We start from the raw sequence: 255,000 nt of genomic DNA, 5'->3' as shown, positions 1-255,000 counted from the left end.
CTGGGACGGTAGGTCAACGCCGCTTAGGGGCTGGGACGGTAGGTCAACGCCGCTTGCGGCGGGGGCTAACCAACTACCGCATTTTTATCTGTTGTAGGCCGTTATTGCGCTCGCCACCGCTTAGGTGGTGGATGACGGCTGTTGCGGCGCGCGTCTTTTTCTTCCTCTTCTTTTTTTTCTCCACTTTCTCTTCTCTCTGCACAAGGCAGCGGAGGTGGCTCAGCTGCCCCGCCGGGGTGGTGCAGTGGTAAGACGCCCGACTACTGTGCCGGAGTACCCGGGTCCGAACCCGACCTCGGCGGCTGCGTTTCGATGGAGGCGAAACGAAGAGGCGTCGTGTGCTGTGCGATGTCAGCGCACGTTAAAGATACCTAGGTGGTCGAAATTACTCCTAGTCCTCCACTACGGCTCCTATTTTTCTCTTTCCACTTTCACTCCCATCTTCCTCCCTTCCCTTACGGCGCGGTTGCGGTGTCCACAGAAAAACAAGTTAGACAGTTACCGCGCCTTTTCCTTCCTATAATAAAAAAAAAGGTGGCTGAGCTACGCATCCAGTAGCAGGCCCGTGGATTTTCTTTTCCTTCTTCCTACAGCCACAACAACAAGTATATTGCACCTTCCTAAGTATATTACACCTTCCTTTCCCGAAAACAGTGGCCGAGTTCGATCCCGACCGCCGGTGGCTGCGTTGAGGTGTCCACAGAAAACAAGTGAGACAGTTACCACGCCTTTCCCTTCCTATAAATAAATCTTAAGGCGAAAGCCCTTCCAGACTCATGGAACGAAATCCCGTGCGCGAGTTGTGCGCGAGATCTGTTCCGCGAGATGTGTTTCGTTTAGTGTCCTTGCCATTTGCAATCCCACACTTGAACGTACGTCAAGGAACACCACGCGACAGGAACGATGGTGTACCGTCCAAACCACGGTGCGTCCAAACACACTTGTCAGAGAAAGTGTGACAGATACTGAACCTTACCTTTCCTGTAAACCAATTATAATTACATGTAGTACAGCAACGAACTTCGATAAGAGGCAAACGATGAGATGCAAATGATAGGAGGCCGGGAAGGGTAAGCTTTCGCCATTCTCCTGTTTAAAGACGTCTAAGAGACCCTTTGTTTTTTTGTTTTTTTTTTCTTTCTTTCTTCTCCATCTTCTCTGTTGGTGTTGTTGTTGTTGTTGTTGTGGCTGTAGGAAGAAGGAAAAGAAAATGCACGGGCCTGCTACTGGCTCTGTAGCTGTCCCTGCCATTTGCAATCCCACACGAACGTACGTCAAGGAACACCACGCGACAGGAGCGATGGTGTACCGTCCAAACCACGGTGCGTCCAAACACACTTGTCAGAGAAAGTGACAGATACCGCGCCTTACTGTTCCTGTAAGCTAATTATATTTATATGTAGCGCCGATTGAGTGATTGATTGATTTATAGGATGGGAAAGGCGCGGTAACTGTCTCACTTTGTTTTATGTGGACACCTCAACCGCGCCGTAAGGGGACGGAGGAAGGTGGGAGTGAAAATGGAATGAGAGAAAGAGGAGCAGTAGTGGAGAGCTACGGAGTGATTTCGACCACCTGGAGATCTTTCAGCCCCGCCGGGGTGGCGCAGTGGTAAGACGCCCGACTACTGTGCCGGAGTTCCCGGGTTCGAACCCGACCTCGGCGGCTGCGTTTCAATGGAGGCGAAACGAAGTGGCGTCCGTGTGCTGTGCGATGTCAGCGCGCGTTAAAGATCCCCAGGTGGTCGAAATTACTCCGCAGCCCTCCACTACGGCTCCCCTTTCTCTCTTTCCACTTTCACTCCCACCTTCCTCCCTTCCCTTACGGCGCGGTTCAGGTGTCCACAGAGCAAGTGTGACAGATACTGCGCCTTTCCCTTCCTGAGAACCAACCAACCGTCTTTCACGTGCGCTATCGCACAATACACGACAATTCGTTTCCTCGGCGGCTGCGTTTCGATGGTGGCAAAACGAAGAGACGTCTGTGTTCTGTGCGATGTCAGCGCACGTTCAAAGATCCCCAGGTGATCGAAATTACTCCGTAGCCCTCCACTACAGCTCCTCTTTCTCTCTTTCCGCTTTCACTCCCATCTTTCTCCTTTCCCTTACGGCGCGGTTGAGGTGTCCACAGAAAACAAGCGAGACAGTTCCCGCGCCTTTCCCTCCCTATAAATCAATCAATCCTCTTCGTTTCGCCTCCATCGAAATGCAGCCGCCGAAGTCGGATTCGAACCCGACCTCGACGGCTGCGTTTCGATGCTCCAATAAGACACAAACGATGAGAGGCAAATGATAGGAGAGGAAGGGTAGGCTTTTGTCATTCTCTTCTAAGAGAATCTCTCTAAGAGATCCAAAAAAATCTAATTATTTTCTTTTTTTTTTACCTTCAAACTTTTTCAGGGTCATATTTCCTTCCATGCTGACGGCTTGAAAACCTGGAGTAGTCAAGAAATGGTACTCCGTAGCAGAACAGAAATAAAATTAATAACCAGATTTCATTATTTCTTGGAGCAATGCAATACGTGCCTGAATTTCTGTTTCCTTTCAGCGAGCGCTCTTGCAAGTACGATTATTGTGCAGGTTGCATCATAGATAGTAGGTACAGCCTCCACTCCTGGCCCTGGCCTTCTGGAGGAATATGGTGAGGAGGAAACAATTCGGCATATGCATTTTTTAGACTGCTTATTTATGAGTGCAAAAACATTATATTCCTCCGAACAAAATTCATTGTAACATATTGAACCAGCGAAAGACACAGAAACACAAGAAGCGAAGTACACGGGACGTGCCTTCGAGCGAGTTTTTAGGGATGTATTAAACTTCTTTCTTGTGTCCTTTTGGAACTGTTGGGTTTGGTTTGGTTTGTGAGTTTTAACCTCCCAAAGCGACTCAGGCTATGAGAGACGCCGTAGTGGAGGGCTCCGGAAATTTCGATCACCTGGTGTTCTTTAACGTGTGCACTGACATCGCACAGCACACGGGCGCCTTGCTTTTCGCCTCCATCGAAAAGCGGCTGCCGTGGCCGGGATTCGATCCCGCGTCGAACAGTAGTCGAGCGCCGTAACCACTGCGCCACCCCGGCGGGGTCTCTTTTGAGACTGTATTCGATGTGTGTGTCCCTGCATACTGTATGTGGATTGCCATACTTCACGCGCCGTCTGGGAGGTTAGCTGAAACCTTGGTCTAAAAACATGAAATTCGAGGTAAGTCGTGAGCAAAAGTGGTATACAACACTCAGGCAGTGACAGAGCTCGGGAAAACTACATCGAAATGCCATCTAGCGAGAGTGTAATGGACAGCGACATCAACAAATTTGTGTGGATAAAATAGAGCACCGCCAGTGTTGTCTCGATCTTAGATAGCTGTTACTGGACAAAGTTGGAATGCAGTTTTCTCGAGCTCTGTCAGCGGCTGAGCGTTGTATACCACTTTTGCTCACGAATGTACATATGTCGTTCAATCTCTGTCGCGCCCTAGCCTTCACATTGCCGACCATTGCCGACCATACGTATATTATATGCAGCTAAAAATCAAATGACGCCACCTGTACGCTATACAATGAACGATTGCATCACAATTTTGACACGAAAGTCAGGAAAACTTGCGCCATATGAAGGTCGGCCAGTGGCAAGTAGCTATAAAAGAATGGCCTACAGTCGGTCCCGGATATATCGAAACCGAAGGGGGTCGCTAAACAGTCCGATATATCGATAATTCCATATATAGAACATAACATCAAAGAAGCTCCACTATGGCCCTGAAGCGTGGATACGTATCATGTACCCACGCTAACGGCGCAATTCATAGAGTGACATGCTGGCGTCGTCATACTAGCAGTCCACCGCCACGAGTCGCACGTATAAGCACAGGCTGGCCGAGCGGCCTCTCACCAGGCGTCGAAATGAGGGCCGCACTGGGCGTATTCCTCGTACCCCGTACGTTCGTGCGAATATCTAGTGTGAATGTTGATGGGTTGTGTGGCCGATCAATTGTATTTACGTAAATAAACATTTTCTAAACACGCCTCCATATGCTCCACCGTGATCGCGCGTGCGCGCTCCAGGTACTCATAGGGACAGAACGGAGCGTCGGGGCTCGCGCTGCTCGCGCCTCACACTTCGCGTCGCGTATCACAGGCACCGTTGTGGTTAGGGTTGACATCAAAGCTGCTGCGGATGACGCTTTGGGAACTGTCGCCGCTGATCAAGAGAGGTTTAAATTTGTTATAGGTGCCACTGTGAACGATATAATGAACTTCATACAGAGTACACTTGATTTCTCCGTTTTGTTCAACGGCGACGCAGGACACGTGACAGCCGCCTATATGGTTCGCTCAGCGAGCCTGCCTTCACCTCACACGTGAATCAAGTTTCGATTTCTCTGCATGGCAGCATAGTAGTGGTGAAAACAAACTCTCAGATCTAGGGGCACTTTCAATAGGACTCGGCGCTCACCTCGTCAAGTGGTTTTATATCGTTAGCGTTGCCAACAGGTGTCCAAGCCTGCGCAGCTGACCCGGCTTAATGAGGGAAAGTGATCGAGGGGGTGCCAGAGGGAGAAGCGCTTCTTGCAAGGGCACGACGCGCAGTTCGATATATCGAATGTTCTGCGAAACGAGAGTTCGATAATCGCGAACACCTCTCACATACTTTTGCATAAGACTTTCAAGGGGATATTTGTGCATTTAGACATAAGCAATAACTCGGTATATCTAGTTTGACATATCCGGGATCAACTCTATTAAGGTTGTCTGAAGTGGCTCAGTCGCGGATGGGCCTGGATGCAACGTAGGTATTCGACTCTCTGTGTTAATCATAAGTATGATGTAATTCATCTTTTTTTGTCTTCGCTCGGTAATGCCAGCAAGCACTCCTGCTTTTCGCTTAATATGTGCCCAGACATCGGCATCCAACTCGAGTACCGGTGTCAAAAAATGCTCGAAAAGGTTCTCGAATTATACGAAGGTACTCGAAGGTTCGCATAGGTGCACAATTTTGCTCTTTCCTTTTTATGCTTAAAATTCGCACATATTGCATTCCACCTCCACCTCTTCTTTCTGGTGCAGGGATCGCGCTTTGCAGCGGTGTCATGACGAGGCCGACCTCGGCATGAGCGACGTCCGACAGCGGGAACCGGCTTTCCTCTGGGCAGGAGAGGCGGCTGGCCGCGGAAAGGTGGGCTCATCCAGCGGCACTACTGTCGCCGCTGCTTTGCGTGCGGGATTGCGTGGCTCCCACAGTGTGCAGTGCAGATAATGTCAAGCTAAACGCTAACAGGCATCCCTAATTGTTAAATATCATTGCTGATGCTTAATCTCGAACGCCAGGATAAAACTTCAACGGCGTTAGACAATTTGCAACGAATGACAGGCACACACAAGATACCCTTCTAGTGTAATGCAGGTAACGGAAACTGAGAGATGGCGCCATCATATGGCCTTATGCCCAATAAAGCTATACGCAAGAAAAATAACAAAGTTTTGACTTCGCGTAAGAATATCCTATAAAAACCGGAAATCTTAGCGGCTGTTGCACCGTTACCCTACCAATGCAGAATTTCTCCCTGTTGCATTGAATAGGAACACAGTGTAGTAGTAAATGGCTAGAGTCTGTTTCGTGAAGAGTCAGCGTTCCAAAAAGCCGCATGTACAACCAACTGGGCCCAGTTCTCGCTGTCTTAGCGTGGTGCCAGCACAAGAATAGACAAAATGACAGACAAAAAATTGCATTGTCACTATGAAATCGTCATTGATACAACGTCCAGTTTGGCCGATGTAGTTCCATTCATAAGAAAAAGAGAACAGAATCGTGTAAATAATTCCCTATTGGCATGCGCAGAATCACGTCTTGTGCTTCGAGCAGATGCGGCAATACAGGTGTTGATGACGTAAGCGTACTAATAGGTCTTTAATTTGTTTGTGTCTATCCTTGTTCTGACGCCACTCTATATACAGCTATGTACCAACCCATTCATATACAACCTGTCTTAAAGTAAATGGCGTAACATCGTGGTTAGGATTATCTCGATGTTTTCCGACTAGACGCATAATAAAGTCTGAACGTAATGCACACTCTTCGGTAGAATGACCGGAAGCATTGTGAAGACCTGTGTAGAGTGGGCACCTTGTGCAGGTGAGCGACCAGTGTCTGTGGGCCGCGTGCAAGGCCATGACCACGGGCCTGGTGCTCATCGTGATAGGCGCCTCGATGGCCACCGTGGGCTTCTACTCGGACCACTTGTCCACCGTCGAGGAGCGGCGAGGCAACAGCACCGTGCGCGTCAAGAATGAGCACCGCGACCGCCACCTGGACAGCCTCACCTACCTCGGGCCCCTGGTCATGGGTCTCGGGGGCTTCATCATCGTCGCCACCTGCGTCATGACCTTCGAGGCGCGTGACACTTCGTCCTCGTCCGCAAAGCTCGTCTCTGCCTGGTTCAAGAGGAGCAGGTGCGAACTTTTATTCTAGCAAAGAAATCTGCCAAGTTAGATAGGACTCTCTCAGTGGTGCAGAAAGCCAAATGCAGAAAGCAATAAAACTCCATATAGCTATGCGCAGTGAAAATGAATGTGATTGACACAAGATTTGCGTACTTCAAAAGATGCAGTCCTTCGTAGCCTATCGGTAAATGCTTAATGACTAAGGGTGACAGTGTACGCACATATTTACATACACGAAGAGTTCCCATTTGCAAGGGTGAAGGAACGGGCTAGTTGGTAAATCATCTTGGAGGGCAAAACAGCGGACTTCAAAACACAGACACAGAAAGGGAACGGCAACGCAGCGCTGTGTTGTCGTTCCCTTTCTGTGTCTGTGTTTTGAAGTGCGCTGTTTTGCTTTCCAAGATGAGTTTCCATTAACGTGGGTTTTGCGTGATTACATGACGGGATCGTAGTGCACATGCACAGAAAGTTTTAGGCATAATAGCGCTTTTTTACGTTTGCGACTTTCAGCAGCAGCATTGGGTACTAGTGCATGTGAAATCCTTCGTTTCAGCCGAGCAAGTTGTTACTACGGCTGCCACTGCACTTTTCACCAGTAGCTGTACATGTGAAATTGAAAACTAAGGAAAATGAAAAAGGGCCCCAGGGAAGTATCAATGCGCTAGTCAGATTTTGACAAGATGACTCTTGTTCGTTTTTTGGTTTGGTTTGTGAAATTTAACGTCCCAAAGCAACTCAGGCTATGAGAGACGCCGTAGTGGAGGACTGCGGAAATTTCGACCACCTGGGGTTCTTTAACGTGCACTGAAATCGCACAGCACACGGGCGCCTTGCTTTTTGTCTCCACCGAAAAGCGGCCGCCGAGGCCAGGATTCGATCCCGCATCATTGGCCACAATAGTCGAGCACCCTAACCACTGCGCCAACCCGGTGACGCTATCTGTTTTTTTTTTTTTCGGACTAGTTGCTCCCCTTTTGTGGGTACGTGCCATGTGGTATTTTGTAAACAACAACAACAAGAGGAGAAAGAGTAAGCTTTAATTTAGAGCTATTCGTGGCACTACTAAAGCCTAACAGATGCTCCAGCTTATTTGCAACTGCTCAGAGTTTAACGGAAACAAGTTTAGAGCTTAATCGCCCTCTTGTATTTAACAATATTCACAGACTAATTTTTATCATAATTAGAACGCATTTCAACTAATTTGAAGGAAAGTATACTTGCTAGAGGAATGTACACTTAACTATTTTGTAAATATACGGCGTCGGAGTCCTCACGCTTTTTTTTTTTACATGCATGCTTTTATTAAACGCGGAAATTATATTTCTATGCTATAAAAAGGCCAATAAATATTACCTTGAACAATAAATAGGGGTATCTACAACCGTCAAATAAGACTTTGTGCCTACATGCGACGTATAGGAGAGAGAGATATATTTTAATGGCAACAGGAGATGTCTGCGACGTATAGGGCATTTAAAATATTCGCAACGCTATAATAGCGTGCTCCCTAAGTATATGGAGGTGGTGACACGTTGATGTAATTTCTCTTAAATCCGTTTTCACGAAAATCGTATACTAGAGCTTTCCATTCAATTTCGCTCAGCAGCGTGCTAATGAGGTTTAGCACTATTCCAAAGGGGCCTAATCGTCCTGTAAACCAAAAGCAAGACCAACTTTTTGTTCGACTTCAGATGTTTGCTTTTTTTCTTCGCTCATTCGACAGCTAAAGTGCCGTCGGTCACATAAAACAAATTTTTGCGGCGATGCGGAAGTTTTGGAAATAAGCTCCGCATTTAAAGACATGGCGAACAATGTTATTAGGCAGTTTTAGAATAGAGGGACCCTATCGGTTAAGAGGATGTAGTAAATGCGTAGCGTCAATGCGCTGGCGCAGAGCATTGCGATGAATGGGCGAGGAGTACGGAAATCACTGTGCACGCGCATTTGCGCCCTGCTATTACCCTATTCTCCTGACCGATAGGGTCCCCCTATTCTAAAACTCCCTAGCAGAGAATTTTAGCGTACCATGATTCGCAATCCGTCAGTGTGACCCGCTACCGCGCGCGGCCGGTGAGTATAATACCCTCTTATTGGTCCCGATGCGACAGCTCTGTGTGCCAACGTCCAGCGTGTGGCTTCATCTAGCGCCGTCAAGACGACCTGGCCATGCGCAGTGGAACGTGCGGCGGCAGCGCGGTAACGGATCGCGGATCGCTCTGCACTAAAGCTCTCTAATGGCTCCCGTCTGCGGTTCCCTTTGCGGATCCTCGTTCGCGTATAGGTAGCTTGCACGAATGCCGAAACATTCTGGGTATTCTTGGGTAGACCATCATTTTTCTGTACAGTGCAACCGTGGAGCGGGCTGCACAAACAGTGCCGAAACGATGATTTACTGCGCGGTCGTGGGCTGTAACAGCCGAATACAGACTAAAGCTGAAGTCCGGACGAGAAGACTACGGAGTTTTCAAAATACCAAAGGTACGCTTGCAATAATGCGACCAAGGAGCTCTCAGAACATCGCCGGCGAGAATGGCTTGCATGCATCAACATGCCATTCACTCCAGACAAGTACCAAGTGTGTGCACGTAATTTAGTGTCAGGTACGTAAACTATTATTGATGTACGGCAGCCCGTACGTCACACTGGTCAATTTGTTTACATTTTCGCAGGCGTGAGTCTTGCGGCAAGAATACTTACTCCCACTGTGGAGGCTTGCTTAAGCTTTGCGAGTGGTTGACCTGGGCAGAGATCACAACAAAATTAGCATCGCACCAAAATTTTATCTCCCCAGAATGTCATTTCAAACGCTTACCTGTGTTTTGAGAATCACTGTTCCGGCTGTGACCGCTTCGAAGCCCGGCTCGCGCACCCAGCCACACGGTACGTCGCTTCAAGAGCTTTCCTGGCTTTCAGCTGCTGCCAAGTTATGAAACTTGTCCTTAAAACAAGAAATTCATGGATATCCGCGATGTCGGTGGACGGCCACACGTTCATATTCATGACACAGTCGTCCGCGCGCCTAGCGTGAAAAGGTCCACGCCGCACTGTTTTATCTTCTCTTCATACCGCTCGCGATCTTTCGGGCCCAGTGTTGCGGCATATGATCTTAAGGAAGTTGCAACCATTTTACGCGCACGTATTACACCAACAAAGTGACCTCGTGATAGCTCGATCGACTGTCAAAACTGCTCACTCGGTCTCCACGCAGTATATATACGCTGCTACATGCAGCTGCACCGTCGTCTGCTGCATAGTGCGGGGATATGGCGGCCTACCCAAAATGCACAGCGTTCGTGCAAGCTTCCTATAAGCCCTTTGTGACTGCTTTATCATTAGTCTTCTAATTTACTCTATTATATATCACTTACTCATGAGCATACAGTAGTAATCTATCACATTACAAGAAGGAGAACGCGCCATGGATAAAAGCTTAACTAAGCCGTAAGATCCGTATAACTCGTGCTATGGTCTTTCCAGTTGTGATGTATGGATGCGAGAGTTGGACTGTGAAAAAGGCTGACCGCCGAAGAATTGACGCGTTTGAATTGTGGTGCTGGCGTAGACTCTTGAGAGTTCCTTGGACTGCCAGAAGATCAAATCAGTCGGTATTGTCGACCATAAACCCTGACTGCTCATTGGAGGGTCAAATTCTAGAGTTAAAGCTCAGCTACTTTGGTCATCTGATGAGAAGAGAGGAGTCGCTGGAGAAAGATTTGATGTTGGGAAAGGTTGAGGGTCGCCGGAGAAGGGGTAGGCAGCGAACGCGATGGTTAGATGGCATCCTCGAGGCACTGCAGATGAAGTTATGTGATGTTAGGAAGATAGTGAGAGACCGGAAAGCGTGGCGTGACATGGTCCATAGGGTCACGAAGAGTCGGACACGACTGAACGACTGAACTGAACTGAAAGCCGTACGAACGTACAGTCGTGAGCAACAGTGGTATACAACACTCAGCCGGTGGCGGAGCTCAAGAAAACTGCATGTCATTTTTATATAGCAACAGCTATCCATGCTCGAGACAATAGTGGCAGTGCCTCATTTTGTCCACATGCGAGTGCCGATGTCGCTGTCCCTTACGCTCTCACTAGATGGCATTTCGACGCAGTTTTCCTGAGCTCTGTCACCAGCCGAGTGTTGTATACCACTTTTGCTCACGACTGTACCTGCATGGCCTAGCGGTAGCTTGTCTGAATCTGGATCAGGTACCTGGTTGGAATCTTACCCTCTGTAAAGTGTCAGGCTGGCTTGTGACGGCACGCGACCCAACGACCAACCACTGCCGGGCCATATGCCTGTCAGAGGCATGCACGCTGCTTTTCGCTGGCAGCAATTATACAACGTCGCCTGGTTTTCAGTTTAATGGCAGACTGAGCGCTATGGCGTAAACTTTTCTGCAATTACAGACTAGCACAATCCTGCCGGCAAGGCTGAGTGACTGAGGCTCATCGCAGTTAAATAATCATTATTGAGTGCAGGATGGCTTTTCTGTGATAACCCACATCTGTAGTCTAACCCACGCATCATGACGCGATTTCATGTCGCAGGTCGTACGTGGCCCCTCGACCTGAAATCAGCTGCCAAGGCACCAGCGTGAGTGACGTATCCTGGGAGCGTTTCTTGCCTGGTACCCGCCACGACTCCACCGTGACGGAGGCGGACCGATCGGCCGTCACCAGCGCACTCATCAGCTTCAGCAAGAACCTCCAGAGCAGCTTCGAGTCTGGTCGGCTGCCCTGTCCTGGCGGCGTAGGGGCCGCGCCGTCGGGAGGAGGTGCCGGAGCCGAAGGGTCGGCTACGGGCAGTCCGCGAGACAGGCTGCATCGGTGCCAGTCCGACCCTAACGTCGTCGGGCTTGGCGTGGCCGGGGGCTCGCCTACTTTCCGCGAAGCGGCCGCGCCGACTTCGCCGCTCAAGAAACGCGAGGAGGCTGAACGCGAGTGTTTCCTGAAGCCGCCTGCTAATCCGCAGCTGCTGAGACCGCGGCCATTCAACGTGTCTCCGCACGACTATCGCAAGGTTGTGTCCGTCGACTGCGCCTCGCCCCCCGTGCTGGAAGCTCCCACCGCTCTCGGGGACAGCCACCCGGCTCAGTCTACCTCCTCTCACGGCTCGATGGCCATGGACGTCTACCTTCCTGAAGGTTCAGTTACGCTCAAAGTGAAGACGAAAAAGCACCGTCGCGACGTCTCCCCTACTGGCGCGACAACCAGCGGTGGTGTCGCCGGCGGAAGTAGGAAAGGCAGCAGGTCTTCGGGTGCTTCGAGCAGGAAACTATCCAGGGGCGAGGTGGGATCGGGTGACAGCTATTGTTCCACCGAGTCGGACACGTCGCCGCGGAAGTCCCGAACGTCCACGCCGCGAAAGTCGGACGCACATTCGCTACGTCGAACGTCGACGAGTGCTTCGACGAGTCCGCGCCAAAGTCAAACCGACGTGGCCAGAGGTTCCGTCCTGACGGCGACCAAGTCGGCGACAATGAAGCGCCATCCGTTCACGAGACAGAAGGCGCTCGACTCTCATCACGCTGATTGCTGAATTGTTGCACACTGTGTCGTGTTGGAGCGACGCGCACGCACAAAAGATGTCTCTCACTGTTAACCGCTTGCTCGCTTCCTAATCCAGAGCAGAGATGTTATCCTGCTGCAGTAGTGAATTGGTCTTTCGGCTTATTTTCAATTCATTCGTCTCGTAGTGCTGGCAGTCAGACGCTGAACTCGCCTGGAAATGATCGGTTACCTCTACGAATACAAAGGCATGCCATCAATATTTGCTCAGAACGCCCCATGTTAACAGTGTTTATATGAGCAAGGGGGCATTCCGTCCTCTTTGCACTCACCAGGAACTCGCACAATCTCACATCAATGATAAGCAGAAAATGCTCGGCTAGGGATATATCTGAGAACCGGCTTGTGAAACCGCAATATGGATCCAGGCGCCACTGTTTTTAACGTCTTCGAAAAAATATCGTTTGAACTATTGACAGTACTCATGAGTCTTAACGCATCTCACATCAATGATAAGCAGAAAATGCTCGGCTAGGGATATATCTGAGAACCGGCTTGTGAAACCGCAATATGGATCCAGGCGCCACTGTTTTTAACGTCTTCGAAAAAATATCGTTTGAACTATTGACAGTACTCATGAGTCTTAACGCATCATGTGGGAGACCTAATTTGTCGCAACCGTTTTACAACCCGTTGTCTTCTCCTTAAACCTTATGCGTGGCTATAACTAAATCATAAATATTATTTGTTGCCACGAATGTCTCAAGGCATTGAGTAGACGCCGTCATGACAACAAAATCTGTTTTTTAAACGCATTTATTTATTCTAGGTAAGCACTTCTCTGTGCTGGAGTAGGTAGTAGGCAGGCGGTTGGTTTAGGTAATACTTCATCTCAGTAAAAACGTTCAGCTCTGTGAAAGCCAGAGCACATTTAAGCTGCAGTCTTATCCAAGATTCGCATAACTGTTCGCAGGTGCACATAGTCGTAAGAGAAAATAATATCCCTTGGCTACATTTAACTGGGCAGAAAAATTGCTGATACCTTAGAATAAAGGGAGAAATTATACAAAGAATTCTAACAGTGAAAGCGACAAAATAAACACTACTTTATTTATTCTAATAATTCAAGGGTATCTAGACCGTTAAAACGAGTCGTAGCAATCATGCAGTATCAGATGTTGGTTACGACAGCTATGAACGATGTAAGGCGAAAAATCCTGGCGATAAAAACGGGCAGGTGTATTTGCTCTAACGCTATCATTAGTAAATTGTTGTCATTCATACAAAATTCAATTAAGTCGGCGTTTTGCAATTAATCAGAAAGTTTGTGCACAGGACGACACCTGTGTAAAATTTGCCTTTTTAGGGTGCTTCATCTTGACATGATATTTTTGAGTCGAACGTCACGTGAAGTATGAACTGAGATGTCGAGTCCGATTTCCTTTTAATGCGTCATCTCTGCTGAAGGCCACTAACAGGCTACGGTTAAATGTAGCAGGCCCTTTCTGACTATGTGAGTTCACAGTTCTTCACCCCCCTCCCCCTCCAATTCTGTTCAGTCGTCAATTCAAAATTAAACTGCCTATTATTGCGCAAAGCGTTTCTTGACAGCATCCTCAATTTGCGCTAGGATCCATGACGCTGCAAATTCTTAAACGCCTACTTAAAGGAGGCATGATTATGGAAGGTGTTTGTATGCAAACCCTTTTATTTATTGTTTCCAACTTGCCGGTCTATGCTATTGCCGGTAACGTACTTTGCAGCATATACAATACGGTAGTCAGTAACTCATAATGGGAATAGCATTACGAATTCGATCGTTGCTTCGCTGACACCAGCTCTGGCTCTTACAAAGCTGCTTCGTTTTACTAAGAAATGTTAAGGTGCCAATGGACGCATGTGCTGTGAAAAGAGGTGTCATACTGCGTACGTCTGGCGTTCATTGCCTAAAAACATCCTGCAAGTTAATAGCAAGCAGTTCGCTGCGAAGTTTTGCCAACAGAGCCGCCGAGAAACGTTTTTGTGATGGTGAGAATGTGTTAACACTCGGAAAGAAAGCGTCGGACTTGGACAGGGAACCGTAAGACCGCACCGCCAGCATGTGCTGCAAGTCGAGGAAAGTGACGTGCGTGATAGACAGGGAAGATGTACTTTTTTTCCCGCTTTGCGGACATGTTTGTTTTTGCCACTGCGTAAACATCGGATGTGCTTGCCGGTCGCTGTGTATCGTTACCAGGGATGATCGATGCGTCATTTGTAACAGTGGTGTCAGTGCAGAGTCAGCAGACCTCCTCGTCTTTGAACCAAACAAATCAAACAGTGTCTTTCGTTTTGCATGGTACCAGAAAATGTGTGTTCTAGAGGGCATGGCGGTTCGGCGATGACAAAGCGCACGACTTGTAACGTTGACATCAATCCCTTTTATGCGTTATATGATAGTCATCAATTCAACCGAAGTGAAGCTGCCACTCCGAGAATATAACAAACGTACATCATGGGCTGGTGCTCACTGATTTAGTTGGTCTCGTATATGTATAATGTTTGAGCACTACGCAATGCTCGCCTTAGCTGTTTTTGCGTGTATCGTACAACCAACTGAGTTTTTTATTGAAGGAACTATGGTGGCGTTGCAAGCGATGAAGGAATTAACTGGTTTAGCATACAGTTACAGTCATGTTCATCTAGACATTTATGCTCCTTTGCTTTGGCTAGTATATTGTATATTACGTAAGCGATAAACATTTTGTGTCTGCTTCACTGAGACAAAAACAAAACCTATACTTTAGAGAATATGCCGCAATGTTTCGTTATAATGATATGCGGATAAAGGCAGGGCCGTAAACAATCTTCCTTGTCGCTCGAAACTTCTACCTTATTGAAATAGAATTATTTAAAATGAACTGATAGCAAATGAATAGTAGTCAAACCAGAACCATTAAACATTATTGCCAGCCGCCATGCACCAAGAAATGCAACTCAAATAAACAATTTCTCTTTAATAAGAGAATAAGCTTAGAAACTAGCACAAAGTAAATTGAGAGCTTAATGTTGTGAAGTCCATTTAGTGATGTCGCAGCAAAGTGTATTGGAGAATCACAGAGAGTTCACGAAGAATAAGACTCGAAGAGCGGGGGCGAAGGAGGCACACAAAGCACATGGTCTTTGGTGTGGTTCTTTTGTCCTCGTCCATTGCACCCTATTCCTTGTCAATCATGTATGTACCGTCTAGCCCAAACAAGAGTTCTGCTTTAAAGTATTCGAGATGAGATATTGAACAATGTGATATACATGCATACTCATTAATCCAGACGTGACCCACAGAATCTCAGTGATTAAGTACAGCATAGGCTGTAAAAGGAGCTTCGGCACATTCACACCTTGCGATTTGTTTAGATATTCTAAGTATATAGCTCTAGGAACTAACTTAGGAAAGTGACTGCGACATTTTTAACCCAGAGTTTTATTTCCAGTCCTCACACAGTCATCACTGCTCCCCGCCTTCACCTGATGCTACTTTATTTAGGGTCACAATGCTCAAAGCTGCATTATCTTAATGGCGCTATATTACTAGCGACGGCCTCCACACGTAATAAAACATTGCTTCCCTGAACCCAGTTAAGCCAGATAGAGAAAGTTTCATATCTACTTTTTGGTGCCATGTAGCTTTCTTAGACTTAATATTTGGTTTACAGGCCGGAGAACTTTTCATTGTCCGTTCTTATGAAGAGAATCTCGTGTTACTTCAGTTAAGCCACAGGATACGCAGTTTATATTATGTAGGAGCAAGTAAGGATGCTGTCTTTCAAACAAAGAAATGTACAAAAAAATTCACAGGTAATGTTCGGAGAGTTTTGTTATTTAAACTAAAGCCCGACTTTCATACACGCACTTATATCCATCCTGTAAGATATAGGGGTGTCACGGTGTCTGTACAGTACCATAGTTACTGCACATGCATTTATCATGTCTAAACATACAGAAATTCCTGTCACACCCACCAATGAGTATTCTACTCAATGTGCCTATCTATCCTGCGTTACTAACGAGTGCATAGAAGCATCAGAGGGGCTGAATAGAGCAAATAGTGCTAAATGCTTAGAGGAGAATGCGCTACTCCCGTCATGGCTTGGTTTAGCTCAGCCACGCACATTCCCTCCACGAGGATACTTCAGGTGCCAGTATTCCGTGGCAGCGCGATGGCAGAAATCAACTCAGCAGCGTACGTTTTACGTTTGTAGCACAAATAGATACGACGAATCCTTATGACGTTACTATAGCAAGCGAAATGGAAAAAATGGCGACGCTCTCGGCTTCACATATGCATTAGAAAACAAGAGGCATTATGCGTTGTATGAACAAAGGTGCAAAACTGTCTACGTAATCATGGCCGGGTGTATGGCTATACTACGTAAAGTCCATTTATGAATGCCAGAACATTCAATCATCTTCATAGCGTTGTTTTTGCAAACATTCATTACAGGCGGATTTACATCACCTGAACCGCAATAATATAGAATGTTTAAGTCACTCACTGCTATCCGTTAGTTTTCTGTGCGCTGAGGGTTAACAGAGCAATACGTAAACAAAGTGTGTATCTCATTTCGAAAAAATCAGTTTGGTAATCGTTACTATTTATGCCGAGGCCGAAATTTAGGCTTGGCTCATTCTAGATTTATCCAATGTGGCCTCGGTAAGGAAGCCCCCAAACAAGTATTCATGCAGTAAGTAACTACCTCGTTATTGCTTCCTACTTGACAATTTAAGACCAGATGGGTCTGTTGCGCATTGAAACTGTCAAAAAAATTGTGGTTTTATACGCAAGAAGTTTATACAACCAACCACAAGAGACGTTATCTGTTAAGCACGCTGTGCGAGCCTATTATTTGTGCGCCAAATATTGCGCAATATCAAATGGTTAATCATCATGTTTATAAGATAAAATAGAATTTCGCCTCTGAAAATGTGTGTACAAGTCTCTGGACATTCCATACAACCTTGTAGTGTGTTTTATACCTCGCTCGTTGTGTTTAAACTGGCTACCTGTTGAGCTCGGTAATGGCGGCAGCACAGAAGTGACGTAGAGCATGTGGCACGTGATATATATGTTCTCGCCTCCTTTCCTCGCAACGCCTAGAACTTTTTGCCTCACAGCACATAGAGTTGTTCGTATTTTTCCTTCTTATCACGGAATCCAGAAGAGTTGTGACATTAATATGTGCCAGCATTTCTGGTGTTAATATATTACACGTGTCCTCAACGCACAACCTCAACCTGTAGCAATACGCCGGTGCGAAGCACCCTGCCTTCCTCACAAGAATGTGCCCTTCACCAAGTGTTTTTACCCTCACATATTTTAGAACTTACTGTGATCTGTAGAGAAATTATGTTCAATTTGTAGATGACGACTTTCAATCTCACGATGTCACTGCCGGCACTTTGTATGCGTCAAACATAGATGCCGATATCATCACACTGCAGTGTCGCAATTAGTGTGGTTATTCTTGCACATTCTAGGACAAACGTTCAATTAGTGCGAAAATTTGCAAAGCAGAATATCATTTGACCGTTATATGACCCGGTGAGTGTCCCATTAGTGGGTTATTTAAGGTCATGGTTTGGTTCGCAATGTTGGTTTTGGAAACATGGTTAAGGGAAGAAATTGTCGAGGCGAGCACAAAGCATTGTCTCTAAGGGACGAATTATGGCGATCGTGATTAATCAAATCTACAAGCAGTTCAGAATGATAATTTTTTTAGTTGAAAAAAATGCAAAGAAGTATAACAATCATAATAAAATATTGTTATGTACCAAAATTTTAACGTAGCTCGTAAGCTTGGATTTTACGCACTGCCACAGCTAACTGACCATCAGGAGTAGTCAAAGTCTCACAATAATGCACAGGTGATGCAAAATGCCGCGTAAGTAGCACTGTGAAAAGCGGCCCCTCACCCGTCTTGGCTCATTATAATGAAACCTACGAACAATTCGTAAGAATATTACTGTTAAATAATTGCCAAGCGAGCTTCTGCGCCCCAAGCAGTTATTCACTTTCAGGTACCAAACTGTAATTCATAAAAGCGTTAGCTATTTTAAACGCAGACGAGGAGATGATACCAACGGTATGGACATGTGATCAGGAGCTATTAAATATTTGGTGCGGGTTCAAAGATGGAATGGCCAAATCCGCTTTATCCCTAAATTATTACTGGAGTAGAATCTGAATTCACGCGAGGAGTCGACACGACCGAGAGAGTTTTATCACTATTCTAAACTAGCAGCGTTCACCATCAATGAACGCAAGCGCCAAAAGAATGTTTTACAACGTATATGGCGATATGTTACAGCACAGTGCAGACATACATGTCAGCACTTACTGTTGATGAGACGGCTCAAACATGTTTTCATCGCCTAGTTGTATACAACGTCTTCATAAAAGGCCCCATGTCGGGAATTCCGCCTGACGCATATCATGCATGTGGTCAGAAGAAAACGATACAACGCCTTTATATCATTGTGGCGTCCTCACTATCCCCACTGTTTCAAAGAATCACTAATGAATCATCACTCACAAGTTTTGCTTTCTGGTTTTTACCCGAAACTACCCCGTATTCGTGAGCGCACAAACTACTATATTCGTGTATTCGGGAACAGTTCTTTACACCTCATCAATCGATTCCGTCGCACCATGTAAGGTTCTGAGTGCATAAATTCATGTTTGATGATTGTGTTAACTTCGTTGTCTTTTTTCCTGGCGAGTTTTCTCTCTCTCCTGCACTTCGTTTGCGACTTTATACTGCTCGTTTCTAGCACATGGCTGCTCACCTTCCATACCTTCATTTATACGAAGACTTGGTAACTTTTCCTCCTTACGACACTGGCCTCAGCATACCCGCACAGTGCGCGTACATGGTAACATGTTCACAGTAGCACGCTATCAAGCACGAAACGGTAAGCGTACGTGGCAGAGATCGGTAAGTTACCGCGGAGCAATATTAGCTGACTTCTGCTGAGAACTGGGGCCCTGTACCGCTGTTCTCACCAGTCGTAGGCTAATATTGCACGAACACATACGAACACATCGTGTGGCGATTCGTCACTTGCAGCAAGGACACCACAGATGGTTGTGCAGTATAATAATTGCAAAATCATAAACACTGTCACTGATAAACCGCATTGTCAAGAATCAATAATCACAGAAAAGTAATTTTACTCCTCAAAAACTCATTACGTGGCGTAACCTGGTGGCACCACGGAGGGTTCAGATGGCAGAGTCTCAACTGCAATAAGGGATGACGATAGAGCTGGAAGCACAGGATAGTATTTTCCTAGCTTTCCTAACAAAGCAATCGCTATAGAGAAAAAAAATATGTTCTCTCTCAAAGAAGTACTCAATTTCCGTCTTTTGATGCATTTATTTATTTATACAAACGATCGTTCATTTATATGCAGAATGCGTGCATCATCTTGACTAGATCATCGCACAAAAAATAGCTTTAGAACGTCGAAAAAAATTTTCGCAATAAGCAACAAAATATTTACGGGAGAGAACGTCGATCTTCAATATGTCCAAAACTTTCAGTTCAGTTCAGGCGTTCAGTCGTGTCCGACTCTTCGTGACCCTATGGACCATGTCACGCCACGCTTTCCGGTCTCTCACTATCTTCTTAACATCACATAGCTTCATCTGCAATGCCTCGAGAATGCCATCTAACCATCGCGTTCGCTGCCTACCCCTTCTCCGGCGACCCTCAACCTTTCCCAACATCAAATCTTTCTCCAGCGACTCCTCTGTTCTCATCAGATGACCAAAGTAGCTGAGCTTTAACTTTAGAATTTGACCCTCCAATGAGCAGTCGGGGTTTATGGTCGACAATATCGACTGATTTGATCTTCTGGCTGTCCAAGGAACTCTTAAGAGTCTTCGCCAGCACCACAATTCAAACGCGTCAATTCTTCGGCGGTCAGCCTTTTTCACAGTCCAACTCTCGCATCCATACATCACAACTGGAAAGACCATAGCACGGGTTAGACGGATCTTGGTTGGCAGACTAATGTCTCTGCTCTTTACTAGGCGGTCAAGGCTAACCATTGCTCTCTTTCCCAGAAGCAGGCGTCTCCTAATTTCATGGCTGCAGTCTCCTTCCGAGGTAATCTTGGCGCCCAAGAACAGAAAATCTGTCACAGCTTCCACTTCTTGTCCATTGATGCTCCAGGACTTGATAGGGCAAGACGCCATGATCTTCGTCTTTTTAATGTTCAGTTTAAGCCCGAACTTCTCACTCTCTTCTTGTACGCGCATCAGAAGTCTCTTGAGTTCCACTTCACTCTCTGCCATTAAAGTGGTATCATCCGCATATCTAAGGTTGTTGATACGTTTTCCAGCAATCTTCACTCCAGCTGAAGACTCGTCCAGACCGGCCTTTCTCATGATGCACTCTGCATATAGGTTAAATAGGCAGGGCGACAGTATGCAGCCTTGCCTCACCCCTTTCTCAATCGGAAACCAATCAGTAAGACCATGCCCAGTTCTGACTGTGGCCTCTTGCCCTTCATAAAGGTTCCTGAGGAGACAGATGAAGTGAATTGGAACTCCCATCTCTTGGAGAGCTTGCCACAATCTGCTGTGATCTACGCAGTCAAACGCTTTCGCATAATCAATAAAGCAGAAGTAAATGGGTTTCTGGAACTCTCTTGCTTTTTCCATGATCCAGCGAAGGTTGGCAATTTGGTCTCTAGTTCCTCTGCCCTTGCGAAACCCAGCTCGCACGTCCGGAAGCTCCCGATCCACATACTGCTGCAGCCTACCTTGCAGGATTTTTAACATCACCTTGCTAGCATGCGAAATAAGCGCGATCGTGCGGTAGTTGGAACAATCTTTGGCACTGCCTTTCTTTGGAATGGGGATGTAAACTGACCTCCTCCATTCCTGTGGCCACTGCAGGGTTGTCCAAATCTTTTGACATAATGTATGCAGTGTGTTAACAGCGTCGTGGTTGAGGTTTTGAAGCAACTCAGCTGGAATACCATCAATTCCGCTAGCTTTGTTCTTAGCAAGGCTGGCTAAGGCCCATTCAACTTCACTCTTCAGGATGCCCGGCTCGAGATCAGTAATCACAACCGTCCTATGTTGGGTTTGCACATCCGGGTCCTTCTTGTACAGTTCTTCTGTGTATTCCTATCCCCTCTTCTTTATCTCTGAGGCTTCAGTGAGGTCCTTGCCTCGTTTGTCCTTTATCACGCCCAGCTTAGCACAGAAGCTTCCTTTGATATCTTTGATTGTCTTATACAGAGCTCTTCGTGTTCCTTAATTGGCTGTTGTCCTCAACTGCTTGACCCTGTATGTTCAGGAAGGCATTCTTATCTCTCCTTGCTATTTTCTGAAAATCCGCATTGAGAACCTAGTATCTTTCTCTTTCCCCCATACCTTTTGCCATCCTCCTTTCCTCAGCTATTTGCAAAGCCTCTTCAGATAACCAGTTTGCTTTTTTGCATTTCTTTTGCTTTGGAACTACCTTAGTAGCAACTTCTTGTATTATATCACGAACATCAGTCCACATCTCTTCGGGCTCTTTGTCTTCTAGATCTAATTCTTGAAATCGATTCCTCACTTCCACAGCATATTCTAATGGAATCTGATCCAGATCATACCTGAAAGGCCTTCTAGTTTTCTGCGTTTTCCTCAATCGAAGCTTAATTTTGGCAACAAGAAGATGATGATCGGTGCCACAATCGGCCCCAGGCCTTGTTTTTACTGCTTGTATAGCGCTTCTCCATCTCTGCCGGCAAATAATATTGTCACGTCTCGGTAGAACACCAAGGAGAACCTAGCGATAGATGGTTTGAATGGTCGACCAGAACAAGTCTTGCGTTCAAGCTTCTTTCACTTCCAGGCTCGAGCTTGTCGTCTCAGATGTCATCTTTTGCGTCGTCTTCTATATGCGTCAATATAATCGATCTGATTCCTGTACAGACCGTCCGGTGAAATCCATGTGTACAGGCGCCTCTTGTGCTGTTGAAAATGAGTATTCGCTATGGTCAGGTTGTTTTCTTGACAGAACTCTACTAGCCTCTGCCCAGCTTCATTTGGCTCACCAAGACCGAACTTGCCTGTAATTCTGGATATTTCTTCACTCCCGACCTTAGCATTCCAGTCTCCTATGAGAAAAACGACGTCTGATGATGGGGTGGGGTCTAAAAGGCATTGTAGGTCCGCATAAAATCTCTCAACGTCGGCTTCTTCAGCAGCAGTGGTCGGTGCATAGACTTGGATAACTGTTATGTTGAAAGGGTGACCTTGGATCCGAAGTGAAATCATTCGGTCGTTTTTAGGGTTGTACCCTAGCACTGCTTTGCCCATTCTTCTGTTTACTATGAGAGCGACCCCATTCCTTCTCTTGGGTTCGTGCCCACAATAAAAGACATAATGGTCGCCGGAGTTAAATTCTCCCATTCCGGTCCACTTGAGCTCGCTGATACGCAAGATATCAATGTTCAATCTGTCCATTTCTCGCTTCACGATGTCCAGTTTACCTTGCGTCATAGATCTTACATTCCATGTTGCTATGTGATATATCTCCTTGCAACATCGGACTTTCCGGTCGCTTCCCGACACATCCACAACTGAGCGTCCTTTTGGCTTTAGCCCAGCCGCTTCATTCGTCCTGGAGCTACTAGGAATCGCCCTTTGTTCATCCCCAGTAACATGTGGGACGCCTTCCAACCTGGGGGGCTCATCTTCCGGCGCCATATCGATAATGGTATTGTGACTGGTCATAGGGTTTTCTTGGCAGGAAATACTGGAGTGGGTTGCCATTACTTTCTCCAGTGAATCACATTTTGTCAGAACTCTCTGCCGTGACCTGTCTATCTTGGGTGGCCCTACACAGCAGAGCTCACGACTTCATCGAGTTTCGCAAGCCCCTCCGCCACGACAAGGCAGTGATCCATGAAGGGGGTCCAAAACTTTGGCGATATATATATATATATATATATATATATATATATATATATATGTAACACAGGACGTTCCACGTCCGCCGCTATGGTTGAGGGCGGCGCTGGTGAACACTCTCAAGGTTCGTATACAGGCAACATTAATACCCGAGAAAGTAGCAGGGGGGACAGCGGCCGATGTAGCTCAGTTGGAAAAGCACCGGACGCGATATTCGGAGGTCGTGGGTTCTGTCCCCACCATCGGCACGTTGTTTTTTCTTCTACTTTGTGTTTAATTATCTTTCCCCTAAGCAGATTGCATTACTCATTTCTTTGATTATCCAAGTAAAAATTAAAAAAAAAGACTTAAAACATAATCCCCAATGCTTTCCTTGGCGTCGCCGACTGTTGGCTTCTTTCCTTCATATATATATATATATATATATATATATATATATATATATATATATATATATATATATATATATATATATATATATATATATATATTTGTGTGTGTGTGTGTGTGTGTGTGTGTGTGTGTGTGTGTGTGTGTGTGTGTGTGTGTGTGTGTGTGTGTGTGTGTGTGTGTGTGTGTGTGTGTGTGTGTGTGTGTGTGTGTGTGTGTGTGTGTGTGTGTGTGTGTGTGTGTGTGTGTGTGTGTGTGTGTGTGTGTGTGTGTGTGTGTGTGTGTGTGTAAAATGAATCACCAAGAGTTTAAAAACATAACGGTAAATTTATTTCGACGTTTCGACCGGGGTCCGGTCTTTTTAAAGAATGAAGTACATGTTTGAAAAAGACCGGACCGCGGCGGAAACGTCGAAATAAATCCAGCGTTATGTTTTGAAACTCTTGGTGATTCATTTTAGATTTATCAATCAGTTGTCACCAGCTCTTTCTGATATATATATACATATATATATATATATATATATATATATATATATATATATATATATATATATATATATATATATATATATATATATATATATATATATATATATATATATATATATATGGGGGGGGGGCGTGCCTTCTGGGGGTGGGTTAGTGTTAAGGGTATGTAAGCAGATAGCGGAGCACGACAAAAGGATGTTTTTTTTTTTCGAAGAGTTTGCCACAAGGCATAAGTTGAGAAAGGGGGAGTGGGATGCAGGAGATAGAAAGTTAAAAGAAGGAGTGAAGTCCAGTTGTGCTCATGTATTCGAGAAGGTTGGCAGTATAGCGATTGTCCATTGTCCATTTCTCATAATCACTATCGCGATTCCACCGCAGGCCCACCTTCATGATTATCCGTTGCCTAATGTGCGTCGTTGATGGACACGTCCACAACAAGTGACGCACATCGCAGACGTCAGGTGGAGTCTCACAGTGAGGGCACCTGTCAGTCACTGGTAGATCTTTTTCCCGCCATCGATGTCGAACAGATGGGGTCAGAGCCGCCCTTGCCCGGATCCTGCGCACTGTCACCTCCTCCTGCCGAGTAAGCCTACGGGGGAGAGGGTGCGAACACGGAGGAATGAGCGCGTGTTCGCTGGCGCAGAACTTGCGAATCGGAAACGTGGGACAAGCACACGAAGTGGCGTCCGTGTGCTGTGCGATGTCAGCGCACGTTAAAGATCCCCAGGTGGTCGAAATTACTCCGTAGCCCTCCACTACGGCTCCTCTTTCTCTCTTTCCACTTTCATTCCCACCTTCCTCCCTTCCCTTACGGCGCGGTTCGGGTGTCCACAGAGCAAGTGTGACAGTTACTGCGCCTTTCCCTTCCTGTGAACCAATTTATTATTATTATTTATTAACGAATCTGGGGGAAGAGGGGAAGGTGGTGGATCGCCTGATGTGTTTATATGCGTCATAGCATCTGCTTGTATATTATGTGGATCGCGAGCATGGCCGCGAATCCAGTGTATGCGAATAGGACATGGGTACTTTGAACATAGCAAATGTATGGACTGTGTTATTTGGAATGTGCGTCGAACGGCCTTAAGCTGTTTAAGGGCAGTGAGAGAGTCTGTGTAAAGATGAACTGCATTGAATGTAGGAACTTGTGGAAGGGAATGTATGGCATTGTAAATTGCTTGAAGTTCCAGTGCCAGAGGGGTGCACGTATCCGCGGTATATGCCACGTGAGTGTTGAGATGCGGATGAGAGTGACTATACACAGAAGTAACTCCTCGCTCTGCAGTATGTGATGCCAAAATAACGGCTTGAGGGGCAAGTTGGTGCATCATCGTATTCAGATATGTGTGCGCGTGTGCTGTGTTCCTTCTCCTGTGTTTGTGTTTATTTGCGCCACATATCTGAATAGTATGTGATGCATCGGTATATAATATGCACCCTTTAGGCAGATGTGTGGATGATGCCGACGGGGAAGCAGTGGGGCGATTTTTCGTGAGCTGGCAGTACGACCATGGAGGTAGTGTCTCTAAATGATGTAGTTGTAAAGACTGTTTGCGAGCTCTGTTTGCCATCCGCTGATCAACGAGTTCAGTGAGCGTATTTACCTGGGCATGCTCCTGAAGTATTGGTATGGGTGTTAGGCGGGGAAGATATGTTATTGCACGCATAGCCTCACGATTGATGGCCTCAAGGGAGTCCCACTGTCTGCGGGTGAGACGTTGAAACTGTGCCTGGTATATTATACGTGGCTGGAGGACAGAGCGAACAAGCTGGCGGGCCGTGTGAGCACGCGCGCCGCCAGAGCGCATAGCTATGCGACGAATGAGACCTAAAGTAGCGTGAGCGGTCTTACGGATGGCTTATCGAAAGACGACGGCGCTGAAGCTGTTGTGCTGGTGTGCACTGGTGTTCAGGAGGTGTTCTCGACTTTGAAGTGACACTCCTGTCTCTCGGGAACGCCCCGTAACACAATATTCACAGCGTTATGCCACTTAATAAACGATACCGCATGGAGACAAGGATATACCTTTCACGACTTCCTCTTTTTTTTTTTCCTGCCTTCTGACAGTGTGCATCTTGCACCGTGCTTTTCATTCTCCGCAGAATAAATATTATCAAACGGTATTTTCCTTCTGTTAACCATTATTGAATGATTGGAATAAAGCTAATGTGAATATTACAGAAATCTAGCCTTGCGCGCAGAGAAGGGAAATTGTTACGGCAGAATCCACTATGTTTATACAAATATCAGTCCCCAAAAAAAGACGAAGAGTCCTTTTCCCGCTTTTTCTCAGCGGGTATACGCAACTGAATCGCGGTGGTTCGATGTGGCATGTTAGTCGAGAGATCGAAGGAAGTGTTGCCGCACTTAAATAGATCCCATTCTTTTTCGTGAGAAAATTGACAGCCTCTGCAAGATGTGGACGTCGCGCTTGAATGGTGTTCCAAAACTCGTCGACGGCACAGCTGTCTCCATCCATGGCAAGATCTACTCTTTCGACTTTCACAGCACGGACAGAGCTCGCACGTCAAGTAACCTCGTTAACGTGTACATCTTCGACCCCACCTCTTACCGGTGGGATATGGTGCAGACGCAGGCGCTGCTCAACGGCGAGCCAGTTGGTATCTGTCGCCACACAATTGTAGGCTACGGCCACTGCGCCTACTTGTGGGGCGGCTGGCGCAGGGGGATTACAGAGAACATACTTTATTGTTTCGACACCCTCACCATGACATGGAGTCGTCCGAAGGTGTCTGGCGAAGTTCCGACGGGAATCTGCAGCCATTCGGCCTGCGTGTTAGGTCACCGAATGTACATCTTTGCTGCCATTTTGAGCGGTAGTTCTTCGCATCCTGCATGGTTCCTTGACCTGGAGACAATGAAGTGGCATCGCGTTCCCATCAGTGCGCAGACCCCGGCTCAGCGCTGCTTCCACACGGCGTCTGCCATCGGTACCCGTATGTACATTTGGGGAGGCAGCGTAAGACATCCCTTCCTGCCCCGTAGCTTTTTCTGCGACGGCACCCTGTACTACCTGGAAACGACCACCATGACGTGGGTGCGCCCAAAGGTAGAAGGGGCTCCCTTCATAGGTCGCCAAGGCCATTCAGCCTTTGTGTACAACGGTGAGCTCTACATCTTTGGAGGATGGAACCCAGTGTTTAAAGGCTACTTTAACGACGTTCTCAAGTACAACCCTGAAGAGTCGTGCTGGAGCGAATTGAAACCATCTGGCACATGCCCGTCTGCCAGGTTCTCACATGGCTGCTCGATCATTGGCGGAAGGGTGTTTGTCTTTTGTGGATGGGGTCCGCTAGCCAACCTGACAGACGGCAGGACGGAAGAGCTGCGGACGGACATGCATGTCTTGGACTTAATGCCGACACTGAAGAACTTGTGCGTACTGGCTGTCATCAATGCGCGACTGGACGTAGACCGCTTACCAGCGATTATTAGGAAAGAGATCAGCGTCATTACCGCCAATAATCGTTGTTTACGGAGTTATGTTACAGTTCCGTTTAACTAACTGCTTTGACGGAGATATAGAGCACTATAACGGAGCCAATGATAGCGGCGCTATCAGGATAATGATACCATTGGCGATCAAACTTCCGCAAGAAATAAATTTACCTTAACATCTTTTTTAACAGCAACCTGCTACCAGCAATATGCTACCTGACCAGACGAGATTTTCTCAAACATTAAATTTCATTTTATTTTGTAAACCATCGTTGCGTTCAACTCTGACGCAAAAACATCGCTGTCGAAGTGTAAGTAGCTTATGTTTGAATTCTTATGAGCCACGATTTTTTTACGATAACAATGCAAATGTAAAATTAGGAAAATACATTTCCACGTATCCATTTTACCCAACATTGGTGGCGTCTCGAACGTTTGGCAGTTATTTCAATTCAAGCTTGTGAGCCATTATATTTTCCTATGGCGAATGACTGCGACTGTTTTTCTTTTGGGGTGGTTCAGATTGGAGAGGTGTTGCAGCACAAATTATTTCGGCTATATATATGATTTTATTTTATTTTATTTGTGGGGTTTAACGTCCCAAAGCGACTCAGGCTATGAGAGACACCGTAGTGGAGGACTCCGGAAATTCCGACCACCTGGGGTTCTTTAACGTGCGCTGACATAGCACAGCATACGGGCGCCTTGCTTTTCGCCTCCACCGAAAGGCTGCCGCCGAGGCCGGGATTCGATCCCACATCCTTGTGAACAGTAGTCGAGCGCCGTAACCCCTGCGCCAACCCGGCGGGGTGGCTGTATATATATGATGGTCCTCGGAAAACAATACAGACTCAACTGTTACTTCATGTCTGCTCTCTTTGCTGAAACTCGATAATATCTCATTTCGTAGTAAACACATGTGACGCACTGACAGTAGAAGTGTCAAACGAAGTTGAAAAGAAATAAACATAAAACGCCCGACTTTCCTGGTCGGTAGTGATGTTTTGTTTATCCCATCCAAACGCAGCTGTCGGCGGTCGGCAGCTGCGTTTTGATGGAGGCGGGCCGCGGAGGCGTCCGTATGTTCTGCGATGTCACTGTCAGATTGATTGATTAATAGGAATTAGGAAAGCCATGGTAACTGTCTCACTTGTTTTCTGTGGACACCTTAACCGCGCCGTAAGAGAAGGGAGGAGGGTGGGGGTGAAAGTGGAAAGAGAGAAAGAGGAGCCGTAGTGGAGGGCTACGGAGTAATTTCGACCACCTGGGGATCTTTATTATTATTATTATTATTATTATTATTATTATTATTATTATTATTATTATTATTATTATTATTATTATTATTATTATTATTATTATTATTATTATTATTATCTTTAACGTGCGCTGACATCGCACAGCACACGGACGCCTCTTCGTTTCGCCTCCATCGAAACGCAGCCGCCGAGGTCGGGTTCGAAACCGATGTCACTGTCAGTGTCAAGGACACGGATTTTTCAGAAAGTAGGACTGTCGGCGACAAATGAGGAGGATTTCCCCAAATAGCTAATGTACAACTCTAAAAGCAAGTATTTTCAAGTTTCTGGCAGAAATGGTTTCCATGACGTTCTGCAGTATACCTTATGGCAAGTTAGCGAAAAAAGGTCTAAGGCCTCATCACTGACCTCCTTTCGAGCTATGCAGTCATAGCAGCGGTTAGATTTCAGTAGTATAGGACGCTGCCATAATTATTTGCTCTTATTTCTGAGGATTTTAAATACCCTTTTCGCTCTTATAATATTCAGGTTTGGCGATTTTCCCCGCCGGGGTGGTGCAGTGGTAAGCGCCCGACTACTGAACAAGCTTAAAGCTCGAATTGCCGAGCTCACCCAGAAAGCGGCTGAGTACGCGGCCCAACTCGCCGACTCCAACTGGGTGGATAAATGTAACACGGTCGCGCGACGAATGTCCAGCCGCAACACATGGCGCCTCTTTCGAGCCCTCATCGACCCAACCCAAACACGAATCGAAACACAGAAACATTTGCAGAGAGCCATGCATGCTTTCTCTGGCAACACGACTCAACTGGCACAGAAACTCTGGGACAAGTATCTGTGTACAGCTCAAGACCCCCGTGGATCAGCATACTCTTATGCAGGCAGAGAGAACACAGAGCTGGATCAACTTTTCCAGCTGCATGATCTGCGGTCGGCTCTTGCTAAAATGAAACAGGGCACTGCCGCGGGAAGGGATAAGGTCACCGTCAAGCTATTGGCGAACCTGCCCGACTCGGCATACCAGTCCCTCCTCGAATACATCAATGCAATTTGGCGCGGGGACAACCCCCTACCAAGCGACTGGAAAACGGCTCTAGTAACCTTTATTCCTAAATCAGGCAAACCAATTGACACAGATAACCTCCGCCCCATCTCTCTCACCTCCTGTGTGGGCAAACTAATGGAGACGATGGTGCGGGAACGGCTATCTGAATATCTTGAAGAAAAACATGTATTCACGGACACCATGTTCGTATTCCGCTCACACAGATCCGCTCAGGATGTCCTCCTGCAACTCAATCTGGAAGTCCTTGACCCACTTGAATGCCCCCATAATGACCGGGTAGTACTCGCCTTAGATCTCAAAGAGGCATTTGATAACGTAACACACGAGATACTCACTAACCTAAGCCAGTCCGACTGTGGCCTCAACACATTCCAATACATAAAGCAATTTCTCACGGATCGTTAATCTTAGATTCGCATCCAAGATAATGAGCATGGTCCTTACCTACTCGGCACGCGGGGAACCCCCCAAGGCGCGGCACTTTCCCCGCTGCTCTTCAATTTGGCTATGATGCACCTGCCTGCCCAGCTCGATGGTGTCACTGGTGTGCAGCACGCCCTGTATGCCGATGACATCACCCTGTAGGCCACGCATGGCAGCATAGGGGACATTGAAACCAGCCTGCAAACAGCGGCGACGATAGTAGACCGCTACGCCCGCCGCTGTGGTCTTCAGTGCTCCCCACAAAAAATCGGAATTTGTGCACCTCCGCCCCTCGCCAAAGTGCACAACTCAAATCACTCTTTCTTTAGACAGTGGTCCCATACACGAAGCTGACGAGATACGGGTACTCGGACTTTCCATTCACAAACAAAGACGGTCAGACACAACATTGGCCAAACTCCGTAAGGTGGGGAACCAGGTGGGCCGCATGGTCCGCCGGGTTTCAAACAAACGCGGGGGGTTACGAAGTAAAGATGTTGTTGTTGTTGTTGTTGTTGTTGTTGTTGTTGTTGTTGTTGTTGTTGTTGTTGTTGTTGTTGTTGTTGTTGTTGTTGTTGTTGTTGTTGTTGTTGTTGTTGTTGTTGTTGTTGTTGTTGTGGCTGTAGGAAGAAGGAAAAGAAAATGCACGGGCCTGCTACTGGCTCTGTAGCTGAGCCACCTCCGCTGCCTCGTGCAGAGAGAAGCGAAAATAGAGAAGAAAGAAAAGGAAGAGAGAAAGAAAGACGCGCGCCGCAACAATAGCCTTCGTCCACCACCAGCGGTGGCGTGTGCAATGACGGTGCCTTGCGGCTGGCAAACGCCTTCGTGACCAGTCGGATTCTCTATTCGACACCTTATCTCCACCTACGGAAACAAGAGGAGGATGCCCTTGAGGTCATCCATCGCAAAATTATTAAGCGTGCCCTAGACCTCCCCATCACTACTTCAAACAGCCGTCTTATAGCCCTTGGGGTGGGGCATACTTTCCGGGAGCTCCGGGAGGCGCACCTTACAAATCAGTACACGCGTTTTTCGCAAACGGAGTCGGGTCGCCGCCTTCTTGCTCGACTCTGTATCGAACTCACCACTCTCATGGAAGACAAGTTTCGCATCCTAGAACTGTGAAGACGCGCCCCCTGTGTGCGACCTCTTCCAGCCAATATGTCACTCGAAGATCATATTGGTCGGCGCCTGGCACGAGCGGAAGCCCTAGCCCGACATTATGGCAACAAAACAGGCGCACACTACGTGGACGCCTCCGGCCCTCACCATGGGGGATGGTACACGGCCGCTGTAGTTCACAACAGCAAAACGGTTAACGGTCTCACCTTCAGAGCCCACAGTACAATACACGTAGAAGAGGTGGCGATTGCTCTCGCGGCCTCACACTCAGATTCAAAATACATAATTACCGACTCGCGAGGAGCCTGTCGGAACGTCAGACAAGGCTGGACTCCCTTGCTAGCCTATCAAATCTACTCAAATTGCATACGGAATACGGACCCCGCACTCCGTTACCTTATATGGGCCCCTGCTCATCAGGGTTTGGCAGGAAACGAGGCAGCAGACGCAGCCGCCCGCGCGCTCTCTCACCGGGCTGTTTTCTCCTCCCCACCCGATCAGGAACCCGAATTTAATCCAGCCTACACCTTCCAAGATATCACGATGTACTATCAGAATTGTCATCGCCTTTACCCCAGCCCATGTAAAGGCCTCAAAAAGGCGGATGAGCGGCTCCTTCTCCGCCTTTTCACCAATACATTGCTGTGCCCGGCAGCACTAAAACATTTTGACCCCTCCTTTAGTGGCAGCTGCCCACACTGTGGAGCGGTGTCTTCTGACATCTATCACATGGTGTGGGCCTGCCCCTCTAATCCGGCTGTTCCCCCCATCCCCAACCCAACCCGAGAGGACTGGGAGGCGATCCTGCTCGGCTGCCACGACTTACAGGCCCAACAAGCCTTAGTCGGGCGCGCCCGGGCGGTGGCAACCGCCACTGGGGTCCCAAACTAGGGACCTCCACCTAGTGCTTGTAATGACCGGTCCCATATGGGCCGATCCGAACATACCTCCAGGCCCTTGTATAGGTAATAAATGTTCTTACCACCATCACTACTGTGCCGAAGTACCCGGGTTCGATCCCGACCACGGCAGCTGCGTTTCGATGGAGGCGAAACGAAGAGGCGTCTGTGTGCTGTGCGATGTCAGCGCACGTTAAAGATCCCCAGGTGGTCGAAATTACTCCGTAGCCCTCCACTACGACTCCCCTTTATCTATTTCCCCTTTCTCTCCCACCTTCCTCCTTTCCCTTGCGGTGCGGTTCAGGTGTCCACAAAAACAAATGTGACAGATACTGCGCATTTCCCTTCATGTGAACCAATTATTGTTGTGGCTGTAGGAAGAAGGAAAATAAAATGCACGAACCTGCTACTGGCTCTGTAGCTGAGCCACCTCGGCTGTCTCGTGCGGACAGAAGTCAGAAAGCAGAAAAGAAAGAAAAAGCAGAGGGAGAGAAAGACGCGCGCCGCAACAGCCGTCGTCCAGTGCAATGACGGCCTACAGCAGATAAAAATTCGCTGGCTGGCTAGCCCCCGCCGCAAGCGGCGTTGACCTACTGTCCCAGCCCCGTAGGGGCAAGAACGGCCACCCTTCACAACCTCCTCCTGAACCATCATTAATCGGGCGAAAGTCTTTATTGCCTCATACTGTAGTGGACAAAGTGTGTCCCGCTTTTGCGGTGGCTGTCGCGTGGCGTTCCTTGGCGCGCGTTCAAATATGGGATTGCAGATGGCAGGAACGCTAGACAAGATGAGACTCCTGGAGGAAAGGCGCAGTATTTGTCACACTTTCTCCCGCAAGTGTACGTTTAAATGGCACACCATTGCTCCTGTCACGTGGCGTTCCTAGGCGCGCGTTCAAGTGTGGGAATGCAGATGGCAGGAACGCTAGACAAGATGAGACTCTTGGAGGAAAGGCGCAGTATCTGTCACACTTTCTCCCGCAAGTGTACGTTTAAATGGCACACCATTGCTCCTGTCACGTGGCGTATCTTGGCGCGCGTTCAAGTGTGGGATTGCAGATGGCAGGAACGCTAGACAAGATGAGACTCTTGGAGGAAAGGCGCAGTATCTGTCACACTTTCTCCCGCAAGTGTACGTTTAAATGGCACACCATTGCTCCTGTCACGTGGCGTATCTTGGCGCGCGTTCAAGTGTGGGATTGCAGATGGCAGGAACGCTAGACAAGATGAGACTCTTGGAGGAAAGGCGCAGTATCTGTCACACTTTCTCCCGCAAGTGTACGTTTAAATGGCACACCATTGCTCCTGTCACGTGGCGTTCCTAGGCGCGCGTTCAAGTGTGGGAATGCAGATGGCAGGAACGCTAGACAAGATGAGACTCTTGGAGGAAAGGCGCAGTATCTGTCACACTTTCTCCCGCAAGTGTACGTTTAAATGGCACACCATTGCTCCTGTCACGTGGCGTTCCTAGGCGCGCGTTCAAGTGTGGGAATGCAGATGGCAGGAACGCTAGACAAGATGAGACTCTTGGAGGAAAGGCGCAGTATCTGTCACACTTTCTCCCGCAAGTGTACGTTTAAATGGCACACCATTGCTCCTGTCACGTGGCGTTCCTAGGCGCGCGTTCAAGTGTGGGAATGCAGATGGCAGGAACGCTAGACAAGATGAGACTCTTGGAGGAAAGGCGCAGTATCTGTCACACTTTCTCCCGCAAGTGTACGTTTAAATGGCACACCATTGCTCCTGTCACGTGGCGTATCTTGGCGCGCGTTCAAGTGTGGGATTGCAGATGGCAGGAACGCTAGACAAGATGAGACTCTTGGAGGAAAGGCGCAGTATCTGTCACACTTTCTCCCGCAAGTGTACGTTTAAATGGCACACCATTGCTCCTGTCACGTGGCGTTCCTAGGCGCGCGTTCAAGTGTGGGAATGCAGATGGCAGGAACGCTAGACAAGATGAGACTCTTGGAGGAAAGGCGCAGTATCTGTCACACTTTCTCCCGCAAGTGTACGTTTAAATGGCACACCATTGCTCCTGTCACGTGGCGTTCCTAGGCGCGCGTTCAAGTGTGGGATTGCAGATGGCAGGAACGCTAGACAAGATGAGACTTCTCAGGCGTTCTTCTTTCACTGCTTTAGTCGCTAAAGTCCCTCGTAATTTTTTTAATACGAAAGCTGGAGGTAACTACGCGCCTCTGTTGCCGCGCCGCAGGCGAGAGAAAGACGCTGTTCGCTTAGCATCGCCTCGGTTCCCAGCAACACAAGCGTGAGCTCACTTCAACAAAGTCATTTAGCATTCGCGAATGCTACAAAAGGTCGGACGGCGTGCCCGTCGAGAAATGTCTTCGTCGCTTGGAAATGAATGCAGCGACTGGTTCGCAGGCGGAACGTGACTTGCTGGTCTACATAAGTGTCACTCGACAGGGACTCATTCCGCCGGTAAATAACGCACTTTACGAAACTTCAATTCGTCGAATGACACCAAGCAAAATGCTAGATTGGTCTGCTGGAACTGGCGAAGCCTACTTCGACTGATTCATTCATTACCGTTGTCTAAGGGCCAGGTTCACAAGTGTTAAGACGACGAATAAAGAATACGTGGCATGCACGGTGGCTTGAAGGATTCTCATGTCATATGTGGCCTCACTGATGGTGCGCCCCCTGAAATTGACCTTAAACTCACCGAAATGACCATGACCACCCTACGGCAGTGGTCGACCTTGTTGCAGAGATTCGAGGCACCTGTGAGTGGGGAAGCCGACCTTTTTAGGTCTAAAGGAAAACAGCAGGATCCCTCCGTTACAGGCAATGGCCACTTCTAAGGGACAATCCCTATCAAGCTCTGGGTGCTAGAATTCCTTAGTCATGAGTGTATCTGCTCTTGACACCGATCAGGGAAACGAGCTGGACGACCTAGAACTGCAATAACAGGATTCAGAACTTGCATCACCGAAAAGGGGCGGGGGGGCTGGAAATGCAACTTCAGATCAAGCAGCAACAATCGTCTCTATGAACGAGGTGGTTTGCGATTAATTGTAAACAGTTTGCGATTAATTATATCTTATATCTCTAGTTGATAATACCTCCAGTTGATAAGGCACCCTCCTTTCGACGCGAGCAAGGAAGTTCGTGGTGAACATAACTTGCTGAACGCTTTCAGCAAGTTATGCTCACCACGAACTTCCTTGCTGGCGTCGACATTGAGCTAAACATTGGCAGAAGAGAAGACTCATTCAAGTGTATGTGATGTAGAGCATGACGACTGATTTACTTATTCGTCTAGACTTAACATATTACTTCAACATAGCGAATTTGAGATACATGAGTGTCACTCAAAAAATCATTGGCTCCACCACACAAGGCAGAAGAATTCTATCCGGCAGAGAATTACGGCAGGCACTCACAAACCCTTCTAATGGGAGCTAACACAATTTCTACCGGTTGCCCATGAATACATTCTGACAAAATAGGAGGCCTTTCCTTAGAAATCTCAGAGAAGCATTGGTTTCAAGAGAACCGAACGTCAAAGTTTCATGCATATCGGTAATACTAAGATAAACCGCAGAGTTGGAGTAGCATACTAATGTTTTCTTTCCCTGAACCGTTCTATTTTCAACATTACGGTAAAAACGAGAGCAACGGTAATGCGTAACAAATTTACAACAAACAGCACAAGCTAGCGACAACAGTCACATTAATGCAACATGAAGTATATATATATATATATATAAAATTGGTTCACAGGAAGGGAAAGGCGCAGTAGCTGTCACACTTGTTTCTGTGGACACCTGACCCGCGCATGGGCGCATGTCACCGCCAGACACAGAATGTTCACCTGTGTACTGACCTTCCAGGTCCTGACGCACTGGATCCTGGCAAGTGCGTGCCCTTCGGTCTACAGCCTGCCACCTACCGGAATCCTTTGTTTGCATGGAGCAAGCCCGCCGCCATCTACAGTTTTCCTGCCCCAGAGTAACACCGCCTGTCACCCGCCACTACTAGCACACTCCTGGCTATCGGCCTGGCAAACCTGGCCTTCGGCGACGTCAGCTGTCACGCGACCGGAGCACAGCCTATTTAATCACCAGCAACCCACCAGCTACTCGGGGCATGACGCCGCCAGACACAGAATGTTCACCTGTGTACTCACCTTCCAGGTTCGTTACCTCCCGTTTTGTAGAGAACCAAGCCATGACAGATTCCTCGTCGTGGTGTCGTGCCCCTGCGACTTGAAATGCCGCGATCTTGCCAACCTCCTTCGCCTTTGTTGAGAAGCGTATGCTTTTGATTTGCTCTGTCAATTTCTGTTATTACTCTCCGGCGATGTTGAGGAAAATCCTGGGCCCCCTCCTAATGCTGATGAACTCACAGAAGCCCTCACGCGGTTAGAAGCTAGCCTCGCCGTCCTTCGCGAAGATATTAAACAAATTAAATCAGCCCAAAATACACAAGAAAGGTTAATATCCTATTAGTTAAACCGCACCAATAATGCTGACACAGCTGAAAAAAACTCGGTCAATGTCGCCAACACAGACATGACACAAAAATTTGAACAGGAAATCGCAGGCAGCAAATATCGACACCAACAATCGCATGCACAGAGCAAATCTTTTGTTCTTTGGAATCTAAGATTCCTTCAATGAGCAATGGAAAGATTCCGAGGACAAAGTTCTGTAGCTCTGCGAAACAAATCTAGACCTTAAGCTCGACCCTTCGCGCATAGAGAGTGCACATCGCCTTGGTAACTTTTCATCTGGGAAAAAAACGCCCAATAATCGTCAAGCTCGCCCATTTTAAAACCAAAGAAAGCATACTGAGCTGTGGGCGAGAGTTAAAAGATACAGATTTTGCCATTAGAGAAGATTTCGCTCCTTCCACGCGGTTTGCACGTTCTCAACTATTGGCATTCGTCCGGTCACTGAAATGCGCTTTTAAGCTCTCCTTCGATAAACTACACGTGGGAAGCAAATGGTACATTTACGATTCCGCACCCAACAGCGTAAAAGAGCATACCATGCCTCGCTCCACTTCGTCCATTGTTTCAGCACCTGATAATACTTGTTCAAATGCAAAGCGACGCACTATCCCGCAATTCACTCCGATAGCTTTAAGCACCCGTCCGCGCTATTTGCTAGATTTCAGTATCATTTATACCAACATACGAAGTGTAATCCCGAAGCGTGAAGACCTTCATTCTTTTATCGAAGATAGTAAACCGGACATCATTCTGCTCACCGAAACGTGGCTAAACCAGGACATATACGACCACGAAATTTTCCCTTCCAGTATCAACTTAACACTGTATCGTCATGATCGGCAGGATAAAAGAGGAGGAGGTGTACTTTTAGCCGTCAGAAGCTCCCTATCATCATCACTCATCTTCCACGACGACAACATCGAACTATTGGGTCTGCGTGCAATGTACAGCTATAAAAGTAGTTTTTGGTGTCTGTTACCGTCCTCCAGGAAATAATCCGTCGTTTAGCAATTCCCTTCACCTATCATTGACGTTAGTTCGAACCAAGTTACCCAATGCCCCTATATTTCTTTTCGGAGACTTCAACTATCCGACCATCAACTGGCCTCTGCTGTCAGAACTTCATAAGTCATCATCAAACGAAGCAAACCAGTTTCTAGACTTAGTGTTAGATTTCAATTTACATCAGGTAATAACATGCCCTACACGGGGCGACAATACTCTGGATCTCTTGCTTACATCTAATCCGGATGACATCAAAAATATAAACTTAATACCCGGCTTCAGCGACCATATCATTCTTCATGTATGCATAGCACTGCCTATCAAAAAGCGACCTCTTACTCATAAACTAATCACTGACTACAAGAGGGCGAACTTTGAGAAAATTAACCTTGAGCTCGAAGGCTTTTATGAACACTTTAAAACTTCATACTCTGCTCGTTCTGTTAATACCAACTGGGAACTATATAAAAATGTAGTGTTAAATCTGCAATCCTCATACATTCCCACCATCCTCGTAAAGAGTGATTCAAACAACCAATGGTTCAATAATCGTCTAAAACGCCTGCTTAATAAAAAAAAAACGCCTCTACGGAAATGCTAAACAAGCCAACAATCAAAAATCATGGGAGCGATATCGACGTAGTGCGAACTGTTGTGAAAGAATTAAAAGCTTCTAAATTTTTTTTTTTACTTCTGACCTCTTATCAATTCTGCAGTCAAATCCAAGCACATTCTGGCGAATTCTCTCCCCAAAAAACCACATAAACCAAATAGAACTCTTAGACGCAGATGAGAAACCTATTGGGATTGATAAATGTGCGTCGGACCTAAACGATTACTTCTCATCAGTATTTTCTATCCCTAACGCCGATATCCCCTTATTTACCGACTTATCGGTGACCCCAATGCATGAAATACAAATCAGTCCTGATGGAATAGCGAATTTGATTAAATCCCTCAAACTATCATCGTCAGCTGGCTGCGACCAAATCAGCCCCAAATTGTTAAAAAATACTATCGCAATATCAAGCAAGATACTCTACCTGTTATTAACACAGTCGCTTAGCAATGGCGAAGTCCCTCACGATTGGAAAAAGGCAAAAATAATTCCCATTTTTAAATCCGGCGATAGATCAAAAGCTAATAACTACCGACCAATTTCGCTCACCAGCATTCCGTCCAAACTCCTGGAACACGTGATAACATCAAATCTAATCACTCACCTTGAATCACTGAAATACTTTTATCCGCTTCAACACGGCTTTCGTAAGTTTCTGTCGTGTGAAACTCAACTCGACGAATTCACACACGACATCCTTCAGTACATGGACGACCGCTTACAAATTGACACCATATTTCTCGACTTTTCAAAGGCATTTGACCGTGTTCCCCATAATCATCTACTAGTTAAACTTGCCTCCCTTGGAATCCCGCAGACATTACTCATCTGGCTTGAGCACTTCCTGAAAGGCCGTGTACAGTTTACGTCCGTCAACTGTCATAACTAATCGCTAATTAACGTAACATCAGGCGTCCCTCAGGGCGCTGTATTGTCGCCGTTATTTTTTCTCATATACATAAACGACCTCCCAACTAACATAAAACAAAACTTCTACTTTTCGCGGACGACTGTGTCATTTATAACGCTATCAAAGGCCCTGAGGACACCATTAGGTTGCAAAATGACATCGCCACGGTTGTGTCATGGTGTGAGCAATGGCACATGCCGCTTAACTTAAGCAAATGTCAATCCATGTCTTTCTCTCGTAAGCGCAGCTCTGATAACAGCACATATCGTATCAGTTCCACTCCCGTTGCTCGAACGTTATTCTTATAAATACCTTGGCGTCCACCTAACATCAACTTTATCATGGGCTACTCACATTGAAACAATATGCTCGCAGGCTTCACGCACTCTCGGTTATTTAAGGAGAAATTTACAATCAGCACCACCCCATATCAGACAGCTCCCATTCCAGACCTATGTTCGTCCAAAACTAAATACGCTTCATCCATCTGGCACCCTTCACAAGCACACCTCGCTAATAATCTAGAGGCCATCCAAAACCGTGCCGCGCGATTTATCGTGTCACAGTACTCACGTGAAACCAGCTTCACAGCACTAAATCGAACTCTTTCCCTCCCAAGCCTTCAATCACGACGCATTATATCACGTCTCTGCCTCCTTCATTCTTTTTTTTTTTTTACCATCCTCACAACCGGCACCCTCTCCTGCAACCTCCCTCAAGAATGTCCCGTCAACTTAATCACAGTCACCCGATAAATCTGATTTTTGGCCGCACTGCAGCAATAAAAAACTCTTTTTTTCCAGATGCAATAGCCCAATGGAATGCTCTACCAGATGTTATTGCTTCATGCAAAGATCGTGAAATTTTCCGAGCAAAACTAACGAGTCACCTTCAGTGCTCTATTTGACAATGCACACTAGTCTGCTCTTGTATATTTTGTTAATGTTTGTTTGTTGGTTTCGTTTTCTTTGTTTTGTTTCTTGAACTGGTGTTCGTATGCTGTTATACAATGTTATTGCCCCCGCCTTATGTAATGCTCTCGGGCCTTTAAGGCTTCACTAAATGGAATGAAATGAAACAGTCAGATTAATGCAACATGAAGGATACCTGAAAGAATTTATTCAGTGCGTATACTGCTACACTGGAGTTTCGCCCCATCCCCGCCTAATTGGCTCGCTCAAAGACGCTTCCTGCACCGCATATGCAGCGAGAACCCATCAACTAAGAACAGCTTGAAATGATAGCGTTGATCTCGTTTTTGATTATCGGCGGTAGCTGGCTTATATCAACTCCTGCATCAATGACAGAAAGTAGGCACAAGTTTTTCAGCGTCGGTTCCAAGTGCAGTACGTACAAGTCCGTCAGAGGTCCTCTCACCTGGTTCGCTACTGGGCCGAAGCCGCTGAAGACGAACACCCTATCCCCAATAGTGCAACAGCTATGCGAGTGTCTGGCAGTGGGGCCGGAGCCTCGCTGCTTCACTACAGTCCAGCAAGACTTCTTGGGGTCGTACTTGTACATATCGGCGTAATAGATTCGCAGCATTGGGCTGTACCCCCCAAAGATGTACAGCTGTCCATTGTAAACGAAGGCTGAATGATCGATGCGATCTGCAGGGCAAACGCCTTCTACTTTCGGCCGCACCCAGGTAGAAGTAGTTGTTTCAAGATAGTAAACGTTGTTGTCGAAGACAAGTCGATAGTCCCCTGAAGAGTCTTGCGCGTAGCCTCCCCAAATGTACATCCGGGTGCCGATGGCAGACACTGTGTGAAAGAAGCGCTGAGTCGGGGTCTCTGCACTAATGGGGACCCGATGCCACTCCAGGGTCTCTAGGTCAAGGAACCATACAGGATGAGAGGAATCATCAGCCAGTATGGTAGCAAATATGTACATTCGCTGACCCAACACGCACGCCGAATGGCTGCAGACTGCTGTCGGCACCTCGCCGTACACCTTCGGACGGCTCCACGTCATGGTGAGGGTGTCGAAGCGATAAAGCTTGTTCGGCAATTTACCACCGTCCCAGCCTCCCCACAGATAGGCGAATCGGCCGTATGCCACAACTGTGTGGCGATAAATGTTCATCGGCTCACCCTCCGGGAGCGCCAGCGTCTGCACCACATCCCACCGGTACGATGCGGGGTCGAAAACGTAGACTTCGATGACGTTTCCTGATGTGGGTGATCTATCCGCATTGTCGAAGTCGAACGAATAGACCTTTCCCTGAATGGAGACTGCAGTATTGTGGACGCGCTTTGGAACACCATTCATACGCATCATCCACATCTTGCAAAGGATGGCAGTTCTCTCACGAACGAGGATGGGCTGTCTTTTTATCGCGGTAGTCCTTAACTCGACGTCTTGGAGAAATACGCCATCCCGCAGTGCAGCTTCAGGTACCTACACCCTGAGCGAAACCAGTCAAATGGACACTTCGTCTTCGTCTGCGCTAGATTCAGATTCTCTCGGTGCACACTTACAAAATCATTTTACTATTGCCGAAAGCGCTGAAACACATTATCAAGTGAAAACATTTGTGGGGGTTTAAGCATGGTTCTTGTTGCTGTTGTTGTTGTGGCCGTAGGAAGAAGCAAAATAAAATGCACGAGCCTGCTACTGGCTCTGTAGCTGAGTCACCTCTGCTGCCTAGTGCCGACAGAAGAGAGAAAGTAGAGAAGAAAGAAAAAGAAGAGGCGGAGAAAGACGCGCGCCGCAACAGCCGTGGTCCACCACCTAAGCGGTGGCGGGTGTAATGACGGCCTACAACAGATAAACACTTGGTGGCAGGCTAGCCCCCGCCGCAAGCGGCGTTGACCTGCCTAGTCCCAGCCCATAGGGCCAGGAACAGCCACCCTTCACCACCTCCTCGTTTAAGCATGGTTTGAACCTAATGATAAGCGAAAGCTGAGAGTGTTGCAGTGAGGCGCGGTAACTGTCTCACTTGTTTTCTGTGGACACCGCAACCGCGTCATAAGAGAAGGGAGGAAGATGGGAGTGAAAGTGGAAAGAGAGAAAGAGGAGCCGTAGTGGAGGGCTACGGAGGAATTTCGACCACCTGGGGATCTTTAACGTGCGCTGACATCGCACAGCACACGGACGCCTCTTCGTTTCGCCTCCATCGAAACGCAGCCGCCGAGGTCGATGAGGCAAATAGTAAGAGGGAAAAGAGGAAGAGGAGAACAATGAGAGGCAAATGATAGGAGATAGGCTTTCGCTAAGAGACCCTCCAATTTTTTTCCTTTCCTCTATCTTTCGTTCTTTTTCCTCCCTTTTCTTTCCTCTTTATTAACGCGAAAGCGTTACTTCGCTAGCCCCGCCGGGGTGGTGCAGTGGTAAGACGCCCGACTACTGTGCCGGAGTACCCGGGTTCGAACCCGACCTCGGCGGCTGCGTTTCGATGGAGGCGAAACGAAGAGGCGTCGTGTGCTGTGCGATGTCAGCGCACGTTAAAGATCCCCAGGTGGTCGAAATTACTCCGTAGCCCTCCACTACGGCTCCTCTTTCTCTCTTTCCACTTTCACTCCCATCTTCCACCCTTCCCTTACGGCGCGGTTGCGGTGTCCACAGAAATCAAGTGAGACAGTTACCGTGCCTTTCCCTTCCTATAAATAAATCAGTTACTTCGCTATGTTCACATTTCTGTCCGCAGACCGCGTCCGCAAAATCGTGTCCGCAGTAGTTTCGGGTAATTGAGAAGTGGTAAAGGTTAATGCGTGGTGTCAATTGATTGAGGCTGACGTAATGTTGCTGCGGAAAAAATAATCAGGCCAATAAGTTCATTAGGTAATTAATTAGAATAACTGGTTCACAGCAAAGGAAAGGCGCAGTATCTGCCAGACTTGTTCTGTGGACACCTGAACCGCGCCGTAAGGGAAGGGAGGAAGGGGGGAGTGAAAGCGGAGAGAAACGGGTGCGTGGTAGATATCCAGGCTCCCGCCATCATGTAAACGTTGATGATAAATAATAATAATTATTATTATTATTATTATTATTATTATTATTATTATTATTATTATTATTATTATTATTATTATTATTATTATTATTATTATTATTATTATATGGCGTCAAGGATGTGACGTCACGCAACCAGATGTAGAGCTGAAAAAAAGGGCATAGGAAGGGATTGGCGTGCAATTTGAAAGTACCAAAGACTAAAAGGGGCAAACAAGAAGTGAATTAAGCCACTAGAAGCAGCCAGAAGCAACCAACAGCAGCATCCGTGCTTTCGTATTACTCCAATGTAGGTTCCGCAGTGCTCTTTAATTTTTTATTGTCTATTTCTTCGAGGCAGGACACGTCCTTTGTTCACCCGTTGCAAAGAGGCCGGCCCTCACTAAATCATCATCGTCAACGCAAAGCGCGTTGATAGTTCCCCGTCTCTCTGTTCAGGGTAGTGACACGACGTCCGGCGCCGCCATTTTGGTGCATCCTCCGCAAAGGCTCGAAGTCGCGTTGTTGTGCGCGCCTAGAATATTAACTGTCGGCGCACTGAAACGGCACTGATTCTCTCATGCTTTATCTTTCGCGGTGTATGGTCCTTTGGGACCACTTCACGGTCAAGCAAAAATCATTAGCTCAACGCTTCCAAACCTGAATATCGAGCGTTAGCTCCAATTTACTTAGCAGTGCGGGAAGACGGGCATGTTGAACGGTTGCGTAAATTGTTTGTAAATGATAATGTTTACGTGGCCGTATAGGCTGGACATATATAATTTAGCCGTATTAGGCTGGACATCGATATTTTTGGAACATGACGACGTGCACGGGAAGGCACCCCTACCACGGCGTACGTGACCAGCGACGGCATTCCTTTGCTTGAGGTCAAATTCCTACGTCATTGGACCTTCCCAAATGGTAGCATTTGAGCTAAAGATTTAAAATAATGTAGCAAGGATGATGGGAAAGCAAGTACTGGCGTAGTACTTTCGACTAGCTATTTCATTTTAGCGCGATTTCTTTCGTGCACATATTGATGACTCCTTTGTAAAGCAGGAAATTTTTTTATGCAAAATACATGCTTTTAGACCACAGTTATTACATTTAGCATGTGCAAAGAAACACCACCTTGCGTCTAAAATTTAAGCGGAACACAAAACCGTGGAACACAATAACATATTTCACTTGCTTGATCCAGCATAATATATCCCGAGAGGGTGAGGTCACCAAGTTCCAAGAGCTAACTGTTGGCATAGTTTGGTTGTGTGCCATATAACAATTTCATTAGCGTGAAATGACGGGAAAAGAAAACAACACGACGATGAAAACAAGCGCTACTTATATATATATTTATTGAAAGTAGAAACCTTCAATAAATAGTTGAAAGACCGCAGTAGGGACCATCTCTACTGCGGTGAGCTACGCGGCGCACTCGGTCACCGGATGGAGAAGCCAAAGTGCACTTTGAAGTGCAAAGAGGAAAAAGCTGGAAAGGGTTCGAGCGGTCACAGGACGCATACGCGGGCAGAATGGCGCGACGCTCCTTTAATTTGTTTTTTCCTCAAGTGTTATCAATAAAATAAATCTATTAGACATAGGTTGAAGGCCACTGCCGCGATGGGGAAGAACAATGTACCACTAGGATGGGGTTTCAATGCATAGTTCTTGGCGTTTGTCCGACGTCACCTTAATGTGAATAAATATTATTTTATAATTTTAGTGCGATAGCTTAATGAGCACTATGTAGGCGAAACATGTGCAGTGCCAGTGGCGGTGCCATCTGTATGAAATCTGTACTTGCCAATCTCGTAGATGACAGGTGTGGTGTGGTAGATGGCTTGGCAGGTGAAAGAGAAATCCCACTCCCCATTTGTAATACAGAGGAGGAAAAGGCCAAACTGAGTGTCACAAGCTGCCTCACCTATTATACAGCGGAAGATGCGGGAGCTTATGGCTGGAATATAGAGCGAAATTCACGGGACTCCGTCGCTCCTCTGGACAAGATTCGACAAGCCGATGGGGCAGCGACCGCCTGTCCTTGACGCGGCTGCTGCATAGTCGGCCGAGGGTATAAAATAACCGACAGCAGCACGCCCTCACCAGTGCGTTTGGGAAGATTCAAACTTCCGGCCACTCCGCGGTGCTCCGAAAGCGTATTGTGTTCTTCGGGCCCGCGATCGACGCATCGTCCTCTGCACCTGTACGGCCGCCGCTACCGAGCAACACAGCCTTTGACGCCTCAGCAAACAAGAAAGACGTGAGAACTTCGGACTGTTGTTCAATCGAACATTATTTTCGCTTTGTTAACTTTTGACCTGACTTAGTAGTATTTTACGCTGTGTTCTTATGTAACTTTTGCTCATACTTATAATATCTGAAATACCTGCTTTATTATCTTTATAGTCTTCATATTTTTATCACAGTGTTTTGTTCATTGTCGGGTTATTTTTTTTTCTCTTATCATTTATTTCTTCGTCTTTATCAATATCTTGTCGTGGCGTTGTATTCTCTTTCATTGTACTCTATTATTATCAGTGTAATTTTGGTCTGCTATTTATAAACCTTCAATTGTTTGTAAAAGAAAGTGACCTATTTGTACTTATTCCTCAATCACACACCGACACACGTGCTTCACGGGTTGACCGGCCTAACTTTTAAATGTGTTCACAACCCTCATAGAGGAACGACGAGTAATCGTAAAGGGGATCCCGCACCTCTTGTGACCGTAAAGGCGGGGGTTTGTGACACTGAGTCAACAAGAATGAATATAGAAGAAATTGCCAATAGAAGTGGAATACGAATAGCATTTGAATCAAATCATGACTGAAAGAGTCAGAATCGGGATACAGTGACGAGTGAAAAAGACAGTTACCTCGTATCGTCCCAATCATCCTCAACTCTTTCACATCAGTCCGCAAAGGACATGCGATTTTAATTCTGGCTAAAGTTTAATATAAAATTAATTTTCTTCCTGTAGCCTTAAGTTTGGTCGCTTTATAAGAAAAAACTTCATTTTCTGCATATAAATGTCTAGCGATCCTTATTTCCCCCTCCCTGACTCACTCACGAGCCTCTCAACGCTCGTGCGGCTGTATTAGAGTAACAGCTGTGATGACATCACTGTGCCATACGATGCATCACCTATGGCGACAGACTGCAGGTTCTGCTTCGATTGGCTGTTTCGCTGTCCTGAAGTAGTTGCACGCAGCATTTGGAAGACCGGCTTTCTATGATGAAGGAATTCAAGCATGGTGCAAAAATATAATTAACCACTAAAATAAACAGTTCGAACATTCATGCTCAAGTTATTTAATGCTGTACGAGCGTGGAGAGCAATAAGGGAAGCCCTGCACATGGTGCAGTCCAAATGAAGATGATGTTAAAAGCCTCGTTCTTTAAAAAATCCGGCGTCGGCTTTGGCTTCATGAGCGAAAAACCATAGGAATTCCTCTTACAGATGTCATGTGATATGATCAGTCATCCACTGATTGGTCGGCGGATTTTAAGACGTCACGAGGTCACCTGGCATGAGCGAGTCCACAAAAGCTGCCAGCTTGCGTCCCTTATTTGGGATTGAAATCAAATTCTTCAGCGCTCTTTGATCCGCAGTTGGACCCGCTACTCCGATACCACGCCCGCACGTTCGAACGGCGTTAGTTTAAGCGCGTCTTTATATCCCTGTCTGGTTGCTCTTCACATGATGCAGTAATGCGAAGGCATTACCCAGCAGCCATCTCCTAACCTCAACCTTCTGGTTTTACACTGGACTGACCTCCCACTGTAACTACCCTCCCCCCCCCCCCCCCCAAACACACACACAAACACACACATAAAAGTTTTGTCTCTGGTGTTAAGCCCCTGTGCGGAGTAAAAGCAGTCACTGAAGAAACGCGTCACAGTAACTATAGGAAGTATAAGGTATATAACTATATCTGTTAGCGCACCTTTCTCGCATCTGTCAAGTTAAAAAGTTGTGCAGATTGTGCGGATAGATAGCGTTGTAGAGCCACTATGAGTTCTAGCGTATGTTCAAGAACTCCAGGTGGTCGACATTTCCGGAGCTCCCCACTACGGCGTCTCTCATAGCCTCAGTCACATTGAAACGTTTAACACCATAAACCAAACCAAGCTATGAGTTCTAGCCACAGGTTCCATGGCACTCCTGCTAATTTTTTGGATTCCACTACTTGGTAGCGACCTCACTTCCTTCACCTACTCGTATCGTCCATGGCACAATCATGTCACACCAGCCCGCCCGGACTCACCCATGAGAGAAAACTTTACCCTCTAACGTCGAGGCCGAGCTCGAAACAAGACGCTTAAAACAAGAGACTCTTATTCACTTCAGAGTTGCGCGCATTCACCTACGTTTGTAAAAATAAAAAGAGGGAAGCAGGGGCTATGGTGACTTGCGCACAATCGTCGCATTCACTTCAGCTCTTGTGACACCTCTGACACGAACCTAATCTTCGGTTTCATTTCCGGTTCTACTGTATTATTGATTTCTGTCTAAACGCGGCAGTGTCTGTCTATGCGCAGTCATACCTTTTCTTTTGCATTTCATCCCGCTTGGTTCTTGTGGCCATGATCCACGCAGAAGGAAACGACGACTATGAATGCAAGTTAAAGCAACGCAAGTGATGCATCAGGCAATAAAGCTATAAAAAATTGTTGTGATTATAAAGACATAATGACAGTTTTATTTTTTTCTGGGACTCAGTTACCAACATATCCTAACCTTCCACGACAACATCTAAGCATATCTCTTCTCCTCTGAAGAAGCCTGCGGCGCTAACCATCTCCACACTCTGCCAGAAGAGGCAGTCCCATCTTGAACTTTCTTGAGTCTTATTCATCACTATCACACCTCCGTTTGCATCAACAATTCGCACACATGACATGGTTGGTTTTGTGTAGGAGCTTTCGACAGTGCCGGAAAATCGAAAGCCGACCTCTAACCTCTTGGGATACCCCTTAATTTGGATACCCATTGTGAAGTGCACATCCCTGCGGTGCCATTGAGTGGCCTCGGGAATTTTTACGATCGTGAAGTCGAGGTTTGTGATTGCGTCAGGGTTCATCACGTAAAATGAATATAGGACGACGCTTTTGTCGTGTCGCTTGGGCGCGAACAAGTCTCGCGGTTCGGTCCCCTCATGTTTCACGATGCCATAAAATTCTCGTCTGTTCAAGCCAATTATTGGAGCTTTGACGTGTGCAGCAGAGGCTCTACGCACAGATTCAATGTCATGAAGTGCGTTGTCAGCAAAACACTCCAGTTTTCGAAGAATGTGTTTCTTTTCCAGATCCCATGGGATGGGCGTCTCGCGATCCCAACTTGCCTCTTCAGCGGCGCTCTGGCACAGTTTAGAGATGAGCTCTTCGATATTCGTCCGCATCTGGGTGAGACTCAATGAAAGTTCCCTTTCAACGCGCGCCTGCACGCAGTCCTGAGTGCGCTGTTTTTGTCTGCAAAGTTCGGAAATTTCTCGTAGGAAGCTGCCTTGGTTCCCAACTTCCTCAGAAATTTTGTTAAGCTGACTTTGCAATGCAGGAATATGATCCTGGCACGCCTCCATAAGCAAAGCTTTGAATTCTTCCACACTGGCTCTAATGTCACGCGCTTGAATGGCGCCGTCTCCATGATGCGGGTGATTATCGCCTCCTGAAGAAGTCGCTTTGTCAGAACATCCGGCCGTGTAGTGTGTGGCTAGTTCGGCGTGGGGTATGTTTGCGCCACACCGAGGGCAATCTAAAGCGTGAAAAGAGCATTCCTCTTCGTAGTGTCGCAGTACATCGGGTAATTTGCCGACGAATGAGCAGCCTTGATCCTGGTTCCAGCAGTAAGCCTTGAAAATAAGATGAAAAAGGATCAGCGGACAATCAGAGACTTGATAGTTGTGTAGACATCGCAATAATCAGCAGCACCACGCACGTTGTGCACGTATGTAACATTAGTCTGCATAAAATCTCGGAGCCCATTCATGACCACCACATGAATTCTTCCGCGACAGAAAAAAAAAAAAAAAAATGGACGTAAGTCGGCTTTTACTTTTATCTAAACAAGCACCCTCCACAGAAAATTATAACTGCAACTGCAAGAAAAATTTTCGATCAGTGTTATTACACATTGAAAAATTCATTTCTTTTATTGGCAGTAGTCTTTTCTTCAGGTTATATATACCTTGCTGTCAGTCACAGATAGCTGTGAATTTAAAAAAAAAAAAAAACCGCATGAACGCAGTGAAAGTCATTTCACTTCAAACTGCATGTGCTTTTTTGTTAGTATTAAGCTGAGCCGTTAGTTTAGTTGCTAAGGAAATTATTCGGGGTTCAACTTGGCTTACCGTTCAATCTATATAAGTGGTTCTGTTATTGGCGAGAGGAAATGCGCCGTATCTATTTCACTTCTCGGTAAACACCTTCTTTAAAAATTAACGGCATGCAATTGAACGAACATATATATCCGCTCGAATCCTTATTAGAAAAATACCTTCAGAAATGCCTATCACATGGACGCTAAATGGGGAAGTGAAATTCTGTGACACGACCCCGAACAGACACACAAACACACACACAAAAAAAAGCTGCGTTGCAGTTTTAGTGCGACATCTAGTGACAATTTTTCAGACACACAAACAGACGATTTTGCTAGCACCTAAACTTCCGAATTAGTGCTCTCGCACTGACAGTGGAACTAAATCGTTGCATGCAAAACATGTTTAGGCCACCACTTTGCAAATACAATTAGGAATCACACATTTTTTGTGGATACCTAATAGACGCATAGGCGCCAGGGAACCAGCGAAACTAGCTGAAAATAGGATAGCGTTTTATTTTGTCCAAGCCTTTTTTTTTTTTTTGCTTCCATTTTGTGATTTCTGAACTCGTCATTGAGGCATCTGATCACAACCCATTGTTTGGCAATCGCTACACGAAACACACCAGCAGATATATCAATCAATCAATCAATCAATCACCAATAAATCAATCGACTCAATGACTACGACAACACAGCAATAACATGTGCGAATCTGGCCAGTCACTGCTGCAACTTCAATAAAGAAAAAAGGAACAGGTAACGAAAAAAGCTGTACCGCACTGAGCAAGTACCGAGATCCCGACAGAAATTCGGCAGACGCCCGTATACTGTAGGATACCAACGCACGTTAAAGAACCCAAGTTGGTCCCCATTTCCGGAGCCCTACACAATGGCGTCCTTCATAACATGAGTCACTTTGGGATGTTACACCCTATAGGCCGAAACCGTTGAAAATTGCAACGAATCGAAGGCCTATAAAATTCACAAACGGCAAGACAAGCGCGCTATATAGTACTGCTCAGATTGACTTTCCAGGAATATAACATCGTTTTATCATGGCACAAAAGAAAAATGCACCAAGTCATTTATTCGCGCATCGCCGTTGTCACATGCAGGGTTCTTGTGTGTGTCCTCTCTGGCATTGCTGAATGTTCTGTTATACAAGCAGTAGCAAAACCTAGATAAAATAAGGTCAAACTCAGCGCCTTTTCCGCTCTTGTATTAATTACCCGCGCATCTTTTAGCTGATCCAATAACAGTTATTATCTTGTGCATGCTGCTGTTGCGTTGTCTTCTTAAAACGTACATACTCGTTCGTTTCGGAGATATTCGGCACTCCCATAATCATCACAGAAATAAATAATAGAAAAAAAAATTAAAATAGCACTCACATTGAGCGTGTTTAGTTTCTTCGGGTTCAGTGGTATCTTGCCGCAGTACTCATCGTCGAAAGGTTCCTGGTCCAAGGGACAGACGCCGCCTGCGCCAGCTTGGCTGCTACCCCGCTTGCATATCTCGCACAGAACGTGTCGGCATGGGAGCATCACTGTGGTTTCGGGAATCACTCCGCATAAGCAGCACGCGTAACATCGTGCGCCGTCTCCTGTAAACCTGATCGGTCTCCATTTCACACCGCCAAGGCATCCGGCGCTCAAGCGCAGCAGCCCTCCTGCTCCGGGGTACGGCATGGCTGCCACTTAGCCGTGCGAGCTATGAGTGATACGAGGGGCGGAGGACGGAAATGTCGCGATAACTTAATCGACACCAACAAACGAGCTCTGTGAGCTGATATACGAGCTCTTTTTCTCGCGCAGTGTTATCTTTTTTTCCGAGAGCGAAATTACTGAGTACCTGTCAAATTGGTTTTAGGCCGTATTGTTCAATATGGTGTACGCATACTAATTTAGAAAACAGTGTCCGATTAGCCCGCCGACATTTCATTTCATTTTATTACCTTAAGGACCCCTTTCGGGGTATTACACAAGGGGTATTACCAATATGCTGCACTATAGTTATTCGGGACATTAATAAAGCATACGACAGTGTTGAGCATAGGCCCCTATTTCACAGACAAGTTCTAGGCTTACCAGGTTACTTTATCACATGGGTGTCAGCATTCAATCCTGACAGACAGGAAATTTTACTGCTGCCAACGTGGGGTATCCTCACCTAAAGTCAGATAAACCCCAGGGGTACCTCAAGACGCGGTTCTCTCTTGCTTTTTATTCTTTTACTCAGTTCTATTCCGAAAACTCCTGATGTGTCTACATATTTGTATGCTGATGACATAGCTTTCTTTGCAGCAGCAGATTACTTACATTCTCTTTACAGGGTTTTGCAGTCATACTTAGATGCCCTTGACCAATGGTTAACAGATATCCACTTATGCAATGTGCATTGTTAGTATAGAGCAAGTTGCTGCGAAAGGAGTCAGGGCGGTGGGAATGCTGCGTAGGCTGAGCAGCCCTCAGTGCGGTATGCGCAGGCACACTCTTTTGACGTTTTACAAAATGTATGTTCGCCCTATTTTCGAATTTGGCTGTGTCCTCTTTTCCGGAGCCGCTGCATATAAACTGCGTCAGCTTCTACTCTTAAAGAGAGAAGCTCTTCGTCTCTGTTTGGGACTCCCTAAGTCTTTGTCCAACGATGTTTTACACCTTGAAGCACGGTTGTCACCCCTTACATCGGGGTTTCACCTTCTGACAGTCCAAACATTTTTAAAATTACGCGATTTGGAGCTACATATGACCAAGTTGATTTTCCTTACTCATCCAGGGGAATTCTTTAGTGTAATGTGGTCTCGATTTCAGTCTCCTCAAATTTGTTTCGTTGAATCCTTGCTGCGACGACTAAATATGCAAATGGCTGAAATTGTTCTCGTAGGACTAGCCACATCATTTGTGAACATAATCGTTCATTCTACTTATCGACATAATGCCAAATTACTACCTTCCCTTTTGGTAAACGGCATACTACAGGACTACTTGAGGACTTTTCGCTCATATGTTATAACTGCGACTGATGTATCGGTATATGAAAAGAAGGCGGGTGTAGGCATTTTCTCTCATTCCCTTGCACAGTCTTTTTCTCTCCGTCTTCCAGATTTCACCCCAATTTATTTAGCGGAGTTATTAGCTGCAGTTCTTGACCTGCGTAGGCTCCCGAATTCTTATTCATCGGATTTAATACTTACAGACTCATTATCGATGTGCACTCACCTATCTGCGTCTACTGAGTCGCAGTTAGTTCGCACATTTAAATTTCTCATCCCTCTTCATGTTCAATCGATTAGGATAGTTTGGGTTCCTGGTCACAGAGGTCTTCATTTCAATGATATCTGCTGATGGTTTAGCGAAAGCAGCCCTGACTGGTCCGATCTTTGACCTCCTTCCAACCTGTGCAATCGTCACGGCAGCACGTTTTCATAATTGTATTTTAAGGCTAGAATTTCGCAGTAATTCCCTTACTTCACTGGATGACATTCATCGTCTTCTATTATTTCCTTGGAGGAGTAAAACTTAGCGGCTTCGCAAACTTGAAGTTTCCTTCCCGCCACTTCGTTGTCGTGTTCCTCAACTAAACTTTTACCTTTACAGGCCTGGTTTTGCAACCTCTCCCCTGTGCAAATATTGTGATTAACCAGAAACAACTAAACAATTTTTGCTCGTTTGTCGCCGATATACATCGCTAAGGAGGCGGCTTGTAGAAATGCCATTACAGAAACTTAGCTAGCACTTGTCGTCAGCGGTTGTTCTGTCTCTTGGCGCTTCTATGCTGGGACGTGCCGATTGGAATGTATGCTCTACCGTACAAAATTTTCTACTAGAATCAAAACGTTTTCCATCACAACTGGTTGTTATAATTTTGGTCCTGTATTGTTGATATACTTTTTTGTTATTCATAATTATGCATTTATTTATTTATTATTATTATGTAATTATTTTTAATCTCACTAATTAAAATTTCAGCAAGCCCATGCACCACCCTTAACCATCACTCTCAGCGAACCGGATTTTATCAAAATCCTGTTTGCTGTTTGTTTTCTAAGAATTGAATATCAGAAACTGTAATCACCGCCTGGCCGTGGCCAATACCACTTCTGGGTATGCGCCATTTTATGAGAACTACAACAACAACCAAACGGACAGATTTATTCCAGGCGAACACGAGACACGTGCCAGCCGCAGCGAGCGTCACGCGAGCATGTAGCAACGCAGCCAAGCTAACCGGCCTAGCCACTGCATGTGGCTACAACACCCCTAACCGCCAACTGCGAAAAGAAGAATCAGCGTCGTCCCGAGAACAATTTGAGTTCACCCCGACATGTGGACACTGCGGCTGAAAGGTATGCCAGAGGGCGTCACCGAGAAGGCTGTTTGCATCGACGACAAGATCTACTCCTTCGGAATTTACTGCATGGGCAAAGAACAGCTCAAACCCAAGCCCGTCGACATGTACGTCTTCGACGTTGCATCCTACAAGTGGGAAATGGTGCAAGCGCGATCGGACCCCGACGAAGAACCATTCGAGCGCGATTACATGGTCGTTGCCCACGGCCGCTGAGCATCTCAGGATCACTTGGTATTTTTACTTTCCTTGCAACTTATTGTACTGCTTCGACACCAACACCGTGACATGGTGTTTCCTAGAAACGTCGGGCGATCTGCCAACCAGGATCTGCGGTCACTCGGCGTGCGTGATAGCCGACAGGATGAACCTTTTCGGTGGAAACCCAGGGGACACACTCTTTGAGGAGATAGAGGTGCTTGATCTAACTACGCTACATTGGCACCGCGTACCAACCACGGGCGAGCCGCCACGGTGACGTCTGGAACACACCGCATCTACCATTGGGAGCCGCATGTACGTGTGGGGCGGTGCGGCGGCGCTCGACGACACTGGCGATAACTCTTTGGCCCACTTAGAAACGACCATCTTGACCTGGGTGCGCCCGCACGTAAAGGTATTGCCCCCTGAAGTACGTTGCCAACACTCCGCTTTCGTGTACAAAGGAGAGCTGCATGCCTTTGGAGGCATCAACATGCACCGACGGGCCTACCTTGAAGACATGCACGAGTATAATCCCGACAAGTCATGTTGGACCCAAATAACGCCACGCGACTCAGGCCTGTCTGCAAGGAAGCGCCTTGGATGTTGCATGGTCGGCAGAGAAGTCCTTTTCTTTGGGGGATTCGCTCCTGAAGCTGATGGCGTGCGCAAGCACGAAAGTATTTATAGTGAGCCAGGAGTTGCCCTGAGGGATACTTTCTTTTTGTACTCTGCACCGACACATGAAGACCTTGCGCATACTTGTTCTAACAGATGAACGCATGGATGCTGCTCATTTTCCACATGCCATTAGGAACGAGATCAAAGTAATCATTGCAGATAACACGTCTAACACCGACAACAATAACGGTATAACGCTGCACTCTCAACGAACGAGACTCCATCAACGCGTTCGGAGTCGACGATGGTGCTTTGTGACTGATAGATGTGGCGTGGCTCCTGTCGCTGGCAATAAAGGTCGTCCTTCTTCTACCCAATCCTGCTTGAACACAATTTTGAAATCGATAAGAAAGCCATTCGTTAACTCTCTACGATTCCTTCACGAAGTCTCTGATTATATTAGAGTGGGGATGGGAGGATGCATGACAAAATGAGATCGCGGTATTGATTCAGGCAATAAGAAAACAAAGCAGCGGAGAAATGAGGTAGTATCAGTGAAAGGCATGTATAATATTTTGATTTCGTTAAGTGGTCATGCAGTCTGTTTACCATAATTATATGTTATGTTTGTTTTCATGTCCCTTCTGCCCAGGCCAATCTGGCCTACATTACTGTGAAATAGATAAATGATAAATGACAGGGTAAAGGGGAATAGATGACTAGAGGTCGAGCGAGTGAACAAGCTTATAAGTGAACAGCTCCAAGGTTAGTAAGATAAAATTATTCCGCGTCCCAGAATGACGTTTCATTATTTGAGTCTGAAATATTAACTTATATTTGAGTCTGAAATATTAAATAGCCACCACAAAGCACGAATGCCTGTCATGTTTTATTGGCGCCACAAACATTTGACGCAATATTTTAACATGTTGCGTTTTTATTTATTTTTGGACAGTTTAATTAAAAATAACATGGAGCAATAAGGGCTATACCACGCAGGAGCCACCACGACGCTAATTTCATGCAGCAGATTACAGGAAAGAACACGAGAAAAAAAAAAAAAGCAGTAACGGAGTTTAACTTTAGATAATGTCCATTATATATACAATTGTTACCGTAAATGAGTTCTGTAATAGAAAGTTCGGCTGATTGTAAAGGATGCCGTCTCCGTAATTAAGTGACATCTGGACATCTTTCTGGACATCTGGAGTCTGGACATCTTTTCAAATCTTGCACACCCTCGCAAGAAATTACTCCGATAGAAGGTGCACCAGTTCGTAGTTTGGGGTGCGGTTAAAGTCCATTACATGCGAACTAACCGCCGACAGCTGTACGACAGTGCCCATGGTCACACCGCAGTCGCGCAAGCGTTGCTCGAACGTCTTGATCAACTTAGTCTCAAGCAGGTGCGCGCCCCATTTGAGCACGAAGGATGGTGGAATCAACGTTCGGGCTTCGATCCCGTTGCGAACGGCGTCCACCGGACGGTCGCGAACGTCGGATGCTTCGCTGTAGCACTTCGCCGCATACTGCCACTTCAGATCTTCCAGCATGCCGATTTCGGGCAGCCACTTGTTGGGACAGTTCGCGGAGAATAGCGGTTCGACGCACTGCGGGAATTTCGGTACGAGCTTTCGAATGATCTCGTCCAACCGCGGAGTGGTGCAAAGCATTCCCAACGTGATGTGGGACTTGTAGTCGGCGTTCGCAGTAAAAGCAATGCATAGCGTCCATCCCTCACCCGTCAGGTGCAGTCCTTGATGATCTCTCGCAATAGCGGCTTTAAATCCGCGATTCTTGATCACAGTGAGAACCTGGGAGAACCATTCCATTGCGTGCTGGTCGTCGACGACTTTCCGCACTTCTTTCAGTACCTCGCTGGTCTCCTCGTAACCCACTTCGATGGCCACATGCGACGGGTAGCCGTGCCCCAGCAACATCCACGGTCTCTCGGGCACTTTCATGACGATCCTTCCCTGGCGAAATGCCGCGTTCGCCTCCTTCAGGACACTGTCAAAAGCCCCGCGCAACGAATACAGCAGCGTGTTCGGCAGCGAAGCAGGATTGTAGTTTTCCTTGTCAAAGTAAATCACCGCTTGAAAAACGGTGACGTGCATTGCGCTGTCCTTTGTTTTCAGAATTAAGATCCCCGGAGCGATGGCGTCTCGAATTCGGTGCACGAATTGGTCGTCTGCAAGCTTGAAAATGATTCCGAAACCGGGACGAGTGTCCGTCACGTCAGTGCCGTCCGCAATGCTTTGGGAACACCATGGCTGAAAGTTTTCCAAGTTACAGATAGCTTTGCTCCAGTCAACTCCTTGTTCTGAACCCGAAGCACAGGCCATTCTTTTTGTTGCCTTTCACTAGAATCCCACTCACATACAGGCAAAAACGAGAAGTCGCTGGGGATAACAAGATACTTGCCTGTGTAGTGCTGAGCCGGGGAACGCAGAGACTACCGCGAATGCTCTCCCGATGACTGGAGCAGTGCGCAGACGGTAACATGCGCGGACAAGCTCGAGAAAAAACATAAGTAGGAGCGAAGGGCGTGTTTATATACCCGGTATCAGCAGCGAGATTCCGAAACTTCCCAACGGGATTTCTGGGAGCGCAAGACCTGGAGCAGCTGAATGCGACCCAAGGCGAAAACAATCTAACGCTGGCAAATAAAGGTCTCTCTCTCTCTCTTTCGGGGCGGAGACATGCAGATACCGGATACCAGACATAACGCCCTCTCGCACACGGAGAGGAAACAATGTCGCGCAACATCCGGGGAAGGAGATTTAAACGTAAGTGGGAGGCGAGTAGATTTAAAGTCACGATAATGCGAAATCGCGTCTGTTATCAAGATGTAGCCGTCTGGCGCCCTCTCCTTTTGGCTACCGATCTTTTGTTAATATGCGTAGCGGCATATACGTGGGTCATCGTGCTAACATTTCAAATGGCGCGGCGATGTACGATTCTGTACGCAACAGCGCAGAGGTAATGAAATTGCTACAACACTTCTAAGGTGACAGCGTTAAAGACCACATTGTATAGAAATCCCGTCGTTGTCAGCGTAGCGTGCGAAAAAATCCGATCCTGCCCCAGGAATTGGTTGCATTTGGAATGGAAAGGTACTAAATAAAGTGGAACTAATAATGTGCATAAAAATAAAGTTATGCTTGTATTTATTTATTCATTCTTTAGGTAACTGCATCGCCAAAAGCTCATTACAGCAGTGGAGAAGCAAGCTATACACAGCGCAAAACACGGGCTGCGGACAAATAATAGCAAGAACACCACAAGCGGTGTGCTGCCCATCCTTTTCCAGTCTTCCTTGTTTTGTGCATTTCTTACGTCCTTTCCAGCCCAATTTCTGACCGCTGACAATGTACAAACGTCCGTGATATTCAAATTGGGATTTTGGTTCGGGACTTCGAGCGAACACGCAAAGAAAAAAATTAATTGTGGTGTAACTCTGGTTAACCCTAGTTGAATTGCGAAAGCAACGGCAGAAGCTTCTTTTGCCTGCTACATTATTCCCCTATCACGCCCTATCAGTATAAGGTGCTGCATTATTGCGGTCACTTAAGCTCATCCTTTAAAGGTATGACGCTAGAGCGTAAGCTACCAGCCCACATATAAAGTCACGCTTCAGCCAAGCCGTATGGACGGGCCTGCGTGTCGTAGGGGTGACGAGAATGCAAACGGTTCTGGCAGGCTCATTCTGATATCACCCTCCCGTATGAAAGGTGCGACCCGAGTTGGCAGCTCCTGCCCGTGGCATAAGGGTAACGTGAATTCAAATGCCATGGCAGGTAGATTGTTTTTATGAGGAGACCGTAGCTACGACTCTTTACGGCGTAGCTGCGGCCACCCGAGGTCTCGCTTTGGCTGTAGTAGTGTTGCTTTCGTAACGTAAGAAACCCCAAACTGAGCAAGATTTCTTTCATAAACTGTTCGCGATTTGAATATTTCCATCATCGTATTTTCTGTGACCATAGCCTCCTTTATATATAGTCGTGGAAGGAGCGCGCAGACTGATATCGGGCGACGGAGAACCGCGCGCGCAACGAGTGGACAACGCAGTAGTAATATAGTATAGTATAAAACGTTATTCCACAAAACGGCAAGGGGTTTAGGGGTTGGGGTGTTGAGCTGCAGGTGGTGTTCCTAGGTACAGGATCGGCCCGCTCAACCAGCGCTAGCTGATCTTGCGGGTCGGAGCTGGACAGAAGCCTCTCCCACTGCTCGACTGACGGGTTTGTAATTTTGGGCTCAAAGCATGATGTATACGTATACACCTGCCCTTCACCCGTACTTCAGTCAGAAAGAGGGACCAATTGATTACGTTTCTACGGGGAGCGTAATATCGCGCAGAGGTTCAGACGCCAGCCTGCAGCATGAAGGGTTGGTTGGCAGATCCTTTTTTTTTTTTTTTAATGTTGGCTTATTTTGGGGGATATGAATTGCTGTAGTTTTTGCAGATACTATCTCCGATACCCGATCGAAGCACAGGGTTTATTTAAAATTTCCAGCCACTGGTCATTGGCCGTATTGGCCTCGAGATCGAGGAGAGTCGCCACCTAGCATCATAGCGGCAAACCCTACCCAGTGTGGATGCGTGCTCGCGTCGCGTGCCGCAGTGACACGCGCGCGCGTGCGGCGTGTACAAGAGCGCTTTTCGTTTGTTTCGCGGTTCCTGTGCGCTTTTGCTTACCTATCTGCCTCCTGCAAAATAAATATTAACAGGCTATTATTACCCCACGCTCCATAAAAAAAAAATAAAAAATGCTTGTCCATATCGAGTATAGCACGCTGGAAAGGACATCATCAGTCGCGGTCTTCGGCACTTGAGTTTCTTGCCCTGCTGTCGTAAGGCGCCGTGTCAAAGCAAAACAGGTTGCTGCCGTCAATACAACCTAAGGCAAACGCTCAAAAATCTTATATTCTCGTTTATGCTTGTAACACCGCAACTACTGAAACATGCGACCGCAAACTGCTGCATAACAAAATCCAGTTTGAACAAGTCACTCTGTGCCTTCTGTATCCACGATAAAGTTGTCCGAGTAACTTTTTTTTTCTTTTTTTTTTTTTTTTTTTGCTGTTAAACCTCTGTCAGGGTGTCTCAGCGGTAGGGCGCTCGATGGCTGATTTCGAAAACCCAGCCGATTTCAATCCCGGCCGTTTCGAAAGGCGCTCCTCAGCTGTGGGATTTGACTGCACGTGAAACAATGCCACATGGTCAACGACACCGAGGCCCGCCCCTACATCATCCGTCATATAGCCGATGTCGCATGGCGCGTTAAACACATATATGCATTTTTCACTTTTCTTTTTTTTTCTGTTGAAGGTGTCTGTGCATCCGTAACAGTGGTAATGAGCAGATTTCGTTTTAGGGAAATGTCGAACGTTTGAGAAACAAATATTTCCAGCACCTATTACAATAAATATAATACACATAGATCAGTGTACACTGTTAACCCACTAGAATCATTAGAACCCCTTTTTGTTGGGCAATAATTATTTATAGTCACATAAGATGAACTCTATTTCTTTCAGGACAGTCTTAAATCTGGCACCTGTTGTAGAAGTAAACGACAGAACCGCCCCAATTCACTGCTCAACAGTAATTACAATGATAAAGAAATCTTCATCCTTCAAATCAAAATTCCTTGCCAGAACACGACAGCGACCAAGTGCAGCTTTTAAGATGTCTTCGCAGCTACTGATTTGTAGCTAACACTTTAACGCTATTGAAAATTAATCGCTACATGGTGAAATTCATTGTCATTGAAAAAAAAAATGTTACACTACTAATTTACCAATTGTACACATCACACACATCAGAAATTCCTTATAGTTCCCTAGGTTTCAGGAAATCAGTCATTTCACAGTGCAACACCAGATTATCTGCTGCAAGAAGCATCCGCTTTGTTGTGAGCTCGGAAAACTCAATCCACTCACCGCTCTACATGTAAGCAGTCAGCTTTCCTGTGCAGCGAGGTTTTCTGTACAGTGTTGGCGTAATCTCATCCTCTGCGGAATACTTGTGCCTGGTTGTCTAGCCAGAATTGATGTCCACTCAGTCTACGGCAACCCGCCGGGCAGTATGCCGACACTACTACATTTAACCTAACATTTAACCTTGACACTAAGTTTGCCTGTCTCACTCGTATAAGACACGCGCACTGCGTTGAAAAGGCAATAAGATATGTCATGTTTAGGCCCAAGTATCAGGCCTGTGAGCGCCGTACAATGCAAAAAGCGTGCAAAGCGATGCCAGTAAATCTAAAAGACGGGCGGTTGCATGCCTTGTTTAGCAAAAATCCGCGCATCTATTTTTTTTTTTTTTTTCGGCATTGGCAAAATAGACGGAATTGTTCTGCAATATGGGAACACTCTAAACAGTAAATTGCTAATGCATTGCATCAGACACGTTTTCATTGCCAACAAACCCGTCGTAAACTGCGTTTCTGCGAGCGCCGCCGGCTGCTGATCCCCACTATCGGAGCGACGGTGGCGCCACATCTAGGTCGATCTCGCGGCGAATACCTGAGCAGAGTGACTCTTCTCCCCCCCTACACACACACACACACACAAACACACTTTCGACCTCCTTCAATCAGTATGAGCGTGGCCCGCTGCTCTGGCATCATCCCGACACGAACACCATTTTCACTAGTGTATGGCACGACACCGTTATAACAGCTCCCATCTCAGACTTCCCTTCTGGATTCTCGTTTGCGTACGTGATGAGCTCACAGTTAATCACATTCTATTACCATAATCACAACTGAAAGGACTTGAGAAAAAAAAATGTGTATTTCACGATGAACACATTCCATTTAATCCTGCAAAGTACTCGTCAATTTTTCTCATTTTTACGCTTCTGTAGAGAGCCAATGTTTTAAATCAAATACAACTATCGTAATTCTAGGCACTTAACAGACCATCTAGCCTTATGTTTGAAGCATGATAGCCACAGCTACTTATGCCCCAAAAGATTCATATACGTATAACTAACTTTGTTTGGGTATATACATGCTGCTACTCGTTTAATTGCTAATCCCTTAGTTTGTGCCTGTATCCCATACATACTCATTAGTACAAGCAAAGTATTAGCAAAGACAATCTGATAATGTCCCATTTTAAACAAGCCATACGAACGCGTGTTCTTGAAGCCAAAGGCCAGAGTGTCTCCCTCGAGGTTCAAGGGTAGTCGAGGGATCAATTCCCATCTGCTCTCGTCTCAAAGGTGCCGCCCGAACTGGCAGTTTCGTGATGCCATGTGGTCTCGTGACGTCACAAAACTCACTTACCAAACAGTGCCTGGCCATGCCACCTGCAAACTGCCACCTGCCAGAGACATGCTCGCGACGTTTTAATCATGACAGCGTTGCCGACAATGTCAGATTGTCTGGAGAGTCAGGCCTTTGACAGTATTGTACTAATAAGCGGGAAAGAAGGTGAGGGCAAGAAAGCGAAGCAATGTGCTGTTACTGAAAGAGTCGCACTCTAAAGCAAAAGTGGGATCCATGATACCACTGGTGCCATTGTACAACCAGGCAACCGGGTAGTGCGCTCAGGCATGTGCTTGCACGGTGTAGCTCATACTGAGCGCAATAGTACATCATCTAACAGTTACATTTTCAGAATTAGACAGTTTGTATCATGTTTTCTTGAATAAAACACTTTTGCACATTTTTTTAAAGAAACATAACAATGAGGTTTTCCTGCACAATGCACCCAAGGCTCTAATAATTAATGTGGTTGCCATTAATATCCGATTGAGTGGTAGATACACTTCACTAAACTGAAAGCTTAAACTGAGTGACGCTAAGAGGCCACTCATACCTCACCTGCAGGTAAACTTTAGAAATATACATAAACAGACAGCCTTGCAACCAAACAACATATTTCATTTATTTCAATCCATTAAAATACACTACCTAGTAATTTTCACCTCTAGCTGTTTTTGAGGTGCTGCTTCGACTCTGTGCTGTCACTGTGTTCCTGTTGACCAGATACAGTTGACTTGCGCATTTGCTTTTCTTCTTCTATATATACATCTATGTCCTAGGAGAAATGGGGAAAATGAAATGCTTGTTCAGCAAACACATAAAAGCTGTCAATGAATAGCATGTGACAACTTTGATTTACTTGTCTCAGCACTTGAACGTGGTACAAGTGGTCAACTTATGATGCTCTTTCCATGGGTCATACTTCGTACCATGAATTATGCTTCTGTGCGATATACAAAAACAGTGCGTGCTGGTGAAGGAAGTCCAAGTCACATACAACAATCAAATGCTTCGCTCGAACATCTAATAGTGGCATGCTGCCAAAAAAGAAGCCTGCAATACTACTGGCACAAAAAGAACCCAACCTAGTGCTCACATTAAATTTGCTCTCACTGCACTGACTGATAATGCATGTGTACATTAATAGCCATTTGTCATACTACCTTTCAACATTCATCCTTCGGTAACGCATACACTACATGTTTGGACCATCTTCAGTGCATTCAAAACCAAGCGGTCTGGCTAATGACATTCAGCTCATATCGCTTCGCTCTACATTAATCTAAATATCCTCCCTGTTTGGCAGCTTTACAATTAAATTCACACTCATCATGTTTCGTCTCGATGAGATATATTATTTGATGGCTTCAACATTATTCATCTGACCAATATCAATAATATATTTGCAGAAAACCTGAACCTTATTCTTTCCGAGATAAGCACTAAATAAAAGTTCACCACTTTTTTTTTTTTTTTTGCTGGAATAGCATTATGGAGCAACATACCTGATGAAATCAAGTCTATTACATCATTTAAATCAATTTATCGCCTTTTGCAAAATCACTTCCTCATTGAATTGCACTGTTTACTTTTAAACAATGCTAAGCACTATGTTTTTCTTTTTGTACCCTAATCTACGCCGTAAGTAATGGACGTGCGCTAATAACTTTTATTATGTATAGTACAACTTTAGTACATGATACCCTACACTCTGTATATGGTCAGACCCTGAGCTTCATAATTTACTATGTAAACTACCTATTCTATTTGATCAAATATTTAGGTGAATCCCACAACGTGGAGTACATTTGTAATACGGGAGCAATTACTCACTTACTGCCTGTTCTATATCCTTAGTGTTTTTTAGATAATTGCATTCTTTATACACTTTCTTATTTACAGCGCTACGTCCTTTGTTTCTACGTGCTTTTTGCAGTACCTCAATAAATTGCTGCTCTGCTTGCTAACTGGGATCTCCTAAGTGCTTACCTAATATGCACTAAATATTTTAGGTGCAAAATAAAATTGAATTTGAAACTACTAATTACCACAAACTATGTCGTGTTTCGTGGCATAGCATACCGTGAATATGGTATGCTATGCTTTGCATTAAATTGCCTGTGTGCTCACATATTTTGGAATCAGTTAAGTATCATACATTTACATTTCGAGCCCGAGTCCAGAATGTCGCCAATATGCGCAGCTCACTGGCAAGGACGGCATCACGTGGCAAATGATCAACGATGTTAAAGAACCAGATAAACTCTCACTTCTGCATGATCTGAATGCTATTTGGTGCATTGGCGAGCTCCCTGCTGAGTGGGAACATTCAGTCGTCTGCCTGATACTGAAACCAGGCAAGAAACCAAACACTATCAACAACCTTAAGCCTATTTCACTGATTTTGACAGTGTAAGCTCCTTGAACGCATGGTGCTGAACTGGCTAGTCTACCACCTGAAGGAACAGAATCCTGCCTACTTCAATCTTACACAGACTGGCTTACGGCTGGGCCTGTGCATGCAGGACAGCCTCCTCCTGCTCCAAAGGCTCATCAGTGGCAGTTGACTCCCGGTATATTAATTGCAGGGGACATTACAAGGCATTTGCCATCATTACGCGCTAGGCAATACTTGCTAGTCTACAGGAGACCAGGGCAGGTACACGGATTGTGAACTTTGGGTGGTCGTTGTAGCAAACCGAAGTTTTGTGATTTCTTTCGGTGACTTTGTATCCAATCAGTGGCAAGAACTGACGACGCATACTGCTGCTCAGATTTACCTTTCATGCAGATGATGTCACGCTATGGATAAACTACAATGGAACTTATCTCAGTACGGAAAAAGAGCGCGGTACTATGCAGCAAGTATTGGACACACTGGAGAGATACCTCCCGGCCATCGGTATGCTTCCATTGCAAAAGTGGGTGCTGAAAACTCGGAAGAGACAAAGTTACTCTCACCCTCTGTGGTAGACCTACGTGAGCCCGAAGCGCCAATGACGAGCATGGATACTGGAAGTAACATCAAGCAAGACCGGAGGACCGAAGGACTGGCTACACCAGCTGTGACCTGCCTAGCAGCGGCAGCTTTATTTGCTCAGATGCACCAGCAGTCCCTTTGGAGGTGCCAGCGCCCGCACTATCAAGACATACCTCACTTCAAGAACATGCTATGGAGCAACATGCTTCTACACAAACAAAATGCACTACAGAGAGACTCTCTATTTGGAGTGCCTTCATGCAATCACAGGACTGCCACGAGACATGCAAATCACGAAACTCTCTCGATATGCTCGTCTGCTGTCATTGAAAGCCTTCATCAAGGCACGTAATAAGGGCCAAGAAGTGTGACGATAAAACAGTGGCTAGGCATTAATTGCTCAAACTACCTCCTAACGACCACCAACCCAAAGCAGCAACAGTGCATCAAATGGATGAGCCCCCCATCTCAAGACTCTAAGGGCCATGGTGGGACAGTCTGGTGAGGCTTCCCAAACCGGCAACTCGCAAATGCAATGCGCAAGGTCACTGAGACGAACACAGACTGGCAGCATCCTGCTCGGACCAAAGACAAAAGGCAGTGTTTATAGATGCAGCCTAAGACCCCTCGACAAGCAGCACAACACTCGTAGTGGTGTCCCATATGGTGACAGCAAAATTACACACCACTATGGCCGCACATTTAACTCCACTCAAACTAAGCTTTCAGTGGTCTTGGCCACAGCCCAGAAAATGAGAGAGGAGGCACTTAGTCTGCAAGGATCCAGAGGCGAAGTGATCATATACAGTTGAACCCCTCTATAACGAAAGCTCTCAAGAACGAAATTCTCGCGACAACGAAAAATTCTGGCGCCCCCGGCGAACTCCCATAGGGTTCAATGCATTTGTCCCCTCTCAACAGCGAAGGGTTTTTAAAAAGCAGTCCCGCATTAACGAAAGTTTGAGGTAGTGATCTGCAACATTTTTTCGGCACATCAGCCAGTCGGGAACATAGAATGGGCGAAACTGCAGCAGCACACTCATCCGACAAGTCGAGCCCGTTCATTTCACCTGCCAACAAGCACCGGCGCAGCCATTTTTGTTTACTTTCGGTTGGTTCGGTAATGATGATGATAGCAAAGCATATTTTTTTTTTTTTTTTTGCCCGCTGAAAGCGGCTTTTTGCTAGCCTGTCTGTTGGCCACTACGCATGTATGTGACGTTTCACGCCACGTGACGACACCGCCGGCCAACCGGGGAAGAGCAAGGAACCTCCTTTTTTTTTCTTTTCGCTAGTGCGCCGACCATGCGACCACGCTATCTCGCCGATCTCGCCATCCGCCTTGTGCCGCTCGCGACTTGCCTGTGTACAGTGTTTTTTGTTGTTGTTTTTTTACTGTCGGAAACATGCCGCCTCCTGTAAAGAAGCGCAAGTTTTTGACGCTGCAGGAAAAGGCTGCAATTATCGCCGAAGCTGAAAAAGGCAGGAAGAAGACTGATATTGCGGAGGAGTTCGGTATCCCGTGCAGCTCGCTTTCTACGATTCTGAAATCAAGGAATGGCATCATGGCGGCACTCCAGAACGGCGCGCGCGCTCAGAACAAGACTTTGGCAGCGCCGGTCTACGAAGACGTGGACAAAGCCGTATTTCAGTGGTTCCTGGACAAGAGAGCGAACAAGGTGCCTTTGTCCGGAAGCCTCCTGCAGCAAAAGGCGATTGACTACGCGTGCATTCTGGGGCACGACAACTTTAAGGCGAGTGCCGGATGGCTAAGTCGATTTAAAGCGCGGCACTGCATCGTCGCCAAAGTGTTGTCGGGGGAGTGTGCGAGCGTAGACGCTGAAGCAGCATCTTCCTGGATGGAGAAAAGTTACGAAGGCATAATGGACGAGTACGAGCCCTCCGAAATTTATAATGCGGACGAAACGGGCTTCTTCTATGAAATGTTGCCTTCAAAAACGCTAGACCTGAAAGGAAAAAAATGCCATGGCGGCAAGCTGAGCAAAAAGCGGGTCACCATTCTTTTATGCTCAAACATGGATGGATCTGACAAGCGTCCCCTCCTCGTGATCGGCCGGAGCAAGACTCCACGGTGTTTTAAACGTAACCGAAAGCTTCCGGTCCAGTACACTGCAAACCAAAAAGCGTGGATGACGCGCGCAATATTCACAAGCTGGCTGGAAGCCTTTGATACGGACATGCGAAAGCAGGGCAGATCTGTCTGCCTTTTTTTGGACAACTGCAGTGCGCACCACATTGAAGACGTTGCCCTGACGAGCATCCGCTTGATTTTTTTCCCCGCGAACTGCACATCCGTTATCCAGCCTCTTGATCAGGGGGTTATCAAAAGTGTGAAGTCTGCGTACCGAAGAAGGCTCATACAGCGGATGTTGCTAAACATCGAAATGAAGCGACCGACGGAAATTGACCTCTTCATGGCGCTGGAGATGCTTGCCGGCGCGTGGATTGCTACTTCGGCCACGCTTGTCCAGAACTGCTTCAGGCACGCCGGCTTCGCAGCTGGTCAGCACGCCTTGGCAGAACCGGAAGCTGCAAGCGGTGATGATCTGCAGCCACTAACCGAAGCATGGAACGCGCTTCGCAGTGTAGATACAATGGTGCCAGAGGCTGTTGAACTGGAGGACTTTTTGTGTGCGGACGCCGACTTGATCGTGCACGAGGAATTCAGCGACGACGCTATTATCGACAGTGTGCGCAAAGGAAATGAGGCGAGTGACGACGAAGATAGCGAAAACCAAGCACAAGGTAAGCAAGTAAGCTCGCGTGATGTGCTTGATGCATTCGATGTGATCCGGACTTTTCTCGGCGACCACGACGACGACGACGAAGCTATGCATAGCTTATCAAGCTGCGAAGCCAGAGTCGTCAAGCTCCTGCACAGCAATGTCAAGCAGAGCAAAATAAGCGACTTTTTTAATTAAATCTTGGTTCTGGAAGGTAATGGGTGTGCTTGTTTGTCCATTTTCTCGACAGCGAAATTCTCGCGACAACGAAAAGGTTTTCCTTCCCCGGCGGTTTCGTTATTGCGGGGTTCGACTGTACACTGACAGCCGAGAAGCCCTCAAAGGCCTTGAAGGTGCTCCTATCGGCACAACATTGGGCAACATTAAAACATGGAGCCATATATTCTCTCAAGACCGCAAGGCTTGGAGGCGAAAAATAGAGGCTGGGTACGGGGACACATGAACGGCATCAGCTACGAGGCCATGCATGCACTGATAATTGATGACTGCTCCGTCTCGGCACACTGGTCTAGCCCGCACCAAATGGCCCTGGCCCGATTTCGCATGTCAGCATAGCCAGATAAAAAAGACGACGCGCCCTTTAGGAGCAGACTCCGATTAACCCCAACCCCTTGCCACATGGGTTTTCCCATGGCGCCCGAGTCCTCACACATAAAGCACGCTCGGACTACGCACTCAACGCAGATGTGATTGCCAAATGGCTGTAGAATAAAAAACCCAGACTCCGAGACCTTCTCGCAACTGAGCCACATGATTGGCAAAGCAATGCTGAAAAAGCGCAAGAATAAGAGTGGTCAGAATTACATGCAGAAAATGTAACAGCACATCACATGTTGCACGTCTACCATAGTTATCATGGAACCAGAAGAAAATGTCTTCCAGGCCATATTACCATATTCAGTGAATGCAGTACCCGAGCAACGGCCACACTTGAGACGGACCTACACTGCTATCCCTCTGGGAGTTTGCATGTGAAGCAGGCATTGACATCCCAATGTGATCTCCCTGTCCCTACTCCCCCTCTCCTGCAAATGGGCCTTCGCGCCAGCTGCATTTAATAAAGATTACTTACTCAATCACATTCACTTTCATATCGCAGTTGGCAATTTAGTGAAAAAAAAAAAAAATAATAATATACTTCCTTACCCTATTCTGGTGACGGGTCCTAAGCAATACACATTTTATACACAGAGATTTGCTGACCAATAATGACTGTCCTCAACAGCACAAGCTCGAGAAGTTCCAAAAAACTATAAGCTTGCCTAAATTTCTCGCATCCTAGGAAATGAGACAATTACCATAGCCCCTGGAGAAAGGCCAGCAAGCTACGTTACCTGGCATTCAACCATTGCCATAACTACGACAGTTGTTATGGATTTTCAGCGGGCAGGCATACACACTAAAAAGGATGAGTTAATAAGAATCCAAAGTCAGAAACAAAAGTTCCCGGGATGCATGTGCTCAAGAACAAATTTATTGTAGCAGTGCCTCAGAACCAAGCCGCTTGCCAATGGTGCCAGTAGATGGAGCAAGCGTGGCCCCTGCATGAATTCCAGGTAATTTGACTCTCATAAAGGCACCAAAATAACTTTTCCGCACCTAGATACCAAAATTTTTTGCAGCTATATGCGAGAACTTACAGCAAGGGGCCTGTAGAACAGATGGACACACTGCGCTCCAGCAAACATGGACAGCATTGCTGCTGCAGTAAACCCCAAATATGCAGCCCATGGTACTCCGTATGGCATGGTGGAAGTGGCCCTATCTGCCGAAGAAACCACATGTCACAGAAATTACGGAAAGAAAAAGCATTAAAGGTATGTGACTAGCGTACGTCGAGCCAATGTAGTTTGGCAAGAGGTCCGTCAAACAACACAGACCAAGGTACTTCCGACCAAGCTACAAAGCGATGTGCTTTTTTAAAAGGCAACTCCGAAGGATTGTGTGTTCTCTGCACTTTGACAAACTTCATCCAGTGGGCTTTTTCCTACTTCCTGACCAATTATGACGCACTGTACGGCTAGGCTGTTTCTTTTGTGCGCTAACCAATTATAAAGTTTTCAAGTTCACAGGCCTCGGCTGAAGTGATTTCTACAGGCAAAACCTCCATTTGCTATTCACATCTGTTCAGCAACACTAAACACTGCAGCACTGATACATCATAGCAGGGCAGTGGGAACAACCCAGTTACAATAATTACAAAAAAAAAAAGTGAAAAATAATGAAAACAAAACAGCACTTCGCTACCTAAGTTGAAACATATGTGAGGCAAATATCAGCATCAGATGTTATAGGGGTTATGAATGTGTAGAGCTCTTCGTTTTTACGTTTTATGTTTCCTGAAATTTGAGAGGCAAGGATAGGATAGGATAGGAAATACGTTAATTTCTCTAGGAAGGTCTTGTGCTAGTAGCAGATTGCAAGGCAAAAAATCAGGTAATATATTATTCAGTTCGAATTCAGGTACAAATCAAGCTGTTAAGAAGTAAATTCCTAGTATGGGCTTTCTTACATTATTTTTAGCCACTGATAAGAACTTCCAGAGAGCATTTGCTTTTGTCCATGACAAAAAATGCCAAATGTTTTTGCTATTATTTTTATAAGCCATATGAGAGGACCTGTAGCACTAATGAAAACTTCAACCAAACCAGACTGCAGAGTCACCGAGCTTGAGACCATCACATAGCAGGCGAAAGACGTGTTCCCGTCGGCCTGCGAGCCACATGTCATGTTGTTGAGAGCCAGCCCTGAGGGGCTCGGCATAGACAACCCGAGAAATATATTCGGCCCTATCAGTAAGCACGTGCACCTGGAGTAAACAGAGACAGCGCAAAACAACCTCGTGCCTATGCTCCCCCTCCCCCATCGCTCATCGAAAATGTAAATTCCTTGCAAGTCGAGAATATACGTACAAATTCCACTGAGGCATCGTATGGTAAACAGCCCCTCTGGCTCACGCAAGTGAAATCAGAAACAGGACTGCATTGTGTTAGTGTAAGCACCACGCTTTCCGAGTGACCTTCACTTTTCGTATTTTGTTTGGCTGGCTTGTGGTTGCATCGGTGCCGCACCACAGGTAATGCGCTGAGCAGGGAAGATATAAGCCTTCAGCCGTTATAGGCTGGCAGAGTCTAAATGGCGGCGTGGAGACAGTTTAGCTCTCAGTAATGCACTTCAGTTTCTGACGGCGATAAGTTAGTGGGAGCGGGAGGGCAGAGAACCATTCTGTTCTTACGTTGCATTTCGGCCTTGGTTGACCCGCGTTGAGTTGCAGAGGGAAGAGGCTGATGTGCTAATTCATTTGTGCTTTACATTATCTGTGTTTTGTTTGATCACGTGAGGTCTGTGCAGGTGAGTGATTTAGTTTTGCTTTTATCGCCCTGCGTGTGACCTGCTCACATGTGCCAGTACAGACATGCAATTTAGATTCATTTTTCTTACCTTGTAGTCATGGGATACCAGTGTTGACATGCGATTTAGTGCGCTTTTCTTGCTTTGTGCATTACCGGGCCACATGGGACCCACAGGAAGGTGGGCTCGTCTATCCATACATCAGGACAAAGGCTACCCACGAGACGGCTTGCCCAATATGCAACGAACCGAGCAATTAAGAAAGGATGTTGTCGAGAATTTGGGGGTTCTAATTGTGAGCCTCTGCTGCGACAACTCTGATAGGTTCACGTAATTCGCACTCAAAAACTTTGTCAGTCTTCACTCAAACCATGCCTTTCTAATACACAAAGTTTTTAATTTTTCAACGTCTCAGTTTTTCATCATCATCCTTCGCACCGAACACCAGTCAAAAGAAAACCTCTAGAACTAAGATTTTTTTTTTTCACAAACACACGCACTACCACCTGCACATCCACATCTATGCAGAACATGCATAGTAGTGCTTGATACAATAATGCCAATAAGGTATCCGGTCAGCACTTATGTTTTTCCACCTCCCTTCCTAAACACACTTTTTCAATTATATTCTCAATTTAACCAATGCCATAAAACAAGCATTATAAGATGTTTAAAACCATCAGTAAATTGAAAGCATTCCTCTGGAATAAGAAAAAAATATCCCTAAATTTTCATGCAGTGCCTTCCCATCTGGGCACCACTGGAAAAATCATTCCCTAAAGGGCATATTTTAGTGCAGATACTATACTCAGCTCAATTTTTAGGAAGTCTTTCTGAAGTGCGATAACTGGGTAAAACTGGACTTCACTCGAAAATGAAGAGCCTTCTCTGCATATAGCGGGTCTAACAAGTCGTGACCAGTTAAATGCGAAAGGGTCACAAGATACATTGGCCAAATTATATAGCATAAGTTGGTGACACGATGTAATAATGCAACTTGTGGCAATGGACCCTGTGACCTTGCTATGCAATGTGCCATTTCATGCACTTAATAACCACGATCTCCAGAATCTGCTGATGCAGATGATTCTGTAAAAACAAGAACAATCAGTGTCTGCGCCTGCCAAGTGTGTTAGATGTGTGTGAGGCTCCAGTATTTTCTACTGGAAAGGTGTTATGAGATCCAGGAACCCATAGTTTTGCAAATATGAATTCAAATCTACAGCATTAGCGGTAAGGCCTTAATTACATAATTAAATTAACTAATTTAAATCAATAAATTAAATTAAATTAAATTAAAGACTACTGTAGGTGCCTACCGTAAAACGCTGACATATTCCACGATTGCTAGAATTAAGGAGAGGACAATAAGAAGTGCACAATGCGATTTCGACTAACTTTCACTTAGCAATCACAAAACTCGTCTTGCACTGTGTGAAGAAATGAGCTATGTGCGCACCTGAATGGGTAAACGAAAGCTATCACAGCTTCTGCTGGTTAATGTGCCAAGTCTGCCACCTTGCAACTTTTTAATGGGATGAAAGCAGGTCCCATATAGCCGGTGATGTTTTTATTTTCAAATATCCACTTTCTATGGTTCCTTCTTTCCTTCTGTCAGATAGTGCGCTGGCTTGCCAAATAAGTACACTTCCTAGTATCTTTGACTGCTCTAGCTAGGGCTGCCTTTCTACAGCCTTTCCAGCAGCAAGTATAATTCATTGAGATCCTGCTGCCTACAATGGCACTACTATGCAAAGCACAATGCCAAATGAAAGGTGAATGTGACATTAATCACTAATGTAAAAGAAAAAGAAAGATTTATCTAGTGCAGCAAATACTTGCAAAGTACTTCAATACAGGCAAAGCAGCAACCACCAAAAATTATAATGGTTGTTAAATACTACTCCTCACCTCATGAACTCTGCTTCAAATCAACCATGCTTTTGGCTTGTCTCCTCTTAAATGTCTTGTCTAGAAGCAGAACAGAATGAGAATGGGTCAAAGCAAGGAACTTCAGAAAAATGGTAGAGTATCGTGCACACATGACTGCTTGTGACATGCAGTTTTTCTATGTAATGCCAACAGTGGGCAAGCAATACTTTCAAAAAGACAGAGAAAGCATAGACATTTAGGTAAATAAACTGGCACTGCAGTTACAGAAACCAGGAAATTCATTGCATGCGTAGGCCGAATGCTTTTGAGCATTCGCCTGAAGTATAACTGCTTGCTGATGAGCCGATTTGTTATTCTTTTTAAAATTCACGTTTTATTTAAATTTGCAGGCCAGCTGGTCATTGCACAGTGGTGGCTTTTGGAACTGTTCTCCACCAATTGTTATCATATGCATGGTGATGCCATAATGAGTGACAGGTAACCGAAGGCTGCAATTCACTGCAGCCACTATGCCCACGCTTCCAACAGCTGTGAAAGTCCATGCTGCTGCGCAAGCTCCTAAGGAATTTATCGCTGCTGTATCTTTCTATGACAGTCATGCTTCGAGCACAGTGACTATTATTGCCAATGCAGCTGAGGAGGACGAGAAAGGCAGTAAAGAATGAATACGCAGGAGGAAGAAAACCTATGTTCAGGAAAACAGCCACAACAAACGGAAGTTGGCAAACCAAATGTCAACCACTTGAAGTGTACAATTTGAGGGGGAGACTAGCGTTATTTTTAATTACTATTATCCACGATGCTAATGAAGCTAGATCAAAGATTCTTGTGGTACAGTGATGAGTGATAGAATACCCATTGCTCAGTTGCTTTGCTTAACCTTGGTAAATGGCATTTCCTGTCCATTTAAGCTTGGTAGCTTAAGGAGACACGTGCCAGCCCGTGGATACCTGCAGTACTGCATGCTGTAGTATACAGGAGGGACGCACGTCATCTACCATAATTATCAGGGCCTGCAATTCCTATGACAGAACAGTTTATTAAAAACGGCAGAGGTTTATCCTGGTTAAACCTATTATCCAAGTGTAAGCTTTGTTAAGCATGGCTACACATCAACCTGAAACCTGCGCCGAGCACAGACTCACTCAGACCAACACGAATCTCATTCATGGCGGGACTGAGCAGCCAAGTGCCAGCGAAGCAGTTAAATGCTCGCCTAGTCATTTGGCGAGCGTGTATTAAAGGACTGCAGGCTGTCAAAATTTCCAAAGCCCTCCGCTATGGCATCTCTCGGTTTAAAGTGAAACACGCAATTGAGTGACCTTGACACTCTTACCTATAGCCATGACACTTTAAAAGCCACATTCAATAAAGTGCATTTGTTTAGGGAAGCACACTCTGTACCTGACCAAGCTATTTTGAATCAACAGCATAACCTGTTTTCAAAACCAGTGTCCTCCGTAACTCTTTGATGCCGTGCTTAGGTTGAGTTCAAGACAAAGGTACAGGGACAAACCTTCCAGACAGCAGCATACTTAAATGCCGCGTGTTGCACTGAATACATGCATCTAGTGGAATGCATCTCCCAACTAAACCGCTGTTTTCAGAGCTGAAATTTTGCACAGAAATAGCATTTGGTTGGCAGTAATGCTTTATATCACATCTGTTTGGTGTACTTCCTTGACTTGATCAGAATAATTTAAATATTCACATCGTATGCAGTGATGGTGAATCAAAACAAGATGCTTACTATCTTATCTGAGGAAATGATGGTGCCATATCATAGCAATACAAGCTCAAAAAGATACACAATCAAAATTCAAATTTCGTGCAGCTTTGGGCAAACTATGTTATAGAGATTTTAGTATCAAGGCACTTCAGGTAAGTAACCTGAATAAACTTCACATGAAACAAAACCGCCAGCTGAATGCCATTTCTGCGCGAAATTTGAGCTCCAAGGATGCAACAGTTTGTCTTAGAGAAGCATTCTACAGGATATATATAACTATGCAACACGCAGCAGTGTGTAGTATGTGCATGATAGGTATGGATCACAACAAAGCCACACCCAGAGGCAGCGACACACTCGGAAAGAGTGCCATTTCCCATAGGCAGGTCAATGAGTTTCTCCATCTGCAGTGCTAATGTCACAATTTGCAAGTTGGCATACAAGAGGGAGTGACATGGCTACAGCCAAGCAATAACCACATATGCTAGTAACCTCTCCAGTAGCTTTACTTCTGAAATGTCAAAGTAGATCCTTCATTACAGTGCACAAAACACATACTATCGTAAGCAAAAGTAAGAGACCCCTCCGAGCGCTTGCCGGGATCATGCCGAACTGCATGTAGGTGCCACCTCATGAAGTATTCCTGGTGTCGAGGCGAGCACACTGCACCGAAGTGCACTTCCAAGTGGTGCAGTGCACCGCCCTCGACACTAGCAGTGCTTATTCAGCCCGACATGATCCCGACAAGCCCTCGTAGAGGCTTCTTACTTTTTGCTCAAGATAGTACATCTGAAGACGTCTTCTTCTCAAAAAGAATATTCTTTGTTGAAACTGAACATGGCATTCGGTAATTATTCCAGTATCCTGCAAAGTTATGATTTTTTGCTGTTTAACCTTACTTCGTTCTACATTTCTGGTGATGTCTGCTTGGTAATGCACGCCAACAGATATGATACATGTCTGCAGTTAGTACTCCAGGACATGTCACCTCATTGTAGCACTGGAACACTTGGTGCAAACAAGCAAGCCGTGCACGCTATGATGAAACAGCACATAAATTTAATATTTACAAGGCTATCAGCCTTTAAAATCCTAAATGCTAAATGCAGCCGGTGAGGCAGCAACATTTAAAGATATTTTCGAGCGTGTGTGTGTGATTACACCCAAGCAAATTTAATGGCTCACAGAAATTTGTATTCCCGCCAGGAGTCCAGTTGATCATCGCAAATTCAAGTGCAGCACCGAGAAGAAAGAATGCAGGCAAAAATCTGTAGGGCCCAAAAGTATTCTTGCCAGGCCAGTCCTGCACAGCCCGCGCTATCCACGCCGATAACTTCTTCTTCATCCCTGCAAAAGTAAGCGGTCCAGTTATATAGGCAATAAAATAATGAAGTGTCTAAAGATACGTCCGACGTACCCATTCGATTCTCGTAAAAATATGGCGGACATCGATATATAGGCTCATGGCTATATGCACGTCGAACGCGTATGTCCGCATTCCACTTGCTACGCTATGATATCAGCTAGCCGCGACTCTCGATGAGATGCTACGAAGAGTTCGCCCATTCTAACATACATCACAGTCTTCACTCAGGATTGTGTACAGCAAGCATCGCTTGTCACGCACATAGCTGCAGGCGATGTGACCTCCTGCCCCAGCTCCCCCAACTGGCACTAAACACGCACATTCACAAGCAGCTTTCGCTTCGCACTAGACTCGATCTGCTCGTAAAGCAAGCGAGCCATCCTTAGCATTTACGCTGTCTTAGATCCTACATGGACCTCCGAAGATTGAGCGCCGGCACGACACACAGCTCGCTGTGCAGAACATTCGGCCGCCCAAAGTATGTATACGCTGTATGTGAAATGCCATATGCTCGTTCCTCACATGCAGACAGAGGAAATAGGATGTTTCTAGTTAAATCCTTCCTTTATATTCTACCTCAGAGCCGTGGAAAAAGACATCCTGAATCTACTAGCAGCCTACGCTGCTACAGCAGCGAGCTACACGTCGACTCGTTGAGGCAAAGACCCGCTGCACAGCAATACATGAGTGCACACCCGGAAAGCCAGAAGCGCAAATGATCCACTTCCCTACGAACAGCAATGTTTTTTGGTATTTAGGGGAAGACTAGACAAGTACTTAGCCTGCATCTTTTTCTCAACTTTGAATTTTGCGTACATGTAGTTTAAACCCCCGCATGCTCGAGGTTAGCGTGACCCGACTAAACGGCCGCAGCTTTGGAACGAGCGGGAGATACGCATGCGTCGCCAGACTTCGGTATGCAGTAGAAAATGTGCACTGCACATTTCTTTGCAGATGCTGACTCTTGGAATTTTACAGATAGTGCCGTGCAAGCAATCGTTGCTACAACTACGCATCCGTGTTCCCACGCCTGGCCTACCCTGATGCGCATAAATGCTCCACTGTGGACGTATCAATGAGCGAAGAGAGGACGAATTTTCATAATATTGGGCGCGAAATCGATAACTACTTGCTGCAGTGCTCAGTGTTAGAGAAATTCTGCCTTGAACACGCACAACTAAATGTTTCAGGTGTGGTCAGTAACTATAAATTCGAACAGTTCGCCTTTCAAGTCCGTGGCCAGCGCTGGACCGGCGAAGCGATTTTCCCATTACACCACTGTCTTGCTAGAAAGCCTACCTAGGCAGCATTTGACATTCAGCTACTTTTTGTGGGCCCCATAATGGAAAGCAACACCTTCAGAAACGCACTAAATGTTCAAAAATGTCTTCTCTTTTACACTTTTACTACAGGCTGTCCAACAAACAATGCAGGCAGACGCTGATAAAACAGTTGAGTACTCCAGTCAAAACCAAACACCCGAGCGTCTTTAGAGATCTGTAGAAACGCCTTCACAGTTTTTAAATTTATGCTAGAATTTGAAAAAGGTAACTTTCCGATCACTAGGACATTAGACCCGCATCACAGCGTTGTGACGTGAATAAGGACCATACCAGACCGAAAGCTTATAAGCATTGTGTTGATTTTTAAGGTGCATAAGTGACTAATGCTGCCATGCACCAAGAATAAGGTTTAATGTATTTATTTTGTGTGTAATGACTATTGTTCTTTAGGATGTGGCTTGTTTAGGAACATTGACTGATTTTAGGAAACCAAAAATGCAGGGAATTCGAAACTAGTGCAGTCTCTCCTAAGATCCTGCTGGAATGGAAAGGGATGTTGCAAAATTGTACAAAATGTTTTCCTCTTATTTCTCGAGTCAGGCACACATGTAAGATATGGTTTATTGTTAGTTCATATCCACACTCCTTGCATATTGGTTTGTACTCTTTCATAAGTATGAAACTGTATGTCAGGTGTGGGTGTGTCTTTTGTGAAGATGACATAAAATGTACTCCATGATGTGTTTTTGATGACTGCATGATTTCCATTTCTCAATGACAGGTTTGACAAAATTTAGTTTGTTGTTTATTTCAATGTTTAAAAAAATCCTGCCACTTCACTCTCAATTTTCTTTGTACAGCTTCTTGGTATCTTCATGCAGCAAATTCACCCTCTGTAATTTAACGTTGTGGTAAGGTAACCTGGTTATTTTTTTGCATCACGTTTCAAGAGCGCTGTCCCGCTTTCATAAAGTGTAGGGCTTCTGATGACAGGAACTCCTTGGAAGTCAGAAATAAACAAGTCCTACAATCATGAGCTATCTAAGGTATGCTCAGTGGAATGGTGTCAGCATGCTGTTAGAACAGGTCTTGTGGTAACAACGACCATTGTCCGAGGTGGTCCTTTAATGGACATTGAAGTGCCATGTAACTGCGGGTACTGACAGAACTCTTGACCACATTATGTGATGATGCCACCCTTGCATGCATATAGGTATACATTTCAGAATCTGCAGTGCACAACTTGACCATCTGCCACCAGTTTGTGTGAAAATGTATTTTTCATGCATGTTAACCAGTATGATTAACAGATGGACCCTGTGCACAAGCCAAAAGTACCACAAGCCAACTGTCACAAGGCCACACAACATGGCAGGAACTGTTAACTCGATCTTATAAAGTTATATTTTCGAAATATGTTCAGGGACGTTTCAGCTTCGAGTAAGAAAGGTTACTCTTAGGCCATGAAGGCATGTTTGCACAGTTTGGTTAACGCGAAGCTTACAGAGGTCTACGCCAGGCTGTCTATCACATAACAGGGCAACCTACGACCACATGCTAATAAGATAACAGAGACATGAATTAAGGAATTAGTGATTAAGTTTGTGTGCTGGAGTATCCGCGTTAGAACCTGACCGCGGCGGCTGCGTTTCGATGGAGGCGAAAGGAAGAGGCATCCCTGTGCTGTGGATGTCAGCGCACGTTAAAGTCGAATTTCCTCCGTAGCCCTCCACAACTCCCACCTTCCTCCCTTCCCTTAAGACACGGTTCAGGTGTCCACAGAAACAAGTGTGACAGATACTGCGCCTTTCCCTTCCTGTGAACCAATTATTATGGTTAAGTTTGTAGCAAAGGGCACGTAAATGAATGGGAATCTTTAGTGAGATCTGCAGACAAGAGCCATTAACGCTGGTGCACCATACCCTTATAGGTGGAGATTAGGTGCCTCCCTAATTTTTTAGCTGCTCAAGGCTTGTCATTTTCTTTGTTTTTCCAGGTGAGGAAGATGTGAAAATGGTAGCATCGAGAATGCCCAAGACCATCATTAACAAGGATGCTGATCTGAACAGTGTAAAAAAATATTTCACAAAAGATGGGTGACTAGTAATGCGAGCAGCAGTTGAAGCTAAGAGGAAAGGCATGAAATTGAAATGCGACGAATGCAAAGATATGTTGCGAGACAACCAGTCTGTAGTATGCGACATCTGTCTCGGTTAAACAGTTTCATCAAGTGATTGGCCCAAAGCAGATGGGGCTTGTGGTTCTTTTTTTTTTTTTTTGTGTGTGAGAAGTGTAGTGTAGTAGCATAGATGCAGATGTTCATTGTTTCCATGCAAACATTATGAGAAATTTCTTCCTAGAGAATGTTTACTGGCATGTGAATATAATGTACAATAAAAAAGTTTTTTTTTTTTTTGCTATTTACTTTTTCTTGTATACATTAGTTCTGTGAAGGAAACCACAGGCTAGAAGGAAATGTATTGGCATGCATTTTGTTACTTGACCCCATTGTGCTGGCTCAGTCTTGGCTGCTGAACCCATGGATGCAGATTTGATTCCTGCCACGGCAGAGGCATTTCAATAGAGGCAAAACAATAGGCTGTCATGCACTGTGCAGTGTCAGTGCATGCAAAAGAACCCCACTTGGTCGAAATTATACAGGAGCCCTAAACTGTTGCATTCCTCATAGTTGTTTCAGGATGATAAACCAGATATTATACATCACATCATACTCTGATTAAAATGCTATTCATGGTCAGTTAATCATACACAAATTACTTTAGGTAATAAGGGTAACCTGAATAAATAAATAAATAAATAAATAAAAAGGGCCAATTTTTTCTGAATGGGACAGCAGCTGTTGCATTTTATTTTAGCCTTCATGAAGAATATCACACTGGCTCCACATGGCTTTCTGTCGACCCTTGATATGTGTCACAATCACACATCCGATTATATATTTATCTAAGGGCACCTGTGCATGCATGGAGGGGACCATTACTTTCCATTTGTCAGAACTGAAATGCATGATCCACATCATTCCTGTAATTCAACTGCCTGCTTTTGAACTGTCTAGCATTGATGCAAGTTTCAAAAAACTGCATTTAGCAAATTAATCCAAGCAGGAAACCATGCCAAAAACTGCTTCAGTTTTATCTTCAACAACTGTTTGAGAACTATAATTAGTCAAATGTTGCGCAACATAGATGGGAGGTTACAAAATCTAAAAAACAACACATCCTACCTGTGGCATGTAGGGTTTCACATCCTAAAGTGACATATGTAGCTATGAAGAATACTGTAGTGGAGAGCTCTGGACTAATTTGACTGCCTGGGCTTTGTACTTTGCGTTGACATCTCGCAGTAAACAAATGCGTTTGCATTTCGCCTCCACTAAAGCGCGGCTGCTATCAGTGGGATTAAATATCACGACTTGGGGGCAAGTAGGTGTCGCTGAGATGTCACAGTGTGTACGTACATGCTATACACGTCAACCTTTCCAGCATTACAGCTGTCACATGCATGGCAGATATTCATGTTCAGCATCAAAAAGCAAAAGAAACTAAGGAAAAACTGAAAAACTAAAAAACAAGAAAAGAACATACTACACTGAAAAAGCACTAGTCATTAACACATAAACCATATTCGTTCCTTTATTAATGATAAAGTGGCCTTCAACAATAGTACAAAGCCTGAACATTTAGGAAGATGCTGTGCCAGGCAGCTAATATTTTACAGAAGCCTGAACCATTTTACCTGTAGTAATGCGTATCTCGGCAGTGTGGGCTGGGCACTTATTTTTCTGTCCACTCCAATATGCAAAAACTGTATCATGTGCGTTCCCAACAACTTTGTGCAAGGCCAGGTTAAAGTATTGCCAATTAATTTTCTTTTTTCGAAGTTTCAAAATGCACAAATATAAACAATAGGCGTGTACTTTGTAGAAACACCACATTTTCAGAGTTTTCAGCTCTGTAGTGCAGCCTAATAACAAATTGTTGATGACTTATTGTCATCTGACTGTTGCACAGCGCGTGTGAATCTCTTAACGCGACATTTTTGGACTTACCACTGCACCTAATAAACATTGGCATGCACTTGGATCGTCGACGATTATAAATGGACACGCTGATGTCCTCCCGGACATCGGCGCGCGCATCACATCACGGCACTCTCGTAGTCTCACACAACACTTTCGTAGGACGTAGTACGAACATCACAGCACCTCACGGAAAACACAAACCGGCGCCTACACCTCTATTCGTACAGCAAACAAGAATGATGCGATGCGATGCTTGGGCTAGATACACGTCGGCAGTACCCAGCTTTTTCAGCGCCGCTTGTATGTACAGTCGCGGACAAAATAAAATGGACCACACTTACGGATTCAAACGCTTCTCTCCCGTCATCTAATAGAAATAAATAAGTTTGCTGTACTCACGTGCAAAGACAAAAGTAAATATTACAAACGTATGCAAAAAGCATGCATTTTGTTTTGCTAATTAACGCGTTAGAAGGACTGTATGTAGAACTTGCAACACCGCAAAGCACATTTAAACCTCAATATGAGCAGAAAGCGACGCGTTACGTGACGCATCTCATCGCAGATGGAAGTGAGGAAGCTTTGAAGAATCAAAACTACATAACCACCGTCGTAGACGATAATCCACATGATAACGAGGACCAAATAAGCGGGCGTGCGGGCCGCGGGCTGGCCGTCAACACCGCGATTACATGCGCTTGCGCTCATGCTTGCCACCCTGCCGCTGTCCAACTCACGTATGTAAATCTAGCATCATGACATCACGTAGTCTATTACCCATTCTAGGCACTATTTTGGCCACATACTATTCTTCACATTTCACGTATGCATGGACGCACGGTCCCCTTAAAGCCTTTAAGACCATTGATCGTTTCCGTCCAACTCACCGTGGTCCGACGTAAGTACCTTTCAGTTCAGTCGTTCAGTCGTGTTCGACTCTTCGTGACCCTATGGACCATGTCACGCCACGCTTTCCAGTCTCTCACAATCTTCCTAACATCACATAACTTCCTCTGCAGTGCCTCGAGGATGCCATCTAACCATCGCGTTCGCTGCCTACCCCTTCTCCGGCGACCCTCAACCTTTCCCAACATCAAATCTTTCTCCAGCGACTCCTCTCTTCTCATCAGCTGACCAAAGTAGCTGAGCCTTAACTTTAGAATTTGACCCTCCAATGAGCAGTCAGGGTTTATGGTCGACAATATCGACTGATTTGATCTTCTGGCAGTCCAAGGAACTCTCAAGAGTCTTCGCCAGCACCACAATTCAAACGCGTCAATTCTTCTGCGGTCAGCCTTTTTCACAGTCCAACTCTCGCATCCATACATCACAACTGGAAAGACCATAGCACGAGTTATACGGATCTTGGTTGGCAGACTAATGTCTCTGCTCTTTACTAGGCGGTCAAGGCTAACCATTGCTCTCTTTCCCAGAAGCCGGCATCTCCTAATTTCATGGCTGCAGTCTCCTTCCGAGGCAATCTTGGAGCCCAAGAAAAGAAAATCTGTCACAGCTTCCACTTCTTGTCCATTGATGCTCCAGGACTTGATAGGGCAAGACACCATGATCTTTGTCTTTTTAATGTTCAGTTTAAGCCCGAACTTCTCACTCTCTTCTTGTACGCGCATCAGAAGTCTCTTGAGTTCCACTTCACTTTCTGCCATTAAAGTGGTATCATCCGCATATCTTGCGGTATCATCTGCATATCAAGGTTGATACGTTTTCCAGCAATCTTCACTCCAGCTGAAGACTCGTCCAGACCGGCCTTCCTCATGATGGACTCTGCATATAGGTTAAATAGGCAGGGCGACAGTATGCAGCCTTGCCTCACTCCTTTCTCAATCGGAAACCAATCAGTAAGACCATGCCCAGTTCTGACTGTGGCCTCTTGCCCTTCATACAGGTTCCTGAGGAGACAGATGAGGTGAATTGGAACTCCCATCTCTTGGAGAGCTTGCCACAATATACTGTGATCTACGCAGTCAAACGCTTTCGCATAATCAATAAAGCAGAAGTAGATGGGTTTTTGGAACTCTCTTGCTTTTTCCATGATCCAGCGAAGGTTGGCAATTTGGTCTCTAGTTCCTCTGCCCTTGCGAAACCCAGCTTGCACGTCCGGAAGCTCCCGATCCACATACTGCTGCAGCCTACCTTGGAGGATTTTCAACATCACCTTGCTAGCATGCGAAATAAGCGCGATCGTGCGGTAGTAGGAACAATCTATGGCACTGCCTTTCTTTGGAATGGGGATGTAAACTGACCTCCTCCAATCCTTTGGCCACTGCAGGGTTGTCCAAATCTTCCGACATAATGTATGCAGAATGTTAACAGTGTCATGGTTGAGGTTCTGAAGCAACTCAGCTGGAATGCGATCAATTCCGCTAGCTTTGTTCTTAGCAAGGCTGGCTAAGGCCCATTCAACTTCACTCTTCAGGATGCCCGGCTCGAGATCAGTAATAACAACCGTCTTATGTTGGGTTTGCACATTCGGGTCCTTCTTGTACAGTTCTTCTGTGTATTCCTGCCACCTCTTCTTTATCTCTGAGGCTTCAGTGAGGTCCTTGCCTCGTTTGTCGTTTATCACGCCCAGCTTAGCGCAGAAGCTTCCTTTGATATCTTTGATTGTCTTATACAGAGCTTTTGTGCTCCTTAATTGGCTGTTGTCCTCAACTGCTTAGCCCCAGCCATAAAATAATCAACGATGACACTGCCTGAAGCCATGCCTTGCGCAGCTTGGTTAATTTTCGCTCTGACGGACCGTGCGGCACAACATGAGCTTGCAGATGCATAATGCCCCGCTTTTATGCTAACTACAAAGCCTGCTATTTCAAGCTTCTGCACGAACAAGCTGCCGGCCGAGACTAGAACGTTAGCCCTGTGTATATGCATGCTATGCAAATCGATGCGTGTGCTTATATTTACCAGCCCTTCGATTGTTTATAGTCCCAACCAAATTCAGAAACGTGATTTCCCCACGGTTGCCGTTGCTCACCGGTCCAAGCGGAAGAAGCGGAAGCAGCAAGAGCGCAGTTCGGAAAAGCTTAATGGCAAACACAAGGCGGGAAAGTAGGCTGAATTTCTGCATGCACATGTCTTACTGTTCAAACGACCCAAACTTTCATGCATACTCACAAAAATCGTGGCAAAAATCCGCGCGAACTCGTTTACCCACACGTGCGACCCATGCGACCGCACAGAAACCACCCGAACCACCCGAACTCCCCTCCCAAACGAGGCTTCTGCGTCACGTAAGCGCAACACATTGACCTTGCAACATCTCGCTACTCTGTTGCTTTATTTCACCGAGCTGTGGCGCCAGCTTACATATTTGTTACGCGCGAGACATGACCAAGAGAAGTGCGAATAGAAATGGGGGAGCGGGGGGGAGTATGATCATAAAATGATGTGTACTTTAGTAGCCTTTAGTAGCGTCCGACGTTTTTTCAAAAGGCCTTCATTTATTTTACGAAGTGTACGCACCCAGTTGATTCTGATGTACTGTACGTGCTCACTGCTCACATTCTGTTTTTGACCATGACAAAATTTGTAAGTTAACAGCTGACTGGTTTGATCGCTCAGTCACCTTTGGTGATGTGTCAGCTTATTCTTCATCATGTCAATTCTATTAATTCTTCAGCATAAAAGGAAAATACATTTACACGATAGGTCTGCTCAAAAATCTAAAAAAGATATAAACCTATCAGAAGCATATTCAACACATAAAATCAGGTCCCAAATCGAAAAGAATATCTTTTCTTATTATTTTCTATATCTTATTATATAATATCTTCTTATTCCTTTGGGTCACAATATTTTTTTATTAAACCTACAGCTTTTAGTTAATTGGCAGAGCCAAGTCCCATAGTACAGTGGCTGGAATTCTCTATTCTAGCCACTGTACCCATAGATAAAGCTGGTTTGACTTCTTCAATATCACCTGAAATGGGACGCTTGTGAGACTTCCGGGGAATTTTTATTCTCAAGTCATCCAGCTGAATACAAATCGAGGACATTTGTCTATAGACCAACACCGTGTTTACAAACAAAGGGGGCGCTCGCGGCGTCGCAGCCGACTGGGGGAGAAAAATAGGGTTAGCGCTCATAGGAATACATGGAACCGAAATATTTCTAAGCAGTTTTCTCATTTTACAGGGCACCTGTGATGTCGTTATTCAGTACAAAGCAACTATGAACCTCCTGAACAGATCAAGAAAGTATGAAATCTCATTAACGAGGCGAAGTATTTTTAAAATATCGCGAAACGTATGGGGTGCAAGTTGGGAGGGCGACCCGCAGAAATACACGTAAACAGAACTTACCGGAACATTTTTCTCATTTCACAGAACATCAGAAGTGGTGGCCGGTCGTTGAACGTTGACCAGCGCTTTGAAGAAGTGTGTGATAAAGTAGGGTGCGTCATTACGGAGCCAGTCTACTTTTAAAACTCCCCGAATAACCTGTGTTATGAATCCAGACACCGCCAAAAGGCAAGCTGGGTGTAGCGAATCGCGCAGTTTTGCTTACAGTCTTATATGCTGCCGCTTAGGGTAAATAAGCTTGATAATACTGTCGCTCCAGTGATACGTGCTACACAGAATTACATTTAAAAAGCAGTTGTCAAACGCCATACGACAATATGAACCGAACGAGATTCGCGCATTGCAGCAGACGACAGCGTCTCTGGCGGTACCTACCGCGGCCGCCTCCAGCTCCGGAGCGTCTGCTAGCTACAGCGCCGGTGGCGCATTGCCGTCTGCAACTGTGCGCGGTCAGTTTATCGTGCTGTGAACTGTCCCGCAAGTCGTCAGATTTGCAGTACTTGCAAGGGAATGTAGTGTGCCATGCAACATGATGTCAGGGCGTGATACAAGACGTTCATCAAAAAATGAGAAGGATTCAACGCTGCTGAACCGAGTAAATTGTTGCGGTAAGTTGTGTTTACATGTGTTTCAATGAGTCGCCCTCCCAACTCGCACCCGCATACGTTTCGCGGTGTTTTAAAAATACTTCGCCTCGTTAATGAGATTTGATACTTTCGTGATCTGTTCTAGGATGCTCATGGTTCCTCTGTACCGAATAACGACATCACAGATGACCCGTGAAATTAGAAAACTGCTTTGGAATATTTCTCTTGCATGTATTCCTTTGGGCGCTAAGCCTATTTTTCACCCCCAGTCGGACCACGCTGGCGATAGAATTAGCGCCACCGCATCGTGTTTACGTCACAGATCGGTGTTGGTCTATAGGCAAGCGTCAGCCCGTGACGTCAGTGGAGATGCGGCGGCGCTGGCGACAGCAGTGACTTTCGTGGTGTAGGCAAAAGCAGCAAAAGCGCGAGCCGTCTGCATTGGATGCGCGGCGCTTGCCGTGTTTTCGGGCATAATTCCCAATATTTCTGCAAACTGTGGTGCGGTTGACTGCGCCTCGAGGCACAAAAAAATAAAATGGCAATTGTTTTAACATGTTTCTTGTGGTCGGATTAAGATGAGAGCTAAGGGCAGCGGCATTGAGCGCGACAAGTAGACTCTTCAGTGACGGATTGCCTTCGCGGCTAACGTGCGTTGCACTTCTGCACTGAAACTAGATCAGTTTGTTTGCAACCCTTAATTGTCATGATTGCTTTTCGGCTGCACGATGAATATAGCGCAAGAACAAACGCCTGCAGCTCGTGCCCGTTTTGATATACTATCAAGTCATAAGAAGTTTAGACGCGATATTCCGTGTGCGTATGACCCCGCGGGGAAGCTGCATGCACTGTGAGTTCCATTCACCCGCAGTACTGCCCGGGCATATGTTTACACAGAAAAGGACACAAAAGCTGCTGCGAAGGTAATTGCAATTATCTTGAGCGGTCACTCAGTGGGATATTGCCGTAATAATAGGCACGCACTTGTATAGTAGCTTTTTTTTCTGCTTTTACATTCGTGAGTTAACGATCTTCATCACCGGTTTTATAGTAAACATGTCCCGCAGCGTTATTTCTCATATTTTTTAAATTTATTTTTGGAGGTCATTATAAGATTGTGACGAACGAATTGAATATCCACGTACAACCTAGCTAGCTGATCGAGTAGAATATTTAAGTATATAGGGTACATGGAGTTTAATGTCCCAAAGTGGAATCGGCTATGGGGTACAAAATCAGTAGAATAAGATGACGCGCATTTGAATAAAAAATTTTCAAGTGTGTTAAAAAAGCTTAGCAACATATTGCATCTGCACTCATGCGTCTCTCCTATAGAGCAAAGAGAACAAAATGAGAGCATTCTTACGGGCATGTACATATTAACCTGTGAATGATCTTGGCTACGTCTGTAAGATGAGACAGACGTCAAACGTCTTTTTTATCGAGCAGGCGAAAACAAGTTGGCAGAGGCGAACACGTTACAAGAACTAAACGATTGAGTTCTTCTTATTAAATATGAAATTATATTACTTAAGTTGCTGGTAAAGAGAGCTAGAAATGTGATTTCTTTTTCACTATATATATAGTTGCCGATAATTTCTTTAGTGTGAAATTGCTTGAAGCAGCAGAAAGCCAGTCAAAAGAGATGGTCATATAAAAAACACAATTCAGTCATTCATATTGTCGTCCTCCTTGCATGCGCCAGGAATAGGCCCGGGAGTTTAACAGTGTTCACTATTAGTCTCTCTTATACATTGCGCTTTCTCGTTTTTATTTAACTTAATTACTCACAGCAATCGCCTGCATACCGTAGCTACGCGCTGTTGAGGCCACGGAGAAGGAAGCCAATGCAGCGCTCTTTGCCAGGTAATTCCAGCAGTAATCGGCTGATAACGTGCTGAAACACTCTACAAGCATAAACCAAACTATTTCTACGCACAAGCGAAGCTTACGTTTCAGGATATTCGCACGCGCAAACTGGTTTCGAAGGCATCGTCGCTTAGCGCAGTGTAGGCACTCTGCGCTTTTGCCTACACCCCTTGTCGCTGCCGATCGCAGCGCCACCTTTGTCAGCCCGTGACGTCAGTGGAGATGCGGCGGCGCTGGCGACAGCAGTGACTTTCGTGGTGTACGCAAAAGCATAGGCCGTCTGCATTGGATGCGCGGCGCTTGCTGCGTTTTCGAGCATTATTCCCGATATTCCTGCAATGTGTGGTGCGGTCGGTCGCGCCACAAGGCACAAAAAAGAAAGTGGTACCTGTTTTCACTTGTTTCTCGCGGTTGGATGAAGGCCAAGAGAATAGTGAAGTAGTTTTTCTCTGTTTTCACTTTACCGAATTTCAACGAGTGACGCACTCTTCATCAACGGTCCTAGAAATCGAGCGAATATCTTTAAGATCCGGACAAAGTCAAGCAGCGCTATTTCTCAGAGTATTAAATTTTATTTTTGAAGGTCATTAAGATTATAATGAACGAATTAACCATACAACCAGCTCTGATTGAGCAAGATATTTAATTGTGGTATACACGGTATACATTACGTTTATTGTCCCTAAGTAGAATTGGCTATGGGGGATGAAAAATAAGCAGAATAATATGACGCGCATTTGAATAAAAATTTTCCCAATATATTAAAAGTGCTCAGCAGATCGCGCAAATTGCGCTGCAAGTGATCGTGGATATCGTGGAGAACATTGCATTTGCGCTCATAGCAAAAAGAAAAAAAAAAAAAAAAGAACAGCATTATTACGAGCTTTTTATTTATATATTAACCTGTGAATGCCCCTGACTGCGTCTGTGCAATTAAACAGACGTCGAACGCCTTTTTATCGAGCAGGATAAAACGGCAGCGCGCCCACTAGGTGAATGTTACAAAGAACTAGAAGAGTTCTTATTCAGTGAAATTATATGACTTAAGTTGCTGGTGCAGTGAGCTAAAAATATGATTAAAGATATGAGATTAAAAATATATGACCATCAACCGCTCAAGTGAGAATAAAGCATCCTTGCTACCCTTACATTAATTTGAATATCTGCCCGTTAAAAGCATTTTATATGAGAAAGTTATATGACAACTGTAGCCAGCAAAGAGCAGACAAAACCATAACATACTCCAAGCTTCATGACATTTTTTATATTCGCTATCTTGCCACAATAATTCTGTCCACCTAACTTTATTTCGTGTGGTGTCTGATGATGCACTTTTTACTGCTATCCTGAAACTTCTTAAAAGAATTTATGCAGTAAAACCCAGCTCTAAATGCCTAAATCCCAGAGGTTCTTTTTATTATCCTATCTGCATCATGCAGCGTTTTTTTTTTTTCCTCCAGCTTTTGCCTAGCTGGCATATGCACCTAATACTTCTGGATTCAGTAAGTATTCTTCAGCAGCACTTCTTTTTGCAATGTGCACACACTTAGAACACCAGCATCACATTAAGTTTCGTCAGTTGAAGCTGTGTCTTCTCTGGAGGGCAGAGCTTGTTCATCAAAGAACTTGTACAAAGCACCTAGAGTACAAAGCACATCATTTGTCTCAAAGTGCTGAAACACATATCCACCAAAGTTCTCAACTAGCTTATTCTAACTTTCCGATTTATCTAGTTTTTTGTTCATGACATAACGTAAAACATAGAGGCTTTTTCAGATAAAGCATTCTCGTCAAGACGGACGTGACTGAACTCTGCAGTTATGAGTTGCACGTCATCTCAAAGTGGCCAGGGCTGACTTGAGAAAAGCCCACAAGAGACTGCTTATCTCATCAAACTGGCTGCACTATCCAACGAGGTAGAATGCACAGGTCTATTAAAACTGTCTCGCAACTTTTGCTACCAATCCTCTTGTAACTTCTCCTAGTTCCTCAAGTGATGATGTCCTGGCACACACACTTGATGGCAAAAATGCCTGATGAAGCCTGTTTTGGACTTTGGACTTCAGCTAGTTCAGGGCTTTGCGAATGTCAGTGGCAGTCCTCAAGCCTCCTTCGATCTGCAACAGTCGCTTGAAACATGGCAACTTGGCTGTGTAGAAAGTAGCAAAGTTCTTCAAATAAATTTTTAAAGTGACTTAATCAAAGAAAGGCATTTTTCTGCCAACAGGAAGAATGACTTCAAAGCCAGAGGTTAAAAGTTTTTTTCTAAAGTATTGAGCTGCAGTCCGACTGAAAGCCCTGGTTGAGGGCAATCGTGTGACATGCAAACATACCTTTAGAAGCAATGAATTTTAACTCCTTCTCAACGACACGTTCTTCCCTGAAAAACTTTTTAAGGCACTGAAAGACGAAGCAACTGACTTATACCGCTTGTGCTTCTAGGTGCATATGTGTTTTGAAATGTCAGACTTATACCGCTTGTGCTTCTAGGTGCATATGTGTTTTGAAATGTCAGAATGTCCCTTGTGGGCAAAGGAAAAGTCTGCTCCACATTTTTGCAGCGGACATTGCGTTCCGAATAAGTTCTCTTCAGGAACAGGAACCCCCGACCTATTCTCCATTGAATTTGCACTCCCATTTAGGCATTGTCGTTGGCGTGATGAAGAAGCATTAATACTAACAAACATAAACATGTGGCGTAAACAGCGCGAGCAGATACATGGGAAAACGAGCTTTTAGCAGGGCCTTAGCTTCGGCTCACTAGCTCGCCAACAAGAAATTTCTCTGCATTGTTATCAGATCTAGCTGGACTGAGAAAAGATGTGACTCGCAGGCGTAGCTTCCCCACGAGCCACCTGGCTAGGCTTGTTCCTTTAAGATTTTGGCTGGCTCAGTGGAGCTATATGCGGAGCAAATGTGGCTAGTGTAGTGAACACGGGACAAAATTCCATCCCACCAGCATGCTGGCGGGACATGTCCCGCCTAATTCGGGATGGATGGTCATTTGTTACAAATGAGATATTGTTCAAAGTACCCGGAATGTTTCTGTGCACACACAGTACCGCACTGGAATATAGACCTTTCAGCAAAATCACAAAGGACATGTTTATCTATGCACAGTTATGCATCAGTGAAGGAGACAAGATAAAGCTCATGAGTATACAAAGGCCTTAAAATAGTCGTTTGTTTTTATTCAATGCTTCTTGCACTTTTTCTTCCATACACAGAAAAACAAAAACAAGCAGTCATAATACATTGTCCCAGACAGCTTTGTCCCCTTCCTTTGCGCTGAAACTGGAAGAACGGGCAACTCCTTTACAAAGACAGTTCCACACATGAAGAGAACTTCCCCCAACAAATATAACCACCTTTTTAAAACAAGCTGCAGTAATCGAAGAGGCTGCCTGTCCACTGTACATGATGTTTAAGGAAAGAAAAGAAAGATGTGCTAGCAGGCTGATGAACAAAATAGGAAAAATATGTTGCTCTTAATAAAAAGGAAAAGAAAAAATGCTGTGAAGGACATTCTATATAGAAAATACAAAGATATAGAGTTGTAGAGAGCGAAAGAGATGAGAATTATTTATATTATTTAAATATGTATATATATTAAAGACATCACGTGAGTTTCTTTCATTTGTGAGCTCAGTTCATGTTTTCAGCGTGATGTCATTTTGCTTGGTGCCATTTGGTATGTCTTGTAGGTGTAGTAACATTCACATGTTTATGTTATATTACTGTCGCAAGCCTTTCAAAAAGCTGTTGTGTTTCTGAGAGGATAATAGTTGTAAAGGCTTCAACAAACACTGGCACACACACACGCACACACACACAAAAGAAAGGAACCAACGCGATTTAAGGGACACCAAAATTGCCGTATACTGCATACCTGGGTCAAAAAAAAAAAAAAAAAAAGAACAACGTACCTTATAGTTCATCTGTACAAACCAAGGCAACAATGCAGATAAGCATCAAATACTAAAACAATTGGTATATAGAAACATGTGATTATAGACACTGTATAGCACATTGCACTCAGTCTGTATTTCTTGGACCTCACAGCTTAAAGAACAGTCCCAGGCAGAAACGTTAGTGTAAGCACCACCCAGCTTTCTTCTTTTTGCGTGTGTATCAGGGAAGACCAATGCCAAGCATCAAATCATAACAACACACTCATGTATGTACACTTCACTCTTTTGCGGGCCATGCCTTCGATGGCAAGGGTCAATTTGCTAAGCGACCAAGTGTATATACACCACAGCGCATTCTGTATGCTGTTCGAAATGCAGCTAACATGAACCACATTGTGGAAGAAGAATTCACCAGCATGGATACTTTTGCTCAGCTACATCAGACAGCTTAAAAGCACATACTAGCCGTGATATCCATCCACATGTTTCAAAGCTGTACTTCTCCCACGAGTTGCATTGTCTCGTGCATCTCTTAAGGGTGATGCTTTCAGATTCTTCGCAAAATGTGCCAGTGATTCGAAAGCTGAACAAGACCAAAGCGATTCCTAATGTCATAGGTAGCCTGGATTCAATTTTTGAGCAATCAAATACCAACTCAAAATCTTTAACACTCCAATCAATACCCCACAGCCATTTCAGCATTAAATTCTGTTTTTTAAACCCACTCTATTAACTGTGTGCGATGCCAAAAGGATTAATATAAAAAGACAAATTTACAAGAAGGTTTCATAAGAGTTTTAAATCACAAACTAAAGATTTTGAAGAACCAAACAGATACTATAATCAGTGCACTTCGGGCTCAACAGCTTTCAAAATTAGAGCTGAGCAGCCTCCTCATAGATAGTCCACACAGGTAAGACTGCCAACATCTTATTAGAATTTCTTCAGTGTGACTGCAGCACCCAAGGAAGGTGCTGTTGTGCATAGAGAAGAAATGCACCAATCAGTTCTGATGAAAGTTGCTCTATATTTTTAGCTAGCTTGCTTGGAGTGGCAGCACAGAGGCCCATTTTTTCAAAGGGAAAATATACTTTGTGAATGGAAGTGAAGCGGCACAGCAACAAATATGTGCACGCCTAAGCCCATAAAGCCAGCCAATGCACACGAGCTGGTAATGGTGAAGAGAAACAGTGCGCAAAAGATCTACAATGATACTAGAGCTCCCATGATGCCACAGCCTGAATACCAAGCAAGGCTAAACGACACAAAGGCTCACTCTTCAAAGTGCATCTAGTTAGCAACAAGGCCAACCTGCCAAACTTTCTGTTCTTTTTTGTTAACAACAAGGTGACACAATGTACAGAGCTGTCCCTCAAGTTCGATGCGAACAGCAACATCTTTTTAGAGTCTCAACACTGCTGCTGTGAGCCAGCTTCCCAAAAATAGCTGTGCTCGAACTATAAATGCTACGAGTGTCCTGCATAATTGTACTGGCTCAGAAGATTGGCATGCGATGCGCTCAATTCTGAATGCATCCTAAGGGTATGGCCACATTTCACTGTCAGCATGACTGTCTTCATTTAAGCACTGCTGTCAAAGTAAACTGACACACAATATGGAGAAATGCATTGAAATAAAATTATCTAGAAACAAGTGGCCCCTACTCTTCTAATTCATTCAATGTTTGTTCTGCAAGCTTAAACTGGAACAAAGTAACCCAACAGCCAGCCCTGTCTCTCAGACATCTATGCTGAGATTTGCATCCTCCGTGGGGAATAAATAACCTTAACAATCACTGCATGAGAATCAGATAGCACGAGCTACTTGAGTGCCACATACTCTTATCGGCACTCACAGGACTCAGGGCTAGCCAAGTGAATTGGTGTGTTCTTAGAGCACCACGGGTACTTGTGGGAAAAGCTAATGCCACATATAAGCGGAGAGCTAGCCAGGTGAATCAAGAATTATCAGCAGAGCAATGTGTACAAAAAAAGTAGAATGGTTTGGTTTGGCTTGTGGGGTTTAACGTCCCGAAGCGACTCAGGCTATGAGAGACGCCGTAGTGGAGGACTCCGGAAATCTCGACCACCTGTTCTTCACACAGAACACGACACAGGACTTCACTTGACACAACCACCTTGAAAAAGACAAATGTCTCACAAAGATTTAAGAAATGCATCAAACTAACTTTAAAGGTAGTCCTGACAGTCAAAAGGTAATGGAGATTGTGCCAGCATGTAGAGCTCCAAAAAGGTTGAATGACAACATCTGGAGAAGCCTAACATGTATAGAGAACCTGTATGTCCTCTGCATGTTCAAATGAAATTCTAGGCCTTTTTTACATTTTTAAGTTAGTGGCCTGCTTGTCCAGCAGCAAATAAATTACAAGAAAGTGTTGCTTTTTAATTCATGTAATTAAAACAATATGTTTTGCAATAGCAACAAACGTGACAATTCATCATGTCAATCGGCTTACTCTGCATGAAAAAGGAATCTTTTGTGCTAAAGCAGTGAGATTTCCTAACTCAATTTTCTTCCCACTTAAATTTGCAGACATTAGCAAATGCTTTGGAAGAAAGCACATTCTCCTCCTACTGTGCATAAAAATACAAATGTCATATCATGTAATTTCAGTCAATATTAAAGAAAGATAAGCACACTGTATAGAAGCAAAGGAATTGCAAAATATACTGAAAGCGATCCTACAAAATGAGAAGTTTTTGTGGGAAACCAGCTAATGAATAAGTATGAACATCTTCATTGAAGGTGCAATGTCTAGCACGCACTGTCTGTGATAGTCTTTTCACAGCCGTAAACAACTCATGCAAGATTTAGGTAAACAATCTGAGCCTTGTTAACTTGGGCATGCAAATGCAACTTGCTGTAGTTGTGAACCCAAGTTTGCTCGAATTTAGCTGTTATTCATATTGTCACATTAGGCGGTGCATGCATCCTGGGATGCCATGCTTACTGTGGTAGTCGGTGGGGTGAGCTCGGGAAGATGGTGTCCACTGCGCAAATCCAGCTTTTTCTGTGCTATTTCGCTCTTATATTTTGTTCTGAGTGTACGGGGATCTTTAGTCACCTCCACCAAGATGATACGTGGCAAAGTAAGGCCAAGAGATTAGTCCAAGATGACACCGCACACGGCACACAAACACAGCAGCGTCAACCGGGCACCAGCCGACACTGTTGAACGTTGTCTTCCCTAAAACTCACGAGAGTCTTCTACCTTCTATACGGCCGTGAATCTCTGCTTTCTTTTGACAGCCTGCTCCAGTCTGTCACTACTGCCAGCTCATATGCTCGTGACGCCATAGCCCGAGCTGATGCTGCCCGTGTTGTTGCTCACAACCGACTCGCAGCCTCCCAGCACTCCCAGAAACGTCGCTATGATTCCTGTCATCGCAACACCCAGTATTCTTGTGGCTCTTTCGTGCTGCTTTGGACCCCAGCTCGCCGCGTTGGCCTCTCGGAAAAACTTTTGCCCCGTTATACAAGACCCTACCATATTTTACAACAAGTGACTTTAGTGCCATACGAAATTGCGCCCTTGCATCCCGCACGCCATACCTCTACACGACGCACCGAGACGGTCCATGTTGCATGCCTCAAGCCGTACTACACGGACCCTGGTTTGGACGCTAGTACGCACCAGGACGATGCTTTTCAGCCGGCGGGGTAGTGTCACATTAGGCGGTGCTTGCGCATAAGAAAAGAAGAAGACGACTCTCGTGAGTTTTAGGGAAGACGACGTTCAACAGTGTCGGTTGGTGCTCGGTTGGCGCTGCTGTGTTTCTGTGTGCCGTGTGCGGTGTCATCTTGGACTAATCTCTTGGCCTTACCTTGCCACATATCAATATCCCAAAAAGATAATATTTTATTTATTTATTTATTTCCAATACCTCAAAGACCCCAGGAGTACGGGGTTTTACATGAGTACACTCTCTCAGAATTCTGCATGCTGTGTTGGAAAAACGACACCATTGATAACCTTATTACAAAATACTAGGCTGCTTTTTAAGCTTCACTTCAATGGAGAAATTGCTGCATGATACGACTGTAAGAAGCTTCATACGGTATGTACATCAGCACAAAGTGAACAAGAATTTCAGCACAGTATAGGCCAATGCTTCCACATTTGTAATAGATAAAAAAAAATTGCTTTGCTATAGAGTAAAATGTCATTAATTCAAACCCCATTAAATCAGAAATTTGAATAATTCGAAATAGGAGCACGGTTATGGCTGCTGTCCATGGTGCTCGTGAACTTCGTGCGTGCTAGGGCAGGCATGACAATGATCAGAAGTCCATTTCGAATATATAGCTATGTCATGTAGAGTTTCATTTTCACTTTATTGACGTTCACGCCATCCCATGGCTGCGATCAGGTGTGCAGATGTGCATCGGCCAATGGCACTGTTTCAGACATTGCTAATGGTGCGCTGCTGTTCTTTTATTTTTATTTTGGGGTGGCATCATACTGTTCTAACGCCTATGCAAATTGCTCTGCCTTGCATACGTGTGCTTCTTTCAGAGCACTGAAACTGTGCACTGGTCGCACATTGCTCATAGTCCTTGCAGCAAAGCATCCTCGAAACATGATGGGACCATGAAACTTTACGATTTTGTAGCAATTCTTGAACAACCCCAAAGGAATGCGCAAAGCAAAGCACGTAACGGAATCAGGGAAAAATATCATTCTAACCTGGGCTTCATTACAAGTGCAGATAACCATTGTACAGGTATTCATTAGATAAAATTATTGTACTGTACATGATTTTCAGCATTTTTTGGAGGGACGGTTGATCATTTGAAATTGGGATCTTTTTCTTGTCTCTTGAAGGTTGATGAGATTTTACTGCATATACTCTGAATAGACTACACAAATAAACTGGCCTCTCCTCTTAGTTAATTTTTTTAATGGACTTTGGGTAAATGCAACAAAGTGAAATTTTGTACTCATGTACATGGGGCAACGTTAAATTATTGCCTATTTATTCAATAAAACGTACCTGCATCTCAGCACAATGGCTGCCAACTGTAGTTCATCAAAGTCCCACTCTGATGTAGCATATATTGTTTCATTTCAAAAAACGCTTAGCCTAAGCTTACATGGCATAATCTGTGTACGAACATTTATGCATATGAACATTTCTCAGGCAGCCTGATTTCTGTGATGTTCTCAAAATACCTGGATACTCGCATTCATGCCGTTTATGCATATTGCTCCAAGCTCTTTCCATACTTATTGCACTGGAACCAACTTCGTTACATAAATAAATTTACAAGCTTTGTTAATGAAAAATGAACTTAATTTACAAATTACCATTTCCTCCAACAGTTTCAAGAAAAATACAACTGGTGTCAGCAAGCAGACAATAAAACACCACAAAACACAGTTGTACTTAACCAACGTACAAAGCAAAAGACTCCTAACAAAATGAACCAGTATACCACCCACACACCTTTTTGTATAAGATGTACAACTGTATAAAAACCATGCAGAAATTTACATAAAGGATACTAAAAGCGAGTAGCAAAAGAATTCAACTAAAGAGTTCTCATTTTTCGATGCACAATAGTACTTATAATAATAATAACAATAATATGACCTCAGTACACTATTAAATCTTAGAAATGTTGCTAGAGGTGCCCCCTTTGCCATACCTTATACACCTTCATACTTTCGGTACTTCAATAGGCATATATCAGCTGCGGAAGGTTATATAATGACTGCGGAGTTGTAATATTCACATCTCATTTTCTCTGGGAGATGCACAATACTGATGACATGAACATTGCATTTGCTCATAAACAGCGGATCAGCACTAACAGTCAGCAGAGCAGTTCAAAGACAGTTTTGAATTCAACAACTCAACAATGTGTACGCATACAATTTACAGCTACACTAACGAAGTGTATGTTTGTAGAATACCACGTAGGAACTGGAAAAAGCAATCGTACCATAAAGCATCAAAGACACAGAAGAGAACAAATATTGTTTTTCAAGAGACTTCTGTCACCAATAGGTTTTGCAAAAAACGAACAGTTTTTTTCATAACAGTGCTATCTCTACATCCATATCGGATTGCAACAAGAAACAAACAAAAAATTTGACACTTGTTACAAACTTGGTGTTCAGGGCCCGAAATGTGTTCAAGTAATCCTGACCTTACCCTCGCAGTCAGAAAAAGTTCTGCGGGCCCATCCAGTGTCTGTCTCGGAGCACAGTTCACAACAATTCTCACAAAGTGAGATGAACGAAGGGTGGATGCGTGTTCCGGGACATGAATCTGATGGACCCGTCGAGACTTTTCTCCCTGGGGCTGTGACCTCACAGTTTGGCCAAAGTGTCATTTCCTTCTTCAGTGAGGAGTACTACATCACATGTCAGTGCACTTATGCAAGGCATTGGTTAAAAATAATAATAATAAAAAAAAGATAAAAAAAAAATAGAAATGAAAGCGAAAGGCCCAGAAACACCATTTCGAGGCATCGTCTAAAGCCCCGCTCCCTTCTCACCACAGCTTGGCTGCACAGTCCACCAAGAAGAGTTTAGACTTGGGACTCCCTGCCATGGAAGGTGTGTTGCATAAGCTTTAAGACTGCATGCTCAGGCAAGTTTGCCAGCATTGCAGTTTTGAAACCAGCACACCAAAACGAATCTCTCTTAGCCAGAAAGTGGGTGCCCCACTTCTGCAGTCATGTGAACAACCATCTTTTTCAAAAGACTGCCTGAATCCCAAGAATTGCTATGGCAAGCTGAGCAATGTCTACAACTTTTTCATCAAACAATCATGTGGCTTGATGAGGCTAGTAAGTGTAGGCTTAGAAAGTCTTCAGGAAATGCGTTATCGTATGCATGGCTGATGATGTACTAAACGACAAAATGCTTGTCATCGATTGTCAGCTAGCCTTCCCTCTGCCTTCATTCTCTTGGTCAGGTTGATGCGAGATGGCACTTTCACACTCTTAACCAGTGGTCATCATTTAGGTAATGCTACACCACTGTCAACGACGGGACTTATCCTGCGATCCCTAGGCTTTGGCAAAACGCAGTTATTGGTACGTGATGCGCTCACATAACCGTGTTGCAAACACTCTGAGCACTTTCCCGGAGGCCTCGTTTTGTTCTGTGTTATGTGTGAAAGACAGAGCTGTGAAAGTCCCTTCTCTTCCTATCTCCTGCCTGTACAAGAATTGTCCCTGCAAGATCTATCCACTTTGTGGCGGAGTTCGTGGGATGAGATCGCAAGCAGTTTTTTTTTTTTTCTTCTACATGCAACCTTGGCACAAAAGTTCTTTTCCCGATGCAAAATGCAACAAACAAGGCAACGTGCCTTGACCGCTAGCGGACACCAGCCCAGATTGGCTCGCAAAAGAGTCTTCGTTTGGCTGATGCAGAGTCGGGGGGTGGTGCTGTCACAACCGGTGATGCCTTTGTGTAGCCACTGTCTTTTGTGTAGGTGCAGTGGCAGCGACCAATGGCTCTTAGTGAGAGACCAGCTGCAGCCAAGTCAAGGTACAAGGCTGTGCTGGCGATGCTTTCAAGCATAAAACTGAGCACAGCCAATAATGCTGGCTCGTGTTGTCGTCATCTTGCACACATGTCTCCGGCAGGGTTGGAAAGGAAGAAGGCGGTGCCTGAATCTCCCACGCAGGTTCAACATTAATGCAACTTCACGAGTTCCACCGGCACTGTTCCCGGCACTGTTCCCACTCCTTCCAGGCCTGGCTTTTTGTAGAGTCCTGCTTCCCAGAAAAGTCAGACAAGGAAATGGCAGATGAAAGTGGAAAAAAATATAGTTCTCCTACGTTAAAAAGCAAGTTTTTGCAAAGCGTGATTTCGACCCAACATTTTCTTTTTGCCTTGGTAGAAATTTTACTCAGTATCTGATACTAAAGTTCGTGCAGCTGGCGCTTTCATACAATACAAAGCACCAGCTCCACATATTGTTATCTGATCATGCAGGCAAAAACATTAGTACAGGATACTAGCTAAAATGCCTACCCAGGCAAAAAAAAGAAAAAACATTGGTTCCTATAAGACATTCCAATTAGATCCATATTGAATGAAGTGAATTCAGGAGGACACCCAATTGGACTCACGAATCCAATTGGACAGCCCAATTGGACAGCCCAATTGGTTTCTATACTTCCAGTTGGGCAGTTCTAATAGTTCTGCAATTCCGAATGACTCATATAGTTAGCAGATCCAAATGGAATGTCCACTCGTACATTTTCAATGGTTCCAAACACAAAATTGGGAAATTTACAACTGGAAGCTGCTAGTTCCCTTGACAGGATAGTATATTGCGCTCTAAAAACACAAGTAAACTAATTATAGGTTCTTGTTGAAACGACATTAGCACCTAAATTTGCTGAATTGTCTATCATTTCCACCATCACTGGAGTCACAATTAAATGGAATAAATTAGCACAACAGACAAGCACTACTGGCTCTATTGAAGTGCTGTGCATTGTACATATAAGCCCAAAGAAAATGTTAATTCTGTAGACAAAAAGATCTCCACTGATCACTCTGGAGTTATGTCGCTTATTTATAATAGCACTTTTTCTGTGGTTCGTGTATCAGGCCTCCCCTTCTTCCTTGTTATCACCGTGAAGTATGTCAACCTTCCATGGTAGCCTATAACGCTTTGGTGTAAAATCGACATCAACAGCAGAATTACACACATGTTATTGCCCGGGACTTTTACACAAGCCTCACCTGAGCACACCTTCAGCAGTAGCTGCCACCCGTCTCGCATGAGTCCAGAGGCTCCTGCTTGAGCCAAGATGGGAACTCGGCGGCCCGACATAAGTCCTCTGATGGCTCGTACGTTGATGGGTAGGCCCAGTTGGAACCAGGCGGTGGAGGGCTGGGCTCGGCCGACTCACATTCTCGGGCTGTTGGAGCATACTGGCCACCCCACTGAGCCATCCCCATCTGTTGCTGCTGCTGGTGCTGGTGGTGGTAAGGCTGCGAGGAGCCGTGCTGCGGTGGCGGATGGACATCCGGAAATCCATCCTGGTAGTACTGGGGTTGTTGTTGTTGCTGTTGCTGCTGCTGTTGTTGCTGCTGTTGCTGTTGCTGCTGCTGCTGCTGCTGCTGCTGCTGCTGTTGCTGCTGTTGCTGCTGTTGCTGCTGTTGCTGCTGTTGCTGCTCCAGCCGGTGGTGATTGTACTGTGTATTGTAGTAGCCGCCACCAGCATTGTGATAATCGACTTGTTGCTGCTGCTGCTGTTGCTGTTGTTGAATGTGGGCTGACTGGTGTGACTGTGGCTGGTGGTGGTGCTGGTGGTCAGGGTTGGTGTGAGCCTGATGATGGTGGTGGTGCTGATGCTGTTGTTGCTGCTGCTGCTGCTGCTGCTGCTGTTCCTGCTGCTGCTGCTGCTGCGTCACGTGCTGGTGGTTGGGGAAGTGGCCGTGAGCCATAGAATGGTGGGGCTGATGCATGGGTTGGAGGTGCTGCTGCTGGTGCATGGGAGACTGCGGGTGCATGGGCGACTGAGGATGTCCGGGGTGCATCCCGATGGCCCCCCGCTGTGCATACTGATCAGAGGTAGCCATCTCGCTTTTCTTTTTGCGGCCCCGTTTCTTGGGCTGCTCAGTGGCTGTTGGGTAGCCACTACTGCCGACCATGTGATTCCCGGGCTCTTCTTTGACCTGCGAGGCAACACAATTCACTAATGCATACTGGGCCAAACTTCAGCTAAGCATCATTCACAGAGGGTACAAATTATTAACCCCTTGAATATGTCTTTTTTTTTTTTTGAGTTGCAAATTAGCATTTGTTTAAAAAGCATTAGCCTTGCGCTCCTCAATCTTGCGCCATCATTGGCGCAGTCCGCAATGCAGACTTTGGCAGCAAACTAAGATAATGTGCACCCCATAACATCAAGACATGTTTATCCTTTGATGAAAGCTCTTGATGGCGGATGTGCTCGAAGAACTTGGCAGAGCACCAAGACGCTGCATGCTCTTGACAGAAGTGCAGCGGTGATGGCTTGCTCAGCGCACTGCTGCATACCCGGTTGTACAAACCTGGTATTCCGTATCTTCGCTTCATCTGGCCGCTGTTGGCCAGTGCAGTCCACAGCCATAAAATCTTCGGATCACACAGCGATAACAACAAACACCTTTTGAAACAAACAATGCTAAAAACCGGCAACATGATTGCGTCTAACCCTTGTTGATGACTGATAGATGAGTGAATGGATGGATGTATTTTAAATCTCGCACAAAAATCTGTCGAAAAATTTTTTTCTCATAATGAACTGTCCCTCCATACTGATGTTACCTTTTTTTGGAAGAAAAGCAGACTCATTACGCGAGTAATTATCATGGTACACCATGGCATGGTATGGTATAGTACAAAAAGCAAAAACGTGGCAACAGTCAGCCGTGGCGATTGTTTTTCCGAACCGCAGTGGTATAAGGGGTGGAAAGCATTCTGCAACATTGTTGGTCTCGGCTGGCGACTGTACCGGGACTTGTGGTAGGAGGCACTTTTGACACCATGTTATGTGGCCGAAAAACACCCTTGATCTCGAGGAAATGTGCGAGAACTGCAAAAGACACTTACAGGGATGGAGCTGGGACCTGAACAAACACGATGCCCCTCTTTATTGTTCAAGTATTCACATACAAGAAACACCAACCAGAAGAAGCCATTGATTGGTAGTTTGGTAGCTTTACCGGACAATATGTTGTTCCTGCTTTCTTTTAAACTTAACAGTGAGGTTTTACTATACATAACTTGATTTGCAACTGCCAATGCACGCACTGCTATCACACGAAAGGAGAATAAAAGGAATGAAAACTGAACAGTGAAAATGAGAAATTTTCATGCTATCACCAGCTCGATGAGTTCAAGTCAGGCATTAGAGGAAAAACACACTTAACTTTTTCAACAAGAAAAGCCCCTCCAGACAAGTATCAATAACAGGCAGGAAAGACCCAGCTATAGCACTTCACCAAGACTAAAAATGTGACCGAGTTAGCCTCCGTGTGTAATATGAACACAGATGCGACCCAGTGCGTAAGCCATGACACTAACCTGCACGTGAAACGCATTAAGGTTGTTGCTGCCGTCGTATCCCGAGCTGCCATCATCTGTGCCCTCCGTGGAGAAAGGGTCCGATTCATTGGTGGCTGCATCGTCGTCGTCACACGGCTCTTCCTTCGCCTCAACCTGCAAGAAGCGCCGTGGGTTCAGGATGAACGAAAAACAGGGTCGCCCAAACTGCGCTCCGTGAAATTATTCGACTCCTTTGGGCTTAATCCATGCATACCTCAAACTCCACCTTTCATTTGCCGTATTTACTTCGAGATTATCTCCACAGTAATTGCTTATGAGTAGGTTGTGTCACCCTACAGCCAGTCATTACTTTTGAAGCGGGAGCCTTTTTTTTCTTTTTTTTTTGAGTATGGGGCGGCTTTGCATTTGTCCATTCTTATCTGCAAGTGAGTCCAAGGTTCCTCTGAACCCTTTGAAAGCTGTTGGGGTTCTATATCAGACTGCTGACAAGAATGAAGATACTTGGCATAGACTAACAAAGCGAAAAGGATTTTAATTGCATGAAACATGAAAATGTCACAATTTTCTAACATGAGCAAGCAAAACAAAACAATTCTATTAAGTCAATTTTGCAAAGCAACAAGCATCTACATTGTCCTGGAAAAAGCTTGTTAGCTGGACCCAGTAAAATATCTGCTGTTCGAAGGTGCTGAATTGGACTGGAAAAAAAAAATTTACAAAGAGAGAGAGAGAGAGGGAGACGACTTCAGTTAGTTGTATGCTTTTTTCTACTAAAGATCTGCATGCATACATACACAAAAGTGCTCAAAAAATCCATTTTCTTGCCAATTCACACTTCATCGCAAAGTATGGTAATACCCTTCAATGCACGTGACAATTTACAATGCCAAATAAAAATGTCCTTTGATGATGCGTTTCAAAAGGCAGGAGCAGTGCAGAGATGTATGATGCATCAGTCATAATGCGGTTTAATAAAAAAATTGAACACATCATGTGGTACAGTGCTCCAGAAGGTTTTGCGGTGGCAAAAGTGGTGCTCTCCACTTGAGGCTCTCGAAGCGGCTGCCGTATGGCACGCCACTGGTGTAGACTCCTAAACTAGAAGTCGGCACACCAAAACTGTGTGCGTCTATGAGGGGCTGACTGGACAATCTACATATTGTGATAATATCACATAAGTAGGCCGTTTCTTTAATGCTTCACTGCTGAGCTACCAGTGAAGATTGAAATGAATGTATCCTTGATTTTTATTCTTTCAGATGAAAATTGGAGGTGTATGCTTCAGTACCATATATGTTCATGTAGGGCCGCCCCCGTGTAAGGGCTGCACCCCCAACTTGGGGGTCGTGATAATTAAAAAAAATCAACAGAAAATTGAAATGTCAGCCAAAAAGACTGGTTTCATACGAGCATAATTTTTTGCTGCGTAAGAACCACTGTAACCATGAACGTGTCAACTCGCGTACCATTCTTTGCCTAGAAGCCTGGATATGCGATCTGTCAGCGACACTAACTCGTCTTGCGTTCGCGTCGGAAGAACATTATGCTATGCAAAAGCCAGAAAAAGATGGAGGCTTTTTCGGTGCACTTCACTGTGCAACGAAACACGAGCAGCGTGTTTCCTTGCGGTGAAGTGCCTGCCGCCGCACTCAGGCACTCGCGAGATATGCGTCGTATAAGCACGCATATCGTCGTATAAGTCCGACCGGTAGCACTAGGTTAAACGAACATTGTAATGTACATGTGTTGCAAGGTGTAACATTGTTATTAATTTGCGATGTGAAAATAACCTCACATTAATGTGAATATATAATTTATTTCCTCAAGACTTTGACAACAATGCGCGCTGAAACTCCATCCAGAAGAAGGCCACCCGCACTAACTGTGGCCGTAGGTCACATGTGGAGTGCAGCCAAAGGAAGGCAGCCATTGCTGCTAAACTTTGGCAGGCACTTGTTTTTGTCCCTGAGGAGGCCTTGATTTTGTTCATTCACAAACACCCTAAGCATCAGTTAGTCTTTGGATTCGGTAATAACAAGCCAGTATACCATGCTTTCATAGCCCCAAATTGTTCTTATTATCTTATATTGAAGAAAACTGCCTTCGACCACACCCATGTAAGAATATCCTGAGTTTATTTCATTTAAACAAAAGGGCAACTGCCTACCTTTGTTGTCTGGGAGCCTTCTTCCTGGCAAAAGTATATTGTGCTTGAGCTATGCGGTCCACAGGCGCTAGCGACTGTTTTGCTACATTTGTTATAAGGTTCATAATACAACACATTGGATCCAATTATAATTAATTGATGTGTTTGTGCACAGTATAAATTCATCAGTGTTCTTATTATTCTTGTTTCATTATTAATTCTTGTGAGGCTCTTAAATCATAGTGTATTCAAAGTCTTCTTTAATGCTGCTGTATAAAAAAATTTAGCAACCCCCTTTTCAGTTAGAGTAATTGGACATCTAATAATCGGTGGAATGGGGAGAGTCAGAGGCTGCCACCAATACATGGTGGGGCCTCAAACTAAGGCCACCAATATTATGATGCCCGCTGCATTCTCCAAACAACAGCCATTCATACAATACACATCACATCATCTCAGATATGTTGTGCCATTTTCTACCCAGTCTCGGGCACAATATTCATTGTTACTTTGTTCAAGTCCACCTGAATGACCAATGGCCCAATGACACTGACACTGGTTCTTCTTATGCTCTATAGTCCTGGTTTTTTACTGCTAATTCAGACTTTGGCACTCCTTCCTAGTGTTATACCACAATCACTGGTAGGTAGAATTTACGTTCAACATTTGGTATGGTATATGTATATGGGGATTAACGCCTCGAAGTGACATCGGCTGTGGGAAACATCGTAGTGGAGCGCTTCTGTAATTTTGACCACTGAGGGTTATTTACCATGCAGTGACACCGCACAGTACACAAGCACCTTGTATTTCAACTCTATCAAAAACACAACTGCAATTGCCAGGATCGAAACCACGTCGTTGGAATCTGCTGTCCAGCTCCTTGATCACTGAGCTACCACAGCAGGGCAAATTCAGAAATTAACATAGCCACTAGAAAAAATAAATGCAATTTGCAATTATAAAATGCTAATTTTGATGCCATTAAGAAATTTCGACTTCTTCGATCATTCCTGCCACTCATGTTCTGTACCGAATAGAAAATATTTACTAATAAAAGTAACTTCTGTTATGTTCCCATAAAAAGTGTGTAGAAAACTGTACTGGCTAATCCCCAGTTTCCACACAGTACTAGTTATCACGCAATGTAAATAATCGGCTGCCTGCTGTTCTTTCAAAGCTGCTCGGGTGATCATATAAAGCGACGACTGCCTTACCAGGGATATACCTGAAACCTTTGTTCCTCAGAAATCTGATCCTTTTCTTCTTCTTCTGCATCCCTTCTTTCTTGCTTTACTGCAACTTCCAGCTCTCTAGCCCTTCAGAACCTTTGCGTCTTGAATTAGACACGCTGCCCCTAGAGAGTGCACACTAGCATGTTTGTATGGCTTTATGTTTATAGTATCGGGCAGTCTTTTTCATAACGTGGTAAATTATGACTGTATGCCAACGACTATGCGTTGGATAATAGAGGTGCAAATAAAAGGTTAGTCATTAAGCGAGTTGCAAAGTGCACGTCTGCAAACAAGGATCCACAAGGGGAGCAGCAGATGGCAGCCATTAATGCTGTCAAGTCATACCCTTAAAGGCAGAGCTTAAATATCCCCTGCAAATTTTAGTTTGAACCTAATTTTTTGGTAAATTGCTTATGAAAACCTGGTTGCACAGTCAGTGTGATCAATAGTTCAAAATATAATGATACTACCGAGTTGTCTGCTGTACCACTCTATCATTCGATCATTTCATGCTCACCACACGTTACTTTATTGATGCAGACTAAATGTTGCAGTCTCAAGAAACAGGGCCCTAACAGAAACAATCATTTATTCCTGGCAAAGGCTGCATCCAAGCAGTCTCCCAAAGAGGTTAGCAGTGCCTGTAAATAAATGAAATAAATACTTACTTTGAGCTTGACGTCTGGGAAGGTGACCTCTGACGGGTGTAGCATGGGAAGGCGTCCCCGCAGGTGATCACGCAACTTCTTCAGCGCCACATAGAATGGCAGCTTGTCCACTGCCCTCGGCAGCTGGGCGCACCGGGCGCTCGACGACGGCATCACAAACACCGACTGCAAACACAGAACACAGGATGTCGTCAGTGTGTGGCAACTGTAAACGATGCTCAACTGAACTATCAGATCGACCAGTTCGCCAGTATCAGTCCTGTGCTGTTCTTCGTCTTCACTGTGCATTTTCTGCGCTCCTTACTTGTACACTGCTGCCAGGCGTGTCACAAATCAGCCTCTCCTTATGTAAGTATGGGAACTTCGGCAACAATATATGTCTCTGTGGACTTTTCGTACAGAGACCTGCATGAGCAATGACTGTCTGAAGACGACTGCGATTTCGTTATGTAACAAAACTTAAAATTTAAACTGAGCTCGAGCAGGCAAGCTGAACCGGTAGTGGATGCAAGAATGGTACATTTGTTACACAACATTATGAAAATGACCTCCATAGTGTTAAATTCATCCATAAGAAGCCCAGATATTGAAAGTCATTTCTTGCAGAGAACAGTATACACAAGCACTGTTCCATTGGTCGCGGAGCACTGCAGAAAGACAGTGCCACACTGATCCGGATTTCCCACTGCAAAGTAAAATGATGTCACGGCTTCCTCTTGCCACCTGGGCACAGCAGCCTAGAGATGGCTTCCTTTACCTTTACTTCACCTGTCGCTATTTTACATGCAGTGTTTAAAACCTATTTCTAGGTAGAATGTTGCTCCTTTTGTTAATTCTGCTGATGGTACTGGCGTCAACCTTGAGAATGTGCCAATTGCCAATCATAGTCTTCTAAAAGAAGTTGAAAAAAATAAAAAGCTAGTCTTCAAAGGCACACTGCTGTTGTGTGCACACCACCACTGCTTATTTGCTTTGGAGTGCCTTCTCTTTCATTTCTTACATCTCGCCCTCTCCGTTCCTAGATTTATGGACCTCATCACCTGATGCCAACACCAACGCCAGGTTTACTGCGTGGCCTGCCCTTTAATGCTATCGCATTAATACAATGTCCCCATTTAGTTCCTGCCTGCCTAGTAGAGATCCTGACAGCCCTGCATACTTTATGCTCAACATTGTTTGGTATGTGCCACCGCTGGGTACGTAGTAAATTGACAGCTCACAATTTAGCCTGGCATTTTTCGTTAAGAAAACAGCACGGCATGGCCCACAACTTCTTTTCTTGAATCAAGAAGCTAGAGCAGAAACGACTTCACGTAGGACTGAGGAAAGAACAGGAGGGGAGAAATAAATCAAGCAGCAAAAAATAAAGCTAAAAGGACACACCAAGCACACAAACCTCAATGCAAATGAACACTTAGGCAAATAATTATTTCAGCTGCTAAACAGGTTCCATCTAGTACCTTCTTAGCTGTACTGCTTCATGCTGTTCTTTGCTGGTGTTCTCTCTCTTTTATTTTTTCTATTTCAGGAGTCATTACGGGCTGCTGCTTCAAGAAATCCCTCACTGTAGTTGCGCCCAAAGGAAAAACATTCTTCTAGCACTAGTCTCAAAAAGTGAAAGCAGGCAAATACAAAAAATTTCTTTTTTTTTTTTCAGTCAACCAATGGAAACGTGATGTGTTTATAAGCTAAAGTACTAACATGTAGTATGAATTCTTCCTTGCTCTGGAAATGATAGGATAGCTGTCCCAACGGTTTTTTTGCACACAAACCACAACCAATGTTATGTTCATTATAATCCCATATACCTTCAGTCAGTGCCCTAAATGAGATTTAGAAGAAAAATAAACAAGAAGAAATGAACTCACCACATTGGTCCCTTCAATAGGCTCCGGCTGACGTCCAAATACAAAGTTCTTGTTCCCCGAAAAGATTTCATAGATTCCTGAAATTGACGACTGGAATGAATGGCATGTCACAAAGCAGAGCCCAAAACAACATGAATCTGTAAGCCGAGACCTCTCTCATTTTAATCTGACCAAAATGTGGGACAATGATATTTGATGTAACACCTGGGTGTAAAGGTACGGCGAGGAAACACAGAAGGAGAGCTCATTCCACAGTGCAACTGGGGTACGATCCTTCGAAACATGATTGCCAGAGTCGAGTTCCAACTTGGGTACTCCAGCTCGCTGGTCGAGCACCTAATCACTGAGCTACCACAGCAGGTCAATACAGCAAACATTTACAGTTTGTCTATATGGCGGCTCATTGGGAGTAGGTGTGGTTGCGCAAGAAGCCAATCAGTTCGTGCGTCCCAAAAAAAAGACTTCCAGGAGGGCATTCCACACTCAGAAACTTGCGCACATAGAAAATGTCAAGCTTTGTAATATCTCACCTTTCCCATTGAAGACTGCTATCCGAGGCTGGAAAATTTTTAGCTTGTCCAAAAGAATCTCAGCACCTTCTTTGATCTCTTTCCTGTCGACAGAGAAGAAAGGAAAATGAGCTGCAATGGCTAAATAAGTCACAAAAGAAATCGAATGCCTCACCTTCCCTCGGGGCAAACAAGCAACAATGATAGCCACCACATCTTCACCCGGGGTGCCGGTCGATCGCGAACAAGCTTTATGCGCAATCATATTTGCGATTCCTCCTGCAACCAACTTTTTTGTGAAATACCTAGCTTCCGTATTGCTACCCATGTTTAATCAGACAAGGTGAGAGTGGCTGCAAGGCTGCAGCTGACAGGGGTGAAAAAGTTTGAGCTTAAAAAGCGTGGTTAGAATAACGTGGCTGCATAAAGATTGGTATCTTTCAACAGTCTTTCAACAATACTGGGTTGTTTCTGTGCAGTTTTTTTTTCATTGGATGAAGAGCATCAAGTTTTGATATAGATAGATCTGGGACCCACATTCTAACTTCGATCCCTGGTAGAACTATGCCCTCCAGGCTGGGGCAGATTTATGAGAACCGTTGCCACCTCATTTTCCTTTGCTTTTCCCTTCAAAAAATCAGAATCCTTCAAAGGATAACGATGCCAAACCTAAATTTTTCCATGAAAAAAATTGAAAAAATCCAAATAAAACTGGAATTCCCAGGAGCGGCCCACTATATCTGCCCCTACCTCCAAGCCCTCACCCATTAGATAAAGCAACAGAAGCAGTACGCTATATTGCCGTGAACCACTGAAATCTTTATTCGTTGTTTTCAACAGCAGTAGACATGTGGCCTTACCACTGTGACTGTAGCGTCCTTTGTTTGTTCATGCTCGGTGTCGCAAGACGCGGCTTCATTACTTTCTCGGTAGAGCGAGATGTGCCGAAATTTGTCTCTAATGACTGCAGCCAAGCACAACTGTTTCCATATTGTTCCAGACTTCTCCAGTTTCCTTTGGTCGGTTTCTGTATGTTCCTTCATTGACTCCAAATTGAGCGCTGCTGAATGCTGCGCGCATTCATGGTTAGGCGACCGAAGAGCACCTTTGCTGCTGTCGCCATCACCGAGTAGTGTAATTCTTTTGCAGATGCAAGAGAGCATAATAAGGAGTTTATTTCAATGCAATCCCAGTCTCTTGGTTTGTTGCCTACAGTCTTGTCACCCACATATGTGACATCTGAAGCATCTAGACAAACCGGCCATAGGAAACTGGAAGAGTCTGGAACAATACGGAAACAGCTGTGCTTCACTGTGATCATTCGAGACAAATCTTGGTGCATCTCACGCTACAAAGAAAGTGGTAAAGCTATGTCTCGTGACTCTGAGCTAACAAACAAAGGGCACAAGATCGTTTCGTGTACTACAATTGCAGTGATAAGGCCACAGGCTGGCAGCTGTTGATAACGACAAATAAATTTAGAATTTTACTGGTTCGCTACTCGCCATCACCGAGTAGCGTAATTCTTTTGCAGATGCAAGAGAGCATAATAAGGAATTTATTTCAATGCAATCCCAGTCTCTTGGTTTGTTGCCTACAGTCTTGTCACCCACATATGTGACATCTGAAGCATCTAGACAAACCAGCCATAGGAAACTGGAAGAGTCTGGAACAATACGGAAACAGCTGTGCTTCACTGTGATCATTCGAGACAAATCTTGGTGCATCTCACGCTACAGAGAAAGTGGTAAAGCTATGTCTCGTGACTCTGAGCTAACAAACAAAGGGCACAAGATCGTTTCATGCACTACAATTGCAGTGATAAGGCCACAGGCTGGCAGCTGTTGATAACGACAAATAAATTTAGAATTTTAATGGTTCGCAAGCAGCTGAACTTACCATGTAGACTTCACTTGCACCCACTAAATAATGTATAAATATATTGTTCTCTCAAGTTGTCTCCACCTTAAATTTAAGCTCTAAAAAAGGTTTAAGTCACGGATGAGCTAAGCTCAAGTATCTAGGGCATGTGAGCTGTGCATAAAGACTGATAAGATTACAGCTTTGCTGTTTACATTGACTCCGCTTATTACTAGGAGGGGAGGAGAAAACAACTTTATTTAACGCATTACATTAAGCGTTAAGAATGTCCTGGGCCAGGGTCACCAAGGCCAACTGATCTTGCAGTTGGTCAGAGGCTAACCAAGCCCGCCATGTTGGGGGAGGAGGGTGTGGAAAGTGAGGAGATTGGAGGGCGACAGGGCATGAAAAGATGCAATGCTCCAAGTTTGCATAGTGTTCTGGGCAATTTGGGCATGCAGGGGAATGTATGATTCTGTATAGAAAAGATCGGGCAGGAGTAAGCAGTGTATTTAGTTGTATGCGTCTAAGAATGCGGATTTGCGTGGTAGTGAGAGATTTATCAGGAAGAGGAAGTGTACGGAGAGTTTCTCTAATGTTGTCGTAGTGAACGTTGATTTCTTTTTTGTAGTGAAGAGTAGTGTCCCACGTTGGTGGATAAGGCCAGGGAATCCCAGGCACCCGGTGTTGAAGTTCGCGGGCGAGGCGATGCACTACCTCATTGCCTGGGATTCCAGCGTAACCAGGAATCCACCTCAGTGTTACAGTGTGGGGACGTAGTTTGGTAAGAGCTCTGTGTAGATCATCGTGTAGTTCTTCAGGAATGCGACCTGTGTGAATGGCGCGTATAGCTTGTATTGAATCAGTGTATATGGTATATTCTGAAGGGTTAGGGGTGCTTGTGCGAGGTCTTGAATACTGGTAACTATTGGTAGGGTCTCGAGAGTCGCTGTAGGAGGAGGATCTATGTAAGGACCGAGGGTATGCATCACTACATCGCTACAGCTCTGAATTGAGTAAACAGCCGCTCCGACGTTAGTTCGTGATGCATCTGTGTAGATGATCGTGGAATCTGTTGGGTGAACATGGTTGGAAACGCGAGCGGAACATCTGCCTGTGTTAGTGTCGGGTGCAACGTTTTTTGGAATGGGGATTATTCTGAGGTTATCCGGGAGCGAAGAAGGAAGGGTAATTATAGGGAGGTCTATAGGTTTGAGTGCAACCTGCTGTAGTATCCAATGTCCTTGTTTGGTGCTAGAAAGACGTGCCATTTGCCGGTCGCGATGTTGTTGTATGAGGTCTCCCAGGGGCAAGAACAGCCCCGTAGAGTATAGGTGCTCCGTGGACGTATGTACAGGGACGTTAAGGGTGGCCTTGTACAATATGTGAAGCGCAACCTCAATCTGATGTCTTTGGCGACAAGTTACTATATTACTCCAGCTATCATCAACGACCATAATGACAACAAACAAAAAAAATATTATTACACTGTAATTTTTTAATGCTTAACAAGAACTAAAGGCAACACTAAAAGGGAACATTAAGTCATGCTAGACTGATAGGTTAGTATCACATAATAAAAAAGACATCTTTTTTTGCCAGGAACGAAGTTTTAAAAGCCAGAAAATTGTGTTTAAGTAAAAATGCACGTGTTGCCACTGGCATACCTGTGCAACTGTGGCTGTGACAGGCCTCTGAGCTTTCTCGCAGAGCACTATTTTGCTATAAATGGGCGGTTGCTTATTCTGTACAGAGAAGCTGTAGCATATAGAACTTATATGCAGTTAAATTAATATTAATGGTACATTACGCTGCTATGAAAAAGAGGTTCAAGCAATTGATGTGTGATCTTTAAGATTATACAAACATTCCCTGCCGACAGCTATAGCCACAGTAATAGCCACCGAAAAGTCAACCATATGGATATCTGCAATCATACCGCACAATTCATCAACAAACATGCCCCAATAGGCAGCAACTTTTGCTGTTTGATCAACAATGCACGTGCAGATTTTCTCTCAGATCTGGTGTTCAGCAAAAGATGTTAAAGCACAACAGCCGTTTGCATGCTGTTGAGGATCTCTTCAAGCTAACCAGTGCATGCGTGGCTACAACATACAGTGCGCTGAAGGCCACATATGCTTGCAACATCGTTGCCAATGTATGTGCACATGAGCGTGATTAGCAGCTCGTTCTCCAGTCTGCAGCTGCCCTCGATAGCTTCACGTCATATCTTTTGCACCCATAGAGTCTATTTCTATCGTATGCATATGTTGTAATGTAATGCTGCTGCAAATCATTGCAATGGAGAGCATCTGCCTTCAGGGGAGGGGTTGAGGCTGAGGTGGCCTGCATACTTCATATCATATTGCTGTGACAACTGACTAGGCCAATGGGCTAGTTCCAGTTTCTGGCCACGTTCCTGGTCTTTGGGAGTGGCACCCCTGATTGGTCTTAGAGCTCTGCCACATACACACTACAGAAATGACATACCTAACAGCTCATTTTTAGCAGATGGTTTGCATGTGGAAGGGCTTCGAGACTTTCACTGCAACTTCCTCACCAACACAAACACCTTTCCGTACATAAGAAATATTGGCAGTGCTCCTGAAAAATAATCTATCTCCCTTGCTTAGTCTGACATTTCCCTTTAGAGTCCTACAACACTGTCTCAACTCATCAGCGACATCAAAGCCCGCTTGGCTGTTGAAACCAAAACAAGACAACGAGAGAAAAAAATCTAATTATAAATTATTTAGTGGGCGCAAACAAATTGCACATTACAATCCATGCATACATACTGATTTCATTGCCGTCTTTTTGAGGAAAGTAAATGAAGCTCAAATTAGGTGTCACCACTCCTTCAGGGATTGATCATTTGGGTGGATTGAAGTTAGAACAGGGGTCCAGCAGGAAAGCAGCAAGGATCCTATGGGAATTTTTTCGCTCCACTATGTCATCTACAACATCAGTGCCCGTAGCACTCATTGACCCTTACCTTGAGAGATCAGCGCTGCTACGAGTGGTCCGAGCCACAATGTTGGTGAAGCCGATTCCATACTGGATGAGCTTGAAATCATCCACGGCTGTCATGGGTTCAGGAATGAGGCCCGCCAGGAACAAGCAGCGCCCTGCACAAGGGACGAACACTCACCGAAACCGTCCCAGCAACTCTACAACAATGCAGAGGTGTGAGCTAAGTTGGTTCTATCCAATGGTCATAAAACGCCTTAAACATGGAACCAAGGACGCATGTGTATACTTCAGACTGGGGTGTCCACAAACATTTTTTTTCTTTTTCGATGGTAGCAGGCTACCATAATGAATGTAAAAACTGTCACTGCAATGCTGAGATAATTAAAAAACAAGAAACTACGACAGCACAAACAAAAGTCTACGACAGTTAAACTTGTGGATTGATACAAATTACCCGATAAGTGGCTTAAACTGATGCTCGTCACGACTGCAAAGGAAATCACACCTGCACTCAGTTGTACACACAGCTGGGACTTGTCACTACTCATGCTTTACACTGCCGGTCAGAAGCATAGTCACGGTCATGACCACCAACACCAGCATGTGCATGTGCGGAAGCAGAGGTGGAGGCAAAGAAGCTCCAACGACCATTCTGTGAACAGAGTTCATGACGTCCGTTTAGAAGAACTCTACGACAGCTACTTGCTGGAAAATGGCTCGCTGTAAGTCTAGAGTTTTCTAAGCAGGACACCTACAAAAGTGGTTTCCAGGGCCGGCATAGTGATGGCCCTTGAAGGCAGCAAAGAGGCCAGGATTAATGCCAATGATGACAATGTCCAGGTTCGGCACCAGGTGATCCGGCAGAGTCCGTTTGGCCACCTCCTCCTCGGGCATGCCCTCAAAGCGGTCAATCCGCTTGCGCTGCTTGAAGGTGTCAGTGATCTTCTCCTGTTTTATTGCTGGACGGCGACCGTCACCCACGTCCATGTACTCCAGCCTGAAAGTGGAGAGGAGCTCACTCAACATCACATTCTTTATCATGTTCAGGGAGGAAAAATAAGCTATGCCCCCTTTCATGGTGATAAATTTAAAGCTCCTGTTATATAGAAAAGCCAGGTTATATAGAAAAGCCAGGAACAGTTGGTGTTGTGCATAAAAAATCGCAAGCATGGCTTCTGTCAGATTGTGGTTGACAGGTGGCATGGCTGGGGACTGACTGATCAGCCACAGAACTGCATGACCATGTTATACAGTGTTTTTTTTTTTTTGTTTTTTTTTTTTGTTTTTTTTTTGGGGGGGGGGGGGTTAAGGCGACGATTTGTATCCGTCGATTTGTTTGTCGAGCAGTGTTGCATATTAATACAGGTACTGGCGAGCCTATGTGAGCACATGTGAGATAACAGAGGCACAAATTAAATGATTAGTGATTACATGAGTAGCACAGTGCACGTATATGAACAATATCCTACAACAGAAGCTGCAGGCAAGAGCAACTTTTGAATCACGCCCTTAAAGGCAAAGCTTAGGCGCCCCAAATTCTTTTTGTTGAAATGCCATGAACGTGGTGTGATACATTGTGACACTCTAGCATCCATGCTGCTTCACCTGAGCCATAGTCTAGCACAGCCAGAACTTTTATTTAGTTTGTACTGCTCCGACTTAATTACTGCTATAATCTTGAAACTTCCATGCATCTGACACTGCTCATAAAGCGCATAAATTTGGATGCGTGACTCATTTGTAGCCCGTGTCTTGTGTCAGACCCATATCGCAGAGGGACCAAGGACGCACCCTTCAGTGATCGGATACTTTCGCGGTCGACCCCGCTTCCGGATCACGGGAACCGGCTGTCCTGGCTCGAGACCAAGTGGCAGCTCCTGATCTTCAACCTGTTGACCAAGAGCACTGACGTCAAAACCGTGACTCAGAAAAACTCATGCAGCAGGCCAGAATTAAATGCTTTTGGGTGTGTGAGCTAAAAGCCTCTCAGAACGAATGTACCAAGAAAATACAACCACACGCAGCAGCACTTGCATTGAAGCCTCCGAGTGTGGTGATTGCTACTCCCTCTACCCCAGGACAAAAAATGTGGTTGGTTACACAAATGTATCTTAAAAGCTGCCCTTTCGAGCACCTATCATGGCCATACACAATTAGCACCATAATTATGCGCTGCCCGGCTGCAAGCGGCCGGTCAGTACTCAAGACAGCAATTTTTAATGCATACGAAAGCACACGGCAGAAAACGATTTTAGCAAAAGGGCTTTAACAGCACTGCACAGTTACTATATATTAATCTGCAAAGCCACTTAAACTAAACCAAGTGCAAACTCTGCATTGCAAGTAAACAAACGAGTACTTGAGATAACGCTGACATCACGAGACAAAATCACAAAGGTTGTATGCAATCAATAAACACCCAATGATTAATATAAACCAGTGATTCATTCAGAGGCTATTCTGATCTAAGGTTTCCATAACCTAGAACACAATGCATAGCAGTCTGAACGATAATGTCACAGCTTCTACGTTTAAAATCATTTAAAAAATGGTGAGCAAACATTCCACATTATGTACAAGGCAATGCTTCCTTCAGATATGCTGCCTTTGATTTTGATCAGTTATTGCCACTGCAGCATGATTTCTCATTAAACATTTATGAGAATGCAAAGAACTCTTTATTACTTTAGGTAGGTAGGAATAACTTTAATAAAATGCCGGCAACCAACGGTTTAATGCATCGTGACGTTGGCCAAGCGTTGACCCTTATCTGCACTACCCCAGTTCGGCCCAAAATTTAAAAAGAAAATAAAAGCTTACCTGGACTAAAGTTTGTATAAAAAGTACATAGAATCACAAACTTTTCACCAAGTCCTATTTTGGAGCATGATAGGCATAAATTATCCCGAACACCTCAAAAGAATGCATGAGGATGCAGTCCTAACAATGATTTGGCTTTGCAGGCCGTTTTTCAGATTTGCTGTAAGCACTGAGTCACCAATGTGTCCCACTTCGTATAATTCCGTAAAACTCATGATAGCATTCGCTGATAATGTAACAATAGATACGATGTAGCAGTGACGTAGCTAGCAATTAAGTAGAGATAACATCACTGCCTTGTGCATCATGCAGGCATCTTGCATGCAGTCACAGTGTTGTGATTAATACTGCCACCATCACACAAACCATTTAATCGTGTGCACTGGCACACAGTACCAGCTTTAAATTGGTAAATGAGTTAGCATCAACGCATGTACAAACTATTTGCATCCTTCATACTTGCATCTCATCAGTTTTACCCTCCACAGTAATCCAACTTATTGTTAATATGTATGCAACTGCACCTTACAGATGAGAGTTTAAGCCTGTTCAATACCATTTCAAAACAAAAAACATTGACTTCTGTTCATGCAAAACATTTTAATTTGCAGGCACGTGTACAAACAAAACATTTTCTGCCATCTGTCTGCAACATCACGTGCCTTGGCGTCACTCTAGGTGTATATCCTTTCCTCACCACACCACGGCCGCAGGTGCCTGTGTTTGTTCTCGTGCTGCTTAGCCAGACCGACATACATCAGGACTCGTTTATGTCGCATTCACTCGAGCGCTACGTCCCCTCGTTAAAATGAAAGCGCCTCTAAAGAAGTAGCAGGACCCGGCTGCAAGCTGTCTCAGTGAATGAAAACTTATTCGCAGAAACCTAAGAGACGGTTGTTGGGTGGGGGAGCAAGAGACGAAATGTAATGCAAGTTTTCAATAAACGGCAGCTGCTTCAAAATGCATGTCACCCTCCCCCACCCTCCTCCCCATTTTAAAACGATGGGTCGCCTCTGCGCAGGTGCTATAGCTGTCGCCCACACAAAGGGAGAGTCGCCATGATATATGGCTCCCTCCGAGCCATTTCAAAAGGCTCAACGGACCCCCACATCGGAGTCCTTCTAGGGCGCATTCGGAAGCTGAGCTTAGGCTACCTCTCCCATTCAAAAGCTGTCCCTTCAAGCTGCTGGCCTTGGTGCGCCCTGTTGATCTCACTGTTTGTGACCTAATCAAGATGCGACCATTGATATTGGTAGGGGTGTCAAACAGAGGGACAAGGCCCCTGTTCTGACGGTGATGACAGTGAACCAATTAGCATGCATCCACTTATGGCAAATGCCTTTTTGGACACACTGCGCATACACGAGTTAGAGCGTACACGACTGCCATGCAGCAAAATTTGGCCGCTTACCACTTGCCCCCTTATCTCTTAGCTCAGCAAACTACCAAGAAATTGAGCACGGCAGGAGACCCCTCAGGTGTACATAGCATTTTCCACAAGCACTATCCACTGCTGCAATGTTTGTGTGCTAGTTCAGAAACGTTTCCAAGTAGCTAGGGTAAAGTTAGGGCACTACTAAGGCTGATGATAGTGAGTCGGTACAATCCAATTAATCCTACACAATCAGTTAAACTTTGAAGCATTGAAGATTTACACAAAGTGTGAAAAAGAACAGCTCTGTTATCTCTCTAATGCCATGCATATGATGCACACTACAGACTGTGATAACGTGTGTGCTCTCAGGATGCGGGAGACCTCCCGGGGGATGATTCACTGCAAAACCTGACCCCAGCATACACGCCAACTAAAACTTCTGTGGTTAACCTGTTTCATGAGCACATGAGGAGACAACCTTGCTTTGCTGATTTACGCTGCACACCATACACAGCCTTGGTATTCTGAGATATTCAGAAATTACCACAATTCAATAATTTTATTTATACGGCAATAATACTTGACCAACTTTTCTTTACTTGTTACCTACATTGTAGGAACCAAGCCATTGGCCTGCACAGGTCTCTCCATAAAGGGAGGTCAAATTTACGCCAGCACCATTGATATCCTTCTTGGCATCAGCATGGAATAAAACACTGCTTTCGTTCACCGCTTTTGTTTAGATCTTTTCAATCAGGCATAAACAGCTAGTCCATCATGCCTTACACGAGTGCTCTCAAGTTCTAGCAAAACTGCACTAACTCTCAGCTACACCAGCGAAACACAAACACACACAAAAAAAAACGGGACTTTTCATATGGAGAACTGCACAATGCGCTGCTGTGCCATGTGCATTTGGCAGCTTCATAAAAACATGGCTTCTTATCTTTTTGTGCGTGCTTGTTTTCTGGAAATCAAAAAGTGCTCTCTCCTTTGTCTGCAGGCATTGTGAGCGACCGGACCCAGCTTTCTCCTTCAAGCAAATGTCTGACAGCTGGTGAACAACTGCAATGTCACCAGCTGTAATTGAAGAGCAATACACTGCATTGTGTTGCAAACAGAAGCCCCACTGAGGATAATATGAGCACCGACACACACAAAAAAAAAAAAGAGAGAAAAAGAACCAGCCGAGTACATTAAGTGGCGTGGCTCATGCTAAAAGGAATGGAGCGGCAAAGGAAAAGCGTTGTCGCAAGTAGTTTTGCTTAACAGCTGGATTTTGAGGAGCATGACAACTCTTCACGCTCTACAGTTTCCTATGCAGAGTGTTTCAGCTACGGGGCACCAGACTTTAAAACAAAAAACAATGCACTCTACAAAGATTCAGGCAGTGCAGGCCTGTAGTCAGTCGGTCTGAACAGGTCAGAATATTTTATAACTGTGGTTTATTTGATAATTAATGCAAAATTAACAATTCCTTACCATTTTTTTAAATACGAAAGTTGTACCACGCCTTGAAAACAGCCAATTACAGTTGCTTTCTTCAATGTGACTTTAATGTCTTTTTCTTTTTTTTTGTAGCTTAAAATAAATCTTGAAAGCTTTATTTTGGTTTAGTTTATGAGGTTTAATGTCCCAAAGTGACTCAGGCTATAAGAGGCGCAGTAGTGACTCAGGCTCCAGAAATTTCGACCACTTGAGGTTCTTTACCGTGCATTGACATCGCACAGCACATAGTCACCTTGCTTTTGACCTCCATCGAAAAGCAGCCACCGCGACCAGGATTCGATCCTGCATGCTCGGGCACAGCAGTCAAGCACCCTAACCGCCACTGCATCACTGCGCTGGGGCGTAAGCTTTAAAGTTCTGATGAGGCTAGGTGCATCATGTTATTAGGCTAACACCCTCAAACGTGCCACGAATTAATGAACTACATTTCACAAAGCTGCAAAGGATGAACAGGCCACCGGTTCTGGTGATGGTTTCATTACGAGTGCCAGCACTTAATCTCGATAAGTCTTTAATGTGCTGCAGTACAGGTGTTACGGTACGGGAAGATTAAGAATTATCCGAAGCATGCAAGAAGCATCAATGAAGTTAACCAGAAAACAGTAGTTGATAATTGCAGCCAGGTTACTTGACATACTACATTGCCCTGATGGCAAGAAATGAAAAAATCACTACATGACCATGAAAGGTGCTGCAAGTTGCATCGGTAGAAGTTTACAACTTTTCTCAGTGGCACAGGGATACCACTGCATCTGTAGGGATGCTGAATGTTGTGAAACGGGCTAGCGTCGCTCAGGAACTGTGTAGTGCATATGACGTGAAACCGAGGTGAGAGAGCAGCCTTCCGCGCTGTTGGCATAGCTGGTGAGATATGAGACCCACCTTTATTTTCTTCTTGCGACCACGCTTCTTCGGTGCTCCGGGACTGTCTTCCTCTTCCTCCGGCTGCCCCATGCCGCCCACCCGGTAGTGGGAGCCATTCTCCGGTGCCATCATGTAGTGCTGCTGCTGGCCCTGCTGTTGCTGCTGCGCCTGATGGTGCTGCTGGTGCTGAAAGTAGGCTGAGCTCATATACTCTGAGCATGGGTGATGCATCTGCTGTGATGAGGCATTTGGGTGCTGCAGGTGCTGCTGTTGCTGCTGTTGCTGCTGCTGCTGCTGTTGCTGCTGCTGCTGCTGTTGCTGATGATGATTCTGATGAGATGGATGGTTCTGCAAAGGACGTCAGATAGAGGGAATAATGCAATGGGTTATGTCATGTGTCATGCCCAAAGTTTCCAAGCATGCATAAGAATAACTGAGACTGGTTCCATCAAAGTAGACTAGCAGTTTTCTAGTTGGCAGTGTGCTGTGCTGTATACAAGCACCCTTAAATTCTGATACATATAGACCTTTGCAACGAGGGCCCCCTGAGCGTCTCTATATTGCTCGCTGGGCTGTTGTGTGCGCCTAACATCAACACGGTGAAAGCGACAGCGGAACCGGTTTGCAACAGCCAAAAGAGGAGGCGTTCTGACATCCTCCTCGCCTGATACAAAGGTCTATAAAAGCTGCAGAAAAACAAACCTTGATTTAGTTTGTCCGAAATTACATATGCCATCAAAATATTAAGAAATATTTGTGAACATATAAAATGCCTTGAAACATACAGGCATGTCAAGTTTAAAAAGAACAACCTACATTTCACTCTCTCCCTGTCTTTCTCTTGTTATCACTGTCACCCTCCCCACTCTTTTATTCCCAATTTGCAAAAGGACCACATTTACCACCGTGGCGTGTAGAACACTGCAGAGCACAAGTTCAATACAGCGTTCTATAGATCACTGTAGAACCCAAGCTCAAGAATTCGCACTGCTGTCAAAATGGGATTTCTTCACGACCCCACGGTTTGCATGTGAGAGAAATATAAATCTTTTTTTTCATTTGAAAAAAAAAAAAAAAAGAGGGAGGGAGGGCCCTCTCAGACACGGTCAACTTTGCCCATCTAATGGAAAATGCATTAAGCAAAAAAAGTACATTAATTGTGTTGCCATCTATGAAGCATCGTTACAACCATCCGTTTTCTGAGCTGCCTGAGTGACCGGTCGATGGCCAGCCGAGGAAGCTACTGGGCTAATTCTGCTGAGGCTCCTAGCAGCCTTTGTTCCTGGTGCAAAAGACTAAAGACTGTCACAGTCAATGCACTCTTTGTCAAAATTCTACAGCCAATGGCGACTTTTCTGTGAACTGCTGTCAACTGGCGGCACTAATATCTATGGCAGTCAACGTGCTGCTAAGTGCACGAGGGCAACGGCACATTCTGCTCATTTTGCTTGGCCTCACTATCAGGAGGAAAACGACTGTGAGAAGCGCAAGTGTGTTGCAACAAGGCTGTGGAACCTCGAGATTGCCTCAGCTGTATGTGCCTGATCATTATATAGCCCTCCTTCCATGACGCAAAAAAAAAAACCCTTAACAACAGTGAGATAATCAGCTTAAAAAATCCCAGACCTAAATGCATAATGCACTGTGTTCTTCATCAGTTACGCTTACCAGTGGCCACTAGTCGGTGCACGTCCAGCTGAACAGGAAAGCCCTAACTACACAGTAACAATGCAAGAAGGATTTCAGTTTCAATTGTGACTTTTGGGCAATGCACCCACAAGGTCCTAAATTTCTTTCAGTCCTCCTTTTTTTCTTATGATCACCTCCTCAGTACACTGTAATAGGTAGCACTGTACTAGTTCAAGCAATGCATAACATCTGTTTAGGCTCCTGCAATGTGTCTGTCTTAATGAAATAAATATTTAGAGTTCCGTTTTAGATTTTCATATTCGTTGCCTTACCATTTGAAGAAAATGTCTTACAATTGGTCCCTGCTGAGGAGTACTGCCCTAGAATACTTCACACAGAATTTTGCAAAAATTGCATATACCATATTTGTTCAACATGTACATATAAATGCCATATTTAATGCTTTTGAAACAATACAGCTTGAAGAGTAGCTAAGTGTAGATTCAGACAACAAGAGAATTCTACTTTTAGCAAAAACTACAATGCCCTAAACACCAGTTTATTGTAGTAGTAAAGAACAATGTTAACAGAATGACCCCACAACATGGGGTAATCATGACATGCAAAAAAATATATATATTATGCTAAAAATATAAATCGATTTTTCTATATGCCGGGTGGTACCTTAAAATAAGCTGTCCAGTACTAAACACAGGAGTAGTGGTGATTCTAATTTAGTCTTACAGCACTCCGAATGCACTGACTGACAGAGAAGTCTTACTGACCTGTGCTGTGTCACCGTAGAGGTCAAACTCGGGCTCCTGCTTGATGACTACTGGCGGGTTCCATGTTGTGTGCATTGAGCCCCGATAGTCGTCCATGGTCGTGCCTTCTCCGTTCATGCCCCTGCAGAGTGTACAGAGGCAGTCAAGCCTCATCTTCAGCGGTATGACAACAGTGCCGACTTACCCCAACCATGCCAAATAGCTTCAAACTTTGGTAGCTAGCGGCTGCCTTTTTTTTTATAATCAATGGATTAACAAACATATCAGACATGTTAGCATGCATGAAAAAATTTGTTGTGATTTAATACTGGTTAAACCGGTAAACCAATGTGAAAGACATGGTAGATGGACCCGGCTTGTTCTCCCTCCTGGCGTATACTGACAAGACAGGGCAAGCAGAGCTCTTTTATGTAGCCATACCTCGCGACTGCTGACATTAAGAGCAACAACCAGTGGCAGACACTGACACTTGCAGGTCAAAGGTCAACCGATGGGTCAAAGGTCAAACCAAAGATCATCTCCACCATGGTGGACATTATCCATCCCGGTGACCATGGGCCTCACGGCGGGACCCAAAATGGCATGCCCAGAACCCACTCTGCACCAACCAGCTTGTACACAAACTTTTTGTTGTATGCTCTGTCTTTGGAATGATCAGCATGACATTATTAGGCAGGGATTGCAATATGGATTTCATGTGCACCCAGTGAATAGCCTTTACCAAATTTTTTCCACTGTGGCTTCACTTTGGCTGACAAGTGGCAGCTACCCAGTTAAAAGAAACCATTGGTTCTTCCAAGATGGATGTTCCAGGTGGACGTTCTAACTCGAACCATTTGCACTTTTCCATAGCATTTTCGGACCACTGTGTGCAATGCGTGTCACCCATCGCAGATAAAGGGTGGCATGCGTTGCACACAAGGGGTCCATTGAGACATACCAATTGGGTTCAATGGGCATGTGATGGGTCCAGTGGGACATACCAATGAGATCCAATGGATAACGCCCACTGCATACATTGGGTAATCAGGAAAAAGAAAAACTACCAATCTACATTTTTCTCAGGCATTACGAAACTATGACAATTACTATTTTCCAGAATATGGGACACATCTGTCTATAAAACTCATCCCTCATATTTAGAGTTTTTCAGCAAAAAGGTATGCATATAGATGCGCCTTTGTCTAATATGCACCTCAATTTTTCCACTTACAGCAAAAAGGCATGACCACATGATGGTTGTGCGACCATCGCGAAATGCTTCGTGACTGTGACAACACCCCTTAATTATTTGGCGTGAAAAGATAGAAAAAAAAAGAGGCAACTCACGTAAAAAAATAAAGCTCCTGCACATTAAACACTGTTTTTACTCAAAGCCATCAAATGGTTAATCTTTCAACGTGCTATCAAGAAGTTCGCCAATTTCTAGCGACAGCACTGCAGAGACATCCTCTTCGCACTCACGATCGCTGCTCTGATTGTCGCCGCGCTCGGACGTTGGGTGCAGTACGCACCAAACAGTTGCAAATGGCAAGAAACTGGAAGAATGAGCCGGACTGCTTTCGCGTGCCTTGTCTTGACAGTGTCGGCAAGCGAGGACTGCGGACGTCGCCATCCACAGACTTTAGTAATCGCGGAAGTCATTATCGCCACAGTTTCCTGACAAATTTAAATAAAAATAAAAATAAACAAGATGAAAAAAAGAAAAAAACTATGCGCGCCAAAAGGTAAGAATTATGTCACACACAATAAACACTACATACAGTCACACTACTACGCTACACTACCACTAAACCCAGTGACCACACTCCTCAGGCAGGGGCCAGTGACATTTGGCGATTGAGTGGATTTTTTTTTTTTTTCATTTAATTTTGACAGCATGTTACAATAGAGAGATGTTGGATGCAATTGGTAAGGCCTATTGGCTCACCAGTTGGCAAAGATTGATCCAACTCCATTTGTAATATGGAAAACCAATATTACAGCTACTGCCCTGCTATAATGCCCCTGGGCGCTGCAGGTACTTGTATAAATAAAATAAATAAAATAAATGGCAGTCTAAATAGGTCCAAATGGTCTCCCCGGTGGGAACCAACGGGATAGTCCATTTGGATTGTACATTTGTAATGAGAATTTCAAATGGAACCAATTGGACGATCTATTTGGATGGACCATCCAGCTAGAATGTGAGTTCCAATTGGAACCAAGTGGAAAGTCCATTTGGACTCACCGATTGGAACGAGCATTTCATTTGGAACCAGCTGAGGTTCCAAATGGCTCCAATATTTTAGAGCGTAACTCTACTCATTGCCCTGCCATTCCCAAGGTCATTACTTGCATGTTTGACCTTGAGCCGCCGGAGCGCACCTAGCACAAGCTTTCCTGCCCCGCCCCTGCCTGCTTTTCATCTTCCTCGTATGCAGCACTACCCGGGGCCACCGAGCGATCGTGGACATGGAGGCTTTCCGCTGTACCACATGATTAGGCGGAGGGTTTAACAACTACTTCGCCTGCTCTTAACCAAGGTGCATACCAGTCACTGCGGGGAGAGTTCCGATGTCTACCACATGGTGTGGACATGTCATAAAAATCCTACCCTTTCCTCGACCCCTTCTTCCACCCGAGAGGCATAGCAGGTGGCCTTGCTCAGCTGCCCATTGCTAGAGTCTACTAGACTCCCAACAGGCTCTGGCCAAACGGGCTAGGGTGGCGGCTCAGCGGGATCCTGGACTAAAGACTATTTTAGTTTCAATGCCTAGGCACAGCCATCTTAGTTTGATGGTGGCGCCCCATATGAGCCAAACAGGGAAAGTCAAAGTCTGCTTCGGCTCCTCTTGACGCCATCTTGGGCTATGCTGTGCGTGCTGATGCTGTGATGCGGCAGTGCAAAAGTGCTGTTTCGCGGTGCTTGTGAAAGCTATCCAACACTTTGGTGCTATTTAATGTTTTGTTTGAGCACGCCAGCAAACCGTATACCATGTCTGGCATGGCAACAGCTACCACAAACAGCACTAGCGGCCAGGGCGATTGCGAAGGACTGCGCTCCGCATCCACAGGCCGAACTAGTCAGAGTTAACTGTGAGGATATATCTGTTGTATCTTTCACGATACATGTATTTTCAATTATATTTTATAATCGCAATGGCAACTGTACGCACAAACACACAGCGAATTAACTGTACGGGCAACTACAGAACGCAGAATACAGATACTACAGAAGATTCTTTTCAGTCATCGCTGCATTGATTTAACGAGAAGTGCGACTCATTTCATGTCATTCATTTCCTCTCGACAGTCGATATCTATATTCAATGTTGCGCTGCTTTCATTTCTTTCCTGTTGGCTTATTTTAAGTGAAGAACAGATATTAGCACGCTCTTCTGGAGCTGACGGGAGAGATCCACCGTAGCATTGGCGCGGTGGGCTTGCTGGAGGCACGGCCTGCCCGGCCTGTGTTTACTACGGCGGAGCAAGTAAAATGAGCATCATTTTCGTGAGTCCGTCAGTGGTACTAAGTCTGTCTGGCTTACACAAAACATTCATAGGCGAATTAAATCAGGATGGACAAGAAAGCCGTGAAGCAGTAACATATGACAGCTGCACTCGGACTGTCACTGCATGCTTCCCGACGCACACGCTCTCGCAATAATCTTGCCATTTCTTTGATTGCTTGTGCAGTCCATGAACACGCATTGTTGTCCCGATGACATTGCCATTAAAATGGGTGCTGATAAAGGTGTTTAAGTCTATCAAACGATAATATACCGAGGTGCGAGGCCACTCTGCTATGCACGAAGAATGTGAATGCACAGCCCACTCGGTATTGGCAACAATAGGCCAGCACAATAAGTCTGGTTAGAGAATATTTTCCTCCTCTCCTGCTTGCTCTCTGTAAAACGGTCCATAGGGACTCCATTCATGCACTCTCATTTCTTTCCATTAAATGTTTTCATTACCACCCCCGGTTACAATGCCTTCTAGAGCACTGTACCCCGGTCCGAGTGCGCCAAAACTTCGGCGCAGGCGTCAGGCTTATGTGTAGTCGTATAGATGCAAAATTTTGATTCACTTTTTTCTTCCCGTTAATGATGTGTAAGCCATTCCTGTATATATAGTTTTCTGCCTACGACCGCTAAATAATTTAAAATTAAATTTTTTTTTCGTCAGTTTCAATTTCGGTTTCAGCAGCTGGGAGATGGCTGTGACGTCACAATCAAGTCTAGTTCACACGCGGCATAAAAAAACACAGCGATATAATCGCTGACTTTTTCATTTATTGCGGTTCCTGTTCATGAAGTAGGCTAGCTTTAGCATTGTAGAGAATTCGAACGACAAAGAAATAATTATATCACTGTTTCGTATACTTTTTTTTTTTTTAATGCAAGCTTGCCATAAGGCATATTATAGAAACTCATGTAAATTATTTTCCGTAAAGAACCGGAGCAGGCTCCCGCTCTTATCGTTGTCGCTGAGCCATTTAGAAAAGTCCTCTTCCCTTGTTGTGGATAGTCCCACTCCGCGCAGAATCTGTGTCCTTGATGCCCTTGTCCCTGCACAAGTCCATAGCAGGTGGCGAACATCCACCTCTGCAGCTGGTGTGGAATACTTCAGGCATGTGGTTGGTCCGATGTCTGCTTGAGACTCCCATCAGCATGTTACCAACGGGGTAAGGGCCGCCCGAGCTCTTATCCTTCTAAGGGAAACCTCCTCCAATCTCGTTATGTTATGAGGGAGGAGGAATGTACACGGGGGAATGAGGGCACGTGTACTTTTCCGTAGAGGATGCTAAGATGGGAACAGCAGAGCGGGCATCAAAAGGGAGCTTGGTGGGGGCGCATTAGTGTTTGGAACTTCGTGTGTGAGGTGGTCAACTTTTCTCTGCTCAGCGTTCTCAGCATCGTCTTGTGTCCAATGTATCTGGATGCGTATCTTTGTTTTTTTATTGAGTGCGTGGATTTCCTGGGTTACACATAGCGTCTTTGTCACTTTCTTCAGTTGTTTTATGGCGGCTAAGGAGTCTGTATAGACGTGGGATTCTGTTATGGAATCTACTTTATTTATGGCCTCTATAGCATTGCGGATTGCATAGAGTTCCATCACAAGCGGGTCCGGGTATTCTGAAACATATTCTTTATGTACCTTTAGTTCGCTGTGTGTTGGACTAGCAGCTGCTGTTCTACCACCATTTTCTATAATTGGTGCGTCCGTATATGCAATGCAGGTACCTGGAAGTGCATCAACCAGAGGTCGAGATGCCAGCTTTTCTTTGCGACGAAGCCGAGTGGTCTAGTTTGTCGTAATAGTCGTGAATTCCCACGGAGGGGGGTCAGCCATTGGTGGTGTTTGAACTGCCACTTCGTTGTACAAGGATGCTATGGGCGTAACATACTTTCGCTTAATTCATATCCCTTGTTGCCTCTCGTTCAATTAATTCTGTCAACGTATTTATCTGTGCAAACTCTTGGAGAATAGGGATAGGGGTAAGTTTTGGTAAGGCCGTGATAGTGCACATTGCGTTTCTATTTATTGTTTCCAATTTCGCCCACTGCCGCCTCCTGAGTCTTTGGAATTGGGCCTGGTATAGTATCCTCGGCTGTAACACCGACTGTACAAGACGTCTTGCCATGTCCGCTCAAGCTCCTCCTCCCCTAGACGAGATGCGTTTTATCAAGTTTAAGGAAGTCGCAGCTACTTTTTTCACCTAATGAAGCCATTGTGTTCCTTTGCCGGATTTGTAAATTTCTAGGCCAAGTACTCTCAACTTGTCCACCTCTTCCAATGCCTGATTTCCAATCTTTAGGGTGACTCTTTGCATTGCCAATTGTTTTCTTCCATTCTTGTTTGCAACATGAATGTAACTGGACTTTTGAGGTGACAATTCCAGACCTGCATCTTGGACGTACTCATCTATGGTATTTAAAGCCTCTTGCAGATACCGATTCTGTCTCCCAAGTTGTTTATGAACAGACCAAATTGTGACATCATCTGCATATATCATGAACCACACTTCTGGTATTTCAGCTAATTTCCACGGCAATGGGATCAGTGCGATATTAAATAGTAAAGGTGCTAACAATGACTCTTGTGGCATGCCTCTGTTCGAGGTGTAATTGCCAATTTGTTTTCCATTTATCCGGATAGAAAACGTCCTGTCCTTAAGCAGATTATGTACTGCTTTTATGACCTGCAAGGGAATGCCCATACATTCCATGTTGCTAAGAATCTTGGCATGTAACACGTTGTCGTATGCCTTCGCCACGTCGGTAGCCACTACAGTGCGCACTAGGTGGCTATAAGGCGACAAGTGTATGACCTCTTCAGCGAGCATGGCCAGTCCATTTTCTGTGCCAAGGTTTATTCGGAACCCAATTAGTCGAGCATGGTATTTTTTATTACTTTCCAACCACCATGACAGGCGGGTGGCTATCATCTTTTCACAGGTCTTGCAAATTGTGGGTGTTAGCGAGATAGGCCGCAAAGATTCTAGGCTTGTGGGAGGTTTCCCAGCCTTTGGTATTGTTACCACCACCGAGTGTTTCCAGCCGAGTGGAATGTCTCCTCCTTGCCATACCTCATTTACCACATCCAACAAGCTGTCAACTGTAGCGCCTTCTAAATTCTTGAAGACTTCATAAGGAATATCGTCATGTCCAGGCGCAGTTTTACCATTCGCTTCTTCTATAGCAGCCAATAACTCCAATTTGGTAAATGGTGATGTTATTCCTGTTTTATCAACCACATCCACTGTCGGTGAAGGCGCCGGATAATGTGTGCGGTTCGGGAAGAAAAAGGCAGCAGCCTGATCTGCAAACTCCTCTGGTGTAAGCTGTTATGCGAGTCTAATACTTTCCGCATGATCTTTAACCTGCCGCCTCTTTTCCATGCCTTGGAAAGTCCTCCAGAGGGCCCTGTTGGTCGTTCCTGAGCCCAAACGACTGCACCATTCATCCCATTTCCTATGAGCCAGCTGTTTTTCATATCGGCGTGCCTGTGCCGTCACTCTGTTTATCTCAATTTTTCTTTGCACGTCTTCAGGATGGCGACCAGCCTGTATCTCAGCTCATTTTCGGCGTGCCCAAAGTTTTAGTAGGTGCAGGTCGGGAGTTGGCTGATCTTTGTTCACTGTAGTTGTAATAGTGTGATCCTTGAGTACTGTTTGAAGGGTGGTAACAAGAGTATTCGGGCTAACTGAATGAGTTCGAGTATCCTGCCGTACACTATCCCAATGTGTAACAGAAGCTTTCTTTCGAATTTTCTTCATGTGTCCCAAATTAAGACCAATACTAATGGGGACATGGTCACTACCCCACGCATCTAATTCCGCCTGCCATTGTGGTGCACCAGGGCCCTTCCACCACGTCAAGTCTGGTGAGCGTGTTTGTGTTGCAGGTAGTGTTGCGACTCCTGGATGATTTAGCAGTGTAAATTCCATTTCTGTGAAGGCAGTATGAACTTGATCACCCCTTTTAGAATCATAATCATGTTTCATATACACTTATGTCTCATGCATCATTACAAAGGATAAAACTCGAACCCAAAAATTAGGTGCCTCACTCTTTTCACAGAGCTTACGCTCGGATAAATAAGTTCAACCGGGACAAACCTTCGAAATTTTGACTGGTATAACATCCCAAGTAGCTACAGGATTGAAGCAGGGAGGAAAGAAAATTTAAGGGACAGGTCTTTACATCACAGTTCGAGCAGTTAATTCTCTCCATTTCCATATCAATCCTCCTTAAAAGGAACGCAGGGAATTAAACACTGTGTGGCCATTATCAGTAGAGTAATGCATCCTATTTACAAAGGAAAAAAGATACACGTGTTGCCACCATCAGTCGATTTCGCAATAAAACTCTGAGCCAGCCAAAATTGATCTTGTGCGCAGATCACTGAGGTTAGATTCTTGAAAATGACAGCCAAGCCTCATCAGTAAATACGTGAGGAGTTTGAATTAAATTTAATTTCCTCAGCGATAAATGTGCACCAGTGATGTGCAACTTCACATATATATTGTTCTCGGCGCGAACTGTTTCTATGGCAACGTTACTAGAACAAACTCGGTTTCACAGCTTCCCATACCACCCAGCGGAGCAGAGTGTCCCAAGTGGCGGTCGCGAGAACTAGCGGTTCTGCAGTCAACTCTTGCTCCTTGCCGGGCACGTCGTCTGCTACACGCGGCGCAAAAGCATGGAGCGGCCAGCACACACGTAGCTTTTGTGTGCTGCCGTTGCACTGTACATGGCTGCAGTATAATTATAACTACATTATGACAGCTTTGGCTTCAAAGCGAGGCATTACCTTGGAGAACGAGTTTGTATTATGCGAAATTCATTTGTTAATGATATGAAACAAGTGTGAGCACCGTCGGCTTGCTCACGAGCACTGTTTCTTGCATTACTCCCTGGGCAGTGTTTTGTAGTATGTTCTTTCAGGGCATAGATCCTGTCATGCAAACAAATTAGCCAACCTTTCAGTGCATAGGAGCACTCTAACCTTAGAAGGTAACGCAGTGGGTGTCACATTTACTACTGCGCTGCTCAGATTGCCTCAATTACACGCAGAAATCTGCTAGCCTGGGAAGCCTGTTCATGCAATACATGAAGTCTGGCTACTCACGCCAAAAAATATAGTGAACGCAGATTACGCATAAACGGACTCCATTGTCGACTAATCAGAAGCGCTTTTCTTAATTTCTCACTTTCAAGGTATGGCTTGGAACATAAGCTCCGGATCGGCACTTTCGCACTCCCGTATATAGCAATATGTAAAAAAAAAAATATTCGTTTGTCGTCTAAAACAACGCCAGATGTGAAGAGTTAATATTTATTGAGTTCACTAAAAGAGGAATCAGTGAGAATGGGCGTGTGCACTGCGAAAGGAAATGATTGAACAAGCGCATGAGTCTATTAAAAAAACTTATATTACGAGTAATCAAGTCGCGCCCTTGATAGATTCCCCTCCTCCTTTACACACACACACACACACACACACACACAGAAAATAAAAACGACATAATTTTATTGCTTGTAGGAGAAGTTAATGCAATTTCAAACTAGCACTGGACTGCAGTTTTAAAACACATACAATATTCAAGGTATGTACTGCACTGGAAAGGGCATTAGAAGTGAATTTCATGAAGCTAAGTTATTTATTAGCGCAACAAGAAAAAATGAGAAAAAATGCAATATTGTCAACAACACTAATGCTAATGAAATGCAGCAAACATCCAGAACTTGACTTCATCAACATAGACAGACATTGCAAGGTTACACACAATTAAGAGAACATTATACTTCTTTTGGGAAATATTTGAGTCGGCAGCATAATCCATTTGTGTGTGTATGTGTGTGTGTGCGCGCGCACGTGCGTGTGCGTGTGTGTGTGTCTAGTGGGAAATGAGCGTTAGCGTTCCTAACTTCCCCTGACCATCTTTTTTTTTTAGCATCTGATTTTGTACTCCTTCAACAACAAAAAACAATATTTGCAGCGAATTCACTACAATGCATGCATTAATGAGCTCATATGCTTGGTTGGCAGCATATCCTGAGCTCATTCAGAACCTTGTAAGCTTTTGTGCTTGCCCACCTCACAAAAATGCAGTTACGAAGCCGTTCGACATATCATACCTCAGTTCAGGCAAGAGCTTGACGTACCAGCCATTGCAAGTCTGGAAGGCCTAGCCTGTAGATGCCGATACGTCTTGTGAGCATTATAGATGCTTACCTTTTAACAACGAGAAACAGCTTGAAGAACTATGAAGAAGTGATAAGCAACATTATCATCCCTCCTAACTCCCTAATTACCTCAACAGCGGCCGAGAGTCATCCCTTCAATCAAATAAAGGCTTAATTCATTCATTATCGTTTTTCTTTTTCTTGTCAGCTGCCGCAGCTCGCTGCGTTTTCTACACCGCATGCTCGGTTATTTTGAAGATATTATAAGTTTTGTGATCACCTTGCTTGTCAAATTTCTCTGCAGTTCTTATGATGTCTCCTCTCTTTGCATTAGCCCTGAGTTGGCACCCCGTGCACAACTTCGCTTCATTGACATGCTTCAGAACAGCTGTAATCAACGCTCAATTCACATGATATGAGAACTTTATGCGCAACATATCATTGCCATGACTATTAGCCGCTCAATGACAAAAGCCTTCTCAACAAGCAAAATTCCTCGCCCTCATGGCTCGTCTATTTACTTGTCGCGAAAATACCCAAATTTCCTTCGAATTGCTAGTACTGCGACGAACTAAAAGTTATCCGAATCAAAATCTGTTTGTGCAGCTCAGCTGTCCGATTTGTGCTATATACACTGATAGGCTCCTGGAATCTTGCGTGTTCTTTACCGGCACTGCTGTCGAAACACACGGGGCAGCGCGATTATTAGGGTGCTTTCTCTTCGGTATGTAATGCCTTTTGAGTTCGAAATATGTGCCAGCAAGAAAATAAAGAGCCTTGCTATCCGAACTATCACGAGAGTACTTGAATATAGTTCCTTTTCTAAATGCAGATCAGAAATTGTTCACTTCGAAGTAAGTTATACCTCTTATGTGCAGAGCTTGTGCCCACATTTTAATCTCGAGGAAGTCTATCAGTGACACGAACAAATCACGGACTTCCAATTCGTTTCAATAGGCTTCGTTGCCCACGTGCAAAGCATGCAGGGCAGCATGAAGAGGCCTTATGTTAAAAAAAAATATAGCAAAAAGCTTCGTTTTAAGAGAGGATGCGATAGCGCCTTTAACGCCGTCTCTTCATTCTGCCAACTTTAGGCATCTAAAAGCTGGTATGTAGTTGGCAAAGTGTACGTCTATTTGTTTTTGATTTTGGGGTAAAGATGCAGCATCTTCTCCGCGCACACCCTACGTTTACAGTGAACGGCATAGAATTGGAGGCACACATGTCAGCGGCTTGAATCCCTGTCACATTTTGGACTGAAACTGAAAAAGAAGGTGGATGCTAAAATAGAAGCGAAAAATTGCATGACAGCACGCTGAACGCTGCGCAATGAGCAGCTACGTCATATTTTTTTTACGAAATGACTTTCGTCTCACCATATCGCGCAATAAAAAAAATGAAACAGAAGAGCAGACAACATTACTAGAACGCTGGTTCTGGCGAGCAAGTCGACAACGCTGTCACAGATGTTTCACGGCCTTAAGTTTCGCATCACACAAAAGCGTCCACTGAGGTAATGTATGCCTTCGAAGCCCATAATGTAGTCATAACTGCAATGCAGCCGTGTAGAGTGCAACGGCAGCACGTAACAGCTACGTGTATGTCGGGCGCTCCATGCTTCCGCGCCGCGTGTAGCAGACGGCGCGCCCGGCAAGGAGCAAGAATAGGGAGCCCACACGACCGGTTTGCTCCCTAAGAAAGAGTCAACTGCAGCTGCAGCTGCGCCGCTAGTTCACGCGACCGCCACCAGGGACACCTCTCCGGAGACGCATTAATTGACGAGAAATTTGCAAGTAAAAATCCTCACGCTATAGTCCATTGAATTCATTGTGTCCTTACCACAAAAAATGCATTGCCATAGCTAGTTTTGAAGTGAATTGTGGTGTAGCGTATCCTTTGAGGCGGAGTCACACTGCGGAAACCATAGCCTCCTATGGCGGAAACACAACAGCGACATCAACCGAACAAGTTCACCTAACAAGCCGCCAACAAGTTTGCGAACCAACTTGATCCCCAACAGCATGTCACATCGCACGAACAGCCGGGAAGCCGAACAGGTTGCTGCAGTGTTACCTCGGTGTGACAGTGTTCGGCAACAGAAACAAGCAGGAAACAGTGTCCGGCAACGCTGTTTGGCCTGTTCGCCGGCCGGGATTTTTTTTGTTTCCAGAAAGTTTCCTTGCAAACCATTTTCCACGTTGGCATGTCTTGCAGGCAGCGCATGCAGGCGAGCGTTCACGCGGCGGCGGTCTCTCGTCCCGTTGCCAAGGGCATGAGCAGTCGAGCGAGATTGCTCCGGCCGCACACCGGCGCTTCGTGGGGATTGTACGTACATGCTGCGATGTAAACAATTGTCGAGTACACCTCACTAAGCCAAAACTATACTTAAGTGACCTTTTAATTCACTAAACGTTGTGAAGGCTGCCGCAGACGGCGCGCCGATGGTCCGCGTTGTCCGTCTCCGCAGCCGGGACCACGGAGTCGTGAGCCGGCCGTGTAGCGCTGCTTGGTTTGATGCAGTGTACGTTCGCATAAAAAAGTTGCTATCAGAAGGACTGCCTGCTATACTTGTGCAACAGCAGCATGCCTGCACAAAGCGCGGAGCTTCGGCAACGGCGCCTACTGCGGGTGGCGATGATATGCGCTGCTGCCTGCCTACCGTACTCGTCTGTTTCGGCGGACGGCACTCCTGATTCCTGAACAGGTCAACGGCCTCAAAATTGTAATAAAAATTCGTTTTTTGTCATCGCTTTATAGAGAAGCCCATTTGACTAACATCGGATAAAGCCTGGTTCACATGCAAGCGAAAACGCCAGCGATTTCTGCCGCGACGGCGCAAAAACCTGTTCTAAGCTGTCGCGGCGGCTAGAGCGACGTAGTTCCCACTGATCTCCACTAGTGGAGTTCAGTGGTAGTTCCAACTCGTTGGAAATTTTTCGCTCTTGCCGCTCGCCGCTCAGTTCGCTCAATCGCTTGCATGTGAACCAGCCTTAAGACGTGAGTTTGGCGGCCGTACTTAATTTGTTATCCACAAGAAGCTGCGACGACTGCTGCCGGCCGCTATAGCATTGCTCGGCGGACCGGGTCGCACCGGCGCTTCGTGATGATTGTACGCGCGTCTTGCGATGTAAGCAATTGTCGATTTCAGTTCACTGTAGTTAATTCTATACTCGATAACCATTTTCATTTGTTAAAATTCGCGAATTCTATCTACAATCAGCAAGTTTCTACAAGAGAAAGCAGCGCTCAAGACGGTACAAGAAAGCGGTGCCTCAGTGCGATGCAAACTAAAGCCCACAAACATTTACGTGCTGTTAAGATCGAAGGCCCTTCTATGCGGCCGGACCTTCCACTCGAGAGGCGACGACGCGGCGGCGGCGGCTCCGTGCACGGCTAGCTCCATTGTCGGTAGAACGCGGCGGTCTTTCACCGCGCGCCAGACAACCACTTCTACGCGACTGCCGGTCGGTGCCGTGGTTCTCGACGCCCACACTTCGCTTGTAAAACCTGCCGGTGATAATGACAACCGCGCATTTCGTCCCCCCCCCCCCCCCCCCCCACCCTCCTTTTTTTTTTTTTTGTATAAATGCCTTGTTTCCGCGATGAAAGTGGAATTGTTGCGATTGGACGGCTATGCCTTGCCTATATATGGGCCAACTTCAATTTGTCCCCAGTGTCCGTTTAACTCGGGGACCGGCGCGGACCAACTGTCACGTGACATCCCACTTAAGTTAGGTATGCGCCAACTTCTTTCTTTTGCAGACAGCGACAAAGGTGGAGTTACAATGAGACAATAAGCACGCATGGCCTTTACCAGTAGCGACCAAGGGCGAATCTCGCAAAGCGATGGACTGTAGGCTGATAATCCGTCGTACGTGAACCAACCTTTAGCAACAATTACACTGTCGCCATGCCACACTATGTTGCTACTTGTCCCATAATTAGAGTTAGGAGTGACACATGTGGTTCCTTCGGATGCATCGCGAAAAGAGTGGCGCATCCTAATGGCATCTCTCATGTCTATTTTATCTACGCAAGCTCAAGATTACGCGAGGCTTGCGAAAGCTGCAATACAATTTCTGCTTAATTTTCTCCTACGCCATACACATCCATATATATCGTCACCGGCTCCCAGACAACCTACAAAAACTACATGCGAGGCCGGGTTTCTCCATTGGCCTGTAAAATATCCCAAACCAGACTCCATTCATCAGACAAAGGAGTAATATGGGTACCTGGTCATCAAGGGGTAGAGGGAAATGAGTGTGCACACGCCACAGCCCGAGTATTCCTCTGCCGGGATCCCTCATCACTCCCCTCACATGACCACCCCCATCTTCTCACTACATATCGCGAGATACTGCAACATATACGTCCGCTTAGCGAGACAAACATTCCCAGCACCTGCTAAAGGACTCGATAAATCGGAGGATTGTCACCTCAGGCGTTTACGAACGTCCTACAACATCCCAGCTAGACTGCACAAAAATTAGTCCGGGTACTTTCTCAGTTCAATGCACATTTTGCGGCCAGAAAGAACTTACCACATGGTATGGGCTTGCTAAGAAAGCCAAGCCACACCTTGTGAAGAAAACCTAACGTGGGCGGATTGGAAGGTGGCCCTGTCCAGCCCCGACTTTGCGGCACAAAGAACTTTGCTTGCGAGAGCTCCGGCAGCGACATCAGCCAACGGAGTCCCAGACTGAGGACACGACCAACCCCGCCCTTAACCCACAACCCAATTTCCCAAATAAATGTTCTATACTACTACTACTACGCCAGGCTGTCTTAGCAGACAAAGCGAATAAACAAATTATTACATCTCAGTTTTTGTGCGCTTCACATCAACTTTACCCTATTCGGACGAGACAGTCGCCGTTCGGCAGCTGAAAACGAAACTATATTAAAAAAAAAAAAGTTTAGTTACAGATTGCTGGGTGTAGACGAAATCCACAAGTTATCAATGCCTTACACCTTTCCAGGAAAAGAAAAGGAAGCGCGGCACGAAAAATTTAATGTCCCCTTTCCTGTCCTGTCTCCCTATCGCTTCTCTCTTTTATTTCCCCTTACTCTCTACTCAATGTCTGTTTCCGCCACCGCAGCTCAGGTGCCTCCAAGCGCGATGGCAGATGGCGCGCCTGGCACAAATATTTCCCTTCGTTATTTTCAATAAAACCTCTTGATGAAGACCTTTCAACGATAGGCAGTGCAGGGTTATCCTAGGCCTCATGAAGTCAAGTTCAACAGCATGGATTTCGCAAAATACGTGTGCCATTGTTTAAACCTAAGAATAATATTCTTGACAGCTTAAAAAATTAGCTAACAGTGAAACGTCCGATGCGACAATTCAACGAAAGCAGTCAATTGGCCTTAAGCCCGATCATTAGTTTCACACTTATACAGTAATAATAATTTCACCCTAATTAATGCCTCACCCGCGCAATCAAAATCATTTGGCGGGCGAAGCTGCAGTGGGCGGAAGTGGGCTGATGGTAGAGGTAGGTGGGTGAGCCGCCCCCGGGTTTACAGTGGGCGGGATAGGGAGGTCGGTTAGCTATAGGTGGTGCATTTGGACAGCAGCTGGTTTTCCGGCCGTCTTTGAATTCGATTTGGCCGTCGCTTTTCTCAATCTGCTGCTGCGCGTGCTTCTAGTGGCCGTAGTCCTTGCAGAAGGTGGAGGAACTTATCGGACGCTGCATGGTTGCATTTTACTGCGAAAGTAGGTGAAAATACCAAGTGGGAATTGTAATGGTCCCCCCATTTGATCACAAGTGGGAACTAAAGTGGTCCCATTTGAGCGCAAATAGGCTCACCAAGATCCACTTGCGGCATAACACTATAACACTTGTATTTTCGGCGAAAAGGAGAACCAGTGTGGTTTTTATAACAAGAGCGGCTGAATGTTTAACCTACTAAGATGCATTCACCATTTCAACTGTCACTGGGGAAAAAAATATCTGAAATCAATTTACTCGATAGGAAAGCTTCACTGGTGCAAGTACCAGAGTCTAACTAAGAGAATATATAAATGGGAGCGATAGTATTCCCATTGGATGCATACATACAATGAGGGTATTATAATGTCTAACTAGATTATTGTGCTATATACCAGTGTAGTTGCCTTGGCTTTCATAAAAAAAAAAAGCGTAATTCTGTCTAAATTCTGCTTTGGTTTTTCAACAAGGAAGTGGTCCCACTTGATAAATGGTTCCACTTGCGAGGTGGTCTCTTGCAAGTAGTCCCTGTCCAATAAACTACTTTATAAGTGTTCCCGCGTGAAACATTCACCTCAGAGTTCTCCATCACAGAAAATAGCCTCCTTTGAAACATTTCTAATTACCTAAATAAAAGGCTAACATCAAACCAAATCATAAAATTCAATAAAACTTGTTGCTGGGCGATACGTTCTTAGAATAAAAGGTAGCGCAAAAGGACGAGGATGGAGGAAGGGAACGTGTTTGTGTCCCTTCCTCCGGGCTCGTCCTTTTATTCTAAGAACAAATCATAAAAGCTTAGACGCATCTGATTTGTTTGGTATAATCGGATATCATAAATTGATTCCGCTCACTATTCAGTGGAGTCATGTACATGCAGCTTACAGTTGCCCATATTTAGCAAGTGCTGTTTTCTTTTACTTGCATCCTAGCACAGCATGAATCCACTGTCCGGGCAGTGATACCAAGCCTCTCGTTACAACTGTGGAATATCGTAACATGTAAAACAAAAACATTACAATAAACCGCCCGCAATCTTGCTCACGCCTTAGGAGTAAGAAAGAAAAGAATTGTAAAATACATTCTAAACAATTTTCACGTGGCACATATATATGCGTGTCGCTACAGCTAAAGAGGATACGCTATTTGAGAATCCGGTTTAACCGTCAAAATTAATTCCGAAAAGAAATATTTTTTTTCCTGCCTGCGCGTAAAAATGTATTTTTCGTGCATATTTCTTCAAATATCAAAAAGCTGGTACTTCAAATGAATACAAATAATATCATTTTTACTTTACGGTCACAATATCCGAGGGAAACAAAAAATTCCCTTCCATTCCTGCATTCGCTGCTGACGCGTAGCTCGATAATAAAAGCACGTCAAAAAAATCTGCGGGTGAATAAAACACGCTCGGAATGAGTCGGCGAACCTGGGCATACCTTTTCACAATCCGCGAGCTAGACACCGGTTTCGAGCCTTTCACCAAGAAAAATCCGTCAAAGAATGAGTCCGACAAGAAATCGCACATAGCTGCAGCTCGACCACTGGACATGTCAGAATGCACACGATCGGTGCTCGTTTTCCAACACTCGATACCAGAACAGCCACAGCCCGGCCACCGCAACGTGATCTGACGAGCCTTTGCATCAGGTGTATAACGTGAAGAAGAAAAAAATTATATAAAAAAAAAAAGGCAGCGCCCTCGGCTAAGCCACAAGACCTTCACAAAGGTGTTGACACAGTTCGCGCAGAAGAATGGACTGCCCCAGTTCTGACCAGCTTTGTGCCGTCACTTTAGCTGAGGCTTCAACACTGAAGCAAACATAAGTAAACAAAGAGAAGAAGGGACACGCAACAAGCAACACGTGCCGATCGACACAATTCGCAGCTGTTCTCTGTCAAATAAGGCACAGGGCAAGACATCGAGAAAGAGGTGGGAATACAAAACCTCCTTGACGATGTGCTTGATGCTTCCACAATGGCAGTGCACGGAGCAAAGCACAGCACGGTTCGCTCTAATGTGAGGCACAAATGCTGGCAGTGATCTTGCCACTCCTCAAAGCGCAGCACCACGTCACATGCGCACAGCGCGATGATAAATGGATGCAGAATGATTCAAGCACATATGCGTCGATATCGGCATGGAAAACTGGAAGGATAGGCATCAATGCACTATGGCTAACTGATCTTTCGTCCCAAGCAGATGTGAGCTAAACTGCGTTATGTAGCTAAAAAGACAGCCGTCACTTGTGATGCTAACAGCAACGAAGAATTTATGAATTTATTTCGAAGCACTTAGTGTGCATAGTACTCAGCACGGGTTTCCTATTAATTCACCCCAAAACTTAAAAGGAAAAAATTAATGATTATCGGCATCACAAACCAAAAGCGTGCATCTGAAAAAGGTCTGCATTTGGCCTGTGACATATATTAGGAGCAGACATGGCAGTAATTGAATCACAGTAATGAAATACTGTAATTTAATTACTTTTTCGGTAATTTGTATTTTAATGAATTACTTTTTCGGTTTGGTTATTTAGTAATGTAATGAATTACTTTTTGGTAGTAATTTTGCAGCAAAAGTAATTATTTCCTTTCGAAATTACTTTTACTCAAGTGCGCCACTACTCCTCCAATATAAACAACAAAGTGGGGTACCGCGAAAGCAGGAACGACGTGCTGCAAGCCGAAGCCAGCGTAATAGATCGGCAAAAGGAGACAGAATTGAGCAGAACAGTGCGTCTGAGACCTCTTGTGTAGCAGGATGCAAAGCTTCAAGGGAATGCCGAAGGGATAGATGGTGCAAGAAGGCTGATGTAAAACTAGTTGGGAAGCGCGGCGCAGTGGCACTCCTTGTTGCGTCGGCTAGGACACTGGTGCCTGGTTACACTCGTCACCACGGGGCGAGGGATGATTGGGGTTGGGGGAGATATGCGGAAAGGTCCATGGCGTGAGCCACCGTGGCTTGAGCATACTGAGCAGTGAGCGCAAGATGCCGACGTCCATATACTTGGAACTGCGGAAGTGGAATGTCATGGAAGGTGAGGAGGGAGTCACGCGTGTCCATCCCGGATTGGAGGAGGCCTGCTCGGTCGGTCATCTCGCGAGCGATGGAATTTGCCGCCTCATTTCCAGGGTGCCCTGCGTGAGCCGGAACCCAGACGAGTTGGATAGGACGAGAAAGGGGGGAGGAGTGCTGGAGAATGTTGAGCGCAGAGGAAGAGATTCTACCCTTTGCAAAGTTGCGGACTGCGGTCTTAGAGTCGCTAAATATGAAAAGGGCCGGTGTGCTGGCAATGGGGAGGGCGATGGCTGCTTCCTCTGCGGCAGTGGAAGTGAGAGCAGGGATAGTGGCGACGGAGAGGGGGGTTCGTGTATTGGAAACAGTGGCCAGCGCATAGGCGGGGTGTGAGAGGTAGGGTGCCGCATCAACATACACGGCGTCAGACCGCGTACCGTACTGGCACCAGAGGGTGGAGGCACGGGCAGATCGACGAGCGGCATGATGCTCAGGGTGCATGTTCTTGGGAAGGGGCTTGACAGTGAGCATGGAGAAGAGGGAGCTGGGCAAGGGATGGGTGACACAGATAGGGGAGACAGGGGTCAAGCGAAGGGAAGTAAGAAGGACTCCGCCAGGGATGGCGCGAGATAAACGATCGAGTTGTACCACGCGATGGGCCTCCACAAGTTTTGAAGGAATATTGTGGACGCCCATCGCCAGCAGACGAGAAGTGGGGGTGGAACTGGGAGCCCGAGAGCCGGCTTATAGGTTTGGCGGATGAGACGGTTGACCTTGTCTTCCTCGGCACGAGACAGAAAGAGATAGGGGAGGGAGTAGACAAGGCGGCTTAGCACAAAGGCCTGCACAAGACGACGGAGGTCGTGGTCGCGCATGCCGTAGGGTCGGTTAGCGACCCGCCGGATCAGCCGTACAGTCTGCTGGATGGTGGTAGTAAGGCGGGAAAGGATAGTAGTGTGTAGTGTGTTTGCCATTGGATTGAGGAAAGAGACCGAGAATACGGATGCAAGAGACGGAAGGGATGGGATGTCCGTCGATAGTGACGTTAAGGGTGGGAGATGAGGTCGGAACTATGCCTCGAGCCAGGAGGAGCAGGAGCTCCGGCTTGGACGGGGAACAAGCTAGCCCGACCGTGCGAGCATAATCGGCGACCGTGTCCGCGCCCGCCTGGAGAGCGGCTTCCATCTCTCCAAGACTGCCGGTAGTCACCCAGAGGGTGATATCAACAGCGTAGAAAGCATGCGAGAGGTTAGGGATGGTAGCTAGAGCACGTGTCATAGGGAAAAGGGTGATGATGAAGAGAAGGGGAGAGAGTACGAAACCCTGAGGGGTACCTCGATTTTCAAGAGGGAAAGCGGGAGAGGAGAGGGGGCCGAATGAGATCTCAGCCGTGCGATGGGCAAGAAGAGCCTTGATGTAACAATGGACCCGGGAACCCACGTTAAGGGTGGAAAGGGCGCGGTCTACATGGAAGCCAGGGAGAGTTTAGCTGCTGGCGAACGGCTCAGAAGACTGGAGAAATTTACTGATCAAGAGGTCACTGTTTTTCGCTACGTATATCCAGTCATAGTAGAACTAAGCTATCTTTCATTTTTTTTTTAGCGATACTCTTCTCACTGCGACTCCCAAGGCCAAGTTTGAAGCAACCTTGACCTTCAGCCGCCGAAGGGAGGTAATGTCTGTATGACGTCACGTCACGTGATCCGCTGAGGAGAGGCAGCGCAGCTGCGCTCGCTCACAGCGTCACCGCTGTGTGTGCAACGTGGCTAGGCGAGGGAGCTGCTTCGCCAAAATGTCGTTCTTGTCTCGCCATTCTCGCCATGAATGCATGATGCGCGCGCCGGTCCAAGCGCGCCAACTCTTTGGCGCAGAAGCGCCAAGCTGAGCCTTGCCATTCTCATTCTGCAGATATAGCTTGCCAGGAAGAAGCAAATATTTAATAGGTCAAACCAATCTGTAGCCACGTTTAAAAAATATCCTGCTCGTATAAATAGGTTTATCCCAGGTAAATCAAGCTGTACGAGCAAAAGCTACGTTAAGCATGGCTACACAGGTTTGGCTGAGTCGAACATTTAGCCGAGGTTTTGACTTCGGGTACTCGTTTATGGAGTATTGATGCCTACGCCACGTTGTAATAAATCATTGTCACGCTGTAATTAATTGAGGAATCTTCGAAAGTTCTGCCGTTTCTGAGGCTCTGCGCACCATTATAACGAAGAAAATGTTAAAACTTTGGTGCCTACTCATTACAGTGTAGCAGGTGCTGCAACCTATCTGTCAGAATAAACATTTCTGTAAAGAAAGAGCTAGACATCATTCTGCAGGGTATTCACTCAGATGCGAGCAGCTTAAAAGGCAGCACAGAGACACGTGAATAGCTTCTGGATATGATGTTGTCACGAATAATTCAAGAACCTGGAAAGAGCAAGGTAATTGTGCAACCCTCGATTATGCCTGTGTGTTGCTCTGGTTAGGTCCGAAGGTTATAAACGGTATTTCGGATAATGAAATGAAAGCTACTGTATTAACGTTTGGCTAATTGGACGCAAGTACTAAACATACTAAAAGTTCATTCAAGGCTTTAATGATGACGAAGGCATGCCACATGTAGGCATTAATTTTTTGGCGAACTATAAAGAAAGGCCTCGTTCCGAAAATGGCTCTTGCACACTATGCAGTCGATCGAGTTTCCTTTTCACAAGATTACAAAGCAGAAGTCACCCCGGGGTAACGCCCACAGTAATACACGTCCGTAAAGAAAATTGCGTAGATATAACAAGAAAATAATGATCCCGCAACGGTCTTTTAACTATCCGGTAAAGGAATAGCAAAAAAAAAAACACATTTTTCAGTCACCTTTGTGGCAGCTCTACCACGACATTTCCACGTTATTTGCCGAAGACGGATGAGCACGTCAACGAGCTGAAAACTGCCGGTGAATTACAAATCAATTTCCAACACATATTTTCTTTCTTTCTTTTTTTTAAGCGAACACCTGCAGCAGACAAGCAAGCGGATGTATAACTCAATGTCTGTATAACTGCGTCTAGTCATAATAAAGGAACCAAGCGCTTTCAATTTGCTTCGGCAGAGAGGCACGAAAAGTCACCTGGTCTAGACAGAATATTATATTTTTCAAGCGACATGCTCACCGTCTGCCTCCGTTTGTACAAGGCTGTTTTTGCCGCATCGCTCAAACATACCGAGCTTCTCACGACTGGCCTAACGCAAACATAATTCCCGCCCAAAATAAAGGAAATAAATAAAGTGCTGATAACAGGTACAATTTCAAATGTCCCACTTACAACTTGCAAGCCAATGTGACACATAATTAACAAAGCAAATGATGAATTCTTGGAAAACTTAATTTACCCCATGGAACCCAATACGGTTTCCGTATTGTGGATAAGGGAGCAGTATGCGTAGAGGTCATCTATAAAATATTTTTAGCGCAGAATTACGTTCTTGGGCTTGCCCAGTGGTTCCTTTAGCGCGGCAGCTCTTATGGACCGCAATAGCATTTACTTGTATAAAAATAAAGAAGCTATTTTTGACCGTGTGTGATATTTCGGAGGTCGGTGCCATGTATGTCAGGGTTGATTATCCGTACTTTCGAAGCGAATTCAAGAAGCAGGTAATTTTAAAAGAAGCGGAAAATGAAGACAAGTAAGAAATTGTAGGCAGGCATCCTAGTCCAGGATTACGCGAAACTATTTGCTGCCGAATTTCTTGGCGTTAGATGACCGACAGTACTGCACGAGCTGAAGCAATAATTTAATTCATTTACGAATACTGCTGTCTGACATGCGAAACATAGCAGCAACAGTTTCATCGAGCATTACGCGGGTGCATCTGCAAACGTTTTTATCTTCCTCCTCGACCTCTCAGGAGTGACTTGAGTGACTCCTCTAATTATGCCCCTCTTTGGGCTGACTCAACCCGACAATTGATTTTCAGCCCGACAGGCCGACACGACCCGACTTTGTGGGGTTCATGTAAACCTCCTGACTGACGTCCGCATGCAGTGGCTGACAATTCGTTCCTCGAAGAAATGTCTTTCCATTTCGAATTAGCTGTTTTAAGACTTTTTATGCGTTGATCCGAAACACCCGATGTATCTATAGTAATCTACAGTAGTTGTTCTAATACGACAATATCAGTTCTCGAAAAGATCTCAGGCATTCCCCCGATTGACGATTGTTCGTTAACGACGCGCTGCGCTACTCTCTGTCTTTTCACGTTTAATCGTGGCGCAATCACTAAAGGTGAACAGTGGTATCTGCAGCTATCACATCGTTACTGGGCGAAGAAATCATGGTAATCATTCTTCAGTTTCCTGTTCTTTGCGTGCCGTCTATGAAAAATGTTTAACCTATAGCCATACTTGAGTGGCTAGAGAGGAACCTTTCTTTCATTAAACATCATAACCATTTTTTTTTTTATTTCGTTTCATTATTGACACCTATATTAATTTGTTTCCTTTGAGGTTACGGCCCTTGTCTGAGAGAGAGAGAGAGAGATAACATTTAATTGCATGAGTGAAAAAGGCTTGCGCGGATCCGAGGCGCAGCTCTGTCCCAGCCATATCCTCCCCCTCATTCGTGGACCGGGATCTCTTGGGTCTGAGCAGCGGCCGCGGCGAGATGGCTGACTTCACATTGTCCTTTCTCGACCTGTTTGAGTAGCAGTGCGCCTCCCAGGACTCATCTGTTCTGTCAGGTTCTCCAAATTTAGGGCATTTTCATATCATGTGGATCATGTCCGCTATGCCCTCGCAACGTTTGCACCTGGGGCTGAAATTTTCCGGGTGCTGTAAAGCTGGGGTTCGGGAATACTCCGGTTTGTAGCTTACGTCACATATATCCTCCTCACTTTTGGTGAGTTGCTTACACGATTTTGAAAGTACTGATCTGTTTAATTTGTAATGATTTAGGATATCTTGTGTGACAACTCCAATCCGGAAGAGTGATGGATATGTTTCATGGTTCACTATATGCCATAATTCTGAACTGTGCAGTGCCGTTTACGGGATGCATTCTTTGTAAACATGAAATGCCTTTAGCTCCCGTTGCCGATGCGCAGCCGGTGATTTTTGCGCCAGAACGGGAGAACATGAAGAGAACCTAAACGAAGTTTCGAAGTTTCGTGAGTCACCCTCTGGTGCCTACATGCTGCGCTTCCGCTACAACAGCGCATGCGTCAAATTTCTTCCTAGTCCTGTGATAGGCGAAGCCAGAATGCGGCACGGAGGAGTCTACGCTCTGAGCTCCAAGCCCGAACTGAGCGTGAGCATTCCTGTAAGCCTGAGTTGCCGTCATTATAGACTCATTAGAGAATACGCACGCTGGCCGAAACATACCAAAGCCATACGCAACATATATCGTGGCGCTATCTATCAGCATAGCATGCCACCGCTCGCCGGCGAGAGAAAAAAAAAAAAAAAACGCAGCGAAATATGCCGAGGCGTTATGCCGAGGGCACCATCAGGCGTGCATTATAGGGGCTTTATGCAATATGGCAGGCAACTGAATGATCGCGGCTGCCTCGCAGCTCCCATGCATCCATTTCTGAAAGGTTTTCCGGCTTGGTATGAAATGCCTGTGCGTTTATTTTTTTATATTTGCAGGGCGCATCGAAGAATGTGTTCCGTTACTCGACAAAGTGCTTGAAAGAAGTAAATTTAGTGCAAATGCCGGATACACAAAAATATCGCAGCGCAGGTAATGGCAGTCGAGCGGTAGAAAAACCTTGCTCCCACCTTGATGTTTTATTTAGTGAATATTGCAGTTACCTGTAGCGCTAATCTGATATTATAAATATGTGCGGCGCAGGATGGGGCAGCGGCGAACATACAAACATAGTGTGCGAAGTTAGTGAGCATCAACTGACGATCGAAATTCGCAGCCCCCCTTCCCCCACTGCGTGCTTCACCGCACATTTGGCACATAAGGTTCAGTCTACAGCTTGTCGTGCGATTACCACAACGAAACTCAGGCCGGAATCCGCGGCACTGACTACGGTCCACGGTCAACCTCGGAAATCAATTTTCCCTCAAAACAAAATTTATCATTTACTCGCACTTCCAGCTGAGGCAGCAAATTAGAAAATGCAGCATTTCGCCAACGCTCAAACTAATAAGAATTCGCAGGTGTACGTTGTTAGCGCCGCGAACCCCGTGGATGTTCGGTCTCCATGTAAGCGGCTTTATTTATAATTGCTGATCACTTCAAATAATATTTGGGAAAGAAAGGTGAACGTGCGCAATCATCATCTCGTCAAGCTAGAACCTCCCAATAAAAGCACGAGACACGAAGCTCTAGTGAAAATGATGCGGTGCGTGAAGGTGAGATGTTCCTTACCAAATAATATATTTACACACTGGGCAGTGACTTCTATGATTTGTAAAAGAAAAAAAGAAAAAAAAAAGCCGTGGAGCGTTTACCATTTTCAGCAGAAAATATTTCAGAGCAAAGTTTGCTACGCTGTGTTAAAATAATTACTTTTTCAATTATGCAATTCACGTATTTAATCTTGAGCGTTGAAGTTACATAATTTATCCTCAAAATGCAAAATAAAGAGGCATGACGCTGTGAGGTTAATACAGATGCTTACCACTCGCCACTCGCGAAACTTCGCACTCAAAGTCGACGCCTCGTTAACCACTTGCGCGATAGATGACGATAATCTGGCTGGTAAATTGGAAAATGTTGCACGAGCACCGCACATGACCAGAGAAAGAACACCGAAAGCCGTCACCGCTCGCCGCCGCTACAGCCGATCACTGAGGTAGGGACACTTTTCGCCGCGTGGCGGCGCGTCAGGCTGTGAAACACGCGTAATAAATCTATGCTTATATACCTACACCTAACCCCGATTACCAGAGGCAGTGATTTTCTTTTTGCTCCCTTTTTCTTTCGGGTTCAAGTGCTCCAACAGAGCTTTTACCTCGCCCTGATCGAGGATATGTAACAAGTTAGCAAACGTGTCTGGCTTCATGCGCCAAGTCGATTTTCAACGGTTGCAGATTCCACCGCCTACAGTTAATTGGATCGGATCAACTTATACATTTCATGAGTAACCATTTGCAGTCATTTCATCATCACCATTTGTTGACACTTAAGGGCCCAAGGGAAAGGGGGCATTACATAAAGGGGAGACAAATTGCAAGCATAAATTGCGGACACACGTAAACACTGCAATCAACACGATAATCTCATATAAATAAAAAAAAGCGAATACATAGGTAAATGAAAATAGCCTTCAATAAATCAGGAACTGTTTAAATTTTAGAGAATAATAACAATAATAATGAACGTTGTCTTTCAGCACTTCTAGAAGTATGCTTTAGAAGACAATAGACTAACCGTTCATGCGGTCATTGCTTTTTAGCTAAGAAGCTCACTCTTCTCAGAACTCAAACTAGAATCCTGCAGGAAATTGTTTCATGAAAAGATGTGGACGATTAGTACTAGAAACAGTATCACTACAGTAATGTTTACATTAAACCTCACTCACAGCTGCATTCGACATAAAAGTATGGATAAAACTTCAGGTAGCAAACGAGTCCGAGGAAATAATTAAGAAAATATAGAAGCACAAATATCGCTAATAGGTGGATTCGACACAACGGTTTGCATCGAACTTGAAGTAACAAAAGAGTATGGCGATACGTTCCGAGTAATAAAAACAGAAGAAACAAGTGCCACTAAGACTGAAAAACCAGCGGGATTAGAGAGGAAGCCTGCAGCACGAATTTTTCTGACTGCAAACTACAGCTTTTCCGAAAGACAGAACAACGCTCTACGATCGATGTTCAGCTCTACACCGTTGTGCGGCCGTGTGTACCTCCACTACACTTGCTCAATGGGGAGAAGAAGACCCCAACCATTCGGCCGAGGACTCAGCTCCTTCCCTCCCTTCCCTCGAAAAAGCGGACGAGGTGGCGGGGAGTCGTAGCCAGAGCACGGATGTAAATCTCTTCCAGGGCAGCTTCTGGTAAGCTTCTCCACGACCTCTTCCGCCGCAGATATTTCGGAAATAAAGGGAGGAAACGAGTTCCGTGGTCCCTCTTTCCCTTTCCGCGGATCGGAGACGTCTGCCTGGCGCAGCTTCCCCTTTTCCCCAGAGAGGCTCTCGGTGCCACCCTTCCTTTGTACCCGCTTCCTCCCTAATCGCCCCTACCAGCCCTACACTCTCGCCAGTCTACAAGGCGCCTGCGCGAAGAGGTCTGCTCACAGTCCTATAGTTTGCGCTTTTCTCTCGGCGGCCGTTTTAAAAGGTCCTCCCTCCCCCTTTTCGCGTCGTGTTGCCGGCGAAACGTTCATTACTGTTTAGACTAATGAGATTCCCGGGCTCCCGCTGGGGAGCGGTGGAAAAGGAAACAGGCGCGCCGCGCTTCGGAGTGTTCCAGGTCGGCGGGGATGATGACGAGTGGTGAACAAGCAGAGAAGCGAAACCGCTCCGGACAGGCAGAGGACGCTATACTGACCACAACAAGATGGCAAAGAGCAGGGAGCGGCCAACGAAAGGGCCTCAAACGCTAATGGAGTATACCTGTGTCGCGGCAATGCATACTGAACGGTGAAACCATGCAGAATAACAGAAGAGAACTTAGCGGTGTACGGATGAACACACATTTAAGGTGAGCGAGAAGAACACAGCGGTGAAGAGGGCGTACCTAGCACTATATAAATGAATGAACGAATGAATGATTGGTCTGGTTTGTGGGGTTTAACGTCCCAAAGCGACTCCGGCTATAAGAGACGCCGTAGTAGAGGGCTCCGAAAATTTCGACCACCTGGGGTTCTTTAACGTGCATGACATCGCACAGCACACGCCTTGCTTTTCATCTCCATCGAAAAGTGGCCGCCGCGGCCAGGATTGAATTCCTATGTTATGCGAGTCGAACGTCCTAACCACCGCATCATCGCGGCGTGAAATGAATGAATAATGAAACGCAGAAAAACACAGCAGCAGAGGAGTGAAGAGAAAGATAATGTGCTCACATGCATCTAAAAAAAAATTCACGTTCGTTCACTGAATAGGAACTGGAAGGAATCAACATACGAATCAGCCAATGATACGTTGTAAAGCCAATCCACCGTCTATGAGGCTCCTCGGCCTTGACATCACGCAAATAAATGCCCTTATGGCAGAGCAGCATAAATATTTTAATGCCGGTAAGCTACATAAATACCCCTGCTGCCCTCCTCTTGTAGTACGCGGATTGGCAGTGGTGATTGCCGAGGAGGTCTTTCGACGCTGCCTACGCTCGATGGATCCTGCCCACACCTCCTGGTACTCTTCACGTGAGCTGCACACGTACGGTCCACGCGTTAACTCGCGGTGCCTACTGTTTTGATGCAGCGCGGCAGTTCATTTCACGATGAACAGAGGATCCATGAAGTTCGCGGTCTGTATTGCTCGAACGCCTGCATCGTTGGTCTCCCGGTCATAACGTCGGCACTCAGAGGACAGAGAAGCTCTCCCATCTGTAGCGTATAGAATAGGACATACTCCCAAATGAAAAGTGGCCGCGCCCTTTACACAACCCAAGGGAAGATCTTCAAGGGGCAAGAAGACAACGCTGGACACATTGACGGATTTCGTCTTGAAGGCGTAGCTCCAGCTCTTAATTCAGCCCGTCGCCCTGCCACCACGGTGCCAGACATGAGGACCAAGGTAATATGCTAAATGAAACGCTGGCGTTTGTTGGTACGGTGTGCGAACATTTGAAAAAATCGAATAGCAAGTGGGACATCCTCCTATCCAACTCGCTGAGCGAACCAAATGATGCGCATTCACAATTATTCGAAACTAATAGAATCTGTTGTCAAATTCTCGAATAGTTCTCGAAAAACTGGCGTATCGAGTTCGAATAAAAGTTGCTCAAAATTAAGTTGAAACTGATTTTGCTTCCGCACCACACACACCGCAGCAGGGTTGTGGAAATGGAACACGTGACAACAACAAACCGTGAAGCGTCTATTACGCTGAAAAAATGGGTTTCATCTTTAACTACTTGGAATTTATGCCTTGGTAATTATGCCGGGAAGGCCTCAACATTATGCTAAAGACTATGCGTAAGATAATAGAGGCACAAATTAGCGATAGTGACTAGTGATAAAGCGAGTTGAAAAATGCATGCACCGGAATCTGGATGTGCAAAAGGACCATTAAAGCTATCGTGGTGGTGAGCGCTGGTGGTGAGACACAAGCAGTAATGCTAACGGCAAAGTGCAATTTCGTCAACAGCACCAGTGGCAAAAGCAAACAGCCAACTCTGACGGCACTCTAGGTACATTTGAGGTGACAAAGTTTGAAACCTAGAGAGCATTAGGCGATGAAAAGAGCGATAAAGGGAGCTTGGATGCCAGCAGCAAATAAACAACAGTGCACATCTCGAATGGCCAATAGAACACGCCAGGACATAAACCCCTACAAAGCCAGCCACGTTTCAGCGCAGAAGCAAAGGAAATCCACGGGAAGCCGCGATGTCTTCCGTGCGCCAATCGAATTACACCAAGCAAGAAAAGCACCAGGGTTTGTTCTCAAGAACGTCGTGCCACCCGCAGGACGGAGCTGAGCAATAAAATAGGAATAGGGTGGAAAATAGAAGTTTATCTAGGCAAACTGCAAAAGGAAAGACGGCGACAAAGACGAAAGAACGGCGACCCCGTTTCCCGCCTCGCGGTCGACACTGGCGAAATCGGGAGTGAGAGGGGGCAGGGTTCGCGGGAGCTGCTTTCCCATCAACCCTTCCCTATTTCTTTCTCTTCCTCTCCTGCCCTCCGCATTTGTTCTTCTTTTACTGCGCCGCTGTGCACCGTCAAATACGAGTGCGCAAAAGCGAACTGCGCACCGCGGGCTCCAAGCCACGGGAAGAGAGGGAATTTCGGGAAAACGGGCACCGACCCCATTCCTTCACTCAGTGCGTGTCTGTGACGACGTCCTCAGACGTCGCTCTTCCGTTTACACGGGACGTCGCCGTCGCCGAATATCAGCAACCGAATACACAAGGAGCAGTTCGCTTCATCGGGATGAAAGAACCAATCTATAGCTAGCGCACACCCTGCCTGTCTGTGTGCACTGAATGTGTGAAAGAAAATAAAAGGGGGGGGGGGGGAATTAGGAGGACTCTTAAGCTTCGCCTTAAGAGCAAACGTTTTTACATCGCATTTTCATTCCGCGATCTGTTTTGCTTTTGTTTAAGTTGGTTTTGGGAGAAAGGAAGACGCAGTGTCTCCCATCTCGGTGGAGACTGCTTACAATGAACAGCATGCAGTTGGGGGTACTCATATATCGTACGTTCCAGACTCTATAGCAAACTTTCCTCCTAATTGACTACAGCAGATGGACGCTAAGTGGAAAGTGAAATGGTGCGACTCGCTCTGAACACTGTACAAAAAAAAAAAAATGGTTGTGTCGCAATACGGAATCACACACGTATTTTTTTCTCGACACGTTTTACTCAGACCGAGGGTACGGCGGCGGCGTTTCCACCAAACAAGCTGCATACGCTTCGCGTAAAATGCTGATGTCTTGAGACGCCGCCTACCATTAATCCTTCTCGAGTTAAGTAATAGGCGCAAAACTAAGCACTGAGAACTCAGTCACAACTAACAACTAAACCAAATGTGGCTCTAGAATATACGCTTAGACACTATATAGCCTGACAAACGAACAACGAATTCCAAATAAGAACTCAAAATAAGATTTTCTCAGTGGACATTAAGAAAATATTTGCTTTTATCGTTACTTCAGCGTGTCGATCTATAGACTTTGTAAACGCGTACCTTCATGCGGTCTGGTTTGGTTTATGGGTTTTAGCGTACCAATTTGTATTTAGGGCGGTCGACGAACCGAACCGTTGCTCAGCGTAGGCTTGCATGTTGCCCCATCCGCGCTTTGGCAAATTTCCCTGTCGCCAGGTTAGTCGTACCGTACGGCCTCAACATCGGTCGGTGCGAACGTCTTGCTATAATCGCGCGCGCGCGTGCGTGCGTGCGTGCGTGTGCGTGCGTGCGTGCGTGTGTGTGTGTGTGTGTGTGTGTGTGTGTGTGTGTGTGTGTGTGTGTGTGTGTGTGTGTGTGTGTGTGTGTGTGTGTGTGTGTGTGTGTGTGTGTGTGTGTGTGTGTGTGTGTGTGTGTGTGTGTGTGTGTGTGTGTGTGTGTGTGTGTGTGTGTGTGTGTAACTATGCAGCGCCAGAAGTTTTCAGAGGCACGGCCTCGCGAAGAACGAGGGCAAACGGAGGCTTTATATAAACATGAAAAAAAAAACGCAAGTACGAAGTCAGGAGGCCCGGTCCTGTTTCTTCAACCTGTTTGTCCTCTTCATCACTCTTCCCTATAACGTCAAGAATTTTGCAAAAATACAGAAATACAGCTCCACTGACTTCAGAAGGAGTGCGGGACAGGCTGTCGAAAAATCCTATGGGAAATGCGCCGAATTGAGGAAGCGAGCAACCTTAGCTACGGGGCTCGAACGAGGTTCCTTTCTTTTTTTTTTTTTTTTTTTTTCGTGCATGTCTTGCTCTCTAACGTTCCTTCAAAGTTCACTTTTGGCGTAAGGGTCGCTTTTGCTGCTCTCACTAGCTACTGTTAAATATCTCAAGACAGCTATAGCAACGCTCCTCTTTGCAACCTGAATAAACCCGATTTCTTCCTTATTTTCCCCTTATTTGTCAACAAGCCTTACTGCGAGAAAAAAAATAATAAAAACTGTACATGCAAAGTAGCCGGATCAACGCATTAATCAAAGAAAGCTGTCACAGCTCCTGTTTTAACCATTGTGCCGCACACATTTCTAGCAAAGGCTCATTTCTGCACGCAGTGCAAGATCAAATTGTGCACATCAAATCAGAAACTGAGCATCTTCATTTTTCAGGCTCAGCGCAAAAATATAACATTTATTCTGTTGCTGTCCGGTAAGAACTGTCTGGCAAAAAGTGTCCGACGTCGGCGTCTGTGTGAAGCCTCCACCTGACAGTCGTGGCAGGTGGAAAGAGGGGAAACACTAAAGTAATTTAAAGCAGAGCAGGGAGAGGCCATGCTACAAAACAAAGAAAAAAATATATATATATATCGCATTTCATCCGCATAAATCGAACTGATTTCCCCAAAATTTATTGCTGACTGATTTTGTTGTTGGAAACTATACACAGGTACTACAGCAGCGGAGTCGGGAAAGGTTGGGCCAACGCGAATACAGGCATGGACGATGGATGGATGCATGGAATAAAGGTGCGTCCCCTTTGAAACGGGGTGGTAGCAGTAGCTATCATGCTCATTTTTCTCCCTATATTTTAATTATTGTTTTAGATTGGTTAACTATACCATCATTCTATTTATTGAATTTTTGTTTATACATTACTAACATTATGTCACTTTTCTGCTTTTAAGCCACCAATCTTCCAGTCGTCTTTTGCTAGCTTCCAGCGCCGGTTTATTCACCCGGCCACTGGTATCTCTAAACCCCAGAGCTTCAGGAACAGTGACTGCGCCTGCATCGACTTCCGGATGGACACCATTACATTCGAGTATAATATGGTAAATTGTTTCACTGGAGTTACCACAAGCGTCATCTTCATTGTAAAATTTCTTTTTGTAGCTGAGTACTCTAAGGCACCCTGATCTAGCTTCAAAAGTAGGGCACTGCCTCTTGAGTTATCAAAGAAAGCTTCCTTCCTGGTCTGCCTTTTCCACTTTCGGTATAATTTTACACTCTGTTTCTTTTCCATCGAATTTATACAATTTTTACCTTCTGTGTTTTTCACCTGTTGCTTAACGCTCTTTATTTCTTCGTCCTTGTGACCAGTATACTTACTGGTTATTTACCTAGTTCTTGCCCTCCATTGTGAGTCAACGCTTTTTAGGTATCGGTATTTAAATACTTTAGCTGCCCGTCTGTTACGGTCCAATTTCCTCAGGCGTTCCTCATATAAAATTTTACTCTGAGCTTCCCGTACTTCGAAAGATGCCCAGCCCATATCTCCCTGTACCACCTCATTTGTGGTTTTGCCGTGGGCACCTAGTGCTAATCGTCCGACGGCTCTCTGATTTATTTCCAATGTCGACTGTACCTCTGATTTTAGGCACAAAAACGGCACAATAATCGGATGCGCGCCATCTTTTGAGGCCCGCGTGCCTTCAGTGTTTTTCTTGAAACACAACGTAACGACAATGACTGAATTCTCATATAAGCACTGTGTGCACAGGAATCCCAACTCCATTCACAAAACAGGCTACAAACCTACTTACCAGTGCGTCCTACACAATGGAATGTGCTCATTCTGATAAATCCGCTTTCGCCTTTGGCTGCAGTACTCGATGCCGTACTCGAAAATCGCCGACTTTCGATGCAGTCGAAATTAGAGTCCTTATATCTGGACGCTGGCGAAGTGCAAACGACCTCGCCGCGGTGGTGCAGTGGTTGGGGTGCTCAACTGCTGTGCCCGAGGATGCGGGATCGAATTCCGGTCGCGGCTGCCGCTTTCCAATGGAGGCGAAACGCTATAGGCCCCGTGTGCTGTGCGATATCAATGCACGTTAAAGAAGTTGCCGGAGCACTCCATACGGTGTCCCCGAGCAGCTTTGCCAACCAAACTCAAGTGCAAACACATTCGTATGGGTGGTGCGATGTCGGCGCACACTGAAGAACTACAGAAGAGATGAGAGCTGCCTTTACTATACAGCATCCCTATATCTTCGAGAAATGTAATTCCCCAATCGTGGGAAACCACACCGCCTTCTCTGCAGCTGGTAATTCAGCAGGACCAGAGTCACCTGGCAGGACTATGGTACAGAGCCTATAATTGGCCAAAAGCAGTACAGTTTCGTAATTAGAGAGGGCACGTCATTTCCTTCATGCCTTTTGCAGCGCCAGTGAATAACGCGAAAGACCCTGACCAATGCCAGCAAGCATAGATACGTTATACCAAGAATTAAATTTCGTAAGCCGTAGAGGTATCAAAATTTCTCAGCTCCCGAGGTCAGTCGAAGGGTGATTTGCTGGGCGCATTGGCAGAAGATAAGTTATAGGTAAAAAAAAAAAAAAGCGAAAAAAGCAGCTAAGAAAAAGAGACGGGCGATGACGTACTCGATTGACATCAGCGCGTCCATTTTGTCACCTACACATCTCCCGTTGAGTTCTTGCGCCTATCTGCTGTTTTCCCTCATCAAGCTCTGAGATCTTGAGTACCTGTTAAGTGCGGTTACCGTTTCCGTCCCATCTACGGAAACCGTAAAAAAACTCTGTGAAAGTGCCAAGCTTTTTCACGCTGCTCCTAGCTCGATATCTTGAACAGCAGGCACCGCCTACCGTCATCGCATAGTTCAAGTATCAGCTTCGTGCGCAGCATGGACAATAGCTCACGCTTTCCTTTGCATTTATAATCGATATTTTTCTTTTCTTTATGAAGCCGGCTATCCATCATCTTGACTTGCCTGCGCAGTCACATTTCCCAGTCGCAGCCGTTCAAGTCACAACAACGTTATTATAACACTTGTAGAACAGAGCTTCATGAACGGCGATGAATAACCTTTGATGAACCACCTTCATAGTGCAAGCCTGAACGACCGCGGATTAAGCTATAGAGAACAGTCCTAAGCTGAGGTTTCGGTAACCGACCAGTTCACACCGACGTAGCCAAGAACCCACGAAAACTAAGAAATAAGTTATTACACGGAACAACGCTCTTGCAAGCCTTCCCCTGCGATCCCTTTTTTATCTTGTGTAAGAAAAAAAAAACACAAAGAAACTTTTCTGTCCTGTTGCACAAGCCACAAGGCATTTCTTATTCCCATTCGTACCCCGTACGCGCATGTTCTGAATAAAGGTTGTTCTTGTAATAATGCCCACTGTGTTTGGTCCCCGCGGTGCAGTATTTTGTAAATAAGTAAATAAAACATTCGACATACATACAAGGCAGCTGATGTGCTTACTTGATGTTGCTTGAAACAACGGCATTCCAGCACGACTCCTTTTCACTTGGGTGTAATTTCGCGCGCTCCAGGGGCGTTCAGGGGAGCGCCATTTTCGAATCCATTTACGGGCTACAAAGAACGCCTGCCTACGGCACCGCTAATGTCTGCGTTGATTTTCCATTGTCTACACTTTAGACGGGAACGTATGCAGGCTATTCTGCTGGCTACATAGCCGCTTCTTCGCTCTCCACTTAACGGCCAATTACAGCGTTGAATTACAGTGCGTCAGGACATGCCAAGAGCTCAGCAAATATATTATTTCCTTCGCTCTATTCCCTCGCACGCGTCGATTGTGCGCACGGCGGACGATCTATTGTGCCCGCCATGCCTTCCGCAGCTGCGTTTGCCTCGCAAGGTCCTGGACGCCTCGGTCCATTGTTGTGCGCTGCTGTCGCCACCTGTGGACTAAACGACAATGAAACGCTCCGCAGTCGAAGACCAAGTTTGCGAACATCCAGAGAATTCCCCAAGAGCTGTGTTTCGCTCGGCGCCCAAACCGGAAGCCAGTGTCCAGAAACCTCAGCAGCATGTACTCTGTGTGCGCGTACAGTAAAGCTTACTATTCACCTATTAGTAATGTACACGGCAACGACATTAGTGCAGTTTGAACATCGTAGTATTGCAATAAGACGCGGTGCTTGTCAGCAGAAAGCTGTACTTCTGCATCAAGAACCATAGCTTTCTACCATTCCCAAGCTCCTTTGGCATTGTGAAGATAGCTGCAGTCATGTTACATGTTGCAGTTGATATTGAGCGCGACTGTTGGTGGTTATAAATGCCAAACGGCGTCCGCAATCAAGCGCATGGTCCATTATGCAGCGCAAAGTAAAAAGAATGAGTCAACCTCTCTGATGACATTTCTTGGTGGCAACAAGCCACTCCAGGTCTCTTCGATTTGGCCGCACCAGCTGCACTAGTTCACGTAGTGCAGCACCGCCGTCCTCGCTTTGCAGATGCAGCGCGTGCCGTCTGCCATTCTATCCTCGTTTTGTCAAGGTGCAGGGCTAGTTCTGCACGAGTTCTCGATCATCCTGCACTCGCTCCAGAGAAGGTGCAGAAAAAAGTGCAGCATGACGTACGCGCCGCTCGGCCAAGAGCAGACGACGCTGCGCATCGTTCTGCAGAGCTTTGTAAAGTCCGTCTCCTTCAGAACCCGGACGGTCGCCGCTAACGGATCTGCGAATGGTTGCGTATACAGGGTAGTTGGTCTGCGTGTTGGTGAGTAGCATTTTGTTGATGAAGGAGCGGAATTATATTGCTCGGCCTCGAGCCGTTGAAGATTTCGTCAGTGATCAGCGCCGGATCGTTCCGTCTCGTCTGCGACCATCTAGATCACCGTCACCCAGGTCTCGCCCGTCGCCATCTGCTACGAGTACCTCATGGGCAGCGCAGGGCCGGTGGAACAAACGACGCAACCACGCACCCGCAACGACGACGAATTGCCGGTGGGACATACGACGCAACAACGCACCCGCAACGACGACGAACTGCCGGTGGAACGGCCGCTGCAACAGCGCACCTGCAACGACGACGAATCGCAGGTGAAGCAGACCGCGTACACCGACGCAGAGCACTCAAAGACTCAGAAGCCTGACATTCGCGAGCAGATTTCGTTGGACATACCCGTAGTACTGGATGGTCGCCATGTTCGAGCTCTGTTGGATACTGGCGCTGATTATTCTATTTTGAGCAGCCAGTTTGCCGCAGTTCTCAAGAAGGTTTTGACTCCGTGGGCTGGCACAAACGTTCGCACCGCGGGTGGTAATCTGATTACTCCTCTGGGCATGTGCACGGCCAGAGTTCAAATTCAAGAATCAACATTTGTGGTAAACTGCCTTGTTCTGAAAAGCTGTTCACGTGACCTGATTCTGGGCGTAGATTTTCTTCGTGAATATGGCGCAATTATTGACCTCCGGATTTCTAAGGTCTCGTTTTCTACTGAGAAAGCAGTGGCCCTCAGCGGTGCAAAGCAACCACTCAATGTGCTTCGAGTTTATGAGGACAGTGTCACTCTGCCACCCCGAACCAGCTCCTTCCTCCATTGCCAGCGTTGTCCGCGAAGAGGTGCAGCAAGCGCTCCGGCCTCCATTTCCAATCGGTGAACGAGCACGCCAACTAGCACGCGTCCACATCACCCAGCAACAGGACAGGGATTCACGCCGGTATAACCTCCGCCACAGACAAGCTTCCTACAACACCGGGGACCAAGTGTGGGTGTGGACTCCTGTTCGACGCCGCGGCCTTTCAGACAAGCTAGTTTGCCGCTACTTCGGACCGTATAAAATCGTGCGACGCATCAGTAACGTCAATTACGAGGTGCTCCCGGATGGATCAGAGCACACAGGCCGTCGGCTACCTCGTCCAGAGACAGTTCATGTCTTGCGATTGAAGCCGTACTTTGCACGGTGACTGACAAACTACATCTGCAAACTTTTTTTTTCTTTTTTTGAGGGGGGGAGGTTGCTTTTGTACGCTTGTGTGCAAGTGTAACTGTGTGCGTTACGCTTAAGGAGGGAGGAATGCCAGGGGGCGCTCGGAGTGAAAAACGACGTTGAAGTTAATCGGCTCCGGACTCGCAGGACGTACCTAAACCTTGGACCGCGTAATTCTACCTGTACCGGCTCTGTTCACCTAGCCCCAGTCGCCAACACCGTGACAATATGTAGTTGTGGCCACATATGTATTGGTACATGGCCGCGATACGGCACCTTCGCGCGCGTTGTCCTATGTAGTATTTTTTTTTTATCGTGTTGTGTGGCACTGGTCTTGACCTAAGAAGACGGGTAGCTGCGAACAGAAATCAGTTGCGATCGATAGAGTTTCTGTCGTGCCATTTGTGTGGGCCACGCGATAGCGTGCGCAGTGACTCTGCGACATCAAACTTGTCGCCCACGGAGGGACGTATAAACCGCGCAATGAGGTACCTACGTGCGTCTTTTCAGCAGCTAGCGCGTTTAAACAGAAGTCCGCGGAATTTCGTGGATTTATACCGCTGAACCAATCAAGCGTCTCGTCTTATTTAAACTAATATCCGTGGCAACTGCTTACAACGTTAATCCTTTCGTACCCAGGCGCATGAATGGCATCTTCACAGACCGGCCGATATAACGATCGTGCAGTCGCGAGTACATTGGTCGCGTTCAATGTCACTGTTGATTGTCATCACTTTCCGATCGAGTGCAGTAGGCCTACGGCAGCTGGCTTCGAAATTGGACATCATCATGTTACAGCACGCGACACATGAAATATATGCTGCGCGCACGCGTCTGCTAGGTTGCAGAGTCCGACACTTGCGCACTCCGTTTTGGCAGCTGCTGCCGCACGCCAGTGTCGAAACTAGCACTGCACGCTCACGTGGCCACCTGGCACCGCTCCAACACTTTTCAGAACTAGTGCAGCCAGTGCAAGCCAAATCTAAGAGACCTTATGAACAGCAAAGAGGCCCACGAGCCCTTCCCTGTTCGCCACACGAGTGGCCAATAGAAGGCTAAGGATTTGTGACGTCACACTGTTGTCGCTGCCGGGAGAGGTGGTCCAGGCGAAAGGTGAGAAAGCTCACCTGTGCTCGGGCGCGCGCCCGGCTCAGCGGGCGCGAGGAGTGACCCCGGTACGGCGGCGGCGGTGCTGGTAGCCTTGGTGGTACGCGCCAGCCTCACCGGGTTCTCCGGCTACGGCCACACGGGTACCGTGATCGTTGTCGCCATGAGGAACGGGTCGAGAGGAGGAACGAGGAAAAGAAAGAGGACAAAAAGGAAAAGAAAAAAACGAACCCAAATTCAGTCAAACGGCACTCAGTGGAAACTAAGGTTGCGGGCCAAGGTGAGACGTAAAATATAAGGGTGACACAAAAGCAACACAAATACTCACAAAAAGAATAATAGAAAATAGTCCGCCACACGACACACTCCGAAACCACGATCCCCGGAGAGACGCGGCATACGCAAGTAACTTCGGACCTCTCTAAGGACATCTACTGGCCGGCATTTAAACGTTCCTCGTTCTATCAGTAACACCCAATACCACGGCTGCAAGCTCTCAACTGCAAATTGCAACCACTCAACATTAACGCCAGACATCTCATAGAGGCAGCGCCATCTTCATTCGAAAGCACGAACTGCGCACATCCGACCATGGCTATGGTCCGGCACTGCATTAACTGCAGCTTGATGCATTGCGTTCGCCAGCAATGAAAGCAGCGCATCACGGTACTCGAAAGTGCCATTGTTCAGGCACGACCATTTGCGTTGCGACTTTTGTATGTAGCCAGATATTTTTTTCTTTTTTCTTCCAGCGACTCGATTGATGGGCGTCGCATTGCATGCCCGAGTGGAGTTGAGATAACGGTACGCCCTTACTGAGAGCTGTTATGATACATGAAGTCAATACATTGCTTTACAGTGACAGCATTGCTGTCGGCACTCAAGCTCCCAGTCTGACGATAAGACGCTGTTTGTTTATCTGAAGCCAGCTGGACAAAATAAACATAATAAATAAAAAGCCGCTCCTGGTAAAAAACAAGCACGGGCGGAAATACACCCGACTGCAGTGCCCCCCGCACGAAAAACCAAATTGTCATATGCGCTGAAAAATGGACAATAATAACTAAGCGAGTCGAACAACTGATGTAGCAAAGTTTAGCCCCTTATAGTAAAACTGATCCTCTGACGCGCTCGAGAACCGATCACCCTTATCTGCTACTCTACGCGCCGTGCATGTCGTCGTCTACATCAACTTGCATCAGCGCGCCTAGAACAAGCACATGCCGCTATCGCATTGCGGCCCCAAAATTTGATACTGCGCTACCTCTAAGGTACCCGCAATCTTTGCCTGAAGCCTGACCTTCAAACCTTACAATCTCGAACCGAAAGTGACGATAGACGCGATGTGCTGGCACACTAGTTCGCATTTGGCCTAACCAAGCTAAATCAGCGTCAATTTCCGGAGTCCTCCACTACGGCGTCTCTCATAGCCTGAGTCGCTTTGGGACGTTAAAACCCCACAAACCGACCGACCGAAACTTTTTTTTTTTTTTTTTTTTTTTTTCACAGAGAGCAACTCTGAGGCGCCCTTTCGGCGGTTGTGGAGCCGCGTCGCCATCGGTGATGTTGTCGGTGTAACCGAGCGAGGCACGAGCCAAAACACAATTTCTCAGAACAAGAGAAAGACGAGCCACCAACTCTGCGCCGCTCGCTCGTGACTCTTTCCCTTCTGAGACATTCTGTTTGGCTCGTGCGAAAGACAGAGTGCTTTGCAACTGCACATAAAGATCTCAAATTCTTTGCCTCAATATATCGCAAAAATGCTTAAATAGCTCTGCTGAAATTTTGTGCTCCAGATTATCGTAATCTTCCTTAGAATATTTTTTATATATTATCAGAAGGTGACTGCGAAAGAAAGTCGGCGTAAAAGCAGTCAATGCAAATTTCTGCTTTACACAGCATACGCTTGCACAGGAAGGTACACTTGATGCAGTTTTCTTTTTTTTTTCTTTCAATCGTTATGAATTTTAACGGTTCAAAGGTAAAGGTGCGTTACTTTTTGACCCTCCACCGACACGTATACATTGTGATTACAGCGGTCAGCCTCGACAAATACGAGACTATAACAAAGTGTTGGTGACGTTTACGTTCTACGTAGCATTGGTAAATCCCTGAGATTCACGTAAACATTTCATCAGGTTACCGTGAATGCATACACCATAACGACAGGAAGTGTTTTGAAATATAGCGCACACCCAGTTCGAGTGGCGTCCGCGGGACATCTCAGGGCTCCAAAATATCTTGCAATAAATAATGCATTTGGAAAAATGGGAGTAATTACAAAAGTTATTAAATAGAAAACTTCAGTTTCGCAAGATAGACGAGCTGAAGAAAGAGGGAAATGGGCTTTACCTCGGACAGGAAATGGAACTTGCTTGAAAAGGAATGAATCGAGGGCACGAGGCCTCAAAGAAAACCACGTTCCTTCCCCCGTCCGGTCGTAGCATTCAAGCGGCGCCATTTTCAGCGAGCATGTTTGCCATTCGGCTCATCTCGCGTTATTTCGCAGTTTGACAGATACCTCGCTTTCGAACTTCGCCAACGCTGGGCGCTCGCTATGCGGCTATTATGGTACTCTACGCCCTCAGCGCACCAAAAATGTACTTCACTCAACACACCTGCGGAGATCCGAAAAATATCTGCGGAAAATGGTGCTTTGTGGGCATAAGAAATCGAAGCTTCAGCTGCGAATGCTAGTGCAAGGACCGTTCACAGGGAGCATGTGAGACTTAACCTCCCGAGACTGTATAGAAACGCCGAGCTGGGGACTTCTTATCAATCCCGACCACGTGACGTTATCTGACGAGCACTATTTGATCGGGGCTCAACAGCCAATGCAGTCAGCCACCATGAAATGTAAAGGTCTGCATTATCCAAGCTGTACACACACACACACACGCCACACCGAATGCGCATTTCGAAGGCATGGAACAATTTACCTGTTGATACACAAATTAAAGAGGCCAAAATCTAGGCAAGGAGCACACAATCTCAGAAGCATCGCTGGTAATATTAAATTATCTAAATTTCAAAATGACAAAACAGTAATATGTCAGCCTTCTCGGCTAATGTCATTCCGTGCGCTGCTCCGCCTGCGATCTGAAATTGTGCTAAGCTCATATAGCTTCCATGCGAGCCGGATAAACAGGCCAAAAAAGAGAAACAGAACCGACGAAGCGGGCAGGAATAACTGGCACGATCGCATAAGGCCACCGCGACTCCGACAACAGGCGCAGAGAACCAAGTAAATGGCGAACACCAGCCGGAAACCAGATCAGCACACAAGCATGACGCGCCTGAAAGAACAAGCAGCCTAAAAACAGAACAAAAACAATCCCAGTAAAGGACGCAGAGAGGCGGGGACAACAAGCAATAAGCCAATCCGAACCGCAGGTAATTACTTCTGCCTCGGGGAGGGAGGAGGCGGGCAAGAAGAACATTTTCTTATTAGACAAGCGGTCGAACAGCTGTCCCCGCTCGGTCGCCCTATATATTTCGGCTGGACAGAGCGAAGAAAGAAAACCCACCAGGGGTGCATAGAAGCAAGAGGAAAAAAGAAGGGGGAAAAAGGGGGGGATTGTAAGCCATCTATCTAGCAGTCGAAGCGGCGACCGAGCCACCGAGCGCTCGTCTCGTCTGCATGGCTCCATAGGAAAGAGGGGTTTTGCAGGAGCTAGATGCGGCTGCGGCCGATGCTGCCTGCCGCCTTTGCGAGAGAGATCACTCGCTTCGCGAGCTATGAATCATACCGTTGGGTGTGTTGTGGGGCGGACAGAATCTTCCCCTGAGGCAAGGATCGGTCCCGCGACGTTCATTACGCGACAAAAATAAACAGCACCCTAATGAACAGCCACGATTTCTACGCATCTGCAGAGTTTTGCATAATTACCCGGGCACAGCGAAAACATATAAAGCGAGGAATAACGTCCCCTAATCCCCCCCCCCCCCCCCTAATCTTAACTACACTATATACCGGCATGACAGGAAAAAAAAAAAAAGGTGGGGGCGCCCTCATAGCTATCAAGAACACCCTATGATCATCTCACATTAATAGCGACGACACTCTTGAACTCACGTGGGCATGCTTGAACGACAGGACTAGAAAAATTGTTCTTGGCATTTGCTACAGGCCACCGGATAGCGAATCAACATTCTGTGATGCTCTGTATATTGCTCTTTAACCAGTATCAGAAATAACTTTTTAAACTCCTCCATATATTTATTTGCCGATTTTAACTTCCCGAACATTAGCTGGCCCCTACTCTCAGTGCTTAATAGAACACCTTCCTCTGACGCAAAACATCTCCATCTAACACTTGACTTGTAGTAACACTTGACTTTAACCTCCATGTAACACGACTTTAACCTACGACAAGTCATCACAAGCCCAACAAGAGGAAACAACATTCTCGACCTACTCCTTACTACCTCCCCCGACGACGTAAAAGATATAACCACCTTACCAGGCATTAGCGACCATAACTTATTTCACGTCCGCCTCTCATTACCCAATAAAACACGATCCCCAACGCGAAAGGTAATAACCGACTACAAAAGGACTAATTTTGACGCCATCAACCGTGCACTATTAGAATTATACAGCTCTTTCCAGAATTTTGATCACTCTCGCACGGTCAATGCCAACTGGGTACATTTTAAGACCACTATGCTAGCCCTGAAAAACATGCACATTCCGTCCTTCTTTGCAAAATCCGATTCTAACAACGAATGGTTCAATAGAGAACTTAAAAGGCTTCTTAATAGGAAAAAAAAAAAAAAAAACGACTGTATCGAACAGCTAACTTGCATAACCATCCCGAAGCATGGGAACGGTAACATCAGTGCGCAAATGTATACAACGAAAAATTGACTTCCACTAAGGAAAAGTTTTTTCCTCCGATTTACATTCAATCCTCTTAACAAACCCCAATAAATTCTGGCGCATTCTCCCCCCTAAGACACGATCCAATAGAATTGAGCTTCTAGGCGTTAACCGTGAGCCAACAGACAGTGATACGAGCCCAGCAATTCTAAATGAATATTTCTGTTCAGTGTTCTCCCCAGCAGCTGGCAGTCCAAATCCTTTTCCAGCCATCTCAACAGTAGCCATGCCCCAAATTACAGTCACTCCTGCAAGCATAGCTAATTCAATCAGTTCCCTCAGGACTTCTTCATCGGCTGGTTGCGACCAGATCAACAGCAAACTACTAAAAAATACCAGTGTAGTATCATGCCAGATACTGCATCTAATATTTGCCCAATCATTAGAATCCGGAGACGCCCCTGACGACTGGAAAATAGCCGAAATTGTCCCGATCTTCAAAAAAGGCGACCGCACAAATCCTTCCAACTACCGCCCTATTTCTTTAACCATCATCCCTTCCAAATTACGTGAACATGTTATATCATCTAGCCTAATGAGCCACCTCGATTCCATAAACTTCTTTTACCCCATAAACACGGTTTTCAAAAACACTACTCCTGCGAAACTCAACTGGCTGAATTTACTCATGACATCCTTCACTTTATGGACGAAAACATTCAAATTGACGCCATTTGTTTTAGATTTCTCCAAGGCCTTCGACCGTGTTCCGTGCTCACACTTGCTCGCAAAATTTTCCTCTCTAGGTATCCCTGATCATATAATAACCTGGATCAATCCGTTTCTTCTTGGACGCAGACAATTCACATCGAGCAATGGCTACCGTTCATCCCTTTCTGATGTTACATCAGGTGTCCCCCAGGGCGCCGGCTTATCCCCGCTACTCTTCCTCATTTACATCAATGATCTCCCAGCTAATATAGACACTAAACTAAGACTATTTGCGGACGACTGTGTCCTCTACAGTCCCATTCGTCATCTCACCGATAGCCACCTACTACAAAAAGACATTGATGCAATAGCCACATGGTGTGAGACTTGGCTCATGCCTTTGAACCTGGACAAATGCCAACTCTTGTCGTTCTCCCGCAAACGAACAGTAATCCAGCATTCATACACCATCAACGCTACCCCGGTTGCCGAAACATCAACCTACAAGTACCTTGGATTACATCTTTCATCTTCGTTATCTTGGGTCAATCACGTCCAAACAATGCTCTGATGCCTCACGTGTTCTAGGTTATTTACGGCGAAACCTCAAATCAACATCCCCAGAAGTGAAAAAACTGGCTTATCAAACATTCGTCCGTCCCAAACTAGAATTTGCATCATCAATCTGGCACCCATCTCAAGCCTACCTCACCGCCGAACTCGAAGCCATCCAAAATCGTGCAACCCGCTTCATCACTTCTGAATACTTCAAAGAAATCAGCATCACTGCACTATCTCCCTGCCCACTCTAAAGTCGCGCCGCATCATCTCCCGTCTTTGCTTAGTGCGCAGCTTCTTTTACCACCCTGCTTCCAGACACCCTTTGCAGCAACCACCGCTCAGAACATCCAATCGCCTAAGCCACAGCCTCCCCATAGCATGGTACCAGGAGCGGCACTTCAGCTATGAACAGTTCTTTTTTCCCCAACGCGATTACTCTCTGGAATGCCCTACCTAACGACACAGTTTCATGCGACGATCGCAAATCATTTCGCACAAAACTCGCTAGTCATTTCCAAGATGTGTAAGCATTTCATCTGTGTTATCATCAATCATTCATTGGCTTTAAACTTCGCTTGCCGACGCACGTGCATTTCTTGCTTTTGCTGCATGATCCCACGGATACCTTGATGCTCTCTATTTATTTTATTTTTCTTGCCTTTTACAATTTTAATGTTTATGTTAATTGTGCCTGCCTTCATCAAGATTGTATTTACCCCACTGTAGCCCCTCCTTATGTAATGCCCTCGGGCCCTTAAGGATGAAATAAATGAAATGAAATGAACTGCGTAGACGACCGTGCCTCTCGAAGTCTACAGTTATACGAACAGAAATGCGTGTAGCTGTATGGTATGTATATAACACCTGTTAAATCTGCTAAAACTTCGACTTTCGTCTTACAATTCGACACGCAAGAGGCAAGGATGGTTAAAACCGGTCTGTTGGAGAACGCATGAATATATATAGAGAGTTTTGTGCATTTTGGCATCGTATACGGACGAGTGGACCCTCCCCGAACGCCTCTCACGTCAACCCTCAACGTTCATCGGGACGTATACGACACAGGTAGCCACGGTAAAATGCCGAATACGTTACTAAATGCACCACGCTCGGGAATCAGAGGCCCCTCAATCTCGAATGTGACATCATCTTAGGTCAATAGTCCTTCAATAATTTCAATACGTATATAGATATCCATCCCAGACAGAAACCTTCATTTACAAGAGATTACAGAGTAAGCCTCAAATCAACGTGGTCAATAGCTATACAAGTTTCCGCAATATATAATGCCCATCTAAAAATATCAGCGAATCGATGGATATCCCAAAACAGCGCGAGTTAAGAATGCTACCCAACCGAAAAGAGAGCTATGGAGAGAAGTCATACAACAACAAGCACAACAAACCGACGCAGATTAGTCTGCTACAAGCTGACGTGTTTGCAAAATTATAGTCAAATTGGCATGAAGTGACGCATAAGCATGCAGTCTTGTTACAATTCGGAAAAAAGCGGCCACAGTAACGTATGCAGCGTTGGTTCAGGTGCACGGAACATACCATGTGATCAGAAAATGCATGCATTTACAACTGATTTAAACGTTTTCGAGAGGAAAGGATGACGAACCACTTTTGGGTCGACCTTCAACAAGTGTTACGAACGACATCTAGCGGCTGCGACAGATTCTGTTGAAAAGTCATCGACTGTCTCTGTGATCGGTATCAGAGAAATTGCAAATTAGCAAGGACAGTGTTAGCGCCATTATATCATTAAAATCTTTGTACGCTCAAGATCTGTTTCTGTCCTGAAGGTCACACGTTTTGCACACGTGATTCGATCAAACCAAAAAAAGGCATTCGCTGACTCATATCCCACTGTCTTATCAACGATATCAAAAGCGCATTGTAGCCAAAAGGTGTGAGGTTGAATAAAGGTATTTTGTTGCCATTTTTTGTTTTGTCTGTTTTATACTTCCATTCGGTGAACTTTTTGGGCGCGCACCTTGTATGCCATTCGGCAGCGATTTTGGGACGGGCATGTTTATTGGCTGAGCTTGTTGAACCGGTCTATTTGGCCAAGGAGGGAGTCAGGTTTCGTCAAGTCACCTTCCAGCCGTTTTAACGCGGTAGCGTTAAGGGCCCCGTGTCGCAGAAAAGTCGGTGTCGTCGTCGGCGGCCGCCGTCCCGCGTCGTCCGGCGTTGGCCGTGAGCGAAAAATCCCAGAAGCATTAATAAATAAAAACGAGCAGGAAAAATTGCCGACATGAGGAATCGAACGTGGGCCCCCGGGATGCGAGACGAGCACGCTAACCACTGGGCCACGCCAGCTTTTTTTTTCTTTATTGCCGGTCATCACCAACACTAAACAAAACCAACAAAAACTCGCTACAAACAGAATGCTCACAGCAGAGCGGTTACCACAAGCATGACACTGTTAATACAGAAGCCGGCAGGCTCATACGAGTTGCCTTTGTCAAGTTAAAATTCCTTCAGCTCGCATAGTGGTTCGACTCTTGAAATCCAGTCTGGCACAGTGGTCTTCAATTTGTGCATTTGGATGGTTTGAAAGGGACAAAGGCGCGTCTATTAATTGCGGTGTTGTCTCAGAAATGTCCCTTAGAGAAGTGTATTGTGGCGTATAATAATAATTATGAGCATGTAAATTACAGAACACGCAGTTAAGCGAGTGGCAAATTACTTTTCCGCTGTACTTCCTATTTGCTTGGCGTGCACGTAGCGCCATCAAGCGTGTGGCGCACGGAATAAGATAGACAGGGCATGGCCTCCGAGATCTTCATCGCGCCGGCTCGGATCGGCAACGATGTTGCCGACGAACTACGACTACAACTTGAGGCCCGCGCGTTTCGGCAAGGTGGCTGGCAGCGCTTCTACGTTCCAGAATCACGTTTCAGAACAAGTAATTACCAAACAGTCACGCTTTGGACAAGTTAACGAATGTTGTATCTTGTGAACTACGTCTTTGTGTCACTCAAAAGCGCGACAAGCAAATGAGTAGACGGTGCGAACGGGGCGCGATAACGCTATCGCGTTCCATTCTTAAAGGCGAAGCTTAAGCGTCCTCCAATTTTTTTTCACCCTTCGTCATTTCCCGACTTAACGCCAGTATTGACAGCAAGCTCTGCCACTTCACCACTGGCTGCAGGACTGCCATACGCAAGGAAGGTGCTAAAAGAAGGTAAGGGAACCGTCAATTTGACACACACCCTGATCTCCTGGTCAGCACTGCGGCCCTTGATTCGCAAATAATGCGCGTCACTCTCACGCCGGCATTCGAACCAAAACAAAACAAAAAAATATTCTAAGATTGTTACACCTAGATTACAGCTTACTACATGAAATGCAGCGGGGCACTTCCCTTTGCAGTAGCCTATACCTTCTACATCCGCTTCTCATAACGGAGCTCCCATAGAAGCCCGTGTAGCATTATATAGCGGCAATTGTTAACAATTGTTGCAAAGTGCACACGTGAATGCTCCTCTGTTTTCGTTCCCACCAAGGCCTGCGCGTGCAAGAAACGTTGGCGCGATCCACGACGCTCGGAGCCTGCACAGGTGTATTTGTGCACAGGGTAAACGCAGAGCAGCTGGGATAAATTACCTTTGCACATGTTACACACCTGTTCACCTACGCGGACGACGTAAAAATAAAGGGAGCTGACACGAAAGACCGGGCCTGAAACATGGACCGTGTGGTGTGGACAGGTTCACCTGACACTTCCAAGGACGCAACCACACAAGTTTATACGAGAGTTCAGAGAAATGGACGAGTCGAAGCAATGCGTACGAAAAGCTTGACTGCCGCTCAACGAAGGAGTCGAGCATGCCAAACTTGGCGAAATATTCCAAAACAAGGCCGCGTGAAACATAAGTCGCCTTAATTTCACCAAAAGCCGCAACAACTCCCTCGGAATGCCGTTAGCGTTAACGCAATTGCTCGACAGGCAAAGTGAAAAAATGACGTCAAAGACGCTTAGGCCTAAAACGGGCTGAGGATCACGAAAGCTAATCGTCTCGCAGTGCCTACTACACCATATCCCGTACCAACGTCCATTGTATACGTCCGCCGTCTCCACCGAAGCGACCGCGAATGACAGGGCGAATTCCGTTTCAGACAACGTTCCTCGGAATGGGGGGAGAGGCGAGGGAGAGACATGGCGTCGTTATGGCTCCGGGCTATCGCTCAAGCAGAGCAAGTGCCATACCCGACCACCGTGACCATGTCGACAAATCTAGAGGTTGATTGGCTGAAACGCTGAGCGAGAACCCCAGGTCGTCTCACACCACCACCGCAACGATGGTTTTTCTCGGCCGGATCCCTACAAGCGAACGCCACGATCAGCTTTTCCCTTCGGCCAGAGAAAAGAGGACCGCGGGCCCTGAATGTTTCATGTCGGTTCTTCTTCGCGATGACGAGGAGCAAGAAGAGCAGGAGGAGAGAGCGGGAAACGAGGGCAGCAAACGAACCTTATGGAGAAGCGAAGGGACGAGCGAGGCGAACGAAAATTGGGAGTAGGGAAGAGAAAGGCGAACAAAGTAGGGAACAAAACAGCGTGCTCGCTCGCCCCCCTCTTGCGCGGAGCTATAATACGCTGTTCCCGGGGCAAACCGACGAGCATGGAGAGAAACGAATCCAAAATGGCGCTGCGAAGGGAAACAGACGACGATTCGAAGTGCGGGAAGCATGCGGAGGATGGGGAAGGTTGGGGAACGAGAGCTGAGATGGCGGACGCCGGGAGAAAAGCATGAAAACTTTGAAATGATTGCAAGACAAGCGACAAGAAAGCGGCTGTGTGGAAACCTGTGGAGAGGGCGAGCGTGTAAAAGGACTAGCGAAAGGGAAGATCGCAATAAATGGGAGCCCGAATAGGGAAAACGGTTAGGAGAAAAGAGAAGTGTGGGAGCACGAAAGGTGAGCGCGCGCGCTAGCTAGCAGCCGAAACAACGGCGCACGACGAATGAGCACGGACGGGGTGCGGAAGACGACGACGACCGATGGGAAAAGAGAAGGGGGATGGGGGTGAGAAAACAGAGGCGGTTTCGCTGGAAAGGCAGGGCGGAGGAACCAAAGAGTTGGCAGAGCTCGGAGCGTTCTGCAGAAACCCACAAGGAGAGACAACGTGCGGAGGAATAGCAGTGCACAAGTGGAAGGGGGTGATAGGGTGGAGGGAGGATAACAGAGGAACGTAAGCCATGGGTGCACGCACACATGTACGCACAAAACGAGGCTCCGCGGCATCCGACTGTGCGTGCGTGCGGGAGGAGGTCGTTACAAAAGCGCGAAACGGGCCGCGGAAACGACGGGGACAAGAGCAGAAGAGGAGGAGGGGAGCAAAAACCATTCTCCTTCTCTCTCCATCCTCCTCCTCCCGGGGCAAGAGCAACAGCGGGAATATAAAGGAGGAGGAGAGGGAGAAACATAAATGGGCTTTCGTGAGCGACGGGCGAACAAAGATTCGCGAAGGGCTCGGAAAACGAAGCGGAGGAAGAGAGGCAGAAACGCTGAAAACGTCCAGGGAAGGAGGTCAGCGGAGAGAGAGGGGGCAAATCAATAGATACGAGCGCTAGAGCTGGCCGCCGCCGCCGCCGCGGAAGAACCAGGCACCCCGTTCGTTGTCGGAACGTGCACGAACAACGAACGCACAGACGGAGAGAGAGCGCAGCCCCGCAGGAAACTCGAGGCACCTCTCGCCCGTCTTCTCCGCCGACTACGCCGAGTACAAACGCGAATTTCGTTTCCCAGCTCTACGTTTGCACGTGCAGAGGCCCGCAATGCCTCGGCTTGTCTGCGGGCTTCAGCGCCGCCTGGTTGATGCGGGAAGAGCAGGAGAGGATCGGCGCGCTGGAACAAGGAGACGCACCTTCCCGCAACACCGGGCGCGTTCTTCATCACCAATCTTTTTTTTTTTCCTTTCTTTTTTTTTTTTTTTTTTGCGGGGAACGCCTCCAGGAAACTAGCTCAGCCACGGTAATGTACGGAAATGCAACCGGAGGCGTGGAAACAAAATGAAATAAAAAATAATAAAATGGTGCTTAGACAGCCCCACAGCCGCACGACGAGAAATTAGTGACAGCTTAGATAAGCCTCCATAGACAACATGCGAGTGACCGCCTAAGCGAAAGACCACGATGCTGATTCCTGTGCGATCGAAATGCTGCGTGGGAGACAAAAGGAGTCAACCATTTCGAAGCTTTCTCGCATCAGCCGCGCTGAAAACTTCCATACACTTCCAAGCCACACCTGGACCACGCGGCCACAGAAATTACCGGGTGTTTCAACGAGCACGTTAAAAAAATCCTATAGCAGGATACACTTAAAAAAAATACAGCAGCTGCTAACTATGCGAAATGGTTCCCGGCACTGCAGACGCTCACGTGCTCCAACCCGGAACAATACCACAGGCTCCAGCCACTTTGTCACATGCTCTGGGACTCCCAAAAACCCGCACGGTGCGAACTCCGGAACCCTCCCGCCGCGGTTGGCCGCTGCCTTGCGCAGCCCCAGCCTCGGTGATCAACTCTGGGCCGTCTAGCAGGCCCGCGAGTACAGTGGCTCCGCGAGGCGACGACAAAGCAATACCTCGACGTCCCAAAGTGGAAGACCTAAGGCCCGGTCGGCGAAAGCTCTGAAGGACTATGAATAAAGTTGTTACAAACCAAAAATGTGTATTACACCGCTAACAGTAAAGAGAACCAGTTATTAATATTTGAAAGTACCAAGCAATTCAGAGGCATCGAAATTCTGGCACTCATAATTTGGTCTTATGGTTAGCTTTTAGGTAACCATGCAGAAAGGCCTTAACAGCGGTCCACCTTCTTTGATTGAGAAGTTGTATGCGGCGGTTAATGCAGACTTAAATTGTATCCGATTATAAGTATAGTCCATTCCACAGCTCTAAAAATCACGATCACGTAGCTAGCGATGACTATCATTTTCCTGCCACCAAGTAGCAAAGCAGGGATTTGGAATTTGGCGCCGTAGTGACTGCAGTACGTCACCAGCGTCCCCATCAAGCTTCTGGCACGTTTACTGCGCTCAGTTCTGGTTTCGTGGCGAAAAATGCGCCGGATTTCCTTGCGCTGCGCTGCTTTAGTGAATGAGTTTTTCTGAGTTAAAAAAAAAAAAGTTGACTTAGGATGGTCTTGTCTATGCTTGGCTTCGAAGTTCGAGCTCTCCGCTGGCATTAATAGCTCAAACTATTGATAAACATGTTAATTAGTCAAGCTTAGTTAATTATCTATGCAATTAGAACTGTATTTACGTTAATTACATCCCCCCGCCAGTGAGAGTGTTCATGAAAATATTTTTCTTAACTTCCAATTCCGTATGTTCTGCGATTTTTTTTTTCTTTTTAAGTATTCGCAGAAATACCCGGTACTCATTTTCCACTCCCTGGCTCGCTACCTTATCTTCAATTAAACTGCACCGTATTCGCCGTTAGCCTACAGTGAATGACATTTTAACTGGTCAGACGGTCACAGCCGCGGTACATTTCGGCTATGGAGAGGTGCGAGGTTCAAATCTTAAATTACATAATTAAAGACCATGCAGTTTAGCGAATGGCAAATTACTTTTCCGCTGTACTTCCTCTTCGCTTGACGTGCATCTAGACAACTGAAACGCACTCAGAGTTCATCCACCGTGAGAAAGTCACGAAGTGCGAACTTCATATTTGTCTAATTTTCTTCCGAATTCAGTTCTCGTGGCTTTTCTTTACTCAAATCCCCCTAAAAAGTTTTGCTAAGGTTCCATTCACGCCTTACACCAAGCATTCACCTTTTCCTTTATTCATTTTAAACAATTAATAAAAAGATGCCCTATCAACATCACTTAAACGGCGCGCACTGAGTAGCATGGCAGTATAGAGCTATTTCAGAAGCCGAATCAACATTTACGGCCGAACAATGTGACAAGCCGCATATGTTCACATTGCCGGGTATCGAACCCGCGGTGAATAAAGCATTCTTGAAAAGCTCGCCTAGTTTCAAGTGCCTCGTTTCCTTCCAGCTTTGAGAAACTCGTGCTGCATGTCACGAGGCCACTCCTAAAGAGGAAGGACACGCTTGAGCGGCTCTGAACTGAGAGCAGGGCCGAAGACGAACGTTCTTCCTCACATTCGTCGCTATCGAGGTCACGCAGGTAGTCAACAATGATGCTGTATACGGGCAAGTCAGCGCAATGTTGGAGCCTGATGACTTCTCGAAGCATCAACACATGCAGACAAACCACTGAGCGCCAACAGCAATCGCATGAGGCACCTGATAAGTTCTATCGAATTAGTTCCTTGGCCACGCTTCAAGTCCGGCTTCCTGAGTACTGTTCAAGAGCGCTCAAGTGTCCGTCCTCGTCACGTTCCCGCGTCGAGAGCTGCAACGAATCTTCGAACGTCCTTCATGTTGCAGTCATCTGACTGGCTCGATCCGCTGCTGACTCGTTTTACGCCACACGGGTGTCTACCGCTCGACATGGTCATGTCGAGCTCTGTTCCATAAGTTTTTTTACAGCTCCCTCGGCCAACCACCCTACATCATACCGCCAGCTCGCATATCTCATCGCACCGGCCATCCACTAGTAGTTTCATGCCAGCGCGCCCGCACCGTCACTTTTTTTTTCATCATTCTTTCTTCGCACTGCAAAAGACTGGAATGGCCTTCCCCACGATGTTGATGCCATCACCTGCCCATCAAGTTTTGTAAACAGTTTAAATATGCACTTCATAAATATCATGTAGGCAATCATATTCAATCAATGTTTGTACTCCCACCCCTTATGTAATACCCCCAATGTGGGGTCTTTAAGGTAATAAAGTGAAGTGAAGTGAAGTGAAGCGAAGCGACCGGTTACATTCCCCAGCCCTCACGTGGCTCATTTGCCTCTTTGAAAGACCGGATTCTTCGATAATAATGTTGTGCTTTACGCACACAAAACAACCCATGCGTCTGTGACTCTCGAGACAGTTGCTTCCACATCACCCTTCGACATTCTAGGAATAAGGTGATTGCCTAAGCTTCATGTTGAGGTACAGTATCACAACATCACATCCACTAGTAGCGCTCGCGTGTCTGTATACGTGTGCCCCTTCGAGAACTCTAGGAAGGACGATCGAAGAGACAGCTAAAAGACGGCCGCAGGTCCACCTTGTCGCAGACATGTACAGAAATGGCATTCACTCACGTAGGGCAAATGGCCAAGGTTTGGTATTTGGTCCTAAATGAAACGCTGTCATACAGAAAAAAAATTAACGCACGAAGAAAGGAGGCTGAGTGAAATATTGCACATAATTTAAAATGCATATGGAGCCAAGTACACATTGCAACATCGCGCAAAGAGCCGTTCTCGTCATCTCCTCCTCTCCCCTAACAGTACCCTTCTCCCAGGGCTGAAAGGAGCAGGGAGGCTTTATTACGCAGTGCTTCTTCCACGTCAACCAGGTCCCTTGCCGGAAAGCCCACCCATTTCGCTCCGTTGAGAAATCCCAGTCTACGAAGAGAGACGGGAGGGTGGGGGAGGGAAGTCGACATCGTCTCTCCGCCTCCTGCCGATCTCTGCTCGCCGTGAGCCATTCCGCCGAACTCCATGCTAGCTTATTTCCAACAACCAGCCTTCTGCGAGTCTAGGGACGTACGCCGCCACATGGCGGCGCTACGCGCTGAATCCCGGTGCTCGGCAACCCGGCATAACGCAACGCGACCTGCGCCTGCGGAGGGATAGACTGACGCGGCGAAAATTTACGACGAGCTCCCAAAACTTGGACGCCGTAAAAATATGAAGGGGAGGAAGGCAAAGAAAAACGACCCAGGTGCCGCTGGCGGGGAGAGGCGGCAGCAGCAGCCGCTTCGACGTCTCACCAGACTTCGCGGACGAAACGGAGAGAAAACACGGACGCGCACGAAGTGGTCTCCCCGATGGTGCTGAACAGCTAGCGCGCACGCCAGAAACAAAGCTTAAACATTGAACAGATAAATACACGACGCCTCCTATAGCTATCCAGGGAGGAAGAAGGGTGTCGATATTCCCACAACGCGACGACAGGTATGCATGCATCATCCCGTGTAGTGGTTATATGATAGATTTTTTTTTTTCATGAAGCAATGGTAGCTGTGGCCGCAATTAATGGTGCACGCATCTTCACATGCGACTTGATGATGTGGTGGAGGGCATCGCCTTACTGCGTGCGATGTGATGATGAGGCAAGGTGTAGCACATCGTTACATACACGAAGTGATGATGTAGCGGAGTGCACCACACCATGCGATGTGATGAAGCGCCGGTTGTGTGCATCGCATTCACATCCTCACACCTTCACAAGCAATGTGGTGACATGATGCACTCAACTCCCCGCCATTTCCTGCAGGCTTTCTTAACACTTCATAACAATATGTGACACAGTCAATCGACACATCTTTCTCAGAGACTTCATGGTTGGAGAAAAATTCATCCTGGCCCGCGCTTGGAACCCAAGAGCACCGCCTGTCGGGGTCAGTCGCTCTATCAACTGAGCTAGCTCGACTAGCTCGGAGGACGTACGGCGACAGCCCGCTGATTAAAATCTCGGTGTAGAAAATGTGTTGGCCCAATGATAAGGGTTCATTTACGAGTTACTCTTGGATGGGACGGTTGGGTTGGGGGACGAAGGGGAGGAAGGAGGACATCTTAATTACTCGCCAGAGGAGGGATGAATGATCTAAGATTCGCCTTAGTGGAGGGTCCTGGGTCAATTTTGACCAACTGAACTAACGGTCGCTGTAGTTGTACACAGCCTTATGTGGCTATGCAGCCAAGGCTATGAGGGCGGAGCTTTCTTTACATGGTTACTGCACCAAGTAGTACAGGTATGTCTGGCCTCAGTTGGTGTTTTGGCTCCACTCTTGCTTTGACGCTGAATTAATAATTTTCGAGCTGCCAACAACGCAGAATTTTTTTTTTTTACACCACTGAAGGCCTATGTGAGCCTAAATGAGTGACCAATCAGTCGCCCGCCCGACGTACGTTATAAAAACGAGCTCATTGCGAAAGCGTACAGGATCGATCCGGCGGGGACACGGGTCAGAAACACCCCGCCCATGCTTCGAGGTTTTGCCGACAGGCGGCGCAACCACAGGTATGCACACGGCGTGTTATATCCATGCTATACTGCCTAGTATCTTCGTCAATTCTTGACGTATTAACAAAGTTAATAATGCATTAATGGTGTGCATACCTGTGATTGCACCGTCTGTCGGCAGAATCTCGAAGCATGGGGAGATGCTTCTCACTCGTGTTCCCGCCGGTTCGATCCTGTACGCTTTAGCAATGAGCTCGTTTTTGATAACGTGCGTCGTGTGGGCGATTGATGGGTCACTAATTTAGACTCACGTAGGCCTTCACTGGCGTAAAGGAACACAGTGGTATAATATCCCCAGCAAGTTCAGCGAAATTTCTGAAACGACTATATACTGCTGCAGAGTAGGCTAGTGCATTTTGGCTCCGTAGCTATCGCCGCATAGCCCCAAAAAGTTGCCCCCGAGTGTCGCATCACAAAGAACGCGATGAATTCCAGGCTGTCAAAATTAGTAAGGTACATGGACCAATATATCAAAGCATAGTCATCCTATGTGCTTTGCTTGACTTTCACGGCCACCGGAAGGTCTTTTTTTTCTTTTTTTTTTTTTAAGCCATGAAGTTTTCCGCGATCTAGACGGCACGTAGAACACGAGACTAGCGCGTATAGGTCGTGCAAGCCTTCGTGGCCTTCCGACAAGATTAACCAGAAAGTCCGCAAACTTCTTTTGCTAAACTGTTGGCCAATCCTGCTTAGCCACAGCCGCACTCGTAGAGCGCCCGTTCAGTCTCAGGTTGGCCATAGCATATTCCGCTTCCTCCATTCCGCGCGTTCTCGATATTCTTCACGCTCGCAAGCCCGCGCGGCCTCGCAAGGGCGAGAGGGGGGCGCAACCCACAAACCCGGTTCCCCAGGTTGAGTCACACGTGCGGCCTCCTCTCCCGCCGACGACCAGCAATGCGCTGCAACGCTCTGCAAACAGTTTCTCCAGAAAGCCTCCTCACTCCCTTTTCCTGGCTCATCCGGCACCAGTGTGCTGCCAGAAACCTCAGGCTACAGCAGCAGGGCCTGTCCGATACATAACAGGACTCGGCGATATTCGCGTCGCAGGGCCTCGACTTACTCGTCAGTGTCATCATATGCAGCGGTCGTAGCCCTGCTTCTTCGTTTTTATCTCAAGGCTAGCGCTTTAGAATGCCCATTAATTACTTTATTACATTATTTGTGTACCAACAATGCTTCTCTGTATCTGTAACGCGACAGCTGCCAGTCTGTTAATTTCCATTTAAATAGCGTCGTAGCCCTGCTTCTTCGTTTTTATCTCAAGGCTAGCGCTTTAGAATGCCCATTAATTACTTTATTACATTATTTGTGTACCAACAATGCTTCTCTGTATCTGTAACGCGACAGCTGCCAGTCTGTTAATTTCCATTTAAATAGCGTCTGCCTTCATGTTATTAATAATCACAATCATAATAATCAGTGCGATCCCCCTACAACGGCTTGTTTTGCTTCGAATCCGTTGCAAACAGAGGTTAATCTGTGATGGCGAAAAACTATGGCTCACGCCACACAGAACAGCAATGCAAAAGACGCTGCCCCAGTTTTACAGCTCCCGTGAACCGGCCCACGGCGTCACGGAGCACCCGAGGGCATCCACGGCGCCTCGGGCGTGGCCCGAGTGCTGCAGTTACGCGAAATTTGTTTTCACCCTTTTCTTTTTTATTCACAACACGCCGCATTCCCCTCCAACTGAGAAGAAATATGCGGCAATTGCAAGCATTCTCTTCATCTGTTGTCTTGTGAGAGCGAAATTTATGTACGCGAATTGTGCAGACTCTTGAGCCTGCGCTGCGTGCAAGAGATGTAGTGCGGTTCACGGGAAGAACACGCGCTTCGACCCGAAAACTTGCATGGAACCAAAACTCACGGTTATTTCATGCTGTTCGCATCAAGAGGCCCACTGTCACTAGAGCTAAGAGCAAATCACTGCTCAGCCAAAAGGTATGGATTCGCCTTTGGTTTCATTCAATGCTCCCAAGCCGCAACAGGGTCACTTCAGGTCAGTTATACTTTACCAGATAGTGATCAGGGTCAGTTAAGATAGCATCATATAAGGGCGAGCTTCCATCACACATATAGCAGGGTAGTAACAGGGAGACCTCATCGAACTGATGATTTTGCCAGATGATTGGAGGGTGTCGGAGATCTCCACAAGGCCAGCTGACCGTGCGGCCATAAAGTGGATTGGTTGGTTTGGATTGTGGGTTTAACGTCTCAGAGCGATTCTGGCTATGAGAGACGCCGTAGTGGAAGACTCCGTAAATTTCGACCACTTGGGGTTCTTTGACGTGCACGCACTGACATCGCACAACACACGAGCGCCTAGCTTTTCGCCTCCACCGAAAAGCGGCCGCCGAGGCCGGGATTCGATTCCCGCATCATAGGGCACAGTAGTCGAGCGCCGTAACCACTGCGCCACCAGTGGATTCACACGACAGATCATTGGTCCACGGACAACGCAGAACCAGACGCCTAATGGCGTCCCACTTTCACAGCCTGAGGTTCGCGCCTGAATCATTATTGCTGGTTATCACAGAGCGTCGAAAGACCACGCGCATTCTTAATCCGTCTATCGCCACCTGCAGAGGTGAAGGTCGGAGGAATGGATATGAACAGCCATGAGCGCTCACTTTCTTGATATGCGGGCTGGGCGCAAACCTTACGTGGGGCGTCATGTGACGCCCCCATCACGGACCAATGGTCAATTGTGTGAGATCTACCTCTGTAGTCGGATACTATTCAAATCTACAGTAAACGCTGCACACAATTTCTTCGTGACAGAAAGTAGTCTGCTGTCCTTTAAAGATCTTCTGATCGCCTAAATATAAAACTAACCAACCATTAGACCGAACTATAAGCTCCATGTTATCGATACCTGGGGTTTCTTCGGTGAGACCAACTTCCGAGAGAGAGAGAGATCATTTAATGAGGAACAGAGATTTTAGCCAGCGTTTAAATTTCATTGACGTGCTACTCTGTGTAGGAAGGGGAACTGGGAAGGAAAATATTGAAAAAGAGTAAATGCAGGTGAGAGGTTTTTGCTGCTTATCGTGTGATAGTACTTGAAAAACAAACTGGAGTACGTAACAATGGGCCGTGGCCTCCGGCGTCCTGTATTGCTCAGATCATCAATCACAACGTCGGTCGAAATCAGCGTTTTCATATTACTTATACAGATTGTCTAGGTAATATGAAAAGCTTTAAAAAGAGAATGTTAATCTTTGTCGCGGCAGAATGGTGAGCGGCGGTCCTGAATATTGGCGGAGCTTCAGCGCAGGCACAAGTTCTGCCGGAATATAGAACTCGATCCCAAAGACACGGGGACACTGATCGATTAAAGATTAATTAATAAGAACCCTCCTTTGATCAGAACTGATCAAGCTTTACTTGATCATGAGATTTCCAGCAGAATGTATAGCAGCGGAGAAGTTTTTCAATGATCAGTCATGAACAGAATACATTCACATCATCATGATCAGCAGGCGAAGCTTAATTTGAGAACCTAATAATAAATTATTGATTTATTAATAAAAAATTAAGGCGCTCGATTATTAAATAGAGCGCCTTACTACTACTACATTATTGGAATTTCAGGCTTTTCGAGTCAGACCGAGCTCTAACATTGCTTGCCACACTTCGTGTCTGCAAAAGCGAACTTCAGCAGTTGATTTCTGCTCTAAAATAAAGTGCTTTTACTGCTACTACTACTATGTAATAACAGGACCGCGATACCGTGTCTATTTTTAGCAAGATTCATATTTTCCTCACTTTCGCATCACCCTGTATAACGACCATGCTCTGGTTGCCTGTCGAGAGCTCAAGCACTTTGGCGTGCCCGCACGTGTGCTCTAGGTTTCCAACAGTAAAAATCCAATCCAATCCAACCAAACCAAATACCTCATCAGCAAGATTTCAAACAAGGGAAGAGAAATCGTTCCTCCAAGTTCAACAGGAGATATCCGCAATGAATTTCACCTTCTGCCTCAATCAAGCGGCACCTCGGAGGACACGGAACAGGGAAAATGATTGCCTGTGGTAAAAAGTTGAGCTCATAGCACTCCTGAATACAAAAAGACGGCAAGTGATAGCGAAAAAAAAAAAAAAAAAAAAAAAACTTTAAGTGAATGCCCTGTGAAGCGATTAACTCTCATTACTTTCAGCGCCCATAATAAGCCTTATCATTAACTGGACCTGCTTTTTAACCTTCTTCAATATATATCCATTCACCTATCAACATCTTGCTTGCTGAGACAGTGCGCTAGAAGGCTGATGTCCCCGTTTACAATGAAACCATAACTACAACTGACCGGTAGGAAAAAGAAAAACTAATGCGGGATTTTACGACGAACGAGAATACTACATTATCTCCTCCTTCATGCTACACACATAAGCAGGTCCTACGTCAAGGAAGGCTCCCCGTGCGCGTCCAGTGCTCACAAAGGATGAAAATGAAGTACATGACGTCACTTCTGTCGAATTTCCAGCCACGTTCCGCCGCGACTGAGCTCAGATGATATAGTAAGCAAATACAATACCTTTAGAACATTTGCGAGTCTCGGAAAAAAAAAAAAAAAAAAAAAAAAGCCTTTCGTACGGTGATCACTGTAAAGCGGTAAGCTGTCGAAAACAGGGAAGAACAAAGGGAGTCACTATACGAACGGTGTGTCGTAATCAATATGGAGTTTGCTCATTTATTTGTTTGTTTGTAACGTATACGTATTAGCTTTCTTTAATATAGCGAAGCTTTTGCACTTTGCCCGGGTTTCGCGCAGTCGCCGTCCCGCGCTCGGGGAGAAAACACGTGTCTCGCGCTATCTTCATCGGCGTCGAATGGCCTCTAGGTTACCCGCGATCACGTGACCAACTTCTGCAAATTGTCTGTGACTGGCTACGTACGTGCATGCCCGCTAGAAGTACCTCCCACCTTCACCGGCCAAAAGCCCGTGACACGATCCTACCCTTCCATCCCATAAAGCTTCCACCCATAACCCAGCTCCCAGAAGCATCCGCCCACCAACAGCCCACACAGCAAAGGAAAAGTGGCGCCAAAATAATATTCAAAGATGCCATGGAAAGGCGACAAATGCAACACGAAAGGCTAACGTGCCCTGCGTTTGCAGCTTGACCGCATCAGGTCACGTGATCGTCCATCAACTTTCGCTTCCGCTGGACAATCACGAAAAATGACCGAGGGAGAGACGGGTTGCTAGGCGAAGCGCTGGCATGAATATTGAGGGGGGGGGGGGGGGGGGGGGTCATTTCGGTCTCCTTTCGCGCCTTCGTGCCCCTTGGCTGCGAGCCTGCAATCGAACTTCAAATCATTTGGCGCAGGTCGTGACAGACTACGGTCCTCACCCTAGAAGGTGGTGCAGCGACTGCTTTAGACTAAGAACCCGCGACCTTGGGTGCTCAGGTCGGAGAATTGGCACGGAAACGGGCGTGCATATTACAAGTGCGGGCACAAGTAAACGGAGCACGCTTTTCCGTTCAAATTAAAATCACGACTTCTGCACTGGAGATAAGAAAACAATATTTGTCCAAGTGAAAGGGCACTGGCGTCTACACCCGGTTCGCACGTACCCCGACTGCCAGTATCAATTATGCAAGCCGTGAAAAATGGTAGAAGGAAAAGGCGTGCTCCGTTTACTTTCGTCCGCACCAATACTATTCGGGTACATTTAAGGGGAAATTTTCCAGAGGACCCTGGAAAGAACATTTCGTAGATTAAAATACTGCAGAATAGCGTTTAATGATACTCCAACTCTGTCCAATAACCAATGTAAAATAGGAAGTAATTACACTATAATGATAAAATAGGAAAGTAAACATAACGTACGCTGTGACCGCCGGCCGCGGCTGCTAATGCGCATGAACAAATGGAGGTATCTGCGTCCTCATTGCCGACTGGCAGCCTCAGTGAGCTGAAAGGGAAGTAGTCTGGTGAAAGAAAACTCGTAGTGCACGCTGTGTCAACAATTTAGGCCCGTGACAGGTGAAAATTCTGTGCAGCGTAAAGCAAACCGTGAATGTGGTGTAATTAATCACCCTTGCGCTAATAGGCTACTCGACATACCCGTTCAACCGATCACGTACAAGCTGGTGTCAACATATACTGTACGAAACAGGATAATTTTTAACAGTCGAATTAACGTATCTTAGAACTTTATAAATTTATAATTTCTGGGCGAGTACCTCCGAGGAACTGCTCTGATTTCTTAATAGCATCATATCGTTTCTTTCACTGCGATGGCAGCGGTGAAACTATCGCAACAAAAATCCCAGCTACGGTGTGAGACCAATGGCTGGATTCCCACAGTGTTACGCACCTGAGAAGGAGCCGAAGATGCCCCCGCCCCACCCAATCGAGCTGATCACATGCACCCCACAAATTCCCTTAAAAGTACTCTTGTTGCACTGCCATTTCTACCCCACCCCACCTCCTCCAAGAATTTATCATACGTCCACCCGCTTCGTCTAGCTACTATATAAACCACAAAAGCAGACTCCTCAGGCGCCGCCCACAGTCTACGGCTGTGGTGAACTCCGACTTTTGTAGCGAGAGCTACACTATGCCAGTAAGAGCCGAGTTTCGCGTGGTCAGCCGGAGCCACAACTGAGCATGCGCCGTTATCATAACAACCAGCTGCACCACTGCGCGGATGTTCGGCCGCTTCGCCGCGCTAGCCACCATAGCCGCGCCGACGCGTGACGCCACGCCTCATCCCCGAGCATGCGCCGTTCCACTGGTGTTTCGCAGCTGCGCCTGGCTACTGAGCGTGACGTATAAAAAGCCCTGAGGTTATGCGCTTTGCTAGTGAGGTGCCCCACGAGTGAAGAAGTTGACGGTGAGCGCGTTACTGTGCGCGGCATCTTCGCCGACTGCGAGAAGCTGCTTCGGACGACCCCGAAATCGTTCCTTGGCGTGAAGAGGCCCCCGTCAGCGTAAGAAAGAAGCTCGAAGGACTAACGTGCGTCGAAGACGCCTGAAGAGCGGACAGAACGTCCCGCCAAGCGACGGCGTCAAGACGCGGAGTAACAGAGCCGATGCCGAACCCCTATGAGAACAAGAAGAACATCGGGAAAAATCACAAGATGCGAAGAACACGCGAAGAAGACGCGCCGGATAACCGAACACACCATTCGGCTAGCGGTCAGAGCATCGGCAACGATAATATTCGAATTTGACCGGTATAGTCAAATTAGAGCTAAACGCAGCTCTCGCTATGTATAACCTGGCTCAGCTGAGCTAAATCACCGCCAGTTTTTTTGGCACGAAAGATGACAAATTCTCAATAGCAGCATGCGTACAGGGTACCCGTCGAAACATGCAACTCGCAGAAACTTTGGTGCTACGAAGCAGGAAACAACCCAACACCTCCTCGCCCTCTCCAATTTTACCCTGGCCCCGGAAACTTCAGACTTCTCTTAAAAAAAAAAAAATATATATATATATATATATATATATATATATATATATATATATATATATATATATATATATATATATATATATATATATATATATATATATATATATATATATACTTCGGCGCGCCTAGCATAGCTTCTCTCCCCGCATAGCACTGACCTCCGTGGCGAGCTTACGCGCTCGCTGTGAAGTTACTCGATATCGAAGTTCATCCCCCTGTCGGATCACCCCGGCACAATTCCGTGACCCTTTCTGCGGATGTCTTTCCGCACACCTCCTGCCTGTGATTTGGACACTGTACGCCTGGTCTGGACCAGCCCCTCTCTACACATCTTCGGGCAGAAACACCCGTTCCGCTGCAGAGTGTCCCTAGATCGCACTAGAATGGAACTTAGGGCCCCGCCACCTGAATTCGTTGGACTGCCTTCGGGAATCCGACGTGTACATCTATATCTATTTTATGTCAAACGACATGTTACGGCAACAAATAAAATGAGCACAAAAACATGCTTTGCAAGTACTGGATCAACTAGAAGCGTATGGCTGCGGAGAAGACCTGCCATTCTAACAGGCCTCTGTACTTTGGCCGCTAAAAATATTTCATTCGTCTGGATGCGTTAGGAATAACCTTGATGCCGGTTAGAAAATGATTTTAATCCAAATGTAGCCTTCTGTCTTATCATTATAGTGGCACGGGCAGAGGCACATTATTTTATGTTCGTTTGTTTTTTGTGTGTGTGTGGGGGGGGGGGGGGTAGCCTCACCATAATATATGTCTTATCATCCGAAGCGACGAAGGGGGTGGGGCGCTCTAGCAATGTTTGCATGATGTTCGTTCTCCTTAAGGCTTTCTCTTCTCAACGACTCCTTTCTATGCTACAAGATGAATTACTTTTTAGGCTCTGCTAATTATTACTTTCCCGGGTGCTCTGAATCTAAAGCGGGGTGGAAAATGCGGCCGCGAAATGACTTCCCCAAACACCAAAGATATAGATATTTACAAAATGAGATAAAAGCAAAAAACCAGAAGACTGTTCCGCTGTCATACGGAGCGAGAAACATCAATCCTGCAAAGCGAGCGACGGTCCCGCACGTTCCCTCGTGAGTGAGGCTTTCCCCCATATCTCGTCCTTTTACGACCAGAAGCCAATGCATACACAGGATTGCGTCCTTCTCTCCCCTCTTTACTTTTTTTCCCCTTTCTTCTTGTGCGGCGAGGATCGCACGAAGTGGCGCTGCGTTCGCAACGACCAGCCTCTCTACGCGGACTCTCCTCGTTCGCGGCAGAAACAATTCAGTCATTTGTCATCCCTGCTAAATTTGCCGCTCACGCCAAAGACCGCGCGACGGCCAGAACGACTCCCTCGCCCGGTCGATGCGCGCCATCCCGGCCCCACCGCTTATCGTGGCAGCAGTGTCTCCCTTCTTCTCAGTTTGAAATGCTTTCTCTCTCTCGCATTTCTCGCTCCGTTTCGTTCAGCTAACATGTCCATACACCGATATACAAATACTACTCCTTTTGCTTTTCACGACAACATTATCAGTAACAATAATTCAAACAAATTAATACACCATATACAGATAAACTTAAGAGAAGAGGGTGTGGATCGTCGATGTTACAACAGAGTAAACAAAAACGCACCCTTGAAGGTGCATATCTGTGTCTGAACTCGCACCCTTGAAAAACCTCCAAAAAGGGCGTATTGAGGAACTGATGTACCCTTTCTATGAGTATAGTCCTGCTTGCCTGCACCCGTTAAAAGAGTGCATTAGCGCATCAAACTATTGTCCTCAGTAAAAATGATTTTACAGCGCTTTCTGGACACGTTTACTTTCGTCCAGCAGAAAAAGACGCATTCATGACAGAAAAAATGACGCCTAAAGATGTTCCTGCCGCCCGATATAAACTCGTGACCTCTATATGAACACGATGAGTTACCGCAACTATTCGAAGCGAATGGTGGTGCAGCCAGTACGGCGAAAACTATGTCAACACTAATGGGCACACACGGTACTGTTGCAAGACTTGAAGCATCCCCTTAAGCCAATCAATGTCGAAAAAGTTACTGTCTTTCAACCACGTGAGACTCCTGAAAAAACGCGCACTGGTCCGCCGGCCAACTCTCACGGTATTTCAAATTCGAGGGGAAAGCCTGCCCCGTTATAATCACCAAATCTCACCAGATCTCGTAGTGCTTTCAATGACAATCAATCAAGCATATATTTAACCTAATACACAACGTGCGCAGAAATAAACAATATTAACAGTAATGTTAACAAAAATGTTGGGTACGCCTAATCACTTGTTACGTGTGGCGATGCGACACCACAAGCGACTCATTGCATGACCGTGCACGCATAGCATGACGTCAGCTACGTGTTTTTATTACGTCACCATAACATGACGTTATGCGTATTCATTGCCATTCATTTCTTACCTCAATATTAGTAACAGTAATCATAAGTGCATTAAGTACACACGATTTCACGAGCTAATAGTCATGACCAGCTTTACAACTCACAGCATCGTGGTACAACCACTTAAAAAGCACTACCACTACGATTATTAGTCATAGCATGTCATGACTGACATCAACCACGTATCACGCGTCACACTTGGTGTATATATATATATATATATATATATATATATATATATATATATATATACACACCATGTTTCCTACTCCGACACAGCAAGACACTTGTCGACAGGATGCGGCATCAACGCCGACCGACGTCAGGTTTCCTTTCCAACGAGTTCTATATGCTACCGCATAAAACAGCAACGTCACAGGCGTTAAATAATACAGAAGGTCGGGCGTAACACAGCCATACGTAAGCGCTGTGAGACATGCAAGCGCAATAAATGGGGAAAAAAGGAAGAAAAAAACCTCGAAAGCTATTTGTGTCGCAGAAAAACCGACGCACCTCGGCGATGCTTCTTCCGCCTGCATTTTCTCCCGAGACAGTATCATCGAAACAGCCGAAGCGCGCTACACCACACACTGGTTTCCTTTTCTCCCGTCGCGGTGGAAAAAAAAAAAGAAGAGGGAAAAGAGGAGGAACTGGAGCGCGCAGCGCAGCGCCTCATTGGCGTCTCAGCTCCTCTTTTACTTCTCCCGGCGGCGGCGGCTTCATCTTGCGGCGTTGACCGACTACCGCGACGCACGAGAAACACGTCCGGAGGTTAGGAAGGCAAAAAAGGGAAAAGAAAAATGGGGGAATCCCCTGCCCAGGGGCGACCTCGGTCCCGAGGCTGCAGCGTCGCTTCGCCAGGGCCCGGAATCGCGCGCGCACAGTCTCGCCGCCGGCGCAAGTATTGAACAACGTTACGCAACGCACGGCGCCCGGGCATTCTATCGGCGCTATTTTTCTTTTAACCCACCCGTCTCCACCTCCTTGCTATGTTTTCCCTCCGGGAATCCTTTCTTCCGCCATTGTGTCCCCTCCCTATGTCCTGTATCTCTCTCCCTCCCCCATCCCCTGCTTTTTGTTCTGCCGCTCGCTTCTGTTCCTGATCGCGTCGTCGCGTGTGTCGATCGCTTTGCCCCTTCTTCGCCCGGAACGTTCGTTCTCGTTGCCGCTATTTTTGGCATCCCCCCCCCCCCCCCCCCCCCATGCATTTTTTTTCTTGTCCTCTTCTTCCCAACACGCGGCTTTCCGGCGTAACGGCGGGGCACCTCCCTTCCTCACTTCTGGCACGGTGCTAAGCCCTTTTGGCATGCCTGTTGCTTCGAAGCAAGCGATTCGCCCCCTTTTTCTTTTTCGCCTGTTTCTCAGCTCGCTCCCTCTTCAGCCTCATTGTGGATTTGTGTGCGGGCCAGCGCTCGGTGGATGGGAAACGGAAAAAAGAAAAAGACGACGACGAGGGGTTAATTGTTCCGCCGCCCCCGCTAGCTCGGAGCTTCAGTGTCGCGTCTAAATAACGGCAACGCTAATAACACCGGCAGCGGCAGCACACCGCGTGGGGAACCACGCGGTTAATGAGAAGAGGTCGACGGTCGTGTGTGAAGTGGGTATCCGTCGTAGAATACGCGTTGTTTGGGAACGACCGAAGAGGAGACGAGGTGGACATTCTTTCACCTTTTTTTTTTTTTTTCGTGTGAGCATTCGATTGACTGTCAATTTTGTGCCTATCAGCCAGCGGTCGATTAAACAGCCACAGCTTTCCGTTTCAACCCTTTCCTGTGCAGTCAGCGCTTTTGAATTGTACGTTGGTTGGTGTGCGCCGGCAGTATTGATATGGCATAAATCAAACTATTTTCGATAATTAGGCAGAAAGTAGTACACCGCTACTAATATTATGCGTATTATTCACCCTATATGCGAAGGAAATTACTGGCGACAATCGAGGGCTAACGTGTTTGGTAATATTGCGCCTAAACAAGTTGGTAAGCATGTTCGCGTGATTTTGTCGGATATGCGATACACTCGCAGTCAAGTACAGTTTAGTTACTTTGTTTCCAAAAGCAATTCAGGCTGTGTGGGCTGCCGTAAATTTCAGGAAATTTCGACCACCAGGGGTTCTTTACCGCATCGCACGGTAATCAGTGAATTGAAGGCGAGAGACAACGTGCGCAAGTGCAAACGCATTTCCTTCCTCCTTCCCTCACAGCGAAAGTTGCTTTGCAACGTTAAACCCCACACGATCAAGCTGCTTACGATATGCAGCTTTCTTTCTTCACTCCTTCATCTTCCCGTGAGACGAAGTTAGGTCCGCGACAAGTGAAACTACTCTCCTTTCAATGACCAATTAATAATTACTGCGCTACAAGTGACGTAGGCAGTAAAAAATTACGTTACAGGAGCCGCGAACGACCAGTTTGTACGCTTTCAGTCGAACTGTGGGACACGCGATATTTTTCTTCATTCAGCTACCAAACTCTTCAAAACTACACTGTCTAGAATATACTGTACTACCACCGTGCCGCATCGGTGGCCGCGTGGTTAAAGTATCAGCCCCGTCTGCGGGAGGTGCGCGGTTCGATGCCCACCGACCATAGAATGGGTACAAGATCGATGTCCTGGACCCCACCTTTTGGAATCTTGCCGCATATCGGGCTCTGGCCAAAGCTGCCCTTGCCTAATTTAGGTGGATGTAATGCACATCGCACTGCAACAAATTTCAAGCGTACTGTCGTTGCACACAAGCGGATCATACGAATGGTAGTGGAATCGCCTGCATTACAACGAACAAGCCCAGTTTCCTTTTGAGAACACACACTGCGGGTAATAGATGTCTACACCCTCCAGCTAATGGCCTCGGTCGATCGACATGACGCCGCGGAAAATCTGCTAATCCGGCGTTAATCCCCAAGCACTTGCCAGTTCACTGCGGTGACACGCTACCAGATAGAAAGCGATCAACAATGACGCCACAGAGGGCATTTCCAGTTTCGTTTTTCAGCTCTATGCGATTATATGGTACAGATTAGCTAAATCATAATTGTCTCGACGCAGCACATGCTTGTGAAAAGCAATCCCCTTTAAATAGTGTCGCAGACCATGTGCGATCATTCTGGCCAAAAAAAGAGCAGTCAAGAAGCTTGTTTTCCCAAGCTTTGCAAGTGCAAGCCGAGAACGTTATTAAACGATGGCACCTGAGAGGTGCACTGACCCTTCCTCCGCATCTGGCTTCTCGCCGCTAGTAACAGTCAAGACCGAAAAGTCTCGTTCTGAACGGGAGTATTCGAGAGAGCTACCCGCAGGTCACGTGTACTTGCTCAGTGAAAATCTTGTATATGTGTAACTTACTTACACATATATGCTACCTATGCTGTTTATCATTTCTGTGCGCCCCCCCCCCCCCCCCTTATGTAATACCCTCTAATGAGGGTCTTTAAAGTATTAAGGTATTAAAGTGAAGTGTGTGCTAGCGCGAACATCATTGCGGACCAGCTCCGGTTCTTCCGGTCACACGTCCTTCGCAACTCGCAAGTGCGAACGAAAATTCACGGTCTTATAAAAACGGCCTGCAACGCATAACATTGACGAAGAAAAATTAAGAAAGTTAAGAAACGCTTAACGCAAGCGTACCACCAGCCCCCTCCCGCCTTTCCTCACAATCCAGGCTGCCACCCATCTCCGATCCCTTTCCACGTCTCCCCGCCACTCAAATGGTTGTCCATAAATTCATCCCTGGTGGTTCGGCGCTGTGTACGACTGACTGTTGAATTGGTACAAGGCGCAAGAACAGTTCGGTCGCCGGTAGTTGCAACCAGGCTTGACTATAAAAGGAGATTAGCTAAAACAAGGTTCCTCGGCCACCCTTTCAATCGCCGTTTTGTGCGGCGGTTACAACCCGTCTACCTGCCGATCCTGCGGCACATCTCAGAACACACGCACGCAAAGAGCGCTTCTGCCCCCACTGTCTTGTATGTGCGCCGTCAAAAACGCTGTTTACCCAAGGTGGCACGACATGCCTAATGGTCGGAAAGGCGGCGTCCATCGATCGAGGCAGAAAGGCTCGACAGCGCGAGCTCGCCTTGCGAAGTTACGCGGAATCAACACGGCCTGCCAGACTGCGCGGTACGGCGAAGAAAAAAAAAAAGTGTTATAATTGAAGGTATGTGCATTAAAACCATTTAAACCTTGCTTGCTCTTGAAATAAGAAACGGTCGGAACCAATGTTACCAACCCGGACTAGAGCACAGACGGCACAACCCGAGTTACTCCCGGCGACTTGTCCTACTCTCAGTATACGACTGCGACCAATGCATTACGCCCGCAACAGGTCAGCCAGACAAAAGGACTACGACATCTGGACTTCATCTGATGCATGCTCCTTGCACCTGCGCCGCTCTTAAGATTTGGACTTCGTCACGAAAGAATCAAATTGCAGATTTTGCAGCAAGCACTGTCTCCTTTCGGGTCGATTCAAAGTAAGAGCAGCCTTGTTCAAAAACATCGTTAAAGCTTAATTTCTTAATATATTTGCCTGTTTGAAAGGTGTTGTATGAGCGTTGCCTGCATGAAAAGAAAAAAAAACAACACTATAATCGCGATACAAAACAACAAACCACGCGCGACACGGACATGACTTTTTCCTTCTTGGCGTACAGTTTGTTAAAGCAAACCTGACCAATAAAAAATAGAGGAGGCTATGGTCCAATAGACAGCTTGGAACGTCATAGAGGTGCACGTAAAAGTTACCAGTTTTATTGCATAAGAACAAAGGCGAGCCCGCACAAGCTCGTGGATGCAGCTGTTGCTTGAAAGGACTGGAAGCTAGATCAATGTTGACCGCAGTGTAGCTATTGAGGGAAACAATCTGCATATCGCGGAGTAGCAACCCAGTGAGCCAAGATTGCAAATTAAAATCTGCATTCAACAGGTTTTTAGGGCCTAGTCACGCATCGGACATTGGGTGCGGGCATGGGCTCGTTTGGGATGCGCCCCTTACATCGACGTTATGCAAATTACTGCGCGTTTTTTTCAGGCGCACTTTCAATTAAAAGCCTGTTCAGTAGCTCTAGTGGCACAGTTAGCTCAAAAACCACACCCAGCGCGTGCGATTTTCAGTGCAAACGTATTTGCGTTAAGGCACTCACGCGTTGGCCGAAATCAATTCAACGCGAAATCAATTCAATCGCGTAATGGCTTAGCATCTCGTATTTACCGAAAGCGAGTTGTTCCGCACAAAACGGACACAGCCTCGGGCGGCGCTCCGACGACAGCCAGGCAAAACACAATGGCCAACCGTCGAGAAAATGGAACGAGCTTGAGTGAAATGCAAACGCCACGTTTTGGGCTTTGGTTTTGTTTCCGACTCTTACACAGGATTCCGAACGCAGGGCCAATGTACAGCGGCATTCTGATCGCGATCCGTGCACAACCGATCGTGCATGTAGTACGACAAGCCCACGCTGCTGATCACACAGCAGCAGCAGGAATGTAAACAAGCACTGGCGCGGCAGCTCCGCGCGATTCGTCGCACTGAAACAGAAGCAGCCGCAGCAACCACGGAAAACGAGCATGCTGTGTATGTGTACGGCAGCCAGTGAAGAAGAAACCCCCCTTACGACATCTGAACAGGGGGCACAGGTGCTGCGCCGCGTAAAACAGCAGGCTCGCCGCATTTACAATAACCCCGCCGCGACGCCGCGAACAAATCATTGCGACACACATAGCACTGTCTGTGGCCGTCGCTAAGCTGACTGGCTGCTGGTGAAACCGTTCGAAGTTATGAATTAGGTATTGGTTAGGTGGTTAGATAGTGCAACGTGCCGCGTTGACGGCTCTATGACTCGAAGAGTCCGTCAAACCGCAGCCGCGAGTAGCGCGGCGCGGGCTCGCGAAGCCGTGCAGCTAGAGCTAAGACGGCGACGGAACCAGCGAGCGCTGGAAATGCGGCTGCTGCTTCTGCTGCTGCTGCTGCACGGACGGATCTCGCGTCCGTCTCACGGCATCGACACGATTTCGCGGCTCGGGCCTAGTCGAACGATGGCCCGGCCCAGCGTGCGAAGGAATTGCAAAGAGAAGATGAAAAGAGCACTTGCTCAGGGGACTCACCTGCACCAAGCCATTTTAAGCGTTTTCCTGGTATTAACAACAAATTTAATCACTCTTTAAATGGGTCTTTTCACAAATGTCCGACACATAGCGCCCCCTACGGAAAGTAGCGAGAGCGAAAGCCGCGCCATCTAGAGCAAAAATTGGCAAGCAAACACGTGTTTTAGAAACAGTGTTGCCGGTACAGCTTTTGTATACTGCCAACATTATTAAAAACTGAATGCGTAAGAGAAATGCATAAAGTTACAGTCAGGGAATTAATGTGAATATCTAGGCACAAAATAAATAACTTCATATAGTGAGTAAAAAAAATCAATTCTCATCGCTAGCCAGAAGAACGTTACGAAAATTGTTTCAGAGAAGTTTGTTTCGTGGCATGTTCTGCTTTTCTGCGCATCAGACTGCTGAAGGGTGCTTTTTGTTCTTGTGGGCATAAAATCAGTTTCATGCTCTTTTTTTTTTTTTTTTTTTTTTGTGCTCGAAATAAGATTCGCTACACTCATCGTTCTGAACTATCAAATTCATAAAAATTTATCAGTTCAGTGATTTACTGAGTGTGTCAGATAGGAAGAGTGCGGAAAATCCTTGTATATGAACAACCTTTGTGGATAATTCATAGACCGTAAATTCATGTGTACTCGTCATGCTGCATTTTTACTCTATAATGCCAGCATTTTAAGACCGTGTATCGAATACATCACCGCGACTTTATGTACAAAACGCTCACTCACAAAGAATATCAGTTCGGCACATGAGAAAGATACCTTACTTCGAATAAAATTTACCATTCCCCGTGATTGATAGTTTGCCTGTTTTTTGTTCTTTTCTGCAGATGTTTGTTTTGAATGTGTATTTTGCGCTCTGTGACGGCTTCGATGTTGTTGTCGTACAGGGTGTTTCAGTGAAGACTATGTAATATTATTAGTGGATTCAAAATTAAAAAAACAATACTTGCAGGAATAAACTTTCTGCCACAACGGACACAATATGGTGTCAAACGATTAAATATGCAGCTAATGAGATAAAACTCATTAATTAACGTTAAATTACCGAAGGTTGGTTATTATTCGCAAATGGGAAGTTCAAAGCTGTCAGCAAGACGATGTCATATCAGTTTCTGAAACAAAGAAAAATTTACTATGAAGCTCGAGAAAATCCGCAGATTTTTTTCGTATGAAACCCAAACTCAATGAAAAAAAAAAAAAAAAAACAAGTGCAGGATGTTCGGCGAAAAGTGACATCCAGTGATGACGCGATACAATATACAAAGGCCATGCGGCGCTCAGTTTGAACTCCGAGCATCTGACACATTCTTTTGCCTCGCAGCTAGGTGGAAGCGAAAGACCGGCCATTTTCAATTGGGTGGTCGTTATTTTTAAGTGCTACGGTTCGAAATAAATGTCATGGCACGCTACAGTAGAGCAGGTAGTTCGAATTTCGCACTGCCGCCTCTGCAGCCCGCCATCGCCGGACTTCGTTTCTGTACCGAGTGCCATGCGCGTCTCTTGTGCACACTTTGGGTTTCATACGAAAAAAAGCATCGGATTTCCTCGCTCAGCCAGGCTTTAGAAAATGAGTATTCTTCGTTTCAAAACCTAAAACGCTACTCATCGTCTTTTTCACGCCTTCGAACTTCTCTTTGTAACTAACGACCCAGCTACGATATTTATTTATTTATTTATTTATTTATTTATTTATTTATTTATTTATTTATTTATTTATTTATTTATTTATTTGGTTACTATCAGGGCCGTTGAGGCGTTAGATAGGAGTGGTAAGTACTTATTTAAAAATAAGGAGAATTTTTCGCATAAGTGATGAAGCGCAGATTTCAATGCTTCGGGTTCAGAAATGGAGACAATGTTGTTAATTAGAGGTTTAGTTAATTAGCTGGATAATTAGAGAAGATTTGCAACATATATTGTGTTTGCCGTGGCAGAGATTTCTTTCCTGCAAAATCTTCTTTCTATTTTGAACTATTTTTTAAATTTACTTATTCTTGTTTGAAACGCCCTGAATAACACTCCGTCAATGTTGCGTACCTCTTTTCGTTATATGCGGTGAAAAGCGCGCAACATTTACGCTTTACAAACGTGTGTAATTTTGTTCCGGCTATTTCGGACAGGCAAGGAACCTATGTGCGACTGCAGGGGTGACATGTGTCATCGAAAGTGGCGGATGCGTCAAACTACTCCGTGCAGTTTTTCCACTGTCCCTTTCCGATGCCCTTATACTGAGTACAATGTATTGAAGGTCTTAGTTAATGAGTGTCAAGTGATTTCACTAACAATTGAACTTTAGGCTACAACACCGTCATATATATCGTTCAAGATATGTCTCTACGAGCAGAATTCAGTATCAAACACTGAACTAAGCAAAAACGATAAAACCTAGTTAACGCTGGTCTCACTCGTTTAAAATAAATGCGCGACAGAAGCGAAATGTAGCACTCAATGTTTACGCATTCACAGCACGCAAGGAAGAGTCCGTGCCCAGTTAAAAAAAAAAAAAAAAAAAAAGGATAGCGAAGTGCTCCCGGTATCTTTTTTTTTTTTTTTGACCGCTTAAAAGAAACTAACTTCCGGCTTAATTAGTGCGTCCCCTCGGTTAGCTATTGGCAGAAATAACGTGAAAGAAGACACAAAGCGATCATTCGCAATTTTTTCCTGCACTTTACAATTTCTGTAGCACCACCAAATTTTTGTAGCTTCAAACATTTTTAATTATAAGGCTGTCAGTTTCTTTTTTTTTTTTTTTTACTTACTGTGCTACCGAAAAGAGTTCGAAAGATGTCGCACTAGCTTTAGAAGCCGTAGTGTTAATATAGTATTCAAATTATATTAATGCCATTAATGCTGCGCCGTCGTCTGCTACAATTAGCGATTCTCATTCGGTCCATATTGTCGTATGGCGTTTGACAACTCCTTTTTAAATGTAATTCTTTCTAGGATGCATCACTTCAGCGACAGTATTATAAAGCTAATTTACCCCATTCGGCAGCATATCAGACTGTAAACAAAATTGTGTGATTCGCTACACCCAGCTTGCAGTAAGCCTTTTGAGGGTGTCCTGATTCACGACAAAGATTATTCGGGGACATTTAAACATATGGTGTCTTCGGCTGATGGCACTCGTGGAGTTTTCTGTCTTATATGTCTCGGAGGCTATCCCAGTAAAAAAAATAAATCAATGGGTCCAATTGGGACGACCAGCCAGATTGAATTGGTTCTGCCAATCCCAAATGGTCTGTCCAATGGGTCCTGTCCAACCCAACTAGTTTCTTCACTTCCAATTGGGAAGCCCAATGGGTTTCTTCAATCCCAGTTGGGATGCCCAGTTGGTTTATTCACTCCCAATTGGGACGCCCGGTTGGTTTTGTGACAATTGTTTTTTGACCAATTCATTTCAATGGGGAAATTCCCAACTGAACACATTGATTTTTTTTTTTTTTTTTTTTTTTACTGGGATCCTATGTTCCTACAAATGGTGTGTAGAGCTAGTGCTAACTGGAGACGCCGGTATATGCTGCGATGATGTTGCGATTGTGGCGGTGTTGGTTTGTCAGGCACTACAACAGTGCTCCACGAGTGCCGTCAGCCGAAGACACCAGACGACTGCCTCCGCAACGAAGTAGTATACTTTGTCACAAATTTTTTCAATGCGCTAGACAACGCTTAACGACCGGCCGGCATTTCTGGTGTTCTGCGAAACCAGAAAAATGTTGCGGTAAGTTGTGTTTACATGTGTTTCTAAGGGTCACCCTCCCAACTCGTACCCTCATACGTTTCGCGGTGTTTTAAAAATACTTCGCCTCGTTAATGATATTTTATACTTTCACGATATGTTCTACGATGTTCATGGTTACACTGTATCGAATAACGAGATCATAGGTGCCCCGTGAAATTAGAAAACTGCTTTGAAATCTTTCGGTTCCATGTATTCCGATGGGCGCTAAGCCTACTTTTCATCCCGTCGGCCCAGTCTGGCGACAGAAGCGCCACCGCATCGTGCTTACGTCACAGATCGGTGTTGGTCTATACTATCCATTGCGGCAGTTACTTCTGCACGGAGCTTTATCCTGTATCTTGAACTGCTAACCTTTACCAAGGAAAGCCATATTACCAAAAGAATGCTAGCTTCATTGGGCGTTTTAGCGCCATAACCATTTTTCTCGCACAATGCAGCAGGCATGTCATGTCCTAGCAAAACAGAGCTAAAGGAACGGAACAACGAAAAGAATACACAGATACAGACAGCTTTGTTTTGCTAAAATCATGTACCAATTGGACGGCTACTTTCCGTGAAGCATGACAGGTAGCCGACGCTGTTCACACAGAGTGGTTGTGGCATCAACTAAGAGAACACGAAGTACCCACGTGACCAACGATGTCCGAGCAAGATGCCGCATCCAGACAACCACAGAAAGAACGAAATACGCTCTGCAGCGGAAGGGACAGTCGAGTCGATACGTCAGCGGGACTTATAAAGGACTTTTCTCTTGGTAAATATTTTAAGTATAGCAAAAACAAAAATATACGAGCAAGTCGGGGCGTCCGCGGGACTTCAGAGTGCTTCCATTTTCGTACACACTGTGAAATGTGGTAAAAACAGAATGCACTGAAAAATTGCTGCCTGGCGGCAGTGATCACGCTGCTATAGATGCCCTCCACTTCTATGGGACGGGATGGCAAAGACCAGAGAAAGAGCCTCTATAATAGGAGTAGATGCTGTCGACAGCAGCGGTAGTACATGCACACTCGATGTTTCAACGAAGCCCGCCACTAATTTCTATTTGGCTTCCGAGGGAGAATTATACCTGCATTGGCGAACATCACAGAAACAGGGCAATGATCAAGGTAGTAAGGTGGCTAACTAATTTCTGATGCAAGAGCTTTCACTGTCTACCGCAATTAGTTTGTATCCGGTTATTACTAGTGCGCAATACCTGGTTTTATAATTCGGAAAGTGCGATTACCCTTGGCTCTGTGGCGCAACGAATTTTAGCTATCTCGCGCTATAAAAAGATTGCTTTCGAAAAACGCGGTTCAAGCATTTCCCCCTGTACTGTCAATCAATGTGCGCAACTGCATTTGTCTCTCTTGGGCAGATAGCGTCGCTCGACGCTGCGTGCTGCTCCAACCTAGCAGGCCAGGTTATCCAGGGGGCCCGATCTGTACTCCGGTTGCTCCGGTGACCAAAGGAGAGGGGGTTGGGAAAAACCGAGCCGCATCTAGGGAATGACCAGCTGACTCTAGCTACCTAACGACTTAACTTGCCAGTATACTGATTGATGTGATACTCATATGTTCTTATTCAGTGATTTTTTTTTATGTCGGAACGCTTTATTCGCCGAAACTAGCCGTGCTTAACATGCACGGACGAGTGCGTCTTTCGGGGCCGCCTCCTTGGGTATATTGCCCGCATTTCCCCACTGCAAGCCACGAAGAAACGAAGCGATCAGGCTGTAGGCCTAATTCACACCGACTGTTGGGACATGTGCCGGAATGAATAGTTAAGAAAGCAAAGAAACGAAGATGGATATGTGCTCTAGGGGCATCACCCGCCTCCCTGGTGAAGACAAAAGCAGGCCACTTTGAGCAAATGCATGTATCCGTGCAGTTTACGTAAGTGCGGTATATACAGTGATGAGAAACAGTCTATATACACTGTACCCGCGTCTGCGCTCCGTCCTCGGCTAACGTGTACCGCGTAACTCACTGGAGTATTCGAAATCAAGTGCACCACGAATTACTGGGGTGTGAATTGTGTTAGGCGCATCCCCTTTTAACGTGTATGTGTAGTGCTTGAGGCTTCGAAACCACCCTACATGGGATATTCAACTAAGCGACGGAATTCAACAATGTACACCGTGCTGACCGGCACGCTCTATCTGTTCTTGCCGTGTGCTGTGTTGGGATATACGAAACTCGTGAGTACACTTTCCTTCACCTCTGTGAAAAAACTTGTGCATTGCTTTTGCTGCTTCATTGGCTCCTTAGACGACAAGTGTCAAAGTTTGTAGGTACTTATTATATTTAATATTTTCTTGCGTTCGTCATATGTCTCTCGCAGTTTGCATATCTGTGAAGGTGACATGTATATATAGGAATATAGGGAGCTTTCATGAAGCGATGCATGCTGGGTAATCCTTCATGATGATGTCGCTGGCAGAAGACGGCGGGCAGCGCAGCCAGGCTGAATTGAGCAAGTGCCTTGTCGTTTTCGACGGTCCACCAAGCAAACAAGCGGCTGTTCGTACGCTGCCATTATGTGCCTGCAATTGTCGGCAGATTCCCGAGGAACGTACGCGTCGACGCTCTGCCCGAAAAATCGGGCGAGCATGAAAGAATGCAAAACAGTGCGACGCGGACCTGTTCAAGCTGCGCGCAGACTACCAACGTTGCAGACGACTAACTGCACTTCGCGTTTGGACCTGTGGCCATCCGTCGACATCGCCGACATTCATGATTTCTAGTTTTGGTGAGTAGTTTGATACTTGCCCGAATTAACGTCGATCTCGCGTGTGTTGGCTCGTGCGATTCGCGTCGGCATCGCTAGATTAATGCTTTGCCTTCTCGCCCTCATGCAGACGTAAGTTTGTTTGTTTTTGGAATCGTGAAAAGCCAGCAGTCGGCCTGTCCGATCGTGCCAGCATCGTCTGCGCGCTACACGACCATGCAGACGAGGCTGTGTGGGCATGTGCCGGGTTGCTTCGTCTGCTGCCAGCGACAACATCATGGAACGAAAACGCTTTTCGTTGATATATTGATTAGTGATTCCGTGAAACAGCACTGACAGACCTTGTATTAACTCAGCGAAACGCTTCTACCTGACTACTAATGGCAATTCAGCGTGTCATGCATCTTGCCAGTTGCAAAGATATGGGTGTAAGCGCGCCTTGTAAACTATTAACAATTCCGACAGATTGGACATTTCTATCGGTTAATGTCATATGTCGATGTGTTGTGTTTGAATTAAGAGATATGCATGAACTGGTTCCCTACTTTAGATTTTGCAGTGAAGTTTCCTGATATGTAGAGTTCGCGAGAGTAGATGAACAGGTTGATTCTTCATAACATAGAAGACAGTAACGCAGACGGTGCAGTGCATGGTTGCAGGCACAAGCAAAGCAATGACTTTCTGCAGCCGTTTATAAAGAGCAGCTAGTAGAATTTATATTATTGGAAGCCGGAAAAGTATAAAGCTCCAGGGTCCTCCGATTGCTATCTTTTTGTACCTTTGCTCACGAAAACGCTATTTTTTTTCCGCGAGGGGGGAGGAGGGCTGCCGGAGATGTTGATTATGATGATGATGATCAGGGCTTAAAGTCAGAGCGGTCTAGGGAGATCTGAGACCCCCCACCAGAATTTAAGAGGGGTCTGAGATCCCTATGCGTTCTAATATTGTATAAGGACGGCATGAATACGAAGCAGGCTGCCACCTTTTTTTGTCAGCGGTCTTTAGAACATCTCCTCTCTGTTGTTTCGGCAATATCTCAGTAAGTTTTAATAAGAATCCATTAACATATTTTCTAAAACCCGAGAAGGAGAAATATGATTTCTCCCTTTAATTTTTTTTAAAATGATGCGCATAAGGTAGGCCACCAGCCGCTTTCTCTCCCCCTCTTTGTTTCCCTTTCTAACATTGCTCGAACCACTAGAGATCCCCCTCCGATGGAGTCAGACCTTAAGCACTGATGATGATGATGATGGGCTGATGAGTTTTGTGTGAGGCTGTGGGGCACGGCAGTTTCGGCTGTCAAGTCCCCCTCCCCATATGACAATGGTAGTGCATGCTTCTGTGTGTATTTGCATGAGAGCACCATAAGCCAAGCAACGATGAAAGTCTTTTCGGCACCCACGGGTTACTTGTTCACAATGAGGCAGACAAAGATATATTTTAATAAACTGGGACGTAATGACTCATGATAGATTAGTGGCATTTTTGCTGCAGTGTGTTTCATGGTCCCCGTTGTCGATTGGATGAACGATGACTCAAGGAAAAGCCGCGTTGTCAGGTTTCGTTTTGGCTAAAATTGCTGAGTTGTACGTCCAAATCAATCGATGTCCTGATTCGTGTGCGCTGGTTTTCCTTGAGTAACCGGCCAGAAAATTCCCCCCCCCCCCCCCCCCCCTTATGAAAACCCAGGACCTTGCGATTATTCTTGATAACCTTGCCGCCGTTAGATATAATTTTAGGTCAGCATGATTCACTTAGTTCATGGGTCAAAAAGCAAAGCTGCATCCTTACGGAGGCCGTGTAGAGCGGTTAGGCAAATTGGTGGCCGTAATTGAAAAAATAAATTGATATGTAACCCGAAAAAAAATTATGTTTGATGAGCGTATAATTTTTGCCGCGGAAAAACCGTTATGACCGTGAACGCGTCGTCGCCGTGCTCGGCTTGCATGGAAACCCTGTCACGCGGTCCTTTCAGCGACGTTCAAATTTTGTTCGCACCAGAAAGAATTGTTACGATATGCAAAAGCCAGAATGGGGTGCAAGCGTGTTGGGTGCACCTCACTGTGCAAGGAGATGAGGGCGGCACGTTTACTGAGCACCTGCGATATACGCATGCCTCATACGAGCGCAGCGCTAGGCCTAACCTGAATTCGTGCTCGCAAAGTGCAACCTTGCTAATAGTATAATTATATTAAGATTTCATTAATTTAATTAATATATGATTTATTCGCGCAGGACTTTGGCAGCTATGCGCGCGGAAATGCATGCCGGCCAGTAAAAGGCCACACGGCGACAGCGGCTGTGGGTCGCGTATGGAGCACCGCTTCAAACCATCGTACAAGGGCTGGACCCCATACAGAGATCTCAATTTATGGTCACGTGAAGTTTTCCAGTAAAGTGATACAAAGTTAAGGCTGTTTCACATGATGCGATTCTCGTCGCAGCGGAGTGCGATTTCAGCCGCACAGCGACAGAAGGGCACGCCTCTCCCGTCGCAAAGCGGCAGCGGTGGACTTCCAACGTGTTCGTCGCACGCCACGCAGTCGCAGCGATCGTTGCGAACGAGGAGGCCGTTAGCCAATAGAATTCGTGTGATCTCACAGGAAACAACGTAGCAGAAACCATCGAAACTGCATCAGAGGCAATTTTCTCTTGGCTTGGAGAGCACCATATGTTGTTTCCACACTTGTGTTTTTATGGGTCGCCCTCCCAACTCGCACCCCCATACGTTTCGCGGTGTTTAAAAAATACTTCGCCTCGGTCATAAGATTTCATACTTTTACGATCTGTTCTAGGATGTTCACGGTTACTCTGCACCGAATAAGGACTTCATATGTGTCTCGTGAAATTAAAACAATGCTTCGAAATATTTCGGTTCCATGTGTTCCTATGGACGCTAACCCTTTTTTTCACCCCCATGGTCAGCTGCGACACCGCGAGCGCCCCCTTTGTCTGTAAACGCGGTGTTGGTCTATAGACCTTTGCAACGAAGGCCTCCTGGGCGTCACCATATTGCTCGCTGGGCTGTTGTATGCGCCTGATGTCAGCACGGTAGAGGCGGCAGCGGAACCGGTTTGCAACAGTCCAGAGAGGAGAAGTTTCGACAACCTCCTCGCCCGATGCATTGCAAAGGTCTATAAGAGGGAGATGGACTCTGTAGTAGTTAGTGGACGCCCAATAGGGGAAGAGGAAGCGCGGCTAACGCGGCCGGCCACAGCCGCGCATGGATGGATGGTTGAATGAAAAGCGCCCCCTTTGAAACGGGGTGGTGATATAGCCATTTATTTTTATGCCATTTAGGCCAACTTTAACGTCCCCGCTCCGCTTTTCCAAACGCCTCTTGCTCATACTTCTACCGCAGCTGCATTGACGTTTCCCTTAAGCTCAGGGCTACGACGTAGAGTGGCTCAGAGTTGCCAAATCGTGGGAAATTTCCCATTTCGTGGGAAATACAAGCTACCAAGGGAAAACGAGAAATTTATTTTCAATCTATTGAAAATATGGGGAATTTTTGCGGGAAATTTTTACTGCTGCTGGAAACTGCAGTTACATGTATGTTTGCTCGGGAATGATGTGTAGAGAGACAGTGGAAACGACGAGCTGACCTTTTTTTGGGAGAGAGAGAGAGAGAAATACCATTTATTGCACCCGTCAAAAGGTTGGTGAGGAACCGAGGCGAAGCTCTGTCCCAACCATGTCCTCCCCGTCAGCCGTCGACCTGGATCCCTTGGACCTGAGCAGCGGCCAGAGCAAGACGGATGACTTCTCGTTGCCCTTTTTCGTCCTGCTTGAGAAGTAGTGCCTCCCAGGACTCATCTGTTCTTTCAGGTTCTTTAAATCTAGGACACGTCCATATCATATGGATTATGTCCGCTATGCCATCGCAACGTTTGCACCTGGTGCCACTTGCTGTAAAGCTGGGGGTTCGGGAATCTCCAGTCTGTAGCTTACGTGCCACATAACCTCCTCGCTTTTGGTGAGTTGCTTACATGCTTTTGGTAGTACTGATCTGCCTAATTTGTAATGATTTAGGTTTGGTTTGGTTTGCGGGGTTTAACGTCCCAAAGCAACTCAGGCTATGAGAGATGCCGTAGTGGAGGACTCCGGAAATTTCGACCACCTGGGGTTCTTTAACGTGCACTGACATCGCACAGCACACGGGCACCTTGCTTTTCGCCACCACCGAAAAGCTGCCGCCGAGGCCGGGATTCGATCCCGCGTCCTTGGGAACAGTAGTCGAGCGCCGTAACCACTGCGCCACCCCATATCTGGGTAGGTGTTAAGGTCATCGTCGAACTGTAGGAGCTCCTCATCGCGCAAGGGGTACTGGGTTGCGCATAAGTCGTCACTGGGATCCCGGAATGTAGCTAATCCTCGGGCCAGTACGTGCGCTTTCTCGTTCCCCCTCAACCCCTGGTGCGCCGGTGTCCAAATGAGCGCGACCTGCTCTGCCGGAGGTGGACCACTGGCCAACACTCTTGCTGCTATGGCCGAAATGCGGCCCGCGTCAAAGTTTCTAATCGCTGATTTCGAGTCTGTAACTATAATTTTGACCTGTTGTGTTAGAGCTAGCTCGATAGCCACCTCTTCCGCCTCCGTTGTGGTCGAATTTCGGGTGCTGCAGCAAACTACCGAGCCCCCGTCTTCTCTAGTTGCTACTGAAACTTTTTGGGGAGCAGAATTTCAGCCCGTCTTCACTTTCCTGCCTGGCCTTAGTTGCAAAGCCAATCGATTGCGCGCGTGCCACACCACACAAGCGCCCAGATGGTGGCATTCCGGGATCACTTTTAGGAATTGGTCGAAACGGGACAGCTTTATTCTTTTTTATAGTCAGGTGTGTGATATATTTTCACGTATACGTGAATCAGTGTGTATACACACTGTACACACTGATTCCAGGAACGCATTCAGATACATTCCGAACTTTATGTGGCTCTGTAGCCAAGGCCAGGGAGGAGACGGATTTTTGTCCTGTGCGGTGGAGATGATTAGGCCTCGGTCCAGGGATGCGGATTAGAGGAGACAAGTTGGAGAAAAAGTTTGGGGTCGCTAGGAGGAGGGGTTAGCGCTGGCCTCTAGCGTCATAGAGTTTCTAAATAGCATATATCTGGAAACGGTGGCTCGTGTCAGCCTGCACAGATAGCTTCGGGAAGATGCCATTAAGAACTATCCCCTTGATCAACATTATGCGCGGGATTTTTATTTTATTGTGCTACTTTCCCAATTAATTTGGTTGCAATCTTCACACTAAAATGATGCTTTCATGAAGAAATGTTTTGTGGGAAAAAAAAGGAGATTTTGTGTTAACATTTGGGAAAATGTAGCTGACCTATGTGGAAACATTGCATGGAAGCGAAACATCTGTGAGGTGGTTTTTTAAAACCCAGCAATCAAAGGGTTGATTTAGTGGGATTAAACACACGACCAGGCCCCGCTGGGGTGGCGCAGTGGTAAGACGCCCGACTACTGTGCCGGAGTTCCCGGGTTCGAACCCGACCTCGGCGGCTGCGTTTCGATGGAGGCGAAACGAAGTGGCGTCCGTGTGCTGTGCGATGTCAGCGCACGTTAAAGATCCCCAGGTGGTCGAAATTACTCCAAAGCCCTCCACTACGGCTCCTCTCTCTCTCTCTCTTTCCACTTTCACTCCCATCTTCCTCCCTTCCCTTACGGCGCGGTTGCGGTGTCCACAGAAAACAAGTGAGACAGTTACCGCGCCTTTCCCTTCCTATAAATAAATAAATCAGTTAAACACACGACCAGACCGGTCAGATTAGGAGCATATCTTTTTATAAACACATTAGAATAGACAAAAACAACAACCAATAAAAGACGAGCTTAACGAACAAAACGAATATGAATACGAACCACGGTGATACGAACTGATAACAGTCACTGAACGCTGGAAGGAGGAAGTTCATGCGGACGCTCCCGGTTGCGTGTGCTCGGAGTGAAAGAAACGCCCGGTGTGAAAGAAACGCAAAAGCTTGGGCCAAGTCAGCTTGGCGGCGGGAGACGCTCGGCCAAGGTGAGAGGCCTCAGGTTGCCGTCACGTGGCTGAGACGCCTGATTTCCAGGTGCGTCTGTTCAGGAGTCGGCCACACCCAGGTCTAGTCACCCGGGTCATAGGACATGTGGGACGCGATCCGCAGCAGCTCCGTGGCCACTCCAGGTCTGGTACATTGGGTGGGGGTAAATAATATATTGGGGGTAAAGAATGTGAGCATAGTCTGCTCGGGGAGAGCTGCAAAGTGTGCATTGGGGCGAGAAGGCACCGGGGTGAATAAGGGCAAGGCGTGCAGAGGAGAGGAAAGTGTGGGCCTGTAAATGACGCCACGTATTCTGTTCGATTTTAGATAGGGATTTGTGAAGGGGAGGGAGGGATAATCGGGAGTTTGCGGTAGTGGAGAGTGATGTCATGGAAGGTGAGGAGGGAGTCACGCGTGCCCATCCCGGGGTGGAGGGGGCCAGCTCGGTCGGTCATCTCGCGAGCGATAGGATTTGCCTCCTTGTTTCCAGGGTGCCCCGCGTGAGACGGAACCCAGAAGAGTTGGATAGGACGGGAAGGGGAGTGCTTAAGAATATTGAGCGCAGAGGAAGAGATTGTACACTGCAAAGTTGCGGACTGCGGTCTTAGAGTCGCTAAATATGAAAAGGGCCGGTATGCTGGCAATGGCGAGGGCGATGGCTGCTTCCTCTGCGGCAGTGGAAGTGAGAGCAGGGATAGTGGCGACGGAGAGGGGGGTTCGTGTATTGGAAACAGTGACCAGGGCATAGGCGGGATTCGAGAGGTAGGGTGCTGCATCAACATATACACAGCGTCAGACCGTGTACCATACTGGCACCAGAGGGTGGAGGCGCATCTCTCTCCTATGTCTCACTCTATCTTGCGTGTCACTTCCCCGCACGCCTCATATCTGCCTGCACCCGCCAGTCAAACAAACTGCCGCCCTCAGGCTCCTCGTCTTTCTGGAGGACACACAACTTCGCCCCCGCCTCTAACACCGCAGGTGTGAGCCTCTCTAGCATTGCCGCGCCACCTCCTCCCCCTTGCCTTCCTTTGCCATCCCTCTCCCTCACTATCTATCACTTCTCTTCACTTACCCCTCCCCTGTACAGCCCCGTTGCGGTGGTCCCTATAGTGAACTAGAAGTGGTCCCTAATCTGTACTGGCTGTGCCCCCCAATTTCTTCACCCCCCCCCCCCCCCCCCCCCTATTCAAGAACCCCAAGTTCACATACTTGCGTCGTCTTTTCTCCCTCCTGCCGGGAGTTGTAGACGCCATAGGGCGCTGCTCCTTACAGGGACAATCCGTTTGACCCTTGTTGTGCCGGTGAGGTTATCACACAATATCCCACCGTCAACAGGGTTGTGCCAAGGAGTTGGTTGCATAGTGCTCGTCCCCAATTTCGTGCACGAGGGCTGTCAGCTCGGTAGCGATGAATCCGAGTCGGCGCTGATGAGATGAAGAAAGAGCTTTATACACTATTTACAGGCATTTAAGCAACGAGATCGGCTCTGGGGCCGAAAGCTAACAAAGCCATACACGACGGTCCTCGCGCACCGACGGCCGGGGAGATTACGTCATTGCTCTTAAAAAAAAAAAAAAAAAAGAATGTTTCTTAAGAGGAGAATGACGAAAGCCTACCCTTTCTCTCCTATCGTTTGCCTCTCATTGTTTGCCTTTTATCAGCGTTCGTTGTGAAAACATTTATGTACAATGAAATGATTTGTGAAGGGAGGTGCGTATGGCTGTGGAGCTGAGTGGCAGACTCTATTCCGGGACGCCATTGGCCGCAGCCGCTGCCCGAGCTCTCTGGACCAGGACACGCTGGGCCTCTAGGTCCGTTCGTTGGAGTGCTACATATCATTTGAATTGGTTTACAGGAAAGGAAAGGCGCAGCATCTGTCAAACTTTCTCCGACAAGTGTGCGTTTGAAGGTACACCATCGCTCCTGTCGCGTGGCGTTCCTTGGCGCGCGTTGATAATAATAATAATTGGTTCACAGGAAGGGAAAGGCGCAGTATCTGTCACACTTGTTTCTGTGGGCACCTGAACCGCGCTGTCCATTTTTGTAGCGTGAGCTACACAAAATGGAAATTTTATGTTGAAACCTGGGAAAATGCAGCTGACCAATGTGGCAACACTGAAGTGACTGTACACCACCGCGGTGGCGGAGTGGTTAGGGCATTGGTTAGGGTGCTGCAGTTATGTAATGGGATCAAATCCTTGACGCGATATCAGTGCATGTTAAAGAACGATAGATCGTGGAAATTTGCAAGCCCTCCACTACCACGTCTCTCATAGCCTGAGTCACTTTGGGACATTAAACCCCACAAACTAAACCAGATCATTGAACGGTAGGTTAGTTACCAATATCCCTCAAGAGGAAATGTATGTAGCTTGCTGGTACTCACCTAGCTGTTGGGCAGAAACGTGGAGGCTAACAAAGAGTTCAACTGAAATTGAAAACCACGCATGAAGGATAACATTAAGAGACACGAAGTGTACCGAACAGCTCAGAGAACAAGCGCGAGTTAGTGACATTTTAATCGACACTGCAAAGAAATGTGCATGAGCCAGACATATACGCGAATGCAAGATAACCGACTGTCTCGGGAAGGCAAGTGTAGCAGAAGGCGGCAGAAAGTTAGGTGGGTGGATAAGATAATGAAGTTTGCGGGGATCAAATAGATGCAGCTGAGACAGGACCTGGTGAATTGGAAGAATAAAATAGAGGCCTTTGCCTTGCATCGTGTGGGGTCAGGCTAGCGGTGGTCATGATGATGAGGATGATAAGATTGGAAGAAATTCAGGTGGCACTATAGCTCACTAAAGTGCTTCAAGGCGGAAGCCTTCCCCGCCGCGCTGCTTAGACATTGACTGCGAGACCGTTTGTGATTGACTAGAATTGTGACAGATACTTCGCGTTTTCTTTGCTGTCAACCAATTTTAAACGCTGCTGATGCCTGCTGTACTGCGTCTATTTCTATACGGTCTGTGGTGCGGCGTTCGAGGAAGCGCCAAATGAAAGGCGCCGCACGGATGCCTGGATCGAACGGCCGGCAGGGTCAGCTTCGTACATGCGTGAATCTCCTGGTGATATCATCACCAGTCATGACCGGATGTGATGTCATTATCAGTAACATGGTCGGATGTGACATGACGTCACATCCGCGCATGAGGTCACGGCTGATGACGTCACCATGTGATGGTGTCATAGTCGGTCATCTTTCATTACTCACGACTATTATTTTTTATTTTGCTGACTTGCCATAAAGCATACTATAGAAAGTCATGCAAACAGTTTTCTGCCAGAAACTGGAGAAGACTTGCTTTTATAGTTGTCCATTAGCCACTTGGGGAAATCCTCCTTGCTCGTCGCCGACAGTCCTACTTCCTGAAGAATCCGTATCCTTCGCCCAAAATTTTGACGTCACTTCCTGAAGGTCGACGCTTTGCTGCTTGTATTTTGGCCATTCGTTTCAATGAACATACCCAATATTCTGATCAGATCAGAATATTCAGGAATGTATCGCGTGCCATAACATGATCACGTCCAATTTCGAAGCCAGCTGCCGTAGACCTACTGCAATTTGAAAGTGACAATGACCATGGCGATAGTGACGTTGACTGCGACCAACTCACCAACGTACACGCGGCTGCGTGATCGTAATATCGGTCTGCGAATGTTCCGGTATGCGAATGTTCCATTCATGCACCTAGGTACGAGAGAATTAATATTGTGAGCAGTTGTCGTGAGTCTTAGCTTAAATAAGACTGCCTAGCTAGACGTCTAATGTAACAATTGCCATCCACAGCACACTTTGTGCCGCGTATGTAGTATTTTTTTACTTGGTGCACTCGAAAACACTTTTTATTATCTTTTTGTACCTGTTCTATAAGTTTGGCCACCCTCTTAATTGAGGAATGTAAACTTTAGCTGGCATCCACTGTGGTTCCTCGATTTAAGGCTAAATGGGTCAGAAGTGAACAGTGAAGCCATTAGCTCCAATAATGGTTGGTGGACAAGCTGCCCATGCTGTGGTTCGCACCATAGGCCACTTCTAATTATCTTGAAAACCATCCACATGTAATTCAGATATATTTTGGCCTAACAACAAAGAGGATTTAGACAATACAATTGAATCACAAGGTGATCATACAATATAAATACTGTTTTTCCTTCCTGTGCATACAATGAATGGTCAGCATATGCTGATGTATTCACCAAGAAATATGCGAAAATCACTTATGATAATATAATAAAACAACTCCTCTTGAAAATTTACATGAAACAAGATACATATCAAGCTATCTGCACCAGTTCATTGTTGTCTCAGTAAATTTGTCTTATGCTAATGAATGTTGGGAGGAAAATAATGCAGTATAGTATTAAATTACTTTTCTGTTATTGCCAGGTATTTAAGTGGAGCTGTGATCGACCACTGTAAATGGTTACATATCAGATGGAGTAACTGTTAGTATTTATTTTCTGTAATGTGTAAAATACTCTTTCCAAATTACAATTTGCTGAAAAGGTCTAGAATATAAGCATGGTTCCAGAAAATCAGGGCTTGAATTCTTGTGCCATTTTACAAGGATAGCTCTTTGTGAATGACTCTCAACCATAAGCCTTCCTTAGAAGGCCAGCTAATTGAACTGTTGCAAATTGATTCACATGTCAAAAGCTTTGAAAGTTTATCTGCAGATGCCATGAAACCAGTTGCAGCCAATATAATTAATTGCTTAATTGCAATATTGGGCAATAACTTCCACCAGAGACCCACTAACCATGCACTGCTTGAAAATCATGGCAAAATGAATGCGATGCAAAAAATGTCTATGTGCTAAAATGTGTACCATATATTGTGGTGCGTCTAAAATCGCATATGCTGCTCAATTTAGAATGCGAAGGTCCTTTGATAAATATTTGTTTTAATGCCCAACATCCATGCACATGTGTTCTCTGCCCGTCACATATAGGTTCGATCAGTGCATAATTGAGATGATCTCTCTGCAAGCACTGGACTAGTCACTGGATTCCAGTGAATTTAGCCATGACATGAGCATTTTGTTCTTGAATGTGCCTATTCTCTGTACATCTTTATCAGGCTTCCTCTAAATGCCTGCGGCCAAGCACTACAAAGACTACAACAGTATTTCTTTTTGACAGCATCAACTCTTGATGCCACTTTCCCATTTTGTGTCATCGTGTGATGCCCGTATGCATGGCTGACCGGTGAGGAGAGAGACCAAAACTGCCAGAAGCATGGAACAGCTGGCCAGAATCTGCATTGTCACTAAAGTGTGGTGCCAGTATCACATGCATCATTTCACCAACCAGCTTTCAATGTTGTTTGCATATTACCCTCAAGGGTAATCGTTCTGTGAACTTTTATTTTATTGAACTTTAGATTTTCTGCCCTGGAAAGAGAATCAGTGAAGTGCACCAAAGGGAATTCCATCATCATTGAAGTGTAAGGCTTATGGCGAATTCCAATCGCAGAACTGGAGCAGCGCGCACGCTCCATCACAGAACGCCTCAATCCGGCGGAGAGCACGCTCCCAGACTCTGCGTTTCGAATACTCTTGCTCTGGCCGGAGCAAGTAGGTGGCGCTCGCGAGCAAACGGAGACGGAGAAAGTACCCATCATTCCTTGCACTTGCCCGCGCTTTTCATGCGCTCGCGTCGTCTGCTTTGCAAGCCTGCAGCCTTTCTTCCCTTTAATATGGAGGTTACACCAGCCGTTTACGCAATTATATCCTCCTTGCTCGAAGAGCCGAGCGCGGACACACACGGTAAGACTCCTTCAGCACTTTCTTTAATATGGAAGAAAACTTCGGTTCACGTACCGAATGTTTGCAGTCTTCCAGAGCCGAGCTGTAACGTGCGCGGCTTTGAGTTTACACGGACGATGGACATATAAATAGTTGATTCTTGATTCTTTGACAGATGAGTCGGAACTGCTGCTCTCCGACTCGCTGTCCTCAAGCAAAGCGAGCGCAAGAGCGCGACGCGAATCACCATCCATGGCGGCGGCAAATACTGATCGTCTGCTATGGAGCGGCGCGTTGCAGAGACCAGAAGCCAACGCGGCCCACTGGAAATGGATGCGCCAGCTAGCGCATGCGCAAGCGTCGCTCGGAAAGTCACGTCACGCAAACTTCCGGTCGGTTCCCCCGATTTCGGCGGAGCAGTTTTGACTGCTCCGCGGAGCGACCCTTGCTCGGCAATTGCTCCCGTTCTGCGTTTGGAAGACGCGATCCGTGTTCCGGATCTGCGTTTGGAAGACAATTGCTCCGAAAGGAGCAGAAAACGTTGCTCTGGAAGTGCTCCTGTTCTGCGATTGGAATTCACCATTAGTTGCTTCCAGTAAACTGTTATCTGTCATTTTTTTCTTGTCCACAAGAAGTGAACATGAACACTTCTTTTATGATGCACTTTTATCACGCTACAATGTTACTTGAGAAAGGCCAGTTCTCCAGCTGAAACATCACGTAATAAATGCTATTATGGTTTTTTCATTTCTTGATGATTTATCTTTATACTTAAACAGCATCCAAGTGAGCATCTCGCATGCACGTGCACACGCCCTAATAGTTTGCAAGAGTGCAGCAACATGGACAAACAGAGAGAAAAGGGACACAACGGGCACTCCTGTCTGCGTTGCTACACTCTTGTTAGCTATGTATTCCGACTGACTTGCCCAGATTCCTAGATTGCAATTTTAGATTTTAGATTTAGAACCCCCCCCTTACTTCGGTGTAACAATTGTGAAAAAACAGGGTGCTTAGAATTAAGTAAATATGTTTTTTTTTCCCTAAACAACATGAGCATACAGTAAAAAGGTCTCTTGTTAAGATGCTTATGGATAGAACACTGGAATTTAGGTCTTAAATGTTTTTGCCTCAATGGAAAGACTGACGTCCAAAATGTTCGATTCCATAGCGGTTTTGGTAGAAGCGCTATAGAAAATTTTTACCGAGAATTTTTCGATCAGTGCATGTGCCAGTTTTTAGGTAGTCTGATACTGGAAACCATGAACTGCGACCCCAATGATGACTGGTGGTTGACAAAAAAGAAGTACCAAAAACAAATATAAATTTCACTCGCAGGACAGTAATTAGACATTTTTTGCTTAGAGTAATGTCCTTTTCCTTTTCATGCGCAAGGCTGTTGCGGCACAATAACGCACGCCTTGTCAACGAAAGTTTTAGTGGGCACCATCATCGTTTCATTCACGGAATTCACCATTACTAGATATAGACAGTTCGAAAACTATGCTGGCGCGCCGCGCTGCGAAGTGGGACCAAACAATCGCCGATCCAGCGTGAGTTGATCACAAAGCGACCTCAGCACCCCTCTCCCTCGCTGCTGTTGATGGGTGAGGCATAAAATTTAAAATACTACTAACCCTTTTATTAGCTAACGTTTTCAGGTATTAGCCTTACAGCCTCACCCATATACCGCAGCGGGGGAGAGCGGTGCTGCGGTCGCATTGTGATCAACTCATGCCAAATCGGCGATCGTTTTGGCCCACTTCGTACTGCGCAGTTTTCCAACTGTCTATATCTAAGAACGTTGACGGAATTGCTAACACTGTGGCACCACCTAGTGGCAAAATTCAAAAGCATGCCCCTCGCAGTGCGAAAGGAGGGGTGGTTTTTATTTAAGGACGCAGTAGAGAGAGCGCAAAATATAATGAATTATGACAAGCACTTCTAGAAGAAAAAAGAGAGTGTGCACTTATGAAAATCAGCGATATTTTGCTGACATGTTGTCGAGTGGGGTACTACAGTGAAATTAATAGGGTTTCTCTGCTAGATAGCGCTTCAGTTGTTTTTATGTGATTTTCAATGGCAAATACTTTATGAGGCAAAATCTTTTCATCTCCACCATAATCTCATGACATATTTTGGCCGGTGTTCTGTCTCTTTAAGCACGTGATTGCATTGTATATTTCGAAGGGCGCTGCCATGGTTGTTATGCTACATCACATTTGGAAGGTTGTGTTGGCAATCCATCACACATCAGCATTACTTTTGACAAGTTCTGTGTGGTTTGCAACTAAAACCTGCAGGACAAGCAGTCATTATACATTGGTAGTAATTGATCGGTAATGGAAACGCACAGTAACTATCTTGTTCTTAGTGGGCATCTTAACAGTGTCCTGGGAAAAAAAAGTTGCTTAGCAGACACTTCAACTGTGCTGTTATAGATGGTGGGGCAGGTGATGAAGGGTGGCTGTTCCTGGCCCTACAGGGCTGGGACGGTAGGTCAACGCCGCTTGCGGCGGGGGCTAGCCAGCCACCAAATTTTTATCTGTTGTAGGCCGTCATTGCTTAGGTGGTGGACGATGGCTGTTGCGGCACGCGTCTTTCTCTCCCTCTTCTCTTTCTTTTTTCTCTACTTTCTCTCTTCTGTCCATACGAGGCAGCGGAGGTTGCTCAGCACTGCCCATGCATTATCTTTTCTTTCTTTCTACAGTCACAACAACAACAACAACAAGGTGCAAAAGAAAGAAGAAAGAGGTGTCATTAGTGCAGTGCTGGAATAATTATTTAACCACCTGGGTTCTTCAGTGTTCACTGACATCACATGGCTATCTTTTGCGTTTTGCCTCCATCAAAATGCGGCCGTAATTTGATTTCGCACCCTTGTGTTCAGAAATGCCACAACTTCTGTGCCCCCACAACTTCGCCTTCTGGCATAACAGGAGCTGCTGTAAAGAAATTGTGAGTTGCAGCAACTGTGACATGGATGGGACAGTGGACAGCTGAACCCAACCTTGATGGAAGGGATTAAAAGAGAGAGAAGTAAAAAATGGATAGGAAAACGGTCAAGATAAAGTAGAACTCTAACAGAGTCTGTTATCACAGTGGCGTAATGAACTGGGCATTCCTCAAGTTTCAAACTGAAAGCAGTTAACACAACCACATACCACAAAGGTTCGCTTCAAATGAAGAGTCTCAGCTGACACTTGGTGTATCGACGACCAGCTTCAAAATAGCTGACATGAGACGTGCTTGTGTCAAAGAGTCTACCATGCGTAGTCTCTGAGCCACAAACAAGCCAAAGTGTTCAAGGCCGTCTTCAACAACTGGGGGCACAGCACATGGTGCAGGTGAATGCGAAGTAATGGGCTCAGTGACGTCATTGACACTCATTTGTTGCTGCTGTTGAGGTGGCAACATGATTGTCTGCGTTTCCACATCGTAGCAGGGAACACTTTCTCTGACCAGGCTGATCTCCGGACGGAAGGCCTCAGTCATCACAGGCAGTCTGCGATCTAGTGTCTCAACGGCGTTCTTGAACTCCTTGCGCCGCCTGCAGAACATGAAATTTATTTATTTGAACATGTTAGCTGCCAGCACTAAAACGCGTTTCTGCAGGGATGGGTACATTCATTCGTTGAGGGTCAGCAGTGACCCCATTTCACTTAGCTTCATATTATTCAGAATTGCCGCCACTATGTGGCTGAGTAATTACGACATTTTAATAGCACAGTACTCCACTTCACATTTCTCCTCGCTGCCTGTCTAACGACATATTTTAATGGCATTTTTAGCTCAGAAGTGCCTCTATCTACCATATAAAAGGTTACATACACCCAGCGAAGACGATGAGTGAATTAGCTGCTGTTTGCATTGTCTCTACAGTCCCCAGTGGAGTCCCAACATTCATTGTTGCGATCTTGAAGCTGAGCTAGGTCAAACTGTTGTAATGAGATCGGCGCACATTTTTATTAAGCCGCCATGACTCGAAGGAATCATGTGCATGATGCTGTGGAATATTCAATAGCTGTGGAGAAATTTTCCCGCTTTATGCATGGAGAGTGTGCAACCTTGCACTCACTGGGTGTTGCCTATACTCCACACCACTTGTCAGCGATGGAAGCTGCCCAGTCTTGCCCAGTGTGCTATGCCACGGCCACTTAACCCTTTGATTGTTTTTGCCGTACAGGTACTGCAGCCACATTCCATCATGTGGCGTTTTTGCCGTTCGGGTACTGTGCTGAGCGCTGACGTGTAAAATAATTTGACACTGGGGGAGAATTTTTTTCGGAATATTCGACAGACAAAGGATTAATGGAACGCGCACTTGGTGCGACCCCTCGCGCTGTGCCTAAATGGCTGGGCAAGGGCATATGACGGAAGAAGTAGCAGTTTCTGCCGTCATTCTCTGTGAGTGCGACATTCCGGAACAAAGTGTTGTCAGGACGGACTAGCAGACACCGTGGATAGAATATGCATCGGCTCTGTTAGCACGTGTTTCACTGTCAGTAATCTTCCTGTTTACCTGGTTCTGCTAGTTCTGTGTATGTGTGTGGCTGATGCTAGTGTCAATAGTGTCCTAAGGACATCCAGCACTGTCCCAATCAACTGCTGTGTGCCCCTATCAAGCACCGACAGAAGAAAAGGTCTGATGATCTGTTTTCATGAGTTTTTGTGCGATTCACAACACAGAGTAGCGTGGCTTAAAAAATACCCAAGTCCACTTAAGCTCCGCTTTTGAGAGTATGACATGACAGCGCAAATGGTTCCCATCTGCGAAGCTCCCCTCGCAGCTCCTCTTTCGCATACATGCACTTTTCTACTTGCCTAATCACAATATTCTCTTAATTTGTGCTTCTGTTATCTCACACAAGCTCATTCGGCTAGAGTCGTAAGCTACCGCATTTGAGGGCCACTCGACATAGATGTAATAAAGCCGCATTAAAACAAAGCCCTGCGAACATGCTTGCCTGGTCTAGAAGTGTGTCTGACTTTAGCTCCGAGGCTGCAGGAAGTAGGGAGGGGGGTTCGATTTCCACCTCGTCGGAGCAGCCTGAGTTGGTAGTTTTGACCAACTCTGCCATGTCATGTAGGCTCGTGACCTCACAATACTGTCGAACGATCAGTGCCTGGATATATGCCACCTGCCAACTTCCTACTACCTGCAGGAGGCATGCCCGTGATTTTTCGTTCATAGCGCCGATGCCGGATTTTCTGGAGAACATGGCCTTTAACATCATCGCATTAAAATACTTCCTGGGTAGGCCAGCGCAGGAAAAGAAGCAGGTGAGAACCAGGTCCTAAACCTAGTAAACTCACTTTACTTAAAGGGACACTGCAGCACTTTTTGCAGAAATCGAGATTTTAATGGCTTATAACAGTTTATCACGCCGCAAACTCGACTAAGTAAATTTAGGCAGAAACAAGTGCCAATTGTCTTTTTTTTAAGTTAAAATATGTGACCAGCACTGCCGGCACCTCGAGGACTGCGCCGCCGCCTGCGATTGGTCGAGCTGTCGTGACACCGTCGTGAGGACCCGAGACGCTGCCTATATGCATCCTGTGTTGAGCGGCATGTAGATCGCAGCTGTCACAGCTCTCTGCGACGTTATAAAAGCTGTTCTGGCACGTTAAAGTGACTATCTGGGTCTCGTATGTATACGCACCAGATACGGCCGCAAACTATGCAGCAGCATCGACGAAGCGAAGGCCAGCCATCAGCGTCTACTGGCATCGAAATGTGGCTCTAGCATGTAGAACGGCATTTTGCAAAGCTGCATATGTTTTTATTGGCCGAAATTAGATGTATGTGTGGGAGCGTTCAATGACAAAGCGCTTCTAACATTATTTTCCGACTTGGAGGCAGATTCAGGCGTCCCTAACGCTCTGCCTAGTAGAGAAGTGACGAAACCCGTTGAGGTGTTTGCTTGGTGCCTGATTAGCTGCGTGCGAACCGAGTACTCAGTGCATTTTTGATTGTGGTGTAGAGTGTTTTCGATTCTCTTGAGACATGGTGAGACGATGATTCGGAACTGCATGTTCCAGCTACATATTTTGAACATCGCATTGCTTCCCGAAATGTTTACATACAAATAAGATTCAGTTACCAGAAAAATAGTGTCGTCGCTGCTGCGCTTGTCGGTATTGAAGCTTGGTCGCACTTTTTTCCTTGAAGGTTTGTGCTACAGCTCCGTGTTCAGCGAAAATTACGCCCAAGGTAGCAGAGCACCACCGAAGAGCCGGCGCTGGTAAATTTGCCAGCGATGCCAAACTCAACATGTTAAAATGATTCCAGAGCTAAAAATAGTGCGTATAGACATGCAGAACATTAGCTGAAAGTCGTGAGATCAGGCAGCAAGCTCCAATTCAAGTCAAGAATTTGTAATTGTTAGAACGGCAGCAATGGCCTGTACACTTCAAAACATCAAGTCCCAACCTTATGAATGCGATCATGATATAACAGGCAAAATGTTTTACTCGATTCTTAAGCATGTACCAACCAGCCCGTATTTGCCCTCTTCTAGCGTTTTAGGCCCACTCCTCTTTCTCATCTTCATTAATGATTTGTAAAGTAGCATTGATGTTCCAATAAGACTTTTTGCTGACGACTGCATGATGTACAGTAGTGTAAATACGATTGATGATCAGATTAAATTAAATTTAAACCTACAAAGAATAGTCAAATGGTGTAACGACTGGCAGATGGAGTTAAACTTAAAAAAGTCTGCGTTCATGTCAGTAACTAGGAAAATAATGTTTTTAATTTCAATTATCAAATAAATGGTTACATGCTCGAAAGAGTTAATCAGTATAAATACCTAGGCATAATGTTTACATCAGACTTACGATGGAATACCCACATTGAAAATGTCATTTCCAAAGCTTTTAAAACACTATGGTACCTGCAATGCACTATGCACAGTGCTGCCCTGGATGTAAGGTGCCTGGCTTACAAAACTTTTGTCAGACCAATTATCACATATGCTAAAGTAGTATGGGATCCTCACACAGCAACCGTCACAAGCTAGATAGGATTCAGCGACTCACGGCAAAGTTTATCTATAAAAATACCACCGTAACCATTCTCCAACAGACCTCTGCCAACAAGCCCAACAACCAATACTAGAAAGTAGAACCAGGTATGAAAGATAAAAGCTCTTTACCTCATTATCAATAATTATCTAAAAATAAATCAGATTACCTTGAGATCAAAACTAATGAGACATCAAGGTATCGTCATAGTAGATTCATCACATTGCCGGCTATAAAAAATAATTGCTTCAAGTTTAGTTATTTTCCGCGAACTTGTAAGGACTGGAACTCTATTCCAGATTCTGCTGTTCGATCTCCATCATTATGTGAATTTCTGTGCCATTTAGAAAATTTCATCTATGGCACTAGCACAAGGCGATGAGGTCATATTGCTGTTGTGTCAGATGGCTGTTCCGATTTCTGTGTGATGCATTTTTGTTTTGTTTGTGAGTGTATTCAGAGATGATTTTTGATTGACTATTGGTTTTAATTGTGTTCTGTATTGCTAATTTTTTCGTTTTGTATTTTCCACTCCTGTTACAGCCCCTTATGGGGGCTGACAGTATTAATAAATGAAATAAATGAAGTGAATAACATCAGCTGAGTATGTGATCAAAACCAAGCAAAATAGGGCTATCACTCATCAAACTTGGCTTAATTGCATTTAACCAGTTCTAAATTTTTGACGGCCATTTCCATTTGAAATGCAGCCTGCAGCCTTAACAGAACCATGGGATATGGTAAATAATTTGCATTTTTCGAATTCATAAGTGGATTCGAACGGCCGTCTTTGCGTGAAAACATGCTGCATAAACTGCAACATCTGCGCTGTATAGTTTCTAGCACACCTGTATGCCTGGACATAGAAGGCTTGTACGGTGACAGATGTGATACTGTTACACCTTTGCACCACTGCACATGACATGGCTTGTATTCAGAGTCTCTTGCTATAGCAGTACTCGCATGAACATTTTATTCCAGCTTCAGAGAGCACAGTGCACACAAGTCTAGTGCAGCGCCTGAGCCATTCCTCAGGCAGCCATATTGGATTTCCAGTGGCACCTTCTATGGTTTGTGAAACCCGGCAATAGCGCCAAAATATCCATCAGTGTTTGTGTCATTTTCTGGAATGTGTGATCACAATACCATTGTACTAGTGGCGCAGTAAATTGGTGCAAAACCTCACGCTATGGGGGCTTGTTCGTCTCGCCCTAGATCTGAACCGCTTTATCTGTAGTGACACCTTTTCGTCTTTAGGAGTTGCGTGTACAGTATTATGGAGGTGGATTGCGCTTCAGCGGTCATTCATTTCCTCATTCTGTCCAAAACATACTTACTTGTGAAAGAGTGCTCTGGCCCAAGTTATACTGCGTTCCAGTGATGCCAGTGTTCTTTCATCTTCATGCTCAGAGTCCACAGCAAGGTCTTCTTCATCTCCAGAAATCATGCTGCAAATGCCTCAACATCAGTTGTGTTGGTGCTTGTGAACACCATATCATTACCATCAATGGATACAAGTGTAGTTAGGTTCGTAGGGAACATAACTGCACCCGTAGGTAGCATAGGCTGCGTTTGAAGTGTAAAGCACACTCAGAATAAAAATGAAATGCTATTTGAGGGTTTAAAAATGTAGTCTGAGCTATCTGAAACCAGCAGGATTGCTACAGTCACAAATCTTTTTTTTCTTTTTAATTTCTGCTATAAATTAACTTTAGGTGCAATGCTGTACAGGTATAGCCAGAGTATTACAACACTTCAGCACTGAACTTTTTCCATGTGTTCCACATGTGCAGAAGACATGGTAGTTCCTTGAGATCATGTGTAAATGCACTAGCAACATGCGATAATAAATACATAAAGTACTTGCCAGTTTTCGTTTGGTAAAGCAACATGAGTTTTATCGCTTAAATGTGCTCCGTAATATTATGCCAGGAATGCACAATGCACAGTCCTCATGCATTTTCTCATGGATTCAGTAAAGAATGTATATATATATATATATATATATATATATATATATATATATACATTCAATCAAAATCCTACATATCATAAAACCATTTTGAGTCCTGATGATGCACGTGATGCTAGAAATGAAGAAAAAAAGAAGACACTAGTACTGATGGCAAATAGGTCAGCGATGAAATGGCGGGAGACGTGTTACCACGCTCACTGTTTTGTGAAATACTAGCTGCTTTCATTAACTAGTGCAAAAAGAGAGAAAAAAAACAAAACACTTATTTGAAAGATGAAGGCTGCTAAATTTGCTAAATTGAACAAATTAGTGCTAGCCAGTGCACACTCTGAGAGAAAGCTATGAACTACAAGTATACACACTTTTATACAAAGCACCTTAAAGGGTTAAGTACTGCCATTATTGTCACTAGCTATAGGTCTGAAAAGTGCTTGATCGTAAAGCACTCTCCACACAACTCTAGCTGCATTCGTGTGCATACCTTGTTTTTTAGAGAAGTAAAACTTTCGGGACCGCCCCATAGAAAAACAATTATGAAGAACACTTAAGAGCCACCATTAAGGATATGGCTTGCTAGCATAGGCTGCCACTTGATGTATAAACCTCCCTTTAACCAAGCCATATGAGTATGCCTGCATGGCCTAGGTGTAGCGTGCCTGACTCGGCATCCAATTGAGCACTGGAAGGTTGGTTCTTCTTCCACCTTCCAACTCTAAATGAGCAACCCGGTTGGCAGCCCCTCCCAACTTTCTGATAATCATGTGGCCTCGTTAAGTCACACAAACCACCCAAGAATCAGTGCCCGGCCATGCTACCTACCAGCTGCCACCTGGCAGCACCATGCCCATGATTTTCCACTTGCAATGCTAACGCTGACGCCGCTGTTTGTAATAGGGCCTTTAATGCTGTCGGTTGATTAGGTCATACGTATACGATTGATGGTTTTCAATCGGCTGTCAAATGCTAATCAAATATGTGGCCACATTTAGGCAGAGAGTATGAAAAATGTAGAAGGAATAATTATTGGAGGCCGTGTGGTCTCAAATAAAAACAAAAATGGCGCTGGGGTTGTGCCAGGATGTGCTACGAGTTTGGCACTGTTCATGTAGTTATGCTGCTTCTACTGTAGAAGTTTTTTTGATGACAGCAGTAGCAAAGAGAACGAAAATAACTTTGCAAGCTCAGACTTCAGCTTAGATGATAAATCAAGCAGAAATTAGCCTAAAACATTACTAGGGGCCCAATGAAATTGTACTTTCAACATTACCACACTCCTGAGCACAGCAGCAAGGAAGTTCAGGAATACGACATGAATCCTCCAAACCTTTAACAAGTGAAAAGCTCTTTCAGCACCTTTGAGTCGGATGATGGCTCCTAGAGCAAATTTTCGATTTTGACGGCAAACTAGATTAAACGCTGCTGTTCTCTACAAGAAGTGATGCAAAATGTGCCAGCTGTGGAACTACAAAAAGTTCAGAAACCCAAAAACTCAAAGCTGTGCAATGGGCAGAGAAAGATCGAGACGAAAACAAGCATCATCTATTTAGCGATGCTGTTATGAGACCAGCACACTTTCAAAACAGACTTCACCAAATAACATCATTATTGCTTGGTGATTTGGCTTCATTGCATTTTGTTAGTGCAGTTGAGAGAATGGATATGTGAGACTCCCAACAACAACAGGAGCTGAATGGTGACCCACTGCTTCCACACAGAACTGAGAAAAGATATCTGCAGATAAGCGCGCAAAATTTTAACAAGCAATAAACGGGGGAAATGTAGCATTTTGTTTTATTAACATATGATAGCGTTAACGGCCCTGTTTACCAGAAAATCCGGCGTTGGTCTGGCCTTGTGAGAGAAAAATCAAGAGCATGGCGCTGGCAGCCGGTAGTTGGCGGCTGACATGGCCAAGCACTAACTGGACCCAGAGTTGCCTGACATTACATTAGGCAGGAGCTGCCAACTCGGGCCTCTCCTGTCATATGGGAGGGTAATATCACAATGTGACTGCCAAGACCCTTGCATTCATATTACCCTTAGGCCACGCAGGCACGTCCACAGCACAGCTTTTTGCATAAAGTGGTTACCTACGATATCCCATCATCTCCTTAAGTGCGGAGGTTAAGTCTCCCCTATAATTTTTTTTTCATAATCAAGCCTTCTTTAGTGAGGTATTTTTCAGCAAGTTTTCAGAGTGAAATTTCTTTTTTCGTGCCATGTATAAAGGTGGATCCAAAAATGTTGTATATAGTATTTAAAAGACCACCTAAATAAATATATTTAGTATATTTTACAGCAGAAGTGGCAATATATTTCATGTAATGAGTTTTATTTCCAAGACTTTTCAGATTAACATGTTTTCTTCTGTAGCCCTGAAAGACTTAATTTCAAACAAAAATTACACATATGTAATCCATATTTTCAAAAGTAAGAAAATAGCCATTATGCGACCTTTTGTACATTCCGAAATTGCTCTTTATTACTGTTTCTTATTTTTGTATGAATGCTTTGTCAACATTTTGCCATTTTTTCCCCCAAGATTTGGAATGGAAATTCTTTTTTCGTGTCATGTATAAAGCTGAAGTAAATATTACTGATGAGTGTGGAAGAGCATTTAAATAGCTAACCTTTGATGTATGTTATGTCAGGGTTGGTTAACGTTTGCATTTATAAAGTTTTTTCAAGACATCCCAGATTCTACTGCATTTGTCATGGTCCTAAAAAAAGTTAAGCGATACGACCAGCAATGAAGTGTGCATAAGGCAAGGGCTTCGGAATCTTTGATACAATAAAGAAAACTGCCCCTTACCTGGCCTCATGCTCATTGGTGGCCTGCTCCGTTTCATCTGGAGGCTCCTGCTTTATGGACACCATCGGACTTTCAAAAACATGGCAAGGGAAAAAAGAAAATGAATGAATCACATGCTGATTACATAAAACACACATGAGATGTTGGTGAAGAAGAACTTGAGAAAAATGAGGAAAGCCTAAGCAACAACCTATTTTGGTCAGTACTATATAAGTAACGGTTGGACTTTTCAGTTTAAACTGATAAAGACTGACAAAAGTGTACCGATTTTATTTTTTAAAATATGGTTAGTAATAATCTCAACATACAAAGGAAAGACAGATCGTTGTCTAGCATAAGTTACATTCAGCCAAAGCTGGCGAGGAAACAAATAAGGAAGTAAGTCTGAAATGCGATCTGATGGTACAGTACTGTTGGATAAGGAGTGCAGTTGTGCAATTTGAAGTACTGCTAAGCACTGTTTGTCCACTATTATCACCGCCTCAAAGCAATTGGTTAGTTAAGCAGGCTTATCAACTGCACGTAGGACACTGACACAAAGGCTCGCATGAGCATCACAAAGAAGTATCAGGTTCTGGTTACTGCGATGACTGAATGGTATTTGCGTCCGTGTCATCAATGCATAGAAGATATGTGGTGCCCCACTGTCTTGCTCAATCCGGCGCGATAACTCCATAACTCCATGATAACATGTAAAATTACTTTTCAGAAGCAAACGTAGTGCGGGGAAGGGTAGTATGTAATACATTTCCAAAAGGTGCCAAGCAGTGAAAAATATGAATCTGTTTGTCACAGCTGTAGAGAAAAATCTTCTGGATGTGATTTTTTGTTGGGACCAACCCGTCCACATCAACTGCAAAGCAAACTTTTCTGTGTTGTTAATCCTCAGCATATTTATATACACACACACACCCACATATATATATATATATATGAAGGAAAGAAGCCAACAGTCGATGAGGCAAGAAAAACATTGGGGATTGTACTTTGTCTTTTTTTTTTTAAATTTTTACTTCGATAATCACATAAATTAGTGATGTAATCTGATTGCAAGCCAACGTTTCAACAAGAGGCCATGTTTTCATCTTGGCACTCAATATATTGTCTAGCCAATTTCTTCACATTGTTCTATACTTAATTTTCAACACGTGATTGACATCAGATCAAACATTATGTTCAGTTGTACATAACACCTAGAAAACACAAGAACCATGATAGTCATGTCTTCGAAAAGAAGGGAACCAGAAATACATGAAACCTACTTGTGACAAAGAATTATGTTGGAAAAAGGATTGCGATTTCTGTAGCACATAATGAATCCATGTAATCACAAAAAAAATAAAGGATAAATATGTGGCAACATATGCAATATTGTGAACAAAATCTAGGGAAAGAAATAAAAGCATTCATGTAAACAGAAACAGTGTTCCTTGAATCTTTCAGTATGTCTAGCAATTAACCCTGTCAAAGAAGCAACACCTACACCACGTAAATGCCTTTTCCTTCAGAATAATGCATAAAAGAAAAGGGTGTTTAAGCACATGATACCACAGAGGAACATCGGAGGATAGCGATGATTCCGAGAGATATTTACTTGGTGCTGTTCCTACAAGAATGCTGGCACAATGACCTCCCAACTTTTCTCTAATTAGCAACAATTGATTCTATGGATCTTTCCGTGATGTTAGCTTGCACATGAAACAAGCATTCTGTTCTACTATGGCCTCTAGCAAATGATACAGGTCATGTGATTGCTTCTGCATTGAACAGCATTGCAAGAAAAATGGAGCAGCTCCTTTTTGATTTGCCTCTGGATGCATATCTGATGGCGTCTGGCTATGCTGACATTTTCCTGCCAGAAAAATATGCATATTTTTTTTCCCCGAGAAATTGGATTTTAATGTTTTGCCGACACTCATTTCACACTCGTGACATCTACAGTGAAGGTGATTAGCTGATTACCATTTTGAATGGCAGCACAGCCCAGCCTCTGCGATTTGAAACAAAAAAGAAAAAAGGAACTGCGTTAATGCTCTGGAGCTTGCTTTCTTTTTTTTTTTTACTTCTCATAAAGTATATTATCTCAGTCTTCTGAAAAAGTAATGTTTTTGTCATTAGACTGCGGTAATCTGTAAATATGTGTCAACTTCAATAGTTCTTGTCAGAGTCCCCCAAGCTGTAACTGGTTACATAATATATTTAGAATTTCTTCTCAACCAGCACATTCGGAAAGCTCAGTTTTTTCTCAGAAATGCTACAGCAAAAAACCTCAACTATTGCTCTTACCTGTTGTCCAAGTGCAGGGTTGTCTCGTGGTTAACTGATGCCAGCTCTGGGTCGTACACTTCGACACCATTGGCTGCAACCCAGCTGGGATCAATGCCCAGCTCAGCCATGGCATTCTCATTGCTGCCCCTGTAAAATGCAAAATTTATAAACAAGACCCATTTCTGTCTTCTTAACGAAGTCACCACGTTTCTAGGTGTCTGTTAATTTCTAAAATTAGAAGTGTAAGCAACACAATATAGTGTACATGAATCATGACGTGTAAGTTGCCTAGCCGACTAATCATTCATAACACTACTTACTGTTTGTTGGTGCTATGCACATCCAATCTCTCTAAAGAGCTGTGTATCATTTCAAAGAGAGAATACACAGCTAAAATTTGATGTCTCTACTCCTTTAAACAGCGGCAGTTGTGTCCCTTTAGGAGTGCAATCCACCAGAATTGAGAACATAAGACCTAGTTGGTCTGCTTACAAGCTTATTGCAGTTGCTGACAGGCTGTGATGTTCAGCTGTTCGAAATCCAAGTGGTTAAAAGTCAGGTGGTACGTAGAGCTTCCACTATGCCATCGCTCATAACTCACATTCGACTAAAAGATGGTAGACCACAGAGACCACCAGACTATTTACAATGCTGATATAATTTCCTACAGAAATTCTGTACATACATAAAGATATGTGCCATGTAACAAGGCCTTACTTTTGGTTTGAGATGAAAGTACCCATTCAATGAAATGCTCTACTTTCTTCATTTTTTTTAATATCTTTACAGCAAGAGACAGCTTCTTTCCTAGGCTTCCACCATGTTTTATCCCAAACAAACTTGCCTAGAATATGGAATTGTGCACTGGCACAGACAAACAACAAGCCATATAACTACAGTGTTAGAAAAATGCCAGTCCCCCAGATCCACTGCAGCTCTTTCCAGTGTCTCCTTTTCCACACAGGACAACATGTACAGTTCATAAAAACGGTACACTTCTGTTCACAAAAGATGCATCCATTCGCTTCCATGATATTTGCAGTTGAGAGGATGTAGCAGGCAAGCACACGAATATATTAAAAAAGAATGTGCTGCTCTTAGTATAATGGCTTTTTCTGTGTACGCAAAATTTATAGTTAAGGTCATGGTAAAATTTTAAGTTTTATGAATTCACAACTGAAAAAAAAAAAAAAAAGAGTCACAGGACGGTTATGAGTGCGATGTGACAGACAGGAATTTTTCACGGACGTGCTCTCTTTCTCTTTTTTCTCGCACTGTCAGATAGCCGGGGGTGAATGCGGATTTGTCCAGGACTGCAGTGGTACTATGAATTGACAGTGTTTTGAAAGACTGTTTAAAGCAGTGACAGTTAACCTGCATGACTGTTTAGAAATGCTGGTTAGAGTGTCTTCCACATTCTTCCACTATCTCCATACCTTCCTCCGTCCATGGTAGCCATTCTCTGGGTTCTTGCTGTGGCAGCCATCTTTTGGCTACGCATTCTTTCGCTTCTGCCATAATTTCCCAAGCCAGCAGACAACACGTCACCTGCTACCTTCTCTTCCTGCTTAAAATGGGCAGGGGAATTTTCCTGTCTCCACTTTTTCAAGCTGTCTGTGGACATTAACAACACCACTAATGGTGTAAATCTGAGGAACATATTAACAAGAGCTAGCACTCTGCAACTTGTGATGCTCTGTGGTGAACACAACTTGACCAAAATAAATGTATCGGCACTACATCTGAAACACTCACTGCGTACTCCAAATGTACTTTGGTGAAACAGAAAGCTGTCTGGGTACTGCTTGGCATTCCCTTCGCTTCAACAGTAGAGCACCAAAGGGCTTTACAGCTCCTTATAATATGCACTGCAATACTTTCCATGGAATCTGGAAGTATCAAGGAATCGCAAGTCTCATATTTGCACTATATGCATGAGCCATGACTTTCAAGATTCACTTAAAACCTGCATGGCAGCAGGAGGCTCTGAAGCCATGTATAGAAGGTCTGCTTGGAAAGAGCCTGAACCTCACTAACATTCTCCATGCACATTAAATCAATATGGTCATCGAAATATTCAGGCTCCGTGCAGGTATGCCCTTGTCATACAGCTAGCAAACTTCAATGATTACTGGGCAATAACTATGCCATCCGACAGATGGTGCTAGGGCACACGTACGTGTAGCACAAACATGAAGCAGTAAACCAGAAGTCTCATACTGAGACAAGGCATGCTACTAATACAAAGTTGCTCAGTGAAAAGCTAGTAGTATCTCATAGTTCAGCACGGTCCACAGAGAGCGATCGTGGTAAATGCAAATTTTTCAGAAGCATTTCCATCTCACTGGCAAAGGCTAATGACCACCCAAGCCGTCTTTGCAGTGTTCATAGTATAACTACTTTGGCAACACTAGTGGCACACTCCTCATTCCCACCAGTCGCAAAGCACTTCATGCAAGGGGGTGAAAACAAATTAAACACAGGGACGTGATTTACAGTTGTGAGAAAAAGTGGTATACAACACATGCAGCCATTAGTGGAGCTGGGAAAAGCTATCTATAATGTCATCTAACAACAGCAACAGGGACAGCGATACATAATAATGATGATGATGAATTGGTTCACAGGAAAAGAAAGGCACAATATCTGTCACACTTGTTCTGTGGACACCTGCACCGTGAGTGAAGGCTGGAAGGTGGGAGTGAAAGCGGAAAGGGAGAAAGGGGTCCCGTAGTGGAGGGCATGTCAATAAAACGAGCACCACCGCAACTGTCTGGACCCCAGATAGCTGTTGCTAGATAGCATTGCAATACAGTTTTCCCGAGTCCACCACCAGCTGCATGTTGTATACTCCTTTTGCTCACGACTGTACAACAAAAGCGGCATTAGATGGTCTACATCTTACAGCCCGCACAGCTGCTGTTTTTACTAGTCAGTATAGTCTATAAAAATCAGCTGACAAACAAGTCTGTGTTAGTTCGGCAAATTATCACTGAACCAATAGATTTTTTCATTACTTATTTAAAAAATTTTATATCTTGTCTTTTTTTCCCCACCAATATCCCAACAAGCTGAGTGTGGCACTTTTCTCAAAGGCACTTGAGATTCCAATGGTGAATTGAAAACACTCACTGAGGCGGCTCTCATCGAGTTCAAAGTTCACTGAAAACCATCATGTGGCGCCAGCCTATCCCTTTGAGTCTGATGACAACTGACTCACACAGGAAAACTGCTCTTGTTTGAAGAGTAGAGAGTATTCACAGGCACCACAGGGGCTGCCATTTTGTTATTCATAAACCAGAGTGAAATGCCAAGCCTACGTCTAATTAGGCATCACCACCCAGTTGCTCCAACACTGCCATCACATGAGCACCGACCCTTAGACTTGCAAACCAGGGTAACAATGTTGCATTTCCTGTCACATGCAGTACTTTCCTTAAGAGCCTACACACTGAAAAATGAGTCAGTTCTTTATTTTGTGGGGCAGACTATTAACTATGCCAACTGTGCTGTCTTTTAAAAACTCTTCCTATAAATTTCATGAGCATTCAAGCTATGCAATAGATAAAATTTGAACCTGGGCGCTTATTCAACATGGGGCCAGTTGCACACATTGCATCCCATCTGGTGAAAGTTGCTTCAATATATTTACGTTTTTTGCTGTGATACCTTGATTTCTGTAAATCCATAGCGCATTCACCAATCTTTCATTCCTAAGATGAAAGCCTGATGTGATCCATTAGCAACAAAACCTGGCACATGGCATTGACCAACACAACTGTCCAGAAAATTTCACACTGGTGAAGCAGGACTGTTACATCATCACCCTCAACGAGCAACCAGAGCCAAATTTGGAAATGTGTCCTGAACTACATGACATTGTGTGCAATGAAAGTAATTCAAACAACATATGCAATGTGAATTAAAGGCTGCCGTGCATCTCGAACGATTTAACTTTATAAAACAATTAATTTTGCTTGAAAATTTCTTAAATAAAACTTTGGAGTCACAGGCTCATGCTTACGAATCCATGAGCGTTGAGTTGCAAGCTAAACAAGCTATCAACTAAGTCATCCAACGCACACTTTTACGGTTAGAGAACAAGCAGAGTTATATGCTTTAGCCTTCACAGAAATTAAACAGTCTTAACTGCCCTCTGTGACTTTATTCAAACCAAAATGAGTGTGCCAGAACTGAAAGGATGTTCACACTATATATGTGACTAGAGGTTCTGCATCAAGGGCACGTGTATGGGGGATCTAAATGATGGTATTGTTTATGGGGAACATCCCAAAGCGACTAAAACTGGGAGAGATAGCATAACGAAAAACTCCACGAATTTCAGCCACCTGGTTTTTTTTAACATGCACTGGTATTGCACAGCACATGGGTGCCTTGCTCATTTTGCCTTCATCGAAAAGGGGGCCGCCGCGGATGGGATTCGAACCTGCATCAATCCTTAAGCATAGCAGTCGAGCAGCTTAACCACTGCGTCATCACGGCGAGGCAGATTTAACTGAGTTAAGTGGCCTAGCTATCATGTGCCCAATGACAATGGTTCACGTGGTCTTGGTATATGATATTGTAGTTTCACATGGACTATGAGATTTTGATATCAGGCTGTAGAAAGAAGAATGTGGTGAGATGCGTCGGCAACACTCACTCCGCAGCTTCAGTTCCTTGTGCTGCACCTGCTGGAGGGTGGTGCTTTCTCTCGAGCACCTGCCGCATCATGTGGTAGAAGGCCCATGTCTTCACCGGCTTCCGAAAGCGAGGCGTGCACTGACGTCGTTCCAGCAGCTCCTGCTTGCGCACCTTGAAGTACTTGTCCCGCATGTTACGCCACTTGTTCATCGCCTTGTTCCCTGGAGAGTGGTATTTGCACAAACATGCATTGGAAAATGTCTAAGTGTGCACCATGAAATCACCTTTTCATGCTTGCTAGCCTCACCGTGAGCTGGGCTGTTTGCCATGACTAACACTTTTCATGCAAAACTGGGCGCAAAAAAGATCTTAAAAGCAAGTACCCATGAGACATTGCTCATTTCCCAAGAGGTATTGTTTTAGCTACGAGGAGTGGCATAACGCTTTGCAGGCTGATGCATAAATGCCCGCATCACCGCTGACGTGCACTCATAAAAGATGAGACTACACCAATAACCTGCTTCAACTGCATCCTCCCTGGACTTGCAACAAAGCATCACGTTTACTTTTTATGGTGCTGCTCTCGTTTTATACACAGCCCTTGCATGTCATTTATAGGAACAAGCCATGCAACAAAATCTACAGAGGCATATACCCTTGCAGGTGACTTGCACCTAATGAACAGTCACAGTGGAACTGATGGCCCATCCCCGAATTTCGCCCTGAATGCTAGATTTTAATTTATTGTGTATAACAAGTTTTTGGGCAAGTTGATGACTTTCTTCATTCATAACGGCAGTGAAGAAGCACGAATGCTACACTCACAACTAGTTTTATTGGGAACACATTTTTGCGTATATGAAAGCTCTACACGTCTGTGCACTACAGAGGATAAAACAACCACTTGCCAAGTAGCACCAGAAATTTATCTTGAAAGTTAAATTTCAAAGTGTACATAAAGATCGAAGCATCAATAATATATATATCGCTTTTTTCTTTATGCAAGAGGTCTCCAGGAGCTCTCGTGGCATTTTATCCTTGCTCCTGTCTAGAATCCTTATGCAGTCGAAATGTGGCACACACTTCCTGCATGACTGGCAGTGCTCAACGAAGTGCACACTTTCTTTATTCCTTAAATTCCAGTCTGATGGATGTACACTTTTCCGCATGTAAGTGGTAGCTCGTATACCACCCCTGAAGCACACTGCACATAGGGGGTGGAGTGCCTTTTGCACACCCGCTTCTCCTTGTCTCATTTCCGGAGACACGAGGGCGCAGCTTTAAAAGCTTCATCGGAGCCGAAAATGCGAGCGGTGTCCCAAAAAACCTGTTTGCAACTTTCATGTTATATGACACTTTGTGTAGCTGGAAGGCAACTTCCGGTCACAGGATTCTGTCCCTTTCCTTCGTCGTCAGGTTCATCTTACGTGCCTTCACTTTTTTCAGGCAGGCCTCTGCAACAGAAGTCAGGACTGACAAGGGAAAGCCCGTAGCCATATTTATAGCCAATTGATTATCAAAGATGGTCTGCATTTCATGAATGCACGATTTCTCAAGCACTGATTACAGACACAAGCAAGCTATGCCTCTTATCACCTTTTAATGAGTGGAATCGTAAGGCAAGAGTTGCTTTTGAACACGAAGGGCATACATGGTTCTTGCCCAATTTGACTTGTAGATCTAAAAACTGAATTTCGTCGTTTTCCGGTGTCTAAAAGTGAAAATTAGCGCCTTTCCATGAAGATCAAAAAGGTTTTAAGCACTGTTTTTAACATGGACGAGGTCATCAAGGTGTATACCAATACGTTGATGACTTTCTGATCTTTACGAGCTGCCACTTACACACGGAAATGTGTATGTCGGTCAAACTGCCTGATGCATCAATCACCGGCTCGGGGAGCACCAAAGGAACTTAAGGAATAAAGAAAGTATGAACTTGGTCGAGCACTGCCAGTCATGCAGGAAATGTGCACCACGTTTCAACAGCGCAAAAATTTAGGCAGGGGCAAGGATAAAACAGCAAGAGAACTCCTAGAGGCCTATCATATAAAGAAAAAATGCGTATATCTGTATTAGTGATGCTTTGATTTTTATGTACAGTTCAGAATTTAACCTTTAAGGTGAGTTTCTGATGTTACCTTGGCATGTGGTTGTTTTGTCCTCTCTGTAGTGTGATGACATGTACAGCTTTATATATGCAAAATCTGTTCCCAATAAAATTATTTGTGAGTGCAGCATTCGTCCATGTGTTTGCGTGCTTTTTTTCTCTTGTGTTCGTGATCCTTCGCTGCCATTATGAATCAAGGTTTCATTTATTGTGCCCAGAGACGTCTGGTTTTTCATCCGATGCTCAATGATGTCAACTGTTGACGAAACTGGCTTAGCTCCTTGATGGTCTTGTCGGCTCAGTAGGCAATCATGGTCACTCCAAAACATATTTGTAAAGATTCAGTAACATTTAGAAGATAGTGGAGATATCATAAATTAATTTCCAGGAAGTATATGGTTCATCGGCTCAAATGGCATTATAAGAGCACGATAAATAGTGCTGTACAAACGGATATGCAGCGCGCACCCCCCCCCCCCCCCCCCCCACACACACACACACACATTTGTTTATTTTTTCTTTTCACGAGTGGTGCCGTCCTTTTGCATGCCCCCATCATGCGCTCCTGCTGTGATATTTAGAGAGTACATTCCTAATTGGTTATAGAAAAAACGTGTTTACATTCATACCACTTTCGATCATACATATATTGCTTCGAAATGCGACTTCAAAGTACGCGCGTCACGAGATCGCTGCATATGTTCCTAGGGACAGAATGTCCCCATTCTAGCGAATTTTCCTCTCTGCGCCGGTACAAAAACCTTCACTGCGGTTTTGTTCAAGCGGAGCGTAGTACGGTGCAAACAACCGAACAGAATCATAAAAAACAGACGCGCGAACTATAGAAGAGGAGAGTACAGCTGGCAGGAAGGGTCACGCACGCGCCGGCGCATCCAACGAGAAGCGGCGGGCGCCCTTCGCGAGCTCCTCGGACAAACCGAGCGCCGATCTAGCCGGGAGTTCGACGGAGAAAAAGCGCCGCAATGGCGGCACGCTGCTACGCCGCGCGGCTGGGCTATTGGGCGCCGGCGTCGCTCGCGTACTGCGGCGCGCCGTCTTTCCGGCAGGCGCAGCGGAGCGCGTGTATACCGTGTATACCTGAAACGCCGAACTGATGGCCAATAGCTTCCCACGTTGCCTCCTTTTTGGTGACATTCTTGAATTCAACCTCGTTGCGGTCGAAAAGGAATCGATGTTGCCGCACGGCCTCCACGAACTCCTCCACAGGAAAAGACATGTAGAAGCGCCGCACTGTACGCACTTGCTTTCCCGAAGTCTCGCCGGCGGCGGCGTGTTCACGCTCGTGCTGCTGCATCGCCGAGTTCGCGCAGCGGTTCAAGCTTGTTCCCGTTGCTGTCGCTGCCGCGGCGTACGTTGTACGGCAGACTGGTTTGCAGGCTGTTCGCAGGTCTGCGGCGCCGTCAGCTCGCCGCAGGACGCGCAGACGCCGCGCTGCGGCGCCGCCGCAGCTCTCGATTGCGGGCGGTGAGGAGGAGGAGGACCGATGTGGCGCGGCGCAGCGGCGGTCTAGCCACTGTAGCGGCGGCAGCAACGGGTGCTCCGTTGCACGGGCGACGTGCAGGTCTTTCGCTTCTGCCGTGCGCCCACTGACTGAAATAAAAGCTCTACGACACTGGCCGTGGCGATTGTCGGCGGTGAAAGCTTCCCAGGCACTGATCTGCTTTATGAAAGCCACGGGCCTGATCGATAGGCTGTGATTTTGCTGTGATATGACGTACGTGGTATGGCTGTGATGTGAGTATAGTACTTACTTCACCCATCCCTCTCTTACCCATCACTTTTATATCCCCTCACCCTCTCCCCCCAGTGCAGGGTAGCAAACCAGTTCCTTCTTCCGGTTAACCTCCCTGTCTTTCCTCTTCCTCCTCTTCTTCTCCTTTTCGTCCTCACAATCTTGAATTTATTGCCATAACCGATTTTAGCCGATGCGGTTTATCTTAATATGCGCAAAGTACGACTGACAGGAAAAAAAAGCTGTTTGACTATTCCTTTAGCTGGTGCATTCTCGCCATCATGAGCACGCATATATGGGTGTCTCCTGGAGGGCCGACCCTTGTAAGGAGGAGGAGGAGGAGAAAAAGAGGGCAGAAGGTAGGGATGTTAATCAGAAATAATTCCGGTTGGCTACAAGAAAGGCTGCGGCTAAAAAAGGTACGTTGGAAGGAGCCAATCAGTGGTTTTCAAGGTACGTCCGATGGACCCGATGCTTTTTTCCCTGGGATACATCGAAAATATAAAAAAATATCGAAATATCGAAAATATACCGCGCCGTAAGGGCAGGGAGGACTGATTGATTTATAGAAAGGGAAAGGCGCGGTAACTGTCTTGTATTCTGTAGATACCTCAACCGCGCCGTCAGGGAAGGGAGGAAGGTGGGAGTGAAAGTGGAAAGAGAGAAAGAGGAGCCGTAGTGGAGGGCTACGGAGTAATTTCGACCACCTTGGGATCTAACGTGCGCTGACATCGCACAGCACACGGACGCCTCTTCGTTTCGCCTCCATCGAAACGCAGCCGCCGCGAACGGGATCGTACCCGGGTACTCCGCGACAGTCTTACCACTGCACCACCCTGGCGGGGCCATCGAAAAGCCGCAGACGGATCCAAGAAATGGTGGTAACAACTTTTATTGGCACGAAATGAAAGGAATTATTTCGGGCTGGGGCGAGTCTAGGGTGGCCTCCAGTCGGGAGCGACCTCTTGGTGGTGGTGGTGGTGAAAAACTTTATTTAGCGGAGCCGCGAAATACTCGTTACAAGGACTGGGCCGGCTCCTGATCACGGGTGGTGGCCAGCAGGCAGTGCCTGACGGCGACCGCTTCAGCCCAGTCGACCAGTCTCCTTTGTGGAGCCGGTTCTGAGCTGGAGACCGCGATCTCCCAAGCCTCGTTGTCCGTAAGGCGCCATTCGGCCGGTGGTTGAAACTCCGGGCATCTGAACATAATACGTTCGAATGTAGCTCTCGGGGCCTCGCAGAGGGAACATTCGGACTGATGAGTAGAGGGGGAGAAGAGTGCCAGCAGTGCTGGGGAGGGAAAGGTGCGGGCTTGAAGAAGTCTCCATGTTATTTGTTGTGGTTTAGTTAAGGAGGGGTGTGGGGGAGGGTAGTGAAGTCTTTCAGACCGGTAGTGTAGTGTAATGTCGTTGTAGGTGATCAGCCGATCTCTGGCACTGCCTAGGTCCTCGGTATCTGTTGCTCGGTCGACGTATGAGCAGAATTGGCCGCTTCGTTACCGGGGTTGCCCGAATGGGCTGGTACCCAGACAAGGTCTATGGGTCGGGGTGTTTGAACGTTGGTAGTTAAGATTTTGTGAGAGGCAGCATGTAGCTGTCCTCGGGCGAAATTTTGTATGGCAGTTTTAGAATCGCTGAGGATAAGGGTGGCAGTGGAAGAGACTATCGCGATGGCTATAGCGGATTCTTCCGCTTCTACGGACGTTCGGGTAATGATAGAGGCTGATGTGATGTGTTCGAAGCGGCTGGATACCGCGCATATCGCATAAGCTGAGCGGTGTGGATATTCTGCGGCGTCCACGTAGACCATGTCGGGTTCGTTCGCATGTGCTCTGTGTAGAGCACGTGCTCTCGCTTTCCGTCTGGCCTGGTTATGAAGGGGATGCATGTTTTTCGGAAGTGGGTGGACAGTGAGGTGATCGCGGACTGTCTTTGGAACTGCATAAGTTTCTACTGGAGGGGGACCTAACGGTCTAAGTTGGAGAAAGGAAAGAATGTGGCGACCAGTTGGGGTAGTGGAGAGCTGTCCTAGTTGGGCGATGCGGTGGGCTTCCACCAGTTCGCTGAGGGTGTTATGAACTCCCATGCCTAAGAGTCGATAGGTTGGGGTGCGCTTAGGTAAGCCGAGAGCTGCCTTATAAGCGTGTCTGATGAGAGCATCCACCTTGTCTGTCTCTGTTTTTGTTAGATATAAATACGGAATCGAGTAAAGAATGCGGCTTATAATAAATGCCTGTACTAAGCGTCTGAGGTCATGCTGGCGCATTCCACAGTGCTTGTTGGCTATACGTTTGATTAGGCGGGTGATCTGATGTGTTGTGTTAGTCAGTCTGGAGAGTGTATCCGTGTTAAGGCCGTTGTCTTGTATGAACATACCTAGTATTCGAAGTTTGTGAACTTGTGATACTGGCTGACCATCTACGGTGATGAGCATAGGGGGTTGGTGGTGTCTCCGCGGTCTTGGGTGGAGTATCAGGAGCTCGGATTTGGTGGAGGAACATGCAAGGCTTATTGAAGCTGCGCATCTTGACACCATGTCTGCCCCCTCCTGAAGAGTTTCTTCCATGCTACCTACATTCCCAGTGGTGGTCCACAGGGTGATATCATCTGCATATAGAGAATGGGAGAGGTTTGGGATCTGTGACAGCTTTTTAGCCATGGGGATGAGTGGGATGTTAAATAAAAAAGGGGAAAGGACTGATCCCTGCGGGGTGCCTCTATTACCGAGGGTAAAAGTGGGGGATTTTAGGGGACCGAACCGAATTTCTGCTGTGCGATCCCGGAGAAAGGATGAAATGTAAGCATGTGTTCGGTTTCCCACATTCAGAGTGGATAGTGCATCCAATATAGAGGAGTGATAGACATTGTCAAATGTCTTTTGCAAGTCTAGAGCCAGCAATGCTCTTGTGCGTTTGCAGTGTCGGGGATGGAGAATTTCTTCTGATATCTGTAGCATGACATCTTGGGTGCATAGGTGGCTGCGGAAACCCAGCATTGTGTGAGGAAAAAGGTCGCGGGTTTGCATGTGTGTATGTAGCCGATTCAAGACAACGTGTTCAAAAAGTTTACCAAGACATGAAGTTAGCGAAATGGGCCTAAGGTTTGAAAGAGTGAGCGGTTTGCCGGGTTTAGGTATAAAGGTAACCTGAGCGTGCGTTCACTCTGAGGGAAGTGTTCCCTCTTGCCAGTGTTTGTTAAAGAGTTCCGTTATTGCCTGGATGAGCTCGCGTGACGAGGGCCAGTTGCGTAGTTTTTCTTGGGCTGGCCAACAGCTTGTCCCATTCCTCCGCTGAGGGAGCTGGCAAGAGTGTCTTTGGAGGGAGATTGCTGGAGCATTCCCACAGTATATGGTCTTGAGTGGCCTGCGTCCCGTCACCGCAGTGCCGGCATGCAGGGTTGAATTCTCCGTTCGTAATTAACGATAATCGGTAGGGGCTAAGAATGGCCTTTGTTTGTAGGCGTCTGAGTCGTGGCTTGCGCCCGGTCGAGGTCGGGGTGAGGGGCGGGGTACGTGCATCTTAGCTCGCGATAAAAGTTTGTTACATCCGCGTATGTGCGCGGTGCCTCGACAGGGGCGTCCGTTCCCGATAGATCTCCCGTCTCCCGGTTGGTTAAGCCTCGGGCTAGACGGTCGACCCCTTCGTTTCCGGAGTTACCCGCGTGAGCCGGAACCCATACGAGATTGATGTTGTGATTGAGTGATCGGTTGCGCAGAATTCGCACCGCGAGTGCGCTTACGGAATTTTGGGCGAAATTTTGAACGGCGCTTTTTGAGTCGCTTAGAATAGTTTTGGTGCGGGGATCCGCGATGGCCAGTGCGATAGCTACTTCCTCTGCCTCGCATATGGAGCTAGCATGAAATGTTATGGCGTTAATGAAGGTTGACTTTGGAGTGGCTATACATGCCACGTATGCTCCGTTTTTGATGTGTTGAGCTGCATCCACGTACACTGCTTGTGGATCGTCCTCGTACTGTTTCTCAAGGGTCTGTGCCCTTGTCTTCCTGCGGGCATCATGTCTACCTGGTAGCATGTTTTTGGCTATTGGTTTAACAACTAGTCTACTAGTTATGTCAGCCGATAAATGGGATGTTGCGCACACCTCCTCAGTGGGGTGTATGTGGAGCTTGTCGAGAATTACGCGTCCCGCAAGGCTGCGTGACAAGCGGGTCACTTGTGCTGTCTTATGGGCTTCAATTAGTTCTGATAGCGTGTTAAAAATTCCTAACTGTAGTAGTCGATCTGAGTTAGCGTATACTGGTAAGCTAAGGGCCGCTTTGTATGCTGTTCTAATTATGCTATTAAGTGCATGTTCGTCCCTACGACGCAGATGATGGTACGGGCAAGCGTACATGATTCTGCTTATCATAAAGGCTTGAATGATCCTGCACAGGTCGGCTTCTCTCATACCCCTGCGACGTGTGGCAATGCGTCTCACCAGCCCACATATATCTGGTGCGCCGTGACGCGTAGCCGGCGTATAGCTTCTGTGTTCTGCGTATTATTCTGAATCAACATTCCGAGAACTCTGATCGTGGATACCGGGGGTATCGGATGGTTGTCAATGTGTAACTGGATAGGTTCTCGAGAATCTGGTTTTACCGGTGAAACTTGTTTGTTCCTTATAACTAATAGTTCTGATTTAGCCGGTGAACAGGTAAGGCCGTTTTCCTGCACATAAGACTGCACCGTGTCGATAGCTTGTTGTAATGACTCTGTAATATCTCCATCGCAGCCAGAATTGGTCCATATGGTGATGTCGTCGGCGTATATGGAATGATGTATGTGTGGGATATCCTGTAACAGACGCGGGAGGCCGCTCATAACGATGTTGAAGAGAAAAGGTGAAAGTACGGCGCCTTGCGGTGTTCCTCTCGTCCCTAGTGTAATTTTGTCGCTAACTTTGTCAACGAAATGGAGCGTAGCCGTACGCGCATTCAGAAAGGCAGCGATGTAGTCGTATGTCCGTTTGCCTACGTTTAACTGTGAGAGGTGATTGAGGATGGAAGCGTGTGACACATTGTCGAAGGCCTTACTCACATCGAGTCCCAGGATGGTTCGCGTGGCTCTTATGCGATTTGTGTCTAGAATGTCTTGTTGAATTTGCCACATAATGTCCTGAGTCGAAAGACCTGCTCGAAACCCAATCATGGACGGGGGAAACGTGCCTTCCGCATTTTTGGAGCGTGTGGGGTGAACCCGGTGCTTTCCTTTATTATTATTTTTTTTTTTTCAGATGCGCCGTGATCTGAAAACTTAATTTTTAGACTCTGAATAAATGCACGTCGGACGGACCCGGAGAATTTTTTCTCGGGATCATATTTTCTTTAGTCCAACGTACGTGTCACAAAACTTGATTTTTGTATAAGTGTATCAGAAAAACGATGGTGTGTTTCCATTCATTATCATGGCGAATTCAGGTTGTCATCATTGGACAAGTGCGAGTCGCGCGGTGGCTAGCATTATAATTGTTTTTCCTATGTCTACCCTGCTCGCAGTGGGGCAACAAGGGGCGTTCGGTGTGCGTACCAGGTGTAAAAACTGCAAAAAGTCACGCGCGCGATGTCTTTCGGTTGTATACCGATTGGCACAAGTCGCTGAGAAGCAGCGTTGAACTGCAAAATTACTCGTTATTTCTATGTAATCGGGAGTTAAAGTAGGGAGGTCTCGGCGGTGTGAAACACCCACCAGTATTTAAAAGTGGGTCTGAGACACCTCCATACTCGAATTTCATAAGGACTGCATAAATACGAATCAGGCTGCCATTTTTTATTCTCGTCAGTGATTACCGCATTTCTTTCTTGCTTCGGCAATTTGGCAAGTTTTATTAAGAACCATTAACATATCTAAAACCCGACACGGAGAAATATAATTTCTTCCTTTTATATAAAACGATGCGGGGAGCAGGTTACCAGCCGATTTCTCTCTCTCCCTCTATTTTTCTGTCTACCTGTGCTGGAATCAGCACTGACGCCCCTCCGATGGAGCGAGACTAAGCAGTACATGTAAACATGGTGCATATGTATTTTGTTGTGTGCCGAAGTCTGGCGTGCGTGACGCCAGCTCAGTGGAGGCCACCTAACCTGCTCATGTTCTCAAATACAATGCCGTTTCAAATAAAGGGGAGCTCCTGTGACGCATTAGGTAGAGCTGCGGGCAGAGCGCCTGCCTAGTTTCCCGCTAACTATTCAAACAACATGACTAGTACTTATCTAAGCAGATCGTGCTTCGCTTCTGGCTTTCCGGTTGTTCACTCATGCATTGCAGTGAAACACGCCTTCACCTCGGCAGGCCGGGTTCAGTCATCGTCTCGGTGCTAGCGTAATCCTCAAGTAAAGTCGACATTTCATTTTCCATGCTGCGAAGTAAAATCTAAAAATTTGTGGGGACGCTTAAGCTCCGCCTTTGAGGGTATAATACGATAGTTTAGGCTACCACTCGACATATAAAGTTCCGCTTTAACCAAGTCGTATATATTAACGTTCCTGCGTAACGCGTGAATGCAAGGGCCCAGGCACGCAGATTCTGATATCACCCTCCCACATGAAAGGAGTGGCCAGAGTTGGCAGCTCCTGCCAAAAAGTATCTTCGGGCAACCCTACACGTCCAGTCAGTGCGCGGCCATGTCAGCTGCCAGCGTCAACAGCGCCAAGCTCGCGATTTTTCGCTCACAACGGGCACCGACGCTTGATTTAATTCGGTGAAAGGGGCTTTTACCAATATCGCGATAAACGAGCATTTTATGATCGACGTCCTGTTAACGCGAAAGCGTTACAGGCCCGAAATTTCGGCGTCGGCGTCGTCGGCGAAAAATCAAAAGCATGGCGCTCGCAGCCAGCTGGGATCGGCTTTGGCAGCTGACGTATGGCAGCGCCAACTTAACATAGGCGCAAAGTTATGTTGATATGTGATGAAACCTCTACGTGCGAGTGGCGAGCCGTTGCATTTTCTGGAAGTGCGTAATCTGGGAGTTGAATTAGCCTTTGTTGAGCGGAATTCGTCGTTATCCCTAGCTCTACCACGGCCGGTCTCGAGGGAGCGCGCTTCGCGCTCTCCCTCGAGACCGGCCGTGGTTGTATACACTGCATGGCACAAGTCGCTGAGCGGAAGTGTGTTGAACTGCAAATTTACACCTGGCTATTTCCATGCAAACCTTGGATTTTCTATCATGTATCGAAGTCCTTCGCCGCGCAGCTACTTGTGAGCGAAAAAGTGAGCGACTCGACAAGGCGGCGCGGAGGAAGCGATCATGGTTCGCTCCGTTGCCTACTGGAATAAGGTACATGCATGCGACAGCGCAAACCGAGCGAAACGGCGACGATGTTATAACGACGCTCTGTGTAGACTGTGCTGCTGGCATAGTGGCTTAGTACGCCGCAGACTATGTTGGTAAATGCAACAACGTCATAACGATTGCAAGAATTGAAGATATTTTGCGACAACATGGGGCGAAGTAAAATGTATTTACAACAAACTGTTTCACATTTGTGTTAACGTATGAGTAGTCATGTGACCTCTTGACTTTTTTTCTTTTTTTTTTTCGGTTGCGATTAGACGTTCTTTGAATCCTTAGCTATTCGCCATTGTTCACGAATAAAAATATGTGATAATGCAAAATCACAATGAAATACTGCAAAAGAAAGAAAGCGCACAAAATGAGCGGCAGTGACGTACGCTTCGCGTTCGTGCTGTTGGCTGATCGCGCATGCACTTCCGGGCGAACCAGCGAAATTTTCTATTTCGGTAGATCCGGGCGACGAGCCAAGCGACAACGCATTTCTGTTCGCGCATGTAGCTCAGCCTTGTATCTTCCTTTCGTGTGTTACGGCAGCTGAGCGCGGGCCGTTCGATTGGTTCACGCTAACCACTAACCTATGGTGGTTTGAACTCCAAGTACGTAAAATTTAACGAAACGGCAGTACTGTAAGCAGAGCATATGCATAGTCCTCCCCTAAATTTTCAAATAACATCGCGGTTGGTACTGAGCGGATGATTCGAGCCTCTGTCTTTCCGGTCACGAGATCATACACTACGGGGCAGCGCGTCTTTTCCTCGACAGGCTCGCCGGCCTGTTGGCCATCGCCGCCGCACCAGCGTAGTCTATAGTAGAATCGGCCTTACTTTCGTTATGGCCGCCCTGAGGTAGAATCTAAAAGAAGGATTGGATAGGAAACAACCTATTCCCCCCGTCTGCAACAAACGCGGATTACAATGCATTGGAGAAGGGCGTTTTCAGAGTGCACGGTGAGATGCGATATATGCCGGCACTCGATCTTCTTCGAAGATCGGTGCAGGATCGAAGACAGTGAAAATGCTAGAAGTACCCTAGTGAAAAAACCGTAAGCGTCACAATAACCTCACACAAATTTCTCATACTAAACTCATACAAGCCTCATACAATCTCATATATATCTTATACGTTGAATGAGTATATTATGAGATTATATGAGATTTGTATGAGTGTCGCACGAGTTTAGTATGAGAATTTGTATGAGGTTATTGTGATTGATACAGTTTTTTCACTAGGGTAGCTTTCAGCAGATAGCTAAAGCTGCCCGTGAATGTGCGTATATCTCTGCCGGTGTAGTACGTTGCGTCGTTTGTCGCCGTCGCTTGCATGCAGCCAGTGCGCGGGACAGTGGTGCTTACCGCACACAACCCTGAGTGAAAAATTCCGAGAGCGCTGAGGAACTTACACAGCAGAAAGCCTGAGCGTTGCTGGTGCACACGATGCATCATGTTTGCTCTCATTATCATTATCAACTAAATGCCCCGTCATTATCATAGCTAATGCCATCATTGTCATTATCTCTAACTGCAGCGTCATTGTCATCGCTACTGTCATCCTAACAGTAGACAAGGAGAACTATGATGTATGTTTCACGATCCCAGGCGCTTTGCGTAGTTGGTTAAAGCGCTTAACTGGGGATCCGAGGGATGGAGTTTCGATTCCCGATGGAGACAGAATTATTTTTAACAATCATCCTTACTGTACACGAGGAGAATTATGATGTGCGTTTAACAATCCCGGTCGAGGCGTACTTGGTGAAAGTGCTCAGCTAGGGATCCGAGGGATGGAGTTTCGATTCCCGATGGAGACAGAATTATTTTTAACAATCATCCTTACTGTAGACGAGGAGAATTATGATTTGCGTTTAACAATCCCGGTCGAGGCGTACTTGGTGAAAGTGCTCAGCTGGGGATCCGAAGGATGGAGGTTCGATTCCCGACGGATTTATTTATTTTTCCAATGACGTTAGTTTCAGTTTCGGGTGATGACGTTTGATTGACAGATATACTGTGACCGAACGAACGAACACCGACATTATAGGCCATTAAAGGATTTCGCCTTAAAACAGTGATCTGCGTCAACGTCACTGTGGGCAACTACGTTAGAATGAGTAAACCTTTTATAGCACTACGCTTACCTCGAAAGTTGCGATGGCTCACTGGCTGAGCTTCATGTACGCGTAGCAAGCGGAACGCGGACATAAGTTAGATGTACGTGACTTTAGCCATGGGCCTATATCGACGTCCGCCGTATCTTTACCGAGAATTGACTAGCTACGTTTGCCGTAGTTTTAGACTCATCGAAAAGAGAAATCAAACCAGCTGCAGCATGGCGGCATTCAATAACGCAGCGTTGATGCTCCTGGAGAAGTCAAGGTATTTCTGCATCTTTTCAGCACTCAGCCTTGGTTTTACGTGAAAGTTCAATTATGTTTGTTTGTTTTGTTTTGTGGGGTTTAGCGTCCCAAAGCAACTAAGGCTAAGAGAGACGCCGTAGTGGAGGACTCCGGAAATTTCGACCACCTGGGGTTCTTTAACGTGCACTGACATCGTTCAGCACACGGGCACCTTGCTTTTCGCCTCCATCAACGATCAATTATATTGAAACGGATACGCAGAAGTAGAAATTTGAAGTGTGAATGCGGTTACTATTTGCACATATGCTTTTTAAAAATATTTCTGTCCAATATATTGGACGTCCTACTAAGCTAAAACAATAATTGCGAATGACACACTATTTAACACTTTTGACGTATTTCTACTTATTTATTCTGCAAGCCCAAGGGACCCTAAATGCATATCTGGTCTCAGGATGATAGAGACACGAATACGTTGCATATCACTAACGGTATTTTTCTGGGTGAGATTTTCTTGTCAGAACGTTGGTTTGTGGACCGATCGCTGCCCCTTAACTTTCGGTTTCCTTTGACTTTGAGTAGCATATTCGTCACCTCGTTCTACACTGATTTTTTTTTTTTTTGCAGGATTACTCAATTACAAAGGGTACTGCGCTAACATTTATGACAATAGTGAGCGTTTGCCTTGTGGAGATCGTTAGCCTATAGCGCTCTTCTGGTACATGTGGCGCCACCCCTGTTCTGACAGAGGTAACTTGCACAAAATTCTCGCTGCTGCAAACTCGGAGCTCAGCCCACGTGTGGCGTTCCGGATCGGGGTACTGACAGCCTGGTTGATTAAACGAAATTGATACATAGGTCGGTTCTAGATGCTGTGACTGCACTTCAGACAAATAAGTAAGTTCGGCAATAAGTTGCACATTTATGTACCTTAGACGACAGTTCTTACCACTCCCTAACTGGTTTGGAACACTGTGCGGGCAAAAGCCACTTCTGACCAAAGCTTCACGAGACGCAGACAAAGCGCAAGTTATCGGTTAATTTATTACGGAGAGCTGATAGATTACGATCTGTACCAGCTATTTCTTTTTTTTTTTTTTATAGAAATATCGACTGTTGGGTTTGTTTCTATTGCGTGCCTTTAGACAAAGGACGAGGGCACAAACATGAAGATGAGGCGAGACACAGCCTTGCGAGCCGCTGTTTTCAAAGCGCAAAGTGACGTGCAAGCATTAGAGTACATGGTGTAAGGGCCAGCACATTTTAACGAGCGAGATTGCACCCGTTCGCCACGCAAGTGATAGCTGATAATAATGAGGCATCAGCTATGAGCTAGGGCAGCAGTGATATTGAGCAAAGGACTTTTTCTTTTTTTCGAAGTGTCTAAAGGTACGTCCAACGTACCCATTCGATTCTCGTAAAGATACGGCGGACGTCGATATACAGGCTCATGGCTATATGCACGTCGAACGCGTATGGCCGCATTCCGCTTGCTACGCGTGAATGAATCTTATCCTCTATGATATCAGCTAGCCGCGACTCTCGGTGAGGTGCTACGAAGAGTTCATCCGTTCTAACATAGATCACGGTCTTCACTCAGGATTTCGCTGTCACGAACATAGCTGCAGGCGATGCGACGTACTGCACCGGCTCCGCCAGCTGGCATCGAGATACGCACATTCACGAGCAGCTTTTGCTTCGCGCTAAACTATCACCTCGATCTGCCTGTAATGCAAGCGAGCTATTCCTAGCATTTACGCTGCCTTAGGTCCTACATCGACCTCCGAAGATCGAGCGCCGGCGCAACACACACACCTCGCCGTGCAGAACATTCAGCCGCCCAAAGTATGTATATACGCTGTATGTGAAATGGCATTATGCTCGTTCCTCACATGCAGACAGAGAAAACAGGATGTTTCTAGTTAAATTCTTCGTTTAAATTCTACCTCAGAGCGGTGGCAGAAGACATGCCGAATCTACTAGAGGCCTACGCTGCTACTGCGGCGAGCTGCACATCGACTCGTCGAGGCGAAGACGTACTGCACCGCAATACACGAGTGCACAACCGGAAAGCCAGAAGCGCGAATGATCCGTATTTCCTACGAACAGCAATGTTCTTTGGTATGTAGGGGAAGACTAGACTAAAGTGCTCAGCCTGCATCTTTTTCTCGTCGTTGAATTTTGCGTACATGTAGTTTAATCCCACGCATGCTCGAGGTTAGCGTGACCCGATTGAACGGCCGCGCAGCTTTGAAACGAGCGGGAGATATGCATGTGTCGCCGGACTTATAGGTACGCGGTAGAAAATGAGCGCTGCACATTTCGTTGCAGAAGCTGACTCTTAGAATTTTGCTAAATGTGCCATGCAAGTGAACGTTGCTACAACCACGCATCCATGTTCCCACGGCTGGCCTACCACGAGGAGCATCAACCGTGGACGTATTAATGATCGAAGAGAAGAGGATGGATTTTCATAACATTGGGCGCGAAATCGATAGCTACCAGTGCTCAGTGTTAGAGAAATTCTGCCTTGATCATGCGCAATTCAGTGTTTCAGGTGTGGTCAGTAGCTATAAGTTTGAACAGTTCGCCTTTCAAGTCAGCGGCGCCAGCGATGGACCGCCGGAGCGATATTTCACGCTACACCGCTGTCTTGCTAGAAAGCCTACCTTGGCGGCGTTTGACATTCAGCTGTTTCTTGTGGGCCCCGTAATTGGAAGCAACGCCTTCAGAAACGCGTTAAATTATCAAAAATGTGTTCTCTTTAACAGTTTCACTCCAGCCTGTCAAAACAGGCGAACGTTGATAAAGCAGTTGAGCACTCCAGTCGGAACCAAACATCCGCGCGTTGTTAGAGATCTGTAGAATCGCCTTTAGTTTTTAAAATTATTGGAGTGGGTCACTTTCCGATCGCTGGGACATAGACCCTCATGACAGCGCTGTCACGTGAATAAGGACCACACCAGACGAAAGCTTGTCTCATATAACATAGCTAACCAAGGTATATTACAGCGCTGTGTTGATTTGTATGGTGCATAAGCGACTAATGCTGCCATGCACCAAAAACAATGTTTAATGTATTTATTTTGTGTGTAATGACTAAATATTCTTTAGGATGTAGCTTGTTTAGGAACATTTTAGGAAACTAAAAATGCAGGAAATTTGCCCGTCTCTCCTAGGATCATGCTGGGCTGGAAAGGGATCTGTTGCAAAATTGTACAAAATGTTTTCCTCTTATTTTCTCGAGTCTGGCGCACGTGTAAGATATGATTTATTGTTAGTTCATCTCCACACTCCTTGCATATTGGTTTGTCCTCTTTCATAAGTATAAAGCTGTGTGTCAGGTGTGGGTGTGTCTTTTGTGAAGATGACCTAAAATGTCCTCCATGTTGTGATTTTGATGACTTCATGATTTTCATTCCTCGATGACAGGTTTGACAAAGCGTAGTTTGTTGTTTATTTCAATGTTTCAAAAATACTGCCATTTCACTCTCACTTTTCTTTACACAAGCTTCTTGGCATCTTCATGTAGCATATTCACCCTCTGTAATTTAGCATTGCGGCAAGGTAACCTGGTTATTTCTTTTCACCACCTTTCAAGACAGCTGTCCCGATTTCATAAAGTGTAGGGTTTCTGAAGACAGGAACTGCTTAGAAGTCATAGAAATAAATGAGATCCACAATCATGAGCTATCTAAGGTATGCATATACATGTCCATCGCTCAGTAGAATAATGTCAACACGCTGTTAGAACAGGCCTTGTGGTAACAACAACCATTGTCTAAGGTGGTCCTTTAATGGGCATTGAAGTGCCAATAACTGCAGGTACTGACAGAACTCTTGATCATGTTATGTGATGATGCCATTCTTGTATGCATATACGTATACATTTCAGAATCTGCAGTGCACTACTTGACCATTTGCCACCATTTCGTGTGAAAATGTATTTTTTATGCATGGTAACCAGTATTTAACAGATGGACCCTGTGCATAAGCCAAAAGGGCCATGAGCCAAATGTCATGAGGCCACACGACATGGCAGGAGCTGTTAACTCAAACTTACAAAGTTATATTTGAAATATGTTCTGGGACGTTTCAGCTCCGATTAAGAAAGGTTACTCCTAGGCCTTGGAGACATGTTTGTACAGTTTGGTTAGCGTGAGGCTTACAGAGGGCTATGCCAGGTTGTCTGTCACATAACAGGGCATCCTACGACCGTATGGTAATGAGTATGTGTGAGATAACAGAGACATGAATTAAGGAATTAATGATTAAGTTTGTAGCAAAAGGCATGAAAATAACGGGAATCCACAGTAGGATCTGCAGACACGAGCTATTAACGCTGGCGCATCATACCCTTAGAAGTGGAGATTAGGAGTCTCCCTAATTTTTTGTCTGCTCAAGGCTTGTCATTTCCTTCGTTCTTCCAGGTGAGGAAGATGTGAAAATGATAGCATCGAGAATGCCCGAGACCATCGTTAACAAGGATGCTGATCTGAACAGCGTAAAAAAATATTTCACAAAAGATGGGTGACTAGTAATGCTGGCAACATTTGAAGCTAAGTGGAAAGGCATGAAATTGAAATGCAACGTATGCAGACATATGTTGCGAGACGACCAGTCTGTGGTGTGCGACATCTGTCTTCGCTAGTTTTATCAAGTGATTGGCCAAAGCAGATGGGGCTTGTGGTTGTGTGATAAGTGCAGTGTAGTAGCATAGATGCAACCTTGCCCATTAACAATTGGAGTGCAGTAAGTGCATTTTGTTTTTGTAAGATGTTCATGGGTTCCATGAAAACATTATGAGAAACTTATTCCTAGGGAATGTTTGCTGAAATGTGAATATATTGCGCAATAAAACTAGTGTTTTCTTGCTATTTACTTTTCCTTGTATACATTAGTTCTGTGAAAGAAACCACAGGCTAGAAGGAAATGTAATGGCATGCATTTTGTTACTTGACCCCGTAGTGCTGGCTCAGTAGTTAGAGTGCTCGGCTGCTGAACCCATAGATGCAGATTTGGTTCCAGCCACAGCAGGGAAATTTCAACAGAGGCGAAACAACAATCTGCCATGCACCGTGCGGTGTCAGTGCATGTAAAACCCCAGATGATAGAAATTATGCCAGAGCCCTCAACTATTGTGTTCCTCATAGCCGTAGTTGTTTTGGGATGCTAAACCAGATATTATATATCACATCGTACTCTGAGTAAGATGCTATTCATGGTCAGTTAATCATACACAAAATGATCCATTTTTTTCTGCATGGTACAGCAGCTGTTGTACAGTTTTATTTTAGCCTTCATGAAGAATATCACACTGGCTCCACATGGCTTTCTGTCGACCCTTGATATGTGTCACAATCACACATCCGATTATGTATTTATCTAAGGGCACCTGTGCATGCATGGAGGGGACCATTACTTTCCATTTGTCAGAACTGAAATGCACGATCCACATCATTCCTGTAATTCAACTGCCTGCTGTCTGAACTGTCTAGCATTGGTGCAAGTTTAAAAAAAACTGCAATTAGAAAATTAATCCATGCCATGAACTGCTTCGGTTTTATCTTCAACAACTGTTTGAGAACTAAAATTAGCCAAATGTTGCACAACATAGATGAGAGGTTACAAAATGTAAAAAACAACACATCCTACCTGTGGCATGCAGGGTTTCACATTCTAAAGTGACATATGTAGCTATGAAGAATACTGTTGTGGAGAGCTCCAGACTAATTTGACTGCCCGAGCTTTGTACTTTGCGTTGACATCTAGCAGGAAACCTAATCCGCTTGCTTTCACCTCCACCAAAGTGCGGCTGCCATCACTGGCATTAAACATCACTACCTTGGGGCAAGTAGCCGAACGTGCCGCTGAGATGTCGCAGCGTGCACGTACATGCTATATACGTCAATCTTTCCAGCACTACAGCTGTCACATGCATGGCAGATATTCATGTTCAGCTTTGGACTGACAAGTTTAAAAGTGTACCATTTGTGTTTGCCTAGCATTAAAAACAAAGGAAACTAAGGAAAAACGAAAAAAAAAAATGAACGTAATATATTGAAAAAAAAAAAAAAAAAACACTAGTCAATAACACATGAAGCATATTCATTCCTTTATTAATGATAAATTGGCCTTCAACAATAGTACAAAGCCTGAACATTTAGGAAGGTGCTGTGCCAGACAGCTATTTTACAGAAGCCTGTACCATTTCACTTGCAGTAATGCGCATCTCGGCGGTGTAGGCTGGGCACTTATTTTTCGGTCCACTCCAACATGCGAAAACTGCATCATGTGCATTCCCATTTTCCGAGTTTTGGGCTCTGTAGTGCAGTCTGATAACAAATTGTCGATAACTTATTTTCGTCTGACTGTTGCACAGCGCGTGTAAATAAATTACCACTGCACTTACCACTGCACCTAATAAACACTGACATGCACGTGGAACATCGCCGATCATAAACGGACACACTCATGTCCGTCCGGACATCGGCGCACTCATCACAGCACTCTCGTAGTCTCACACAGCACTCTCGTAGGACGTAATCCGGACATCACAGCATCTCACGGTAAGCACAACCACACCTATAGTTGTACAACAAACACGAATGACGCGATGCTTGGGCTAGAGACACGCCGGCGGTACCCAGCTTTTTCAGCGTCGCTTGTATGTATGTGGAACCATAGCCTTCTTTATATAAAGGAGGCTATGCATGTGGATTAACGCCTGCGACGGTCGTCATGTAGTTACGTAGTTTTGATTATTTGAAATTTCCTCACTTGATTTGAAGTTTCCTCACTTCCATCTGTGATCAGATGCGTCACGTAACGCATCGCTTTCTGCTCGTATTGAGGTTTGGTGCTGCAAGTTCCACCATATATATATAGTATAAAGGAGGCTATGCCACATGATAACGAGGACCAAATGAGCGGGCGTGCGGGCCGCGGGCCGTCCGTCAACACCGCGATTACATGCGCTTGCGCTCTGATCGTGCTTGCCACCCTGCCGCGTTCCAACTCACGTAAGCCTATTATCATGCCATCACGTAGTCTATCACCCATTCTATAGGCACTACTCTTGCCACTGTACTATTATTTGTTATTTCACATTTCACGCATGCAGTATGTAGTACATACTTCTTCACCTCGCACACCTCGTACCAACTTCGATTTGGCTACATATGGCTACGAGGTTGTTGCTGCAACCACATCTGTGGATCTCGGATCCGTCCGGCTTTCCCGACGTATCCTAGGGCCCATCGGAGAAAAAGGCGTCGGGACCGCCGGACGAACTCCACCGATCGGGTCCGTCCGCCGTACCTCTGCTGGATCCGTCCGGCTTTCCCGACGTACCCCGAAGAAAAACGCATCGTGTCCGTCAGACGTAAACACCTGATCGGGTCCGTCCGCCGTACCTCTGAAAAATATTTCCTAGATCCGTCGGACGTATCCCGAAGAAAAACGCACCGGGTCCGTCGGACGTACTTTTAAGACCATTGATCGGGTCCGTCCGGCGTACCTTTAGCCACAGCCTTTATATATATATATATATATATATATATATATATATATATATATATATATATATATATATATATATGACTGCGAAACTCGTGTGTTCACATGAGTCATCAATGTGTAGTTGTGCCTGCAGGGACGTTATTTTGAAGAGTTGCTTTTAGTCTTCTTGCAGAAAACAACGCAATTAAGAAAGATGCAACTGCGCCACCCAACGATTAACTTAAGGTCGCGGAGAGGAACCGGTTAGAATAACTACTTTCCATATGGCTTGTTTAGAGCTTCGCTTGACCAAGCCGAGATTTGTGACAGTCATCTTGCCTGGAATTAAGAGAAAGTTTTTGTGAGCCAGTTGATTAATTTCGAGAAACGTTAACGCCTTGAGGACACAGTTGAAAAGTAAACAAAAAGAAAAAAAAAGAAGAAGAAGAAAAGAAAGAAACAGATGTTACGGCTCCATGGTGTTGCATTCGTTTTTGCGTTTCCCAGCGTCGTCTTATCCGCGCGGTATTAACGTTCATGGATATAGCGCTATAGTCCCGAACGTCAGATTACAGAAACCGATTATGATCAGAGGCCGTGATGCGAGAGGGCTCTATTGATAATCAGTTTCACTATAATGATATGCATCGGGATTCACGTTCTACCCCCCTCGTCGCAGCTGCTTTTTCAATAAAAAGAAAAATAACGCCATCTCACCCAACCAAGACTGTGCCGCCATCTTCACCTCTCGGTTCAGGTCACCCGTTTTGCCAGTTTTTTGCGTCACACGCAAATAACTACTCTCGTCATAGTCACTGTCATTGCACTTGCAAGCCAAATTTTAGCTTTGCCTCTCACAAAACAATTACTTTGAAGGACTCGAGCGCCATTTCTTTTAATAAATGCCAGCGATTATCCAGTTTCAACATTTTTTTTTGTAACATGGGCCGGAATGGTTCAACAGAGTGAAACAATCCCCTGCTTATTATTTATTACTGCTTTTGTGAAGATATGATTATTAACAGATTAAAAAACGCGGACTTCACCTGGATCTTCCTATCAATCGCCGCGTCTTTTCTTCTGCTACAGTAATTCGAATAGGAAGCCTGGTATGGACACTTACGTCATACAGTCACTATTGTAAGTTGGTCCACGGTTCCTTAATGTTGAACATTACCACTTCACCTCGAATATTCAGGGTACCAATAGCTATGTCATTTCTTCCGACACACATTCTTCTGCACTGCTGTAGTAAAGGTAGCGGTATTTTTTGGGCATGCGGGAGAAGATGCCATGCGATACTGCTGAAGACCTTGAAGTTTCTGAAATATTCGTGAAAATCCTGACAGCCCGTTTTCCCACTACCTTTACGCTCTATTGGGGCCTAAAAACGCGCTCCTATTTTTTCCTCCTCGGCAGAGCATAAACTCTCTTCACGGACTTAGAGGGGCGACAGCATCATTTGCGGCCTCCTGTAAAGCTTGTTTCCTCGTCTAAGCTTCGTGCCCCTGGCGAAAGCAACACTGCTTTCACCTCACGCACGTCGCTTAAGCGTGGAAACAAGCTTTACAGGAGGCCGCAAATGATGTCGCGAGGGGTAAATAACCCCTTCCAGTCCGTGAAATTTCTGAAAGCGTTAACAGCTTTCTCAAAAGTTTCTAAGAATACCCTTTTTTTTTTCGTATATAAAAAAAGCATGTAGTACTACGTGTTTCAACGAACGCCTGAAAAATTCTGCCTGCCCAAAATTCAGTTGAACATCGTTTATTGCCCGTAGAAGGACCCCACGTGGCTATACATGCTGGCTAATTCTATATGTGCATATTTCCAGATAAAGCTCACGTACCAAAAATATTTGGCTTCTCTCCGGTTTTTAACGAGTGGAAGTTAACGCTAAGGTTACTGTGAGCATTTGCACAATGGCTGGTGACTCGCTAAAGCACAGAACACGGGGCAATGCGCGGAAGGCCAGCGACACCTGTTGTGCGCGGAGCGACGACCGGCGAGTCGACGGCCGACGGAGGGAATGTAGAGTAGGCGCGAGACTGGCGGCTGGGCTCCGAAAGGAGAGTGCGTTGATTAAAAAGGGGGGGGGGGGGGGGGAAGGGAATGACCGGCGTTCTCTGCGAGGGCGTCGGCACTAGGCGCGCGATGCGTAGCGGTTCACGGCGGAAGGTGGACTCGGGAAGAAAGCCCGTTAAGAAAACAAAAGCGTATAAAATAACATTAGCTGACTTTCGGAAGCCGCGGAAAATGACTTTTTCCTGTGTACAACTCTAGGTCGAGTGTTGATAACTATTGAAAAAAAAAAACAAAAACAAAAAAAAAAAACAGGTGCAGTTTGTCGATCGATTTCACATGGGGCCAGACGATGCACTCACTTTGTTTGCAACCGATTTGTATCGATTCTTTTCCCGCCAGTAAATGTGATCTGTCGTTTAGCGTCTGTTTTGATGGAGTAAGTTGACGCAGTCTTTCTTGCTATTTTTTTTTTTCACAGCGTTGTACAGTTTTCAAGGTAACATTTGTGTGCTCTTTTATTATATCCTTTTTCTTTTCTCTTTTTTACAACGAAACTGGAACGCGTATTTCTGTAGCGTAAACTTGTCGTTCTAGTATCATTACCAAAATCGCTGCCGTGATCATCCACTTTTGTAATGTTAATTTTCGACTTTCCGTTTTACAGCATCCGCTGTGCGGGGTTTAGGGGCACATGTTCTGACTCTACTTTTCGAATAGTGCAGAAACACTAAAAATGCTTCCAGTAGCTGCGCAGTGAAGGTAAGCAGACGACATCCACAAAAAGATGCTTTTCCGAAGCGC

At 45.8% G+C, this 255,000-nt stretch overlaps 8 protein-coding genes across 12 annotated transcripts; 2 read left to right on the top strand and 6 right to left on the bottom strand.

Annotated features, from left to right (window-relative positions):
• The first annotated feature begins 5,067 nt into the window (after positions 1 to 5,067).
• On the top strand, positions 5,068 to 15,318 carry LOC146178187 (uncharacterized). The gene is made up of 3 exons (XM_084578006.1): positions 5,068 to 5,173; positions 6,131 to 6,447; positions 10,987 to 15,318. The coding sequence occupies exons 1-3, from the start codon at positions 5,108 to 5,110 to the stop codon at positions 11,975 to 11,977; spliced, it is 1,374 nt and encodes a 457-aa protein (XP_084434132.1). The 5' UTR covers positions 5,068 to 5,107; the 3' UTR covers positions 11,978 to 15,318.
• Positions 15,319 to 26,198: 10,880 nt separating this feature from the next.
• LOC146178186 (kelch domain-containing protein 3-like) lies at positions 26,199 to 27,308 on the top strand. The gene has a single exon (XM_084579646.1). The coding sequence runs from the start codon at positions 26,199 to 26,201 to the stop codon at positions 27,306 to 27,308; it is 1,110 nt and encodes a 369-aa protein (XP_084435772.1).
• An 8,686-nt stretch (positions 27,309 to 35,994) lies between these two features.
• On the bottom strand, positions 35,995 to 41,306 carry LOC146178185 (kelch domain-containing protein 3-like). Its single transcript, XM_084579645.1, has 3 exons — positions 40,398 to 41,306; positions 36,160 to 36,271; positions 35,995 to 36,059 (listed from the first exon to the last, which is right to left on the bottom strand). The coding sequence occupies exons 1-3, from the start codon at positions 41,304 to 41,306 to the stop codon at positions 35,995 to 35,997; spliced, it is 1,086 nt and encodes a 361-aa protein (XP_084435771.1).
• A 6,321-nt stretch (positions 41,307 to 47,627) lies between these two features.
• Positions 47,628 to 51,374, bottom strand: LOC146178184 (uncharacterized). The gene is made up of 2 exons (XM_084579711.1): positions 50,673 to 51,374; positions 47,628 to 48,808 (listed from the first exon to the last, which is right to left on the bottom strand). The coding sequence occupies exons 1-2, from the start codon at positions 50,967 to 50,969 to the stop codon at positions 47,693 to 47,695; spliced, it is 1,413 nt and encodes a 470-aa protein (XP_084435837.1). The 5' UTR covers positions 50,970 to 51,374; the 3' UTR covers positions 47,628 to 47,692.
• Positions 51,375 to 62,333: 10,959 nt separating this feature from the next.
• On the bottom strand, positions 62,334 to 75,717 carry sloth2 (ubiquinol-cytochrome c reductase complex assembly factor 6 sloth 2). Its single transcript, XM_084578003.1, has 4 exons — positions 75,640 to 75,717; positions 72,744 to 72,803; positions 69,122 to 69,242; positions 62,334 to 62,511 (listed from the first exon to the last, which is right to left on the bottom strand). Exons 2-4 carry the CDS (start codon positions 72,746 to 72,748, stop codon positions 62,401 to 62,403), a joined length of 237 nt encoding a protein of 78 aa, XP_084434129.1. The 5' UTR covers positions 72,749 to 72,803; positions 75,640 to 75,717; the 3' UTR covers positions 62,334 to 62,400.
• Positions 69,167 to 84,412, bottom strand: sloth1 (sloth 1). Of its 2 annotated transcripts, XM_084578005.1 has the most exons (5): positions 84,278 to 84,390; positions 81,487 to 81,512; positions 75,640 to 75,801; positions 72,744 to 72,803; positions 69,167 to 69,246 (listed from the first exon to the last, which is right to left on the bottom strand). In XM_084578005.1, the coding sequence occupies exons 3-4, from the start codon at positions 75,797 to 75,799 to the stop codon at positions 72,745 to 72,747; spliced, it is 219 nt and encodes a 72-aa protein (XP_084434131.1). In that variant the 5' UTR covers positions 75,800 to 75,801; positions 81,487 to 81,512; positions 84,278 to 84,390; the 3' UTR covers positions 69,167 to 69,246; position 72,744. The 2 variants fall into 2 exon arrangements, with proteins under 2 accessions (XP_084434131.1, XP_084434130.1); XM_084578004.1 differs by lacking the exon at positions 81,487 to 81,512 and having other exon boundaries at positions 84,278 to 84,412.
• A 6,678-nt stretch (positions 84,413 to 91,090) lies between these two features.
• On the bottom strand, positions 91,091 to 194,319 carry LOC146178181 (uncharacterized). 4 transcript variants are annotated; one of them, XM_084578001.1, is made up of 13 exons: positions 194,208 to 194,319; positions 161,073 to 161,181; positions 123,124 to 123,244; positions 120,728 to 121,057; positions 115,933 to 116,030; positions 114,897 to 115,138; positions 114,164 to 114,296; positions 109,327 to 109,409; positions 108,797 to 108,873; positions 106,929 to 107,093; positions 102,898 to 103,032; positions 100,566 to 101,504; positions 91,091 to 99,583 (listed from the first exon to the last, which is right to left on the bottom strand). In XM_084578001.1, the coding sequence occupies exons 3-12, from the start codon at positions 123,238 to 123,240 to the stop codon at positions 100,578 to 100,580; spliced, it is 2,307 nt and encodes a 768-aa protein (XP_084434127.1). In that variant the 5' UTR covers positions 123,241 to 123,244; positions 161,073 to 161,181; positions 194,208 to 194,319; the 3' UTR covers positions 91,091 to 99,583; positions 100,566 to 100,577. The 4 variants fall into 4 exon arrangements, with proteins under 4 accessions (XP_084434127.1, XP_084434126.1, XP_084434128.1 ...); XM_084578000.1 differs by lacking the exon at positions 161,073 to 161,181 and having other exon boundaries at positions 194,208 to 194,317; XM_084578002.1 differs by lacking the exons at positions 161,073 to 161,181; positions 194,208 to 194,319 and adding an exon at positions 157,472 to 157,715.
• A 19,173-nt stretch (positions 194,320 to 213,492) lies between these two features.
• LOC146178180 (uncharacterized) lies at positions 213,493 to 234,750 on the bottom strand. The gene is made up of 6 exons (XM_084577997.1): positions 234,379 to 234,750; positions 231,193 to 231,394; positions 226,548 to 226,676; positions 224,262 to 224,330; positions 220,812 to 220,922; positions 213,493 to 215,995 (listed from the first exon to the last, which is right to left on the bottom strand). Exons 1-6 carry the CDS (start codon positions 234,593 to 234,595, stop codon positions 215,638 to 215,640), a joined length of 1,086 nt encoding a protein of 361 aa, XP_084434123.1. The 5' UTR covers positions 234,596 to 234,750; the 3' UTR covers positions 213,493 to 215,637.
• Positions 234,751 to 255,000: the final 20,250 nt, after the last annotated feature.

This window comes from Amblyomma maculatum, chromosome 9 (assembly GCF_055883805.1).
Source record: "Amblyomma maculatum isolate TAMU_Amacu chromosome 9, ASM5588380v1, whole genome shotgun sequence".
Classification (NCBI taxonomy): Eukaryota; Metazoa; Arthropoda; class Arachnida; order Ixodida; family Ixodidae; genus Amblyomma; species Amblyomma maculatum.
Note: the sequence above shows the minus strand (reverse complement) of the source record. Positions and strands in the feature narration are given on the sequence as shown.

What these genes read in the sequence shown, in the direction of transcription:
- sloth2 (XM_084578003.1), bottom strand. An exon ending in TGTTCTACAGGCCCCTTGCT is followed by an intron (nt 62,512 to 69,121) that starts GTAAGTTCTCGC and finishes CATTTCTCCTAG; the next exon opens with GACATAGATGTATATATAGA.
- LOC146178181 (XM_084578000.1), bottom strand. An exon ending in CGGCCCTGGAAACCACTTTT is followed by an intron (nt 114,297 to 114,896) that starts GTAGGTGTCCTG and finishes TCCCTTGTGCAG; the next exon opens with GGCGCTGCTTGTTCCTGGCG. An exon ending in TTAATGCGTTTCACGTGCAG is followed by an intron (nt 101,505 to 102,897) that starts GTTAGTGTCATG and finishes GTTGCCTCGCAG; the next exon opens with GTCAAAGAAGAGCCCGGGAA.
- LOC146178185 (XM_084579645.1), bottom strand. Translation starts at nt 41,306, where the DNA reads ATGTGGATGATGCGTATGAATGGTGTTCCAAAGCGCGTCCACAATACT. An exon ending in TCGGCCCAGTAGCGAACCAG is followed by an intron (nt 36,272 to 40,397) that starts GTGAGAGGACCT and finishes TTCTCAACAAAG; the next exon opens with GCGAAGGAGGTTGGCAAGAT. An exon ending in GGAGGTAACGAACCTGGAAG is followed by an intron (nt 36,060 to 36,159) that starts GTGAGTACACAG and finishes GTCGCGTGACAG; the next exon opens with CTGACGTCGCCGAAGGCCAG.
- sloth1 (XM_084578004.1), bottom strand. Translation starts at nt 75,799, where the DNA reads ATGAAGAAGAAGTTATCGGCGTGGATAGCGCGGGCTGTGCAGGACTGG. An exon ending in TGGCGGGAATACAAATTTCT is followed by an intron (nt 72,804 to 75,639) that starts GTGAGCCATTAA and finishes TTCTGCTTCTAG; the next exon opens with ACAAGACATTTAAGAGGAGA.
- LOC146178187 (XM_084578006.1), top strand. Translation starts at nt 5,108, where the DNA reads ATGAGCGACGTCCGACAGCGGGAACCGGCTTTCCTCTGGGCAGGAGAG. An exon ending in AGGCGGCTGGCCGCGGAAAG is followed by an intron (nt 5,174 to 6,130) that starts GTGGGCTCATCC and finishes CACCTTGTGCAG; the next exon opens with GTGAGCGACCAGTGTCTGTG. An exon ending in GCCTGGTTCAAGAGGAGCAG is followed by an intron (nt 6,448 to 10,986) that starts GTGCGAACTTTT and finishes TTCATGTCGCAG; the next exon opens with GTCGTACGTGGCCCCTCGAC.
- LOC146178180 (XM_084577997.1), bottom strand. Translation starts at nt 234,595, where the DNA reads ATGCAGCAGCACGAGCGTGAACACGCCGCCGCCGGCGAGACTTCGGGA. An exon ending in CCATCAGTTCGGCGTTTCAG is followed by an intron (nt 231,395 to 234,378) that starts GTATACACGGTA and finishes ACCACTCTCCAG; the next exon opens with GGAACAAGGCGATGAACAAG. An exon ending in CAAGGAACTGAAGCTGCGGA is followed by an intron (nt 226,677 to 231,192) that starts GTGAGTGTTGCC and finishes TGCATTTTACAG; the next exon opens with GGGCAGCAATGAGAATGCCA.
- LOC146178186 (XM_084579646.1), top strand. Translation starts at nt 26,199, where the DNA reads ATGTGGACGTCGCGCTTGAATGGTGTTCCAAAACTCGTCGACGGCACA.
- LOC146178184 (XM_084579711.1), bottom strand. Translation starts at nt 50,969, where the DNA reads ATGCCGTACCCCGGAGCAGGAGGGCTGCTGCGCTTGAGCGCCGGATGC. An exon ending in AGAAACTAAACACGCTCAAT is followed by an intron (nt 48,809 to 50,672) that starts GTGAGTGCTATT and finishes CTTATTTTCAAG; the next exon opens with GCTTACTGCTGGAACCAGGA.